This window comes from Carica papaya, chromosome 3, assembly GCF_054855325.1.
Source record: "Carica papaya isolate Zhongbai chromosome 3, ASM5485532v1, whole genome shotgun sequence".
Lineage (NCBI taxonomy): Eukaryota > Viridiplantae > Streptophyta > Magnoliopsida > Brassicales > Caricaceae > Carica > Carica papaya.
The window spans coordinates 32,902,644-33,160,282 of record NC_142311.1 but is presented as its reverse complement, the minus strand read 5'-3'; the positions used below and the strand labels follow the sequence as shown (position 1 = coordinate 33,160,282).

The 257,639-nt window shown below is 35.3% G+C and overlaps 21 protein-coding genes across 34 annotated transcripts; 11 read left to right on the top strand and 10 right to left on the bottom strand.

The window, feature by feature from the left end:
* Positions 1 to 7,178: 7,178 nt before the first annotated feature.
* On the bottom strand, positions 7,179 to 9,724 carry LOC110815131 (alpha/beta-Hydrolases superfamily protein). Its single transcript, XM_022042787.2, has 2 exons — positions 9,378 to 9,724; positions 7,179 to 8,454 (listed from the first exon to the last, which is right to left on the bottom strand). Exons 1-2 carry the CDS (start codon positions 9,512 to 9,514, stop codon positions 7,422 to 7,424), a joined length of 1,170 nt encoding a protein of 389 aa, XP_021898479.1. The 5' UTR covers positions 9,515 to 9,724; the 3' UTR covers positions 7,179 to 7,421.
* A 300-nt stretch (positions 9,725 to 10,024) lies between these two features.
* LOC110815134 (myosin-G heavy chain-like protein) lies at positions 10,025 to 14,323 on the top strand. Of its 2 annotated transcripts, none has more exons than XM_088216624.1 (4): positions 10,025 to 10,346; positions 12,699 to 12,770; positions 13,487 to 13,705; positions 13,985 to 14,323. In XM_088216624.1, exons 1-4 carry the CDS (start codon positions 10,133 to 10,135, stop codon positions 14,035 to 14,037), a joined length of 558 nt encoding a protein of 185 aa, XP_088072750.1. In that variant the 5' UTR covers positions 10,025 to 10,132; the 3' UTR covers positions 14,038 to 14,323. The 2 variants fall into 2 exon arrangements, with proteins under 2 accessions (XP_088072750.1, XP_021898483.1); XM_022042791.2 differs by having other exon boundaries at positions 13,487 to 13,759.
* An 857-nt stretch (positions 14,324 to 15,180) lies between these two features.
* Positions 15,181 to 19,191, bottom strand: LOC110815132 (Cytochrome b561/ferric reductase transmembrane protein family). 3 transcript variants are annotated; one of them, XM_088216622.1, is made up of 5 exons: positions 19,057 to 19,191; positions 16,777 to 16,843; positions 16,505 to 16,669; positions 15,605 to 15,753; positions 15,181 to 15,522 (listed from the first exon to the last, which is right to left on the bottom strand). In XM_088216622.1, exons 1-5 carry the CDS (start codon positions 19,089 to 19,091, stop codon positions 15,240 to 15,242), a joined length of 699 nt encoding a protein of 232 aa, XP_088072748.1. In that variant the 5' UTR covers positions 19,092 to 19,191; the 3' UTR covers positions 15,181 to 15,239. The 3 variants fall into 3 exon arrangements, with proteins under 3 accessions (XP_088072748.1, XP_021898480.1, XP_088072749.1); XM_022042788.2 differs by lacking the exon at positions 19,057 to 19,191 and having other exon boundaries at positions 16,777 to 17,063; XM_088216623.1 differs by lacking the exon at positions 19,057 to 19,191 and having other exon boundaries at positions 16,505 to 16,680; positions 16,777 to 16,911.
* LOC110815133 (Chlorophyll A-B binding family protein) lies at positions 18,890 to 28,375 on the bottom strand. The gene is made up of 6 exons (XM_088216621.1): positions 28,196 to 28,375; positions 27,913 to 28,079; positions 26,889 to 27,035; positions 21,079 to 21,211; positions 20,693 to 20,785; positions 18,890 to 19,276 (listed from the first exon to the last, which is right to left on the bottom strand). The coding sequence occupies exons 1-6, from the start codon at positions 28,328 to 28,330 to the stop codon at positions 18,974 to 18,976; spliced, it is 978 nt and encodes a 325-aa protein (XP_088072747.1). The 5' UTR covers positions 28,331 to 28,375; the 3' UTR covers positions 18,890 to 18,973.
* A 1,251-nt stretch (positions 28,376 to 29,626) lies between these two features.
* On the top strand, positions 29,627 to 56,068 carry LOC110815057 (NOL1/NOP2/sun family protein). Of its 4 annotated transcripts, none has more exons than XM_022042709.2 (13): positions 29,627 to 29,750; positions 29,873 to 29,997; positions 30,488 to 30,791; positions 32,733 to 32,880; positions 34,037 to 34,174; positions 36,212 to 36,274; positions 40,276 to 40,397; positions 41,325 to 41,553; positions 42,920 to 43,131; positions 45,291 to 45,391; positions 45,969 to 46,050; positions 52,764 to 52,825; positions 54,049 to 54,447. In XM_022042709.2, the coding sequence occupies exons 1-13, from the start codon at positions 29,685 to 29,687 to the stop codon at positions 54,158 to 54,160; spliced, it is 1,764 nt and encodes a 587-aa protein (XP_021898401.1). In that variant the 5' UTR covers positions 29,627 to 29,684; the 3' UTR covers positions 54,161 to 54,447. The 4 variants fall into 4 exon arrangements, with proteins under 4 accessions (XP_021898401.1, XP_021898402.1, XP_021898400.1 ...); XM_022042710.2 differs by lacking the exon at positions 54,049 to 54,447 and adding an exon at positions 55,928 to 56,068 and having other exon boundaries at positions 29,643 to 29,750; positions 29,870 to 29,997; XM_022042708.2 differs by having other exon boundaries at positions 29,643 to 29,750; positions 29,870 to 29,997.
* LOC110815059 (GDSL esterase/lipase At2g42990) lies at positions 55,981 to 58,921 on the top strand. Its single transcript, XM_022042713.2, has 4 exons — positions 55,981 to 56,121; positions 57,468 to 57,792; positions 57,862 to 58,351; positions 58,511 to 58,921. Exons 1-4 carry the CDS (start codon positions 56,018 to 56,020, stop codon positions 58,702 to 58,704), a joined length of 1,113 nt encoding a protein of 370 aa, XP_021898405.1. The 5' UTR covers positions 55,981 to 56,017; the 3' UTR covers positions 58,705 to 58,921.
* Positions 58,922 to 60,091: 1,170 nt separating this feature from the next.
* PDS1 (4-hydroxyphenylpyruvate dioxygenase) lies at positions 60,092 to 62,365 on the bottom strand. The gene is made up of 2 exons (XM_022042712.2): positions 61,161 to 62,365; positions 60,092 to 60,499 (listed from the first exon to the last, which is right to left on the bottom strand). The coding sequence occupies exons 1-2, from the start codon at positions 62,294 to 62,296 to the stop codon at positions 60,313 to 60,315; spliced, it is 1,323 nt and encodes a 440-aa protein (XP_021898404.1). The 5' UTR covers positions 62,297 to 62,365; the 3' UTR covers positions 60,092 to 60,312.
* Positions 62,366 to 71,063: 8,698 nt separating this feature from the next.
* On the top strand, positions 71,064 to 80,469 carry SWAP70 (Pleckstrin homology (PH) domain-containing protein). Of its 2 annotated transcripts, XM_022042760.2 has the most exons (11): positions 71,064 to 71,191; positions 71,403 to 71,606; positions 71,714 to 71,827; positions 72,142 to 72,203; positions 72,303 to 72,386; positions 72,488 to 72,519; positions 72,643 to 72,724; positions 76,371 to 76,599; positions 77,033 to 77,260; positions 78,866 to 79,158; positions 79,749 to 80,469. In XM_022042760.2, the coding sequence occupies exons 2-11, from the start codon at positions 71,583 to 71,585 to the stop codon at positions 80,104 to 80,106; spliced, it is 1,506 nt and encodes a 501-aa protein (XP_021898452.1). In that variant the 5' UTR covers positions 71,064 to 71,191; positions 71,403 to 71,582; the 3' UTR covers positions 80,107 to 80,469. The 2 variants fall into 2 exon arrangements, with proteins under 2 accessions (XP_021898452.1, XP_021898451.1); XM_022042759.2 differs by having other exon boundaries at positions 71,403 to 71,827.
* Positions 80,470 to 81,690: 1,221 nt separating this feature from the next.
* Positions 81,691 to 82,784, bottom strand: LOC110815107 (glutathione S-transferase F9-like). Its single transcript, XM_022042761.2, has 3 exons — positions 82,569 to 82,784; positions 82,431 to 82,479; positions 81,691 to 82,310 (listed from the first exon to the last, which is right to left on the bottom strand). The coding sequence occupies exons 1-3, from the start codon at positions 82,710 to 82,712 to the stop codon at positions 81,856 to 81,858; spliced, it is 648 nt and encodes a 215-aa protein (XP_021898453.1). The 5' UTR covers positions 82,713 to 82,784; the 3' UTR covers positions 81,691 to 81,855.
* Positions 82,785 to 85,049: 2,265 nt separating this feature from the next.
* Positions 85,050 to 90,360, bottom strand: JASON (aspartyl/glutamyl-tRNA(Asn/Gln) amidotransferase subunit). Its single transcript, XM_022042607.2, has 7 exons — positions 90,003 to 90,360; positions 89,560 to 89,608; positions 89,309 to 89,388; positions 88,572 to 88,774; positions 87,246 to 88,011; positions 87,084 to 87,166; positions 85,050 to 85,434 (listed from the first exon to the last, which is right to left on the bottom strand). Exons 1-7 carry the CDS (start codon positions 90,174 to 90,176, stop codon positions 85,329 to 85,331), a joined length of 1,461 nt encoding a protein of 486 aa, XP_021898299.2. The 5' UTR covers positions 90,177 to 90,360; the 3' UTR covers positions 85,050 to 85,328.
* A 1,401-nt stretch (positions 90,361 to 91,761) lies between these two features.
* LOC110826102 (DExH-box ATP-dependent RNA helicase DExH6-like) lies at positions 91,762 to 129,152 on the bottom strand. Its single transcript, XM_088216102.1, has 19 exons — positions 128,877 to 129,152; positions 124,470 to 124,560; positions 123,988 to 124,300; positions 123,295 to 123,369; positions 123,086 to 123,130; positions 112,314 to 112,404; positions 112,151 to 112,209; positions 110,535 to 110,696; positions 107,658 to 107,710; positions 105,866 to 105,899; positions 101,622 to 101,711; positions 100,527 to 101,531; positions 99,227 to 100,324; positions 98,594 to 99,069; positions 98,386 to 98,461; positions 96,575 to 97,111; positions 95,100 to 95,850; positions 93,457 to 93,660; positions 91,762 to 92,362 (listed from the first exon to the last, which is right to left on the bottom strand). Exons 1-19 carry the CDS (start codon positions 128,986 to 128,988, stop codon positions 92,088 to 92,090), a joined length of 5,547 nt encoding a protein of 1,848 aa, XP_088072228.1. The 5' UTR covers positions 128,989 to 129,152; the 3' UTR covers positions 91,762 to 92,087.
* Positions 129,153 to 136,295: 7,143 nt separating this feature from the next.
* LOC110815077 (Reticulon family protein) lies at positions 136,296 to 145,179 on the top strand. Its single transcript, XM_088216618.1, has 6 exons — positions 136,296 to 136,616; positions 138,778 to 138,957; positions 139,263 to 139,443; positions 139,628 to 139,769; positions 141,026 to 141,095; positions 144,785 to 145,179. Exons 2-6 carry the CDS (start codon positions 138,783 to 138,785, stop codon positions 144,952 to 144,954), a joined length of 738 nt encoding a protein of 245 aa, XP_088072744.1. The 5' UTR covers positions 136,296 to 136,616; positions 138,778 to 138,782; the 3' UTR covers positions 144,955 to 145,179.
* A 917-nt stretch (positions 145,180 to 146,096) lies between these two features.
* Positions 146,097 to 147,831, top strand: LOC110815075 (chitinase-like protein 1). The gene is made up of 3 exons (XM_022042731.2): positions 146,097 to 146,714; positions 146,820 to 146,979; positions 147,059 to 147,831. Exons 1-3 carry the CDS (start codon positions 146,330 to 146,332, stop codon positions 147,474 to 147,476), a joined length of 963 nt encoding a protein of 320 aa, XP_021898423.1. The 5' UTR covers positions 146,097 to 146,329; the 3' UTR covers positions 147,477 to 147,831.
* Positions 147,832 to 149,462: 1,631 nt separating this feature from the next.
* On the top strand, positions 149,463 to 152,069 carry TT12 (MATE efflux family protein). Its single transcript, XM_088216616.1, has 8 exons — positions 149,463 to 150,000; positions 150,095 to 150,639; positions 150,713 to 150,799; positions 150,882 to 150,938; positions 151,052 to 151,290; positions 151,415 to 151,533; positions 151,608 to 151,694; positions 151,778 to 152,069. Exons 1-8 carry the CDS (start codon positions 149,689 to 149,691, stop codon positions 151,847 to 151,849), a joined length of 1,518 nt encoding a protein of 505 aa, XP_088072742.1. The 5' UTR covers positions 149,463 to 149,688; the 3' UTR covers positions 151,850 to 152,069.
* A 274-nt stretch (positions 152,070 to 152,343) lies between these two features.
* LOC110815046 (Tetratricopeptide repeat (TPR)-like superfamily protein) lies at positions 152,344 to 159,002 on the bottom strand. Of its 2 annotated transcripts, none has more exons than XM_022042686.2 (7): positions 158,697 to 159,002; positions 158,001 to 158,292; positions 156,856 to 157,146; positions 155,988 to 156,236; positions 155,073 to 155,197; positions 153,954 to 154,052; positions 152,344 to 153,059 (listed from the first exon to the last, which is right to left on the bottom strand). In XM_022042686.2, the coding sequence occupies exons 1-7, from the start codon at positions 158,756 to 158,758 to the stop codon at positions 152,450 to 152,452; spliced, it is 1,728 nt and encodes a 575-aa protein (XP_021898378.1). In that variant the 5' UTR covers positions 158,759 to 159,002; the 3' UTR covers positions 152,344 to 152,449. The 2 variants fall into 2 exon arrangements, with proteins under 2 accessions (XP_021898378.1, XP_088072741.1); XM_088216615.1 differs by having other exon boundaries at positions 158,001 to 158,189.
* A 140-nt stretch (positions 159,003 to 159,142) lies between these two features.
* NPG1 (tetratricopeptide repeat (TPR)-containing protein) lies at positions 159,143 to 165,549 on the top strand. Of its 3 annotated transcripts, XM_088216614.1 has the most exons (8): positions 159,144 to 159,525; positions 159,932 to 160,041; positions 160,243 to 160,497; positions 161,350 to 161,599; positions 161,707 to 162,917; positions 163,590 to 163,737; positions 163,985 to 164,325; positions 165,054 to 165,549. In XM_088216614.1, exons 3-7 carry the CDS (start codon positions 160,324 to 160,326, stop codon positions 164,302 to 164,304), a joined length of 2,103 nt encoding a protein of 700 aa, XP_088072740.1. In that variant the 5' UTR covers positions 159,144 to 159,525; positions 159,932 to 160,041; positions 160,243 to 160,323; the 3' UTR covers positions 164,305 to 164,325; positions 165,054 to 165,549. The 3 variants fall into 3 exon arrangements, with proteins under 3 accessions (XP_021898418.2, XP_088072740.1, XP_021898417.2); XM_022042726.2 differs by lacking the exon at positions 165,054 to 165,549 and having other exon boundaries at positions 159,143 to 159,525; positions 164,076 to 164,216; XM_022042725.2 differs by lacking the exon at positions 165,054 to 165,549 and having other exon boundaries at positions 163,985 to 164,384.
* Positions 165,550 to 166,492: 943 nt separating this feature from the next.
* LOC110815049 (polyamine oxidase 2-like) lies at positions 166,493 to 171,332 on the top strand. 3 transcript variants are annotated; one of them, XM_022042691.2, is made up of 10 exons: positions 166,493 to 166,919; positions 167,542 to 167,654; positions 168,139 to 168,227; positions 168,357 to 168,470; positions 168,821 to 168,908; positions 169,075 to 169,160; positions 169,236 to 169,338; positions 170,103 to 170,200; positions 170,301 to 170,730; positions 170,813 to 171,332. In XM_022042691.2, the coding sequence occupies exons 1-10, from the start codon at positions 166,880 to 166,882 to the stop codon at positions 171,119 to 171,121; spliced, it is 1,470 nt and encodes a 489-aa protein (XP_021898383.1). In that variant the 5' UTR covers positions 166,493 to 166,879; the 3' UTR covers positions 171,122 to 171,332. The 3 variants fall into 3 exon arrangements, with proteins under 3 accessions (XP_021898383.1, XP_088072737.1, XP_021898384.1); XM_088216611.1 differs by having other exon boundaries at positions 169,236 to 169,342; positions 170,107 to 170,200; XM_022042692.2 differs by lacking the exon at positions 166,493 to 166,919 and adding an exon at positions 167,312 to 167,467.
* Positions 171,333 to 171,939: 607 nt separating this feature from the next.
* LOC110815019 (polyamine oxidase 2-like) lies at positions 171,940 to 173,689 on the bottom strand. The gene is made up of 3 exons (XM_088216613.1): positions 173,067 to 173,689; positions 172,537 to 172,966; positions 171,940 to 172,454 (listed from the first exon to the last, which is right to left on the bottom strand). Exons 1-3 carry the CDS (start codon positions 173,132 to 173,134, stop codon positions 172,146 to 172,148), a joined length of 807 nt encoding a protein of 268 aa, XP_088072739.1. The 5' UTR covers positions 173,135 to 173,689; the 3' UTR covers positions 171,940 to 172,145.
* A 105-nt stretch (positions 173,690 to 173,794) lies between these two features.
* Positions 173,795 to 205,178, bottom strand: LOC110815021 (histone H3-lysine(4) N-trimethyltransferase ATX1-like). 2 transcript variants are annotated; one of them, XR_015818040.1, is made up of 28 exons: positions 204,331 to 205,178; positions 203,974 to 204,025; positions 203,825 to 203,899; positions 203,459 to 203,678; positions 201,827 to 201,950; positions 201,627 to 201,731; positions 201,258 to 201,463; positions 201,038 to 201,130; positions 200,795 to 200,892; positions 200,346 to 200,501; positions 199,998 to 200,141; positions 192,555 to 192,602; positions 192,287 to 192,404; positions 192,142 to 192,207; positions 191,999 to 192,060; positions 191,747 to 191,803; positions 190,748 to 190,816; positions 190,403 to 190,601; positions 187,217 to 187,501; positions 185,289 to 185,350; positions 185,131 to 185,208; positions 182,576 to 182,671; positions 182,087 to 182,190; positions 181,857 to 182,001; positions 181,175 to 181,376; positions 174,296 to 174,372; positions 173,967 to 174,047; positions 173,795 to 173,884 (listed from the first exon to the last, which is right to left on the bottom strand). XR_015818040.1 is itself a non-coding variant. In XM_088216609.1 (25 exons), the coding sequence occupies exons 1-24, from the start codon at positions 204,966 to 204,968 to the stop codon at positions 181,860 to 181,862; spliced, it is 3,297 nt and encodes a 1,098-aa protein (XP_088072735.1). In that variant the 5' UTR covers positions 204,969 to 205,178; the 3' UTR covers positions 180,882 to 181,376; positions 181,857 to 181,859. The 2 variants fall into 2 exon arrangements, 1 of the variants encoding a protein (XP_088072735.1); XM_088216609.1 differs by lacking the exons at positions 173,795 to 173,884; positions 173,967 to 174,047; positions 174,296 to 174,372 and having other exon boundaries at positions 180,882 to 181,376.
* Positions 174,687 to 180,871, top strand: LOC110815020 (common plant regulatory factor 1-like). The gene is made up of 12 exons (XM_088216612.1): positions 174,687 to 174,947; positions 176,763 to 176,945; positions 177,240 to 177,284; positions 177,419 to 177,511; positions 177,601 to 177,684; positions 178,213 to 178,373; positions 178,476 to 178,524; positions 178,624 to 178,672; positions 179,456 to 179,694; positions 179,894 to 179,971; positions 180,046 to 180,171; positions 180,320 to 180,871. The coding sequence occupies exons 2-12, from the start codon at positions 176,883 to 176,885 to the stop codon at positions 180,506 to 180,508; spliced, it is 1,176 nt and encodes a 391-aa protein (XP_088072738.1). The 5' UTR covers positions 174,687 to 174,947; positions 176,763 to 176,882; the 3' UTR covers positions 180,509 to 180,871.
* Positions 205,179 to 220,867: 15,689 nt separating the features above from the next.
* LOC110815022 (ARM repeat superfamily protein) lies at positions 220,868 to 257,337 on the top strand. The gene is made up of 22 exons (XM_088216608.1): positions 220,868 to 221,151; positions 221,493 to 221,628; positions 221,726 to 221,813; positions 223,774 to 223,923; positions 225,020 to 225,182; positions 225,791 to 225,975; positions 226,064 to 226,237; positions 228,806 to 228,951; positions 229,035 to 229,158; positions 229,262 to 229,442; positions 229,708 to 229,867; positions 230,797 to 230,838; positions 231,077 to 231,195; positions 231,287 to 231,485; positions 235,055 to 235,186; positions 236,077 to 236,180; positions 236,689 to 236,868; positions 237,882 to 238,021; positions 249,116 to 249,255; positions 249,378 to 249,535; positions 255,931 to 256,057; positions 256,428 to 257,337. Exons 1-22 carry the CDS (start codon positions 221,062 to 221,064, stop codon positions 256,586 to 256,588), a joined length of 3,099 nt encoding a protein of 1,032 aa, XP_088072734.1. The 5' UTR covers positions 220,868 to 221,061; the 3' UTR covers positions 256,589 to 257,337.
* The last annotated feature ends 302 nt before the right edge of the window (positions 257,338 to 257,639 follow it).

Genomic DNA, 257,639 nt, shown 5'->3' with positions numbered 1-257,639 from the left:
AGCACAGAAGTAAAAGTTGATATAAAATCAAAATAATTAATGCATCACGAAATTTAGCAGATTCGTTTATCAATCATAAAATTATTTACCGTTTACTTACCACAGTGAAATTTATGAAAACAATCTATAGAAACAATAATATCATACAGATCATAACTTCATGAACAATCAGCAACATAGAATATATCATAAATTCATATCCATTAATAATAAACCAAATCTTAACCGTTTCTCATTTCACCAACCTACTAGTATCCATTGGGGTTCATAGGGGTGTCCTCGCTACACGTGAACCCTTTCTTTTAACATTCTCAATTACAGCGTCGTCCCCATACCCCGTCCGGTATGAGTGTCAATTTATCAAACCTCAATACCCCGTTCGGTATGAGGGTGAAGTGGGTTGTCCCCATACCCCGTTCGGTATGGGCACCAAATTATTAGGTCTCCATACCCCGTCTGGTATGAGACAACGTCCACGGTAGGATTTCCTATGTACCCAGTCCGTCCACCATCTCTCAGGATATCCAGTAAAGCTGTCGTCTCATCTATTCATTTAAATCACACAATTTTCTTATCGTTTAATATTTTCCTTTTTTCGATTCAGTAGTAAACACATCAATTAAACATATATGTGTAACGGTTCCGGAAATTAAAAGAGAAATGTATATATAAAAATATTCTGAGTGCGGAAGCGTAATAAAAATTTTGATTAACATCCCTTACACAATAACTAAAACGTACTCAACATATAAAAAAATAAGCTAATTAAAAGAGATACTCGAAATAAAAACTATAAATAGAACTATAAAGTCTTTTGGCATCTAACTCGCCGTCTTCCTGCGGAACGGGCTCGGGAACTACGTCTTCCCGATCTGAAATGGTTAAGTAAGGAATGAGCTACACTAGCCCAGTAAAAACATCATACTATCTCACCGCCACAGAAGTAAAAGTTGGTAGAAAATAAAAACGACCAATTGAGCATAATTTATAACAAACTCATTTATTAATAATAAAAACTTTTACTGTCCACTTACCTCGGTGAGATCCATGAAAATAATATATGAAAACAATAGCATTACAATCATCATAAAATCATATAGACTTTATAACATAACACGTATCATGCCTTTGCATTTCAATCATTAGACAACATATTTTCCTCTTTTATCAGTCTACTAATATCCATGGGGATCCATAGGGAGTCCCCGCTACACGTGAACCATTAACATTAATAATCTGATTCTAGGGCCGTCCCCATACCCCGTCCGGTATGGGCGCCAAAACTATGAACCTCAATACTCCGTCCGGTATGGGTGCCAAAACACATAAGGTCTCCATACCTCGTCCGATATGAGAGACCACGTTCCCAGTAGGGTTCCCTACGAACCCGGTTCGTCCACCATTTTCCAGGATATCTAGTTAGGCTGTCAACATTGCCCATTTATCAATTCACATACATTTTTTCATTTTTCTTGGTCTCAATTATCCAATCAAACATAGACATGTAAACTAGTAATGAACACCAAATAACACAACATCGACGGGTTCACAATCATTTAATCCATAATCAATGAAACAGTGATTCATGCATACAAAACTATAAAATAAGAACACCAGATACCATACTGCATTTAAAACTGTAAAATAGACCAAACAACAACTGACCAACAATGTATCAGTTTCGGGCTCCATTGGCAACCTCAATCAATTATACATATATAATAAGTCATAAAATACCGTTTAATTATTTATTAAGCTTTAATGCTGTGATATGAGATAGGGTGAAAGATCCTTACTTATTTCGGGGTCTGAAATCAGGTCTACAGTGTGCTTACGAGCTGTCCCTAAATTTTCTAAATTTTTTTCAAGAAACTGAAACGCACTACCGGCACCTGCACGTATTCCAAAAAAATCCCAAATTAGGCCTAGGACCCCTTTCAGCCAATATCAAAAATCCAGCACAGCGGCGGCGATCCGCCTCGGGTTGGCCATTTTCGGCCGAATTCGGCCAAACTTGCATTGGTTCATGCGATAAAACAACCCTAGGGCCCTCGATGGGCCAAAAAATCAAGAAAAACTGAGACTTACCGGCGACGGTGCTCTCGGGTGCGGCGGCTTCTCCGATGCGAGTCGCATTTTAATGTTTTACTCCGGTTAACATGTAGAGAAAAGGACGGTGATCACAGTAGTATAAAAATTACATCGAACGGAGGCCGGGAAGGGCCTCATCGGAGGCAAAAATTGAGGGAAGCCGCGGCGGCGCTGCTGGACTTCGGCGGTGTTTTTCGGCTGATTGGCCGGTGGTTTAGCTTCGATTTGGCCATAGGTGGATTCAGCATCGAAAAACGAGCCAATGGGAGAATATTTACCTCGTTTGGCGGTCGAAAAATTCTCCAGTGTGGCGGCGGGTGGCGATGGCCAGCTCCTCTGGCGTCTGGTTCTTCTTCTCCAGCGAGGCATTGGCGGCTAGGGTTTGTGGTTGGGTGTGGGTGAGGTTATTTATACCATTCCCCTTTTAATCTCAACCGTCTATCAAGATTTAATAAGGACCGTCCGATCGCGATTTATTTGTGATTAAATCTGGACCGTCCATCGCGATGCGATCTGGGCTGTCCATGCGCGCCGGAACGGATCTGGACCGTCCGATCACGCGCACGTGGATCACCCACGTGGCCCCGTCCCGCGTCAGCGTTCCTTGCCATGCAACGTGTCCTGGTTGGCCGGGGCTGCTGACGTGGTAAAACTTTTTTAAATTGCGTTTTGACCCCCAGTTTCTGATTTTCTTTTCAAAAACACCCCCAGAATCCAAATTTTCACCATTTTTTTCCAAAATCAATTTCAATTAAATCTAAAAAATAATTTTACCCTATTTTATCATTATTATTATTTTTACTTTTACTAAATTAAATTAAATTAAATTAAATTAAATACATAAAGAATTAAAATAAAATTCTATAATAAAAATAAAAATAATAAATTGGGCGTTACAATATGCGTTCAAGGCCATAAAATAAATCAGATACCATCATGCATATAAATTGTAAAATCAATCAACAAACAGTAGTAGATAATTTTCAGTTCCGGCTCTATTAGCAACCTGTAATTAATTATGCATGTTTACTAAAATTGTACAAAATACCACATTATTATTTATTTAAACTTCAATTTTATGATAGAAAATAGAGTGAAGGATCTTTACTCGATTTGGCGCCGAAAAGATAAACGGTTTACTGCGCCTACGAGCGGTCCCTGGGTTCCCTAATTTTTTTTTTTTGGAATTGAAATGCGCTTATAGTACCTACAAATATTCCAAATAAACCAAAAATCAGTTCCAAAGCCCACTTGACCAATTTCAAAAATTCGACACGGCGGCAATCTGCCTTGGGTCGGCCATTTTTGGCCAAATTCGGCCGATTTTACATCGATTCCTGTGAGCACACACGCTAAAGGGCCTCGGTTGGCCGAAAAAATATGAAAAATTGAAACTCATTGGCGGCGGGGCTCTCCGGTGCGGCGGCTCCTCTAGCTCACGTTGCGGTTGGGTGTTTCACTTCGGTCAACCTACAGAGAAGAAAACGGTGATCACAATGGTGGAAAAAATATGCGAAACAGAAATCAATAAGGGCCTCATCGGAGGCGATTTGTGAAATTCCTCGTGGCGGCGGCGCCAGACTTTGTCGGTATTTTTCGGTCAATTGGTCGGTCCTTTCACTCAGTTTGGCCATGGGTGAGCTTAAAATTGAATTTTGTGCAAAAAAAAAAAATTTTTACCTTTTTTGGCGGTCGAAAAGTGTTCTAGTGCGGCGGCGGATGACGGCGGTCAGCTCCCCAGTGGCTGGGTCGTCTTCTCCGGCGAGGGATTCTGGCGGCTAGGGTTAGGGTTTGGTGCGGATGGGGGTTATTTATATCGATTCGTTTTTTATCTGGTCGTCCATCGCGTTTGATCTGGATCGTCCAATCGCGATTAAATAGGGAGTGAATCTGGACCGTTCATCGGGATCTAATCTGGGCGTCCATCGCAATTCACTCCGGGCCATCCGATCGCTTTTGAATCTGGCCCTCCGATTTCGTTCAGGAGAGAGTTCATCCGAGCCGTCCATGCGCGCGGAAACGAAGCTCAGTCGTTCGATCGCGCGTACACGGATCGCCCACATGGCCCCTCCTTGCCCCCGCGTCAGCACCTCTACCACTTGGCGCGTCTTGGTTGGTCAAGGCTGCTAACTCAGCGTCTGACGTGATAAAACTTTCTAAAATTACGTTTTGACTCCTGTTTTCTGATTTTTCTTTCAAAAATACCATCAAAACTTAAATTTTCACACAATTTTCTCAAACTTATTTTTAATTAAATCCTCATTATATTTTATTCTATTTTTTACTCTAAATTAAATAAAACAAAATAGAATAGTACAAAATAAAAATAAAAATAAAAATTCATATTTATTAATTTTTAATTCTAAAAAAAAATTGTATATGTTACAACTTAGATCTTCGTCATTTATGTTTTGGATAATGTCAAATCAAATACTTCTAAATGAGGCATTAACGTTGACAGATTTTCATTCTTCCATCCATTCATCTTCTTTTGATATAAACGAAAAAGTAAAAAAAAAAAAAACATAAAAAATTAAAAGAATTAAAAAAACTAATTATTAATAAGATATGATAAAGTGAATTTGAAAAATGGAAAGAGCAAAATCAACAAAAATGAGGGAAATGTGTTCTAATTTTAGTTCTTAGAATTTAAATTCCAAATGTGAAACACATTCTAATTTTGAGTTAATTTCAAAGTCAAATCCAAAAACCCATTAATCAAACCCAAAGCTCAAAGTGCATTTAATTATAATTAATCTAAAACATTAAACACTTAATAGATACAATCTAAAATATCCAATATTTATTTAATTACTTAAAATTAAAAAATAAAACACTCAATTGAACAAAATTTAAAAGTGTATTTCTTTATTTTAGACAAATTAAATTTAAAACGAGATTAAAAATAATATAAATACGAGCAATTTATCTATTTTTATTGAGTTTTATCAACTTTTAATCACATACTAAATTGTTATAACTAAATTCATCTCTTAAGTACTATATAAACTGCATCTAGATACACATTTTTCGTAAAATATCTACGTAATTTTTTCTAATTGAAAGTTATATATCAAGATAAATGAGTCATATAATAGTTATTTTTAGATGTCCAAATAGTGAAATAATACCTAATATTGTTTAGTTACCAATTACCATATATTATATGAGATAATTACTAATAATAATTACTTACTATGAATCATATTAATTAATGCCTAGTGTTATCAAATTATTAGCCGTGATAGTATTTGATTATCATGTACTTTATAATATAGTATTTAATACTATTCAATTAGTAGATATCATATAAGATATATTTAATTATTAAATATTAATACTATTTTAACATCTTAATTTTATAATATCTTACAAAGTAATATTTAATACTAATTTATTCAAATACTATTTACCAATTTATAATTAAAATTTGGTGAATTTAATTATATACAATCTAAAACATCAAACATTTATTTAATTACTTAAAATTAAAAAATAAAACACTCAATTGAATAAAATTTAAAACTACGTTTGTTAAATAAATTTTTTTTGGGTCAATTTGAATTTAAAATGAGATTAAAAATAATAAAAACATAAAAATTATAAATGAAAACATATTTTAAAAAAATTAATAGATAAATAAATCTAAATTAAATGAGAATTAAGTAATATAGCCGTTAAGTGATTTGGACAAAGAGTATCGAAGACGTAACGGTCAAAAAGTCAAAAAGTCAAAAAGTCGTTCCTTACCGTTTGATGGCAATTGGAGTCCACCCATCGAACCGTCATCAAGTGTTTGTCCTCAACTTTGCTCAACGGAACTCCCGTTCCTAATTAATTAATTATCTTAATTTTTTTAATAACAACTGTAATTAAATTTAATTATAAATTATGTTAATATAAATTTATATTATTTTTCAATTTATTTTAAATATAATCTTAATTAAAAATTTAATGATGGATTTTTTAAAGTAAATTTGCAGTGGCTAAATAATGAGGTGTGAAAAGTTAATTTAATCACATTTTTAATTCATTAATTTTCTTAAACTAATGATGATTAGAAGAAGAATAATTAAAGAAATCTGGTTTCTAAAAAAATAATAATAAAAAAATTAAAGTCACAGGCCGGTGTGTTTTGTGCCAGCAACGTCCAATCTTTTTTGTTTTGGAGAAATCGAAGTGCATTGTATTCCGCTCTCGCTGTATATATATATATATATATATCAACAACCAGAATATCAATCTGTGCATTGTTGAAGCTCAGCACACATCTATTGTGTGTGTGTGTATATATATATAGAGAGAGAGAGAGATGGGAGAGAAGCGGTGGTGGTTGAGGAAGGTAGGGATGAGGCCATGGAAGATTCGTGGTTTGAAACGGAAGGGATTGGATTTTCAGATGAAGCTGGTAGACAATGTGATCTTCAGAGTACTGTACGTCGTTGAAGCCATCGTTCTTGTCTCAACTCTCTGCTTCTTCTTCCTTTGCTGTGGCTGCCACTTTTGATCTTTTCTTGTTCTCAAATTCTTACTTCTTGCTCTGATTCCTCTATTCTTTTTTCTCTGTTAACTTTCTAGGCTCTGTTAGGAACAAATGAAAATTTTCTCTGTAATTTACTTCGAAATTCATTTTTTCAGTTTAATCAACCGAATAAAATTCTACTTAAATCCATGGAAATTGTCTTGATTGTGTATACATATACGTATATGTATATATACACATATATATAACTTAGAAGATGTTGTAATCCTGAGTTCGTGATTATTTTTAAGTATATATGTGTGTATATATACATATATATATATATAACTTAGAAGATGTTGTATTACTGAGCTCGTGATTATTTTTGAATTTAATGAATAAGATTAGCAGAGGCCTTTTTCAGTTTCATTCCAAATGCAATTAGGATCAGATGATCTTGCCATTCCTAAAACCCGATGAGCTTATGGATTTGACAAACTAAGAAGCAAGGATAAATTATGAGACAAAGTAATAATAATTAAAGAATATATATATGTTTATATATATATATATATAAACTTCAATCATTAAAGCCATTGAATGTGTGAGGGCAACATTGACTGTGTATGAGAAGTTACCATTATCCATCATTAAAGCCATTGTATGATCCACATAGTTTCTTTTTTATATGAACATTTGCTGATTCACATTTGAAATCAAACAACTGAGAAAGCCTATCAATGGATACAGAATGCAGATTACCAAAAACCAGAAAGAAAAGACAGAAGGAATAAGAGACTAGTAGTAAATTGTTCAGGAAGCAAACAAAACTAGATCTCTGTCCATCTCTCTCATTCCCTCCTCTTCTCTACTGTGATTTTCCTTGATTTTGCTGCTGAGCTGGTGGGCTATACAAGGATTTCAGCTGCCTGCTAATCAGCTTACTATCATGCAGAGCCAGTTGAAGTTCTGAATTATCAGACCACCATTGCTCTAATCCATGAGCCTCCAGAAACTTCTGTTTCCCCTTTGACATCACAAACAGCTTCGCTGCAGCTTGCCGATTTGAATCACTTATGTTCTCTTTGTTGTCATCTTTCTCATTCTGTCTTCCATCAAGCTCAGAGTAATAACAACAGATGTAGTCACTGTTATTCACATATAGATGAGGAACCCACTTTCTCAAGGCTACAGAAGTTTTATCTCCATAGAAATTAGGGACCCAATTCCTGAATCCTACACTAGTCTTCTCTCCCACATCATTGGCATCGATATTTGCTTGACCTTCACTACTCGATGGAAGCATCGATTTAAATCTTTTCCAAACAAACCCGGCTTTTTCTCCGATATTTCTTAAGCTCATAGCCAGAGAAATAGATGGTGGGTTAAATAAATGAGCATCCACATATATCCCATCTTTAGCCAATGCTTTACCCACCTGGAGTGCAAATCCAGCACCCAACGAATGACCTGCTATACATACATTACTGCTTCCATGTCTTTCAGCAACTGATCTCAGTGCCTCTAATGCCACCTTAAATCTCACAGAACCCCTCAGGCTTTCCCAAGCAAGAAACCGCAGGTCATCTTCAATGTCCCTTCTGATTGTTGGGCCTTTCAGTACTGTTCCTCGAAGTGCTAGAACAGCCTTTGGTGCTCCACTGGGTCTAATGAGTACTAAATCAGCCAATGCAGCCGCTCTGTCCCATTCAAGAACTGCTCCAAATATGGATCCATCTCTTTCGTCGATAAGAGTTTGAGCTACCCTGTACTTGAAAGGTATCCACCATTTTGGAGCTAGAGCTGTTTCATCTGTTCTGTTTTCCTGTCTATCAAGCTCAAGCAAATAAACTGACTGAATGAAGCAGGCTATTACAGTTCTCTTGTAGTTTGCGTCCTTCCTACATATATATACATATAATAATCCGTGAAAATGGAGATTTATACTATTAAATTCTACCAAAGAACCCTACTTAAAACACAACAGATCCCACCCAAACAGTGTTTTATCAATGAAGCTTATAACTGACAGACATGGGGAAGAATGATTATGCATCTGGAGAAACACTTGTTTATTTTTGCAAAGAGATTGTATACAAACAGCAGAAACTTTTAATCAATAAATGAACCATGAGTCAAAGATATTTGGACCTCGACAATTTTCCTATTTGGAATCAAGAAATCAATCAAAATCTTTTTATTGATTTCTTGGCCCACATTTGGAAAGTTCTGCCAATTCAATTATTAGGGAAAATTTCAAAAATCCTGTAGTTATGACCCTAATTTCAGGAAAGTGCAAGTTCTGAAGACTTGATTCAGATCATAAGTTCAGGATAAGAGAAAGTTGCCCAAAATAGACAAGGTCGAATCTAGAATGTAGGAACTGAAAATTCCCTAATTTGATACAAAGATTAACACCTGATTTCTGTAATGGGTCTAGCAAAATTTCATATGACAAAGTATGACCCATCTCGTCTTCAACTACAGAAAGTCAAGTGGGATTTAGAAGATCCCCAGAAAGAGTTCATGAACCCTAATTCACTCATTTTTCAAAAATGTTTCTTCTGGGCATTCTTTTTCTGAATCTCTTGAATCTGCCTTTTCACCTAAAGGAGTTTAACCAGTGAAATTCAATAGCTAAACTTATTTCAAGAATCAAAAGAAACAGAAAAGTAAGAGTGGGAAGAGAAAAAAAACCATTGATTTGAAATAAAAACCAAATGGGTAGAAGCAAGCTAATTGAGTTGAAGTTGCCCTAACAAAATTCAAGAACCAATTGAGACCAGAACAGGAAGAAGAAAAAAAAATAAAAATGAGCACAGACCAACTTGAGTTGATAAGATCTCTCCAATTAGGAGAAGCGACATTTCGAGGTCCAGAAATGTGAAATGCATAGGGATGAGCTTCCTCTTTCACAACTTCTTCCTGCTCCTCCTCTCCCTCCGATCTGCTCGTCGCCATGGAAACTGAAAACACTACCTTCCTTCTCCCCTCTTCTTAATTTGTATTTCTGGGTTGAAACGGAGAGAAATGCAGAGGAACCTCTGTAGAAAGGTTTTTGCTTGGCTTGACTGTAGGGTTTTTGGTAGTGTGGAAAGTAGTACAGGAATCTGATACCAAGTTCCTGTTGAGATGGGACGCCAACTTGAAACGCCTGAATTTGTAAAACCCCAACGGTCATATTTCTTCATGTTGTATGTTTTGATGAAATTACCTTATTGACCTTCTGGTTTCAATGATTTGGATATCCCAGAATATTTATTAAAAAAAAAAAAAGAACTTTAATCATTCAAAAATAAAAATTGCTTTTTTAGCACTATCAAATGTGATTGGCGATGGTTATATTATATAGATTGATTCTTTTAGCTTCAGTGGGTGTGGCTGCAGAGAATTAGAGCAGCTTATTCATGGCCTCAAGAAATATGTGGAGGAGAGAACAGATATATATATATATATATACACACATATATACACAGACACATATATTCCCCAAAAAACATTTGTCCTCAAGTTGGACTGATTGGTGAAATTAATAACTGAACCCACACCCCAGAAAATGCAAGGTTTCGGAAACTCGTAATGGCGTTGAATTTCAGTGTAGCGTTTTTTCACCCAAAACATTCTTCTTTTTCTTCTTTTTCTTCTTCCTCTTCTACTCTGTTTTTTATTCCCAAATTTAAAGCACTCTGCCCTCCGTCATACTGTACATCTCCTTCTAGAACATTTGCTCAATCTGAGAAGAAGGAAGGGGGAGTTACGGAGGAGGACCCTCCTGATTCTTTGACGGCCGCCGGTATGTTTACACTTTTAATTTCTATTGTGTGTTTTTATATGAGTAGTTTTTGTTTTTGCATCTTCCCCAGTCCAAGCACACATTACCAGAAAGAAGCTAGTTCATTCGTTGTTTGTAGACATGCTAGACATTTGGCAGTTGAATATGTTTGAATCTGATCACGCTAGGAAACTAGGAGGATATGGATACCTATGCTTAGACTAGTTTTGATCTGCTAGACTATAATACAAATACCAAACAGGCAAAGTGTTTAACAAAATTTATTTACTTCCTTCTTTTATTTAATGGTGCACGACATCTTACATTGATATTTCAGGTTGTGAAGTTCCAAGAAGGAACAGCTTTCTGTTTTCATTTTAAATATTATGTATGTTTCTTAATGAAAGCGTGTGGACAATGTACAGATAAGTTGGAAAAATGACACCTAAAGTTGGATAGCAAAAACTAAGAACCACCTGTTCAATCGGCGAAGGTAGGAGAAGGGAAAATTTGGGGTGGGAAATGCTAATTTTAAATTGCTAGGAGAATATTGCTTGGAGACAAAGTTCAGGACTTTGCGGGTGAAGGAGTGGTCAGAAACATAAGCTTCTTTCATAGACTTGCTTCTCATCACAGGATATGCATTTTTGTAGAGAGGCTGGAAGCAGGGCAGGAGCTTTTAATATTGGCAATGGCTTGAAGGAAGCTGCGAAGGATTGGTTTGCTGGCATATATATGAGGTATTTGCTTCTATTAACCTGGGGGACAAGAAGTGGATTGAGAAACTGTTTTCAGAAGAAGAGATCCTTGCTGCCTTGATGAGCTTTAAGAGTGATGAAGCCCTTTACCTAATGGCTATTCTACAGCTTCTCTGCAGAGTTATTGAGAACTAGTAAAACATGATGTTCTTCTTCTGTTGGAGTCCTTTGGGAAGGGGACTTTTATTAATAGTTTGAAGTTAAATTTCTTTACCCTGATTTGGAGACTTCTGATGCCACCAATAATAATGATTTTTGTTGTATAAGCATTGTTGGATGCATTTACAAACTTATTACTATAGTTTTGTTAGGCAGGCTCAACTTGTTTATTCTTCCTTTAAACAGTCAGTGTTGCTAAAAGATTGAAGGCCATCCAACATCGGTTTTGATGGGTTGACTCAGATGATCAAAGAGACTCCCTTTGGTGGCTTGGGATGTAGTTAAACATCCTCATAAAATGGATGGACTTGGTATCAAGTCTTTGGTGAGTTTTAACATTTGAAAATTTATGACTGAACAGGACTGCTTGTGGCGGCAGGGAATTAGGTCAAAGTATAGGCTGGAGAAAAGGGGTTGAAAGACTAAAAGTCTAAGGGTTCATATGGCACTAGTCTTTGGAGGTGGATTGGTAAGACTGGAAGGATTTTAGGTTTATATATAGTTCAAGCTCAGCAGTGGATGAGAATTCGGTTTTGGATGATACTGGAATCTGAGGTTTACATTTAGTTGAAGATTTATATTTATTTCTCTTATTCATCATGCTACTCTGTCGGTTATAACCTTTGAGAATATTTCTTATTCTTTTGATAGAGTGCGAAATGTTCAGTTTTGGACCCTTTGTTTTCTGTTTAGAGGCAATCTGCTTCATTAGCAGAAGATTGAGGTACATCATAGATATCTTGATTGACTTGTAAACTCTGTCTTTGTATCCGTACTGTGCCACCTTGGTATTTATAATAAATCCTTCTTTTTCTCTCAAATAATAATAATAAAAATAAACACAAGATTGACTTCTTTGTTAGTTTTAAGTTAACAAAAGAAAGATAGCCCCAAGCTTTGATATAAAGAGAACAGTCAAGTAAAGCAAGGAGTTTAGCAATTGATAAAGCCTGCTACTTATTTCACATTTCGCATATAGACTTTTCAAAAGGTGGTAACATCTTTTTTTGATAGAAAAAGAAGTATTACTGAGAAAGGTGACACAAAATGAATATTAGTGCAGATAAGTTATCCAGCTGGGAAACGAAATACAATGAAACACAAAACACGGAAAACAAAACATTAGTTATAGAAACAGATAACTTGTCACAAGATCAAGGCACCCCAACTCGTATGTAGAATAGAAAAAGAGATCCCCAAGTACTTCCCATAAGCTTTAGCCCAAAGAGAGGCCAGGAAGGTCATCTTAAATAGGTGATATAACACCAATTAGTTCTCCAACTTCTATGTCACTATTTTTGCTGCTTGTTTCGAGATCCTCTCGTTAAGTTCATTACTACTACTTACTGATGCATAATAATTCATGTGATTTTTGGAATATGGTTGTTGATTGAAAAGGCAAGCTCTGACTATTGATTGATGAGGCACTTCTGATACTCTGTTTTTTTCCTTCAAGGTTCTTTGTCTTCTGCACGCACTCAGCTGGATCTCTTGGAGCAACTCACTTCCACTACCTCTGTGATTGATGGTAAGTAGTCTTATTTTTATTATTATTATTATTATTATTTTTATTTTGGAGATTGATTGTAAGTAAGCTATCACTTTCTTTACAGAATCGATGGTAAGTAATCTTCATTCTCACCTGAATGTTGTAGTGGATAGGACTTAGAGATATGAATTTATCTAGCATATCAGTACTTAAAAACTTGTGTATTTGAATTTTTTAATATCTTTATTGTTATCTTATTACACGTACGGCACATATATTCCTATGTAAACTTTCGAATGAAAAGAGGAAACTCCCCTTCTCTGAATCTGTTCATTAGTACCGTTTCTCAATCATATCCTCTTGGCCAATAATGGAAAAATAAAGGAAAGTGGTTAATATTATACTTTCTCGAATGAGATGATAGAATGTCTTAGTTTTCCTGGGGAAATCAGACAAAGGATTTGCTTGGAACAAACAAAAAAATTTTGTAAAGTTCATTTGTAAACCTGTACTTGGTTTAACTAGAAATTTGTGAAAATCGTCCTTAAAATGATAGAAACTAATTTGAATCATTAATTTTTACTATCTTCTAAAAGATTTGCATTTCACTTACGATTAAACTAAGAACAAATTGATATATGAATTCCATAAAATATCTGAGGTCATTCCGGACATAGACTAAAAGAGCGAAACACTATTGTGCATACCAGCCATGTTGCCGCATATTCATTCAAATTAAAATACTGGATGAACAGGTTATGAGAGCGATGGCAGCTCTCAGAGACTGACAATCCGTCAGCAGCTGGCACAGTTGGTCGGGGAGAGAGATGATGATTTCAGCATTCCATTGGGCAAAAACCTAAAGAAAGTGAGTGCCAAGTTCTTAACTGTTTCTCAGAAGAGAAACATCAGAAGACAATCATACATGGATGAAGTCTCTCAGAGGAATGACTCAGTTTTCTTTGCTACAATTGGTGCATTCGTAATCCTTCCACCTTTTGTAATATTAGGCATTGCCATACTAACAGGTTATGTGCAACTGTTTCCATGATATTCATATGCATATACATATACTTTTTATGAAATATACATACATAACAAAAAGAGAGTGTATATTCTGCTCAGTGTTGTCTACCATAGGTTGATAAAGCTGACAAGACATCCTTGAGGATTTTCCCTGCAGGAAGACATCACATTATATACATAACATGTAACACTCTCTCATATCTTTTTTCTTTTCCTTTGCCCTTCAGTTTTCACCTGCCTGAAAACAGAGTTCCAGTTTTCAACCGTACGAGGTGTATGATTTTTCTCCATGGACATTGAAATTTGCAAGAGGGTATTTGACTTAAGGTAAGGAGTGCCACTTTATCAAAGAAGGAATCAATTGTGGAATATATTCAATTATTTTTAATTCAATTTGAAGTAAATTAGGTTTTCAAAAAGATAATAGGAGCCATTTTGTGTTATTACTATGTCAAGCTTGTTTTACCCTTTTTCTCTCATTAATTTTTATGTCTAGGTCAGACCATACTGTTATTTCATGTTTAAAAAAAAAAGAAAAAAAAAGAACATTGTCCTGTGTTGCTAAATTATGGTGTGAATTGTTTGAAAAACTAGAGAAATTCTCAAGGTTTCTACGTGGAATAAACGGATGTTTATCTCGACTGTATTTAAACTCGATTAGGAAGTTAATTTCATAATTTGTATAATCTCATATCACAGTTAAAATAATGTAATTTTTTTTAATAATTAAATTCAAATTTTTGTTACTAGAGACAGCCTTTAACCCTATCTTGTTTCGAGAATTCTAGGTTTGACATTTTTGCATTCTCATGTCTATGAACTTCTAAGTGGGGTCATGAGTTGTTAGTCAAGACCATCATATGATTTTGTTCAATTATGTTAATTAGTTAACCATAATCTTTTTGTAACCACTACAAATCTTATTATTACTATTATTATATATATGTATGGATATAAAGAACTAGTCTTTAATCTTATCATTACAAAGCCATTTAGGATATGACTTAATCCTCATATTTCATCATATATATTTTAACCATGGATTTTCATTTAGCTTAATTGTTGAAATTATTAGATTATGATGTACAGCAAATAAAAACGTTATAGACGAAGCAAATTAATGCCCTTCCATATAATTTGCCTTACAAAGTATATTGAAAAAAAGAGTGAAATAACTTTTTTTTAAGAGAAAAAAGCATCACCGACGTTTCATGAATGAAGAGTATTCATACACGATGAAGTCTACTCGTTCTGGGTTTTTCGACGAGGAAGATTCTGAGGATGAGGACTATGTTGTGGAGGAGACATATGCCGAAACTTACATTATCTTATTACATAGAAATATTGGGAATTCCCGATTTCAGTCCGTAAAATTTTGTGGTAATCCTTGCAACTTAAAGAAGAAAATACAAGGGGAAGAAGATAGCGATTAAAGAATTCCATGTTAAGTATATATATGTTAAATTAAAAGTTAATAGAGATTTAACAAGGGTCGGTGCCAGATTCTTTGTGGTTGTGATTAGGTTGGAGATTGCCTGAAATCACTCCCTGAATTTGTATGTAGGGCCACTTGTCTTGAAAGAGGTAAAGAAAAGCAATAAAGGAAATTTGACAAGTGAAAAGTATACTCCAAAGCTTTATACTTGTTGATGTTTTTTCATGGTATGCTTCCAAACCAGTGTATGTATTGATTATTCCCAGCACTGTCATTGCACTTCCCATCAACCAGTGTGCCAAAAACCACCCACTTCTCCCTTTGCATCCCCTGTATATATATACACCAAAATCTTCTCAGATTAATTTTGATTCATTCACTCATCCATATATATATTAGTCTGGACTGTTACCTGCTTGGCCTTACAAAACCTAGTAGGACTTGCAACCATATGATGCCATAAAGGGCTACTCCTATTCTCTGGTGATGATTGTTGAAAGAGTTGTTGAAGTTTTTTATGGACATTACTGCTCCTGCTGTTACAAGAAGTGCAGCAACTATCTGTTCTCACAAAATTACAACTTTTCTTTTCAATATAATAACTTTTTACCCATGTAATACGACAGGAAAATATATATAGATATGGGTTCACTTGGATATATAGAATAACCTGTATATATCTTTAGTCTGGTTGAACTTTGATTGGACTAATCAAGACATGATGCATTAATTATGTTCATACATTCCCTTTTTAAAATGTGGACTAGCATTTGTAGTTAATTCTCTTTAGGCGTGATCATAAGCTTCTTCCGTGCTGCTCGAATATTCAGTTTGCGCGATATTTACTGTTCTTGGTTCAAGCCTATTACCAGTCATATTGAGATATAAGCAAGAATAGTTCCTTTTTGCAGGAATTTGTGTTGAAATGTTTTTTATACTTATTTAATCACAATATATAAGACTAAAAACTTGCACAATATTGACAAAGCCAATAGAGATGTGTATATACTCATTTTCTTTACTTGTGCCTCAAGTATTCATGATAGTCTTGTTAGATCAACTTGAAAGCACATAAATAAAAGTTTAGTTGATGTTAACTACTCCCAAAAGTCATGTATAAACAAACTGTAATTTACTTTTAACATCTTTTTTCACCATTGTTAAAGCCTCAGGTGTTTGGATGCTTCTTTCTGATTAAACAAATTAAAAATCATATAAACAGCATATATGTAGTTAAATGTTTTCTCTAGAAAAAAGGAAACCCAAAAAGAAAAAGAAACAGCTTGATGATAGGCAGAGAGGATGAACTTACCTGTGAAATGGTATGAACATAGAAAAGGATTTTTAGCCTTCTTCCTCCACATTCTCTGTTTGACATTCTGATTGCCAGGATTCCTACTGGCGTCAGGAAACCCATTGAAGCCCAGAGGAGGAATCCATGGAGTGTGACTTCAGATTGCAGTTTAGGACTCATTGTCTACAAATAATCTCAATAAAACAACAGTATATGACATAACTAAGAGTAAATAACAATGTTTATATACATATTATATATACATATATATAAGACAAAAATGGAATTACCCTGTCAACAACATCCTTGCTTCCGCTTGCATGTGTGGCCAAAGTTTTGGGTTCTTCTTGAGAGGAGCTAACAAATGGTATGACAAGAACAATTACAACAGTAATTATACATGTGAGGATAGAAACCAGTTTTGGTACAACTCCCATTCTTGCAGCCACCAGAGAGAAAAAATAGAAGAAGATTTGCTGCGGCTTGCTGGGGTTTAATTTTGAGATTTAGACCATCACATGCACATAATGGAATGTTGCCTCATAAATTTGTGACTCTCAGGATTACCAAAGAAACCCAATGTTTCAGAATTGTCTGGTTTTGATGAGGAAAGAACGAGTTTAACCCTTTGATGACAACCTTTTTAGTTTAAGATAAAGCTAATATATATATATATATGTATGTATGTAAATAAGTTGAGGATTGCATGGAGGGTAATGATGGCTTATGAAACTGGAGTATGAAAAGGAGTAATGGGGAATGGGAATAGATTGCAATTTCAACCTTGTGGGCTTGGCTTTTTTCCTTTTCTAATTTCCTTTTGTGTGGTGGGGTATGGTGGAATTTCAATGGAGGATTCAGAAAACTTTGAAAGAGCAAAGTGGGTTTTTGCCAGGTTTACTCTGCAAAACATTATCTCTTGCTACCCACTATGTCTGTTACTACACTTGAATATAACTGTTGCACCAACCACATCATATCATCTCCCATAAACATCTCAAAATTCCAAATCGTCAAAACACCAAAACCCTCCATTTTCACTTACTATATCTCTACATATGGAATATCTTAATCATTAATTTCACATTAACCCCATATGTATTTTGAGTACTTGTAAATAATATGGGTTACTTTCTGAGATATGAATGTGGTAGAACTAGTCTTTGAACATAAGATAGACATATTGTAGTGTCATTTAGATTCTCTTATAGTATATCTAAAGGAAATAAGTCACTTTGATTAAATCACATAAACTTTTGTTTTTTGTTTTTGTCTTGTTGAACTTTCTGGGTTACTTAATTTTGATTTGCATGCAAAATGGTATTTGTTGCCACCATAAAATTCCCAAAAACAAAAAGAAAAGAAAACATAACTACCCATTTTAAATTTGTGATGAATAATACTTCATTAAGTTTTTTTTTTTTTTTTTTTTCTTTTGTTTCCCTTCCAACCAAGAACTAGCATTAGGATCCATTTTGCAGTGAATCAGAAGTGCAGCCATTATTAAATAAGAGTGCTGGAAACTTCTCTTAATATATTACCTTTCTTTAATATATTGTGCTTCAAATACTAATACTCATGACATGTAGAGACTAAACCAATCAAAAATATTTTGGTGTTCATGTATGCACAAACACTACATCAGAGAGGGAGTGAAATTATAGAATGTATCTATATATGTGTATATAACGATACAAATCACAAATGTATCTACTTCCACCAGTGAGAAAGCTGCACGTGGTCCTTTAAATTCAAAAGAACAAATAGGGAAAAAAATCAGGGTGCTCATGATGAAAATTTGGAGTTTATAATTGTTGTCACCTCCTTGGAGGGTACTGATCATCAGTAGACTACAACATATTATACACCCACAAACTATATCCTCCAGCACTATAAATCTGTGGAGTATAAATTCTCAGTGCATGCACTAATTAAAGATCATGAGACGACTTATAATTAAGTTTGTTATTTATTTTTGTTCTTCATAAGAGATGTAATTTTCTCTTCTTTTTACATATACAGTTAATATCATAATATACCAGTGAATAATACTGAAATACTATTTATGTGGGAAGGAGAATTTTTAATTTTTAATAAGTGTATATTGTTTTTTGAAGATTATTTGTTCTATATAAGTAATTATATTTGCTCATTAAGTGCTGAGCCTTGTCAATCTCAGAACTTTAAGTATTATCAATTTTAGAACAGTCAACGTACCAAGCATGATTTAACCAGCTAACCAAGAAACAATTTTAACTCTAATTCTGGCTTTCTTGTGTTCCCACTGGTTTTGAAAATTTAGTATGAAATCAAGTACCATGTTTTTTCTAGCTATGAACCATCTCGTATATCAAAACTGTTAATGCAACATTACTTCTAATAATAACACCAGCACAAGATAAATTGACTCGAAAAGAAAAACAAACTGATAACTTGGATGTTGACTATAGATGTTGAGCAGTATATATACATTTTAAAAAGAATGCTTTACACAAGTTTGAATATTGCTAACAGATTATTGTGAAATGGGTCTGAGATATGATCAAGAAGGTTTTGTATTGGACCTTTACCTGTCAAAGCTGCTTGGACGTAGAAGCCTAGCCATGCAACCATAGCTAAACGCCCATTTTTTATCTCTTTTACTTTCAATTCCTCAAAAGCTGCTGGGTCTTTCGAGAGGTTCAAGGGATCAAAAAGAACTCCTCCAGGATAATTTATGTCACCTGGCAAATAAATTCCCAGAGGCTCCAAAGCCTCAATGCCACAGTATCTAGCGTACTCGGGTCCAACCTATTAAAAAAATCACCAAGAAGATTGTGAGCATGCTCAACTTAAAGATGCTCAAGTTAATTTATGTCAAATAATCTACAATTTTTTTCTCTGATATTCCTTTTAAAATTTTTCCATTAATAAGAGGTGTAACTTGCACGTAGATCACATGAATCTTTTTTTTTTTTTTTGAATAACACAAGAATCTTTTGCTTTTATTACTCTCACAATCTGGATGAAAGCACATTTCCATTTCAAGCTGGATTTGAATCCTTTCTAGCCATGTATTTAACTGAAAAATGCTAATCTAGCTAGGTCCATATTTATCTTTTTCATAATTCTCATAAATGGTAGTTATATTCTCATCTAAGCAAATAATTCTTATAGAAAAATATATTTGTAAAGTTGTTAATTATAAAGTTGCCATTTTTTACAGTGAAAGTAATTAGTATTAGTAGGAACCAAGCAGATGCAACCTATATGCAATTTACTTACAAGGCTATCAAAATATCAGTAAGACCTCCAATATCCTCACATACATAAGGAGGATGACCTTTAACCAAAAAGCCTAAGGTCTAAAATCATGTATCTTTAAATTCGTCGAAAACAGACTCTATGCCTTCAAATGATCTCATGTTTCTTTCCTTACAAATTATCCAAACGGCAATCAAAGGGATAAGGCTTAAGGTCCTATTGTAGCGTATATCCTCATGGATACCTCTCCAAGACCAAAGTTCCTCTTTCACGGCCCTGACTATCACCAAATTCACACCAAGTAGCCCACAAGCCATAGACCACAGCCAATAAGAGAAAGGACACCAAAAAGTACATGGTTGCAAGACTTTGCAACTTTATTACATAAATGTCAACCCATTTATCAAAATTTTTCTTCTTTTGATCAGGTTGTCTATTGTTAAAATGCATTTCATTTCCATTTTCCATGCAAAAAAAAAAGTCTTTCTATTACCAGGAATCTCCTGGTAGGAAGAACCAACATGGAGAAACAACTGTTTTAACCAACAGCTGCTGACCTATAACCAAAATTCTGATTGCAGAAAGCTTGTTAAAGAAATTGAATAGCATAGTAAAAGAAAAATATCATAGAATAACTAGTCAGAGAAATTGACAGTTATATGTATTATAGCTTTTTCAAGAACTATATTTATGGCTATTGCAATCAGAGACAATTAACACATAAACAAGCTGGTAAATATTTGTTTGACATTTTAAGGACTATGCTTATGGCTCTCACAATAAAGAATAAATAAATAACACATACAAGCTATTGATAAGTTGATATGGATAATTTTACTGAGTAAAGTCTCTTATACAGATAACAACAAATTCAATAGTTCAAAACAAATTATTTAAGCATGAAGCTAAATATGGAAAAGGGGAAGATACTAATAGTTATCAAAGGACAGAAAGATCTATTACCATTAAGAGAGCTTGGCAAATAGCAATGACAATCACTCCTTGGCTTCCAGCTAAGTGGAAACCAGGGATACCAAGGTAGTCCAGTGTTTCTCCCTGGTGAAAATTAGAGAGCAGGACAAAGAGAAGTCATTAACATTTATTTCGACACATAATTCTTGAATAATCAGGTAGTTAGACCTATCAGACATGTCGTAATCCTTTGTAAACCTAAGCACATGAATACAGAAAACAGAGACCTTCTCCATAACAATGATGACAAGCTAGTGATCAACTAGGCAAACCAAACTTCACTAAGAGGATCAATTAACTGTTAAAATAATTAAAAATATACAAGAAAACATACCACCTCTGATGGGCAGTTGGTGCATCGACAGAAAGATACAAACCTTAAGCTTTGAATAGCCAACACGCCACCAAACAGGTTCAGCAAAGTGAAAGGTTCCTAAGAGATCTAGTACTTCTGGAACTAGGGCACCAAGTGATGCAAGCATTGCCCAACGAGCATGTAATATTTCGAAGCTGGAAATAATAGAAGCAATCATTCAACTACAAGAACAAAGAATGAATTCGAAGATCATTTATTGCTAATCAAGTCAATATGGTCTCTGATTTACAAGGTTTCGAAATTAGAATATATTCAGAGGATTTATACATATGACTCCAGTTAAACATGACACACAAGAAACATATCCAACAAGCATCCACACATTGTGGATAATGACTAATTTATTTAAGTAGATGACTAATAATATAAGAATAAATTTGTCATTAATATAACCAGGGTCAGCAGTGCCATATATTAAAAGTTGAGAAATGTAATTTATATCACAACCAAATTATCAGAATTAATTCAGATAAATAGATGAATAATCATGAAGAAAATCAGGGAGAGAAAAATAGTGTGACAAGGAAAAATCCTCCAATTTTCTTCCCAAATTTCATGGGTACAAATGTGCCAAATATATAAGCTTTTGGCCAAAACAAAAACGGTTAAAAGATACTAACTAAAAAATTAGTGGAGAGAGCACTAAGCTGTCCTAACAATACCAACTGTCCTAACCACTTGAGAAAAGACTAAGCTGTCCCTAATATAAGTATATATATATATACATTCCTACATATGAACATTCTACACTCTCCCTCAATTTAGGTTACATAAATGTTAAACAACCTTAAATTGGATACAAAATTATTGAACTCCCTTTTTGGCAGTGCCTTGGTGAGTATGTTAGCTGTTTGTTGACTAGTTTGGATGTATAGGAGTGACACATCCGGACTTTCAATTTTTTATCTGATGAAGTGACAATCAATCTCAATATATTTAGTTCTGTTATGGTGCACAGAGTTCTTGACCATACTAATAGTTGATTGATTGTCACACCAAATTCTCAATGCAATAGGAACAGAAAATTTTAGTTCTAATAGAATCTTTTTAAGCCATACTCTCTCACATATTTCATGTGCAAGTGATCGTAATTAAGCTTCAGCGCTACTTTCTGATACAACAAATTAATTCTTACTACGCCAAGTGACTAAATTACCCCAAACATAAGAGCAGTAACCGGATGTGGATCTTCTATCTAGCACAAATCCAATCCAATCAGCATCAATATAGATCTCAATATCTCTAACCATATTCTTCTGAAAGAATAATCTTTATCCAGATGTCATCTTTAGATACCTCAAAATACGATAAACAGCACACATGTGTTCTTCAGTAGGTTGAGACATGAACTGAATCACAATACTAACAACATAGCAGATGTCAGGTCTTGTATGAGTCAAGTAGATAAGTTTGCCTACAAATCTTTGATACTTTTCTCTATCAACAGGTTTACTGTCATTTTTAGAACCAAATTTAGTGTTTGTTTCCATAGGAGTCTCAGCAGGTGTACAATCAAGCATACCTGTTTCATTAAGGAGATCTAAGATGTACTTTTGTTGAAATATAGAAATTCCTTTCTGGAATTTGGCAATTTCTATTCCAAGGAAATACTTAAGTAACTCAAGGTCTTTGATTTCAAATTCTCTACCTAGAAAGTCTTTTAGTTTCTGAATTTCTTCACTGTGATCACCTATAAGGATAATATCATCCACATAAACAATTAGTATAGCTCTTCTCCCTGTGATACAATGCTTGACAAACAGGGTATGATCGGATTGACATTGCTGATATCCCATATGTTTTACTACCCTGATGAATCTGTCAAATTAAGCCCTTGGAGGCTATTTGAGGCCATACAGTGCCTTCTTTAATTTGCATATCTTTTAACGATTTATTTTGAGTCCAGGTGAGACTTTCATGTATACTTCTTCCTCTAGGTCACCATTAAGGAAAATATTTTTCACATCAAGTTGATAAAAAGACCAATCAAGATTAGATGTTAAAGAGAATAATACTCGAATTGTGTTGATAGTTGATGTCATATGATTGGGTAAACCCTTTAGTAACAAGTCGAGCTTTGTAGCGGCTTACACTACCATCAAAATTGTACTTGGTGCTGAAGATCCACTTGCATCTAACAGGAGTCTTCCCTGAAAGTAGATTAGATAATTCTAATGTCCCATTTTTCTCAAGAGCTGAAATTTATTCTTGGATAGCAGCATTCCATTAAGGAATCTTGAGAGATTCATGAACTGTTCTTGGTTCAGGAGGGATGCTATCAAACTTGTTCACAAGTGCATGATACTTCGAAGACAGCTTGCCATAAGAGACATAATTCTGTATTGGATGCATAGTACAATAACGAACACCCTTTCATAATGCAATAGGTACACCAATATCATTAGTAGAGTCAGAAATCTTATTCCCTGTGTTATTCTGGGAGCTTGGTATAGGAGTTGAGTCATGACAAAGTATAGATGGTTCAGGTACTTTATCTTTACCTTGAGTTTTGTTATTCCTTATATAGACACGTAACTCACTAACTGCAGGTAATGTGTTATCAATCTCTGTGATGGTTCAGGTTCTTTGGTGGTTCAGGAACATGATCTTTTTCTAAAGTTGTCAATGGAGTCTGTAGAGTAGGGATATTCACATCCCCCAATTGATATTCTTGAGTTGCACATGTCTCCCTCTGAATATTTAGAGTGGGATAAAAGGGTTGATTCTTAAAAAATGTAACATTTATAGTGTTATAGAACCGACAGGTTACTGGACAAAAACATTTGTAACCTTTTTGAGAATTGGAATACTCGACAAAAACACATTTGAGGGCTCTAAAATCAAGTTTCCCTCTAAGGTGACTGGGAATGTGAATATAGGCAGAACAACCAAAAACTTTAAACAGAATTATGTGAAGGATGTGCGATGTTGGGAAGGCTTGAAGTAGTGAATCATAAGGTGTTTTAAACTTAAGGATACGGGAGGACATTCTGTTGATCAGATATGTGGTTATGAGAACAGCCTCTCCCCAAAGGTATTTAGGGACATTTGTGGTAAACATGAATGAGCAGGATACTTCAAAAATGTGCCTATTTTTCTTTCGACCACACCATTTTGTTGAGGGGTGTAGGGACAAAAACTTTGATGGACACTATCTTAGCAAGAAAAGAATTTGCCTAGGTTGAATGAAAATTATTCACATACATTATCTGTTTTCAATACTTGTATTTTTGTTTGAAATTGGGTTTGAATTATAGTGTTGAATTTTTGAAAGATTTCATCAATCTCAGATTTGTCTTTTATCATATAAACCCAGGTTATTCTAGTGTGATCATCAATAAAAGAGACAAACCATTTTGTACCAGTAATATTTTTTACCCGTACCAGTCCCCCAGATATCACTATAAATCAATGCAAAGGGTTTTAAGGGTTTATAAGCAATACTGGGATATGAATTGCGAGTATATTTAGAGAATTGACATATTTCACATTGAAATGAACTTGGATTTTTATTTTTGAATAAAGCAGAAAATAGTTATTTTAAGTACATACAGTTTGTATGACCTAATCTATAATATCATAACAAAATAGATTCTTCAATATTCGAACATCCTATAGATACTGAATTAACACATAATGCACTTAAAGTTTGTCTATTAGGAGGTGAGATTTTGACTGGTTGAAGATAAAGTTCTGAGTCCTTCTTAGCACTGTCAATTATCATCCCCGTGGCCAAATCCTGAAAAACACAAGAATCACTATCAAATTTAACAACACAGTTCAAGTCGTTACATGATTTGTTTACATATAGAAAATTGTAGTATAGATTAGAAACATAAAGAATGGACTACAATATCAAATTTAGTGATATAATGATTGAGTCAACTCCTGCAACTCTAGAACTTGTTCCATCAGCAATTCTGATGGATGAGATTTCCTTACGTTTACTGTACCGATGAAGGAGCGTACTGTCTTCGGTCATATAATCAGATGCTCCTGAATCAATAATCCACATTTGCTTTTTCATAAAGTAAGCAGATAAACTGAGTAAGCAATTACCTCTCTGAGCAACGGAAGCATTACCGAGAATACCCTTCTGAGAAAACATTTGCATGAGGGCCTCTAATTGGGTTGGACTGAAGGGAGAGCTTGTAGTACTGGCTGCATGGGATAATTCTTCTAAAATTACCATGTTGCCCTGAGTGTCATTTTTGTAATTTTTCTTATCTACTGGCTTGCCATGTAATTTCTAGCATTTATCCCTAATATGACCCGGCTTTTTGCAATAATCACACCAGGGTTTCCCTTTCTTTCCTCCAGTTTCAGAAGTACGCCCGACAAAAGCAAAAGCGTGCATCGTGATTTAGGGCACCATGCTAAGGTTCACTGAGCAGCGGTTTCCTCTGAGCAGCAAGGGCAAAAGTTACGTCCATCGGGTTCACACTAGAGTAAAAATCACCCAGTATGATCTTCTTTTTACTCTCTTCTCGACAAAATTCAGAGAAATCTTCTCTAAGATTCGGCAGCGGCTTTGTACTCAGAACGCGACCACGAACCTCGTCTCCCATCAAAAATTTGAAGACCCTTTTGCGTTCAGTGTGAGTTTTAAAAAGTTTCGAGTCTTTAGGACAATTCCACGGGTGTTCCTCGAAAACATCGAGTTGCTGCCAGTGTCGAGAGAGTGCATTGTAGTACTGTGTTATAATGAGCTCCCCCTGTCGCAGGTCGTGCAGCTGAGTCTCGATTTTGAATGTGGCAGAGGTATTGTTTCGGCTGGAGTAAAACTCGCGTGTGGCCACCCAGATGTCATGCGCAGTTTCATACAGTAAAAAATTTTCTCCAATCTCTGTCACCATTAAGTTGATTAATCAAGACATTACCAGATTGTTTTCGGCATTCCATGAACGAGCACTTGGATCATTTGCTGGGGGTTAAACAGCTTCTCCCGTAAGGTATTCATCCCTGCTCTTCCCTCGGATGAACATGAGAACGGATGAAGACCATTGGAGATAATTACTCCCATTCAGTCTGTGTCCAATGACAAATGAAGGTGTCTAATCAATGTGAGAATGGTTGATAGGTATTGGATTGAAGGAACCCGAGACATGATCAATGTGAGAGGAGTTTTGCTCATCCATGGCCATTTCGGCTTGAGTTGGATGATGAAAGATTTTGGATCAGAGTTGCCGCTTTGATACCATGAAGAAATCAAGGAGAGAGTTTGTGTGACAAGAAAAAATTCTCTAATTTTCTTTCCAAATTTCATGAGTACAAATGTGCCAAATATATAGGCCTTTGGTCAAGACAAAAACTATTAAAAGATGCTAACTAAAAAATTAGTGGATAGAACACCCAGCTGTCCTAACAATACCAACTCTCCTAACTACTTGAGAAAAGACTAAGTTGTCCCTAATGTAAATATACATATATTTATATATGTATATATATATATATATATATATATACATTTCTACATACGAACATTCTACAAATCACATAAGATTAAAACACTTGATGAGATAACCACAAGCAGCAGCTCCATACAGAAAAAGTTGATAAATTCCAATTTGCATCACATCAACACCATTAGATGACAAGATGATTCTGAACAGAATTTACATCACACCAAATTATCAGAATTAATTCAGATGAATAGATGAATAACCACATAAGATTACAAAGACTTGTTGAGATAACCACGAGAAGAAGCTCCATGTAGAAAAAGTTGAGAAATTTGAATTTGAATAACTTCAAAATTATTAGATGAGAAGATGATTCTGAACAGGTATAACTCTTTAGAAATGGACATACTTAAAATATTTCTGGAAAGCCACAGGATCCTTGCTCAGACCTGCAATATCAAAGCCGTAATCTCCTGGGAATTCGCCTGCAAGATATGCGGGATAGTCATATGGGATTGGCCCAAGCCAGCGGGGACGCTCTTCTCCATACCATAGGCTGAAATATCGGAGAAATTATCTTAAAATGAATAGACTTGTTAAAGGTTATAAGAAACAATAGAAATAGACATTTGGATCTCATGTGTTTAATCAACCTAAATTGGAACTAATACTCATATTTACCTTAAGTTGCAGCTCGGTTCCATCATAAGAGTCATAGCAGGTAGCTACCCTGAAAGAGTAGACTATTCCTAGAAACCATAAACTTTAATAGCCAAGATTTGTTTCAAAATGAATGCCTTCACCTATACAACGCCATTAGCTTCATCTTTCGTTCTAATTTTTCTAACACTCATAACACTCTAATTCTTCCTTTACACTCAACTTGCCATGTTTTGATTTCCTTTCAAGCACTCACTTGGTCGTCTCACGTTAGTACTTTCTTCAGAACTTAAATGAAGTACAAAACCAAAAATATCAACCTCCAAAGCAGCTCCCTAATTTTCTTTTGTGAAATTTATTTCTTTCCTGCAGATTGGGATGATATGATCATTCATTTGCATAAACCATGAAGTAAAAACTTTGTTAGGTCTCATACTGCGTGCTATATAACATTTTGAGTCCTAACCAGAGTTTAGATTTGCTTAAAGAAACAAAAAGCAGTTTCCACTGTTTAGAATTTGATTACCTCCGCCAAAGTCCTTAATTGCAAATTATAAAACGTAACATAAACACGGATTTATGTAAATATAACTCGTTGTTTCAATGTAATTGAAATCACAGTTTCTAATGAAGTATGATACAGAACACTGGCGCTCAATTACTTGACCAACGAGGTTCACAATTTCTGAAAAGTTAAGGTAAGCAATAATGAAAAAGCAGAGCAGAAAATTTTTCAAAACTAGCGAGGTTCAATTGTTTACAAGGATAATTACCTCTCGCTTCGAGCCTTCTCAGCTAAGGCCCTGAACTTGGAAGAATTTTCAACCGCCTCCGTTTTCTTCTCTTCCATTCTCCTCTGAAGCAACTCTCCAAGCTGGCTGTTAGCAATGGCCTTGACTGCCGTGAAAGGAATCGCCGAGAACACCAACACTCCTGCGAGCTTTAACCACGAGCAAAAACAGATGAACCAATTAAACAAGTGTTACAGAGAGTAAATGACACTTCAATACAAGCATAAACCACCAGAGTTTAGGAAAATTTGCAGAGACTAGTAACCTCTTGCCACGAAGCTTTGCAGATTGAACAAGACTTGGTGTTGCTGATGGAGATTCTACTAACAGGCTTCGCCTCCAATTTACTTGAGGAAGAGAAGAATGATGAGGAAATCGAAGAAAGCTGGATCAGAGCCATTACTCTCTCTCTGCAAGTTTGCGTGGATTTGAGTCGACCAGGAGAATAAAATGAGGAAGATTCACTAATCACCTTTTGATTAGATTGCATCCACGTGTACAATGTGGGGCCAGTCGATGGTCACGTTAATAATATTAAAATATAAAGGCTAGATTGATGAGTTAATATTATTAAACATATTTTTATATAATTATCAATAAATATTTAAAAGCTTGTAAATATTTCCTCTTTTTTTAATAATTTAATTATATTATTATATTAATTTTTATTAAATAAAAAATAATTTATTTATCAATTAAATAACAATAAATTATAATATAATAAAAATAATATTTAAATAAAGACAAATATCAAAATCTTCTATTATATTAATATTAATTCTTATTCATGAATAAAAGTTCTTGAGTTTTATATTTAGTTATAATAAAAACTATAACTCTTAATTAAGAAAACGATACACATAAAATATAATACAAATTATAATATAATATAAATAACAGATGATAAAATATAAATTATAATATAATATAAATAATTTTAAATAAATAAATACATACATAGGAGACCAAGAGTTTTTGACTCTATTGATATTAATACTTATTTACTAGTAAAAAATCTTGAGTTTTATATTTATTTATAAGATATATGGTAACATTTAATAAAAAAATACATATGATAAACAACTCGATTTGAATATACAATTTTTTTTTAAAAAAAAATAAATATATCAAATAATAATACAATTAAAATAAAATTTGAAATAAGACGCACACAAAAAATTAAAAACCTTTAACTTTATTAGTACTTGTGCCCATTTATGGACAAAAAGAATTGGATTACATATCTCGTTTTGATAAAATTTGTATATCTTAATAAAAAAATATATAAACAAAAAATAATTTAACTCGAATTCACAATTTTTTGTAAAAAAATATACTAAATAATAACATTAAATTTTGCAACGGTTGATATATTATTTATGTTATGTTTATTTATTTATATTTTGATAGTTTTTTATTCGTTATAATTATTTTATTTTTAAATAGCAACACGAAACGTGATAACTGTATTTAATTAATATAAAACATAATATTTTTTAAAAAATTTCACTTATCCGACCCACTTATGTTATTCATATCGATGTAAAATAATACAATACAATTAATATAAAATATAACAAATAATATTAAGATTGGACATCCGATAAAATTATAACGACTCGGTCCATAATTCGGACTAGGATTCCAAATAACAATATTTTAGTTTTAGTACCAAAAGTGTTCATGTAGCATTTGGTATCAAACGAAGGCCCAAATAATGTTAGGCTTAAAAGAAACCATTTCATGAGCTCCGTATGAAGAAAGCCAGGGCATTCCTCAAAACCCTCTTCAACCTCCGCAACACTACTTCTACTCCCTCGGTACTTCCTCCCTCCATAATCCCGCAAATGTCTTCTGTTACATAAATTTGATATTTGCCTGCGTACATGTATATATATATATAGCATTGATAGGATATTTTTGTCTGGAAATGCATTAGCAGGCGAAGATGGATTCGTCAGAGCGTTACTGCTACAACCCGGTGTTGCATTGGAATCCTCAGGTTGAAGACTACTTTGTCAAGGCATACGGCGCGGAGCATTTTACTCGCATCTCCAAGGCTCTTACGTGAGATCACGTCTCTGTCTCCTTCTCTACTTTGCGATCCATTTTTGAGTTCATCAATTTGAATTTGACTCTAATGAAGTTTGTGAGTCAGAGGTATCATGGACTTCTGCTTAAGTAGGAGCGGACTAATACCACTGTTTTGCTTAGTTAACTGGAATAGTTTCAAGGTCTAAGATTAAAAATACAGAGGAAAAGTGTTGAGCCTTCGACAATGTTAGAATGGATATACGAGTACTTGCCTTTCGACAATGTTTTGAATGGTTAGCTCGTTAAGTTTTGTGGTAGGATGGATATATATATATATATATATATATATATATATTAGAATGTATTCTTTCGAGGGGTATTGTAGGATGTTCTAGTATTCATATCGTTTCATCTGTCAACTGAATTCTCACCAAACTCTTTCTTGGTTTCTGAGAGCTACTTTAATTTATTTGCTGTTCTTGTTACTGATTACTCAGTCTCCTATATTTTGTGTTTAAATTAGGCGTCCATCATGCTACTCTTGCATACGCGTGAATACACTCAAAACAACAAGTGATGCTGTTAGTGAGAAGTTAGAGAAAATCTTACAAAACTCAGGGCCTGAAAATGCTGCAGATGGAACTAATTTAACCAAAATGGATACAGATGGTCTTATCTCTAAGTCTCAGATTCCAGGTTTAGACTATGTTCTATTTGTTAAGGGTTCAGGGCCGCATGTCATTAACCATGGTTGTGCGCCTGACAAGCCTCCGAAAGAGATTATTGTTAGCAGGAAATGTGCTGAAGCAGTTCTTAGAGGTGCTCAGGTAAGAAAATTTTACATCGGCGTTGCAATATGAATAAGAGATCACCTGTTAGATCACTTTTGAAGGTTTAGTACTTTCGAGTCTCTTAACAATGTGCTTTATTTTTTTAAAGAAAGTCTATTAATAATGTATTACATAAATAATGGTAGTTGCTCTTTTACATATGTGTATTTGCTGTTTGAAAAATTTGTGGCTTTTTTCTATAATTATATTCCCCAGTCCCCTACTATTTTTTTCTTTTCTTTTTTTTTTCAAGAAAAAAGTCGTATTCTAAGCTTTTCTTTTTATTATATATATAAAGAAGAACTTTATTGAAGAGAAAGAAAAGTTATGAAAGAGGGAGAGGATAAGATATTCCTTCACCCTAAAACAAAGAAACAAGAAATACAAAAATTAATATAAAAAGCCTCAAGGCAGTTACGAGTCTAATCCCTATGCAAAGCAGATGAAGGCATCCACTTCAAAAACACAGACAATAATCCTGTGTCAGACCGTGTTATGCGTTTGAAGATGATCCTTGAAAATTCTAGCATTCTGTTTTCAACTAGATGATCCACGAACTATCCAAAATAGCCCCGGTCAATAGCAGCTTATGCTTCTTGGTCCTTCCTAATATCCAATAAGGTAGAAGAGATGAAATATCTAGAGTAGGAGGACACGCCGACTCTACTCAAACAAAGAAAACAATCTAATCCACAAAATCCAAGCCTTCAAATGGTGGAGAGAAAGATGACAGTTACTCTCTTAACCTTGGTCAAACATAAAACAAATTTAAGGAGAAAGAAGTCTATTTGGTTCATCTAATAATTACTATTGTTTGAGCAACTAATAAAGGTTTTAATTTTACATTTTGATTTGATCCAATCATTTGTAGATCACTGAAATTAGGAGAGAAAAGTTTTAAACAATGAGAATTTTTCATGTCTGGCACTTTATAATAATCAGTACAGACATCTTCTCTGTAAAAGAAGTGAGTACTGTCTCCGTTTCATATGGATGTGCTTTATAGTCATTATGTAATCTGTCTATTGGTTGAGAGCCCGACCGAGGGGTGGGGGGAGTTGTGTTGTTCCCATGTTTATTGTGACTTTGAATGGTGGAGAGACAGATGACAGTTACTCTCTTAACCTTGGTCAAACATAAAACAAATTTCAGGAGAAAGAAGTCTATTTGGTTCATCTAATAATTACTATTGTTTGAGCAACTAATAAAGGTTTTAATTTTACATTTTGATTTGATCCAATCATTTGTAGATCACTGGAATTAGGAGAGAAGAGTTTTAAGCAATGAGAATTTTTCATGTCTGGCACTTTATAATAATCAGTACAGACATCTTCTCTGTAAAAGAAGTGAGTGCTCTCTCCGTTTCATGTAGATGTGCTTTATAGTCATTATGTAATCTGTCTATTGGTTGAGGGCCCAACCGGGGGGTGGGGGGAGTTGTGTTGTTCCCATGTTTATTGTGACTTTGAATGGTGGAGAGAAAGATGACAGTTACTCTCTTAACCTTGGTCAAACATAAAACAAATTTCAGGAGAAAGAAGTCTATTTGGTTCATCTAATAATTACTATTGTTTGAGCAACTAATAAAGGTTTTAATTTTACATTTTGATTTGATCCAATCATTTGTAGATCACTGGAATTAGGAGAGAAGAGTTTTAAGCAATGAGAATTTTTCATGTCTGGCACTTTATAATAATCAGTACAAACATCTTCTCTGTAAAAGAAGTGAGTGCTCTCTCCGTTTCATATGGATGTGCTTTATAGTCATTATGTAATCTGTCTATTGGTTGAGGGCCCAACCGGGGGGTGGGGGGAGTTGTGTTGTTCCCATGTTTATTGTGACTTTGAATGCTAATAATATGTGATTCTTGCATATTGACAAGGAATTTAGTTGTGACTTAGAGCACTTTCTTGTGCTTCATATTGGTCTGACTGTAGGTGTATGTCCCTGGTGTGATGGCCTGTAGTGCGCATGTTGAGAAAGGAGATGTAGTTGCAGTTTCTGTTGCTGTTGAACAAGCTGGTCTTAATGGTGGATGGAGTATTGGCATGACACGTGGAACTGTTCTACAAGGATCACCTACAGGCAAGAAGCACATTCCAATATCTATTCTAAGGATGGATTATGATTAAATTAATGGGCTTCATTTTCTTTTAGTGATGGAAAATTAATTACGTGGATTTTGATCTTAAAAATATTAGTGGATAATATGTGAAACATGTGAGTCCTAGTCGAACTTGCGATATGCCAGTCAAGGCACTCTTTTATTTGCTGGGACTAGTAATGTGGATTAGCAAACATCATGTGCAGGTTGTCATAGCCGGAAGGATGAAAGGTTTTGAATGCTGTTTCTGACTTTAGGATTGACCTTGATTATTTATAGTTATGAAAGATGTCTTTCCTTTGTAACATTACCTTCAAATATAAGTATCATATGCCAAACGTGTTAACCTCTTAATTGTTTTTTGTTGTTTTTGTCACTTAGTGGTTTATTGGGATTTGGGAAGTAAGCATCTTTTAGATGATTTTTTTTTTTAAAAATACAACAAATTAATGACATTTTTTGCTTTATAAACATATAAATTGTAGTTTTATTTCTCTTGAAGCCTGTCTAAATTTAGATATTATTTTCTGCAACTCGACATCTAAGTTATAAGGGATCAAATCTCAGTTAAGCACTCTTCACCACCACCTGTTTTTCCAATTGTTGTCTTTATTCTATCTCTGTGTGCATGTAAATTGGCACAGTTAATTGCAGTACAACATGTGTTTTTGAAATATACAGTATGAGAATTGTTATTTGTTTATTTATTTTTGAAGTAATACAGTACAACAATTATAACATTGACTTTCTAATTGTGTTATTCTTCTCTAATTCTTCAGTTCTCTTTAGTCAATTTAATAGCTATAGATGAGCCATATACTCTACTATCTTAGAGCATAACCTTGATTTTATGGATGATTTTGGCAATATTATAGATATATTAATTGATTTGTAAATAATTTTGTACATGGGCAGTGCCCCCTTGGTACCTCATTAATATACTTTCTCACACTTTTATTTTTTTAAAAAAGTTATAGATTAGTCATATGATAAATTTAGTAAAAGATATCATCATATCCTTACGTGAATTAACATTTCCTATGCTATTGTTGGGTTTGCTAGTGAACTCCTTCATTATCATAAGCTTAAAATTTATTGAAAAGTAAGGAATTCCTGTGTGTTTTGTTATTTTTGTAGATCCTTACTATGTTGAACGAGATGGACTTTATATTGGGGAAGGGAAAACGATGATGTCAAGGGCTGGGATCTTCCGTGTCTCAGAAGGACTGGCTGTGGATATGAATAATCGAGTATTCAAATTGCCTTCTTTTCATGGTATATTAATTTTCTAATGATATCTTTTTGCAAGTGCTGCAGTCGGAATTATTATTTATTGCAATGGTTTGCTGTCATCTTTTAGTATTTTTTATTAGTTATGCTTGCTATGTTAAGCTATTATATGACAGGATTTCCTTGAGTAAAGTGCTTGGCTGGTAACATTTGATCTGTAACTCTGTTTTGTAATTACTGATTATGCACTAATATTATTAACGGATTCTGACACTTGTTCATCTCCAATTTCCGTTTTTCTATCTAGAAAAGTTGTTTCTTGCCCCTTGATTGTGCTGATGGTAACTTTTAATTGCATGAGTAAAATTGGCCTTAGGGTTTATAGACAAGATGCATTGATTGTGAGATCAAATCATAAATGTAATTTGGTATATTTCTGATTAGTTATGCTTGCCATGTTAAGCTATTGTATGACAGGATTTCATTAAGTAAAGTGCTTGGCTGGTAACATTTGATTTGTAATTCTCTTTTGTAATTACTGATTATGCATTAATATTACTAACGGATTCTGACACTTACTAATCTCTAACCTCTCTTTCTCTATCTAGAAAAGTTGTTTCTTACCCCTTGGTTGTACTGATGATAACTTTTAATTGCACGAGGAAAATTGGCCTTAGGGTTTATAAACAAGATGCATTAATTGTGAGATCAGAAGCATAAATGTAATTTGGTGTATTTCTTATTAGTTATGCTTGCCATGTTAAGCTATTGTATGACAGGATTTCCTCGAGTAAAGTGCTTGCCTGGTAACATTTGATCTGTAACTCTATTTTGTAATTACTGATTATGCATTAATATTATTAACGGATTCTGACACTTACTTATCTCCAACCTCCCTTTTTCTATCTAAAAAAGTTGTTTCTTGCCTCTTGGTTGTACTGATGGTAACTTTTAGTTGCATGAGAAAAATTGGCCTTAGGGTTTATAAACAAGATGCATTGATTGTGAGATCAGAAGTATAAATATAATTTGGTGTATTTCTTATTAGTTATGCTTGCCATGTTAAGCTATTGTATGACAGAATTTTCTAGAGTAAAGTGTTTGACTGGTAACGTTTGATATGTAACTCTGTTTTGTAATTACTGATTATGAACTAATATTATTAACGGATTCTGACACTTACTTATCTCCAACCTCCCTTTTTCTATTTAGAAAAGTTGTTTCTTGCCTCTTGGTTGTACTGATGGTAACTTTTAGTTGCATGAGAAAAATTGGCCTTAGGGTTTATAAACAAGATGCATTGATTGTGAGATCAGAATCATAAATTGTTAAGCTATTGTATGACAGGATTTCCTTGAGTAAAGTGCTTGGCTGGAAACATTTGATCTGTAACTTTATTTTTTAATTACTGATTATACACTAATCTTATTAACGGATTCTGACATTTGCTCATCTCCAACCTCTCTTTTTCTATCTAGAAAAGTTGTTTCTTGCCCTTTGGTTATGCTGATGGTAACTTTTAATTGCACAAGAAAAATTGGCCTTACGGTTTATAGACAAGATGCATTGATTGTGAGATCATAATCATAAATATAATTTGGTTTATAGTTTTCATTGACTGAAATCGAGTAATATATATATTTTTAGATATACAGTCAAAATACCGAACTGAGAATTAAAAAACTGAACTGAAATTGCATCCTATGAATGACTCAATACTTTCTGCCCCTTCATGAGAATGACTGAGGTTGGCTTCTGGATTAATCCCAGCTTTTCCAAAGTGGCTTGACAACTCAACAAAAGAAAAAGAAACTTGGTTTATAGTTCTCAACAAACTGTTGTTCTTCTCTATGCAATAGGACTTGCCATCTTATAGCACTTGTCTCCTGTAATGGGGAGTAGTGCAGTAGAGTAAGGTTCATTTGTTCATCAATATTTCCACCATGTAGATACTCATTTTCAGCATTTTCACATTTTTTATGGCCTATCTGTTGTTTATTTAGTATTTTATGCAGCTTAGTTTCCATTGTTTGGTTTGAAAAATTAGTTTTCTCTTATTATCTTTTGTATTTTATTTCTCAGATGTGCTTGAGGGGGAAATTTTTCTTCAGAACCTGCCAAGCATTGTTACTGCTCATGCACTGGGTAAACATTGTTGTTTTCTTAAGTTCTTAATGTCTATTAACACCTATTTGTTTTGCCTATGGTGAAATTGGTTTAAGTAATTTTTTCTCTTTTGCATTTTGTTCCTATTAAAAGGTGTGAATTTCAGGTATCTATATTGTCAATTTTGGGTGTCAAAATTGTGAGCATCAGCTTTGATTGCAACACTAATTCTAATTATGACTTCAATCTTCCTGTTTGATGTATCTTTTTTCTTTAAGTTATCTTTAATCTAGTGTTATTTTTGGTTTATGATTTTGGTATTAGGCTGTCTTTTTTGACTTTTTAGCCAAAAGTAAGAGAGAAGGTGTGAGATTTGTAGCTTTGCAGATATGGAAAGTGAAGGCGCCACCAAATTGCTTTTTTTACCTGGGAAATGAGTTGGGAATGTATCATCACCACCGACAAGTTGATGAGAAGGGGGCGCATTGTGGTTAATGGTTGATATTTATGTAAGGAGGAGGCTGAATCATAGAGCCATCTATTGCTTTGGTGTTCGGTGACTTATAGTATATGGAATATGGTTTATAGTTTGTTGGTTATCAATTGGATGATTGGGGGTACGGTGAAAAACAAACTTTGGGCATGGGATGTGATTGGGAAGAACTCGAAAATTACAAAACTCATTCTTTTAGCTATTTTATGGGTGGTGGGAATAGAGATGAATAATAGAACATTTGATGAGTGTGTGAGGGATTTGGACAGAATTAGAAATAGTTGGTTACATGTTTTTGGAGCTCTAATTTTGGGCATGATGTATATAGGTGAGATGATTTTGGAAAAGTTTTTGATATTTTAACAGATCTATGAATTTTCTGTAGAGGGGCGGCACCTCTTTGGTGCCTTATGCTTAATATACTTATTTTGTATCTCAAAAAAAAGGTATTAGACTATTTTTTGGATTTGAACAAGAAATTAATTTTGGATCCTACGATGTGAAGCAGTAGCTCTCTATAAAAATTAAATGAATTAATGAATAAAATTATTCGACAATTCAATGTAAAGTTTCATGTTCTTTGAAGAACATAGGTTTTTGGTGTTAGTAATGGGACCATAACTTATTTGGACTTCATAGAAAACCAACTTCTCGTAAAAGTTCAATTCTTATACAGGTTGGTATCTTTAGGAAAATCTTCCTTTTAAGCAGAATCATAGTTGACTTCCATAATTACAAGTTCTTTTTCTTTTATGAGATTGATTTATTTTTAGTTTCATACTAAAACTCTTCCAAATCTTCTCTTATATATATTTTACTGTTGTAAATTAAGTATCATGAGTAAAAAATTCAATAAATAAATAAATTTTTTACAAATTTTCATTAGTAGAAATCATGAGAGATTTTTAAAATTAAGGTAGTAGTATGAGGTGTTCCTTAAAAGTTGGAGGAATAGAAGAATGAGCTCATAGTGCAAATTGATTTTCTTCATCAAGAGCTTTCTCAGACTAGGTTTGATGAGTTGTTGTAGCAAAAGTCAGTAGCACAAGCTATTGTGATAAGCAATTACTTGGCTCTGGCAAAAACTTAGAACATGGAGAACAATTACTCTTATCAATTAGTTGGCTTCCGACTTCAGTCGTGACACAATTCCTTAGCTTGGTCAAACTTCTATAAGCACTTCTTTTCGAGATCAACATATGATAGATGAGGTTAAAGTTGAGCATGCTTCTTTTTGTGTAGAAGGATACTCAAATGTGATTTCTTAAATTGGAGAGCTATATACTTTTTTTTAAAGATAAAAAGTATATATAATCACAGGCATGAAGAGGTGCAACTCATGTACAATATTTATCAAGTTAATCAAAATATCTATAAGGTTTCCATAATCCTCGATAGAATACAACATATGACCCCTTAACAAAAAATTTAGAGTATGGAATCAATTATCCTTGAATTTGTCAAAGTTGGATTCAATGCCCTCGAACACCTTTATGTTCCTCTCTTTTCAGATCACCCAAAAACATGGTAACTCGAAGATCTACCTTGCAATGTGGGCACCTTACGGTTTCCTTCCTCTGTGAAATCTCCTTCCCCTCTTCCTTCATATCTCCTCACCCAACCACCAACTCTGACGAGGGAGGGTATGCGGAGGATTGTTTTGATTCCTGAAACCTCAACCAATGCATGTAATCAAAAGACTTAACCACCTAAATCCCTCTTCTTAATTGAATCCACAACCACCTATATGGCATGTAAAAATAAGATAATAAGAAAAATAAAAGAAGGAAAGACATCATGACTTACTCGATAAGTCGATTCCAACTGCTCGGCTCAACAAAATTTAGGAAAACTCTCCAACTTTGAAGAACTTGAAGAACACTTAACAAGCTAATTTTGAGAAAGTAAAAATTTTAACTTTTACTAATAAATTGAATTGTGATTACAATCTATGCATTAAGGTCTTTATATAGGCTCTTATTACTAATCCTAATTGGAATAGGATTTTAATTTACTGTCTAAACTTTTATACTTAAATTTAATTAAAATACTTATATTTAAAATATTAAAATAATTAAACTTTATCTCATAAGATAATTCAAACCACTAAATCAATTAAAATAGTAGAACACCTCCTTGTAGTTGAATATGGACTTTTTCTTGACCTGGATTCCTACTTGCGCTCCAATTCATCCTTCTTCTCTCTTTCTTAATTCTTGACGGATCTTGAATAGAAGTCTTGTTAGAAATTTCCTAGATTTGGATTAGGAGTCTTCAAGATGACTTTGGCATGGATACTTTCTCCTAGGCCGATTTCATGGTGCTCCCATTTTCTTTTTCAAGTTGAATTCTTTTCTCATCTTCTTGGTTGATAGTTCTTGAATTGAATTATTCTTTTTTCAGCTTGTATTCTTCCATGGATATGTGGAATTCTTCTTGCTTTTGGACTTGTAGTGAATGTGGGAGACTGGTCTCCTCATGTGCATGGAATTCCTCTTTTTTCTTTCCTCCATCTCCATGGTGGTTGAGTTCGGCAAGGCAAGGAGCTCCTTGGCCGATGGCTTCCCCAAGGAATCTTCTTGTTCCTTCTCCTTTTTGGGCTCGGATTGCTTTCTCCTCCTCCCCATTCGAATCAAGGAGGATGAGCCTCCTCTTGCGGTTGACCCGTTTCTTTCTTGGGCTTTTTCGGACTTGGGCAGTTGAAGGCAAGGCCGGACTTGGCCGGGTCTTGGCCTTCGTCTTGGGCGGCGGCCAAGCCGCTTCTTGGCCCTTCAAGATGGACCTCGGGATTAAGGCCCTTAGCTCTTTGCGGTTTGGGCATCCCAAACCACTTTTGGATCGACCCTTGGAAGAGGGACCCGTGGGCCTCTGGGTTTTGGCTCTTGGCCGCTTGGGTCGGGTACCTTGGTTCTCATGGGTCTTACCTTGGGCCGTGTATGCAGGTTGGCTTCAAGAAGGCCCAACTTATCCGGATTTGAGCCCATAAGCTCATGGCCATGGGCATGTGTGGCGTGTGTCCCACGTGCGTGCTTTCTTGTGGCCTGGTACAACGCCCTCTGCGCTACTTTTTACGACCAATATGGTGAAGTAACATATGCTCTGCCTATTAGGTACGTATGTGCTTTTCTGACCCCTGTCAAACCGTATGCCGTACCCCTGACTTAGATTCTAGACCACGCGACAACTCAAGATTGTGAAACACATGCTTATAACTTACCTTCACATGTAAGTAACCTATGCTCTGCCTATTAGGTATGTATGTGCCTTTGCAACCCCTGTCAAACCATATGCCATGCCCCTTAGATGCTAAACCACATGACAACTCAAGATTGTGAAACACTTGCTTATAACTTGCCTTCACATGTAAGTAACCTGAGTTACCATATTTATACTTTTTGCTTAAGATTTTTGCTTGAGGTATACTTTTTGCTTAAGGTTTATGATCTCCTATTGTGCAAATTTGGTTAAACTGCTGTTTATTTTTTTTTTCCTTCTAAAATTTTGGTGTGGAATTGTAATTATTTTCACTTCTCTTTTTTGGCTGTAGATCCTCAAAAGGGTGAAAGAGTATTAGATATGTGTGCAGCCCCTGGAGGGAAAACAACTGCCATTGCTATCCTTATGAAGGATGAAGGAGAGGTTATTGCAGTTGACAGATCTCATAACAAGGTACAACTTTCGACCTAGAAATATTACTAAGTTTGACAAACTTTATATAATATGGATCCTGCATCATATGTTATCCTAACTTATTGGATTACCTTTTCATGTGTGTAATAGGTAATTGGGAATTGGGATGTTCCCTTGTGAAGTGTTTAGTTGCGTTTGATTCCATTTTTAGTTTAGTTGTAGAGTCGAATATTTTTCTTGTTGCCCGATATTTTTGCATGTTGATGGTAGTGAACATTTCGATTTTGAATAAAGAGATGAACGGAAAAAATTTTCTGGATGCATCCCCCTGGGCTTTTCAGACACTATCGACCACAGTATCTAATGCTCTGCGTTCCAAACTATCTGAAACAGACAGTCTTTATTGTGACATTCTGTATTAGTAGGGAAATGGCAAGGTTGTAGACTTATAAACCCCTAATACTGATGTATGTAAATTGTTAGTAGGGAAATGGCAAGGTTGTAGACTTATAAACCCCTAATACTGATGTATGTAAATTGTTGTATCATCCTGGTTCATCGCTAAAGTGTTATGAACCATGGTGATAGAAATATATATGTGTTTGCGTGCGTATATACGTATTTTTGGGGATGAACCATGATGATACAAACTGTATAATTTCAAAATTAAGCCCAAAGTTTGATTGATGTTATCTATTCCACTTTGTTTTTATTGTATTGACAATCCTTAACCTGTTTCATGGAGAGTTTGTCAAAAGCTTGCATCTTTCTCATCAGTAATGTAATGAAGGGTTAATGGTTATTTAAGTAGGTCCAAGAGATTGAAGAGTCAAATTTAGATAACACAAGGAATTAGTAATTTTATGTAATTTGTTTCATTGAAAGGGGAGTTCTTAACATTCTAAATGGTTTTTGCTCTTCTCAAAATACAGTGTTCTGAGAGCTTGGGTTTTTGTTTCCTAATAGGTGCTAGACATTCAGAAATTGGCTACTGAGATGGGGTTGAATTGTATAACTACATACAAACTTGATGCTCTAAAAGCTGTTTGTCGAAGAAATGAAAATAATATTTCTCTTGGCAATAGTAATGGTGTTGTAACTATTCAAGGTTCTGAATCATTGAGGTTCAATGATGAGAATATATCATCTGGTGATGCTGAAAGATTAAAAGCTGATGCAACTTGCACAGAAAAAGGTAGGCAAGTACTGCTAATTTGATGCACTATCTTCCTGAATATGATGAAAAGCATGTTCTTGTTATGGAAAGTCTTCTCACTTGCTACAAACTATTATATTCTTGATTTTTCACAAGTAGATAACTTAGCATTTTCCTCCATTCCTGTCTCTGCTCTTCTTCTGGTTGTACTTACTACGGCATTTGCAATTTTTTTTTGTAATCTTTAATACAGTATACTATTTGGGTTATAAATAATGATTTATGCAGTGTCTGCTGATGTGGTGTCCACTGGCATACAATTTATGGACAATGATTTATGGATTATTGGGGGGTCAAATAGGTTATAGCTGGATCTGTGAAAGATGAATTGTGGGCATGGGTTGGGTTGTGTTAAAAGAACAAAAACTTAATGCTTATTCCAATCTCAATAATGTGGGTAGTGTGGAAAGAAAGAAAGTTTAGAGCTTTTGATGGGATTGAGAAAGATTTCAACTACATTAAGAATAGATGGATTCATACTTCTGGTTTTTTATTTTTGGGCATGATATTAGGGACATAGAGGATTTTGGAATAGTATTAGATCAATTGATAGAGCTGTAAATGATGTGTAAATGGGAGGTACCCCCTTGGTACCGATGATATAATACTATACTTTTATTTCAAAAACAAAATACAGTATACTACTTGAACTGCAGTCTACAGATCCAAACCATGTACTGCTTAATACAGTATAACATTTTTTTTGAAATAAACCTTTGAATTATAACTAAAAGGTGGCTGAACAATGATCAGGATATCTGTTAATTGAATAGTCTGTTATTGGTATTTTGGGACTTCTATCTTTAATCTCATGTTATCCTGGTCTTTGTTTTGATGTTTTATATCAAATCTGACTTGTTAGAAAATTATGGTTCTTTTGCTTGAGATTCAACTTCATCATTCTAAAATTTGGCACCAATACCAAAAAAATGGTTGGAGTGGTGTAAATATGGTGAATCTATACATTTAATTTTTCCTAGGAAAGGCATATTATTAAATAAAGGTAGCTAATAAAATTGTTTATCATGTGAGATTTTACACTTGAATGAAATGGGGAATAAGGTATGCTTACCCTGTTTTATCTTTGTGGACTTCTGCGGTTACTTCAATATGAGGGAAAACTGTGCCTGTATATGATTGCTTTGAGTTTTAGAATTTCTTTCAGAGAAAATTTGGTTTAAACCTTGTATCAAATGTTCAAGTGAGTCTCATGAAATCTAGATTTGTAGTGCACCTCCTCATTTTGTTTATAATTTTTATATGATTCTTATTCTTTTGTTTTGTTCTGCACTTAAAAAAAAGATCTAAAATTCATATATTCATCCAAAATTCTCAATTATTTTAGTCCGCAATGAAAAAGCAAATGAGAGAACTTACGTTAGCAAAGCTGACATCAGGAAGTATATGCGAAGAATGAAGAATGGACCAGGTCGAAATCAGTGTTTGGGTGGGAGGGTTGATAATTCTAAAGGTTTTGATCCTAATAGTTTTGATCGCGTCCTGCTTGATGCTCCCTGTTCCGCTCTTGGTCTGAGACCTCGTCTTTTTGCTGGGGAGGTATGAGAATTTTTTCAACATTTCTCTTGAGGGGTTTTCTTTTGTTCCTTGTTTTGGTCATCTTCTTTTATACAAATTAACAGAAAAATGGTAGATAAATTTGGTGCTACATGTGCATGTGGATTTTTAATATAACATATATTCATTGTACATATATGTGGAATGCTTCACTTTTTCTTTAGCTCTGCAGATGCAGGACCACTTAGGAATTCATTTTCTATCTTTTAGTAATATTTTTATGATAATTTTTTCCTTTTATTAGAATTCTTATTTTTAGTTTTTTTATGAGTAAATATTCTAGACATAATGGGAAGTTTATGAAGAAAATTATTATTTTCTAATGCAAAAGAAATATATTAGACAGAGAGGAGGATAAAACTAAAAATATGATTCCCAAAATTGCAATAGAGATTTAAGTCAATTAGCTTTCTTATAAATATATCTATTATCACTAATAAAATCATCAAGCAATTAATCCGAAGAGTTTCTCTCTTTAAAAGATGGGAAGTTCTTTTAAATGAGCCTCACTGTTCGCTTAGAAGAGGGGTAGTGCAAGCTTGCCGCTTAGGTTGAAAGGTTATCTCATGAATTGTTGACTACAAGGAGGGAGACTGCCGACATCACTAGATTAACAAAAAGAAAAGACAAGAAACTAGTTCACTCCAACAATAATACAGAGAGGCAGAAGATTTTGGCTGCATTTATTTGGGTCACTTTTACTTGGTCATGACTTATGTAGGGTGGAAGATTTTGGATATGTGATTGATTGTCTTACTGAACTGTAAATACTTTTTGTACACAGTGGCACCTCCTTGGTGCTTTGCTAATATATTTATCCTTGTTATTTCAAAAAAAAAAAAAATACAGAGAGGTGGAAGTACGGTGAGGTGATTAGCGAGCTTAGGCTTTCCTAGATACAATGGCTCAAAGGATCCATTGAGGTGGATTAACAGGTACGGGCACTTCTTCCAGCATCAAAGGACAGCCAAGGAGGACAAGGCGGGTTAGCTTCTTTCCACCTTGAAGATGATGCCCAACTATGGTTCCTAAAATTTAGAGAGACTGATCGGAGCTCTCTTGGAAAGAATTTAAATCCCCCTATAACCTTAGATTCGGTCCCCCAATACACAGAAACGAATTGAGAGAACTGATTAAATTGAAGCAGGAAGGAATTGTTGCTAAGTACCAGCAACATTTCGAGCAGCTTTTAGCACGTGCATCCGCCCTCATCCCTGAGCAAGAAGTTGAGATCTTCACCAGTGGTCTCCAAGTGTATATCATTGCTAGCGTCAAGCTACAACAACAACGTAATGTCACTACTCATATGAGTTTGGCAAGGCTCTATTAAAGAAAGGATGATCAAACAAAATCAGAGGACAACAGCAAGATAGGAGCATCCAACCTGCCGTTTATTAAGAAAATGAGTAAGAAACCAGATTAAAAAGAGGACGAAGAAGGGCCTTTGCTTCAACTGTGATGGATCATTTGTTCCAGGGCATGTGTATAAAAAGCTATTTTGGTTGGAATTTGAGAATGATGAGGCAAGAGATGAATGAGATAAGTGAGGGACGACAAGATATTCCACTTTGGCGCCTGTGGACAAGCTTCAATTTGAGGAGGGGAGAAATGTTATAATAAATTTGTGGAAGCAACAGAATGGAGGAGTAGTCTGAGTCTAGTAGGAAATTGGTTTTTAAGGAACTAAGAATAGTCATAATTTAGAGTTATTTAAAAAATTATATTATTTAGGGTTAGATTTAGATTTAGATTAAAAAATTAGAATAAAACTAAGATTAGGATTCCTAAAAACTATAATTAGATTTAGATTAGAACTTGAAATAAAACTATGAAGAAAAGGACAGAGGTGCTGCTTTACATTGGGTTTATCCTGCTTTATTTTTCTCTCCTGTTCTTCTTGGAGCCTTTTGAGGTTTTGGTGCTCCACTTGTACTTTATATTTTTCCTCTCTCTATTATTATTACTTTTTTTTCATATTAAAGAAAAACATATTTAGGGGCTGATTTGGATAATTTCAGAAAGCACGGGAACAGATTTATCTGTCTTCTTTAAAGCTCTTCTCTTATATTTCCTTCTCAATCCATTTGGTTATTTCTTTTATAACAATTGATAATTGATTCAACTTATTCTTTTTGTCCCAGGAGACGATTGAATCTTTGAGAAACCATGGCAAGTATCAAAGGAGAATGTTTGACCAGGCTGTTCAATTGGTTCGCCCTGGTGGAGTTATTGTATACTCAACGTGAGAATAAACATACTGTTCTAAGTATTGTTTTATTATGTGCCATGAGTTCATGGTTTTCTATTGCATGTAGTATGCATCTATTGTACTATTTCTGGATGGACTATTTATAAAATGTAAAAGAGCAATAGATACTTTGAGTAAATGTTCATATTTGTTAGCTTTGCCAACGCTCTTCCCATAGATCTGGGATCTATTGGTGATCCAGTAACTCAAGTTATTTTAAGATTTTGACAGTTTATTTGTTATCAAGGAAAATCTGTAATTTTTTGATAATTTTATTTTATTTCGTACATAGTTTTCTACTACGGTAGGAGTTTTAGGTTTTATTGGAGAGCAAGGGGAATTAGGAATTAGAAATTTCAGTTTGATTATTTCATTATTTGGTCTATTGGATGGCTATATGGGAGTAACTTTATCAGGATTTTGAAATGGTGTTCTCTGATTGCTGATGATAACTGAGATTTGAGTTACTTGTCCTTTTTCTTTCATTCCTTTTTCTCTATACTATTTTTTTACTTAACTGATTCACAAAATTGAGCTGGATGTGTTGACACTGTTGTTTTCATTGTGCCAGATGTACAATTAACCCTGGGGAGAATGAAGCCTTGGTTCGCTATGCTTTGGATACATATAAATTCCTTTCTCTAGCATCACAGGTTGGATTCTGCAATTGGACTTTGATCCTTCAATTTTCCAGTTAATAAGTGCAGAAATATTAGGAAAAAATCTAGAGGAAGAGATATGCAGAAATATTAGGAGGAAATCTAGGAAGAAAAGAGGATCTAGATTTGATACTAAAATCCTAAATAAAGAAAAGTTTCCTAAACATTTTAGAAGTATATGTTCTGTCCTATTTTTGGAGGATACTGATTTGGTATCCAACCCTATGAATAATATGATAATATAAAAGAAAACCATGGAATAAAATTTTCAGCTATCTTCTGTACGAAATCTATAATTGATCCAATATCAAGAATAGAAATCTTAAGTTGATCTCTAAAGTTTGGATTTTGGTCATAGACTTTACATTAATGATGTGCTTCGTTTAATTTTACTAAGTTCAATGACCATGATATGATCACTGTATTTGCTTCTCTCATGCATCAGCTCTTGGATCTCCTTCCCTTAGTTTCATACCTAGCAGATGATTGATTTTCTTTTTCCCTTCAAGTAGGTTTGGACAAATTAGGATTTCCAAAAAGAAAGAGGCTTGGGTAAGGGAAATGAGGTTACAAACTGTATTCATTTTTCTTTAATGGAAATTGTTGACATGAATATTTTGTTGTCAAGTAATTGTGATATTTTTCCTATATAATTCTTATCATTAATTTCTTATAATTATTTACAATCTCTATTATAAGGAAAATTTTCTTATTTGTATTTAAGAATTATTGTATATATACGTGTCATTTGAAACACCGAAAATATAGTAGAAATAAATTAAATAGTTTTTCTTAAATTTCTACATGATATTAGAGCACAATAAGAATATTTTAGGGTTTTACTTTAGAGTTTTTTCCAAACTCTAGAATCTTCTTACCACCCAACGGAGTCTTCACCTCACCGAAGGCCGACCACCCTATTCCAGTGACCTGCTCCACCCTACTTGATCCCTTTGCTCCAGTCCCATCTGCTGTTTGCATTTGCTTCATCACGCACAGCCTCAGTTCGCGATGTTTCTCTTTATGGCCGCAGCCGACCCACTCTTCTTAGTTTTGTTCGCACACGGCTGATTTGCGTTGCTCCTTCGCGCACGACCGTCTAGTTCGCGACGTCTTCTGTTCTGCCGGCTGATGCTACAAATCCCGACGTTTCTTCTACTTGATTTCACGCACTAGAAGCTCAACACGGCCATCTGATTTTGTACACTGTATTTTGTGCATGGGACAGACCACTCAACTTCAGCCGCACAATCCCTCGCACCGGCAAATCCTCTTCATTCAGCCATGTGTGATCCTTGTTTTTTCCAGCCGTGCGACCGCATTTGGCCGAGCACAAGCGGGTCTACTAGCTTTTTTGGCTGGAATCCGGTCGCGATTTGGTCTCCTACGGTGTGCGCCTGCCTCTATCTTCGGCTCTAGACTAGTCTCTCTTAGATCCCGCTCTGGTTCTCCTGTCTCGCCGGACAGACTTGTCTCCGATGATCTCCTCCGGTCTCGCAGCAGTTTTTGGTCTCCATTGGTGTTGGAGCATTTTTTGGCACCATTCAGATTGTTCTTTCTCTATTGATACGTCAAAAAATGGTAAACTCATATACTGTTTCTCTCCCTATTATTTACAATTCTGATACTTAATTATAGACACTGGAGTTAACAGACACATGACTGACTCTTCTAAAAATTTTCTGACCTATTTTCCGTGTCGTAGATGGATCTTACACTCTTGTATTTGTAACATGTTCTATTATTGTATTCCGACCATTCCACTGTCGTCAGTCCTTCATGTGCCTGTTTTCTTACAATCTCTTAGTCATTACTGCCCTTACTAGAGATGTTAACTGTAAAATTGAATTTTTTCATAACCATTGTGTACTTCAGGATTTTCAAATAAGAAAGGCGATTGACACTGGTAAATTGCAGAATGACTTATATGTTTTGAATAAAAGTCGAAATATGATTGAGAATCAAGCTGCTTTCGGAAATACGGATGTCAATAGGAAAATCCTACGGTTGTATCGACAGTTAGAACATCCTTCTTTCTTTACTTTAGAAAAATTATATACCACTTTGTTTAAAAGAACTTTTATAGATTCCTTATTTTGTAATGTATGTGAGTTATCTAAGTATAAAAGAAGTTCATATCATGTGAGTAACCATAGAAGTACTATCCCTTTTATGACCATTCATTCTGATGTTTGGAGACCTACTCAGAATATGTCTTTATCTAGTCATCAATGGTTTATTATTTTCATTGACTACTGTACTTGATTAACATTGATTTATCTGTTGAAAACCAAAAGTGATGTGTTTTTATGTTTTCAATCATTTCATAAAATGGTATGTATACAGTTTTATGCTCAAATTAAAATTTTAAGAACAGACAACGGTACAAAATATATGGATGGTGGATCCCGTGCCTAATTGGAGTCTAATGCGATAATTCACCAAACAAGTTGTGCCTACACCAGTGGACAAAATAGGATTGCTAAAAAAAAAACACATATTGAAAATAGTTCGATCACTAATGTTCACTATAAATCTATCTAAAAGTTATTAGAGAGATACAGTTCTCTCAACTGCTTACTTTATTAATAAAATGTTTTTGTGGGTTCTTGATTTTAGAAATCTTCTAGAGACTTTGTAAGGTACAAATTCCTATACTGTTTCCTCCAAAGTGTTTAAATGTGTTTGCTTTGTCCATGTTAGAAATGTGAGTAAGTTGGAATTTAGAGCTCTCAAATGTATATTTGTTGAATATTTTCTTACTCAAAAGGGCTGCAAGTGTTTTCATTCAACATTTAAAAAATATTTTGTGATTACAGATGTTACGTTTAGAGAATCTGAACCATACTTTAGTTCCACTCCGGCACCTCTTCAGGAGGAGAGTGAAATGGAAGAAGTGATGCTCAGTTTTGTCATTCTTGACAGTCATATTTAGGGGAAGAAATTCATGTCAGAAGATCTTATTCAAGAAGAAAATGTTGGACGACTGGATAAATTGGACTTGAAGATGTATTCAATGAGATCTATAAGATAGAAAAAATCATCATGCAATCTATCTCAGGTCAAGAATCTTCTTCAATTCTTGAAAATACTGGTGTATCATTTTCGACTTGTGAATTATCTGATAAACTCATTGCTCTTAGAAAAGAAATTAGAAGTTGTACTAAACATCTTATGTTTAAATTTGTCTCCTATGACTCTCTATCTCCCTCTTATAGAGGTTTTGTCATGTCTGTTTCTCTGTGTATATTCCACAGTATTGTAAAGAAACACTTGGAGATCCCAAATGGAAGGAAGGGATGGTTGAAGAAATAAAAGTATTGGCAAAAAATGAAAGATAGAAGATTGTTTTCACCCCACAAGAAAAGAAGATGGCTGATTGTAAGTGGGTGTTCACTGTAAAACACAAAATAGATGGGTCGATTGAAAGATACAAAATTAGATTAGTTGTTAAAGGGTATACTCAAACCTATGGAGTTGACTATCAAGAAACTTTTGCACCTGTGCAAAAATGAACACAATCAGAATATTACTATCCTGTGCTGCCAATTTTGATTGGAACTTATACTAGTTTGATGTAAAAAATACTTTCCTCCATGGGGATTTAGAAGAAGAGATATACATGAAAATTTCATTTGGATTTGAAGGTGAAGAACACAAGGGAAGATGTACAAATTAAAGAAGGTCTTGTATGGATTAAAGTAGTCTTCAAGAGGATGGTTTGAAAGGTTCAGAAGAGTTACGATCTCTTTTGGATATCAGAAAAGTAATGTTAATCATACCCTGTTCATCAAATATTGTGAGAGTAGGATCACTATTCTCATTATTTATGTAGATAATATTGTAATAAGTAGAGATGATACAAAGGAGATGACTCGATTAAAGAAACTTATTGTTTAAGAATTTGAAAATAAGGATTTAGAAAAATTGCATTATTTCTTGGTAATTGAGGTTGTCAAATTTAATAAAAAAAATTCCATTTCTAAAAAACAGTATATCTTACACTTGTTAGAAGAGATTTGAATGATGGGTTGTAAGTTAGCAGAATCCCCTATTGAAAGTAATCATAAAGTATAAGCTAACAATGGTGCATTAGTTGAGGTGAAAAGATATTAGATATTAGTTGGAAGACTCATTTATTTCTCACATATCAGACCAAATATAACTTATGCAGTTAGTTTGGTGAGTCAGTACATGCATGATTCTCGCCAAACTCATTTATATGCCGTCTTTCGAATATTACAATATTTGAAATCTGCACTAGGAAAATGTTTACACTTCTCCAGAAATGACCACCGTAAGATAGAAATATTTACAGATGTCGATTGGGCTGGATCTCTAAATAATAAAAAATCAACTACTGGTTACTGCACACTCATTGGTGGTAACTTGTTTATATGGAAAAGTAAGAAATAGAGTGTAGTTGCTCGTTCTAGTGCTAAAGCAAAATATAGATCAATGACTCAAGGGGTATGTGAATTATTATGATTGGAAAAGTTAATGAATGAATTAAAACTGTTTAAAGAAGAAAGCTTATCATTGTTTTGTGACAATAAAGCAGTCATTAATATTGTTCAAAATCCAGTTCAACATGATCAGACGAAACACATTAAGATTGATCGTTACTTTATAAAAGAAAAAGTGGTTGATGACTATTCTTATGCTTATATCATGTATTTTCTAACAATCAGGTAATAGATATCTTCATTAAAAAACTTTGCAACAAAACTCTTCAGAACTTGATATGCAAATTGAGCATGTGTGATATTTTCACACCAACTTGAGGGAGAGTGTTGACATGAATATTTTGTTGTCTAAATAATTGTGATAATTTTTCTATATAACTCTTATCATTAATTTCTTGTAATTATTTAAAATTTTTATTGTAAGAAAAATTTTCTTATTTGTATTTAGGAATTCTTTTATATATATGTGTGTTATTTATAATATCAAAATTATAGTGGAAATAAAGTAAATATTTTTTTCTAAATTTCTACAGAAACATAAAAAGATAAATGACAATAGAGGTGAAAGAGCATAGAGCTTTTATATTACGTGGAATTTAGAGAGGAACTGAAACTTTTGTATATTGAAAGGGAGTATATACACAAGTATATGTACCTGTTACAAAAAGAAGAGAAAAAAAATTATGACAAATGAAATGTGAAATTTCCAAATATTACTGGGATCCCCTAACTGGTATCTTATATTTTTAAGATTAATTTTGTAATATTGACCCAGAAGATTGATGGATTTTTCAACAGCTTAGCTAGCCATATCACCAATTTAAATGCCAAGCTGATACCATGGCTACAACTACGGCACATTCACAAGGAAAACCAGAAAAGTAAAATAGGTGGAGAGCCGAAACAGGAATATATGCGTAGGAATGAAAACTAGTCCTTGGCTATTTTGTCTTATTTCAATAAATTATTACATCATTCTCTTTCATATAAAGGGATTTACATAACAAGAGAAATTTAAAAGTTTCACTTAAAGTTCAAAACTGATATCCTTGAACTCCTATTTTATTTACTGCATACCCCTCAAAACTCTGTTGCTGTGTGTGCCTGAAGACCTTCTTGTTGTTTCTTTCTTCAGTTCCATCATGAAACTCTTCCCTAATTTCGTAGAGAAATCATGAAACTGTTCCCTCCAGCTCTCTTTCTTTCTCTGCTTCACTCTTTACTCCCCTCTCTTGATCTTCCCAAAAGATTTGCCGCAAAAGCTGATTCTAGTTCTTATTTGTCTAGAACTGAAATCCACCCCCTGCTTTCTCCATTTCTTTTGCTCTAAGCTTCTCTTACTTTACCCTAAACAGAACCAAGGTGATCCCACTAATTCCCAGCAGTTGTCTGCCACTCTTGCATCATTTTTGCACCAATAAAGCTTCACTCAACTTTACTTTCCCTCTATCACCAGCGTTGAAACCTAGGTGCCATAAGGCTTCACTTAGCTTCACTTAGCTTCACTCAATTTTTGCTTGAGTCAAGTGTAACCAAAGAATAGTGGAGAGATATTCCCAAAAAAATCTGGCTAGGGGAGAGAAAAAGAATGTTGAAGATGGTTAGTAATTGATGGAACACAGCCAGAAATTGGGAAGTGATGCTGGTTGGAGACTACCGGAGATTACAGCCAAGAAAGAGAGGAGAGGAAAGAAATGCATGAGGAATGACTGGCTGGTTGCAGTAAGAAAACTACAACATATTCAATTCTTCAAGGCTATTTGGATAATATAAGTCCAAGAAATCTATTCTTATTTGCTTGTGGGTTTTATGTCCAAAATCATCAAGATCATGAATGACAGAATGTATTTTCATATGTCAAATTTAAAAATATATAGGGTTAACTGCTTCAATTAAGAAGTCAATCAATTTGATAGAAATGATTACCCAAAGTCGTTTGTCATGGCCAAGAAATAGGCCAACGAGTTTGTAGTTTGCAGGTGTAAGAGTGTATTAATAGTTTTAAAATAGAGCAATGGAAATTGGTCTCTGGGCTGTTTCAACAGTAGAAAATATCGTAAATCAGTGTGCATGCGTGCATTCACTTGTTTGTTACAATTAGTATTCAGTGATGGAAAGTTCTCATGAAAGTAAGATATGCAAAGGTGAAAGAGACTGTTGTATATCATATCTTCAATTTGCTTACTTTTACCGACACATTTCTTCCCACTTTTCAATTACTTTGATCTTTTCATGTGTCAGAACCCAAGAATTGGAGGACCTGGGCTGGTGGGTCGTTGTGAATTTCCTGATGGATATATCGAGTAAGTACTTATTCTGCAATTTACATGCCCCTTTTATCTCATTTCTCCGTCAGGAAAGAATGTTGAATCCACTAAAATTGAGTTTTTTCTTCTTGCATGTTGTTTCAAGTGTCTTTCCGATCTCGGTTTTCAAAAGTAATTACAATCTTGATTATGTGATTGGATCTAGAAAAATATAGGGTGAAACTGTCAAAAGATCAACAGAAAAGTGAAATATAAGAAATGTTTTTGTTATCTTCCTATTAGTTTAAGTTTTTAGGATAATACATTATTTTACTATCATTAGTATCAGAGTTAGATTTATATAGTTCAAATATTTTAGTGTTGCAAATTTTGTTCATTAATTTTAACATAATGCAAAGAGAATCTACAATGTACAGAGAATATATACCTACACTTCTCGCCTAGGAGGCTTGTGCTTGATGGGCCATTTGAATCTATAAATAAAATAAGTCATTCTTATCAGCTTGAGTTTTTATAATAATAAATTACAAAAATGAGTCGTTTGTTCCTTATTTCTCCAGGATTCGTATATTATATATAGAAGATTTGAGTGATACTGTTGCTAAATTGGGATTGAAAAATTCCCTTAAAAATGATACAGAAACACTTTGGTCTTTCTTTTTAATTAAAGCAAATGAGAATATTCCTTTTCAATATTCTCTAACATGAATAAACAATTCCTCGGCAAAAAGAAAAGAAACATGAATAAACAAAAAACACTGGCCTATGATGATATACATATGGATAAAAACAATTAAGGTAGCGTAATTCTTCTTCTGACTGTTAATTTATTTAACTTTTTTCCTTCTTGCATAAAATTTATCATTATTTCTTTTATATATATCATAATGTTTAATACTTTGTTTAAATTTTAGCCAGTCAGGAAAAACTTCTTCCTGCTTAAACACATATTTACGGTTCATTTAGTTTTAACTCTTTTTTTCCCCTTAAAAATTTTAGAGGTATGCATGAAAATAAGAGATTAATTAATTATGAGGGTTGAAGTAGTTGAGGTTGTTATTTCAAAAAGAAAAGTTGTTGAGGATGTTGAGTGCCATATTGAACAAGAACAAAGTTGTACATTACCATAATATTTAGCATCAAACAGTTGAGTGAAGGCGACAAATAATTTATCCAATTTATTTGTAATTTTAAAGTAAGAAACTTGTTTTTCTTTTTACTGGTTACGAAATCCATAAGAAGTTGCAATGATTATTCAGGGAATGGTTAAGACCTGGAGAGGAAGAACTTGTGCAGAGATTTGATCCGTCAGCTCCACTAGACACAATTGGATTTTTCATTGCTAAGTTTACTGTCGGCTCCAAAGATTAGGGTGCTCACGTACATCATCTTGTCCACTCAATCTGTTCATTTTTAAATCCGAATTATTTCTCGAGTAGATTTTACCATACTTTATTCATAGTATAAATTTATTCTTGTGTTGATCTAGTAACAGTAAATTTCACTTATTCTAGATGCTCTTTCTTTGAACCAGAGATTCAATTGATTATCTAGAGCTTTGACAGGTTTAGGTATTATTTTGGTATCAACAACTATGAATGTATCAGAGAGAAATTTGGAAAAAAGAGGAACTTAGTGTAAGTGTTATTTTGATCTCATTTCACTAGGAAGGCAAGTGAAACAATATGCAATTTTTTTTAGTAATTGATGGTGTTCCGCAAACTTGCATGTTACCTATTTTAGTTTCTATAAATAGAGTCAGTCTCTTCAAGATATGGGAGGTGAATTTTAGGGAGAATGTAAGTACAAACTCTATTGAAATATATAAATAGGATCTTTGGATTCTTTATTACCGTTTAGAAGCTAGGGAAGAGTTAAATATATTTCCGCGATTTCAAACTCGGAAAGGTCTTCTAGAACTTTAAAAAGCAAACTAAATGACTTAGGACCATACTGTTAATTTGAGTTACAAAGCTTTTTTCTTGCACTTATTTTTCATCTTCCTTTGTCTTTCTGATGTTTTAGTCATCTGGTCCACTATTTCGAGCCAATAAAGTAGAATGTCACATGCAACAATTTCTAGGTTGCCTTTGGTGGTTGTGTGTATTTACCCGTTTCCTCAATAAAAATTATTATCTTTAGCTTGGCACCAATAACTAATCAGTAAGTTTGCTTCTTAATGTTATCTTTAGCTTTTGATTTCGTGTTGCTATTTCATGCCTTATTTCACGTATGTGTCCTTGCTGTCGTTCTCGTTCGGTATACAATTGGGATCTGTATGTACTTAATTATGTATTTGTCTTGCATGGAAATTGCATGCTTTCTGACATCATATATACAGATGAAAAGCTAGATGCATCAATTTGCATCGTCCAGAAAGTCAAGCTTTACTAGAGAACATGAAGATTAAAAAACTATTACTCTTAGAAGACAGTAATCTTTTTCTTGTTTCTCTTAAGGAGTTCTTTGTTGTTTCCATTTGTTCCTGTGCATACACTTCATCAGGGTGTATAAGCAGTTGATATTGCTGAATAAAATATTTTCTTACGTTTGAAAAATTAAAAGACACAACTAGTCCTACCATGTGATGGCTGGTATTAGTATGTGCTTATATATATATATATATAGACGTAGAGAAATTAAGTTATGTCCATATAGTTGTCATATAGAGGATGGACATGGTATTGGTATTTTCAATATATATATATATATATTGAGATAAAGCATTTTCTATATATATATAGGACCTAGAAATGATCAGAGTTTGTGGTTGGATATGAAGTGGAGCTTGGTTTGAAGGGAATGAGCATCCAATGGGATCTTGAGCAAACCCTGTTGGTGTGTGTGTGTATCTTTATATATATACACAGTTGATATTGCTAAATAAAATATTTCATTACGTTTAAAAGATTAAAAGACTTAACATAGTCCTACCATGTGATGACTGGTATTATTATGTATGTGTGTGTGTGTGTGTATATATATATAAAAACTTAGAGGAACTGAGTTTGTTCATAAAGTTGTCATATAGAGGATGGACATGGTATTGTGCATTTGTATTATATATATATATATATATATAGGACCTAGAAATGATCAGATTTTGTGGTTGGATATGAATTGGAGCATGGTTTTAAGGGAATGAGCATCAAATCGGATCTTAAGCAATCCCTGTTGGTGATAGCCGTATTCCTCAGCTGACAGCTGGAGAAGAGTTACAATAAATGGATGATGAATGAGCTTCGCAGGCACCATAATTCTCTCCATGTCTCCTTCGCCTCTCTCTGCTTTTCCTACAAGGACCGGCACAAATCCCTTCTGCACCAAACAAGGTTCCTTCTTACTTTTCATATATGTACATACATGTATATCCTCGTTCCATATGCTATACATATAGAAATAACACATACCATCAACTCTATATATATCTGCTTAAAGATGGGGTGAAGCTATGTAGTGTGTGGAAAGTCAAATTCATACCATTTCTTACATGAGTATTATTACGTTTGATATATATTTTATATATGTATTTGCTCTAGGAGTATTACGTGATTAATACATAACACTATCTCGAAAAATATATGTGTATATTAAAGTCTTTAAACTGTATCCGATTCTACACACTAACTTGTAAAAATATAATTAATCTTTAGTCAAAATAGCGTGTGTTATTGGGGAAATAAGTAGTGTGTAGGTAATGACGTATTATACGTATATATTTATATATATGCCTGTTAAACAAATATATACACATCCCAAATTTTTAAGGCACGATCAATGCCATCAATATTATTGTGATGTTTAAGAGTAAAATTTATTAATAAATTCACGCATCAATTCACAGAATAAGACATGACTAATGCTGCATTAAGTGTAGTTGACCACAGCCATATTTAATCTCTGTTTTTATTTTTTATTTTTTAATAGAAATTTTTCTTAATAGGGCGATAGTAAATACACCACCCACCAAGTGTATCTAATTAAGCTAACCGAAAATCAGTACCTACAATTCTGGAACAGATGTATACATACATAACAAATTAAATATATATAGCTGTACCTGTATGCCTAAATGACAGACCCGGAGGCAAGAAATTAGGTGACTAGACATACCGGCTCCCTCCTCAATATTTAATTCAAATTCAATATAGAATTCACTTTATGTTGTCTCAATACTATTCATAGAATTTGAATGATGGCTGCATTAAATTAATTGTATATTTAAATAATTAAAATTTAAAGAAGATAATTGGGTTAAAATTCAAAAAAATAAAAATAAAAACATTAGATGATGAGAATTAAAACTAAAAGTTGATATTTATAAGGTTTTGCGAGATTTTTGTAATCCACTTTGTGTGAAGTTTTTCAAGTTTTTTTTTTTCTCAAAATGAATGAATTGAAGTAGATCGCTGTAAACAATAAATGCACATTAAATGGGAAGGTCACAGACGTAAATGGAAGATGCTACAACAGGTATCCAACTTTTCGGAGCTCCCAATTAACTCGTGTCTGTATATATGCATTAAGGAGTGTATACATAGTATCTTTGTATAGATATATTTATATATGTAAGAAGAGTAGGGAAGTTGAAAAAGAGAGTGTGCATGGGAGGGGTGTGGTTTGTGTGTGTATATAATTTGATGCGGCTGGTTTTGACATTATTATTATTATTATTAAGCTTGCAGGTGGGTTGGAAATGTGAAGCAGCAGTTCCGGCCATCATAGTATTTGGAGACTCGTCGGTAGATTCAGGCAACAACAACTTCATACCAACAATTGCCAAGTGTAATTTCAAGCCATACGGACGTGACTTCCCCGGCGGATTCCCCACCGGTCGCTTCTCTAATGGCCGTCTTTCTCCAGACTTCATCTCCCAGGGTTTTGGCCTCAACCCCATTGTCCCTGCCTATTTGGATCCTTCGTATAACATCTCTCACTTTGCTTCTGGTGTTTGCTTTGCCTCTGCTGCCACTGGTTTCGACAACGTTACCTCTGATGTCCTCGTAAGTTTTCCCATTTTGTTATAAGTAATGGGTATAAATATATAGATAATAATGTTTGTATGATTGCAGGGAGTTATTCCTATGTGGAAGCAAGTGGAGTACTACAAAGAATACCAGAGCAAGTTAAGAGCTTATGCGGGCGACATAAAAGGAAACCAGATAGTAAGTGAAGGTTTGTATATAGTGAGTGTGGGAACAAATGATTTCCTAGAAAACTACTTCGCCATGTCCAACAGACGTTCTCAGTTCACCACTGAAGCCTACCAGGACTTTCTCATTCTACTTGCCAGAAACTTCCTTAACCAACTCTATCTGCTTGGAGCTCGAAAGATCTCCCTCACCGGTCTCCCTCCCATGGGGTGTCTGCCAATGGAGAGGGCTACAAACTTCAACAATCCTTTTCACTGTGTCCAAGAATACAATCTTGTTGCTTTGGAGTTTAATGCCAAGTTGAGTGGTATGGTTTATAGGATGAACAAGGAGCTTCCTGGAATCACCATACACTTTTCAAATCCATATGACATTCTTTTGCAGCTTATAATCAAGCCCTCTTTCTATGGTGGGTAACTCATGATTAACTTTCTTCTTCAACATTTCATTTATTATTCTAGTCCCAGTCACCTAATTCCAATTCTTCAACACCTATCAATATTAATACCAATATTCATTTATCTACCTACTTACTACATGCATATATTGATTATATAAATGGCCGCAGGGTTTCAAGTGGCAGAGGTGGGTTGCTGTGGGTCAGGAACATTTGAGATGGGTTTTCTATGCAATCCCCGCCACCCGTTTACCTGCACAGATGCAAATAAGTATGTCTTCTGGGATGCCATCCATCCAACCGAGAAGACTAACAAAATCATCTCAGACTCTTTACTTCAACAGCTAAAGCCACTATTTGGTTGATCTAATCCATGTTTGTGATCTAGCGGTACGTAGTAATTAAAATCAAATTTGCTAAACCGACAGACTTTAGTCTAATAGTTGTCTTTACTCTCTTTTGTAGTAGAGAATCACTTTCAAACAAGTTCTCTGCATATTACACTGTATTAAAAAAAAATTCAATTGATCTGCAAAATATCTACCAACCATCATTAATAATAGTCAAGCTCTGTTTTATTAATCATCTTAAATACAAATATAATTTGTTGCCTACGTATTTTCTATTTTCTATCGTACAAAATATAGCATATAGATATCTTGGTTATTTTCTTAGACAACTTTAAACAGATTAAGACGAGCTTATTCAGTAACAATCAAGTTTCCTATTAATTTAACAACCAAAAGCTCCAAAACAAAATTAAGGATAAAACAAAAGCTTATTTGGTTGACACCAGAATTCTTAACCCTTCAATAGAATCTTCAAAATTAAATTCTCTTGGTAAACCTTATATTGATAACTACAACTAAGACCTATCAATTTCATATCAATGGACTCAACAGGAACTAGTTTCTTTTGGCATCGGAGACCTTAGAGGTAAAGTAAAAGAAGAGAAGGAGATCGCAAGTAAATTAAGTTTTAGAAGGTAGACATTTACAGATACATATCCATGCATGGAATTGTGGGGTGCCTGACTCTTTTTTCTTGGGCAACCTTTCCCTAGCCCGTATTCCAAGCAAGCTTTCCTTCAATACACGGGAAAATTTTCACCCTATAGGAGGAGGAGGTAATACCCAGATTTTCTATGAATCTAAGTTATCTAACTGAAGTAAGTAGACAACAAAGTGACAATTTTATATGTGATTTTACGTTATATACCACATGACAATAAAAGAAAAATAGAGTTAAAAGCCAAGTATTTAATTAGAATATATATAAATTGAATCCTTAATAATGCATTGGAAAACTACCTTCAGCTAAAAATGTAAACTATCTTTCTTAGTTATAGTACAAGTCGACAATAACATTTTGGCATCTTAAAGAAAAAAATATCTTTTATTAGTGGTTGCTAATTCCTCTGGTATTTACTATTTCTTTGATGAGAAGACAAGGAACATCACTTTCAGAACTCTTTCAAATTCCTCACAAATGCAAGTCTCTAATTCCTTGCTTCTGACTTCATTCATTTGGGTCTCTTGTTGACACTGAACTTCCCTATTTTCTCAAAAAGAACAAGTTTCTCAAACTAGAGGATTGATTAAGTACAAGATTTGCTAGGTACTTAACTTGGTAATTTCGCTTTCTTGTGTTCTCAGTCTAGCAGACATGTGCGGTTGAGCTGTTTGTTTCTGGATTTTAAGATCATCATAATGATCCTTGTATATATTCCCATAGAATGAGGTTGCACAGACATGAAACATAAAATACTGTAGCAGAGTTTATTTATCTTTAAGTTGGTTATATTACAACAAGCTCAACAGAGTTACAAGTATATATTTATCTTCATTGCTCTGAAATGAGTTCCATGAACTCTAAGTTCTTCTCGGCGTCATTGATAGTGATCTTAGCATAATATATATAGAGTTTATACGTTATTCAATTTAAGGGAGAAGAAAACACCGAACCGGGTTTTCTCATGCTGCGGCGGGTTCTGAAACCCTTTTTGCTCCAAGTGTCTTCTCATATTCCTCAATGGACTTGAAGAGCTCGGAAAAGTTGCCTTTCCCAAATCCTCCACATCCACCCTTCTGGTATAATTTCCCTTCCTCATCTTTCAGCATGCACCCAATTCTCTGTATTATCTCTATAAATATGGTTGGCCTGCAAAACATATGTGCATCAGAACCTACAAGTAATCAACATGGGAATACAAACAATTCTATATTTCAAAACAAGAAACTCAAATTTTCTGTGCGGATGTAATACACAGAAGAACGCAATTATTTACCAGCACCAGCATTAAATGGTCCCATCTCGACACAAAAGCTTGAAGGACAATTTAAAGAACATAATTAAGAGAAAAATGAAGACAACCAAATGGTGGAGTTAAACTAGTAATGTATATATATATATATAAGGGGTAAGGAATGTTTGGAGAAGAACTGTACTGTTTGCACAGCAAGAAACTTGGGGTAAATGAAGTATCATAAGCTTTCATCCTGGTGGAGTTAAAATAGTAATATTTATATATATATATATATATATATAGGAGAACTGTACTGTTTGCACAGTGAGAAACTTGAGGTAAATGAAATATCGTGAGCTTTCATCCTGTCAAATTTTCCTCAAAAAGAAATCGGTAGTTGGGCACTGAAACATCAAAGAGCTCTCAAAATAAATGACATAGTAAAGCTACCCATGTCAATTCAAGCACAATACGCAGACACAGCAAACAATTAAAGCATGGATCAACAGAAGAGAAATTCATTCCATAGACAAAAGGAGTAAAAACCAAGAAGAATGGTTCATGCTGCGTGTATACCTGTCCCCCACAGGCTTGGTGAAGATCTGTAGCAATGTCCCCTGGTCATCCCGATCAACCAATATTCCCAACTCCTCACACTCCTTGATCTGCTCGTCGCTCAAGACATCACCAACTCTCTTCTTGAGGTTTTTGTAATAGGTGGGCGGCGGCGATGGCATGAACTCAAATCCACCCACCGCACTCCTCTTCCTCATCTCCCTCAAAGTCCTGAATATATCCTCGCTCACCAGCGCCAAGTGCTGCAGCCCTGGTCCCTCGTTGTGCTCCAGATAAGTTTGGATCTGACTTTTCCTCTTGGTCCCGTAAACTGGCTCGTTCATCGGCAGCAGCACCATTTCATCATTGTTAGCCAGGACGATGGAGTTCAGCCCGCTCTCGCTCGTTCCCACATCCTCCGCCGTGAACTCAGCGAACTCATGGAATCCCGTGAATCCTTTAACATACGACACCGCCGGACCCAGTTCCGCCACGTTTCCCACCGCGTGATCAAGCCTCCGGATCCCGTAATCCACTGGATAAGACGATGCTTCATCCATAGGTTCGAAACCGGGCAAGAAAACCCCAGAAGAAAGATGGTCTCCACATTTGTAGCTAACGTAGCGCAAAACGACGTCGCCGTAGAGCTGAACCTCGGATAGAATGACGCGGCCGTCAAGCTCAATCGGAGAGGATGAAGGCCTGGCTCCGTTGGCCACACTGGTCTCGAATGCAACTCGTGCGTCTTCCACCTCTATCGCAACAGCCCTAACAGCGAGGCCGTGAGTATTGGAGAAAGCACGGCAAGCATCATGATCAAAGGTGGGGATAGAGGCAGTAGCAGTGTGGGATACGTTCTGCGACGCGGCGATTGTGGGGGAATAAGGAGCGGTGAAGAGGAATCGAAGATCGCCCGATCGCAATAAGTATGAGGCGTGAGTGAGATTTCCGGTGGAGAGATCGGATTTGGCGATGATAGGCATGCCAAGCCCCCATGAGAATCGGCGAGCGGAGTTAGTAGCGTCGCCGCACCAGAACTCGATATGGTCGAAGCGCTTGACCTTGAACTTATCGGATTTAGGGTTTGTCCGGACGAAGTTAGCGAATCCAACAAGCTTGAATTCGGATGAAACAGCGTCGTTTTGCTCGTCGCCCATGGTTTTGTCGTTCGGAAAAAGTGGAACTGAAACCAGAGGTCTGCTTTCTTCTTGAAGACGAGGTTGAGAATAAATGTATATATAATTTATTTATTTAATTTTTTAATTAACGTAAAGTTAACGTAAGTTGACTTCTAGTCAATTTTCACCACGTGGCATGACATTATTGGCGGAGATAACAATGGCTTTATTCCCGGAGTGGTTGTCTGACGTGATAAGGATGACGAATGGACGCTGATTCACGGGAGTTTCGTTTGCGTCTTCCTTCTCGCAAACTTCGTCAAGTCAACGTTAACGCCGGACTTGTCCGTATTAAAGATAAAAAAATATAATAATAAATCATAAAAATTATATACATACATATATATATATATATAAACCAGCTCCCTCACTTCTACCAAAACCAGCCCATTCCCTAACCCAAAAGAAAACCCATCTTAGTCCGGCCCGTTTTTTTAAGGCCCGATTCAAATTTGTTATTGTTGTAAATCAACCCCTAATATCCTGTTTGTATAAATTTTAGTAATGGATAATTAATGTATAACAGTGACAGTAATTAAATGATAATGGCACGTGATGAGAATGACAAAAAAATTTTATATTTGGATGATTGTATATTAATGTATGTTAATAACAACTGTTTTGTTAGGACGATAGGATAATATAATTGAATTTTCAGTCAAATTACTAATTTATCCCTACCTTATTATATGTAATAGTAAATAGTATATAAAAATTATGTAATGAATAAAAAATTATATAAGAATGTAATTAAATTTGTATTTAAATAAATAATTATTACACATAATCAAATTAAATTTTTATATTTAATTAAATAAATAATTATTATTTATATTATTACATTAATTTAATTTTAATAAAAATAAAATTATTTATATATTAAAAATAAAATTATTTATATATTAAAAATAAATTGTTCTAATTATATATTATTATATTAAATATAAAATTATTTCAAAAAATAAGAATTTAAAATGTATTTAAAATGATCATTTATTTAGGAGGCTATAACGAGAATTAAAAATATTTTATGAAGTTATAACGGAAAATATAATTATTTGCTCGTCACATACCACCGATTCGGTGATTTTTAAAATTCATTCAAAATGTGTCAGTCGGATAATTTTTGCTACCATATCATCAGTTTAGACGTTGAAACAAACATGATTGTATCATGTCTGTAGAGTACCATACATTAATTGACTACCATTTACTACTATCCAAACAGAGAGTAAATCATGCACAATCACAAACAAAATAAAAAGTATAAAAGAGAACAACACAAGATTTTACGTGGTTCGATAGTATGTTTATATCCACGGACAAAACTAACAAAAAAATATTCTAATATGATCAAAAGAAAGTAAATCACTTATAGGTTAACAAACCTATATACACGGAGGCTATTAGAGTTTTTTTTTTTCTATACAAGGGAGAAAAGAACCAACAGATACAACTAAATAGCGCGCATTATAGGCCAGGAAACCCCAGTAAAATCCTCTTAAAGAATACTCAGAAGCTCAGTGGGCGGCTGCTACAGATAGTAGGATCCAATAGGAGAAGAAAAAGCCAGGTTAGCCAGGAAGTCCGCACAATAATTTCCCTCGCGATAAACATGCTGTATCTTAACGTTCTAATCTCTCATCAATCAAGACTGAATAGCCAACACCAGGTGAGAATTAACGTTGGTGGCGACATGCTCCTTATTGAGGGGACAATTCAGTACCTGAATAGGTAGGGCATTATCCATTTCCAAGATCACATGATGCGACCCAAAGTTCCAAGCCAACTTAAGGCCATCGAGAGCACCCCAGAGTTCAACCTAGAGGACGGTGCAGGTGCCAATATTCTTGATGTGGCCCCCCAGCCACTGACCGTTACTGTCCCGGCCAATGACGCCCGCACAAACCATCTCGGTGCTACCCCGGATAGCGCCATCAGTGTTGACCTTGATCCAATGTTCAGGAGGCGGGGTTCAGTTGATAAGTTTTTCCGACCTACCCGAGCAATGGCCAGATATGGTCGTCCTAATGGCGAAGGCCTGAAATGTGTACTTAGTCATCCTGAAGATCTCGTGTCTTAGTTCCTCCAAACTGGATGAACTATCCTCACACATGAGCACATTTTTTTGTTTCCAAAGGAGCCAACAGGTAATGCCAAACACAATCTTCCAATCCCTGAAGGACGAGCACTAGCTGAACTTATTCTGTAGGTTGGCGGCAACCCAGGCATCAAAAGGAACATTAAGGAAGGTGGGAGCTGCCATATGAGGAATGATCTTGCTTCACATAATATACACTTGAAGACAACCCCTCAGGACGTGGTTGAGGTCCTTAATACCAGTACCACAAACCAAACAGCTAGGATCATCAGCCATGTGCCAGCAAACTTGCTCCTCAAGACCAACTAAAGATTGACGAATGCGCTGAGCTCCCAGCCACTTCGACGCTAAGTCCCACCTGTTTATCTACAAAAAGATAAGAGATGTCAGTAAGCATATGATAAGCAAATTTAATAGAAAAATTACCGTCAGGCGAAAGGCTCTAATAAGGGCCATCGGCACCCTTATCCTCCCGACGGGGACTAACAGTAGCCAATTGAAGAAGAACGTTGCGAGGGAATAAGTTTTGCAGAAGGTCATAGCCCCACTGGCTGGTTGGGGTCACCAGATCCTTAATGCGTATGGAAACCTGAGTATCCGTCAAAGGTTAAAAAACGAAGTGCTTGAGGGGGCCACAATTCATTAACTAGTTATTATCCCAAAACCTCATAGTATTCCCATCACCAACGTGTCAAGCCAGTCCATGGGTAAACGCGTCCCAAAGACCGCTTAGTTTTCTCCAGAGGTGGGAGCACATATTCGACTTGAATGGGGATATGTAGGAACAGTCCCACTTGTATTTGTGGCGCAGAATTTGAACCCAAAGAAGGTGCAGCTTGGTCAGGACAGAGAAGCTCATTTTCATAAAGAAGGCCTTATTAAGTGCTCTGAGGCTTGGGAGGCCACCCTTACCATGAGAGATTGAGTGACACATCTCTTACCAACTAACTAAGCTGAGCCTCTTCCCCTCTCTAGAAGAGATCCAAATAAAATCCCACACCAGGCGATCGATCTAATCACAAAGTGAGGTGGGAATGGCAGTGGTCTGCATAGCATATGTAGGAATAGGCATGAGTACAAACTTGGCCAGAGTGAGGCGACCGACCATAGAAAGGCAGATGACAGTCCATCAGAGAGTTTCACCCGCACCTTCTCAAGGATATACTTATAAGTGTCCTTCGTGATTATGTCATAGAGAAGGGGGACCCCAAGATACATACCCAGATCCGCTGAGACCAGAAAACCAAACTCCTTCATAATCCTAGTAGCTTCGTTAGCTGTAACATTAAGAGAGAAACAGATACGAGTCTTAGGAGCGCTGATCTTATGCTTGGAGCTCTCGAAGAACTCAGCCAGCACAGTCTTAATAAGCTGAACATGCCTAGTCGAGGTGTGGCTAAAGAGAATCAAATCATCAGGAAAAAAAAGATGAAAAAGTTTAGGACCCGTCTTGCTCAGAGAAATCAGAAGCCATGCCTCACAATGAACCAACTGATCAATGTAATGTGAGAGGTGCTCCATGCACAACACAAAAATATAGGGAGACAGGGGGTCACCCTAACGAATGCCATGTGAGGGAACAAATTCATCAGTAACCTCCTCATTCCACAACAACTGCATGGAGCTCGAGCTAACACATTCCATAATAACTCTAATGAAGGGTTGTGGGAAGCCAACGTTACTAAGGGTATCCTCAATAAAATCCCAACGGAGTCTATCATAGGCCTTCTCGAGGTCTACTTTGATCGCCATCCAATTGACTTTACTATTTTTGCACCTCATGGAGTGAATGACCTCCTAGGCCACAATAATATTGTCTGAGATACTCCAGTCCTCCACAAAACTAGCATGTGTGTCACTGGTGAGACTAGGCATGATGTTCTTGAGCCTGTTGGCAATTAGTTTTGTAATAATCTTATAGGAGACATTGAGGAGACTAATAGGACGAAAGTCCTTGATCGAAGTGGGCCTGACCACATTGGGAATCAATGTAATTAAGGTCCTATTAATCCCCTTCTCCAGATCAACCCCCTAGAAAACTTTCGACACCATTTCATAAATGGAGTCCTCCACAACCTCCCAGTGGTGTTGGAAGAAGGCCACATGGAGGTCATCCAGACCAAGGGTCTTGAGCAGTTTCATGGTAAATAGGGCAAGACGAACCTCGTCTTTCGTAATAGGGGCACTAAGCATATTAAGTGTGGTCGTTATAAGGAGCAAAAATGTACCCCTTATCTGATAGGTCGAAGCCTCCATCGTGTATATGGAATAAAGTTATTTGAAGAAACTCATAGCCATGAGTCTGAGGTGGCCGTCATCAGAGACCAAGTTCCCCTAAGTGTCCTGAAGCATGACAATTTTATTACACCGACGGCGAGCCATAGTACAAGCGTGGAAATACTTCGTTTTCTTATCACCCAAAGAAATAAACTCACACCGCAATTTTTGTTGCCAAAATAATTCTTCCTGTAGCAACACATCCTTAAGCTCTTTGCGCAGATTCATTTCCAAGTTGATGAGGTACTTAGAATGGGCTTGTTCCAACTTCTTCTTGATGTTAGCAATACGGGCAACAACCGATTCTTCTTTCTAAAAATATGACCAAAGACGATGGTGCTCCTGTAACAACCTCGGAAATCCAAAAGAAAATAGATAATAACTTAAGTGCGGAAGCGAAATAAAAAGTTAAAGTTTACATTCCTTTATAATAACTTAAAAGTACTAAACAACATTACAGAATTCATTCTTTGAAAGAAACACGAGAATTAAGGAAACAGACAGAAAATAGAAAATATCTAGCATCTACTCGCAATCTTCTTGTGGATCGGGCTCTGTAACCTGATCCTCTTGATCTAAAATGGTTAAATAAATGATGAGGTACATTAGTCCAGTAAGGATATCACACTATATCATCGACATAGAAGTAAAAGTTGGTATAAAACAAAAACAACTAATGTAGCACTAAATTTAGTAAATTCATTTATCCATCATGAAATCGTTTACCGTTCATTTACCATAGTGAGATTTATAGAAAACAACCTATATAAAACAATAGCATAACACATATCATAGTTTCATATGCAATCAGTTGGAACAACAACATAGTATATATCATAAATCTATACACATCATTAAATAACCAAACAATAACTGTCACTTTTTCACCAATCTACTAGTATCCATGGGGGTTCATAGGGATGTCATCGCTACACGTGAACCATTTTCTTTAACAATATTAAATTACGGGTCGTCTTTATACTACGTCCAGTATGAGCGCCAATTTATCAAACTTCAATACTCCGTCCGGTATGAAGGTGAAGTAGGCCGTCCTTATACCCCGTCTGGTATGAATGCCAAATTATCAAGTCTCCATACCTTATTTGGTATGAGACAACGTTCACAGTAGGGTTCCTTATGTACCCGGTCCGTCCACCATCTCTCAAGATATCCAGCAAGGCTGCCATTCTATCTGTTCATTTAATCACACAACTTTTCCATTTTCCTTGAGTCTCCATTTTTTAAATCAACCATGATAATATAAACAAACAAACATGCATAAGAGAATGCAATCATATCTCAATTTTCCAATCAAACAATAATTACGTAAGGCAGCAATTCATGCATTCAAATCATAAAAGTGATAAACCAGATACCATCATGCTTTTAGATTGTAAAATAAATTAACAAAAATCAACAAAGAATAATTTTTGGTTCGGGTTCCATTAGCAATCCATAATTAATTATGCACATTTATTTAATTTACACAAATATCATATTATTATTAATTTAGACTTTAATTCTATGATGGGAAATAGGGTGAAGGATCTTTATTCGATTTGACGGCCGAAAAGCTAAACTATTTACTCCGTCTATGGACAGTCCCTAGGTTCCTTAAATTTTTCTCCGGGAACTGAAACGCGCTAATAGTACTTACAAATATTCCAAATCAGTCCAAAATTAATCCCAGGGTCCACTCGGCCAATTTTGAAATTTTTGCATGGCGGCTCCACCGTGCTCCAGTGATGGCACTGCTGGGTGCGGCGGCGGTCCGTCTCAGCTCGGCTGATTTTGCATCAATCCCTGCGAGAAAATATATTAAATGGCCTCAGTTGCCCGAAAAAATACGAAAAATTGAAACTCACCGGCGGCGAGACTCTCCGGCGCGGCGGCTCCTCTAGCTCATGTTGCGGTTGGGTGTTTTGCTTCGTCAACCTGTAGAGAAGAAAACGATAATCACAACGGTGAAAAAATTACGTGAAACGAGAATTGAGAAGGGCCTCATCGGAAGTGTTTGTTGAAATTTCCTACGGCGGCGCTGCCGGGCTTCGCCAGTATTTTTCGGCCAATTGATCGGTCTTTTTGCTCCCATTTGGCCATGGGTGAGTTTAAAATTGAATTTCGTGCAAAAAAAAGTTTTTACCTTTTTAGGCAGTCGAAAAAGGTTCCGGTGTGGCGGCGGGTGGCGGCAATCAGCTCCCCGGTGGCTGGGTCGTCTTATACGGCAAGGGGTTCTGGCAGTTAGGGTTAGGGTTTAGTACGGATGGGGGTTATTTATATCTATCCGCTTTTGATCTGGGTCATCCATTACGTTTGATCTAGACCATTTGATCATGATTAAATAAGGAGTGAATCTAGACCATTCATCACAATCCAATCTATGTCATCCATCGCGATTCACTCTGGACCGTCAATCGAGTTTGAATCTGGCCATTCGATCACGTTTGGGAGGGAGCGCATCCAGATTGTCCGTATGCGCGGGAACAGACCTCAACCGTTCGATCGCGGACACGCGGATCACCCACGTAGCCTCCCGCGTCAGCGTCTCTGCTACTTGGCACGTCCTGGTTGGTCAGGGCTGCTGATCAGGCGTCTTATGTGGTGAAACTTCTCTAAATTCTATTTTGACCCTTGTTTTTCTATTTTTCTTTCAAAAATACCATCAAAACTTAAAATTTCACCCCTTTTTTTCAAAATTATTTTCATTAATTCTCTATCAATTTTATTTCATTTTTATTCCAAATAAAATAAAATAAAATTAAAAATTAAAAAATTATTTTATTACATTTAGAATAAAATCCTAAATTACAAAAGAAAATTTTCGGGTGTTATAGTTCTAGTCCTTGACCTACTTGGAGAAGCGTTCGATGTTGGCCTGGAAAAAGCTATCTTTTTGCTAGTTATTATGGACAAGCATAAGGAAGTTGGGATGCGTAAGCCATGCTGCAAGAAACCGGAAAGGTTGGGGTTTTCGGCTATGCATATGACTCACCCTCGTAATAATCAGAAGAGGTCGATGGTCCGACTGAAGCTTAGGCAGGTGTCGTACAAAAGTCTGTTAAAAGGTACTCAGCCAAGCCATATTGGCAAAAGCCCTGTCAAGATATTGAAAGATAGTGCCTCTATGCCAGAAGAAAGCAGGTCCTACATAGTTAACTTGGGAGAGGATTTTGTGGCTAAAAAACTGTGAAAAATACAGACACCCTTCGCAACTCTTCCTAGCCCTACCCTTCATGTCCAAGCTATCTAAAATTGCATTGCAGTCACCGACGAGTAACCAATGACCATCAATAGTAGTACTAATTTGGTTGAGAAAGCCCCATAAATGGCAACATCTCTGACCTTAAGGGCTCCCGCAGACTACCGTGAATAAAATCTTGCGGTTAACATCATTCTAGAGAACTTCAACGTAAATGATAAGGGTCATTCTAGAGTAGTCAAATACCACCAAAGAACTCTAGAGCTTCCACCCGGTGAGAGGAACCAAAGCCCAAGCTACAAATAATCTTGTCAGCTTTTATCCCCGGCAATACGCGGCTCCATAAGGGTTGCAATTCCAGGCTGATAATGATGGAAACAAGTTTGAAAAATCTAGTTGAAATCGGGCCTCGCTGTATTCTAACAATTCCATGTGAGGATTTTATGTTCCATGGACAAGAAAAGAAGAAGAAACAGGCAGCCGAGAAAAAGCACCAAGGGGATCGGGAAGGAGGCATAATATGGCTTAGCCATATCAAATCGCGAAGCTTATAGGTTTGCCGAGCAGACCGATGCCCGCCTCCGTCTCTAAATCCTCCTGTGCCCCGCCCAGAAGAGACGCGGTAGTGAGCTTCGACGCCTTCGTAATATCCTCACGGCGTTTCCTCAGTTTCAAGTCGCGATGGGAAGCTTTGCTAACCCTGATGCCCAACAAACACTTGTCTGGTGGCTGAGAGGCTTTTTGGAAGGTGTTGCTCAAGAGGTTAGCGCTGGAGCTAGAAGTGGCAGCCAGTGCGACACTGCTGCCTTGCCCAACCCGATTCTCTTCGATTCGGATTGTAGAGTGTTTCTGCTTGTCAAAAATGGAGTTGATGTGTTGGATCGTCACGTGCGAGCTAGGGCTAAAAGGCAAGCCCATATTAATCTCATTAATCCGACTTGCCCCAGTTAAGAAGCCCAGGGCCCACTTGTTGAGGGAAATTTTGAGTCAAGCCCAGGATAGCCACTGGCCCGCTAGTTTGGACCAGATTAGCAGTTAAGGGAGTACGTTTTATTGGGTTTAGAAGTACTTGGCCCATCACCGAGGGGCCCATCTCCTCTTATCTCCTGCCTGTATTTAATGCGCTTCTCCTTTTCTCCTTATATCCCACCAGTTTCCAATTCCTAAAATCTTGTCCCCGCAAAATCCACCTGAATACTGTTGGATTCAAGATTCGCATCGCCCATTTCGGCAATCAGATCAAATCTCGATCCATAGCTGTTTCTTTCTCGAGTCACGGGAATCTCCTTATTCCCAAGTAAGTTTCCTTTTCTAGTATCTTTTCCAATTCGGCTATTAGAGTTTTTTTAAATCCCCATAATATACATAAATTAATTCATAGCATAATTACAGAAATATCTCATGTATTATTTGTTTTTATTTTATCTAATTTTTTTTATCTTCTGATTTTGTGTTAATTTAAAATTATTTTTAAATATATGTATTAATTTTCATTATTTAACCATAAGGACGTTTCGAAAAAAAGAAACGTATTCCTTCGTCATCATCAACTGAAGTCTATGGAGCAAACCTAACAGTCTTTTCAACCAAAAACCAGATCGTCAAATCCCCTGAGAAAACCCTACAATACCATCAAAATCGTAAACTCCTGTTACTTTCGGAGATTCGCAACCTCCCTGATTTACTATATGGCTTCAAACGGTGCTTCTTCGGTCAGTCATTCGCTCTCTCTTCCTCAATACTCACACGCACGCATGAGTTGTAATCACACATATCCATGATCAATGCATATTTTGATTCATTTTGGGTGATCATGAAGGAACGGGGAGTACTGGACACTACGGAGAACAGCTTGGAGAAGATCAAACGGCAGTTAGCTTCCGGCTCTGGCCGGAACTTGTTGCAGGGTCCACTTCTCAAGCGATCAGAAACTGTATGATGCTATATCTTTAATTCCTTTTCTTCTTCCTCGATTTAAACCTTCTGTATTGCTATCTTTGGCCAAATCTTGAATTACTGTTAGGTTTTCTCTGTAAAATGGCTATTCGTCCCAAGCTTGGACTGTTTAGTTGAAATTCTAATTAAATTCTTATAATTTTAATTCATTAACTCCATTCCCCGGTTGGCCTTCTTAAAGACCAGCTTTTGCTTAAGCTTTCATGTAGTACTTTTGCTTGTTTAGGTTTTTAGCTTTTTCTTGAAATTTGGATTTCCCACTGTATTTCAATTATTTTTCTGTTTTAATAGCTGAGGAAATGGAATGAGCGGTGGGTGATATTGGATCCAACGACGGGGAAAATGGAATACAAGTGAGTATACGAAATAAATGCTAGCTTCTTTCTGTCGTAACCTCATTCTGGTAGTGGTTGTGTTTGAATGTTCAATTAACTATTTTAGACATCCTTCAGGACTAGGCGAAATGATCCAGCCATCAAGGGTACAATTATATTTGATGCTAATAGCACGATTACAATATCTCCAGTGAACTTTCAGTAAGACAGATTCTTCCTGGTTAACCTTACATTTTCAGCTATGTATTTGTTTGAGGAATTGATTTGAATGATCAGTAAGGTCTATATTTTATCTAATGCAGTGGACTTCCTAAATATGATGGCTGCTGTTTCTGTATCCTCATTCTTCTAGAATATAGAAAGATGTCAAATTGATCTCTTTTGACTCGGTTGATGATATCATTGCCAGTTTTTTGGATTTAAGTGGCACCCAACATTTGTCCTTAACTATGTTTAGATATTGGGACTCCACAGAAAACGGATTATTTTCTATGTGCAGAGACTCCTGGTGCTGCTAGAGCTTGGGTATCTACGTTACAGTAAGCTACTGGATCTTCCTCCTTGTAATGATGCATGATTTTGGATCTTTATTTTCTCCCCAGTCTTCTGACATATTATCTACATTAGTGGTTTGAGTGGCTTATTTATGCGGTGCAAGGTGTTTAGATTCATTCTGGTTAAAGAGTAAGTCCTAAGATGTCTAGATCATCCTTTGAAGTGCGAAACTTACAGAGAGTTTTTGCTCCAAACATAAAGAATTCCAAAACCAGCTTACTTCTGAAAGAGCTTTGAGTAAAAAACTAGAAAAACTTATTTTCCCATTTCTTTAACCAAATTATAATTATGAAAACAAAATACTATATATAAGTAATTTTTAACTTAAAGCTCTAATTTACTAGATACTCAACAATTTATTAGAGTCTAAAAGCTATAAAAAGAGTCAAGTATTTAAAAACTTTTCTTGCTTGAAGTACTACGAATTAAAAGCTCATTGGAGCTGAAAGTCCTATGCACGTAAAGCATCAAATATAATAAAGCTAATTCAAATAGCCTCATGCTCTTGGGTATCCTTAATTTTTGCATTATTTGGGTAGGATGACATTTAAGAATGTGGTAGAGCATTTATTTGGTTCAAGTTGGAGAACGAGTAAAGTGCAAGTACTCTGGAGGTCAAATAATGTTGAATTTTTTTTAAATATTATCTTTTTCCATTGAACTCGGAAAATGTTAACTATAAAATTCAAAATGCTGTGAATTGTTATTTATGACTCTCTCGTGCTATGCTTGACAATTCATTTTGTATTTCATGAATTTTTGAAGATTAACCTATGGCGAAACTTCTTAGATACAACAAGTTCTGCTTTTGTCTTTTGCTCTCAGAGCATTGTAGTAAATATGCACCATATTGGTCCATACAGGTCGATACACATTGTACTGTCGTAAAAATAATACGATATAGATAGAAATGTTTTGTTGTTGGTTTCCAATCCAACCTAAAGTTTAGAGGTCCAATAACCAACCCAAAGTAAGCTATTTTAGTCGTTTGGTTTTGCTTTTTAGTTTGCACCAAATAACTTAAACCCCTACTTGACAAGCAAAGATTTACTCATCTCGATTAAGGACTTGATGGCGAGCCCACTAGATTCCATGACACCAGATGGTAGCATTAGTTATTATTTGAGTCATCCTCAAAAAAAAAAAAATTGCAAGATTTAGTTATTATAGAAGTTTTAATAATAAGGTACCAACAGAGTGCCATCCAAATACAAAAGAAGCTTCCCAAGTTTAGACTAGAAACCAAAGTATCAATGAGGTTCCTCAGATCCTCCTCTTAGCTATGAGGTTGATCATTAAACAAAAAATTCATGGTCTGAAACCAGTTTTCTGATGCTAAGAAAAGTAGACTAAATTTTAGGAGAAATTTGCACACCTGAGTGTTGTCCTAATGCTGTAATTCATTCTCAAACCGAGTCACTAACTGCCTAGGACAGGTTCAGTGAGGACAAAATAAATCCTGTGACTATAGGTGGGAGGCTATAGTCACGTGATTTTTTCTCTATTTGGTGCCTTCTTTGTGTTTTTCTTTTTGTTTTGATTTCCTTTTATTCTAGCTGGATATTTTTATCCATGGTTCTTTTTGTAATGCTTTCTTCCTTATCTTAATGAGTTTTTTTTTTCTGTCCAAAAAAGAAGGGAAAAAAAGAATCTGTAGCCTTATAGTCTCAACACAACAAGGAAGGAGATGATTAGAGAATTCACTTACCTGCAAAAGTATATTACACCCATTGATGATGAACCTTCCTGACTTCCTCAAGTTGTTTAGTGTAAAAGTTTTCTCCCACATGACCTCCAAAGCAAAGAAAGGCACACGGGAGCAGTTTTTTTTCTTTCAAATCTGCTTCCTAGGGAATCTTTAGACATTAGCACTTTAAGAAAGCAGGTTGAGGTTGTAAATCTCTATGCTTACGGGTTGATACCCTCTTTTTTGGTACCTTATTAATATACACGTTACTTTTTATTTTTTTAAAAAAAGAAAGAAGGTTGAGGTAAAAGGATCTAGAAGAGAACAATCTATCTTTCGAGTGAGGCCACATACGAACAGCAAGGTTAGATTAACAAGAGTCCAGGAAAGTCAGGAGGGAAATCATATAATTAATCTCTCAATCATTAAGATTTTGCAGCAGAGATCCCATAGTAGAGGAGAGTCGCCATTGTTGACCAAAATATCCCTAATCAAAGCTCCTTATCGACAGCAATAGCAAAAATGTTGAGGAATCTAGTTTTGAGGGACTATTGCTGCACATTGGTCTGTCTGAAAACTTCATGTCTGACCATTACCAAGCCTAAACAACTGTAAAATCAAAGGACTTGCTTTCCTTGCTAATCCAATTCCAGAGGCTAGTATCAGAACTGTGACTAATTTAGCTGTCTTACAATCTCTTCTTTGCAGCTCATACTTGGCAACGGTTACCTCTCGCCATTAGCCTTTGCGACGGACATGAAATTCCACAACCACTTTGCCTGAAGGGCCTTGTTCATGGCTGTCAAAAATCTAGTTCCAAGACCTCCTAGAGCAAGAGGTCTTTTCAAGTCATCAACGGCCACAAGGTGGTAATGCCTTATCTGTTCAACTTCCCCCGTAGGAACTGGAACCCCATGGATTCCTGACCTCTTGGTAACTTTAATAGGGATAGGAATAACACTGAGCAAATTGGTGAGGGTACTTTTTATTGGCGTCAGTCTACTGCCTTTAGAATGATAAAGCGTTTTCTGGCCAGGTCGTGCTAATAGCAAGTTTCCTAATGAGCAGTATCCTTAAACTTAGCACCCAAAGGCAAACCAAAGTATTTAAGAAGGATAGAAGGAAACCAACATTCCAAATGATGCAAGGGTCTCCACTCTAACACCTGCAGACGTTGCAGGATGATTAAACACTATCCTAAACAATAAGACTAAAACCATGTAACTTTTGTAAATCTATAGGGTTGTACTTAAGTGACCAAAATAACTCAACACACTAACTAACATTTTACTTTCTTGTTTTTCCTTTTTGGCTCTTTACTCTTTCATTAGACGTTCTTATGTACTCTAGAATGCAATGTACTTATGTGTGCTATCAGATCATCGTTTATCATTGATTGCTGATAACCAACCATTAAGAACATCACCAAATATCAGTTGTTTGTAAGACCACCTATAATTGGGATGAACTTAGATATTGAGGAAGCCCATAGTATGGCATATTGAGATTTTTGTCCACCTTCAACATACTGACATACTTCACCCATTGTTCATAACTTGGAAAAAGATAAGGTTTAAATCAAATATTTTACATCATCTGTCTTTTTCTTGATCCTCAAGATACTGGGATTGCTAAGTTAATCAGCATCATTTAGGTTGAAAGATCTTTTTATGGTGCACATATGATATGATACAATATGCATTCTTAACTCAGGTATTATGGAAGTGTAGAGAGGAATTTAATACTATATACTAATTACTTAATGCTCATTCTTTCCTTCATCCTTTCCTTGTCTGGGAGGGTATTTCGTTTTTGCTAGCTTTTGCATGAATGTGCTTCCCCTTTGTCAGCCATGTAAATTGCAGATGTTTATTACTAAGGTCTTGATTTTAGTTTTGAACTTAATCCTTGACATCCCTTTTATTTTGCCTTAAAACCACCAGCGCATCACAGTTGGTTCTGAAGGCTCATAAAGAGGCTGTGAATTCGTTGAGTGGCAACGGTTCAGCAAAATTAGGAACAGTGGCAACAGTTGTTGCTGCTGCCAATTCAACAGCCTTGGAATGTTCTAAAGAAATTGAAGCAGCTATGCAAATTTCACTCAGAAATGCACTAGGAATGGTTAAGAATAGGTCAGTTGATGGTCCAATGGACGATTTGGCAATCATGAAGGTAAGTTACTAGTTGCTTTCTTGAGAGTTTTAATTAATTATTGAATGTCTACTTGATCTTTGGTTGAATTTTGTAATAAATATCAAATATGTTTGAATATTAAAAAGTGAAGTGAAACCACGAACTTGAAATTATTGCAAGAAAAGGCTCACATGATGAGATAAATTTATTTATAAGAATAAACTAGGATGGGATTTACTTGCATCCTCAGAAACATAGATTCATGATTGAGCATACCCAGATATTGAACCATATAGGATTACTGGGTCAACTAAATATAATAGACTAGGCCTAGCTACATCGCCACTCTACAGAATACTTTCTTGTTTCTCTATTTCCTTTTCTGATTAAAAATAGGCATTTATTCACCAAATATCTTTGTTTAACTTATTTTATATTTCATATTTGGTCTTTTATCTTCTCATATTTGTAGGAGACCTTACGTGTTAAGGATGAAGAACTACAGAATCTTGCTCGAGACCTTCGTGCACGTGATTCGACAATAAGAAACATAGCAGATAAGCTATCTGAGACGGCTGAAGCTGCTGAAGCTGCAGCAGCTGCAGCTCATACAATGGATGAACAAAGGAGAATAGCATGTGCAGAATTTGAGCGTTTAACAAAAGACTTAGAGAAGCAGCTGGATGCAACCAAGTTGAAGGTAGTAAGAGTTCTTGTTTCTCTAATTATCCATGAACAGAAAAATGCTATTTGAAAGAAATTTTGGATAAATGAGCTCCTTATTCATTAAAAAGGGTGTTTAGGATTGTTGAAAGAAATGTCTTTTAGGTCACTTAAAGCATTTGGCATTTTAAGTTGCCTATAACAATTTGGTGCTAATTTAAAAAATAAGCAATTTTGTGTAAGAGGGTCAAAAATTGTTTGATGACAGAAACACTCCTACGAAGTGTTAGAAACATTCCACTTCTTTTTGGATAAAAAAAGAAGATTTGTTAAGATAAGTGGAGAAAAATGCAATGGAAGCATGCTCTGCTTATTTTTATCCTAATAAAGTCACTCTTAATTACCTAATAAGAGGATGTTTGGTTTGTTTGAGTCAAACCAGGTTATAAACTTGTTTAGAGAAAACAAAACTACATATGTGTTTGTTTTGTGTTTTTTGGCTTATAAGCCAATAGCTTAGAAATCAAAGGACAAAAAAAGGCTAGAAAACCTTTTTTTTTTTTCTCTGATTTATAAGGTATGTAACAAAGTTTATGTGGTCTTTTATTTTTTCCCAAAATGTCCTTATTAGAAATAAAAAAATTCTTGCTGATGAGTTCTTATAAACCTTTCAACTTTTAAGTATTCTTATAAAACATTCATTCATTAAAAATACACTACTGAAATAAAAAACAATTAAATTCCTCTTTCTCCTTTTCTAGTGAGAGAAATTCCTGTCTACCTTTTCTCTCTTTTTTTTCCCTACTGGCTGTTCCTTTCATCCATGTCTTTCCTATCACCAAGGAAGTTTTTAGTGATAGAAACGAAAAATGTTGGTTTCTGTCTTATAGGGTGGGGTGTTAGGACATTCTCATGATTGCTTAGAATAGGATTAGGGCCAATTCTCTTTCTTTTTCTTTCGCCTAGAGATTCATGTGGTTGTTCAAAGCTCAGTGTCAGTTTTTCTTGGTGTGTGGTCACAACTCTTGAAATCGGGTTTGGAATTAGGGAAATCTTCTGTAACCTTGACATCGTGTGCCATATTTCTTGGTCATTCTTGCTATACTTGCATAGAAGGATGAGCTTTGGCGAGAGATGATGTTGGTAGGTCAAGAGGTGTATCTCTTCTTCTTTTGCTTTGTTCTTGCCTTTTTGTTTTTTTTTTGCTTTTATGATCAATGGTGGCCTTCTGATTTCTTTTCTACTTCAAGATGTTTGGGACAAGGGGATTCTTCATCTACATTTCTCTTCGTTCTGGTCATGAAGGCCCTTCATCGGGTGATCAAGATGGCCAGAATTGGTAACTTGCTCCAGGGCTTGCAGATGGGCAGTGGTCAATCAATAAAAGAAATCTGGTTGTGAATGATACTCTTCTCTTTTACAAATCTAAGAGGGAATACTTGGTGAATATTAAATATACTCTTATGTGTTTTTAGGTTGTGCTCAGTCCAAGGTAATCTTGAAAAGTTTGAAATGGTCTCTCAAGGAAGATATTCTTGGTCATGATCATGGGATAGCCCTTCTGATATTCTAGGATTCTTATAATGATTCTTACTACTTACAAACTAATTTAATGTTGCTGATCTGGATTTGGTATCTGTAGTTGAAAGAGTCTGAAGAAAAGGTTATGGCACTTTATAAAGAAAGAGATCAACTGATTAAGCAGAGAGACTCTGGTTTTCATGAGGCACATTTATGGCGTTCTGAGCTTGCAAAAGCTAGAGAGCATGTAGTCATATTAGAAGGAGCCGTTGTGAGAGCAGAAGAGAAGGTCAGGGTTGCAGAGGCCGATGCTGAAGCTAGAATCAAGGAAGCAGTACAGAAGGAATCAAATGCTTTGAAGGATAAGGAAGAGCTGGTAGCATGTGTTAGTATATTGCAGGCACAGCTTGAAAGGTTTGACATCTAATTGCCTTAATCAAGACATACTTTTAATCACTTTTTACTTCTAGGAACTGCTGCTTATATCTTTAACTTCGAGGAGATCTCTCTTTCCATCCTCTTATTAATTCTGAGGTCTTGTGAGAAATAGTGATATCAAAAGAGATTGTGATAATTATCTTAAATAATTTGTTTCAAAAAAGAAGTTAATGGAGTATTGCCAAATTACGAGCAAGAATTTTGGGGAGACCCGAGTAGGCTTTGATAAGACCGATTCTCTTCTAAAGATTTTCTTTGGTGTTCCACCCATCCTCATCTATATATTCTGAGGTTGAGAAACAAGTTGAGGTTGAGGGGCTAAGCTGACAGGACACTTAAAAGTTACTCTAGCAGTTTGGTCATTTCTTCTTTCTTGAAGGTTTTTCTGTTTTTGGGGAAATGTTCTTTCTTAACGCTAAATTTGACAATATGTTTTGTAGTTTTACTGCCTGTACATGAACCTTTCTACATCTCTCTTTACATCACTTCTTTATTAGCAGTTTTGAGGCTTTGAAGACCAGACATTTGTTTTAAGGGAAATTATGCTTAATGGTGTTTGTTAACAGGCAGCAGATTGACACGAAGCAAGTTTTTGAGGAGAAGATGGAGGCTTCTAACAGTAGCACTTCTCTTCCCATTACGAAGGATGTAGATTTATCTGAGGAGAACGTGGATAAAGCTTGTCTTAGTGTTTCTAGGGTGGTTCCGTTGCCCGGGGAGAATGTTGTTCACATGGCAGTGAATCAAGTAAATGTCCCTCCAATTGGCGAGGGTGAGTGGAGTGATATTCAGGCAACAGACTCAAGGGTAGAATATGTAAGAGAAATACCCCCTGCAATGGGAGGCAGCTTGGATATTCCTGTTGTTAACTCAGCAGCTAATACGCACCCCGATCAAGGAGAGAACTCTTTTAATCAGCCTTGATTTTGTATTTCGTTTACAGATCTACACAAGAACATTTAGAATCACAATTGGAGGTTGATTGTGTATGAATTTTCCCCTGTTCTATCCTCTTATAATTGCTGGATTGCAAGACTGCATTGTGTCAATTATGATATGCGATGGAGGATATCCCTGACTTGTTTCAAGTGTAAGGGCATAACCACCGAGGTTCTACTCAAATTGTGTGTATACAGAGCTTCATTATTTGAGTTGTTCTTGAATTCATTGTAATTTCTGACAGTTGTTGTTGGACGTAAACACACACTTGTTCTACATATTAGACATATGTACAATGAATTATAATTTCTGATGATTCTTGTTGAAGGTGAAAACTTAGTTGTCCTACATATTAAGCATTAATATATACAATGAATTTGAGAAAATAGAAGTTATTTTTTTGCAAGTGTAGCCTTAGCTTATGGTTAAAGGTAGTAGCATCCTCGGTTTATGTTTGATATGATGGGTAGCACCTGGTGGGTAAAACCGAAAAGGTTTAAGTTCGGCCTAATCCCTCTGACTTCAACTAACTGATGAGCTTTCTAGATGTTTTGGGTGAATTGAATTATGACGCGGCGAGTGGAAGGCGAAGACCGGGCTGGAGACGATAACTAGACACTATAAACCAAGCCGAAGACTATTAAGAATGAACGAGAGATGATGGAAAACTTGGCTTTGCAACGAAAAAGGTAAACACCGGAGGAGAGCAAAAAGGTTGGATGAGGTGAAAGAAGGAAAAAAAATAATGGGTGAAGAGTCGGTAATAAATCACAGACTCTAAAGTTATGAGAAGTACTCTTACAGATAGAATGTGAAATTTTAGTCGGTTCTTACATGATATCCCATTTCCACTTGTGATATCGGTATGGTACATAAAAATTATAGCCTAGAATACATAAATTTATAGCTGGTAATTATCCATCATTTATATATATATATATATATACATATGTATAGCCTATTTAATTATTGAATGGTTTCACTTAAATCTATGCTTACTATGAACTTTGCATATGCCTCTCACTCACTTGACCCATGTTGACAATTTCTGCCAACATGAGTTTTCACCCATCACTCCATTTAATATACATATACACACACACACACACACACACACATAAATGGGTTCCTTCTTGGCTTCCCTTCTCAAGGTTTCCCAATGTCCTTCTGCATTTTCCCTATTGGTTTCACAACCTTTATTTAATAGAATAATATTTTAATATTTCGAGTGTATTGATTGATGTAAGATTAGCTTGGACAATCTAATAAAAATAGAGACTCTACCAGGAGGAGGTATAAAATGGTGGGAATCTAAAAATAATTTTTCATTCCAACAGCTAAAAAGAATTCTCTTTTTCTTTACTATAATCATGAAAGCTCCTCATCCACACCTTTAATCTCTACTTTTTTATTATTTGTTTTTAATTAAATTTGCCCAATTCATTCCGAGTCCTAATGGACTACCAAAGGAAGAAGAGAATCAATCCGGCTGACAAAAACACCTGGAGGCATTGATTTTGCTGAGTGTAATTTAATTAAGCAGACTGCAACTCAATCAGAGGAAGAAACTACCCTCAGAATCTTAATTTATTTATACATATCACAGACACAGAAAACCGCAATCCAAGACTTCCAGAAAGAAAATGAAAAGGGTCATTAAACATAGTTGACTCTCAAATTGTTGCGACCAAAAAAAAGGAAAAGAGCATTTATTGGGAGGATTAACGCAATTGATCAAAGGGGTGGTTTATAGAGGTCCATCACCTTCTTCCAAGATGGTCTACTGCTAATATCATCCCACCAAGCACTCACATGCTTCCTCTCACGTATCATATACTCCTTCCCCATTGGGCCAACCAGGTACTGTGTGAAGGGCAGATGGCTGAGATCCGCCAGACTGACGAAGTCTCCACCTAGGTATTTGCTCTTTGACAGCCTCTCCTCGTAAATATCCAACACCTTTCCCAGCTTCTCTTCACTCTCCTTTATCAGTTTTTCATCAGCAGGGAAACCAAGAACTGGAGCAAACATTATGTGAAGTGTCATGTTGAAAATTGGCGGGTTGAACCAGCTTGCCTCCACGTCCAGCCAGTTCTCCACCACTGCTCTTTCCTCTACGCTCTGCCCGAGCAGATCAGGTCCCTGCGACTTGTATTTCTCCGCGTAGTACCTCATGATCGCTCTTGATTCTGCACAAATATTTAACAATCACTTCAGGATTTCACTTCTCTATCAATCAAACAACTGAAGAAAATCCCTAAATGCGTTGATCAAAACTTGATCCCTAAAAAACAGAGGGAAAAACTTACCAAATAAGACAAGATCTCCATCTTGGACAAGCGGAACCGTTCCAAAAGGCTGAATCAGATCAGAAACCACCACGTTAGACTTGATGTTAAATAAAGCGAACAAGAAAAGGGAAAATATATAAGAGTAAGGAGGTAAACCTGTAGTTTGAGAAAGTCAGGATGCTTATGCTCTCCTTTGACGAGATCAACAGGAACAGTTTCGAATTCAATCCCCTTCTCGACGAGGACGACGAGAACACGCTTTGGAGAAGCATAGGCAGGACCGTACACCTTAACCACCATGTTTGAATTGAATGCGAGGACGAAGGTCTGAGAAAATGAAGTGAAGTGAAGTGAAGGGAAGTATAAGCAGCGGACGGGGTTTTATAGAATGGGGCTGGTAGGTGATGAGTGCGTTTATTTTACACGTGAGTTTTGCAGTGACAAAAATCTGAAGCACGTGCCATTTTTCCAATCTAGGTAGGTGGAATGCCTTTTTTTAAATATTATTTTAATAATAATGAATTATTATTTACCTCCTTCCCTTTTATTATTGGAGTTAATTTAATTTAAAAAATAATTTTTGAAATTTATTTTATTATTTTTAAAAATATAATTACATCCAAAATTTTTATAAAAAAAAATTGTAAAATATATAATTACTAAATTTAGTTCCTAACAATTTGAATAAGACAAGTGGGTGATTTCATATTATAAGATAAATCAAATTATATATTTTATTAATGAGATTTTTTGTAATAATAACAACACTATATCTCTCTTCTATATAGTTTATTTTTTTTAATTAAAAATTTTGATTGTGTATAGTATTAAATATAATGGTTTTTAATATTAAAAACTATATTAATTAATTTAAAGTGATTTTTTAAATTGTTAGTAATTTAAATTTATTAGAGGTAATTCCATGTGAGCAAATATGGAATATATGCACAATATTTTTCTAAAGTACAAAGATTAAAAAATTATAAAAATAAAGATAAATAAAATTAAATAATAATTAGAGATGTGTGGCTGTCGCATAAAGTATATAAAGTAATTTTAAAAAATTAAAAAAAAAAATTGGGTGTCTATTTATTTTTTAAAAAATATTGGGTCCGCCAAAATAAATTAAATAATTTATAATTAAAATTTAAATTATGATTTTTTATATTGCGATTTAAAAAATTATCATCTTCTTGGTCAATGTAGAGAGAGAATTTCTGACATTTGACTGCGCATCTGTCCGAATCTCAATACCCTAATCTCTCACGGGATGTAATTTTCTCAGGTTTTCGTGCCTTTCGAATCTGCCACTTTTGGATTTAATCGAAGAAAAAGAATTTCAATTCGGGGAGTTTTCGTGAATGCTTTTCACACGAAATCTGAAATTCGTCCCCGAGACGGAATCGTCTGTTTCTGAAAGTAAATCCAAAAGTCGGAAGAATTTAGAGAGAAAACCAGAAAGAAGATAAGGTTGGGTTGATGAAAGAGAGAGAGAGAGAACCTTCAGAGCTGTAAATCGCATCATCACAAGGCCGGAAGAGGGAAGAAGAATTGAGGGAGACGATGGGAGGAGAGAAGACGAGCAGCAATTTTTTTGAATTCAGATTGAAAACTATTTGATGTTAAAAACAGATGTCTTCATGATCCCCATCAGGTTTTCTTATCCACATATTTCTCTTGCCGCTTCAGAAGTCTTCTTCCAAACTCTCATCGCTTCGCCGCCTATTGCTTCTTAAAACCCTAGACATTCACAGTCTTAACCCACGCTCTATATATAAACTGCTATCTAGGGTTTTTCTCGAGCCAACTCTTTATCTCTCTAGTCATTGAATTGACCCTTTTGTCCTTTGCTAATATTTCACAATTAGTATAAAACTATAACCAACACAACTTATAAATTAATTAATCTCAAGTCTGAGTTCTCTTTTTGAAATTGGTATTCCATCTTTGCCCTGTCTATACCCCAATTGTATTTCTTTGTTTCCGCTCAACTTGGTAGTTATAAGAACATAACTCGAAGTGCAATTTTGGAATTGGCATTCCATCTTACACTGTTTATATCCAATTGTATTTCTAATGTTTGAACTCAACTTAGTTATAAGAACATATAACTCAAAGTGAACCAATCACAAGTTTTGAGTCTTTCAACTCAATTCTCAGGTTCTTTATTGAGATTGATCTTCCATCTTACCCTGTTTATACCCAATTCTATTTCTCTGTTTGGACTCAAACTTAGTTATAACAACATAACTCTGAAGTGAACCAATCGCAAGTTTTGAGTCTTTCAACTCAAGTCTCAGTTCTCTTTTGAAATTGGTCTTCCATCTTACCCTGTTCATAACCAATCGAACTGAACTTAGTTATAAAAATATAACTGAAAGTAAACCAATCACAATTTTTTTGAGTCTGGCAACTCATCTATATCCTTAAGAACTTATAATTTTTCAAGGAATATAATAATCAATCAACCTGTAACACTAATTTTTCCAAAATAATTTTATTGATTTATTTGCAAAGAAAAATGAAGCAATATGTCATGGGTTGAAATCAAAGAGAAATCTGTGATATGAATTCATCTTTGGTTCTTCCATGTAACATTTATCATGATTCCATAAATGCAAAACTGAAATCAGCAAATAAAAACCCAAACCTGTAGAAATATATGTGCATCAATTACAAGTAGCTTCTTCCTCACCTGATTTTACTGACTGACATAACAATGTCTTCCGCGTACAGCACAAAGAACTCAACAGTACCGCTCAAGGCAAACCGACTATCATACTCTCATGATGTCAACTTAAAATGTGAGTTCTAACTCAATTACATTGACACATCAAATACCCAGAAAGGCTTGGTACGATAGACATATTTGTGAATACCTGCACCTGAACAAAAAGGGAACTCACCAGCATGCCATCAGAATGAAACTACAGACTTAGAGTTCGTTGAAGGTCGCAGTTGTGATGAAGCAGTGTCACATTCTTCAGCATCAAAAGCAACTGGAGTATGGCTGATGTGCTTCCTGGAAATAAAACTAAATCTTTAGTCTATGCAACAGCAAGCAATTTTCGGCAATAGAAACATTAGCCCCCTGATTGTGGTGCTAGACACTTCCAAACATTCATTTCTTTATTCTCAAACAAGTGTGTTCCTGTAAGTTTGAAACCGACTTGTTGGGTACCCCTATTCTAATATCAGTAATATTGTGAAGTTTGTAAGGCTTATAAATAACGAGAATTCCATAAAAAAAAAACAATAAATTAAAATTCTGATAAAACTATTAAAGGGATACATGTAGAAGAACTTTTCTAATTTTTAAAGGCCACACTAGCTCGACTTATTCTTTCTCAAACCAGATTATAAGCTATTTTAATTTACAAAATTAGTCAAATTAAATATAGTCCCGGCCATTTCCACCCTCTTCCCTTGCTTACATTTACACTTTTGTGCTAAAATATTAAAATTAATTCTCATATTATTTTAAAATACTTAAATTGATTGATGTATTATTTTTTATAATTTTAACACCTATATTCTAAAAAAGTTTTGATTTACTCTCTAATTATTAATGTACTAATCCCGAAATTTCTCAAGAATTCAGTTTAGATGATATGGCACGGATATGGCAAAGCCCAACCTCCATTCTGAACCGGCGCTGATGATGAAGTAGCCGGAACGCCCTAGTCCCCACCGTCGTGGCTCCAAGACAAGTGTTTATGCTTGGCTCCTATCTCCTGCGATAACTGCTTGGCTACGATAACTACAGCCTCCACCTTGAGATCCTACGGAAATTGCCTCAACTGGCTGTTTGAAAAAGCTCTACTAATCATGGATGACCTCGAAATGAAAGCAGACACAGTTGCAGAAGCAATTGCGAGATTGTCGACTCCGACGATATTGATGACGGTTCCCAGCTCAACCGCAGCGGAGAATGATACTGTCATCATCTTTGAGATCAAGGGTGCCTTCGACGAACTTGTCAGCGGAGTTAGATTCATCACCGCGGGGGGGGGGGGTCCCAGAGCTCAAGGCAGATGCTCCCCCGTAACCAATGGCTATGGAGGCAACATGGTTTCTTACTGCTACTATAGCTATTGTTGGTCGGTGAAGTGATGGAGAGAAAGCTCTTGCAAGATTGCAGTGAATTGTATTTTTTTTTCTTAATGGTTTTATTTTTATTTTTTTATTTATCAAATATCATATCATAAGACACCTACCATTTAATGTTAATATTAATTTAACTATAATATTAACATGTATTCAATCCTAGTCCATAATATTTTTACTAATCATACTAACAAACATTAATAGTCAACGACTAAATTAAAAATTTTTGAAAATATATAAATTATTGTTAAAAAAAATATTACATTCACTAGTCTAAATATTTTAAAATAATATGGGACCAATTTAGTATTTTAATTGTTTTTCGCAGAGGAATTTTAAAGAAAATTGGACGGGCACAAGGAACGCTGATCCAGGAGCCTAAGAATCCTCTAAAATAGACACTAGCAAGTTTGCAACTTGGTTCTTCTACCACTATTATTTGGCTCCTTGGTTGTTTAAGAAGTGTCTAGCGGGTCTAAGCCTTTTACTACTCTTGATACCAGCATCATAAAGTAAATTCTGTAATGGGAATATTGAATGCAACAGATGAAGAAGCAAACATACCTTTGAGTGATTAAACTCTCATCAGAGAGTGCCTTCTCTAACCTCTCCTCAAACGGTGTTGCATGCCAACTCACTTTCTGATCCTGCAAAAGAAGCAGCATAGATGTTCCATACCTCTGCTACGAAAGCTATAAGAAAAAACAAGGCGAAAACAAAATATACCTCTTTGTATTTATTGGTTGAGTTTGGGATTCCATTCCCATCCCACCACTTATGTGCGACGTGAGAAGATTCATCATCTTTCCAGTGTGCAGCGACCATTCCAATAATTGGCCTGTCACCGGGAGTTCTGCCAAAAGGAGGAACCCTGCTGGATATAGCCCCTATATTTTGATTCTGATCATCACAAGCAGAAGGCTGTGGCTTCAGCCACGATGACAAGCTAGCTTCCACCTTCAATTCGTTCGTAGCTGTAATTTCTTTTACCACTACTTCTGACCCTGGAGTTTTACCTTCTGTTTTCTCAGTAGGATGTTGAAGGTCACCTACTATCTGGATGGAATGAGAATCTTCTTCCTTCAGTACTTTCAACTGAGACATATTTTCAATTGGGTTCATCACTGAATACACATACTGGGACCTGATTCGAGTCTTCCCATTCCCTAATGCTTCCAAGCTAGTGGGGAAAATAGTTCCAGGTGTCTGCATCTCATCAGATAGCTTTAACGGAGTTAAATTGGGTGACTTTGATATACCAGGTGATTCAGTTTTCTTTGTACTTTGCTTAACATATTCAGATGAATCTTTAAAAAAAGAAACATCAGAATCACATTCAAACCGGACAGATCGATTCTTGCCCTGAACATTTGCAGCTGGAGGTGTGAAGTCAACATTTTTATTAGTTTGATCCCTCAACTTTGCATCAACACTTCCTTTCTCACTTCCTTCCCCAGAGCTGATTCCTGAGTTCTGGACACTGGATATACAACTGTGATAAAAAAAAATAATTAAAAAAAAAAGAAATTGTATCAAGCACCTGTCAAAGCCAAATACTTTCGCAGAAAGGACGTCTGGACATGCAAGATGCACCAGACAAAACCAACTATATACAAATATAGGACCTTAACCAGTATATAAATGAAAACGAATGCTGAAAACGTAAGAGAATTAATTCTACTATAATATTTTAAAAAATTGGAGAAACACCTAGAAATTCTTTAGAAAATTCTAGAAGATATAGATAAATGTAAAATCATTTAGAGAGTTGTGTAAAGATCAAGAAAAAAGAAAGATTTATATATTCTTCCTAAGACATCTATCAGCTTGAAGAAAGGAAAAGAACTATCATTATCCACAATCTCTCAATCTCAAACCTATACCACCCATAAACAAAAATTACAACCACAGAATCATCATATAGCACTCACACTTCACAAAATATTGGTTAACCTAGTGCGTTTCTCTGCTCAAAGTAAAGCAAATTCTAGATATATCAGTAAACAAGACGTGTATCAACCAGCTTGTAAATTTGAAGTCTAGAAGTTTAACCTGTGAGGAGAATGCTCAGAAGAAAGTGATTCCCTTCCCTGTTCTTCACCAAATTTTTTTGTGGATCGATTGTGAATATTTGAATGGGATACTGAAATTTCTGAGTCTGTGTCACAAGTAGGGGAAATTTTTAACTTGTCAAATGCTTTCCGAATTTCAATAGGAGTCTCTGGTATTGTGCCACAAGCTTTAAGAAATTTGGCCTGCAGACGAAATTTACAAAATAAAATTGAAGAAAAAAAAAAAAAATGAATGAGTTGCAGAAGTCATGGTGGTGGTATCCACAAACATTTGGGATGTTGTAGCCTGTAGGCTTCTGATTCCTACAAGAATTGAGATATTTTAAACACTAAAGCAGAGTGCACCAGCCTATATATATACATAGCACACTACCAATAATAAAATCTTTTAAGTGAGCTTATTTATAAACCACATTCCACATACATAATACAAACGCCAGAGGAATCTTCTAAAATAACATAATAAATGATAGAGAACTTTTCCCAATTAGTTTTGCTCTTTGTATCAAACTCTTGTTGCAGAAACAGGACATCACTAGCTTAAGAATATCCCAGTCATGAAAATGAAGAACTGAAAGTACCACAGGTCCACAAGTATCCGTTTGTTTATTCTCGAGATATCAATGATAGTTCAGGCAGTATTCAAAAGTTAATATAAATAGAGGATATTATTTCTCCAAATTGAAGAAGAAAATGGAAGCTTAATTATAAACAAACCTCATCCTTAAGGCCCTTGTCAATCTGTACAGAATCCAAACAAATAGTACCCTTATCGGTGCTTAAAGATTCTTCGTTCTCTGGAATTACAATTGAGGGGAGAAAAAAGGCCATTGGAAAGGGAAAAAAAAACAGCAAAAGAAAGAGTGAAACCTTTGTAAGTACATTTCCTACAAACAGGAGATCTTACACCAAACTAATATACTGGAAAACCAATATGACAGCGTATCCACCAAAAAGGCCCTGATTACCTTCGGATAAAAACAAAGAGGATAAACGATTTCTGGATACCACAACTTCCTGATACAGATAAAAAGGAATTAGTAATAAGCATGAGAAGTTCACTGACCGTCCATCTGGTATCGAAGAAAATGTAGAACAACCGAGCTAAAATTTCTTAATCTAAATTCTAACACAAATACAAACCAAACACCACAAATAAAAAATATCTCCATTTCCTCTATCTCAAAAACGATCGAAAGTTTTCAGTCTACCGTACATATCTATGAAAGTGCAATTAAAAATCAATGTATACTGGCGATAAAGTTAAGAGAAGTATCTATCTATGAGTTAATTCATGCGCGGTCCTATTAGGAGAAAGACGGATGGAAGAAAAGAAAGAAAACGCATCTTTTTCAAAAAATTTCTCGGCAACCAAACGGAGATAAAAAGGAAAAGGAAAAGGAAAAATTACTGTGGACTTGTTCGAGCGAGTAGAGCGAGAAACGAGGTGAGTTCGAGAGCGATCGTCTCTGACACGAAAGCAACCAACGAAACAGCCCATGGCTCTGCACACCGATCTGTCAAGAAATCTAAGCACCGATCTACAGAGTAGCGCAATTTCATGACCTAGCAATCTGCATATCATATCATCAACGTCTCGATTCGCTTCTCTATGGCGGTGTGTATGATTAATTATTGGCGATTAACGAGGGGAAAACCCTGGATTGTTTCTGAAGCTGTAATAATCTGATTTAACACGGAAAGAGAAAGATAGATGGGGAGAGTTGTTGGGTCGCTTTTGAAAATTTGAACTGAAGAAACGAGGGAACGCTCCGCCTCGCTATTTGCTTAAATATAGCCCCGAGAGTATGGTAAAAAAGTAAACTCGCCATCTACGTCCGACACGTGGAAGTGTCTTTTTATTGTAGCTTCAAACTTTTACCGCTGACCTCTTGGAAACCGCTAATTAATTAAAAGGCGAATTTTCGAACTAATAACGCTTCTTTGGCAATTTAATATAATTTCTATATGTAAATATATATATATATATATGTGTTGTGGAGGATTTATGGCATCAATATATAAGAAAATATAATAATTTATATATTTTTATTGGTTAATTTCTTTTTATTAGTCAAGACAAATATTGAAATGGAGTTTTAAATTGGGTATAATTATTCAAAATAAAATAATTACTTTATCTTGACTTTTTTAAGTTTTTTTTTTTAAATTAATTTTTAATTAACTTAGTTATTAACTGACTCCATGGATAAGAATATGTTATTAATATAACAAATTAAAATTTTAAGTAGGTAATGATAAAATTATAATTTTGTTATTAATATATGTTAAAATATGTTAAAATTACAATTTCAAGGTATTGTATTGTTTATAATATGTGGGTTTAATATAGATTTTGATTTGCATATCATACCATCAATTTAATGAATTTGTTTAAAAGTTATAAAATATAGTTAAACAATATTAGGTCTTAATATATCATTAGGTTTAAATATGAGTTTGTAACGTACAAATATCATTTTCATAATACTCTCATTTTATGATAGACAAATGAAAGTTGTAAAAATTTATTAATAAAAAAAATAGTTATGATTCTCGAATTACAAAGTTATCATGTTTATTTTTTTAAAATTTCGTCACTAAGATAAAAAAATGTGTTTCAAAACACCGTGTTAATTCAGAAGATTTTACCGTCAGATGCGAACAAATTTTTTGCGATGGTTTCAGATACGTTTTCGTTTATATTTCTCATTAATTCAATACAATAATGTATGCTTAAATTTTACAGATTTACGAATTTAAAAAGAATTTTTATTCTAACACATCAATCTCTCGAACTCAAATTACGAATGTTTAAAAATTTATATTAGAGGTTATCAATAATACATCACTTGAGTACTTATATAAAATTCAACAATTATACGCAATAATACAGGATTGAGGTAATCTTTGACCTTCATTTCTTGAGTGCTCTTGTGATACTTGTGGAATTGTAATTATGTGCATTGATATAGAGGGTTCAAAAACTATATCTATATAAAAGTGGTCAATACCAGCCATACAATGTATTTTGAATATTTCTTGATTTATGCATACATAATATGTATGCAATAACTATTGAAAGAATTTGAAGTTTTGATATCTATATTTATATAACTTTTATCTCTCACCTCATCTTACTAGTGAAGAAATCAACAAGAACAACAACAACAAGAAATGCTACTACAAATCTTATAAATTAGAAAAGAAGAACAACAAAACTCAGTAGTATAAAAGTTTATTATTTCCAACTTTTTTGTACAGAGATTTATTTTTCTCTCTTTCTTTTAACTTAATTGGTTCTGATTTTTCTGTTACTTGTAGTTGGTAAAGATAAGTTAAGGGCCTTACCTGGGATAAAGTACATCGTTAGTATACATTCTATATATATATATATATATATATATATATAAAGCCTTGAACTATGGTAGTAGAGCAGAGGCCACTGATTAGCTAGGCCGAACTATGGCGAGAAATTAATGTAAAGAGAGCGAACTTACTTTCTCCTGGCCTTGGAATATGCACCGCGATCCTTGGGAGTTAAGGATGATGAAGAGGATGATACTCTTGCTAAACCTGATCGTTTATTCTCCATGTCCTTGTTAAATGCCTTCTGCACATCCTCTTTAAGTTCCATGAAGCGCCTTTTTTTCAATTTTTGTTCTTCTGGAGTTCCCTTCTCCAGGAACAAAGAATCAGGCATCTCCGCATCTTCTAGAAAGTTATCAAGCACGTCCGAGCAATGCGGGAAATAGCGTCTACCCGTCTCCACTGCCAAAATATAAAACTTGACAAATCATTATTATGAAGAGCGATATTTAAATCCAGAGCTAGCAAGTCATGTAATTTCAAGCTGCAAGTCCAGTTGTTTCAGTAACAATTAAGTTGTCATAGGAAACAAAATGCATGAATTAGACATGTCTAACTATAATAATTAGGATTTTTCATTCGTTAGAAAACGAGCAATATCCCTGAGTTAAAAAGTTCATATTCATTCCTTCCTTTTGCCTTTATCAAAGAGGGGATAGGAGGGTGTGAGGGTGTAATGGTGATGGGTCTCAATTTCTGGTTTCGTGACCATTCTTAAGACATCAAGGCATCAGAACGGTGGAAAATATCACTCAGTAGATGTTATTTGAAAACAGTAGCTCTAAAAAAATACTGAAATAACGTATCAATGAAACCTTCTCAGTAACATAATACTATGCACTGTTTCTTATAAAAGGAGGGACATGAAAAACAGAGAGGGAGAAAACTTTCATTTCCTCAAGTCCAAACACTATTAGTCCAAGAACTTTTCGGGATGGTCCTTAACAGCTCAAGCTTATATGACATCAACAGTTATACATCTTAATTCCTAACGGAGATTAACAAGTACGTCTCAGTGATATATTATCACAAATATAACAATCACAAAGTTCAAGATTATACAACCAGTACCCAAAAGTCACCGAGCTTACATATGCTTGGCTATCATTTGTGACCCATCGATACTAAACACTAATAGCTCAACAACTATATTCAAATCATCAGCATTTTTCTTAATAGTACATCATATGATTTCTTAAATAGAGCTCAACAATAATATGTTTCTCTAAGGTAAGATTGGAGCATCACAAAATTTTGTGATGATTGCAGAGGATTTGTTTCCACAATTTCACTCCAAAGAGTTCATGAGCAATCTCATTATATTCTCACCCTACATTGAGTAGATATATGATTCGTATTTCCTAAGGGTTTAAGTCACTAAATCCAACTGACAACTGATAGTGGTTTGATCTGCAAAAGCTACGTAAGTACTGGACCCAAGCATACATTTCTACTAGTTTTAATTAAGCACCAATAACTTTTAAAATAGATAATACCTGTTTTATGAAGTTTCTGCAGTTGCAATTGTAACCTTTTGGTCCATACAGTGTGAGTTTCATTTAGATCAACGTCTCTTAGATTACCACTTGAGCCCATTGATTTTGAAGCTGACAGGCCAGCATTAGCTGAGCTCAAACTTGCATCAGCAATCTCCATAGCTAGTTTGGCTTCAGCAGGGAAAAACAACCGTGCAAATGCCACTGCCACATACAAGAAAACTGTTAGCATTCATTCCCGATAAGGATGAATTAAACATTTGAAATAGATTATCTCAAACAAAATTATGGGTGAAAAAATCTTGGAAATGATAATGACCTCAAATTTTTATCTTATGATTAGATGTGACTAAGATCTTGATCAGAAATAGAGCCAAGATGTCCATCACATTGATTTACACTTGCACTATGTCTGTTTTTAGTTTTTTCTATTTTATATATGTTTATTCTTTACTGGATTTTGTGGTTAGACATAGGTATTATTTCACACAAAACTAGCAATGAGATATTTTTCCAATAGATAGAGAGAAGATAGAAATGAGTCACTGCTCGGTACATAAAAATATTTTGTAGTTTTCATTTCCTAAATTTGAGTTTGTATATGTATTTATTGATAAAACATATAAAATAAATTGTGTTTGCAGACAAATCAAGTATAAAAAAGAAAGAGTCTTCTAGAAAATACTAAAAACAAATATCATGTAACATTCCATTTAAGCACTAAGACTAGAAAATGATTCTACTATCTGCCACTAATGAAGTAAATGCCCAGCTCAGTTTGTAATCTCTCTCTCCAGAATCTCCATGCATGAAGGTTTGTTCCTCCCACTCTCCCTTCTCTTTCAGACAAAAATATGCCCAATACACAAAACCGCAGATGTATCCCTGAACATCAATACACCAAAGTGCACATAAAGGATCTCCTATATATACACTAAAATATATCAAATCCCTATGACATAAAGGAACTAAAATACCATTCAAGAATGCAAATAAAATGTGAAAGAAGTGTTAAAATTATTAAGATAGGTTTAACTGAAAATACTGTAAAATTAAATATTTTGAAGATATGAAGGATTAATTTGATAGAAAAAGATGGCAATTCACTTTCTCTCTCACTTTTTGTTGTTTTTTCTTTTTCTGGTGTAGATAGAGACTCAAACCCACAATAATTTTGAGGGAACCTTCAACTAATATAGTGAGAACTTCTATAGCTTCTTAATTTCGGTTTCATAAAAGGATAGTCCACTTCACTTGGGGGCATTCTCCTCTCCGGCTTTTCCAGTATAAGCCAGTACTTCAAGACACCATCCTCAAATGACAAAATAGCACTTCAACCATTAAGGAGACCCTTAATCTCAACAACACATGATTTCCTCTGCCATATGCTAAATAAATAAACAGCTACTGAACATAACCATAATGATCATGATAAAAAATTAACGTCAGAACACATGAAAAACATAATATATTCAATGAAAATTGATAAAGAAAAATAGATATGCATCTCCAAAGTACTGAAACTTTTAAATAGTCTCAAGAGTAACTACTGAACATCTGCAATCAGAACAAAATATCTCAAATACAGTAAGTGAAAAATATGGATATTAAAAGAACAATAACAATATTAATAAATTAAGTACCTCTATCCTCCAGATAATCCAGTGTCCTTTGCAAATCATCAGTATTCATAGGTGATGAAATTGGGACATTCCCGGAGACTGAATTTCCCATCTCTCTCTCCAGGATGCCAATGCATATCCGATCTTTATGGGATACTTGCCCCTGCTCTATGTTCTTGTTATAGTCTTTCAGCCTTGTGAGTCTTCTACAGATTGCAACAGCAGTTTGTCCATCCAACGTAGTTCCCGATACAGAGGCTCCTTCAGTCAGTAGTGCCATCAGCAGTGATGGCTCCTTGCGTCTTGCAGCCACATGAAGCACAGTAAGGCCTCGAGGGTTCCTAAGACTAAGATCAGCTAAGCCAAGACGTAGTAGCTCCTTAACAACCTTAGGGTCACAGTAGGCTGCAGCATAGTGGAGAGCGTAGGCCTTGTCTAAAGTTATATTGGATTCACTGAGTAATCGATTCACCAGTTCAACGTCATCAGAGTCCAGTGCCATGTGAATTTTCTTAATGCTCTTTTCATCCACAGCGTCCACTTCCAAATCACTTGATTCATGGTCTTGCTGAATTTCGAGGCGTACTGATTTAAGTTTACTAAATACTTCAGAAGGGAGTTCTTTGCTGAGACACGCACAATCAATATCTGACCTCGCAACTCTCTGAATGCAGTTAGAGAGAAGCTGGTTAAGTTGGCAGTGAAAGGCCGCTACAAGAATTGGGATTACATCTTCTACAAAAGCCTTCTCGACAAAATCTAGCAGACGACGCTGCATGCAGATGTTGAGTCAGAATGATAATTCAAACTAAAATATCTGGAAGGTCAACTACCATTGACAAATACAGCATGTTCTCTCTGCAAGACTGTCTCTTTCTCAAAGCTAAAGAAACTCACAGACGCTAATCTTGAGGAGACAAAGAAACACTTCTACCATTTGAATTCAAAAAGTTGAGATCAAGAGCTTTACAGACTATCAGATTTAACATCACTAGGAAACAGAGAATCTATTTGATTGGGAATATGTCAATCTAAGCCTGGGATAACATTTAAACATTAACACTTTAAAGACAAAATGTAAATGCAGACAAATATTGGGAGAGAAATAACACCATAAGTTGAAAATCTCCTGGAAATCATCTTGCCCTGTTAGTTTCCGATCAAACATGCACATAAGCACAACTATGAGACAAGCAAATGGTATTGTATGTGGTAACAGGATCAAAATCCATTGCCTAGAACTTTGATTTCAAAATGGAAGAGTTTCTACTTTTGGCTCTCCGAAAAACTAGTTAGAATATAGTGCATTATATATCCATATGGGGCTGGTTATTGGACTCTCCAGATCAATATAAAGCACATGGAAGTTGAATGAAAACAGGAACTTGTAGTAACATCCAATATTTATATTTGAATTGAGGTATATAGAATAGCTAATTATGAATTCCACAGCATCAGTAATATCAATAGGCACAAAAGCTCAAAGCACAGATTACCTGAAGAAGCAGAACAAGTTCTTTCACCTGGAAAGTGGCAGAAGCATACATCAATTCCAAAGCATAAGTAATAGCAGGACCACACGCATCATGATTACAGGTAAGATCAACACAGGTTGAAACTTCCGGCGGAGATGGCCTGAGCTTCCCGGTATACAAATAATTCAAGAACACGCTGAATGCTTCATATCCAACCACACCAAAAGGCACCAACTCAGACATAAGATATCTTGGTTTACCTTCCTTAACTACTCCCTTGCTAAAAAGCTGATGAAAAAACTGGCTGCGTGCAGCCAATATACAACGGTGGACGGCCACGGGTTTGTCTTCAACAACAATCTCGGCATCACTGTAGTCATATTCAGAGTGAAACAGTAGGTTTTCAAGGTTGCAGCTGAGCTTGTTTAGGCTCAAATTTTCAAGACTTGTACAAGGATCGTGGCTAAGGCTACTGGAACTACTTGATAGATTAGAGGAGGCGAAGCTCAAAGAGGATGACATTTCACTACCGTTTTCCATAATTTCTCTGCTATATGACTATTTCTATGCTCCCTCCATCGTAACCTGCAGAGGAATATGAAGCTAGCCCCATCAAATTGTGATTTACATTTATATAACACGAAATTAAAACCAGCGTTATCTCACAAAAGAATGGTGAAAGCAGAAGCAGGAGATGAATCCAACAAAAGAAACTATAACTGACCTTGCTGTTGAATCGGGGATTCTCTGACTCTCCTCGAATCCAATGAAACATGGGAAAGGAAAAAAAGGAAAACAGAGAGATTTGGTCAAAAAATTTTGAATTAAACTGTGAATGTTGCGAGCATGGAGCAAGAAAGGAAACGTTGACTGATGACTCAGGTCTGAAAATAGAGAGTGAAAGAGAAGATATAAAAGAAATAAAATGAATGAAAATATTTGCGGCCTTATTAATTTAACAAATGCGTTACATTAATTATTACTCATTTAATTGAATAGACAAAAATTTATATACGTCATATTTATTTATTTTTTTTAAAAAGTAATTTGCAGAATTTATTAAATTAACCTTTTAAATTTAAAAAATTATATATATATATATGCTTAAAGTGATTCTTTTTGCAGTAATAAAAAATACTTTTTGTTATTAATTTTAACAGATTTTATTATTTTTTTAATTAAATTGTCAAAGAGTTTAATTTTAATATTTAATATTTTAATTATTTAAAAATATTTTTAATTATTTTAATATAATTCTTTACAAAAAAAAAGGTGGTATTATTTTTTTAAGATGCTATTTTTTTTTTTGTTTAAAGTATACTTCTCTTTACTTACAATTTAATTTGGTTATTTTTTTCAATAAGATTTTAGAATTTTCTTTTTTACCAAATATAATTTATTTTGCTACAGGCAATAATAGAATTTAAATTATAAAAATTTATTTTATTTTTTGTAATATTGTAATTTTTCGAATTATTTTTTTAAAATTAAAAAAAAAATCGGATTAATGACTAACGGCTGACAATATATTTATGAATCTTAGAAAAGTAACAATAGTTTTTCAATGTTGATCTCCCCTGTATCGCTAGCTCGGCAACTATTTGATGCCGAGGATATTTGAACTTCTTTAATTATGTGCCATCGGAAATTGGCTACTTCCTTAAACATCATATGGTGCAACTTAGCGCGAAAAAAGAAAAATATAACAAGATTAGCATCGAGATTAAGCTTTGTGTTTATAACATACAACCAACGCTAGAAATAACCCTTCGCTATCGAACCTGTACCCTCGTACTAAAATCATGACGACATTCTTCCCATACTCAATAAACATCTTCCCCTCTGTCTGCCTTCTTAACAGAATACCTTCGTTTTTCCATTATGTGGATTGCCTCAACAGACTCCAAGCTGGGGCATAGAAATTGGCTCCTCCTGAACCCAGATTCTTCAATCTCAGACTAAGTCAAATCTCACTGCTTTGCCATTCTAGCACGAGGAAGAACAAACATGAAATCCAATCTCTAATCTGTAACCCTTTGCTATCTACATTTATTCCTGCGCTGCCGCTTCAAAGGCTCTACCCTTGGACCAAATGATCTGTGCTTCCCAGAGTCAGATTGTGCAGAATGTGCTGAAGGCTTCTGAGATTGCCTGACTGCTGGTGTAGCATTCTGCCTGCCTGGCTCATTCTGAGATTGCCTGACTGCTGGTGTAGCATTCTGCCTGCCTGGCTCATTCACATGTCTTGGTGCTACAGTTTGATCATAACAGGAAGAAGAGTTCTTGAAAGCATTACGGTCCATAAGAGACTTAAGAAAGCCATTTGGATTCTGAGCTGTACCTCTCCTGCCAGATGCGGGCTTTCCAATCTCAGTTGCATTCACCATTGAAGTTAGTGATTCCACAGAATCTGGGGGAAATGTGATCCCCGATAAGCCATCAAATGATAAAATGCAGGCTACTGCATATATCGCATCCCCAAGAACAGGAGGAAGATCCTGTCGTGGATTTGTCACCTAAAAACATAAATAAAAAAATCAGATAAAGAGGACAATTAGAGACTTCAAAATATCCACTTGCCTGACAAATACAGTGATTAAAGAAAAAAGCGTGATTACTTCGGAAAGGATATAGGTTATGCAAATACAGTGATTAAGGAAGCAACATAATTACTTTGAAAAGAAGAGAGGCAGATAACCGTTCTCTCAAGCAGTAAATTTGAGCAACATCAAGAGCAGTTGATCTAAATGAGAGCCATCGATCCACCACCACCATGACAGAATTATCAGGTGACGACATGAATTTCTCCCCTTCTTGTCCGCCTGACCTACCAACCACCTCCATTTCTTCATCACTGTCATCTTCATCACCATCATCATCAGTCCCATCATCATCATCATCATCATCATCATCACTGTCCTTTGAAGGAGCCACAGCAATCTCTGATGCAAATAATAATAATGGGAGTGGCCCAACAACCGTACAATTCCTTATACTCATGCCCCCATCCCCGCGTGTCACTTCATCATACAAAATTAAAGGACAGTCATTAGTTTGCTTAAAGGACAGTTTAAAATTGATGGAATGGGAATGCAACCGCACCCTAGCACCACTAGCAGTCTCTACAGAAAACCGCCTGCCATTTTTAGGAGGTTGACACAACCTTCCCACCATAGGATATAAACCAGCCACAAGGACAGCATGGAGTATACCAGGGTCACGAGAATTGAGACTATAACTTGAGACATCACCGATAATAAACCCATGCCTGATCAGCTCTGACTGGAGCTCCTTGCGCATGCCATGCAACATATTCATGGTGCTTGATGATACAAAATATTGTGAACAAAACCGAGCCTCTTGACCTCTTCGTTTCGCATTCTGCCAGCACTCATAAGCTGCTATGACTGCTAGGTGATCACTTTGAGCACCGTACAATGAAGCAAGCTCATATTTAGCAGCAGCAGCTCTCTTCTTTTCATTTGGCAACATGGGAAGTGTAAAGGGCTCCCTATAGTCAGAGGCACATGCCATCGTCAAAGCAGGATCAAGGCAGTTCATCAATATGGCAAAGAAAAGCATCTTGCATGTCAATGGATGAACAGGAAGACAACCTAGCTTCTCCCCAAGTTCGGTCAGTTCTTCACCATTTGACAAAGCCCCAATATCTTGAAGGACAGCAATTGCATTATGTATGGTTTCAGAAATTGGAGGGTCCATCGTTTTCTGTAGGAACTCTTCTATTTTGCAATTTGGATCAAGTAACTTCACCTATACATGTAAAAACAAATTAAACAACAAAATATGCATTACAAGTTCTGCAATGCAGATATGCAACAACTAATTTCAAGAGCCAGAGTTCTAACAGAAGCAGGGAAGAAAATAGCTTTCCATCAGACTACTATTCGTCCAGCTTCTGTCGGAATAAATGCAAGAAACTTAATACTGAAAAAAAAAAAAGCATAAAGAGTACCTGTAGACAAAGTTCTTCAATTGGCATTCTCTTAATTTCAGGAACTTGGAAATCTGGCAAAGAAGCTGCTCGAAGTTTTGAATACAGATGATAACAAATTCCAGGCTGACAGCGGCCAGCACGACCCTCTCGTTGCTTGGCATTTGCTTTTGAGACCCAGGAAGACTGAAGGGTTGATACATTATTATAAGGATCATAGCTTTTCTCTTTCATCCGACCACTGTCTATAACATACACAACATCATCAATGGTAATTGCACTTTCAGCAATATTAGTTGAAAGTACAATTTTACGGCAGCCAGGAAGTGGAGATTTGAAGACTTTCTTCTGTTCCACAGATGGAACCATTGAATGAAGAGATATTATAACAAATTTGGAACTATCTCTGAAAAATGGGTTAGCAAGTAATCTTTCTCGTGTTTTATTTATATCCTCCCACCCCGGTAGAAAAACAAGGATAGCTCCCACTTTTGAATCAATGCAAATCTTTTTCAATAACTGCTCTATGAGGATAGCATCAACAAATTCAGGGTTGATTGTTGCTAGATATTTATCAAGTAGCATTTGTTGTTCCAAGGAATCAGGAGGAGCATTTTCCATTTGTTTTTTTATTATTTCAGCAGCCTCTTGCTGACCTTCTCCTTCAGCCAATCTCAATGCTGTTGTGCCATCTTTGGCCTGCAGATGGCAATCTGCCCCAAAAGAGAGTAGCATGCAGACATCAAGCACTCTACCCTTTCCAGCCAATACCATTAACGGTGTTAATCCATTCAAAGAATGCTGGTAATTGTAAATCTTTGGAGTTCCTTCGGAAGATACCAAATCTAGGAGAGAATCAAACTCATTACTTGACCAAGCCAAATGAATAGCTTCATCTAAAGCAATTCTATCTTCCTCTGTCAAATCAGTGTCTTCATTTGTGGCACTTACACAAGCAGAATCAAGATGGTTATTTTCTGAAGATTTCAGGATAGAAAGTACATCTTCCAAAAAAAATGTTTTAACCTGGATCAAAGCAGCAAGAAGATTATCATACAGCCCAACCTACTTAAAATGAATAATAGATAACTCATAAGTCTTCAGAAGGAGCCTTACAGGATATGTGAATCCAGGGACACAAATGACCGGGCAGCCACCAAAATATCGTGAAAATCGATCCGCATCAAGAGTAGCACTCATTAATATCTGTTGTTGATTCATAATAACATGAAATGTTAATTTTCTGGAATCATTCTGAACCTGGGAATAGCAACAAATTTCCAACTACTAATTTCTTTCCTACATCCTTTCAGTATATTTTCAAAACCATCTATCTAATTTATTGTGTTATGTGCATGAGATAGTGGATGCCTGTGTGACAATACTTATCCAAAATTTGAGAGATCGATGTAGGCTAAAAGGACCAGCAAACCTCTAGACACAGGGTGACGACAATTTTCATTGACTCTGCCAACTTTGATTACCAGTAAAAAAACGTACTTCACTTGGTAAGGAGCTCAGCTTGTAATACTTTAAGGTCAAACACCAGCGAATAAGTTTCAAATTTAAACTACTAGTTATCAAAAACAAGCTCAAAACATTAATAACTTGTGACTTTAACTGCTATATAGAGCTCAAAAATTACATACATTTCGAACATAATATTAGAATATCACAATCTCCAATACTTAAATTCCTAAAACAGTCATCAAAGTTACACTGGTAATCACAAATCATATGTCAAAGCTAGAGATCTAAGATTGCATATAGACCTGTACACTGGCCCTGTGGCCAACCCAAGCTTGCTAGTTCAACTTGTAAGTTTAAGGCCTTGGACATGTACTTCGAGCCCATGAGTAATGCTTGAACAAAAAAAATAAGTCCCGAAAAATAAAAGGTCAAACTTGAGTTTGACTAATTTTAGTCCAATTGATGCAGAGTAGAAAGCTCCTAAAGTGGAATAATAGAAAATATGAGGCAAAATCAATAAAGGAATATAAACGTTTTGGGAAATTAATCAAAAAGAAGAGAAAAATTAAAATTTCCTTTTCGAAATTTTGAAAAGTATTATAATAAAGGAAAATAGGAAGATATATTTTTCTATTTCCTAGATTTGTCATTACCTTAGTATTAAAGAAATGGTAAATTAGATTAAAAAGTATAAGGGTAAACTAAATGTATCCTACATAATCAATTGTAATTAATTGTCTATCTCCTTTTCCATTTGAGAAAACATATATAAGGTTAAATATTCAATAGAATGCATACCAAATCATTCTTAACATGGTACCAAAGTCCTTGGTAGAAAAACACTAGACTTTTTTACAAATCTTATTCGGTATTTATTGTCGAAACAAGAAAAACCTAAAAAAGATGGTCAAGTCTTCATAGCTGGCTATGATAGTCCAGCCGCCAGCCACCACAAATCAGCTATCTCCACCACAAGACCGACCACCTCCACCAAGACCGACCTTCATAGCTGGATCCAGCTCCTAAACCCAGCAAACCCAACCTAATGATATAAGATCAAGCTCGGCTTGTAATAAGACTATACTTTTTTTTTGTAATAACAAGTATAAAGGTATCATTAAGTCTAGGCATTAACTAAATGTTTTGTAAATGGATGGCACCCACTTTTGGTGCTTATAGCAATTTTATATACTTTTATTTCAAAAACAATTAAGTGTAGGCATCAACGGAGTACAAACCAATGTACACAATTATTTACAAACAATAAGAATATCAACAAGTTCTTCCATGTAATACAACAGTTAACCCAAAACCAAAAAAACCAAGGATTTGAAACTCTCTCTCTCGGATTCTGTCAATACCCTCTTCTACCCCTTCAAAAACTCTTCTACTTCTTCCTTTCCACAAAACCCAAAATATTGCTAGTGGAATAAGCGCCAAAGTGTTTTTCCTCTTAACTAATCCCTTCCAAGCCCATAGTTCATCCTTCACCGTATCAGCCATAACACAATTAACGCCTAGCAAACCATATATCATTGAGCACAAACTGTGTGCAATAGGACACCAAAAGAGTGGTTGCAAGTCTCCTCTGCCCTCTTACACAAACAGCACTGATTCACCATAATCCTTCCCTCCTTTTTACTTTTTAATAGCCAAAATCCAATCCATGCCTGCTTCCCATGCAAAGAAAGCTACCGTTCGGGGGGCCCTTCATCTGTCTATAAGGGAAAGATACCTATAGAAAGACTTAACAGTGAATTGTCCCAATTTACTTAGAGTCCAAATCGGTTGATCATAATCCTCATTCAATGAAAGTGACTCCAGCATACTCAACAACACTTCATATCATTAATTTCCAATCGTTGAGATTCCGCAAGACTTCAACGTGCCACTCCCTGCTGCCTTCACCCTCACCAAAAACCTCTTTGACAGATGTGTTTATATCGAGCAATAGCATAAATCTGCAGAAACCTAACTCGCAATGCTCACGCACTTTTGAAACATGTCATTTGCCATATACAATTTTTTCCACATCCCTCTTCCATGCGGTCTCACCACCACTCAGGAATACTATCCTCTATCCATCATATCATACTTAGCCCCTGTGGCCCTCCTCTAAAGAGCATCTCTCTCCTTCATGAAACACCACACCCACTTCCCTTGAGGCACCTTGTTCATCTCCAACATAGATCTCAAACCCCAACCCCCCACATTTATTGGTCTCTTTATCACATTCCATGCCACCAAGTGGTATCACCTATTCTCTCCCGAGTCACCCCAAAGAAACCAGCATTGAATGACTTCTAATTTCTTAGCAACACTTGCTGGCTTGTAATAAGGCTACACAATTCTGACTCAACTATTGAACCCAAACTATTAGCCCTCAAAAACTCAAGCTCAACAAGTTAGAACAATGTGATTTAAACTATTATATAGAGCTCAATAATTATATACATGTAGAATGTGGGATTACAATATCACAATTTTCACCATTCAAATTCTTAACACTCTCATCAAGCTATACTTTACAATCACAAATCATATGCCAAGGCTTAGAAATATAAGGTAGTGTCTAGACCTGTCCACTGGCCTTGTGGCCCCCCAAGCTCGCCAACTCAACTTGTAAATTTAAGGGCTTGAACATATGCCATGAGCCCATGGGTAAGGCTTCAACTAAAAAATTAGGTCCCGGGAAATAAAAGGTCAAGCTTGAGCTTGACTACTTCAAATCCAACCTAGCCCAATTTGACCTAGTAATAAAAAATCAAGCTCAGCTTGTAAAATTCTAAGGGCAAACATCAGTCACTCAATAACTTTGCAATCTAAATTATTAGCCATCAAAAACTCAAGCTCACAATGTTAATACTGTGTGACTTGAACTACTATATAGACTTACAACAATTACATATCTTCAAATGTGTTACTAGAATATTATAGTATCCATCAATCAAATTCTTGATCCCCTCATTAAAGTAATACTTCACTATCATAAATCATATACCAAGGCTCAGAGATCTAAGATTGCATAGACCTGTTCACTGGCCCTGGATGCCCAAGGTCACTAGGTCAACCCGTAAATCTATGAGAGACAAACAAAATTAGGGGCCAAAAACTAAAATGTGAGATTGAGTTTGACTAATCCTAGTCCAACCCAGCCAAACACAACCCAATAATAAATATAATATGAAATATATATTATTTATATATCTACTAACTACATATAATGTATACCAACTTTATCGTATTCTTATGTATGCTTACTATTTACATATACATTTAGCAATTAAGTTCAAATGGATGTTTGAAAAACAAAAAAGAACATTTTATATACATGTATTTTTAGATACATTAAATTACAATTTTTATGAAAAAGAATAAGTTGGATTGAAATTGTTAGATTGTGTATTTTTTTAGTTTAAATATGTAATATATTTTTTAAAAAAACATACTTTTATTTTGAGAAGAAAAACAACATGAGCCAGGCTGGGCAGAACTAGGCTGAATCACCAACTCAACCTATCACTTAAGGAAACTGGCCCAGCCCCAACCCAGCCTGACCCATGAACAGCATTTGCACCCACAGAGCAATCACCGGACTAGAGCATGTTGCGATATCATTTGTTGCTCCGAAACCAAGCATCACTTCTCCAACAATTTTTGAACCCAAACAACTGGCTCAAAAGTTCGAGACTAAATTGTTGATTGCATTTGATGCGAGCCTTTGTGTTAAGCTCAACAATCACATACATCTTCATGTGGGATTCAAACATCACACAACTTGTGTCTAAAATAGGGAGAGCTCATAATGATGGGTACAATGTGAGATCTCATGCTCAGAAAGTACAAAAACAAAATAGAGAATATAAGATTTAATAAAAGACTGAACTAACCAGCCGTAGATTAGGATACAACGGAAGCATATCCCTGCAAGTTTACAAGACAAAAGAAATAAATTATCAAGGGAAAAAAACACAATAAAATTATATGCAGACAGTGAAATGAAGTTGGCTGACCAATTTCTGCAAGGATTAAGTCAATATAAAAGGCGAATGTATCATTTCTACAATATTTTATCGAGTCCCTCGACATGTACACAGAAGTTTTAGTGTAGTAAGTATACTCAGACCTAATGACAATACCAAGTTTACAAGACAAAAGCAAGTCATGAGCTGATTGAAGGCCTGAAAGTGGGGGCAAGACTTCCATAACTTGAAAGTCAAATAGTGGGGAAGGAAAATATGAGGAATAATACAAGGGGACTGACTAGATGATTGAAATCAAGATTTTTTCACTATAATATCATGTGAAAAATTTATTGGGTGATCAATTAGAAAAGCTTAAATTGATGCAAAATGGCCTGATGCATTATATTTGCTTATATCCTTAACATGTCCCCTTGATATGCAAGACACCTAACTTAAAAGCATAGACCAAGTACAAGCCCCCATACTTACTGCTGGAACTCAATTTTGAAGATCAATGGAGTGAGAACCAAATTGAAACTACGGATATCTTTGATCTGAACATAGTTTGAAACAGTATGCTACTTGGATAATTCTTCAAAGAGAATTGAATTGATAGAAAATGGTTAAATCTATTTTTATATCATATACTCTAAATATGCTAACTTAGGATGTCAACTCAACAAATGCAAAGAATATCAATTGATGTGAAATGGCGTGATGCATCATTTTTTACTATAATATCATATCAAACAATTTATTGGCTGCTCAAATAGCATAAAAGCTAAAGTTGATGCAAGATGGCCTGATGAATCATTTTGTTTTATATTCTTAACATGTCTCCTTGATATGCAGGATTCCCTGACCTGAAAGCATAGACCAAGTATAGCCCCCATACTTACTACTGGACTTCAATTTTGAAGATAAATGGAGTGAGAACCAAATTCAAACTTAGACCTCTTTGGCATGAGTATAGATTGAAATAATAGAGTACATGAGTAATTCTTCAAAAAAAATTAAGTTGATATAAAATGGTTGAATCTATTACTTACATCACATATTCTATACGCTAGCTTAGGACATGAAACTCAATAGATCCAAAGAATATGAATCAGCTCTCTCCTCCTCACAACTAATACAGAGGCCCAACGGTGGGTATAGAAGGGGCATGTATATAATAAACAAAACTGGATGAGGTTTCGGACAAACTGATTATGGAAGAGTAGGCCTCTCCCTCTTCTTCCTGGTGTTTTATCTTTTACTCTCATGTTGGTTCTCAAAAGAATATGGATTATGGACTGCTTTTCAGAGGAACACTTTTAACTGGGTTGCAGTGTTGTAGTTGGTGATAAATCCAAGGCTCTTTAAAGACTTTTCCCGTCTGATTTTTTGGAATAGGATGAACTTTTTAGTGTATCTCTACGCTAGAGGACAAGAGCACCAACATTTTTGCAAAGAGATTGAGCAAGGATACCATATTGATGTTTGTCTTTGTTTTTGGAAGATTTCTTATCCAACTGAAGTAGTTCTCTCCTTTCTCTAATAATTCTTCATTTTAGTAACAAATTAATATAACAAATTTATTATGCACTACTGTAGAAAATGATAACAATCTTCGATGTCACTTTAACACCATGTTGCTTCAATCATGGAGTTCCAATTTTACACTTAAGTTAATGCCATGAGTAATCTTATGTCAATCAAAGCTAATAAACCATACCTGATAATTGCTAACATGAAATCAGAGTAACGATCCCTTTCATGAATTTCATCCTACAAAGTGAGAACTGATTGTCAACAACCATACAAAAACAATCAAAACTAAGACAAATAGTTACCAAAATCCTACCAAATTATGGACAATAAAGAAGGCAATTAAGTCAAAAGAATGAAATAAATGGCAAAAAAGACAAATAAAGGTTCTCAAGTCATATAGCATAGCAAAATAGAGTTTAGAATAATATAAACCATAAGATAATTCAATCCACAATCATAGGTATTAGCAATAATCACAATCACAGGATTATTAGTCACTTAATAATTCAATGAGAGAGAACCAACAGGATTATTATCCATAACCACTGTAAAAAATATCAAATCACCCATGTTCTATTTGGTGTCTATGCAACTAATATGACTACAACTTTTTTTTTGCGATATGACTAGAATAATAAAAAAAATAACAAAATAAAAGTTCTAACTAAATAAAAAATTGTTAGAAAACGTTAGGGAATCCCACTGATATAGGGATTTTTTTAATCTGCTGTAATTAATACCTATTTTTTCACTTCGTAAGAGCTATATGTACCTATGTATATGTTCATTCTCAATAGGCACAAAACATTTTTATCTTCAAATTCCCCATAATATCATAACATTAGTATCTCTTTTGGATTTGTTGCCTTCATTGCCATTTATGCTCGTCTTTTCTCAAATGTGTATAGAATCCCGTTCTCCTAAAGTTGCTGCAGCCTGCATCCGTCCTAGTACGCCTACTCTCTCTTGTTTTCTCTCTCAAATGTCAAATGTTTGTGTATATCTTTCATCTCTATTTTTTTTTTTTTGAGATAAAAAACAAGTATATTATTTATAAGGCATCAAGAGGGTGTCGCCTCTGTATAAAGAATTTACATATCTAATAGAACATCAAAAACTTTTCCAAAATCATTCTGTCTATAAATATCACGTCATAGGATTAGAGACCCAAAAGTATGTGTCCACCTATCTCTAATTCGACTCAAATCCCCCACACACCTCTCAAACGCTCTATTTTTCCTCTTTTTCCACACCATCCAGAAGATAGTTAAGGGAATGAATTTTACAATTTTTTATTTCTTGCATATCCCATCCAAAGCCCAAAGTTTGTTTTTCACTGTATCCCCAATAACCCAATTGATACTCAATAAACTATTCACCATGTTTCATATACTATATGTCACAGGAAACTGTAGAAGATGATGATTGCATGATTCAGCCGCTTCCTTACACAAGTAACAACCATTAACCATAATGTGACCCCTTCTCATCAACTTGTCAATGGTGAGAATGCATTCCCGGCCTGCTTCCCATGCAAAAAAGTGATTCTCGGTGGCGCTTTCACTTTCCATAACTGCAAAGCTGGAAATCTCACTATCACCCTCATCCTTGGCCAAATAGTGATAAAAGGAATTGACCGTAAAAATACCATCTTTCTTTAGTTTCCACACAACCTTATCCTTGTAGTCATAAAGGTGAACATCGACAAGTAACTTTTATCTCTATTTTCTTAGAAAAGGTGAATTACCCATAAATTCCCATCTCAATTAGTCCATAACAAAATGTGCCCAAAACCTAATGTGGGGGAAAAAAGAAAGTGCACTAAGAGACTCGTTTCTCTTCGACGGCTTCTGGCTGGCCAATGGGGCCGTCCACGTTGAGTGGGAACTCGAACCAGAGTGGACGAAGACTTCTGGTTATTGACAACAAATCTTTTGATTTGATATGCGAAGGTAGGAGGTCGGATGGACTGAGAATAAGCGAGAATGGGAGAGGATTCTGGACTTTGATTTCCTAAAACAAGGCAAAAGTAGGATGGTTTTTGAATGCCCTTGAGGATTTATACTGGAGGAAAGGGGTGTTCCGTGGGCTGAGCACTTTGTTGGCCGGAATCATGAATTGTGGATCTCTTTTGGCAGTAACAGGAGAGGGTTGTATCTGGTATTATTAGTGGTGTGGGGTAAGAATGCAAAGAGAATCTTCATTCCAGAAGGAGCACAGGGGAGTGGCTGGTGGAGGTTCATGAACTCAGCTTTCAAGCTTGCAGAAAGAGCAGATTAACCCTGATGCAGAAAGAACTGGCGGAGAATCTTTTCTACATACAAGTCATATCTCAGAAGCATCTAGTTTTAACTTTTTATTTTACCTTCATCAAAAGCCAAAAATAGATTATATCTTTTACTACGAAACACTTCCCTTTTTTCTTTTTTCTTTTTTTTGCGTTCAGATCAGGTTTCCACATTCTAATAATTAGAAGAAACATAGGAATCTAGGTAAATAAGCCCTAAAAGAAAAAACTAAACTAGGAAACTATCTGTAGATGAAAATACTACATAGGAAACACCCAAAAAAAACCAATTATTCTTTTATTGAACTATACGATATCTGTATCTCTTTCTCTAACATTATCAATAAAAGAATTCAAGATATGCAATAGAATTGTGGAAACTTACACTGCGTGAAACAAATAAATTCAAAAACAAAGGAATTATTCCAAACTATGGAGTTCATTCGGATTGAAATCCATTAAGGAATTAAGCAAATGCATTTTGAATTCTGAAACTTTTATGAAATTTAATGATGAACTTGAGAGATTCAAGGGAAAAATAAATGCTCAAAAATGTAACTTACACTCTCCTTGTTCCCCCCAAATATAGTAATTCAATTGGCTTCCAAAATCCCACAATTTATTTGAACATAAAAAAATTATCTGTAAATAAATCCACTCATTTAATTTACAAATTAAATTTAATTGTATCACTTATTTGTTCCAAGCATGACCTTGCCAAAAAGAAAGGAAAAGTATAAATAATCAGAAATCTACCGAGAAAAGGTTAAATACCACAATAATGTGAGTTATGTCAGAAATATCTTGCTTTGCAGGGTTCTTAGAAGCTTCCTTCATCAACTTTCTAGTGCCTCCCGAAATCAGAACCCTCAATAGGACCCCGTTTGTGCAGAACACAACTGAAGTATGTCTCCCACCTTTACTCTCCAATCGAATCTAGGGGTGTGCCAGAAATATAATAAATCAATAGCAGCAAATTATGCTACTACTACAGAACATAATATACAAGCAAATAAATAAGTATCTGACATAATTGATTCCAAAATTGAAAATATTTGTCATAAGACGTGATATTCCAGATTCTTATGCAACAGAAGAGAAAAACTAATAATTCAAAGATGTTTGTATATTATGCTAGAAGTTATTGTCCAGATGAAAGATCATCAACTAAAAAGCTTAACAAGTAGGGATTTCCAATGGGGAAGACCCAAAGGAGGGGCACATTAGGAATTTAAAACTAAAAGGCATGAGAAATTGCACTTCAATAAGATTGAGTTGAACTGTGACCAATCATCTTGAGGGAGCACCAGAAATGCTTAAGTACAGAATTCTTCCAATTAGACTGATCTAATCTCCCCTAATATAGGATTCCTCACAAGTAAAAGAGCCTATCATGTCGACTACCTTCCCTACATTTTCTTTGGAGATGTACATACCCACATTAAACATTGAAAAAAGCGATCAAGCATCTCCAAGAAAATGTATAGCAAAAGAAATTCAAAATCTTTTTCCAACCAATTTTATCATATATGCTTCCCAAAGAGCAGTATCTTGAGCGAACCTTTGAGTTCTTTGAGCTACCATATGTCCTAAACCTATCAACTACACAACTTGTGCAGTATAAAAGTCATAATAAAATCACCCAAAGCTGTGTTAAGTTTCCTGTTAACAGTTAGGGTTTATCAACAAGTTCAGGAAAACGACAGACCTGCTTTTTCTATGCAGATTAGTTCCATTCCCACAAGTTGGAACTGAAAAGGGGAAAGGATATGCTAACTGAAGAAAAAAGTAGTATTAAAGAGAGAAAAGAGAAAAGTATACCTGTAAAGGACAAGAAATCCTCCTAAACAAAGGGAATAAAAAAGGGAAAAATAATGGCTTGTTTGGCTCACCAATTAAATGCTATAATGGAATAGCTATTTAGTAGGAACAGATTAAAATTCTAATGGAATTGCGTCTTATGCAGATCAACTTAACTTTTTTAAGTTCTGCTCCTACAATTCAGAATTGAATCTGGACAAGGATATGCCGACTGAAGGAAAAAGCATTATTAGAGAGAGCCAAGAGAAAAGTACATCAGTGGAGGATAAGATATTCTCCCAAACAAAGGGAAGAAATAATAATAATAACTAATGGCTCATTTAGTTCATCAGTGAAACAATGTTTTATGTCATAACAATTACACTGCTAATTTGTAAGTCAAGCAGGTCAACCCACTGTTGATTAGTTTTCATAAAGGACTGTAAAAACTAATCCAAGGAAAAGAGAATCCAGCAATCATATACTTGAACCACCAGAATTTGCTGACTAGTTAAGTAAATTGTTTGAAGAATATGTTATCCATGTTATTGCAGATTAAACTAGTAGAAAGGACAAACTATTAAAATTACCTTGTAACCAATGTTATTTCCAATATCTTCCCCTCTTTCACATGAAATTCTCTCAGAAACTATTAACACAAGAATAACGTGTTAGAGTCTCTAAACTCCTTAAGGCAAGATCAAGGAAAAATAAATGTCATAACAAAGGTAGAATACAGAATAAGTTGTGCACCTGATGTTGCTGAGATACGTCGAGGTTGAGTGCAAATAATTTTACATGCTTCACCCTTACCCCACATATAGTCCAATAGAAATTGTGGAACCTGGAATATGTAATGATCAGTCAAAGAATCAACAATAGCAGGTTACATGATCAATCTTTCACCAAAATAACAATCAATCCATTTGCATCAGAAAATCCACATTACAAAGCATCTAAGTTCTTGAAAATGCATCAAGAATATGATAGCAGGCACTCAGGACATGTTCTCAGTTTAACTTTTCAATAACAAGCTAACAGCTCCCTTTTCTACTGAGAATATGGAAACCTCAGATTTGCTATATACAAAAAATACACATTAAGACTGAAAATGTGTTTTGTTGGGTAGCCCAGGCTGTCAAAAATCCCAGTATGATTTCAATTTGCTACCAAGACAGTAAGCCATTTGAAAAAATCAGACGCATAAAATAGACTCAGAAGGCCAAACAAAATTTGAAAACAGAAACAGGAAACCTTAAACCAATTACCTAATGTCACTACCCCTCATCAAGACCATAGATTACATCAAGATTGATGAATAAGTAATTAAAATTGGGTCAGGATTAAACAGGAACTAATAGAAAACTCTCTTTTTTCTTCACACATCTTAGTTTATATGTTCTTTACTAAGTCAATTTTATTTTAAAATAAAAATTATAGTATGATTCATTAATTTACAAGCAGCTTTTTTTGTACGAGAGGCGAGCAGGGAGTGCATACTGATTGCTGACAAGCTAAAAAGGAGGGAAAAGATTCTGGTGAATTGGTGTTGCATGTGTAAGAAGGCGGAGGAGACCTATAATCATTTACTTCCTTGGTGTCCTATAGCGCACAGCTTGTGGTCATTGGCTTATGGTTTGTTAGGCATTACGTGGATCGCGACTGGTACAGTTAAGAATGAATTATGGGCTTCGATGGATTTAACTAATTAGAAAAGTGTTTGGGACTTATTCCAATGGCAATCTTTTGGGTTTTGTGGAAGGAAGGAACAAGAGGGTTTCCAAACAGGTTGAAGAGGGTATTGACAAAATCCGAGAGAGAGAGGGTTCCAGATCCTTACTTTTTTGTTATTGGGTCAACCATCGTATTACATGTAAGGTTTACGAGAAATAGTTGATATCCTTATAAGACTATAAATAATTTTGTACATGAGTTTGCATCCCATTGGTGCTTATACTTAATAAATACTTATCTTTATTGTTATTCAAAAAAGAATTAATTCACAAACACCAAGAGGTGCCGTGCCACCCATGTACAAAAATATTTACAAGTCAGTTAATATGTTAATAAAGTCCTCAAAATACTCTATAGAAATAATAGGATGCCCCAGAACCATCTATCTCTAATATTAACAAAATCTTCCTCCACCCCCTCAAAAACTCTCTTATTTCTCTTTTTCCACACCACCCATAAAATAGTAAAAGGAATGACACCCAGATATTTTTTCTCATTATTAAAGCTCTTCCAGACCCAGATCTCATCCCTTACCAAGCCAGATATTTGTACAACTAATACCCAGTTACCCATAAACCATAGTCCATAACTTATACATGAACAAGCACTAGAGCAGAATGTAATTACAAGATTATGCCGCCATCTTGCACAAAAAACAGTCATTCACTATAATTTTTTCCGTTTTCATCAATTTGTCAATAATCAAGATACATCCTCGCCCAGCATCCCACGAAAAAAAAAAAAAAAAAAAAAAAAGTAACTCTAGGAGGGGCATCCACCTTCCATATTTCCTGAAACGCTTAACCAAGTAATTATAATATTTGACTGTAAATGACCCATTATCTTTGAGGTTCCATAATAGTTGATCATTGCTCCCCTCTAAAGAGATAAGGGAAAGTATCTTTAAGAGAGATGCATATTCTTCAACTTTCCAATCATTAAAATTCTTCACCACATTCACAATTCATTCCCTATTCCCTCCAATATCTCCACATGACTCACATATAGTGATGTCTTTATGTCGTGCTATAACATAAGTCTGAAGGAATTTGTCTTTGAGTGCTCCTGAGCTCATTTGCCTGAGTAACGCTCCCCCGAACGTTCACTGCGATGGAGCACCATTTTAAAGTCACCACTCATTACCCACAGCCCATCCCAACTTTCTATGCACTTCTCCAGATCATCCCACAACAAATGTCGGTCTTCCCTTTCACCCCTGTTGTAAACACCCGTGAAGCACCACCTAATACAACTTCTTACATCCTTAAAAAAGCACGAAACCGTGCATCTCCCAATAATGCAGCTATCACAACTCATCTGGTTTCCTCTCCCCAGAACTATAATACCCCCAACAATTCCCACCACTGGAAGAAACTTCCACTCCACGTCCCTCGCTCTCCACAAACCCCTAACAACCTCCACTTCCATTGATTCCATTTTCGTTTCCTACAAACAGACTGTATCCAGTCTCCATCTCCCCAAAGCCCCTTTGATTATCTTTCTTTTATTCTGGTCATTAATGCCCCTCACATTCCATGAAATGAGTCTCCCCACCATTAATTCTTAATCTCAGGAATACCCCAATTCCCCTTCCTCTCCCCCTTTTTTATCCCATCATAATTGACTGAAGTAATCAAGCCCCTCAACTCCCTCAACCCCGACCCTATCCTTCACTTTTTTCTTCAGTCTCGCCTCTCTCTCCTTTTCCAATCTATTTCCCACTATCTCCCGAAACAACTCCAATGCTTTATCCTCAAACCCCTTGAACTCTACCCCCACCATCCCATTTCACCTTCTCACATTATCCATCACCCAAGCTTAATCCTCATCTTTTGACACTTCCCCCCCTCTCTTAGACCCCTCATTTACATTTAACTCTTCCCGGACCTAGTCGACCAAAAGAAAACAGTTATCAACCCCTTCATCATCTTCCCTAACCGTTTCCAGTTCTTTCATTTCTTCTAACACAGTCTGAGCTAACTAAAACTCTCCCCCCTCAAGCAATTTCGAACGGCACCATCACGTCTCTACTCTCCCCCCATCCATCACCATCACATTCAAAATATTCTTCTATCTTCCATTGCTCTTCTTCCACCATTCCACCAACACTCTCCTCCACTCCGAACAACTCAATCACCATGAAAGAAATGGATAGAGAAAAAGAATTGTACTTGTTTGCATTTAGATTTGCAAAGCAGTATACAGTCTCTAGAAAGGCCCCTTCTTCCTGAAAGACAACCTCCTTCTCATAATCGTAGGATCTCGACTGCATTTTTCCTTATTTCATCCCACGATTTCGAGTTAGGGTGTTCGACCAACTCCTTCCCTAGGATGCTCCTTCTGTGTGACCTTCTCTTCTGCCTTTTAAATTCTGAATTTTGCCTCGGGCTCTCCATGCCGGGCTTAACACTACCCGTTTACCAAAAATAGCCATTGTGCCATAATAGGTTTGGGCCTTGAAGATGGACCAGCTTGCTCCCCACAACCTTCCACTTTTCTTTCTCCGTTGAAGTTAACTTCCGGACATTTTGAGATCGGGCCATCTGTGGGCTTCTCACTATCATCTTAGATCACGTTGGCCCATATCTACTTAACTTACTTAACAACATGCTTGAATTAGATGTTTGGCCCATTACTTTAGGCCTGCCCTTTTTTGAATCGGTTTGGGCCTGCTTCCCTTGTGGATCAAGAAGATCGGGTATTGGGCCCACATCTTATCTGCCCTACCTATTCCTTCGCCTGGTCAGACTGTTTGAGCACTCCTAGCAATGACAAGCTCCATTTCCTCTCCACCCTAACCTTTAGCTCTTCGCCACAAGAAGGACAATGTACCACTACCACCATGGTAGGCTGGCTGCAAGTTACCGTAGTATTAGCCTCCTCCATCTTTTTCTTCCCTTTCAGTAACTCTGGTTCCACCAATTCAACTCCTTGGACTTCATATACAGCTTCCATAAACTACCACCACTACCCCGCCTTTTCCCCTTTCGGCAAAAAACTCGCGTGGTCCTCCCTCCTTCTCTAACAATTCTTACATATAACACCAAAACATTCTTCCCCTGAATCGAGCTCAACACCATCCAAAAGATGCAATGAGAGTTCCACATACTTCTTCCCCAACATTCCTCTCCCCTTTCCCATCTGAATTCCCAAAGACGTCCCCTATGCCATTTTGCTTCAACCTTCAGATAGAAAATTGATTTTTGAAAACCCCTTTCATTTTCGTATAACCTTACTTCGTCTCTTTCCCCAACCACATCAAAAGTTCTCTCATCTATGACCAAAAAATTCCTCAGCCCACTTTCATGACAATCCAAGCCAAGGCACCATCGATGACAGCGCTGACTACGTTTGAGCCAACACTCTCTCTCTAGACTCTCTCACACACTCTCTAGACTCTCACAAATACACTCGTGACAAGTAGAGGACCCAAGGACTTTCTTGTTATAATGATAACATACTTGTCATAGGAAATTATGAGAAAAAGAAGGAAACATTGAGAAAATACTTATTAGAGAATTTGAAATAAAGGAATTTGGAAAATGAAAAGTACTTTCTACAAATTGAATAAGTTTTTTCAGGGGAAGATATCTTTGTTTCACAGTTGAAGTATGTGACCAATATCTTAAGGATATAGGAAAATTAGTATATAACCATGTCTCCACACGAATTGCACAGAATCACAAACTGGAAAAGGCAAAATGAAGATCCAACTACAAACTAAGAGATGTGCAACAGGCTGATAGAAAAACTTATGTATCTTGCTCATACAATGTCAAATGTTGCATATTCTCTTGAGCCTCTAGAAAGGGTTGGGATGAAGAAAGAAGCCAAGAATATTTTGAATAGGTGTTCATTTCGCTAGTATGAATTTTGTCGCTCAAGCATAAAAGTCTTCAAGGATCTACCTGCCACCTCTAATCCTTTGGGATAGATTGACCTTCTTGGCTTCTTTACAAGCCAACGCACACGAATGCTTTAGAGATATCTCCTTGTCCTTGTTATAAAGCAACTGGGGGACTATTTTGTATTAATTTTTTCTTGGGTTTTCCTCTTATTCTTTTTAGAGGTTTTTTGAAGGAATCTTATCCTCTATACTCATGTATTTTTTCTCTCTTCTCTCTTTTCCACAAGTACTTTTTCCTATTAAAACAAAATTAATCCAAAGGTCTAAAGCCTAATATCAAGAGGCTTCACTAGCTAAGTACTTAGAGTCCTAATGGTCAAGCTTTTGGCTTATAATATTTAAGTGAAAAGAAGTTTAATCAAATACCTAAAATATGAGTTTTCTTGATGAAAAACAAGAGCTCAATTTGGCTGATAAGGTAACATCAATAGCGAAAAATAGATATTTTATATTTCAATTTTGCCTAAATAGGTAACAATATCTCCGATTAATATTTTAATAATTTTCCCTTAACATACATATAACTTCAAAAAAAAGTAGTAATTTATTATTGATCATAAATCAAATAAAAATGAATTAACAATACTTTTATATTTAATAAAATATATGTAAAAATACAACTAATTGGAATGTAAAAAATAACTAAGAAGAGGAGAAAACTTTCAAGAAAAATTTATGGTAACATTTATATGTTTGCAATAGTCATTTTTATTAGTTTATGTAGAAAATATAGAAAAATAAATTAGTTTCTTTTCTGTTTTGCCTAGTGGAGAGAATCTTAGAATAGTTATAACCATTTTTTGCAATTCTTTCTTCCCATAAATTTGTTAGGAAGTTGTTATTTTTATTGCTTTATTTTTTATAAATTGTAGCACCACCAAGAATGAAAAAATAAAGACAAGTAGAAGAGAATTTTTCATTCTTCAAATCTTCATGGCATCAGAACGACTCTGATCTAGAAGAATCATCCCGACTGAGCCGCAGTCAAGAATGGCCTCGGGTGAACTACTGTCTTCTCCACCCGAAATTTCATCAGGCTCTTACCATCCTTCTCCTACCAGTCGTGGCTTGGTTGAACCATCTTCATCACTCCTCACTGGGCAAAAGCTGAATGATAGCAATTACCTTCAGTGATCATCATCAATATTACTCTTCATCCGAGGCAAAGTTCGCGAAGAGTATCTCACCGATGAACTCTTACCTCCACCGGCGAATGACCCGAATGCTCAAATATAGAAGATTGACAACAGTATGGTGATGTCGTGACTCATAAGCTCGATGATGCCCGACATTGCAAAAAATTTCCTTCTCTACAAGACTGCACAGGAAATTTGGGAGATAGCTCGGGAACTCTACTTCAGTAAGAAAAATACATCAGCTATCTTCGAAATCAAGTCCACCCTTCACGAATTGAGACAAAATGAGCTAAATGTAACTCAATATTATAATCTTCTATTTGGCAGCTGGCAGCAACTGGACGCCTTCGAAGAAAGGAGATGAAACTGTCCTGATGACGTCAAAAATTTCCGATCATTTGAGGAGGAGAAACGTATTTTCAAATTTCTGCTAGGTTTAAACAGCAACTTTGATGTTGTCCGAGGGCGGGTGCTTAGCATCAAACCATTACCTAGCATCCACGAAGTCTTCTCCGAGATTCGACGAGAAGAAAGCCGAAGAAGAGTGATGATGGGTGATGCGCAACTCACTCAATCTGTCGAAAACGCTTCCGCACTCTCGACAAGAACTCAGGACCTGAGGGGGAAGAAAGGTCGCCCTTGGTGCGAACACTGCCAAAAGCCTGGCCATGTCTGCGACAAATGCTGGAAACTCTATGGAAAACCAGCCAACCGAAAGTCGCCCAAACCAGAAACCGACCACCATGGCAGTCACGCGTCCGCTGGAGAAGCCTCTCTGAGTTCTGTGGAAGGTAGCCTCTTTAGCCCCGAGCAGCTAAAAGCACTTCAGAAAATTTTGACCCAAAAAAATTATCAGCCTCCCATCAACGCATCAGTGGCACACAAAGGTAAAATTCATAGTTTATCTGTGTGTTCAGCAAAGCAGGTTTAGGTGGTTGATTCTGAAGAGTCAGATCATATGACTGGAGAATGTCACTGCTCTAAAATTACAGCAAATCTGAAAAAAATATTTTGATTAAAATTGTTGATGGGCCGGTCTCCAAAGTGGCTGGATGTGGCTCCGTAATTTTATCTCCAAATTTGGCACTTCATTCAATCTTTTATATGCCAAAATTAGACTGTAATTTGTTATCAGTGAACAAAATTTGTAGAGAGCAGAAATGTGTTACTAAATTTGTCTCTAATTTGTGTGAATTTCAGAACTTGGACTCAGGGAGGATGATTGGTAATGCTAGGATGATTTCAGGACTATACCTTCTTCAAATAGACACTTCTAGGGAACAAACTCAAAATACAGTATGTGCAAATTCTGTTTCTATAAGTCATTCAGATAATGACCAAAATATCATGTTATGGCATTATTGATTAAGGCACCCAAATTTCATTTATCTAAAAAAGTTGTTTCCTTCACTGTTTAAGAAAAAAGATCTTATTTCATTTCAATGTGAAGTGTGCCAATTTTAAAAACACATTCGCAATTCTTTTCCTAATTTATCATATAAATCTTCTAAACCATTCTCATTAATTCATAACGATGTACGGGGACCTTCCCGAGTCACTGACATTACTGGAACTAGATGGTTTATATCCTTTATTGATGATCATACAAGAATTACCTGAATGCTCCTTATGAGAGAAAAATATGAGATTTGACCTATTTTCAAAAAATTCAATATCATGATTCAAACACAATTTCATACCAATATTCAAGTTTTAAAATCCGATAATGCATATGAATATTTCGAAACCTCTCTTGGAAAATATTTCACTGATCATGGCATTATTCACCAAAGCTCATGTGTCCATACTCCACAACAAAATAGTACAGCTGAAAGGAAAATCGACACATCCTGGAGGTTGCCCGCTCAATCATGTTTACCACTCACGTCCCAAAATTTCTTTGGAGAGAGACTATGCTCACTGCCACTTACTTGATAAATCCGATGCCTTCCCGTATTCTCAATTTCCAGTCACCATATAAATTACTCTCACAAACCTTTCCTAAATCCCATATCCTAAATAGCCTACCACTCAAAGTTTTTGGGTGTTCTGCATATGTTCATATTCACCCACATCTTTGAGGGAAACTTGATCCACAGGCTGTAAAATGCATCTTTGTTGGTTACTCTGCCCACCAGAAAGGATATGAGTGTCTAGTTCCAGGTACACGTCGATTTTATAACACCATGGATGTTACATTTTTTGAAAATCAATCTTTTTGTCCCACAACTGATATTCAGGGGAAGAACTTTACCCAGGAATATAATTGTGGGATGTTAGCATACCTCCTCTCTATTCACCTCCTCTCTATTCATCCCTCTTGGAACCTGAACTATCACCAATACTTCACCAAAAACCACACAAAGAACCTGAGTCAATGTCAGGAACAGAAAACACATTTTCTACAAATAATGAGTTACGTGTCTACACTAAAAGGAACAAAAACCAAGGAGGGAAGGCACCTGAATCAGACAAGTCTTGCCATGAATCTATTCCGGCTCCAGATACTCAGAAATTTACAGGTAATGAGACATCTATCCCTGCTACTGATATTGACAATGAATTGCCTATAGCTTTGAGAAAAAGGACTCGAACATGCACCAAACATCCGATACAGGACTATATCTCATTTGGTAAGTTGTCTTCAGAACATCATGCCTTTGTGTGCAAGCTAAACAGTAATTCACCAAAGCCAAAGTCTATTCATGAAGATCTGGAAATACCGGAATGGAAAGTTGCCGTCCAAGAAGATATTAGAACACTTGAGGAAAATTGGACATGGGAGTTAACTAATTTGCCCACAGGAAAACGTCAGGTTGGATGCAAATGGGTCTTTATAACAAAATACAATCTTGATGGGAGCATAAATCACTACAAGGCTCGCCTAGTAACAAAAGTCTTTACTCAGTCTTATGGGATAGACGATTAAGAAACATTTGCTCCAGTAGCCAAGCATAATACAATCAGGGTATTACTGTCACTTGCTTTTAACCTTGATTGGTCACTTTATCAGCTAGATATAAAGAATGCGTTTCTGAATGGTGACCTAGAATAAGAAGTATACATGGATATCCTATCAGGATTTGAACTAACTGATGATCTTCAAAAAGTGTACAGTCTCAAAAAATCACTATATGGTCTGAAGCAATCTCCAAGAGATTGGTTTGATAGGTTCACAAAAACAGTAAAACAAGAATGGTATGGGCAATGTCAATCAGATCATACACTTTTTGTTAAACACTGCATCTCAGATAAAAAAGCTATCTTGAATGTCTATGTAGATGACGTTATTTTGACAGGAGATCACATTGAGAAAATTCAGATACTTAAAGAATTTCTAACTAAAGAGTTTGAAATTAAAGATCTTGAAATAATGAAATACTTTCTTGGTATGGAAATAACCCGGTTAAAAAGGGAAATTTCAGTATCACAACGAAAATATGTTCTTGATCTCCTGAAAGAGGTCAGAATGCTCGAAAGTAAACCTGCTGACGCACCTATAGATCCGACCGTAAAGAAAGATTGATAAAGAAAGGTACCAAAGACTGGTGGACAAACTCATCTATTTAACACACACCAGACCTGACATTAGTTTTGTAGTTAGTATAGTGAGTCAATTTATAAATCAACCAACTGAGAAGCACATGACGGCTGTATATCGAATTCTGAGGTATTTAAAGATGACTCCAGGTCAAGAATTGTTCTTTTAGAAAACAGAAAAAAAGGATATTGAAATCTTCACTGATGCTAATTGGGCAGGATCAGTAACTGACAGAAGATTTACATCAGGATACTATACCTATGTCTGGGGCAATTTAGTAACTTGGCAGCAGTAAAAGCAGTCTGTTGTAACTGGTAGCAGTGCAGAATCTGAATTCCGGGCACTTACTCATGGAATATGTGAAGGAGTGTGGTTGAAAAGAATACTTGTAGAACTGAAAGTTTATGATGGTACCTCTATGAAAGTTTGGTGTGATAACTAATCAACCGTTAGCATGACCAAGACTCCAGTTCATCGTGACCAAACCAAGTAAGTAAAAATCGATCGACACTTTATCAAGAAAAAATTGGAAGATGGAACTATAACCCTTATGCATATCTCAATAAGTCAACAGGTTGCGGACATTCTAACAAAAACTCTAATAAGAGGAACATTTGATAACATTGTATCCAATCTAGATTTACTTAACATCTATGTAAACTAGATTGAGGGGGAGTGTAGAAAATATAGGAAAATAAATTAGTTTCTTTTCTGTTTTGCCTAGTGGAGAGAATCTCATAATGGTTATTACCATTTCTGCAATTCCTTCTCCCCATGAATTTGTTAGGAACATTTGTTAGGAAGTTATTATTTTTGTTGCTTTATTTTCAATAAATTGTAGCACCACCAAGAATGAAAAAATAAAGGCAAGTAGAAGAGGATTTTCTATTCTTCAAACCTTCAGTTTATTTGTCAATATTGAACAAAGACTTGAATTTTACATTATAAACACTTTCTACAGAAATGTTTACTAAAAACTGAGCAGCTTTCACTTCAAAAGCACTTGTACTAAAATTATTCTCAAAAGCACCAACTTGCCAAATGGGTATCCAAGCAAGAAGAATCAAGAATGACAAATGGGTATCCAAGCAAGAAGAATCAAGAATGATATAAAAAGCTTTTGAAATTATGAATCATAGATATCCCATAAGTACAAACACGCTAAAAATATGATACGCCATTCATTTAAGGCAAAGCATTTTCTTACTTGTGTAGTCTTTCCACAGCCAGTTTCACCAGAAATAAGAACAACCTGCATTGAACTGGAACAAGAATAAGTACTTGAAGGCACATTAGAGATACAAACACCCAAAGCATAATTCTTAAAGTTGGCGGTATTAGCTTCTTGAAAGAAAAAGCCATCTCAACCATATTCATATAAAAGCACACTAGTAATCTACAAAAGGATGAAATAACCTGGTTAGACTCTATCGTGGATGTAATGGTGTCCTTGAAGGATGCAATTGGAAGCTTTAACCTCTCTTCATTTATCTGTTAGGACAATATCACAGGAAACTTCGGTTAGACTAACTCACACTGTCGATAAGACATTTCCTACATATGAAAAATGATCAAATGTTGTTACAGATCATAGTCAGGCTGAAACCTACAGAAAATTGACCTAATCTGATCTGTTTCTCTTTTATTTCAAATTAAATATCAGTTTTTCAGTTGTATATTTAGATATATTCACATTCCCAGCTGTTGTCAGTTGCCGCTATTTTATAGAGAGTTCCTAGTCTAACGTGGGCTGTTAACTCTGTCCTACTGTTCTGTAATTTATATGGTTTGCACAAGAGGAATATATATCATGGAAAGAAAAATCCAAAATGTCCCTGAGCTCTTGTTACTCTTGGAGATATGTGGGTTATAGCCAACAAGCACAAGCTTTTTTCAGTAAATATAGGGCAGAATAGGAAGAATAAGCTAGAAACATATGAATGTTCCCCAATCTGATATTATTCTTTAAGGTCCTACAACCAGATCTAGGGGACAAGAAAATAGCGGATTTCTGCCTACTAAAATAATAGGGAAAACACAATAATAAAGATAAAGCACCAAACAAATGAAAGTTATGAATTTCTAATCAGTCAGGTTCACAAATGATACCTGTCGTAGGTTTGCAGCCTTCTCAATTCTGGAAGCAAGTGATTCCACCTTTTTGGCAATTTCTTCCTCGTTCATCAAAGGTTTTCGAAAGATATCATCTCTCCTTCTTCGAATTTTATCTGTCTTTTCACCATGTCTTCCAACTTGTTTCTCACCAAGCTCACCATCTTCAGGTGGGTAACGTGTAAAAAAGTCCTGCAAAACATTTTCTGATTCCTCTGAAAATGTGAAACGTGTGAGATTTTCCTTCCCCTTTAGGGTTTCAACATTCCTTCTAGTCTTGTAGACAGAAACACACCGCTGATTCCCATGCCTATAAAAAGTCCAAGCAATTTGATACTGTATAAGAAAGTGAAATTAATAAAACCAAAATGAAGAAGAGAAATCTGCAAACCTCTCAGGTTGAAGATTATAGTAACAATCAAGGATTCATGAATTTAAAGTTAGAGACTGAGAGAATAGATATCACTATCAGAACTCACCCAGAACTTTTGGATTTCATGCCCATTTTCCGGCATACTTCATGAACCACAGCACGTTCACGATTTGACAAGTTGGCTTCAAATTTGTACACTGTATGTAACATCATATACTTATAAAAATGAACTTAACATATTTATTTTAAAGAATATACAAAATCAACCAACAATATTTTATTTAGATAATCAGATGAAATAGGATAAAGCCAAGAAACCTTAAATTCCCACTAGCTAGGGCTGTAAATGAGTCTGGCACGTGTATACATATTGCACAAGGAGATTGCAAGTGTGAGTAATACTAGAACTCATTGTTTGGACACTATGGTTGCTATTAAAGAGGATGTCATTAAAGAATCCTTCTCATTTTTTCAATGGAAAAGGATCCTTTTCACTAATAGTTTTGCTAAACATGAAACGGATTCTAGCAGATAACTTGCGCATATGAGTCTGTGGCCCCTAGATCTAGACCCCTCTTTTTGGAGGAACAATATGTCCTCTCTAGGATGTGTAATCCATATTGGTGTATAAGAGGAGATTTTAACACTTGTAGATTTCCCCATGAGAAGTTAGGAGGTGGTGGAGAAACAATGAAAATGCGAGGATTCAATAATTCTAATGAGGACTGTGAGTTACCCAATCACCCTCTAACTAACGCCTAGTTCACTTGGTCAATAGAAGGGAGAGGATGGCGCTCATCGCGAATGAACCGCTCCCTAGTTTAATCATGTTGGGAGGACATATTCAATGTTTGGTACATGACACTCTGGTACAACCTGTATCAGATTATTTTCCTATCATCCTTGACTTGTAACGTGTGTAATGGAGGTCTTACCCCATTCAGGTTTGAGAAGATATATGGACACAACATCCTAATTTTAATGATAGAATGAAGGATTAGCGGTACAAAGGTCCAACAAGAAGCTTTATTTCAAAAAAGAAAAAGGTCCAGTAAGGGAATGGGAGGGTTATACATTTACACAAATATTTTATTCCTAAACATAAGTTGAGAAAATTGAAAAAACAAGTTGTCGGTGATATAAGGAAGAAGAAGGCAGATATTCTAATGGAGATGAAGGGATAAGATAAACTGGCTTTGCAAAATAATATATTAAACCAAATGAGTTGCACATCCAAACTCATAACTAAGCCTAAGGAGGTTCTACTCAAAATGGAGCAAATTGGAGCAAAAAGCTAAGTTAAAGTGGATAAAGGAAATCGATGCTAGTACTAGGTTATACCGCAGGGGAGATTAAGGAACTAGATCTAGAGGGGTGTGTAGAATGGGATACAGACTTAAGTGGGTGAAAAATCACTTGATTTTACCGCAAGAGTACACCAAGCAAGAAGTATCTAGGTCTTTCATAGGACTTGATTGATAGCTCATTAGTATTGCCAAACCAAACCAAAGAGAGACAATTTGATGAGGAGGTAAAGAAATCTAATTTAGGCAATGTGTACGGAGATAGACTTTGGCCCAAATGGATCTAATGGAGCTTGCTTCCAATCTTATTGGGACATTATGAAGGACAACATGATGAAGGAATTTTAAGAGTTCTATTTGAATGGGAATATATGTCAAAAGTATGAACTATACACTAAAAAGACAAATCAAAAAGGACATAAGACAACCGTCCTATCAGTTTGGTGACTGGTGTTTGCAAAATAATAACAAACAAGTGATCACTACGTCTAACTGATGTTTTGGATGACACTATCTCACCAAATCAAAGTCTCTTTATGGGAGAAAAACAAAACTTGAGTACATTCTTGTAGCAAATGGATCAACAGAATATATGCAAAGAGTGAAAAAAGAAGGATCAGTCCTAAAATTAGATTTTTGAAATGGTTTGAGACAGGTAAATTGGAGATTCCTAGACTTAATGATAGATTGCAAAGGTTTTGGATCTAGATGGAGAAGTTGGACAAAACGTTGCTTCTCCTCTGTCTCTTTTACAATGATAGTGAATGTCAAGGCCCAAGAGTGGTTTCAAAGTACTCGAGGTATAAGATCCTTCATTCTTTTATGAAATAAAAGTGAAATATTATTATGCACAAAAATACTAAGGGAGTACCACCCATATACAAAACAGTTGTATATATCAAGTGGTCAATGACTAACCCAACATCATCCCAATCTTTAATGTCATGACCTAAAAAGATAGAACTAGAAGTGTGAATCCATTTATTCCTAATGTTTACAACTCAATACCCTCAAAAGCTCTCGTATTTTTTTTCTTCTACACAACCTAAAAAATAGTAAGTAGAATAAGGAATAAATGTTTTCATCTCTCCATTTTTCTTTACCTTTAGTGGATGGTTGGAGTAGAATGCTGACAAGGGAACCGAAAAAAGAGGCAATTGAAGGTTTTGTGGTTGGTAATGATAGAGTTGAGGTATCTCTTTTTTTGGAATAAAAAGTATAGTATAATTCATTAACTCACAAGCACCAAGGAGGTTCACCAATGTAGAAAAATAAGTACAAAGCAGTTAATATGTTAATAAAATCCGAAAATTCCTCAAAAGAATGAAAATGATGCCCCATAGTCAAAAAAACCCAAGATCTAGAGTTATTTGTCTCTAACTCTAACAAAATCCTCTTCCACCCTTCAAAATCTATCTTATTCCTATCTCACACCATCCGTAAAATAGTAAGAGAAATAAGTCACATGTTTCCTCACATTCACAATATTGTTCTATCACATCACAATAGAATAATTGCTAAAGCACTCATGTCGGTACGTGTTTTTGAGTATATCATAGGGATCCACATTAACATGGCCAAATGTGGTTTGATAGGAACAAATGTGACAGATAGTACAGTTAACATGCTAGTTGAGGCAATAAGATACACGAATTTATCATGGCCCATTACATATTCAGACATTTATTAGGCGGTAACCCTAGATGTAAAACATTATGCAACTAGGTGGTAATTGAAGTGCCTAAGCAATTAGAAAAGTCAAACTTGGGGTCTTTTCCCAATGGGGATAGAGTAACATTCATTCCTTCATGCATGCTTGTCTACTATCTCCGTTTACTACATGTCTTTGTTTAAGGTTCCAACAGGAGTAATTGAGCATTTAGATGGAGTGATGAGGAATTTTTTATGGCAGGAAATGGAGAGGCAAAGAGAGATCGTTTAGTCAAATCAGAGGTGTTTTCTAGGTCTAGAACTTTCGGAGGGTTAGGCATTAGGAACCTAAAACCAAGAAACTTGTTAGCATTAATTAAGTGGTTATGGCAATTCTCACCGAAACCAAACTCCTTGTGACATGCAGTGACCAAAAGCGTACATGTGACTCTAAAGAATGATTGGGATTCAATGGCCAAGAGATCCATCCAACACAAAAAGGTCCATGGAAGGTCATTTCCAGTTTGCTAAACCTCTATAAGACTCTCATCATATATAACATTGGGATGGATCCAATATCCTATTTGGACGGATCATTGGAGGGGCAATCTCCCCTTAGGTACTCAATCTCCACAGTTATTTCACATCTCCTTAGATCACAAAGCCCCAACAAACTAGTTCTTCTGCCTTACCAACGGTATTATAGATCCAAATTTCCACTTCTTCTGCAATTTCAATGTAGAAAACCAAAGTACTCCTTACTATGTTAAGCATGAGCTTGAAGAAATGAACTATTTTTAAAATTATTTTAGAAATTTATACTTGTTCAAACATGAAGACATGAAAATTAGATTGCAAATAAATTCTAAATGAAATTGATACAATACATTTCAAATTCCATCACCATTGATGAAATTTAGAAATGAATTATGATAGTTTAAAAACTTTTGTTAATTTATTTAGTTCCTTTGGTGGCAAATATTCGGGATATGCTAAATAAAAATGAGTTTAAAAAGCTTAATTTCCAAAAGATGAGTTTCATAAACATACTTAATTTTCTCCACACCTTAAAGTAAACAATTTTCTTCAAATTATGGAAACACGGATAACTATAATTTCTCCAACAGTAAATCCATGGACTCGGTACAATTCCCAGTGACTTTCCTCCGCCATCCAATTTTCAAAAACGAATTCAAAGAAGTAAAACCTTTTGAAGCTTTAGTCACATAGAAATGGGAACCAGTGCATCAAAAATCAAGAAACCAGCATTGACAATTTCATTTCAACTAACAAATTCTTTAGAAGCAAACTAATAATTTCAAAAGAAAAACAAGGTCGAATAAAATAATAAAATATCGAAAGAAAGGCGAAATAAAAAAAAAAACAAAGAATAGCGTATAAGAGCAAAAAGGCAATGAAGTCAAACGAAACAAAAACAAAAGTCAGATAAATGGCATTCTCTTCTTCCAATCGGTAATCGACCAAAATGCAAAAACTGTGATTCAATAATCCAATATAGACTAGGTAGTTTTTATTAGCTTTAAAATTCCAAAGATCACCTTCATCCTTGGATGCACGGAATTCCTCCAGTATCTGCGTTATTCGAATCCTCGCTGCCTCTGCAACATTAGGGTTTTCCTGTTCTCCTTTCTTCTGTCTCTTCTTCCCCATTTATGATTTTTCTCTTCTTTTCCAGTGAATCTCTCTCTCCCTGTTATTATTTGTAAGAAGGCGGCATAGACTCAGAGAGCTTCCTCAGCGATAGAACATTCTCGCCATTCTCACACTTCCCTCTTATAACACCGGCCAGGTAGTTCCTCTGGTGAAGAAATCTTTATATTATTTGAAAATATTTAAATAACACTTTTATAAATGAGTCCTATAAATTTTAAAAATAATTTAAATAAATAATTTTATATTTAAAAATTATTAATAAACGTGAACGGATATTAAAATATTTTACACATGGATGTAACTTGTCATATAATATATTATAATTTAATAAATAATAATATTAATTTATTAAAAATAAAAATCAATTATTATCTGCGATAATCTTCGTCTTGAATCATTCATATAAACAAAAAAAGAATACGAGTGAAACATGAAAAAATTAATAAAAGAAAATTTTGTTAATAAAAAATTAAAAAATTTTACGAGTGATCAAATTTGATATAGTAATGCCAAATATTCAAACTTTTAAATTCTTAAGAAGATAAATTTAATCTAAATTTATAATTAAAATATTAATTTATAAATAATACGTATTTTTAAATAATTTACATAATTAATATATAATTTTAAAGATATTAAGCAATTAAAAAATCTAATAAAATTTATAATAATTTTTAAATATTATAAACACTATAATAAGCTAAAAATTATTCACATACAATGTTAGATCTAATTTTTTGTAATAAAATATTAAAATTTTTTAAAATTTTATTATTTCAAATTATCAAAAAAATTTCAATAATGAATACGCATACGGTGGTGAGAAACCTAATGCATGACTTTTATGTCATAAGAGTTATTTACGTAAACCGACTTTTATCTCCTAATAGGTATTTACGTAGAATGTTTATCAAGTTTTAATTTAAAATTTAATAAATTTTTTATGACTTAATAAAAATTTATTACTTCAAAAAGTTATAACTATTTTTATACAATCTAATAAACTATAATATGTAATATATAAAAAAATAATATATATATACAAATTTTTCAACTCTAATACTATTAATTCACAAAAATTACAGTTGTACGGTGTATTATCGCATAGCTTTATGTTATTCCGCAATCTTAAATTTACAAAAAAATTTAATTTTTTATATAAATTATGTGATCTTTGTGTTTATAAAATATTTATAAAGTTTAGATTATAATAAAATAATGTGGAGGCTAAAAGGTTTTTAGAAAAACAAAATAAGATGATTAAAAAGTTATTATAAATTATTCGTATTTTGTTATAATAATGAATATTCAAAGTTATTTATTTTCTTCAATTATAATATAAATTATATAAATTTTATATTTATGAAAAATTTATGAGGTGTAGATTATAAATAAAATATATTTGCGGTAGAATGTTGAGAAAAAAAATTTAAAAAGTGATCATAATGCTACTATCACAATAATTATTTCGTCATTTACACATATATATAAATAACTTTTTTAGCTTATCTATCTAACCATATGTTTAAATCATAGTAAATGGTAGAATTTTAATGTATGTTATTTTAAGGGTGTGAAAAAACTGTGTTTGTTTCAACTTCTAATGGTAACAAATGATATTTGACTGACAAATTTTGGGATAAATTTTTAAATCACCAAATTAGTAGTATTTGGTGGGCATTCTATTTGTTTCTCATTATATCTCCATCTAATTTAATTAATTTTATATATGTTATAACAATTAAAAACTCATTAAATTAATGTGATAATATAAATAATTATTAATTATTTTATTAAATATAAAATTTTAATTTAATTATGTATAATAATTATTTATTTAAATATAAATTAATTATATTGATAAATAATTTTTTTTTCTTACATATTTATTTTATATTATTTACTATTACGTATAATATGTAAGGATAAATTAGTAATTTAGCTAAAAATACAACCATACCATTATATCATCCAAATAAAAATATGTCATTAACGTACATTAATATATCATCATCCCAATGTAAAAAAATTTTGTCATTAAAATCCTATGTTATTGTCATTCAATTACTGTCATTACTATACATTAATTAACTATCACTGAAATTTATCCAAACAAAGCCTAAATGTCATACAATCGGGTTTTAATTTAGAGTTTATGAAATTTACATTTTTATTGTAAATATCATCTTCTTATTCCCCTATTTCTCTTATGTTCCTAAGGTTTTTATATTATTATCACTAGATGTTAAACATTAACTTACATATATAGTTACTATATTATAAAATTATCAAATAGTTTATATTAAATTATATAATAGCTCCGTATATTTTATGAAATAATAATGTAATTTTTCTTTAGCTGGTAATTAAACAATATATTTTTTTATTTTTCTTGGCTATATATTATGCTCCTTCCCCTTACGCCTTTTTGTCTTCGCTTCTCAAATCTCTACCACATCATTAAAATTATTTTTTATTTTAATATCTTTGTTCTCTCTTTCTAGCATTTATCCGCAACTCTTCCTTCACCTATTTGGTTTGCAATTGTAGCCTCCTTGCCTCGTGATCGAGTGACATGTTTTCTAATTGCAATCTTGCATAGTTGCATTCACTATTTACTCACACTATTTTTTGTTTATTATCTACTATTATGCATCACTCTCTACTCACATGTCTTTTACTTCTCATATATTTGTAAGTTTTGTCGTCTTTTATTTTTTATTATATTTTTTAATTAAAATATATATATTCAATAGTTCAATTGAGATTGAACTAGACTAATATTGATAAATTTGATAGTTGTTATGATAATTGTAGACCATTGCACATTCTTAATAACCTCTACAAGATTTGTTTATGCAAGTGGGTGACCAATCAATTAGATTTAGGGGACATTCTAATTGTGAGATTACTTTGTCAATTACATGGTGATAAGCCCATTCAACATGGAAAATATGGAAAATGTGATAAGAAAATTTGATGAGATCAAATAGTTGCTAAGCCCTTTTTATTTGCTAATTTTCAGTGTAGTTACTAAATTATAAGAAGCATTATTATCATTTCATATATATATTATACACAATCAATAAAAAAGGTAATCAACTTTCATCAACAAAAATACAAAGGTTCCTTCTGACCCTAAAACATAAAACTTTAAATTAAAAATTTTAATTGTTCTGATTGAGACTTATTAATTGGTACTATAGCAGGTTTACCATAACATCTAACAAAGAGATAATGATTTAAAATTTGGAGATTAGTATCGGTAGACTACATATGTAATTGCCCCAGAAATTTAAAAAGAAATACATATAATAATTTGAGTGCGGGAGCGAAATGAAATATTAAGATTAACATCTCTTGCACAATAACTTAAAACTACTAAACAATATCACGGAATAAGTTATCTAAAAGAAATACGAGAAATGAAAAAAATAAAGGAAACTATAAAGCATCTAGCATCTACTCACCGTCTTCTTGTGGATCAGACTCAGGAACAAGGTCCTCTTGATATGAAATGATTAAATAAGGAATGAGCTACACTAGCCCAGTAAGGACATCACACTATATCACCGTCACATAAGCAAATGTTGGTAGAAAACCAACAAAAACAACAAATAGAGCACAAATTTTAAAGCAATACATTTATTTAAAATAAAACCATTTACTATTTTTCTTATCATTAGAGAACCTGTGAAAACAACCTATAAAGACAATAGCATCATACATATCACAATTTCATGCATAATCAGTAACATAAAATATATCATAAATTTGTATTTATTAACAATAGCTGATTATTACCGTTTCTCATTTTCACCAGCCTATTAATATCCATAAAGATCCATAGGGGTGTCCCTGCTATACGCGAACCATTATCCTTAACAGTCTTAATTCCAAGGCCGTCCTCATACCCCGTCCGGTATGAGCGCCAAGACATTAAACCTCAATACTCCGTCCGGTATGAGGGTGAAACGGGTCATCCCCATACCCCGTCCGGTATGAGGGTGAAACGGGTCATCCCCATACCCCGTCCGGTATGAGACGACGTTCACAGTAGGGTTCCCTATGAACCCAGTCCGTCCACCATCTCCCAGAATATCTAGTGAAGCTGTCACCTTATCTGTTTTCTCTTAATCTCCGTTACCAAGTTGAATATAATCACATAAATAATAAACATGCACCCGGTAATACAATCATATCGAAAATTCTAAAATCACACAATGGTCAAGTAAGATAGTAATACAGACATTTAAAACCACAGAATAGATAGATCAGATACCATAATGCATTTAAACTGTAAAATAAATCAAGCAGGAATCGACAGAGAATAATGTTCGGTTCGGGCTCCATTAGCAACCTTAATTAATTATGCATATATATTACTTTGCACCAAAATACAATATTACCATTTATTCGAACTTTAATTTCATGATAGGAAATAGGGTGAGGGGTCCTTACTTGATTCAACACCGAAAACTAGATTATTACTGCGCTTACAGGCGGTCCTTGAGTTCCCTGAATTTTTTCATCGGGAACTGAAATGCGCTTACAATACCTACACATGTCCCAAATAATCCAAAAATAAGACCCAGTGCCTACTCGACCAATTTCGAAATTCCGGCACGGTAGCTCTGCAGTGCTTCGGTGACAGTGCCGCCGCCCGCGGCGACGATCCGCCTCGAGTTGGCTGTTTTTGGCCGAATTAAGCTAAATTTGCATCGATTCCTGTGAGAAAACACATTTAGGGCGCTCGGTGGGCCGAAAAAACGTAGAAAATCGAAACTCACCAGCAGTAGGGCTCTCCGGTGCGACGGCTCCTTCGGCTCACGTTGCAGTTGGGTGTTTTGCTCCGGCCAACCTGTAGAGGAGGAAACAGTGATCACAACGGAGGAAAAATCACATCGAACGGGAATCGGGAAGGACCTCATCGAAGGCGAAAACTGAAGCACCCCACGGCGGCGCCACTGAGATACGACAATGTTTCTCGACCAATTGACCAGTTCTTTCACTCTGATTTTGCCATGGGTGGGTTTGGAATCAAATTCTGAGCAAATGGTAGAATTTTTACCTCGTTTGGCGGCCGAAAATTGCTTCGGTGCGGCGGCGGTCGGCTTCCCGGTGGCTGGGCTGTTTTCTCCGGCGAGGGGCTTTGGCAGCTAGGGTTTGGGTTTGGGTGCGGATGAGGTTATTTATACCCATCCGCTTTTGATCTGGGTCGTCCATCGCTTTTAATCTGTATCGTCCGATCACGATTAAATAGGGAGTGAATCTGTACTATTCATCGCGATTCAATCTGGGTCGTCCGTGCACGATGCAATCTAGGCCGTCCGTGCACGTTTTTTATCTAGGCCGTCCGTGGGTACGGGAACGGATCTCAGTCGTTCGATTGCGCGCACGCGGATCACCCACGTGGCCTCCCGCGTCAGCGTCTCTACCACCTGGCGCGTCCTAGTTAGTCGGGGCTGCAGACCGGACAGCTGACGTGGCGTAACTTTTTTAAATTATGTTTTAACCCCCGGTTTTCGAACCATTAGAATCCAAATTTTAACCAATTTTTCCCAAAATTATCTTCAATTAAATCCCTAACCAATTTTTTTACCTATTATTATTATTATTTTCATTAAAATAAATTAAATTCAATTAATACATATTTATATTTATATAAAATTAATAAAAATAAAATAAAATAAAAATAATAAAAATAATTGGGTGTTACAACAGAATAGTATGTCCATAATGGAGGTCGGCATGACAGACAAATTTTGTCAGATTAAGGAGACGCAGAAGCAACTGACATAAAATTTGGTGATGAGTCGAAAAGATTCTAGCAGCAACTAGACCCCTCGCCCCAGCCAGCAGTGACTGAATCACGAGGATGGCACCGAACGCATAAATGAAGGTAACTAGCCCTTATACTCCAAACTCACCAAACTCAATTTTCTCTCATACAATGGCGATGACCCGATCGAGTGGTTTAATCGTGTTGAGCAGTTCTTTGAGCATCAAAGCACCGCTGCAGATCAAAAAGTAGTGTTTGCATCGTACCACGTGTAAGGCAAAGCCAACTAATGGTGGCAATTACTTTGTCAGATATGCGAAGAAGAAAAGAAAAAAGATTACTTGGGACATGTTTGAGGAAGAGCTTTAGGCTCAGTTTGAGGCTATTGAGAGTGAAGACTTTGATGAAGTATTGTCTAGAGTAAAACAGATCGGTCCATTACGTGAATACCATAAAGAGTTTGAGTGACTGAGTTACTAAGTTCAGGGCTAAACCTATAAGGCTTTGGTGGGTACTTTTATCAGTGGGTTTAAGCCTGAAATAACAGACGAAATCAGAATGTTCCAACCCAAATCCTTGAAGGAACTAATTAGTTTGGCCCGCATAAAAGAAGATCATCTAAACTAGTAACACCGGCTTAACCAGTTCATATGAGTCACGACTACCCAATTATACCGAATACTAGCAGCTCTATCGTCACAAATTGCAACTTCTCCACCCACTGCCACCAGGTGAATCTTGCGGGATGAATTGCAGAGGCAACAAATATAAGGGTTACGCTTCAACTACAATAAGCGATTCAACCCTGGTCATCGGTGTCGCAAACCCCAATTGCTACTATTGAAAGGCGACGAAGAGAAAGTTACGTGGGAAAACATCAATGATTTACATAAATGATTTCATAACATAAACCTTGAAGACAACGTTTCACAGAAAGGGAAACGCAACGATTAGTCCAGTAAACATGGAAAATATGGAAAACGTGAAAATAAAATCAAATGAGATCAAATAGTCATTAACAGATACTTGGTCTCCATTTTTATTTGCTAATTGTCATCGTAGTTGCTAAATTGTAAGAAATATTATTATCCTTTCACGTGTGTATATATATACATATATATATATTATGCACAATCAATGAAGAAGACAACCGACTTTCACGAGTAAAAATATAGAAATTCCTTATGCACGCCAAAATAGAAAACTTTAACTAAAATTTTCAATTATTAGAACCCATCACATAGTCTATATAATGGATAAAGAATATAAATATATTTAAAAATATACATTCATCAAAGTACGTAGTTATAACATTTAAGTTTTGTTAAATAGACAACTGCAAGTTAGTCAAAGGAATTTTATTGTACCTGGACTCATCGTAATCGACGTAATACTTTTATATGATGTAATTATTTAGGCATAACACACCACAGCCTTGTTACCAATCATGTAAATTAATAATAATAATAATAATAATAAGTAATAAATTATTCTGCCAATGTAAGAAAAAAAAATAATAATAAAAAAGAGGAAGGAGGGTTCAGTTGGAAAGTGAGTAGGGCAAGAACTGAGGAGGCGGCGCCGCGTCCACTGCTGCGACCTCCGTGAGTCACCAAAGAGCTTCTACGCCGATCATCTTTTCTGGCGAGGTTAGGGAGCAACTGCAGGCTAGAGCAAAGCTTCCGACGCTCCCTGCGTGGCTGTTTTCTCTTCGCGATTCCGGCGGATTCAAGCAACTATATCGGTGTAGCAGGAGCTTCCGGCGGATCCTTCTCCTCGTAACAAGTGACTTTTTATAGTCTAAGACAAAGCCGATTGTGCTGGAAATCATCGACTGTAACAGGTAAGAGTCTCGGCTTCCTTACTCTTCGATCCGGTGAAAACGAGGGACGTGGCGACGCGTGGAAGCCGGGAATGGATTCCTCCCGTCGCCACAGACCTTCTGTCACCATGCATGTACTTTCTCGTGACCGGCGGTCTGCGGAAGAATACGGCCGCTCGGGTAACACCGTTGAGTCTAGCTAGTTGTTATCTGGCTTTAAAAAGTTCTGATACTCTTAGCCGACTCCATTTGCCACATGGAAACCCAAGTTACCGCTAGTGCCTTAGAAGTATGATGTTTCGGGTGTTCCGGAGTAGATTTTGACATGAGAACCATTCTGGACATCCTAGTACGATCTTTATTGGGTTAAGATAGGTTGCCTGATTGTAACGAACCCTATCAACTAACAAATGCGAGAATGTTTACATCATCATCCAAATGTGTTACTGAAGATGAACTTGGACATATAACAACTGAACAAAGGGAGAGTTTGAATCAAGCTACGGAAATTTGGAAATGTAGGAATATACTGGCATGAACATGTTATGAGTAACGTATGTAGGAACTTCTGTGAATTTATCTCGAGTAAACATATTAAATTTGTGAACACTTGCTACTTAACTATTATGAAAATGCAGTGCATGTGTATGGAAGTGTGTTTACTAGAAATGAAACTATATATACATATATATGCATATATGTTTATATACATTTATTGGACCTATGAGAAGCAGCAAAAATGACTAAAATGCACAAACAAGATCGTGAATAGGCATATCGATGCTGAAACAAACCCATACATGTAAATTGAGTATGTGAGACATGAAATTCTAATTAACAAGTAGGTGTATGTATTGTTCTATGGGTGCCTGAACTGAAAATCGTTGTAAAAAAGGGTTTATATATTAATTCAATTGTATGGTAGAAGGACAATTACTACATGGGGATTTTTGATAATGTGTGGGCATTGGCGCACCCTAATAATCTGGTGGAAGGGAGGATGAATTCTGCACTTCATGGTAAATGACTGTGGAGGTTTATGAGCGAGGGTGGAAGGCTGTGGAAGTGGATTGTGGAGGCTCGGTGGGGTAAGGGTGAGTTTGATGGGGACACTTGTGAGGTGACTAGGTCGCATGACTGGAGTTGATGGAAAAAGATCAGTATGGGGAGACAGAAATTTCAAGAATACATCAAATGAAAGTTGGGGAAAGGTGATAATTCATTTTTGGAAAGATGAGCAGGCTGGAAGGGGTAAGCTTGGGGATCTATTTCTCAGTATTTATGCAATTGCTTCTTCGAAAAGTATGAGGAGGGTTATGGAGGCCTTCTCTGAGAGGAATTGGAGTAGGGCTGGTTCATGAATGTAACCAGAAATCTCAATAACTGGGAAATCGATGAGTATGAGCCTTACTTTCTCATGCTATCTCAGATTCAGTTAAATAGTTTCAGCGATTAATTGGTATGGAATGTGGGAAAAAAAGGGGAATTCACTTCAAATTTTATTACAAGTTTCTGACTAGGAGGAGCGGGTGGGGATTGATAATTTTCTCGCAAATTAGATCTGGAAGGCAAAAGCTCCATTGAGAATTGCTTTTTCTCGCTTGGGAAGTGGGCAGAGAATTCATATTGACCATTGACAAACTAATGTGAAGGGGGGAAATTCTAGTGAACCAATGTTTCTTATGTAAGATGGAAGCAAAACTTGCAACCATATTATTCTTTGGTGCCCATTTGTGTATAACTTATGATGTATGGACATTTAGGGATTAATTGGGTGATGGCAGGGTTGGTAAAGAATGAGCTTTGGGTGTGGGCGGGAATTTGTAATAAGAAAAGTTTTCTTAAGCTTGTTCCTTTATCTATTTTTTAGGTTATATGGAAGGAGAGGAATTCTTTTGCATTTGATGAGATTGAGGGGGAGATTGTTAAGATTAGAGATGGATGGTTAAACATTTTTGGTTCTTTTGTTTTTAGTCATGACACATATAGGATGGAAAATTTTGGGAATGTCGTTGATCTCCTAATTGAATTTTAAATTCTTCTGTGCACTGGTGGTACCTCCTTTGTTAATATATATACTTTACACTTTTTATTAAAAAAAAATCTTTTTCTTTCAACAATTGATCGCTCTTTCTAAATGCTAATAAGTTTGTATTGACTTTTGTTTATTTTTGAATCATAGGAGGAATGTCTGAAAAAATAGCAGCTGAGAGTTTTCTGAACAACCTTGTGGAAACTCTTGCTGACAGTGTTGCAAAGCAGAAATCTGTCTCCTTTTTCGAGGAAGAGGGAGTTTCTTCTCGTTTCAATCGGCTGTTTGGTCGCCAGAAGCCTGTCCACCATATTTTGGGCGGTGGAAAATGTAGGTTATTATTTTTCTGAAATATGAAAATATAGGTTATTATTATTATTTAATTCCATGTAGTTACTCATTCTTTTTATTTTCCCTGGATAAAAGAAGAAATATTATTAGGGATAAAAGAAGGGAAAGAAAAAAAGAAGAGAATTAGACATCCTGAAAGAACTCCAAGGAGAGGAGAAGGAGAAACTAAAACAAACATGAAAATGAATGCAAAATAGCATCCCACTCCTTTATAGAAGGGATAAAGCAATGTTTTCCAGTCACTCATTCTTGCTTTTAATATCGTCTCTTACTAATTTGTGCAGCTGCTGATGTCTTGTTATGGAGGAACAAGAAGATTTCAGCTGGTGTTTTGACTGGTGCAACAGCTATTTGGGTGCTTTTTGAATGGCTTAATTACCATTTTCTGACTCTTCTCTTCTTTGCTCTGGTTCTTGGTATGCTTTTGCAGTTTGTTTGGTCAAATGCGTCGGGCTTACTTAACCGGTATATTAAGATGGATTCTTCTGCACCATTGTTTTTGCTTCGTTTCATAATTTTGAAGTTTGAATTGTAAATATCATGTATGTGAATGGTACCCCCCCCCCGGTACCATTGTTAATATTAATACAACACTATTCTTTTATTTCAAAAAAAATAGTTTGAACTGAAATTTCTTCATGGCGAGCAGGTCACCATCTAAAGTACCCCGTCTTGTTGTGCCGGCTGAAGTATTTGTCAACATCGGTGTTGCAATTGGTGGTGAAGTTAATCGTGCTTTGGGTTTCCTGCAAGATGTTGCATGTGGGGGAAACTTGAAACAGTTCTTGGTGGTATGAACTGTACTTTTTTCCTGGGACTATTATTATACATTCACATTCTTATTAACTGAGTGCTTCTTGATTCCATATTTTTTCAGAAATATATTTGCCTTCATAAGAAACATATGGTAACTAATCGAGCAAAATAAAAATTAGGTGATCAATTATCTTAAGAGTTTAAGTTTAAAGAAAATGACTCAAATTATCATTTATGTTGTACTCTAGTGTTCTCCTTTATATGCAAGTGGAATTTTCCTCTTAGCACATCTACTCAATATATAGGAAAGCATGAAGGTCTGATAAGGGACCCTAAAGAAGCCATAAAAGCTTGATAGAGAACTCTAAAGAAGAAACAAAGGGTAGATAGTGAGCAATAGGAAGTGCAACATGACTAAGGATCGACAAGTGTTGTACTGTTTGAAGGTCCATTGATGGGTGAAGGAATGGTGAGCATCGATAAAAGAGGAGAATAAGGCTTCCATGGTTTGATTTGATCCAAGATCTTTGACTAAGAAATTGTCAAACAATTAGGTTGAGTGATCAACAGTCCCAAAAAATTGACATTCATCAACTAATGAAACTTCAGAAAGGAAAATAAAGAATTTTTCTAAAAGGTAGCATTTTTTTCTCCTATTATTGGTTTACAAGTCAGCTTTGTGCTAAAATTTGGTGGTAGTATTCCCTTTGTCGAACATTTGGCTGATTTCTTTTCTGGTGTGAGGAGATAATCTAGGTACTGACATGAAGATAATATACCTTGTGCCTTTTATATGTAAAGTTATTATTCCATAACCTGCTTGTTCTATCTAAGGGTCCATTGGTTAACTCCACAAGAAATTTTTATTTTGTGCTTTATTTTCGCTTCTCAGTCACATGCCTCATTGTCTAACTGAGCTTCTTTTATATCTTGATATTCCATTTCGGTTTCCTCTTCCTTTTTGTGTCTTTACAAATCTTATTGAAGATGTTATATGGTCCCTACAGTCAGGCCTTTCATAAATGAATTATTACTTTCCCGCTAAAAGTTCTGCCCTGAAAAGCTGGTTCGGCTGCAGACTGCACTTATTCGGAGTTGCTAAAAAGTTTATATTTAGGTCCAAGCTAGTTTTTTGTCAAGTTACTAAAGAATTTACAGAATTTGTATCATTATGAGAAATACCTTTTCTTTTCAATAACGATTCCATGTTTCCTGAGTGAGATACTTCGTATGATCTACAAACAAGTTTCGTTCTTCAAAATGGGCAGTTAACCCTATATAATCCCTCCAGGTTGTTGTAAGCTTGTGGGCTGCTGCTGTGATAGGGAGTTGGTGCAATTTTCTGACAGTTGTATATATTGGTAAGGAGCATACTTCCATGTTGTCTCTGTTGTTTGTTACTTATAATGTTTAACCTTCAATAGATAATTGAATTTAATATAATCATATAGACTACTTGGGAACTTCCATGAATGTTTTCTTTTTCTATGGTAGGTTTGGGGACGAATCAACAAATTTTTGTAGAATTCATCTGAAAATTTACATTTAATTCAATTAAGGAGGATGAAAATTCTATTAGAGGATAGTAAAAATTAATTTCTTAGGAGTTTCCAAATGGAACTAGAAGAAGGAAATATACAGTTCCATTCTTTGTTATTTGACTCTATTACATTTCAGGTACTAAAGTATTTTTTTGATAATTCAGCACTTGTTGTTTTTTGTCAATTTATATAAAATTGGTATTTTTTTTTTCTTTTTGAGATATCTGCACGTGTTTGAATTGATAAATATGAACACGTGGAGGTTGACAACTGAACAAATGAAAATTAAGGAAAAACAACCAAAATATTAGGGGCTAAATCATAAAAAATCCCTGTAGTTTTTAATTTGTCTCAAATTGGATCCTGCATTATCACCAAATTACAAGTTAGATGCTCCATTACAAATTATAGTCAATATTAACAGTTACTCTGACAAGACATTTTTTAACCATTTTTTTTTAAATAAAAAGTGTAAATATGGTATATAAACATAGTACCAAAGAGGGTACCACCATTGTACAATAAATTTACGTTCTAGTTAGGGTAACAATTCTAAAATCTTCACCACTAATCATGTCACGCCCCAATAACCTATTCCCAAAAAAATGTAACCATCTATCTCTCAATCTATACATTAAATTCTCCTTGCCCTCAAAAACTCTAAGGTTTCTTTCTTTCCAGATAATCCACATCATCTTCAGAGGAATCAATTTGTTGCAATCATTTTCAAGCTTGAGACCACTTCATTCCCAAATTTCTTCTTTGACAGTACCAGCTACCATCCAGTTTAGCCCAATAAGCCCATACACCATGCTTCATGGTTCATAAGCCACAGGACACCATAATAAAAGATGATTACAGGTCTCCTCAGCTGTCAAACACAGGTAGCACCTGTTGAATAAAATGACCCTTCAAAATTAACTTATCTTGGGTCAAAATACATCCCCTGGCCGCCTCCCATGCAAAGAAAGCAATCCTAGACGTAACTCTAGAATTCCAGATCTGTTTTGTTGGAAAGGTACAGATTCTGTCATCCCCTTACTGCTGATGTAGTAGTAATAAGACTTAACAGAAGACAACCCATTCTAATTCAGCCTCAATTTTAAACAATCAGCAGAATTGTTCAGTTTCTGCGCTTCTAGAATACTTAGTAAATTCTGGTAATCCTGGATTTTCCAATCATTCAAATTCCTACAAACATTCACTTCTCAAAACCTGCTGCCATTGTGCTCCCTATATGCCTCCTTAACAACCATGTTTCTAAATTGGGCTAGCTCAAATATTTTGGGAAACGGCTCATGAGAGAACCCCCTTCAATCCAAACATCCTTCCAGAATCTAATTTTATCACCACTACCAATGCTCCATTCAATGCAGTTCTGAAACTGGTGCCAATCCATCAGAATTTTCCTCCATATACCAAGACTGTGCTTCCTCCTAATTTTGCCAGACCCCTCTCTGTCTGGAGTATCCCCCCATTTGGCCATAATAACCTTTTCAGTCTATCTTCTTCCTTGAGGAATCTCCATAACCATTTTGCCCTAAGAGCTGTGTTTAGTTCAGTAAGTGATTTTATTCCAAGGGCCCCTTGCTTAATTGGTTTCTTGATGTCACCCCATAAAAAGCGGTATTGAATAGTCTCCAATTGATGAACAATTTTAACAGGGATCGTGGTGGAAGACAGGAAATATATTGGAGGGTTAGTAAGGGTGCTTCTAATCAATGTATATCTGCCTCCCTTCAATAAATTTTTTTTTTCCATCCCACTAGTCTTCTATCAAACAATTCTACCACCGGTTCCCAAGATTTCAGATCTTTATATTTGGCCTCAAGTGGAACTCCCAAATATTTGATGGGAAGTCTGACCGATTTACAATCCAACAAACTGGCCAGCCTAGCCTCATCACTTCTGTCCCCCAATTTGACCATCTCAGATTTGCTTAAAGTTATGCTCAGACCTGAGACAGTCGGGAAAAATACCAAAACACAGCTTAAATGCCTTAAGATACCTACATCCGGTTGACAAAAAATCAAAATATCGTCGGCAAAAAACAGATGTGTAACCTCCAAAGTATTATCACCCCTGCCAACCCTTATTCCCCTAATTAACTGTAACTCCAACGCTCTTGTCAGTAGGCCATTTTTTAACCAATAAGATGTCAATATTTATCCAGAGATAGTTTATTACAAAAAAAAAAAAAAAAGAGAACCCTAAGTTGCCCATGCTCTGTCTCTTTCTCCTCTTTCTTCTTATTCCCAAAACCCTCAAACCATGCAGCATTCGTCATCATCCTTGGTTGTGTGCCTATGCCTCAACGAACTGCAAAACAGTTGTTCCTTCTAAAAGGCCTGGATTGTTGGTTTTGGAATTGAACCAACGGATCCAGGTTTATTGGCTGCAGTGACAAACTGCCAAGACAATTTGGAATGTGCCAAGTGGATTGGTTACATCCATAAGCGTCACTATAGCTGATTAAGGAGTTCTTTGAAGAACAGAGAACTCTCTTGCATATTCAGGTCACGGAATCCCAGCAGATGGCGGGATTCACAGAGGATGGTGTTGAAGTGAGAGAGAAGTTTTCAGGAGATTTTTGTCGGCTAATTGATTTGAATTCCCTTGGGTTAGAGATGGTAGGTTGCTTGCTGGGACAAACGTTCAATGTCTCAAAGGTTGAAAAAAGGTAAGCAGGAGGTTGAATTTCACTGCTAGTTGGTGACTTCCTGTGGCATGACAGAGGGACAACTGGTCTTGCTAGAGGGTTGGATGCAAGTGTGGCAGGCAGCCGCAGGATGAACAACATTCAAACGTGGGGTTGTTACCTTTTTGAGCTGACAATAGAAGTTGTAGTATGTAGGTTGCCTATAGGAAATGCTTTGTGAGTTTTTCAGGATTCTGGAAGAAGCAAGAGGAGAATAAGATAAGGAGTACTGACAACTTAGGATTTTTATTAATTTAATTTTTAACAAAATTATCTCTGGACACGTGTCACATCCTATTAGTTAAAAATGCCACGTCAGAGTTACTATCAATCTTGATAGAAATTTTAAATTAATGGTCCGGTTTGTAATTTGATAATAATGTAAGATCCAGATTGTTACAATCAGAGACGCAGGATTCAAATCTGATACAAATTAGACTACTATGTGGATGTTTCTGATAAAACTCCAAAAGATTATAAAGATAATAGTTAAATAAAACTAATAGTTCTATGTAAAATTAGATTCAATTTGTAGGAGGAAAGCTTTTGGACACATTTTTCTATGTTTAACGACTCTTTGGATTATTATTTTTGATGTTTTGCCTTATGATAAGGAGTGTCTAATCTAGTTCCCGAACCTACACCTTTATAAGTAGCATTATTTACACCTTAGCCAGTAATGAAGGGGGGAATACATTTTTTTATGTACTAAACGAATTATGAAGACTTAGAGTTTATATTCTTTCTTGAAAAAAAGCTTCATCTTTGTGTATATATACAAATATTCCAAACTGTACTGTTCTTTCTGAAGGTTTTGTTGCTGCACATACATTGCCGGTCCTGTACGAGAGGTACGAAGATCAGGTTGACAATCTAGTATACAAAATACTGGATCAGCTTCAAAATCATTACCGTAAGTTGGATTCCAGCGTTCTCAGCAAGATTCCGAAGGGGAAGCTCGAGCAAAAGAAGCACGAGTAGCTGCTTACCTGCGTGACATTGGATGTAAATGATTCATAACCCACCTCATCTTAAATTAATCTGGGACCATAAAAACTTCCCTGGGCTATCTTGAATTATCAGAACAGTTGTTGTGGTCTTCCTCCAGCCTCCAATCTGTTTGTACTTGTATGCTTTTTCGATGTAAGTGTGCAGTATTAGGGTGAAATAACATACATACAAATAAAGATTACTGCATGTTTATTACTCATTCTGTACAGCATTCACATTATGATCACACACTTGATACTGCACGTACTCACGTCGATCAAAACAATAAATAATATTAAATGAGTTTATCTTGAACTAATAACTTAAATAAGACACGTGAAATAATACAATTTAGCATATTCATATCTATTAAATCTATCGAAATGTTAACCTAATTAGTATAAGCGATAGAAGATCGTTTATTTACTAAATCTGTCGAAATTTTATTTACTTTATGACGACTAACTTGAAAATTTATCTTCTCTTGAATGGTATTTGTACCAGTTTGTTCTAAATTTATGTATCGTACTCAATTTGATAAAATTGTTTTATTTGAAGGAGAATTGTTTATAATAATTTTGCACGTGACGGATTATTTTTTTGATTTCATTTAATTATTAATAACTTAATTAATTTTAAATAACAATAAATAAAAAGAATACTTATAAAAGATTCTATTAAATAGTTTTTTGAAATTATATCACAAATTTAGGTTTGAAAATGATAATTATCTCTTGCTCAAAATTTGATTAGACTATAACTTAATTAATTAATTTTTTAAATATGTTTAAAAATTTTTGTAAATAAAAAAATTTGAAATTAGATCACACATATATATTTTAAAAAATTATGAAATAATCTTAAAATACATTTAAAATTTATTTTGACAATTACCCAAAGTGTGTTTTTTTAGAAAAGATTTTGGTAAATTCTAAAATACTTTTACCATATTAAATATGTTTTTAAATATTAAAATAGTTCTTACTTTCGAAGTTGAGACTTGGAATTAGAGTTACAGCCGGGTGTGATTGTCGGTGGAAGGGTGGAGTGGGGTCAGAGAGGTCCAGCCTGTTCTTGCTTAACTCTCGAACAGCTATTTTCCAAAGAATTCCATCTTCACCGTTGATCTTAGTAGAACTTGTTCGGAGTTTAATCACCTATAACCACCACTGGTTTACAGTAGGCCGAAAAAGACAGTCGATCTAACACCCTCTCTCCTCTTCACTATCTCTCTCTTTGATTCCTCTTCATTCCTCTCTTTTCTACCAAGTAAATTGCAAACCAGCGCTTCGATCTGGCAGCATCGATTTCAAGGTAAGTGGAAATCTTCATTGCTGCTTCCTCTCAGAATTTCATTATCTCTGTAATGGAGATGAGGAAGGGGGTTCTCGCAATTTTAGCGCTCGTACTGCTCTGCAATTTGGCGGTGATTGCAAATGGAGATGATCAAAAGACCGTGGTGAAGATTGTGAAGGGAAAGAAAGTTTGTACAAAAGGATGGGAGTGTAAGGACTGGTCAATCTATTGTTGTAACCTGACCGTAACAGATTATTTCCAGACATACCAATTCGAGAATCTCTTCTCGAAGAGAAATTCGCCGGTGGCTCACGCTGTGGGCTTTTGGGACTACCAATCGTTCATTACTGCCGCCGCCATGTTCGAGCCCCAAGGCTTCGGCACCACCGGCGGCAAGCACATGCAGATGAAGGAAATAGCTGCTTTTCTCGGTCATGTCGGTTGCAAAACCTCTTGTGAGTAGTGGATTTCATTTTGTGTGTCTTGCCATTGATGGAGTTGTTGGGATCTGATGGTATTATTTCCTTTTGTTTTTTGGTGGTGCTGATAATTTTTGACAGGTGGTTATGGAGTGGCAACAGGAGGACCCTTGGCTTGGGGCCTTTGCTACAATAGAGAAATGAGCCCTAGCCAGTCTTATTGTGATGAGTCCTACAAATACACCTATCCCTGCAGCCCTGGAGCTGACTACTATGGCAGGGGTGCCTTGCCAATCTACTGGTAAAAAGCTTTAAACTCAACCACTTGGATTGATTATTGGGTCAGATGATAGAAATTATAATGTATTTTTCCATGACAGGAACTATAATTATGGTGCTGCTGGGGAAGCTCTGAAAGCGGATCTGTTGAATCATCCTGAATATATTGAGCAAAATGCTACACTTGCTTTCCAGGCTGCAATTTGGAGATGGATGACACCCATAAAAAAGTCACAGCCTTCAGCCCATGATATCTTCGTTGGCAATTGGAAGCCCACCAAGAATGACACCTTGGCCAAACGGGGTCCTAACTTTGGCACCACCATTAACGTTCTCTACGGGGATCAGATTTGCGGCCAAGGTGATATTGATCCCATGAATAACATCATTTCCCACTACCTGTATTACCTTGACCTGATGGGTGTCGGCCGAGAGGAAGCTGGGCCTCATGAAATGCTCTCATGTGCGGAACAGCAAGCATTCAATCCTACAACTCCTGCCTCTACTTCATCTTCCTGAGTTTCATGTGGTATTCACCCAGATCATATTGTTTCGTGGTGGAAACTTCCAAGATTGTTTTGTTCATGGTTCTACAACCAGGACAAGTATAAGTAAGGATTTCTAGGCCTTTCGAGTGACGTTTATGTTGAGAAGATGTTTTGTTCATGGTGATGAAGATGTCGTGTTGTTATTCTATTATTCTCTTATTATTATACATGTAAAGTGGATTGCACAGGAGATCTGTTATTTGCTTTCATTCTGTGTGTGTGGGCATTGCCTATTATTATCATTTCTACATTCTTGTGTTCTTGTTAATGTGCATTAGAGTAGAGACAATATAAAGATCTTTATATATGGTTTTATTATACTCAAATTGCGTCCATTTCATCCAGGCATGGAATTGTAGCTACTTCGTATTGTGTCTACTCATTGTTTCTATCATTTTTCATTTAGTAATCTCTCACATTTGCTTAGTCCAGTTCATCCAAGATATTTGAAAAATTTGAAAGAGCCTGTGGTTTTGGTTGGAAAATAACTTGGTTACAGAATTAAACAGTTTTTAGTTTTAATGAGAGAGAAAGAAATTCTCTTTCAATTGACTCTTCTTAGAGTACCTCAATTAGATAGAGTGTCAGAGAGGGGGGGAAAGAAACCTCATTCATCATTATAGACTTGGGGGTATGCAACCAATACAGTCAAATGGATATGTGTTGAACATAGTCTGAACCAAGATGGTTTTGTAAAATTTCATATAGATTGCAAATAGGTAAAAGACCAAGTCTTTTATGAACTTTTAGATCAGTAGATTACCTGGTTAAGTAGTAAAATACTTGGAAATTAACAATTTTGGAGCAAGTCTTACATATTAGAAAAGAGCCATGGAGTAAAAACTTTGGAATGCCTGAATGGATACCCTTTCACAAGACACTAAATTATTTACTCTTCCTGGGGATCATGGGTTCACGGTACACTAGTACTCATCTGTAATGAGAACTAACTACATGATCAACTGAGATGATAAATGATATCAACACAGTGAAGTAGCATATGACATTTAACTCCAAACTATGAACCTTAATAGATGCACTAAAAGTGGTATTCATTGGGCTTAAATGGCTTCCAAAGAGGAAACTTGAGGAAAACAAAGGCAAAGACACTAGCTCTGAGAATAACTTTTTGGATCATAGTTGAGCTCAAATCTCTTTGTTCATGGGTGGTATGCTAACATTTTTTGGGAACGTCATAGATACGCTAATTCTTCCGTAAAGTATTTGTTCATGGGCGGTATCCTTCGTTTTGGTATCATGTTAATATATATTTCACTCGTTTATTTTCTTTTTTAAAAATGAAAAGCTCGAGTCTCTTTGGATTTTACTTATAGAGAGGTTCATTAGTGGATTAAAACAAGTTTATGGCAGTTGGGTTATCTATTTTTTTTTATGAAAGATCAAATAATTTATACAAATTAGTAATAATATTGGTTAGTATATTCATTTAGTTATATATATTTACACTATTCTAACAGTAAGCTGTTGTGCAAATATACCTTTTTAACTCATTCATTGTATTCTGAAGCTTTGATAAAATTTGGGTCTTCAAAAGGTTAATATGAGCAAAATGATATTCCCCTAAAAATCTCAGAACGCCCTATCTTCTCTCTTAAAAATCTCGAAGTATCTTCTTTCTATGTCGTCTGTACGAACCGAAGATTTTTTTTACACGAAACGACGTCATTCGATTATTAGGATTAAGACTTTAAAATGACATTATTTTCAATTTGTGAAAAATTTCAAAAAATATGAAATGACGTTGTATAAATTAAATTATAAAATGATATCGTTTCATAATGATAATAATATAATAATAATAATAATAATAAGAAAAAATTAAGTTTTTTTCACTTGAATTTTTCGTTTATTTTTTTAATATCTTATTATTATTATTGTCGTAAGTATTATTACCATATATCATAATTTTGCACGTATTATGACAAATATTATACGTCATAATTTTGCATGGGTGGACTCTAGGGCAAATCGGAGTAGTAGATTCATCTACCTTTCAAAATACCAAGTTTGGTCACCGAAGGAACTGATGAAGGGCAGCTAACCTCATGTTTATGTATGGTATGTATAAATATTCATATAGATACATGTAGTAAATTATCAAGCATAAGAAGTAGCCAGGAGGGCGAGTTTGGAGGCAGGAAGAGGCGGAGGTGACCGGTGCAATGGGGTCGGCAAACGAGTATCAACCGCTGCTGCTGGGACTGGACTCGCACTCTAGGATCCCTGATTTGTCGTCTGATGAAATCGAGGAGTTCTTGGAGCATAAGCCGGTAGCATTAAGGTGGTGGCCAAGGCTGGTAGCGTGGGAGTCGAGGCTTCTCTGGCTGCTATCAGGAGCCTCCATTGTTGTTTCAATTTTCAATTACATGCTCACTTTTGTCACTCTCATGTTCACCGGCCACTTGGGTGCACTAGAGCTTGCTGGTGCTTCTATTGCTAGCGTGGGAATTCAAGGTCTCGCTTATGGAATTATGGTAGGCCTAATAGTACTAGACCCAGTTAATGATTAGAGAAAAAAAGAATAGTTATTTATATATATATATATATATATGTTGAATGGTGTTGCAGTTGGGTATGGCGAGTGCAGTTCAGACAGTATGTGGACAGGCATATGGGGCCAAGAGGTACGCAGCAATGGGAATAATCTGCCAAAGGGCCATAGTCTTGCACCTGGGTGCAGCCATTATCTTGACCTTTCTGTACTGGTACTCGGGATCCGTGCTTGCGGCGATGGGACAGTCGTCAAGCATAGCAGAGAAAGGCCAAGTTTTTGCTCGCGGGATGATCCCTCAGATATATGCCTTCGCCATCAGCTGCCCCATGCAGAGGTTTCTTCAAGCCCAGAACATTGTTAACCCATTGGCTTTCATGTCTATTGGGGTCTTCCTTTTGCACGTCCTCCTCACTTGGCTTGCTGTTTATGTTCTTCATTTTGGCTTGCTCGGGGCTGCTCTAACTCTTAGTTTGTCTTGGTGGATTCTTGTCCTTGTCAATGCCCTCTATATTTTTCTCAGCCCTTCTTGTGCCCGCACTTGGACCGGCTTCTCTTCCTCTGCTTTTACAGGAATCTGGCCTTACTTCAAGCTTACTCTGGCTTCTGCTGTTATGCTTTGGTAACCTAAATAAGTACATATTTTATAACTAGCCCCCAGTTCACTATCTTCTAACTGATTTTATTTAATGTAGCTTGGAGATATGGTACAATCAAGGATTGGTGCTCATATCAGGCCTTCTATCTAATCCTACTATATCTTTGGACTCCATTTCCATATGGTATTTGTCAAGTACAAATGTTACTTGAGAGTAAAATTAATAAGTGGGTTTAAGGTTTAAACACCAATTTATGTGATTTCAGCATGAATTACTTGAACTGGGACATGCAATTTATGTTGGGTCTAGCAGCAGCAGCCAGGTAAGAATACCCAAACAAGTTCAAATGTTTTATAATTTCCCCTCCACTGAGAAACCAAACAAGTAACATGACTTGTGAGGAAGAAATAAAGTAAACGAATAATGAATACGCAGCATTCGAGTAAGCAACGAGCTCGGAGCAGCTCATCCAAAGGTGGCGAAATTCTCAGTGTTGGTAGTAAACGGAAGCAGCATCTTGATTAGCATTATCTTCAGCGCCATTGTTTTGATATTCCGTGTGGGATTGAGCAAAGCCTTCACCACCGATTCGCTGGTTATAAAAGCTGTTTCCAATTTGACTCCATTGCTTGCCATCTCTGTTTTCCTCAACGGCATTCAGCCAATTCTCTCAGGTTTGAATGCTTTGTCTTTCTTGTCTTTCTTATTTAAAGCCTATGATGTAATAAAACTATAACTAAGAGACGTTAACAGAATCTGTATTGTATTATATTGAATCCCGGAGCTTATCTTTCTCAGGCGTAGCCATTGGTAGTGGATGGCAAGCGGTGGTAGCATATGTCAACATAGCTAGTTACTATATCATTGGACTCCCTATTGGCTGCCTTCTTGGCTTCAAAACCAGTTTGGGAGTTGCAGTAAGTTGAACCTCTGTTTTCAGTTTCCATTTTTTCTGCTATGGAATTGCATGTTTGAAATTAATTTTGTTCAGGGTATTTGGTGGGGGATGATTATCGGAGTCCTGCTGCAAACGGCAACGCTTATTATACTAACTGCCAGGACAAATTGGAATGAAGAGGTAAATCCGTTACTACACTCTATTCCTTGATTCTCTTCTTATCATCAACATCACATATATATGAACTTCATTCTCCACCCTAGGTTCAAAAAGCCGCCAAGCGATTGAAAAGTTCTGCAAACCAGGAGAACCTGGATCCAGTGACCGGCATATAAAGCCTAGAACTGACAGTTCAAAGATTCTGCATAACAAGTAGTCACTATTTCACGTTGATCATTCATTTTCTTTTCTCTCTAGTCGAAGAGGTAGTCCTGTCTTGGCTTAGCCTCCTAGGTTTCTCTGTATACGAGTCAACTGGGATATTAAGAATCAAAGAGAACAATTGTATAACCTTTATTTCATCAATGAAATATTTTTGAAGATTGAGCCTCTAAATAGTCTTATCCACCTGATTCTTTTTCTGCGAAGTGATGTAAAAACATCAGGCACAGGTAGTCACACTAACTTACCAAGCCATGAATCCATAAAGCAACACCCTCTGGGGTCCATCGCCATTCAGCCATCAAGACAAATCAAGATATTCAAAGTTAACCAAGCAAAACTCCTGCTCATCAGATAATCATGCACATCCATAATCAGGAAGCACACATTTCTAGATAGACAAGATAGTTTCATTTCTATTTTTTTTTTTTTAGATAAAAGTGTGATATGTAATGATAAAAGGACAGTTTCATTTCTATTAAATGACTTTATGAAATAAATTTCTAATGCTGAGCATAAATACAAGTAAGATCAGAAACCAAAATTTTTTTCCCTCACAAGTTACCACATTTTTCTGCATGAAAAATTTCCTGGTTCTGTTCAATATTGCCAACAAAAACAGCTGAGTCTTCTTGTTTTGCATGGTTATAAGTGTCATCTTCTGTATCATCCACAGCATTGTCCTCATCCTCAAAATATTCCTCATCAAAAAACCCAGAACTTCCATTTATTTTGGCCTGACTTCTATGATGATCCAAATGTGCCACAAGTTGGTTAGCTTCCTCTTGCTCATCTGCAGTTTTTGCTAAAGATAAAAGAACATTCTTTGCCTTCTTGTCAGGTGGAATCCCAGAAGATTCCATTTCCTTATACCAAACAACAGCACTAGCAAAATCCCTATTTTTCCCAAATGCATCCATGATAGTAGTGAAGACTGTTTGATTTACCTTCAAACCACTAACCCGAATTTGATCATATATTTCCATCATCTTCTGAAGATTATTTAATTTGGCATAACCTTTTATCAATGTCCCGTAAGTGACAATGTTCGGTTTAAATCCATCTTGTTTCATTCTCTTTAAGAACTTTTCCGCACCTTCCATGTCAGATGCATTCACATAAGCTGATAACATGGTTGTATATGAACAGAGATCTGGAGTGCATCTGGAGAAAAAAAAAGACAGTCCTGAGGGCAGTACACTTTCTGTTAACAGGTCATCTGTCTCAGACAAAATATATGCAACGTGGATACAGCCATTTAGATTTTATTATCCTCCTAAAGGAAGCATACACTTGTGACATTATTATCCTCCTAAAGAAAGAGAACACATCCAAGCATTTTTCTTCAGTACTAAGGAAACATCATCCTCGGCTAATAAAACCCCCCTAGAATGTTAACTTGAACTAATAATCTTTGAATCAGTATGGCAAATGAGAAGAAGACCACATCATGGAACAATTTGGCCCAACAAATAAAGGAAAAGGCCCATTAAAAAAATATATCAAATAAAATAAACTTCAGTAACACCAATAACCCGATTATATCTCTTGGCAACAAAACTTAAAAGAGGAAAAACTTTAGAAAGCAAGCACATTAATCAGATCATGGAAACTAATTCAAAAAAATATATTGTGGTTGCCTGTGATTGTGGAGACAACAATATTTAGATGTTAAGACAAAGGTCTAGATGAAATGACAACAGTCTAAGCGTGCATTATATCAGATAAATAGTGTTTGTTCACATTTAGACAACCCCATTCGATACTTGTCAAAAGTCCTTTAGAAAAAGGTTGTAATTTTGTGCAGTTTTGTGGAGAATGTGGAGCATCCTTGTTGTTTTGGCGTGCTCTTTCATGCATACAAGTATGAAATATAGGTGAGGCACAAATGTTATGAAGTGTAAAGTAATACTAACTTTTCAACAAAAGCATTCTACAAAGCACAAGCTAAAGCTGTGTCCTATAAGAAGGTAATAGAAAGGGCTTCAACAGAAAACAGGTATGGTAAGTTCTTAAGAATATTCAAGCAATTCTTGCTCTAGATAGGAAAAACTTTACCTGTCCCTTTTCATGCTCCTGAACACAGTCCTAGCCTGTTCAATCATCCCCGAGATTGCAAATGCATCGAGCAAAATATTATAAGCCTTAAGTGTTGGCCTGGAGAGGAGAGAATTAATAAGTACTGTAACGTCCACAAGAGATGGTTACTATTTCGGTTCAATTGGTAACCTCAATTTGACATTGATATACAAAAATTTTGGACCAGAACTGTGAAATGGCATCTCAAAGTTCATTTTAACACAGCAGACGCTCCCCCAACCATTATAGTTAAATCTCCATTAGCCTCCACCTTACCAGCATAGTAAGGCTCACACCGAATGAGCCTATTCACAAACAATTTGGATGTAACACAGTTCGGTTAAAGCTTGGATCAAGCTCAGTTTGACCAGGTTTTGCACCATATCCAAGCTTGTTTATAAGTTTATTTATCTTAACAAACCAAATATGGATCAATTTGGAGTTGCAATAACATGTTAAGTTATATTTAATATACATCGGCGTTATTCTTAAATTTATAAATATCAAAGTGTTTATTCTAATAATACTATGTTTGGAGATTAATAGTCTTACATAACTACCTATATATGTATATAATATACACCTTATGGTTATTTTTACTAAAAAATAAAACTTCAGATGAAAACTCACGTTAAGGAATTCAAGCATTGAAGCTGAAATGTGACTCGAGAGAGCCTTACCGAACTTTAAGTCAATCTGAATTCAATTTTTGTAGTTCTTTATAAACCAAGGTTGAGCTCAAAAGATAACTTTAACCAAGCTTTGGGTCAAATATTTAGGATGGCTCAAGTATTTGAGTATTTAGGGTTAGCTCATACTGGCTAGTCTCCACCCTAATCATGGTTTGTTATACCAAAGGTCACTATAAAATAATAAGTAGATGTTTAGCTGCGCTCACTACCATCAGTCTCAATTTATCAATGACTCGTTTCACAAGCCTAAAACTCTTGTATCCCTTGACATAAATTGGAAAACATACTAGCATCAGCATGGAAGATCTTCAGTCATGCGGACTACTGATAAACTAAAAAGTCAGTTCAGGAGCTTCCTTATGTAGCAAAAAATAATAGAAGAAAAATAGAACAAGTACCAACACACCTAACATCAGCATCCAGCATCTCTTCAAAAACAGCTAAAGCTTCTTCTTCTCTCCTAGCTTTCCCATATGCATTGATAAGCAACGCATAGCTCACAACATCAGGTTGAAGACCAGCTCTTTGCATCTTACATTAGGCATTATTTCAATATCCAAAATGTAAGTATGAAAACTGAAGAAAGCATGCTCACAAGCAAAGCAGATATCCATAATGCGACAAAAAAGAAGAATAGAGATAATTATCTCTCCTAGTTTTAGGGCAGTTTCCCACGTAACATAAAGTCAGTCTGCACTCAAAATAAATAAATAAATAACATTACTCACCCCTTCTGGTGAGACCATAATCTTGTTTAGCCACTTAAGCAAACATGCCAAAGTTTTATTCCTAAATAATTGAACGTTCCTATCTTGCTTTCTTTCTAAATAAGTCTTAAATAGAAACTTAAGCCAAAACCACAAGGATTTTAATGCTAACAGACTTTCCTACTTCAATGTTATTTACGATAACATGAACCTTAAAACCGAAATTCCTTATTTGTTTGAACTAAGAGGGTTTGAAGAAACAACATCCTTCTTTCTCTTCCCATGCATCCGGCATACATATCTCAGACCAATAAAAAGGTCTATGCTTCTTCTAACATCAAGCATAAGATCATTTCATCTCAACATTAATTTGCATAAAGTTAGCACTTTGCTTGCACATGCTACTTTGACTAATATTTTAGAAAGCATGAGAATATCAGGAGAGCATCAGAAAAATATATTTCCTCTAAAGCTTGTCAAGTCTTTCTGAAATTTACTGAGGAAACAAGCTGAACAGTCGTAGGCATAATTGAACCCAAAATACTACTACCCACCTCTAGGAAGTTAACCGAATAATAGGAAATCTAGATCAAACATTTCTACAAAAATTGTACCTGGTCATAGATCTTTGAAACCTCCTTGTAATTGGTCTCAAATGACATAAGGCTGTTGTAAGTGACTGTAGACTGTTGAACCCCTTTTTCTGCCATTAGTGCAAATACTTTACGAGCCTTGTCATAATTCCCAGCCTTTTTATACATATAGATCATCATGTGGAACATTTTCTGGTCTGGCTTCAATTGCAATTTCCCACCATTCAGAAGGGTCTCGAAAATTTCTTCAGCATCCTTGAACTTGTTTGCCTGAAGTAACAGCAATTACACAATAAAATAAAAAATACAGCTCTAAAAGTCAAGGTTACAAAGATTAGGCAAACTTCTCCCGTTTCAAAAAGGATTTGATATTGTTCTGTTGATACTCATTAGCTAAAAATTTCTGTGGTTCTTCAAATGTTAAAATGCAATCTTGGATGAGTTCAATCAAGATGCCTTAAATATGCAATTGGTTGTTCACAGTCACCATAAAAGGAATTCAAAGTAATTTCTTAGTGAGAAAGATGGACTAAATGAGTTGCTACTTTTCCCAGTGAAATGAATTATCATCTTGTTATTGATGTATATTAAACTTCGGGTAAGCTCGAGAAGGAAAAGAAACAGGAGAAGAATATACTAAGAGAGCTGATATGGAAATGCATCAATAAGGAATTACAAAATAAAATACGAAATAAAAGGAAAATAGAATAAAAACTAATGAAAGAAGTACAAGAATTGAAATAAACTCAGACTGCTGGCCTTTGTGTAATTTTGGGTTCACATTCCTTATATCTGTTCCGATAGCTCATATGATGCTTAACTACGTACTTTACAGGCAAAGACATTGTAGTGCCATAACTTACATTTTAATGAGAAAGAAGCACTTTACCTCTACAGATATTTTAAGCATAATTTGATACGTTAAAGTTGATGGTTCAGGACCTACAGACTGCATTCTGTGAAATATTGCTGCAGCATTGTTATATCTGCCTCCTTTTCCATATGCTTCCATAAGAGCAGTACAAGATACAACACTCGGTTCATAGCCCTTCCTATTCATAATGCTAAATACCCTCTCAGCCTTGTTGAAATCCCCTTGCTTACCATATGCTGTAATAAGCATCAGGAAATCCATTTCATTGAAGTCCCACCAGTTCTGAGTTCGAAGCCACTCAAGAATCTAGAAGACAAAGGAGATTATCATATTATGCGTGGGTGTGTAGGCCGAAGAGAACTCAACATGTAACAAGTAGCCAAATCTAAACTGATACCAAATGCCAAAAGTAAAGAGCATGGTAAGAACAAAAAATCTTATTTCATACCACGAAAAATTTAAATCACCAGCATACCTCTGAAAGAGTCATGATCCCATTGTTTCAATTGTAAAGAATTTGAACCCTGGCCATTGGTTAAGGTGGTCATATACTGCCCACTTAAACAGTTGGTGAGTTTGATAGTGCAGGTTCTAGTCCCGCGGATTACAAATAATGTTATATTAAACAATCTGAATTTTTTCAGGTGATGAGGACTGCCTACACAGCATTTACGTTTGTTCTTTTAGATTTTAGCTTTAATTGAAGAACTAAGATGACTAGCATAAAAAATTTTTAGCCATTCCCAGTACGATTATAGAACCCTTAGTAGTTGAATTTTATGTGAAAGTAGATATCGCAAGACTGGCGTGTAGCTTGGCTACTCTCTCATATACAATTATTGAGAAATGACTCCCAGAACATGAAATTCAATTGGAGAATATCTTATCAAAGATACACAAGGGCTGGGTTTCCATAGAAAAATTTTGATTTCTTTTCCTTAAAGCTCAAGCAATGGACATAATTTCAAATCTTCACTCTCTTGAACTCAAAAATTGTATGTATACTAGTTCTTTTAAAAAGTAAATATAAAAAAAAAGGTCTTCTAAAAAAGAAAATTTGTATGAACTAAGAGTATTTGTGAGTTCATCTGAAAAAAGACAACGGTTGCTTCATTGATATGAAAGAGTGGAGAAAGGAGGATTGCAGGTCTTTTGAATACCTCACTAACATATTTCCATTTCTTTAGCTGCTTGAATCGAACTAAGGTGCCTAGAACAAGGTCCCTAGGAAGATCCTCGTCATTGATCCTTTTATTTGTAAGCACTGAAACTGCAGAACCTGCCTCCTCAATTTCTTTCATGAGTCCCCTCCACTTTTTCTGGTCTGCATCAAGGGGTGCTTTTCTCTTCTGCAAGAACTTTCTCGGTGTCAGCATACCCATAGAAATAACGCCAAATTTCCTTGAAACTCCAACATTTGCATCAAGAAGAGCGACATGTAGTTTCGGTCGGCTGATGACAAACAGAAAATCCATGTCTTACAATCTCAAAACCATCATAAATAACCAAAAAAAAAAAAATTGAAGAAACAACAACTTCAAAATTTAACACGGCGCAAACTATCGATTGATTCCTAATACGAGCAGCAAGAACTAGAATGAAAACCACAAGGAAGAGTCGGAAATAAGAGAAGAAACCTCCAATTAAACAGATATCAAACCATAACTATCGCTACATTTTCTTGATGACCTAACAGAAACCAAAATCAATTACTCAAATTCGAACTTGCCAATTTGTAGCAAGCAGGTAAGTTTAGCAACCAAACCTCAAAAAAAATGGATACGTTATACTCACTGAAACAAAGGAAAAAAAAAAAAAGAGAAAAGACGGTGATTGAAGAGTTTAAGAGAAGAAACCTCCAAATCCAATGACTCGACGGAGCTGAAATGACTGGCTTTAGAAACAGAGTCTGTGGCATGGAGAAGAGCTTCTCAGTTTCAACTATTAAAACAGGTTTAACTCAGTAAAAACGATAAACTTCAAACAAGAAAATGACGATATCTATCAGCAATTCCTTAAAGCTGCTCATTAATGGCGAGCTCTCGTCTTCGTTCAGTTTTTGCAGAGTAGAAAATGAGAAAAGGCTCTACCAGAACTCTGATACCATTACGTACTCCTTATCTTCTACTGAAGAAGATATTTGCCCCTTCGCCACAGTTTAAAGTCTGATTAATTTTTATGTCTTTAAATTAAAGTTAATATTTTTGCCATTTACTAATAAATCGGTTTTATTTATTTTAATTATTAATAAAATAATTTATATATATATATATTTTAATATAAAAGAAATTAATTTATTACGCAGACTCCTAACACGATGCGCAGCGCACCTCCATTTCACGGGACATTGCGCCTTGATGATTACAGATTACAAATAAAGATCCGAATTTGCCGTAAAACTCAAATTAGTGTTTATTGGACGTAATTAATTTTTTACAGAATAAGGAGGAGGAGGAGGAGGAGGAGGAGCCGAAGATTGAGGTCAAGTTTCCCCTCTGTGAAATCGATTGAATGCTTTAACCGACAAGAAAATCAGAAATTCGATCTGAAATTTTTTTGAATTTGAGAAACCGTATTGTCATTTTCTCAAATCTTTGGTTCGCACCGGGGATTCGATCGGTTTGGCGCTCAGATTCGGAGCACATATTCTGGTTTCACCAGCGTCATTTGGTTGGTTTTTCAGAGGTGAGGTTGACTTACTTTTTCCTTCGCCTTTGATTGTTTGCTGGCTAAATTTCGTTGAGAACAGAAGAAATTGATGTCAAATTATGAAATCCCGTGCTTCTATTTTTAGAACTTCGTCTAAACTTCCGTGGTAAAGAAAATGAGTAGGTGCATATAATGGATTATGGGCTAACAAATCACGAAACGTATCTAGATTTCCGATTTTGAATCGCATGTTGTCGGCAGCGAAAATTTTGGTTACAATTCGATCCCTCCTGTGACGCGTAGAGGATAATGATTTAAAGCCTTTTTCTCGTGTTTCATTGTTTCATCTTTTTGGGCCATTATAATTGATTTGAGCATGAACTTGGTCGCTAAAGATGTTAGGGAAAGAAAGTTATATATAACTACTCCATTTCTTCACCAGGTGGACCTGATAGCATAAAGTCACATTCAACTCAGAGTTGCTGCCTAAATCTTGAGTGACCGTTGAAGTCGATTTTCCATCTTTGGAAAACAGAGAAGACGACTCTCCAGGTTTTTTCAGTTCTTCTTTGTTAATGATATAATTGTACCGTATTTATCTTTTTCTATAGATAATACAATGACCCGTGATGTTGAAAACCGGATGCTTTGAGATTTTTTTTTTCCTGGATCTACTAGGTTAATAGTTAGTATTTTCAATTTGTTTTGTGTCCTGGGTGTAAATTCATGTATCCCTTATTGGAAGAACTGCAGTTGTAAATCTGCTCGGTGTTTGAAGCACTTGGAAGATTAAAGGAGGAAAGTGAAGTATATGAAGGAAGGTATAGGTTACAGATGTTGGGGAGCCAGTCCACTGATTCCACTGACAATGTGGAAGACAAGGAGGTCCGACAAGTGTGTGCAAATGGAATTTGCATGAAAACTACAGATGTTGAAGCAAAACTAGATGAGGGAAATATTCAAGAGGCAGAATCTTCATTAAGAGAGGGCTTGTCGCTCAATTTTGAGGTTGGTTCTTGTTAAACATCTCTGCTGCAACTTTTTATTAACTACTACATGCATTGGTTGGAAAATTTGATTACATAATATGGGAACAAAGGAGAATGGAACTTCATTTCCGTTTATTCAAGCCCCACAAGATGCCATTTTGATGCATTGTGTACATGATCATTGGCAAAACCCTAGAACCCAACGTTTTATTGGTGCATTAGGACGCATGTAGCCACGGTTTGAGTTCTCAAGTTTAACCTCAATTGAAACCTGAGCACTTTTGAAGTGATGTTAGCAGGAAGGCTAGAAAAGCACTTACGTAGAACCTAACCTTTGCAATAGCTTCAAGGAGGATTTTTGTTAGAGAATTATTGAAGTTCCCAGTACTTGTGTTTTTATAAGTAAGCTTTGTACTTTGATGGAGTACATGTTGGTTTTATCAAAGAAACAAACCCCTCTCTTTGGCTTCCTAGTTGCTTCCCAAAATAAGTTTATTCTTTTTTTTTAAAAAAAAATAGAATTCTTGCAGGATTTTTGTTTTTAATGCGTATTCTACCTGAATCTATAAAATTAGCTAGATTTACAAACATATTTATAAGCACGCAGACTTGTGTGTAAATATTTGCATTCTCTCCTTCGTTGATAATTCAGACTGATTCAGCATACTAGAAGCTCAAAGTTTCACTTATCCATGAATGATCATGGCCGTAATATAAAGGCTTTGTTGCCATGTATTATAATAATCTCTGGTGAGACTCTTCTTGTGTTTTTCTCCTTATACCATTTGAGATGTTTTCTACTGGCATAAATATGAAACACATTTGTAATGCATAAAGAAGCTGGAGGCCTTATTATTTATGAACTTTGCAGGAAGCAAGAGCTCTTCTTGGAAGGTTGGAGTACCAAAGAGGCAATATAGAAGGTGCCCTTCGTGTCTTTGATGGCATTGATCTTCAAGCTGCCATACAGCGATTCCAACCTCCTCCTCCTGAAAAGTCTACGAGAAAAGGTCGCACCCGGGGTGATTCACAGCATGCCATCTCACAACATGCTGCTAGCCTAGTGCTGGAGGCCATATACCTAAAAGCTAAGTCTCTCCAAAAGCTTGGAAGATTAACTGGTATGGTTCCTTTTCCAGCAGTAGATCTCATGCCTCTTTGGAAGGAATAATTTCTTATCAAAAGCTTGCTCTTCTCATTTTGAATATTGCTTTGTGGAGTTTTGCAGAAGCTGCTCATGAATGTTCAAGCGTACTTGATGCTGTTGAGAGAATATTCCAACAGGGCATACCGGATGTGCAAGTGGATGCCAGATTACAAGATACAGTTAGCCAAGCAGTAGAACTCCTTCCAGAGCTCTTGAAGCAGGCTGGTAAGTGTCATGAGGCAATGTCTGCTTACAGACGTGCCCTCCTCAGCCAATGGAACCTTGACAATGATTGCTGTGCAAGGATTCAGAAGGCTTTTGCAGTATTTCTGTTACACTGTGGAGTGGAAGCTGGGCCACCCAGTTTAGCTGCCCAAATTGACGGTTCTTACATTCCAAGAAATAATCTGGAAGAGGCAATTCTGCTTTTAATGATTCTTATGAAGAAATTTCACATTGGAAAGGCCAAATGGGATCCATCAGTCATTGAGCACCTAAAATTTGCACTCTCTCTTTGCGGCCAAACTTCTGTTTTAGCGAAACAACTTGAAGAGATCATGCCAGGAGTATTCAATCGCGTTGAGCGTTGGAATACGTTAGCTCTTTGCTATAGTGGAGCAGGGCAAAGTGATGCTGCCTTGAACCTATTGAGGAAGTCTCTCCATAAACATGAGCAGCCTGATGACCTCATGGCTCTATTGCTAGCTGCCAAGATCTGCAGTGAAGACTCTCTTCTTGCTGCTGAGGGAGTGGGTTATGCTCAGAGGGCCATTGGCAATTCTCAGCAGATGAATGAGCATTTGACTGGTGTGGGGCTTCGAATGTTGGGAATTTGTTTGGGAAAGCAAGCAAAAGTTTCATCCTCTGACTTCGAGAGATCTCGACTTCAGTCTGAAGCACTGAAGTCATTAGATGGAGCTATTGCTTTTGAGCACAATAATCCAGATCTGATTTTTGAGTTGGGGGTTCAATATGCCGAGCAACGGAATCTAAATGTCGCTTTGCGTTATGCAAAGCAATTTATTGATGCAACAGGAGGCTCAATATTGAAAGGTTGGAGATTGCTAGCTCTAATTTTGTCAGCCCAACAACGATTCTCTGAAGCAGAGGTCGTAACTGATGCTGCCTTAGATGAGACTGCAAAGTGGGAGCAAGGGCCATTGCTTAGGCTGAAAGCCAAGCTGAAAATCTCCCAGTCAAGACCCATGGATGCCATTGAAACATATCGTTATCTCCTTGCATTGGTCCAAGCTCAAAGAAAATCATTTGGTCCTCTTAGAAGTATTTCCCAGGTTAGACTTGGATCTTCTTTCTCTGCTTCTCTTGTCTTGAAATGGAATTGTTTATGTATCTTTTATTATTATAACCTGTCCAATTGATCAGAACTAGAGCTAAGAGCGTCTAATATTATTACCTTGCCAGAAATGCATTTGTTCATATGTAATCGATGCCAATTTTTTATTATTTACGATGACCTGTGATTGTAGCATGTAAAAGATTTCCAGGTATAATTCAAGATGGAAAGTAATACTTGAATATTTTTTGATAAATTTTTGCATATTCTTGCATTTTTGGTAATTGAGCCTCCAGGTGAATGTTGGATCTGGCTGGTTCATGTGGAAATTCTCACTTGGCTGCAATAGAAAGAAATCAAGTCAAAGTTAATTGTCTTATTTTCTATTGTTCTTTTTGGTTTGTTTTGTAAAATTAATACTCACTTTGGAGGCGACTTCACTTTACATATGCATAAGCAATAACTTTGAATGGACTGCAGATTTCGTGATGTAGATATTCCCTATTGAGAATTCAAGAAATGGGCAATAATATTCTAGTCCTTTACAGTATTTCCATGTTGCTTTTGTACTGATTTGTGCTTTCAATATTTACTTTCATTTGGAAATATACATCTTGAACACATTTCTGTCTTGATTGCTGCTAATTGGACGTTTTGTCTTTTGCTACAGGTTGAAGATGACAAATTCAACGAGTTTGAAGTTTGGCAAGGTCTTGCAAATTTATACTCTAGCCTTGCACATTGGAAGGATGTGGAGGTATGTTTGGGGAAAGCCAGGGAACTGAAACAGTTCTCTGCAGAAATCCTGCACACAGAAGGTAAGAACACTTTATTTACTTTGAAAGCAGCTTTTAGTGCTTTAGTTTCTTTTTTTTTTTTTTTGGTGAGAGATTCCAACTTCAATGGGTTGGTTTATGTACTTGTGGGGACTTTTGATTAGCTGCTTCTAAAACCTTGCATTTCTGCTCGTGTAGAATTTGAGATGTAGAAGGCAATAAAAATGTTGCATGGGTACCAAATAATAGCTTTTGTGACAGTTCTCTTTTCTTGTTTTAACTCTTCTAGGTCTTATGTGTGAAGGACGTGGACAGTTCCGGGAAGCGCTTGCTGCTTATATCAATGCTCTCTTACTTGAACCGTCCTATGTCCATTGCAGAATATTGATTGGCGCTTTGATGTTCAGGAGAGGCTCAATGGCATTGCCTGTGGCGAGAAGCTTACTTTCAGATGCATTGAGGATAGAACCTACCAACCGAATGGCTTGGTATTACTTGGGCTTGGTTCACAGGGATGATGGTCGAATAGCTGATGCCACAGACTGCTTCCAGGCAGCCTCCATGCTTGAAGAGTCTGATCCTATTGAAACCTTTAGCTCTATTCTTTGACTAACTCCCATCAGATTAAAGGTTATAAATATTTATAGTTCTCTGTTTTCTAATATCTATTAGATTTCTTTGTTTGTTCATATCTCCATCTCTCTTGCTTGCCTTCTAAGCATATCCCTATCAGCACTGCTCTGCAGGTCTTTGTTAGACCAGGTGCTCCATGGTTTAAGATGTGTTCAAATGAATTGTCTTTTCGCGGCCTATTATAGTTAGTTGTTTTATTTCCTCGTGATAATATTGGAAAGGATAAAGATAAAAAATGAAGAGATTTAAACCACCGGATTCGATAAAAACGATACAACAAAGTTATTCAGATTGTTTGCAGGATGGATTGCAGTAAATAGCAAGAGAGTGTTTTTTTTTTTTTTTTTCCTTCTCTTTTACTGTAGTTCTTGGTACACCTAATGTAGATTTCTTGTCTTTATCTAAGCAATGCTTTTGGATGATTGTAAATCTCTATAGGCTAGGATAATGGCCAGACTTTATTAGATTTCATTTTTTCTTACTATGTGGATTCTCTTTATATATATATATGCTTAACAAGAGGTACTTGCAGTTAAATGTTAGGGAAATGTTTTGGTGGTTATGGTTACTATATTTTGCTATAATTTGCTATTGTTTTTATATTAGATTATTAAATTTATTTCCATTTTGTTTAGTATAAATTTACAGTGATAATATTTGACATTCTGTTCTGTGCATAGTTAAATATAGTATTGAATTTGAATAAGAAAAAAAATGATATCTAGTGGAGGGTGCCGCGGCCTGGAGTTTTGGAAGTGCAATGTTGATGGAACAGTTTCCTGCTCCGATGGGGGAAGGGCGGTTGCGGTGCGGCTGCATGGGATTTTTTTTGGTAAAGAGTGTTTGTTGCATTTTTAGGGAAACTACGAGGATGTCGGTCTGTTTACCTCGCGGAACTACTGGGCTGTTGGGAATCCTTGAAATATATCGTTCTTCATCTTTCAGGTCCGGGTATTGTAGTGGTTAATGCGCTGCAGGTATAGAAAGTTCTGTCGACCAAAGATGATGACGACTCTAAATTTGAGCCTATTCTCGAGAATTATAAGACACTATTAATTCTTTGATCTGATGTTTTGTCGAGTTGAGTTGGGAGAAATTGTGATGAAAGGGTCCATTATATTGCGAGATTTTTCAGAGTTTTATATTTGGGAGAAATTTTTTTATAATTTTTGTATTATTTATTTAACGTGAACGATTGAATTATTATTTTTTTAAAATATATATATATGTATTAAATAGTAACAAAAGTAGCTACGAATAATTAATGAAGTAAATATCTGTCTTGAATTTTTAAATATATCCCATAATTAAATTTTACTAGGTCGAAATATAGTCTTAATTATCTTATTTTTATTTTTATTATATATTTTTTATTAAAAAATGTAGGACTATGCTGAGGAGAAAAAAAAAATAGATAAATCTGTTAATTAATAATTATTTCTTTTTATTTAAAATACTATACTAACATCTATATTTTAAAATTATACTCTTCTTCCTTCTTATTTTGTTAATAATATCTACCGCTAAACTTTAATGGAGAAAATTATAATATCATCCCTATATTTAATTATAAAAAACCAACAATATATATGATAACATATATTAAGATTCGTTGAATCTCTATTTATTATATTTTGTAATAATAAAATATACCACGTGTTATAATTTTATAAATATAATATTAATATATATTTAGAATAATCATTCGCATCAATATAATATATGATATTTTCATATACTAATATAATATATAGTTTTTATATTTATTTGAAAATAAAGTAATTTGATAATTTTCAAATAACGCATTGAAGGAAAATAATTGGTAAAAAAGAATTTACCCGCTCGAACTGTTAGTTTTAAATTATGACAGCCGCGTGATATTAACAAAAAAGAAATATTAATTAAAAAAAAAAAAACCATGTACACACTTTACCACTCCGCAACGATACGCAAAAGTAAAACTTGTTTGTGCATGTACTTGCAGGTAGCAGCCGAAACATATAAGAAATTCCCAATATATCCTCCCAGTATGACACGTGGTAGATCAAGGGAGCGAGTAGTGGTTTTGATTACACGAGGCGAGTGGCAGCACATCACATGGTTGGCTCGGAAACGTCTATAAAATCCAACCAACCCCTGATCGAGGGATCCAAGAAACCCTCCAGAGAGAAAGAAATCACCAAACTCTCTTGAAAATTCTTCTTCTGATTAGATCTCCAATTCTCCCTCTCCAAACCGATCTCGAATCTTCGCTTTCCTTCTCGCCAATTCCCTCGGAGAGCAAAATCTCCGCGTGCCGCCGGTTTTCAGCCGCCCGATTCGGCAGACACCACAGGAGACGAGGATTGGAAAAAAGGATTTCGCATGAGCTGGTTGGGAAACCTGGATTTTCCGTCTTCGAATTCCAACCATTTCATAACCTGTTTATTGATCTTCATTCTCCATTATTCCCCTCAATTGCCTCTTTCTCTGTTTAAATTTGAGCAAAAACCAATATTCCCGTCAATTTCATTTTTAGATCCTAATCGTAATCTTCGGTTATCTTTTAAACATGGAATCTGGAGACAGGAGTAATCGCCAACTGCGTTCAGGTTGTTTTAATGTTTCACTTTCTTGATTTTTTATTTTATTCTGTGTTAGTCGTGCCGATCAATACTCCTTATGTCGGTGGCGCGTTTTTACTGTCTACTACGGTCAGAGTAGTATTTATTATGTTTTAAAAGAAAGATAAGGTAGAAAAGATAGAAGTCTGATTCCTTTCACTGACAGAACATGTTTGTCCGTTCCTTGGAGGGTTTGTCGTCTTTTTTGACTAATTATTGTGGACAACCTGCATGTTTTTTTTTTACTCAAAAGTAGTGGTAACGGAAGCGCCTCTCGCTCGTAGTTGTCTGCTTGGGATTGTAAATCTACTTTCCAGATTAGATGATAATTCCTCTTGTTTCTTTTTCCCGGAAAAATGAAATGAAAAAGACGATCTAAACCAAACATACCTCTGGTAGGTGTTAGTGTTTATGTGGCCTCCTCTATTGGGTGGGGTTGGCACTTGGCCGGTGGAGCGTTTTGTCCTATAGTATGATTAAGATGTTTAGGTGTCAAAAGTAAAAGCCATAACATTAGAGGAAAATGAATAAAGAAGGTATTGTAATATTTAGGTCGACTAAGGTTAGGTGACGTAAGTAAACTGAATTGAATATTGTTTCTTGCGTGCAGCTGTCTGCTATTCAAATGTTGAGGCGCAAGCAAGGTCGCCATCCGTCATCGTCATAGGGGCTGGTATGGCTGGACTCGCAGCCGCTCGCACTCTTCGCGATGCGTCATTTCAGGTTTGCAGCGACAGCTTCGGATCTTTTTAAACTATTCATTCTGCAAAATCTTTTTGTTAAAGACTCTGTTTGGTTGAGGCTCTGGTTAATTAATGCGTTAGAGACGGACCCACAACCTGTTTCGGAAAAAACTTTTATCGAGTATTCTAACCGCTGTTTTTTCTCAGCTCTTTGGTTAAGTGCTAAAGGCCTGCATAACCATGTAATAAGTAAGCTCATTTTATACTTGATGATGTGCCCATAGTAACTTAAAGTTATACCTTTTTTGGCTAGACTTATCTCTTCGTAGCTTCCATGCCCAAACCAGTCAAGCTGACGCCACTTATGTCCTTTTCTTGATTTTTTACTACGTCGACTGCACAAAAACAAGCTTTTATTGTTATTTTCCGGGACCGAAACTTGTTTTCGTATACGTTCATTGCTATTCTTTTGATACGATGTGCGCTTACCATATTCTTTAATGTAACCTTTGTTTGCTCGTCAGGTACTTCTGCTGGAATCTCGGGATAGAATTGGCGGTCGGGTTTGTACTGATTACTCATTTGGTTTTCCAGTTGACCTGGGGGCGTCATGGTTAACTCTCTATCTTTATCCTCTCATTTTTCCCGAGAAAAGTGAAAGCTTTTTAGCCTTTTGCTTTTTTTTTTTGTTTTTTTTTTCTTAAAGAGTATTGTAAGTAAAAGCACAATGTCGATATATCAGGTTGCATGGCGTCAGCAAAGAGAATCCTTTGGCACCGTTGATTGGAAGACTAGGACTGCCCCTGTATCGTACTAGCGGTGATAACTCCGTGTTGTATGACCATGATTTGGAAAGGCAAGCAAATCATTTCCTTCTTGCTCTTAACTGTCTAGATATGTGTTGGCGATAAACATCCGTCTTGAAATAGGGTCTTAAGCAATGTCAAAGTGAAATTTGCTCTTTACATCAGAACTTGGTGCTACGTACCCCATTTCATATATATGCCACTGTTACATAGTAAATGATCTTGCTTCTCGGACATAAGTTTGCCCGAAATGAGTTGACTGATTGAGTTCAAGGCATTAAACTAATCTTTCTTACATTTATTTCCTTTTTTCTTAATTCAATTTTTTCTCCGCATTGAGTTTATAATCATCTCTACACCAGGCCATGAATTGCTTGTTTTTGTATTTTCATTTTTGCAGCTATGCGCTTTTTGATATGGATGGGAACCAAGTTCCTCAAGAGTTGGTTAAGAAAGTTGGCGAAGCATTTGAGAATATCTTGAAAGAGGCATGTCTTCCTATTTAAAATTTTCTCTCTTTATACATAGAACAATTAATTCCGAACTCCGCTTTTAACACCCCCTTCCCCCAATTTAAGTCTCAAGAAGAAGAAGATGGTATTTGGTTTTACTTATGTGTACGACTGAGTTGATTTCTTTTTTAAATGGTTGCAGACGGATAAGGTCAGACAGGAGCAGAATGAAGACATGTCCATACTTCGTGCTTTCTCCATTGTTTTAGAAAGGAGACCAGAATTAAGGTTTTATTTGCATAGAAAGTGTGTTTATTGTATGTCATAGCAGTTGGAAACAAATTAATTGATTTTTTCTGGCAGGTTGGAGGGGCTTGCTCACAAAGTGTTGCAATGGTATTTATGTAGAATGGAAGGCTGGTTTGCTGCAGATGCTGATACCATCTCACTTAAATCCTGGGATCAGGCAAGTTTTCGTGCATCATTTAATTGATTTCTATGGTTTATTTAAGTTAGTAAAGCATGTTTTTATAAAAATAATCAGATATGTGCAAAATCTCATCTTAAGCTGACAAAAGAATCTGGAAAGTGGTCCGCATGAAACTGACCCAAGCAAACTTGTTAGTAACCTTGGGTTTGCTTGCATTTTTGCACTGTCAAGTTTGTTTAGTAAAAAGCCAAAAAGTACTTTGCTCTGTAGTTCACTGCACAGCTCCATTGCATTGGATTGTCAAATTTCATTTGCAGAAGATCAGTCAATTTAAATGTGGTATGGGCTTAGGGTTTCTATCTGCCAAGCAGCCCAAACCATATGACCTATTACAGAAGTAGTGTGTAAGACATTACAATTTAATGCATCAGCAGAACAGCGCATGCACAAATAAAATCCTATGTTGATATATTTTATATTATGGAGAATTAAAGATTTTAATGGTGGAAAGTTGGAGTAGTTAAGAAATGAGCATGTGCCTATGTCAGACAAGGTTTAGTACCCATGCATGTGGAATGTTGTTGAACCTGTTTGGAGAAATTGTCTGACTTTCTAAATAGGTGGTATATGTCTATCTTTGAGATTACATTGTCATGTGTTGAACTTGATCTTCAACTATTAGTTGTTCTCCTGTATCCCCTATTATACTCCGTGTCTATTATACTTCTGGTGGTTTCATTCCATCTTAGTCTTTGGTTTTATAATTTTAATAGTCTGCTTATTTTCCTTTTTCTTTGTAGGAAGTTTTGCTCCCTGGTGGTCATGGGCTTATGGTCAGGGGCTATCTTCCCGTGATAAACACCCTTGCCAAAGGTCTAGACATCCGCTTGGCCCACAGGTAATCTCTACTTTTATCTAAACAATTTAGGTTATATATCTAGAAAAATTATATAGTTGCTTTGTAAGCTAAACTTGTATGGTTTGAAAATGATCCTTAGGGTTACAAGAGTAGCAAGGCGTTATAACGGGGTGAAGGTGACAGTAGAAGATGGTAGCACATTCGTGGCGGATGCTGCTATCATTGCTGTTCCTCTTGGTGTGCTCAAGTCAGGAAGCATCGAGTTTGAACCAAAGCTTCCAGAGTGGAAAAGAGCTGCCATTGATGACCTTGGGGTGGGAATTGAGAATAAAATAGTATTGCATTTTGACAAGGTGTTCTGGCCAAATGTCGAATTTCTGGGTGTGGTTGCAGATACATCTTATGGGTGCAGTTACTTTCTAAACCTACACAAAGCCACAGGTCATTCTGTTCTTGTTTACATGCCTGCTGGGCAGCTTGCTAAAGACATTGAGAAAATGTCTGATGAGGCAGCGGCTAATTTTGCGTTTGTTGAACTCAAGAGAATCCTTCCCGAGGCTACCACACCGGTAATGTATCTGTTTGTGCAGGTCTAAAAAGTTTGTTATCAGAGGTTTGCTTTCTAACTAAAATTTTTGTTGGATTGATCAGATTCAGTATCTTGTGTCTCGATGGGGTTCAGATGTTAACTCACTTGGTTCCTATAGCTATGATACAGTAGGAAAACCCCATGATCTGTATGAGAGGCTACGGGTACCGGTAGATAACCTATTCTTTGCAGGGGAAGCTACGAGTGTGGACTACCCTGGGTCGGTACACGGTGCATTCTCAACTGGCCTGATGGCTGGTGAAGACTGCAGGATGCGTGTGTTGGCACATTATGGCGAACTGGACTTGTTCCAGCCGGTAATGGGTGAAGAATCCCCAGTGTCTGTCCCACTCTTGATATCCCGTATGTAGATGCATTTACAGGGGATCAGCTATACATTGTCGCCAACTTAATTATTAGCCTGTTGGGAGTGTGTTAATCTGAAGCAACCATTTTTACCCAACACTCCATTCAGTCAGTGTGTAGTAGTCTCCTCTGTATGGCATGGCATACCTACAAGTATTTACTGATGTTTGGACAAACATAAAATAAATATGAATGAAGACCCTATTTTGTGTGGAATACCTATAAATTACTCATCCTTAGATTTGATTACTGGACAAGCATAAATATTATGTAGATGAACCGAGTATACTGGATTGGATTAGTGTTGTGTAATTTTAAGAACACATTCGGTTTGCTCTCTCATGTAAACAAATTCTAAATTGAATACGAAAGTTTTAGTGATGATATTTTTACAATATTTAAATTATATTTGTATTTCTTATTAATAATTTTTTATTTAATTTCAGTATGTAATGGGGTAGTCAACAATAAGTACTTTGGTCAAAAACAGTCATGTATTTTATGAGCTCACACCATCCTATACTTTCCACTAAAATATCCTTAATGCAATAATCTATATGTTCAATAATTAATACTTACAAGTAAGATATAAGTCACTAAATTAGTTTGTATGTCGATTTAACAATTTTGTTGACGAAATTTAGCAATCACAAGTTCATGAACAACAAACCCAATTTATAAAGAGATGATCAAAATCACAAAATCAGAATCCGGACAAAAATGAACAATTTCATTTTGAAATAATTTATAATTTATACATCATTTGTTTTTTTGTTTGTAGGAACTTGAATTTTGGGGAGTAAGTGAATACTTCTCTCTTAAATAAAATTAAAATTGATGCTTTTGTTATTTCAATTCAAGTTAAATATATATATATATATATACTTTTGTTATTTAAAATTTTGTAATTTTGTGATTTTGTGATCAAATTTTCTGTTTTTGTCCAAACATCAGTAAAATGCTTGAGACTACCACACATTGACTGAATAGAGTTGGCAACAATGTATAGCTGATCCCCTGTAAATGCATCTACATACGGGATATCAAGAGTGGGACAGACACTGGGGATTCTTCACCCATTACCGGCTGGAACAAGTCCAGTTCGCCATAATGTGCCAACACACGCATCCTGCAGTCTTCACCAGCCATCAGGCCAGTTGAGAATGCACCGTGTACCGACCCAGGGTAGTCCACACTCGTAGCTTCCCCTGCAAAGAATAGGTTATCTACCGGTACCCGTAGCCTCTCATACAGATCATGGGGTTTTCCTACTGTATCATAGCTATAGGAACCAAGTGAGTTAACATCTGAACCCCATCGAGACACAAGATACTGAATCTGATCAATCCAACAAAAATTTTAGTTAGAAAGCAAACCTCTGATAACAAACTTTTTAGACCTGCACAAACAGATACATTACCGGTGTGGTAGCCTCGGGAAGGATTCTCTTGAGTTCAACAAACGCAAAATTAGCCGCTGCCTCATCAGACATTTTCTCAATGTCTTTAGCAAGCTGCCCAGCAGGCATGTAAACAAGAACAGAATGACCTGTGGCTTTGTGTAGGTTTAGAAAGTAACTGCACCCATAAGATGTATCTGCAACCACACCCAGAAATTCGACATTTGGCCAGAACACCTTGTCAAAATGCAATACTATTTTATTCTCAATTCCCACCCCAAGGTCATCAATGGCAGCTCTTTTCCACTCTGGAAGCTTTGGTTCAAACTCGATGCTTCCTGACTTGAGCACACCAAGAGGAACAGCAATGATAGCAGCATCCGCCACGAATGTGCTACCATCTTCTACTGTCACCTTCACCCCGTTATAACGCCTTGCTACTCTTGTAACCCTAAGGATCATTTTCAAACCATACAAGTTTAGCTTACAAAGCAACTATATAATTTTTCTAGATATATAACCTAAATTGTTTAGATAAAAGTAGAGATTACCTGTGGGCCAAGCGGATGTCTAGACCTTTGGCAAGGGTGTTTATCACGGGAAGATAGCCCCTGACCATAAGCCCATGACCACCAGGGAGCAAAACTTCCTACAAAGAAAAAGGAAAATAAGCAGACTATTAAAATTATAAAACCAAAGACTAAGATGGAATGAAACCACCAGAAGTATAATAGACACGGAGTATAATAGGGGATACAGGAGAACAACTAATAGTTGAAGATCAAGTTCAACACATGACAATGTAATCTCAAAGATAGACATATACCACCTATTTAGAAAGTCAGACAATTTCTCCAAACAGGTTCAACAACATTCCACATGCATGGGTACTAAACCTTGTCTGACATAGGCACATGCTCATTTCTTAACTACTCCAACTTTCCACCATTAAAATCTTTAATTCTCCATAATATAAAATATATCAACATAGGATTTTATTTGTGCATGCGCTGTTCTGCTGGTACATAAGTTGTAATGTCTTACACACTACTTCTATAGTAGGTCATATGGGTGGGCTGCTCAGCGGATGGAAACTTGACAATCCAAAAATGCAAGCAAACCCAAGGTTACCCAGATCGCTTGGGTCAGTTTCATGCGGACCACTTTTTCCAGTTTCTTTTGTCAGCTTAAGATAAAATAGCGCGCACATCTGATTATTTTTACAAAAACACGCTTTACTAATTTAAATAAACTATAGAAATAAATTAAAATGATGCACGAAAACTTGCCTAATCCCAGGATTTAAGTGAGATGGTATCAGCATCTGCAGCAAACCAGCCTTCCATTCTGCATAAATATCACTGCAACACTGCCAGCAAAAATCAATTAATTTATTTCCAACTGCTATGATATACAACAAACATACAATTTCTATGCAAATAAAACCTTACTTCTGGTCTCCCCTCTACAACAATGGAGAAAGCACAGAGTAAGGACATGTCTTCCTTGTGCTCCTGTCTGACCTTATCCGTCTGCAATCATTCAGAAAAGCAATCATCTCAGTCGTACATGCAAGCAAAACCAAATACGATCAACTTCTTTTTGAGACTTGAATTGGGGGAAGGGGGTACAACTTTTAGTTACTCATTACATGGTTATGCAGGCTTTTAGCACTTAACCAAAGAGCTGAGAGAAAACAGCGATTAGAATAATCAACAAAAGTTTTTCCCCGGATTAACAAAAAGATTTTGCAGAATGAATAGTTTAAAAGATCCCAAACCTGAAATGACGCATCGCGAAGATGACTACGACGGATGGCGACCTTGTTTGCCTCCCAACATTTTGAATAGCAGACAGCTGCACGCGAGAAACAATATTTAAAAATCAAACAACAAAACAGACCACGTAAGCCACACGATGAGTGGCATAGGTTTGGACCCTAACCAGGACACGTGGATCGATTCTGAGACAACCACGTGTACGGTCGAGATGACGTTGGAATAAAAATATTGGCAGCGAGCCAATGATAATGAGCCAGCTCAGCAGCTACCACAGCCTCCGTATATACGTTGGCACGTACATCTCTTCTGTATAACGACACGTGTTAAATGACGTGGATGTTGCCTTCGCGCCTCCCCCTTTCTCCCTTCTTCTCTCCCTTTCTCTCTCTGCGGAAAACCGAATCTTTTCACTCTACTTTTGGTAGTTTGTTTGTTTAAGAGAGAGAGAGAGAGAGAGTGGAGAGAGATAGAAAGAAAGAAAGAAAGAAAGGAAGAAAATGCATGGAACCGGAACTTCTTCCCTTCTTAATGTACTTCTTTCTTTTTAAGTTCTCTTTTTTTTTTAAGCATCGAATCCTGCGACGGATTTTGTTGTTATTGGTTTTGGCTTTGGAGGCGACAAGAAGGGGATTTGAGATTCTTGAGTTCAAGGTGTGTTAAATTTGAATGAGAAAATTTCATCTACTTTGGGTTTGTTTCACACTGTTGATTTAGTTGATTTTGTTTTTCAAGTCTCTAATGTACAAGGTCTTGTTTGGTTGCTTGGAAAATAGTGGTAAGTACAGGAGGTAACGAAGATGTTCTAGTAGTGGCCAGAAGAAGATGTCTGGTCATCGAATTTCGACCGTTAGGTGTTGTCTGGTTGGTGAGAAATCTGGGAAACTGAAAGAAATTGAATGTTGTAAGGATTAAGATTTTTTATTATTTTTAACCTAATAGCTCCGTAACTCAACTCAACGTGGTTTTGGTTGTAGTGAGACTTACAATTCCGAATTACAGTTCTTTCCTCTTTTGTTCGTCTACAATTGATTTCCTATATTTCTTGGCATCCAAAAAGAGTTTCGAGACGATACTTCGCTAGATGTCGCAAATATTTCTTTATTGGTTGATTTTCTTGTCATTGAGTTTCAAAAATATTTCTTAAAATCTGTAGCTGTGTCTCCTTGAGAGAGGGAAAGTAAAATTAGATGAAGAAATTGGAGGATGAAAATTGAGACTGTAGCAACTAATCTACAGGCTTAGTTTGTGCATTTGTTGTTGTCTATTATTTGAACGTTTCTGCGGAACTTACAACTATCATCATGTTCAAGAGGCTTGCAGGTGTCCTAATTCTAGTTTTGAGGGTATTTTCGTCCTTTTCCTCCCAGATTATGCTTGTGGTACTGACTTGGAAATCGTCCTTGACTTGTATGCAATCCCTTTGTTGTTATCGGTGATGGTGAAGATCAGACATTTTCATCCTCATCCACTCTTAAAATTTTCGACTTCAGGTCCCTGGATCTCTAGTTTCCCTCCCCTGGTTCTTCTGGTGTACTCTCTTTTTAACCGAGGACAGGCACCGCGGTGGTGTATGAATTGATACACTATCATATGCTAGTTTCCATAGTCTTACACCCCCATTTTCCCGTCGGATATACATTATGTTGTGGGTTAATTTTTGTCTAATAATGTTACAAATTGTCTGTTCAGTAACCTGTTTATTTTGATCACGGGAAGGAATTTTCTTGTGTGACTTCTATTTTTTGTTTTGTTTGAATTGTAAAAAGAAAAGAAATATGGCCTCTAATCCTTCCCTGTTTCTGGTGTAAAATTGATACGTATAAACCTCTCCAAGCAGTGATTGTATTTCTGTTATTTAATTATTTCAAAAAAAGAAAGTATTTCTGTTATTTAAAAGAGGGAACAGAATTGAAACTTGCTTATGCTTCATGTTTTAGATGCTAAACCGATGATTAAAGAAAATCCGATATTCTTAGTAATTCAATCTATCGAAAACTGCGAAATTGTAATGGTAATTACTGGAACATTATTATTAGTTGCAAATTCTGCCAGTTAATGAGTTACAGATTTTCTTTTCAATTTGTAGGGAAAGAACTATTTGTATATTGATTCAATGGTGTTTTTAAGCATTTTTTTGGCTGCCAATAGCAGTCTTGTTTAACTCTCAATATCCGAATTCAAGGTATTGTTCTGGTGGTTTTTTCATTGTATATTTTTTTGCCATTTGGTCAGACAAAATTTTGATAAGTATGGTAACCAATTACTATTTTTCTATTATTGTAGGATTTGGCAATTCTAACTTTTTGACCCATCTTTTCCCCTTTTTTGTGCTCGGAGTTCTAACATTTTGGTCTGTGAGGAAACTAAATCTCTCTCAGGCATATCATGCAAAAATCTAATTTTACTTCTAATTTTGGTTTTTCAGCTGTTTTTTAGCTGCTTCTCACATTTTATCGCCACTTGCAGGTTTACAACTCCGTCATTTGTTCCATTGATTTTTTTATTTTATTTCTTAAATCAACAAGAACGTGAAGCATCATTCATATTCTCTAAGTCAGCTGACAGCTTTTGCTTTGGTGCTTGACCATGGGGAACAAAGAAGAAGGAAAATCCTCAAAGACCGATAAATTGTCATCACCCACACTCCCGGTAAGCAAGAAACTATTAATGCTCACCTGTCAGAAATAGAATTAGAAGGTCTTGTCTTTTTGTGATTGGAAAGAAAAATGCTTTTCCTTCATTTCCATTTGTTTGACAATTCAAGCTAGTACTTTTGGCATTTGTTCTTTTTGTGATTGGAAAGAAAAATGCTTTTCCTTCATTACCATTTGTTTGACAATTCAAGCTAATACTTTTGGCATTTGTTTATGTTTTTGCTTTTAGTTTTGAAAATTGAACTTGTTTTTTTGAGCTGAGCATTCATCAATCCTTTTGTACTGACAGGATCAGACCAATATCCATATGTATCCTGATTGGGCAGCCATGCAGGTTATCTACTTCGTGCTTGTGTTCAGACCAATAAACTTTATTAAAACATATTTCTTTTGTTTGATAGTTAAATCCATATTCTTTCTTTAAGAAACCGGTGATAGTGATTTAAGCTTGTATTGTTTCATCTCCAGGCGTATTACAGCCCTACAGTCCCACTTCCACCATATTACTTTTCAGCTATGCCATCTGGTCATCCTCCACATCCCTATATGTGGGGCCCACGGGTATTTCTCAAAGCTTTTATTGTGTGTATAGACTTGGATACATTTGGTATATTTTTTCATGTTCTATGTTAACTAATGAATTCTTACAGCCTATGATGCCACCTTATGGGTCGCCTTATGCAGCTTTGAGAAATACCCATGAAGGAGTTTATGCACGTCCTGCAGCTTCTCTGGTGAGCAGATATTCATACTATTTCATAGTTATGATCTATTCTTATGGGAATAACTCTCGGAATTCCACTTTGGTCCGCACCTCTACGATAATTAGTTGTTTTCTAGTGTCCAAATTTGAAGTTCAGTTGAATGTTGTAACCCTACCAGCCTCCTCAAAATATGAGTGGATGATACCAGGCATTTTTTGGAATACTGACTGAAACATACTTGTTGGATATCCATCCCAAGCTTGTTTTTGTATGTGAAGATACTACCTCCATTTACTTGTGAATGTTAATTCCAATAAATTGTTGAGAGCTGAGGTTTTAACTATAAAAACACACAAATTTCTGATGTATTTATCAAAACTTTCCTTTTCGGGGATCACACTGGCAAGGCCATGGGGTGCCATTATCACCTGACGTAAGTAAAACTTCTGAACTTTAAAAGAACATGACCAAGGAATTTGAAAAGACAAGAAGGTAACTCTTTTTAATAGACAAGGCATATAAATTGATTTTGGACATGATGCTATTGCAATAATGCAGAATGCAGTTCCGCTGAGAATAGAGACACCAACAAAATCATCGGGAATTATGGATTGCAGTCTAATGAAGAAGTTGAAAGGATTTGATGGATTAGCAATGTCAATAGGTAATGGCAATGCTAACGGTCCTGAAGGTGCATGTGAACATGGGTTGTCCAAGAGGTTTGTTGCATTTGCCATTGCATTTTCTTGGTCATATATCAACCAAGATGGTTTACAAGTTGGGTCTTTTTTAATTTGCAAATCTTTTTGCTTTCTGAGCAGCGTTGATACTGAAGGCTTCAGTGATGGAATTGATGGGAGTACATTAGGGGTAAGGGCTTATCTCTTCCCCCAGCATTTGTTTCCAAAAGTTTTTTTTATTTAAAATACTATGCTCCATCTATTTATGAATCCTACTTATCTTTTGCAGGTGGATCAAACCAAAAGGAAAAGAAGCCAGGAGGAAACACCAACTGCTGGTATGGCTCTGTTTTTCACCAAGCTTAATGGTCTTAACGAATGGAAGTATTACTGGGATTGAACTCTCTATGGCATAAGTCACTTCACCTTATTTTTTATGCATATCATATAACCATTGTGCCTGTGAATAGAAAATCGCTTGGTCTATCATTTTGAATTCATGTTGACGCCATATTCCACACGCAAATTGACATGGACAGTTGTCTGGGATGTTTAATGACTCATCAGTTCCTGTAATTGGACAATGGATTGACTAATATGCTTTTTTTTTTCTCAACTTAAAACGGATAGTTGTTGGCATGCAGGTAGATAACTTCCGCTTGACATCAAATTATACTGCAGAAACCAGCTTGTTACATTTTTAAGCAGCTCACAGTTTGTTACCTTTGGGGACGAAAGAGGAACAAGAATTTGTCCCTATCAATTAGGATTTTGATGATGAAATGGTTGTTACGTTATTGTATGTTTAAAAATCAAGCCTTTTTGTCTGATTATTTTTGGACCACGCTAATCTATTTAAATTCTTACTTCTTTGCATTCATACTGCTTATTGATTGTCTTCTAGGCCCTGAGTTCTTTTCGAAATGTAATAGAGATGGATCACGTTGGATGTCAGATGGATGAATCCTCTTACCTTGTTAATGTGATTGTAACAACTTACTGCCAATGGTTTAGTAATAATTGGATGAAAAACAATGAAAAGTAATAGTTGGGCTGTACTATGCAAGATTCTGCAGTTCTTTTGGCTCATATTTTGCTAAATTTTATTTCGACTGGTGAAGAGGGGGAAAATCAGGCACAGACAGGCTCGATTACTGCTGGGGAAACGACGTCAGCCTCAAACAAAGTATTGGGCACAGCTGGTGGTCCTGCTAACATTATAGGAAATGCTGCTGGAACTGTACTGTCTCCTGGAATGAGCACAGTGTTGACACTCCGGAACTCATCAAACATGAATGTAAGCCCTACTCCTAATGTTTCACAGCCTGGATCCGTGGTGCCTCCTGAAGCCCGGTTACAGGTAATCATGTGCTTATATCCTTTAATGTCTCTGAAATCCATTTTCTTTTCATTTTCCCTTTGAAGATTCTTCAATTTGTCAAAGGTTTGATGATATAGTTTTCTTCTTGACAAATTAATGCTTGAATCAGATAGCCAATGTGATCTTTTCTATCATGTACTTAAAATATATCTTGGGTAAATTGCAATGTTTTGCTCAGGATAAACGAGAGCTGAAATGTGAGAGGAAGAAGCAATCTAATCGAGAATCTGCTAGGAGGTCAAGGCTGAGGAAGCAGGTGAAAACATTGTAGAAAGTGTAGTATGTGGAAGGCTAGCATATGACGTTGATACTTAGTTTTCTCCCATGCAGGCTGAGACCGAAGAACTCGCACATAGAGTTGAATGTCTGACAGCTGAGAATGTAGGACTAAAATCCAAAATAGGTCAGTTAACAGACAAGTCAGATAAACTAAGGCGAGAAAATGCAGCCCTGATGGTACGTACATGATCACCTTGAATTTGTTTTATTTTTTTAGGAGGCATTAATTTCTTCTTTTATCCTTGTCCTTGAGTAAACGAGTTTGTTGATGAACTGTTCAATTCAATAAATTTTTCCGCGACTTATGACGTGGGTTGACATGCAGGAGAAACTGAAAATTGCACAACTAGTGCGGACAGTGGAGATGGGTCTGAATAACATGGATGATAAGCGTGCTCCGCCTGTTAGCACTGAGCAAGAGAGCGAGGTGTATGAGAAAAAATCAAACTCTGGTGCTAAGTTACATCAACTCTTGAGCGATATTCCCAGGGCTGATGCTGTTTCTGCTGGCTGACCAAGAACCTAGTTTTACCATGATGAGTGGGATGTTAATTTTTCAGGTGAAACTTTAGTAACACAGGTTAGGAAATTTACTGCTAACAATTAGCCAGAAGGGTGGTAAGAGCAGAATGGAGTTTGTTATCCATCTCTCTTATTTTACTAGTAGTTTAGTTCCCTGATGGCAGAACTGATGTATTTTTACTAAAATCAGAGTGCTAGGGTGCCCCCTTGAGAAATATTGTACATGGAAGAGAAATAGAGAGCCAGTTTAGGAACTTATTGGAACATGTATTTTGTTGTTAAATTTTATTTGTAATGTGATCTGGATTTTGTATGATTTACCAATGAGAAATATAGTGACTTGAATCTTGTATAATTTGTGAGTATAGGGGAAAAAATTGAGGATTGCCATTAAAATTTACAAGGTACAACCAATATCCCCTTCCATAGGTAATACTGGAATCTTTTTACAAAGATTCATGTATTTGTAAATATTTGTATAGCCCACTGCCGTCTTAAAAATTGATGTAAAAAACCTATAGATAGAAGCTAAATTGTCCTAATTTTGGACAAGAAACTCCATAGGAGTCAAGAATTTCTAGGACATTATGTTTAAGACCAAAAGTAAGAACCAAGTTGATATTATCACAAGTACCCCTCCAGAAATTAGAGAACATACAAAAGTCAAAGGTGCGATGAGAAAACTTGCACAATAATCAGCCGATGGTTAGCATGAAACTTCTCTCTTCAAAAGAATCTCGGACGGGAATTGATACCGCGAGGTCTTGCCATAAAAGTCACCAGACTCACCACCCAGTTGGGTGGTAAGGTTCAGATCTTGGTTCTACCCCAGAGCTTATCTTGCTAGATGTCGAGGGACACTGGTAAAAAAAAAAAAAAAAAGGATAATACAGTGATTTATAGAATTGCATCTTGATGTTTCTAGCAAGTAAATGCATCCAAATGAAATACTGCAATAATATTTCCCCACAAATGCAACTTTGCAACACATGTACAGGATATTTACCTTTTTGCATTGCTCCACAACAAATTGATTAACTTCTATAACTTTTTAGTTTTCTCCTTCCATTACTTACTATATTATTAAATATTCCTTAACATATAACGACCTTCAGTACAAAGACACACACAAACACACATAAATATTATACAATTGATAACCAGCTAAAAGAAGAAATGGTACTAACATTTGATTAAATTATTGCAGAACAATTCCCCCTTTGGAATAATTCTGTTTCCCCTTTTATTGAGCTTTTCCAAATCAAGCATTCACGAGACAAATTGACAAAAACAACGAAGAAAGACATGTGTAAAAGAATATAAACTGCAAAGTTTCTTACCTCTTACTCCCCCTTCCAGTCTATTAACTCACTGCGAGGAGCATGTAGCTTTGCCAATTGTTCCTCTGCTTCAACATCATTAACAACACCCCGGCATCTTGGAAAGCCACAGTAGCATGCAAGTTGTTCATCAATTGAAAAGAACCTGGAAGACACAAGAAAAAAGATAGCGCCTAAAAGAAACAAGAGAACCATAAAAAATTGTAAACCAATATGGCCTCAAGACGAACCTATAATCATATGTCAGCTCTTCCCATCTTTCAATATCCCTCTTTGCAAATATAATGATATGCTCATCACCGTTAATGCTAATTACTCTCGAATAGCAGTTTGGCTGCAGAAGACAAAAAAGTAGAATAAGCACTTTCAGTTTCTCTTTTATCTTTTCAAGTCTAAAATAATATTAGAACAGCTTCTGCAGGATTCTGCAGGATAACGACTGCAGATCTAGAATCATGTTCCATTTAACATGATTAAGACTATAACGTCCCCATGAATATTATATCACTGAGGTTCAAGAATTAGATACATAATAAGAAAGGATAATCTTTTACAAGTTTGTTAAATGGCTAGGCGAACCATAAGGAGGTTAAATTGTCCCCCACTCTATAAGAATATATTGTAACTTGAGCAACAACAACAATAGTGGTTCCCCAACTCTGAGAATAAATTGTAACTTGAGAAATAAACAATTAAAAGTGGGTAGAAAAGGTTCGTACTTCACACGAGTGATTTATCAAATGAGCAATACTCCCTGCCCTTGTGGCATCAATTACTCGTTCATCATCAATCCGGAACATGTAAGTACCAGCACCCTGCAGGATAAAAGTACGCAAATTTCCTCAAACTCTTCCTATTTCATACTCCATCCATAAACAAAAAGGACACTGATATAAAAGAGCCGACAGAAGTATTAGAAAATCGAGAAAGACAATGCATAATGTTCTTTCAGACATGACATGTTATATTGGGTTTCATTCGAGTTTTTTTATGTCTGCAGTAAGTAAAAAGATTTTTGCTTTGTTTTACACCAGTTTCTTTGTAATTGTCCAATAAATGGCATTCTGTTTCTCGTCATTTTTCAATGAAGTTAGCCAACTATCTCCTCTCTCTCCCAGTCCAAAGCGGCTTCTTGCTTTTTCTTTTTTATCTAAATCATCAATATCGCTGGATAATTCTTTCCTCACTGCTGCACAGTCACCAAATAAGTCAGAAATGCCGAGGCTTTAGTACTAGACTTGACATATGAGTTTTCTAGCTACTGAACAAATTTTCCAAATTCTCGTCCTCTCCCAACCCCTAATCATCTTCCCAAATGCTTGCAATCTTAACAATTTAGTTCCCAATCTAAACTGAATGAGACCCCATCTATGGCCCTTTAAGTAAAGGCCTCAAATGGTGATTGATCTAATCCAACCCTAGCTAACAATTTGAGTCATAATAGGCATCCCCTCATCAAGTCCTGAAGACATCAAAACTAATCAATTTGGGAGAAGCAGGCATCTTCTCTCATATCTGACCACTGGCGACCACTGAGAGGTACATCAGTTAGCTTCAACCTATCCAATACCTCCCTAAACTCTTCCCATCCAGCACTTAAGAAACCCATACCAGCCCTTTTATGTGATATAAAACCATGTTTGATTCCCCTCTCACATTCCACGGCAAGTTATCCACTGTATTCTAACTGTGTAAAGATCATCTCACATGATAGACGTCCTGCTACGATCTCCCTTACCATAAACCGTGCTAATTGAGAAGATCATCTCACATCGAGAACCATGCACCAACTCTAATCTCCTGCCAACCCAAACGAGAAGAGGCTCCCCAAAGCCTCTTTAATAGGCAAACAATGCCCCCACATCAAGACAACTTAAAAAATGCTCCTAACCCGACCTTCGCACAAGAATTCCAACTTAGACTCATGCAATCATAGATGAGACTCATCCAATAATTTAGGCACCCTTTCACTTTTGTACCATAGGATATCCCGTCAAATTCTTTATGGAACCCTTTTTGCCATTCATCCCTCACATTCATTAAAGAATCCTATCAAGGAAACTGCTAGAATTAAAGCTTTCTCCTCTCCGTTTTCCCCAAACTCCCTTGACCTAGTCATTCACAGTCCACTCTAGCCTCTTCAATTCCTTACCCTTTCTTCTCCGTCTAGCCTCTTTTACCCTGCAGACAGTTCTCTATTACCTTCTTGCTCAATAGAAATCATGCAATTGTTATTCCCACTCTTACTTCTCTCTGGCATCTTTTGACAATCGGCCTCTCCAAAGATGGTTCTCTAACCTTCTTTCAAATCCATTCAAACTACAAACATTTCACAGAATCATGAGATTGCTCTTTGCCCAAGCGCACATCTCTCTTTTAGTCATCTCACCCTTCCCCAACTCCACTCCCTTCAGACACTGATTCAGTTCTATCACCAACTCTCAACAGTCCCTCTGCCTCCTTTCATAACCCATTTGACCTGGAAAGGAGAAGGCCAAAGAATGGAGCTGGGTACATACATTAGCAGATTGCAAAAGCTGAATCAATCTAATCCAGCATATGCATCCATCACTAGCAAGTTGATGGTCAACTTACCTAGGTTGATGCATTGAGGAGGCCATTTAATGAAAAAGACACCTGTTGCCTCAGATGCACGGACATTTTCTCAAAAAGAAATGCATTATAGTCTCTTGGATATGGGAAACACCTAATCTAATTTTTGGGGCTCTGGAAAACTGCAGGGCTGTCTGCAACCCATTTTTCTTTCTTGTGGGCTGTAATTTAGGTCCGGGTGGAGTGTGTCGTTCCCTCTAAGTCAGCTCCCTCACCAGAATAGTTCTTTCCAGACTGATTCTTAAATTTCTCCTTGGGATTGAACAGAAGACCCAGAAGTGTTTTGCATTTAGGTGATTTTTAAAGACTTCTGAACATGCGTAGAACCTGCTTGGTACCTTTTTATGAAATTTCCTTGATTCTCTTAAGAAAGTAAACAGATTGTTTGTTTATAGGGTGAATCAGTTCTATAGGTCATTTCCATGGAAGCTCCGAAGAGACTCGTCAAAACTGAATCAGGAACTAACTTCTATAATTACAGGTACTTTATTACAAATTTGAAGGGTAAACCAAACTTTTTGTGGTAAAGATGCAAGACACATTTCTTGATTGTGATGCTCAAGAGCGCTACTTTGAAAGAACAAATATGAGTGTTAAAAATTCATGAAAAATAACGCACATGTGCATTCACAATTGAATTAGATAATTCAATAGTACATACCACCAAAGAATTGTAGATGAGACGTTCTCTCCTATCAGCTATAGGAGGTCTAACAAGTTCCCCCGTATATTCAATTACCTGCAGATACGAGCCACAATAAACTAAATCATTTGTGAACTTCGAGAAGAACTAAGTGATGGAAACCCAAGTTTGTTTACCATGTCTCCTGCTCTGTGTGGATGCTTTGCAAAGATCCCAAACCCATGTATTCCCGATTTCCCTAGAGCCAAAGTGTGTGCAAATGATACAAGGAAGAAAGTCAGATGACATAAAGAATAACAACAATGTACCTTACAAGAAAACAATTAGAGTTTAAACAGAGAGAAAATAAAACCCTCCTGCAATGGAAGATACATTGAACAACAGAAAAAAAGTTATATTGCAAAAAATATTATGAATATAATTCTAAAGGCCAAAAATATAGACCAGCAAATCCTAAATCTGTCTAATGCATGCAAAAAAAATATACTTTTTTAAATAAAAAAATATGTATGTATTCATTCACACGCATCAAGCGGGAACAAACAAAGTCACAAAGAGTATTTACATACAATCAGAGTGTCAATAAGGTATCCAAAATCCTCAAAAGAATGAAGAGACTGACTGTTAGTCAAAAACCTAGGCCTGGAACTAAAATTCAAGATATAACGAGAATTTAAGCTAATAGGAAATTGTTTTAACATTTTGGAAGGTCGCGTAATTTAGTAACTCGTCTATGGAAGCAAAATTCAGGATGTAGTAAGAATTTAAGCAAATAAGAACTAGTTTTATACTTTGGACAGTCACATAACTTAGCAACTCATTCGTTGATATAAAAAGACCAACACAAACATGAAACAATTTAATGAGAAATTCCAATGGAACAAAACTGCTAGAAAACAAACGTAGAAGTTTCACTTGAAAAAACTTCCATCAAACTAAGCTCCACTATGGTCAATCTTTGATCGTGTGCACACAGCTTGATTACTTTACAAATTTCTGTTGACATATCTAGATCTAGATAGTTAGAATTTACGAGGAAAACAAAAGGAGCTTCATCACTCCACAAACAACAAAAATTATGCTACTCGGATGTAAAGTAGAAGCAAAATTCAGAACAGAACATTGAATAAATTTCAGAAGTTATTCCACATATTGACATTCTAGACTACATGCAAATATTTTTGTATGTTATCGGCACCTCTTGGTGCTTATAAATGAATCATATCAAATTTTTTATTTCAAAAAAGAAAAAGTTGACATTCTCTACTACCTTCAGAGCCACCTTCTTTTAATAAGAAAAAAAGATTTATTACAAAGACAGAAGTACAAAAAGGTAAGGCTAAGACATCCTCCTCAAACAAAACATAATATGATGAAGAAAAGGAGAAGAAAGACAAAAATATTGCAATAAATGTTACTCAATAATCCTACATTTCTGCATTATGATATTTGACTTTTGATGAGAACTCTAAATTTCAAAATTCCTGTCAATTGGTAGATAAAACTAAGCTGTCCCTACATCTTCATATATAATTCCAGATCCATCTTAAAGTAAAAGATTTTAACATGCAAAAAAGATCACATAATGATGCAAATAAAAAACAATCTTAACACATTTCTTTTAAATGTAAAGAGAGAAAAAAGCCAAAAATGAGGAACACTCTATTAACATGAAATCTACAGAGGAAAAGAGGTGAAAAGAAACTTTTTTTTTTTAAATAGTATAAAGAATGACATTCACAAGGTACCAAAGGGGTACCACCCATTTACAAAAAAATTTATGACTCTCCCAAAACTCTCCATCCAATAAATGTCATGCTCTAAAATCAAGGATCCAAAATAATGAAACCATCTATCCCTAATCTTAAACATCTCACCCTCATTACCCTCAAAGCCCTACTATTTTTTTTTTCCATAAAATCCAAAAGATAGTAAGTGGAATAAGATTTACAAATTGTCTTTTTTTTGGATAAACCTTCCCAAGCCCATAGTTCATCCCTCACTGACCCCCTTGAACAAATAATTGCATAATCTTATCAAGGAAAATGCAGAAGGAGTTGCAAAGACACTGAGCTGAATGTAAATTGACCAAATAATTGCTTACCGAATGCTAATCTTTTTCGAAAAGTTTCCCTCATGTACTTGTACTTCTCAGCCATAGAAAGAAAGTTGTCTGGAGCACCAAGCCAAGAGGCTTTTAGCCCGAGAAGATCAAAAGAAATTTTGGAGCCCTTCACTCTATTACTAGGTTGTGTATTGCCCAAGTATTCATGTTGACAGTATCCACCAGCCACATATGGCTGATTCTCAACAAACAAACGCTTCAAGGATGCAGCTGCAAGGGCTTCAGGTTCCTTCCTTCCTCTTCTTCCAAAATAATTATAAGGTTCTATCAAGGACAAGAATAAGTATTACATAATGAAACAACTTTCATTCTTAACAGTAAACTAAAATTGTTAAAATCATAATAAGAAAATATGCAGTATATGAGGATTTTGCATTGGGTTATTTTTGTAATAAAATGTGTTTAACACACATATCGGTTAGAAAAAAAGCCCAAAAGTGTCTTGATCACCCTCAAAAATGCTTAGAGCTACAGGGCATTTAACCCAAAATTTCTTTTTTGAAATAAGCATTTAACAAATATAAAACTCCCAAGGCCATTGTTTCCTGAATAGTACAACGTAATATGTGCTTCGAAGACCAACTATTTCTTAAGAGCTTTAACTGGTGAAATAAAAACTCCTTTGACCAGTTTTTTTTTACTAAATACACCGATCAAAACAAAAAATTATAATCCTCCTTGTATAAGGTACCACCCCCCACCCCCGTCTTTTTGCTTAATAAACCCCTTACCATAGCAACTTCTTAATTAATAGCTGTACAAAAATTAATAAACCATGAAAATAGTAAAGATAATAATGAAAATAAATACTGGTATTGAAGATGATTTTTAGATATATTTACAAAAGCATGAAAAAAAATGTATTAACATGGCACAATTTGTATTAATAGGGCACCAAAGAGGTGCCATCCAATGCAAATTACAAGCTTCTCAAAAATATCAACAATGCCTACAAGATCCTTCAAAAGAAGAGGGAGTCCTTTAATGAAGAAACCAAGGATAAGGAGGCAGTGGTCTCTAATCCTGCCAAAGGGAAACAAGTCTCAAAAAAATTTGTTCAGAGGCCTAAAAGTAGGTGTGGGGAATCATGTCGAGGAGGTAACCCATTTATTCTTTACTGATGACGCTATGTTCTTTTTTGTGAGCCGGATAAGGGAGTCATACTAAATCTCATATGTTTCCTGTTGGGTTTTCAAGCAATCTCAGTACTCGGTATCAACCTTACTAAATCAGAGATGGTGAATTTGGGAAGGGAAAGAGATTCGGAGCAACTGGCCAGGGCTTTGGGTAGCAAAACAGCCAGTTTGCCTATACGATATTTGGATTGACCTCTGTGCACAAATTATAAGGATGCAAAGACGTGGGACCTGATGGTGGATAGGTTTGAACATAAACTTGCAGGGTGGAAGCAAGAACTCCTTTCTAAAGGGGGAAGGCTCACTCTACTTAAGAGTATACTGGGTGATTTACCTATTTATTATCTATCTCTTTTGACTATTCTGGTGAGCGTGGCTAGGAAACTAGAAGCTATATAAAGCAGGTTCCTGGGGGTGATACGGAAGGTAGAAAAAGATACCATCTGGCAGCATAGAATTAGCTCAAGAAACCACTACCCCTTGGTGGTCTAGGTTTACAATTTTTGGTGGAAAGAACAAGGTGCGGTAGGGTAAGTGGCTGTGGAGATTTATGAATGAGGAAGAAGCATATTGGAGAAGGATCATTGCAGCTAACTTTGGTATCGAAGAGAGAGGATGGTTCATCAAAATAGGGTCAATATCTCATGGCAAGAGTGTGTGGATAAAGATAAAGGCAGGTCGAGAAAAGTTCCAGGCGTGCATTAGGTGGAAGGTTGGTATGGAGGATAGATTTAGAGTTTGGGAGAATCACTGGCTGGAAGGAAGTATTCTCAGAGAAGCATCAAGAATCTGTCTACTCCAACTTTTTTTTTTTTTTTTTGGAAATAAAAAGTGTAAAATATTTTTCTAAAAATAAAAAAGTGTAAAATGTATTACTATAAGCACCAAAAAAGGGTGCAACCACATTACAAAAGATTTACAATGCAGTCTTCATGAGACAAACAAAGCAAAAAAAGTCTTCATGACTGCTGTTGGGTGACCCAGCAACAAAAACTCTAGGGTCCTCACCCATCTCACTATGTTCTTCTAAGAAAAAACTTGATATGTTTATATTAAATGTTACTCGAATAAATTCTTTTAAATACTTCAATGTTATATTTCATTTGTTATCTACAAGGCTATGTTTGGAACAAATCTAAAAAATTTGTGAAATTCATTGTAAATTCACACTTAATTCATCAAGAATTTAGTGAAAATCTATTTTAAATGAAAAATGAAAATGACCTCATATGGAATTCCATGTAAAATTGGAACAATGTCTTCCAAATTCCACTAAAATTAATGGAATTTAAAATACATTCTTTCAATTATATATTAACTACCAATTCTTTTGTTATCTCGAGATAATGTACATCATCTCCTAATTGATCTAAGCATAGATTTGCAAAGGAATTCCACAAAATCTTCATCTTTCTTGTAAACATAGTGTGAATCTACTTTTATGTTTTTTTATACATTTGGTCCAACTAGTTTAGGCTCTTGGCTATTCATTAAGTTATGAAATATTCCATTTCTCTTCTCTTATTAATTCTACAGATTACTAAAATGGAGGATTTGGGACATACAATTGACTGAATTTTTGGGTCAAAGATTTAGATCTAGAAGTTCTTAACTTAATTTTGGTTTTAGGTAAGGATATTAGTTTTTATTTAAGGAGCTTTATTTTTTTATTTTCAAGATAAAGAACCAACTTGTATACTTTATTAGTTTTTAATGTTTCAAGTAATTGTTATTGTCTTTGCTTGAGGATTGTTTAAAGTCTTGCATATTTATGTATTTTCTCATAAATGTGCACTTTGACGTGCCTAATGTTGGTCCTCAAGCATCAAAATAAGATTAAGGAAGCAACATAACAAAAAAAATGTGGTATTTAAAAAAAACAAAAGAAAAATGTGGGACGGTGGTATGCAGGAGTTATATAACTTCTACAAAGAGACACAGAAAATCATAGAATAAGTCATTCCAGTGTTATAGTAGCCAAAATACAATAAATATAACTGTAGAAAGTACTTTATGTTTAACAACATACCAGTACGGGCACAGCCAGAAGGATTAGATGGTGGGACATAATCAGAACATGGACGAGCAATCTGCCCAATCCGTTCATCAGATGCTGAACGATCATTAGACGGTTGCCTATGCTTCTTGCAAAAGGAAAGAAAGCGAATGCACTGATCTTCTTCATCATCATCTACAGAAAGGAGATGGAGCCTATCCTCATCCTCAAGCTATGCAACCAAAAAGAGAATAAATATACAAGGAGTTTATGAGCCATATTATCTATCAGCAACACTAAGGAAAACATCCTGTATAACACCAAGCCAATAAAAGTATACAATAAAATCCCCAGAATCACCTGAGGATAACAAAATACCTCAACACAAAGACCAGCAGCACGCGCACACAGTGGATGATATGCCACCCGACAAGAATTGTTTGAACACTGTAAACAATGAGTATAATCACTTTATTATTGCTCAGAGATGGTCTTGGAATGTAACATCTTCACAGCCGGAAGTTCCAACTTCCGGTAGTGATGTTAAATTCCGCAGGAAAAACTGGAAGTAGAGAACATAATAGTTACAACCAAGCACACAACTGGGCTCAGAATGGGTGGAGCACAAGGACATAATCACAGGCTTCACACATTTATAGCTTCCTTCTCAGAAAAAAAAAAAAAAGAAAAAAAAAAGTTATACTCACCTCTTCATGAAGACACTAGTTATAAAATCAAAATAATATAACTAGTGTCTTCATTGGTCTTCCTCTGTAACTTGATGTAGAAGTGTATTATAACCCTATATTATTTTGATTTTTTTTTAAATGAAATCTTCAAACTCAAATTTCTACACCAAGTTTTAATATATTTTTACACCAAGTCACAAAGGAAGACAAATTTCCCAAGTATTCGAATGGAAGAGAAAACATATGAGATGAAAGGGGACAAATAAAACCATTTGGTACATCATATATAAGCTAAATAACTATTGTCTTCAGTTGAACCATGTTCTATATAACTAGAAGTTGAATTACTCTCAAAAATAAACCAATTAGCCTTTTGTTTCTTTCTTAATCATCCTGATTTTCCTTCTTCTTCCAATAATTTTGTATGATATAATTAAACGAAAGATACTTCAGATCTACAGCCATAAAAAATGATCATTGTTCCCTTCAGAGCATAGCATAGTTCTCCCAAATTTGGAAAAACTTCTGATATCACATTGACAACGAAAAATACCATCCTGATTTTAGGGATGACTTCTATTATTTTGACTCAATATTAGAAATCAAAACAATGAATGGATTCCGAAAAGGAAAGAAACCATAATGGTAAATCCATCATGGTTGATTAATAACCAATTTATGATCTTACTTGGATACAAGCTCCATATGCTACACCACAGATGCTACATAACAGCTTCCAACGGTCCTGTTCAAAAGAGGATTAGCATTAGATAAACACATGATATTCCTTTATCTGATTCTCTATTCTCAAGTATTAATGGCAATGCTACACTGGATAATCCTCACCAAGAAAAAGCTATGGCCAGGGGGAAATTATTAAAACCAAACAACTGTCTCAGCAATAGCAGGAGTATCTTCAACAGCATAAAAGGAAGAGTACCTTACTAATTCTATTTAGTCCATCAATTGGCTCCATCCTCTTGATATCAGATAAGCATGTTTCTGAAAAAGAATAACACAAGTCAACCTCTATTCATTGAAAAAAATAACTAAAACCAATGAGTAAGCCATACTGTAACACACCAGGTATCCATATGGCACAAGCCAAATGAGCCCAACGTCCATCAGTCGTCGGCTTCATAGCACCTCCTAAAGAAAGTTCAACCACTTACTGGAAATGCATAATTCAAGGCCTTGCACAAAAATAAAATAGCATGCATCAACGTACCTATCACGGGACAAAGACAGCATGGTGGAGGAGTATCAGGGGCCCCTGGGCGACATAAGTTACATAACCACAGCACACCATCAACAGGTTCCAATTCCCCATAGCATCTAGCATGGACCTGTTTTACACAGAATGAAATGTTTTAACTGACTAGAGAAGTAAATTCTTAAAACTTTATACAACAGGTAGTGCGCAATCCATATGGCATCAAGTATGGGCAAAGAATTAGATAATAAAGATTGAACAAAAGAACCAAATAAGCCCTTACCATCATTCTGCATTTATCACATTGCAAGAAGAGATTGTTCTCATATTCCTACAGAAAAGAAAACTCCGATTAGCAGAACCAAAATAACACAACATCAATTATTTCTTTCTTTTTTTGAAATAAAACATATTTACAGAATATTTACGAATCTGTTAGTATATCTAATACATTCCAAAAATCCTCCAACAATAATCATTTCTCGTTCCAAATAAAAAAACAAAACATGTGAAGACCAGAGAGAATTGTCTCCCTTTCTCTTTGTTCTTCAGTTTTTATTTTTTTTCCCTTTTTGGCTACCAGAGAAGAGATGAACATTGTCGACACAGCAAGACAAGTCAAAATTTTTTAAAATATGAACAGAAAAGTGTGACAAATCAACACAAAGTTTGGTTTTGCTTACTATAGGTGTTTCTAAGTGGTATGAAGTGTATATAAGTTAAAATGTGTGTTAACTAGGGTAAATGACATATTAGTAATACCTCTTCATTTGTAATTAATTGTATTTTGTTGTATTGTCCTATTAACTTGTATATAAACTTAGTATTCAATGAAACACACGCATTCATTCTTCCATATTGTATTAGAGCTCGAGGACAAAAATCCTAAGTCTCCTTCACTAACTCTAATCGGCCTTCATTACCGAAATAAAACACAGAACCCTAAGGAACCGGCCTTCATTGCTGACCACCAATGCTAAGAACCCGCCTTCATCCCTATCTCCACGCGCCTCCAGTTGCGCACAGCTCTGTTCAACTACATATTCAGCCTCTATCTGCAGGCAGCCCAGCGTGTCTGCCACTGCTCCCTGCAGCTACACCGCCCAGTTGAGCACCTGCCTATCAGCCATAGATCTTCTCCCCCGCGTGCAGCCACCAACTATTCAGCTTCCAGTCGCTGATCTTGTCCAGCCAGTAATCTCCTTCCTATGAATTCCTTATTCGAATTTAGTTGCCCTCAAAACCTTACAGAAATAACGTCCCAAATCACTATACAAATCCCAACATAGGAAATTCAGCATAAAACAATGGCACTGGACACCTTTTTGGCACCGGATCAAAATCATGAGACCCAAATTTTGGTGCTTGGGATAAAGAGAACTCAATAACAATAGCTTGACTGAAATTTTACTTCATCAGAGATAAACAACACAATTATGTTCTTCTACAGCAAAAGAGGTTTGAATGCAGTTAAAGAAACCTATTTTAGAGATAAATATATTACTCAGATATAAGACCTAATGGTCAAGACATGGTTCAAAAAATAGAAAAAAAGTCACTCACTGAGTACTCTTAACTTGTTGAAAAATTGGCTGCAGAAATTGAACCAGGATCACTGCCTTATTATGAACTGTAGCAAGGATGCAACTCGCTTAAAGCAGTTTATAGAAAAAGACCGTGCCTACCAATTCATGGCCGGTCTCAATCTGAAGTTTGATCAAGTCAGGATCCAAATCTTGGAAAAAGAAGAATTATGATCACTGAATGAGGTAATCTCTATTGTTACTGCAAAAAAAAAGCAGAAGAGTGGTTATGCTAGAACTTTGCTCCAGTTACAACTTGTTCCTAATCTCTAAAAGTCCCAAACCATGCCAGCAGACAAAAGAGTTGAATCTCACTGAAATCCTAGCCTTCAGTAGAGAAAACAGGGACAATCTTTAGTGTATCTTCTGCAAAAAAACCTCAACATACCAAAGAAAAGTTTCAAAAGCTGAATGAAAAGCCTAATGCCTCTAATAGAGATGAGGATACAATAACAATTTCCAAAAATCTCAAGGACAGACATATAGCCCACCCATAGTGAGAGTAAAAACTCTAGACCTCAGCGATTTTAATATAGAAATTGAATGTTTGATGATACGACTTGAATGCTTGGAAAAACCTAAACGTACAGGTCTTTTGACACATTCAGGTATAGCTTTCTATTTCTCATGGTTTAAATGCCTTAAAGAGACCTCTTTTACTGTCATGGATTGTGAACTTAGGAGCTAGGGACCATATGACAAAGACTTCTAAATTTTTTAATACCTATGCTCCATTTCCGTCAACAAAAAATCGTCACTGCTAATAGTTCACTGACTAGTAGCAGGAGTTGAAAACATAAAATTCAACTCTCACTTTACTATGTACTCCATGTGTCGTACATTATTATTTTTTAAAAAAATAAAAAGTGTAATAAGTATATTAACAAGGTATCAAACAAGGATACCACTCATGTACAAAAGATTTACAAATGTGTTAGAGTGTCAATGACAATCCCAAAATCTACATCACTCTCAAAATCCATGTGTCTACATTATGCCTAAATCTTACATCAATAACTAAATTATCTAAAAACCTTAATTATAAAGTGATTTTTTCTCCCATTCTCATTGTGAATTTCAAGACCAAACATCAAGTAGAATTATTGGGCATGATGAGGCTCGAGACGAGCTAAACTTCTAGGATATGCCTCAGATACCACGTATCTTCCTCTCTATCAATACACCAAATAAATTACGGTTATATCATAGAAGACTATGATACTCTTCTTTCTCTACCCTTAAGGTTATGTTTCCCTCTTTATTTTTCGATTCTAATAATAGTAAAATTACATTGCAATGAATGTGAACTAGCAAAACACTGACTTTTAGTTTTTCTTCCTAGGAAGAAAAGAAAAAAGTTTCCTTTCGCCTTGATTCATATTGATATTTAGGTCCCTCAAACATTCCTAATACTTTTAGAGCTTGATAGCTTGTCTCTTATTAATAATTGTACTCGATAACTTAGTGTTTTTGTTGAAATCTAGAGATGAAGTTACTCATACCCTTCTCTAACTCTGTACTATGATCAAATACAGTTTCGAGGTAAAAATTAAATACTTCTGAATCAGTAATGCCAAAGACCACTCTAACCAAACTCCGTCATCCTTCTTTCAAAAAGAATGAATTGTTAATGAATCTTCTTGTGTCTACACTCCACAACGAAATGGAATAGCTGAACAAACAAACAGCCACGTGCATTTTTGTGTCAAAACCATGTACCTAAACATTATAGGGACGAAGTTGTGTTAACTACCACCTACTTTATAAACCAGTCACTATCTCAGGTACTAGAATTTTGCAATCATATGGAAGTTCTTGCTACTTTTTTTCCCTAAAGTACAAGTCTCCAATAAAATTATCCCTTAGGTCTTCAGGCATGTTGCCTATGTTCACGTACATCAGTCACAAAGAGGAAAACTTGACCTTAAAGCCATTAGGTTTTAGTAAGCCTTATCTTTTGAGGAAGACTAGTACACTCAATGATGAGGAGGATCAATCTTTTTTTATCTTCTCTACCTTGCAAAACTATACCTTTTAAAATAACACAGAAAACCAATGCCCACAACGTGAATTTGACCCCATAACTCCAGAAAATAAGCTTGAACCTCAAACCAGACCAGACCCACAATTTCCCAGGTGTACTAAAAAACAAAGAACTTGGACTAAAATCCAAAACAAGTTCAAGTGTCTGAGTCAAGTGCTTGAAATGAGTAAGCTCTAAGAACTCTCCTTTTTCCTATATTAACATAAATATTACATTCAGAATGAGGACAAGCAAATGCACTAAGCATTCACTCCATCCAATCTCAAACTCTGTATCTCTTGAAAAATGCTCCCAAGCTCACAAGATTTTTCATGATGAATAGAGTATCTATTCCCACCACACTATCTAAGGCTTTAACCAGAGGAATGGAAGAATGATATAAATATTAAATTGGAAGCATAAAAAAAGAATCAAATGTGGAAGTAGTGTAATTACCTAAGGGGAAGACACCGTTAGATTACAAGTAGATACTCACTATCAAATACAAACTTGATGGAACTACTGAAAGATATAACACAAGACTGGTGGCCAAAAGGTTATACCCCTACGAGATTGACTACCAAGAGACATTTGTACGTGTTGCAAAAATGAATACGATACATGTCATATTGTATTTTGCTGCTAATTTCACTTAGCAACTGCAACAATTTCATGTAAAGAACGTTTTCCTGCATGGGAAATTAAAAGAAGAAATTTACATGAAAATTCCTCCCAGTTTTCCAAGAAAGTAGAAACAAACAATGAATAAACTAAAAGATAGTGTACAAGTTTAAGCAATCCCCCAGAGCATGGTTTGAAAGACTTGCAAAAGTAATGTTATCTATAAGATACAGGCAGAGTCAAACACTGTGTTCATTAAATGCTCAGAGCCAAAGGGAGTCACAGCCTCCTGGTACAAGTATATAATATAATTGTTACATGAAATAACAAAGAAGAAAATGTGGTCTGCAAGCAATGTTTGGCTAGAGTTGAAGAAAAAAAAAATTGGAGAAGTTAAAATGTTTTCCCAAAATAGAGGTGGCCTACTCGAACTTAGAAATATTCATCCTACACGAAAAATATGTCACACGCCTTTTGAAAGAAACAAGCTAGCATGCAAACCTACTAGCACACCAATTGATCCAAATCATAAACTGGGAATAGTAAAAGAAGACATAAACGTGGGCAAGGAAATGTACCAGAAACTTGTGTGAAATTGGCATACTTATTACATACCAAGTTAGATATTACAAATGTACTAAGTGTAGTAAGCCCGTTTATGCACAAGCCAAAAGAAGTCCACCTGCAAACTGTCTACAAGATACTCCACTACTTGAACGGTACACCAAGGAAGGAAATTATGTTTAAGGAAACAACGTGCTACTTCTTGAGACATACACTGATGCAGATTATGCAAGACCACTAGTTCACAAAAGATCGACTTCTAGATATTGTACATTTCTTAGAGGGAATCTAATGATTTAGAGAAGTAAAAAGTAGAATGTGGTAACCCAATCTAATACAGAATTAGTGTTGAGAGCAATGGCTTGAGGAGTTTATGAGCTTTTTATGGTTGAATTTGATTTTTTAAAAGACCTAAAGATTGAATGGGATAGACCTATAAGTTAGCAATTAATGCCGCTAACAATCCAGTAAAACAGAACAGAACGAACGACATTGAAGTAGACAAACAAAGACACTTCACCAAAAAAATGTTGGATAGTGGGCTAATATAAACTCCATACATGTCCACCACTTTGCAACTTGTTGATATGTTGACTAAAAGATTGAGTAATCTCTGATTTTAGATAATTATTGCAAAACTGGGAATTGATAATATTTATTCACCAGCTTAAGAGTGTTGAGAAACATTTATTAAGTTAAACCGTGTTTAGGTAGAGTAAATGGCATATTAGTAATATACTTGTTTCCTTGTTATTAATTGCATTTCCTTGCATTGCTCCTATTAACTCGTACATATAGAACTATAATATTCAATAAAATACATATTCATTTTTCTATGCTAATCATCATTTTTAAGCAATTTATTCAAATCTATATGTTTAATAATGTGTAATACTACAATGTCAATTATTTTTTATTTAGAAACATAATATCAAACATTAAAAGACCAAAGAGATGAATATTGTTCACATGCTCAAGAGACTAGTCAAAGAGTTTTAAAATATGAGCAAAACATGAGAAAAATGCGACCAAAGCATTCGGCTTTGGTTATTAGGCGCTTAGCACCACTGTTAAGCACTGAGTTCGAATATATATGATCAGTAATGTAATAATTCAACATCAATCATTTTCATGTCCAAATAAAAAATCATAACATGAAAAGACCGAAGAAAATGAACTCTCTTCCTCCTCTTTCTTTTTCATTTTTTGCAACTAAAGAAGATATAGAAACTCTACGAGATGAATATTGCCCACACGGCCAAACCATTAGTCAAAGGGCTTTTTTTCTTGAAATATGAGCAAAAACGAACAAACTCAACCAAAGCATTTATGATGTAAGATAAAAAGAACTTAAGCACAATGTTTAGAGAAAATGTATTCAAGAAGCAAGAATCGGAGATTTGAGTTCTCATAATCAAATCACTAGCTCAAATATTTGTATTATAACAAGCATATGAATACCCAACCATATAACAGCACTAGGGTAATCTATTTATAAGCACCACATTACAATCAAAATAGGAATCTTAAATTTATCTAGGAATTCTAATAAGTTGGAAGATAAAATAATTAATTAGAGTAGCCTAAAATGGAGATAATTAGATAAAGATCCTAACTAAATAGCAAATAGCAAACGTGTACATTAAGAAACCTACAGATACTAGTTTCTAAATAAGCTAAACAAGTACCTCAATAACACATAAGTAACATAATTATATAAATATATCTTAGTATCAAAACATATCCACTTTAGGATCTTCTTAAATCTGTAACCTTCTATCTCACTTGATAAAAACACAACCTCGAGTTCTAAAACACAGAAATAGAAAAAATATCAACATTAGAACTTGCTTTCCTAGTAATTAAAACTTGCGAAACTTGAGATGGGTCACGAGAGAATAAGAATTCTTGCAAAATCAAGATTTCCAAAGACATGGAAACTCTCAAAGGAGATGAACATTTCCTGTACACAGAAGATATTAATCAAAGGGTTTCAGCCAAACTATTAGGTGCTTTTAAGCTTAAGCACTTCTTAAAATTTCTATGCTTAGTTCCTATTTAGATACTTTGTGTTGTATTCTTAATATCATATTTATTACCTTTACATTTCACTAATTTATTAATTTACTATTTTAAAATAAAAACATAATAATTTTTTTTGAAATAATAAGATAAAAATATAATAATAATTCATTATAAATTATTCTATAGCTACTAGAAATTATTCAAATAAATTCTGTTTAAATATTAATGACTAATGGTTTTAAATTAATAATTTTACTGAATAAAATCGATATAACAATTAAATTAAAATAAATATTTCTAAAATATTTTAAATTGTTCAAAGATTCTTAAGAAAAAGACTAATATTACTTAAAGATTGTAATAATTAATTTTTTACATTATTTTTTATCATTTCAACACTTATTACTCATTTCATAACATAATTAATCAAAAATTATATTATATTTTATATTAACATCACTTTTTACAACAAATTTCACCTAATATTATATTGCTTTCACAGTAAAGCTACTTTTACCTAGAGTAATTTTTATGTCGATCTTAAAACTCACGCTATGAGCATAGGCTAAACCAACCCTTACTAATTTAATAAATAGGGTGCTTAGCAAGTAGCAATAAACAACTTAAAATAGGAAAAGAAGTAAGCACTTCCCACTTAACTTTCTCCGTACTAGAAAATGCTTATTTCTTTGACATGTTTAGTTATCTAGTTACCCTAATATATTTATTTTTAAAAAGTACCATAAGACTTACCTTTTTACGGTATACATCTTTATCAATTTATGTAATTGGTTATTTTTAAATCAACATCTAAATGTTTTACGTAAAGTGGTGGTTTAAGCATGATTTTTTCAACAAACCAAAACACCTTTTTAGTGTTAAAGATGCAAGATAGAAAAAGTGGAATTACCTCATCCATGTGACAAACATTGCACTTATCAAGGTCCCTCCAGTTGACACGAACTGGTCTATAACCAACATGCAGATCTTCATACCTTCCAGGACGATATTTGGACACTGAAAATTTTGAATGAAATCTTGATTTTGATAGCCCCTGTCAGTTCAGTAGAACTCATCATAGGCTGACAACCACAATTCAAATGGAAAGCAAAAATTTGCATTATTATGTATCAACACATGTGCTTGGAAGGTGTTAACATTTTTCAAGATAGAGAAGAAATTGGTGGGACCTGTGCAAGTAAAATAAAGATTACTGCTTAAGGCAGGCAAAAAAAAATATTAAATTTGTTATATTTACCTCTATTAATTTGACAACTTCAGGATTGGAGAAACCAAACATGTCCAAACCAGATATATAGATCCTTTCTCCAGAACCAGAACCATCAATATTTTTCATTTTCCTTAACTTTCTATATACTTTATTCCAGCATGCAGATGGCGATGATCCTTTGAACTGTGAGAAATATGCCACTAGGAAATTAGCAGTCGATCCATCTCTTGATAACAAGATGTCCCACAAATGCATAGGTTATGGGAGTGTATTACTAGAAACACTATACATGCACACAAGCATAGAGAAAGAGGACAATTTTTTTAGTTAGTCGTTAAAGGACTTTGTAGTGCTTGAACGTGAGCCATACAAGAACCCAGAAAAGGTATCCTGCCACTAGAGCGAAGCTCTTCGGGTACAGAGAGAAAGAACAATTAGGTCATAAAAGCACAGACATCATCAGATACATGACTAACCTGTTCTCCATTATCTGCTGTCACTTTAAAAAGAGGTCGAATCTTTAAATCAGCATCCCTTAATACTTCCATCTTATATAAGGCACAATCATTTGGATCTGCAACCTCCAAAAATTGGAACCAATAATTATTCATGTCTCTGAATGCAAATAATATCATGAAAATCAAGGAAAGCAGAAAATGAAATTATGACAAGGGTGAAAATAGGTGGAGAAAAAAGAAGATGGATCCATGAATTTGGACCTTTTAGTGAAGTAAACTTCCTCATGGCTGTATATCCTTCAGGCCAGATAAACTTATCATTCTGGAAAAACTCTGAATCCTTAACAACCTTCCCTGCAAAAGAGAGTAAATTCCTATAAATAATCATTACTGCTTTTAAGTCCCAGTTAAAATAGGAAAACACATTTAAAATACCATAAATCATGAGGTAGAAGCAATTTAACACTCCTCAGAAACTTACCAAGGTTTAATATTCGTAAATCCCCCATTACATATGGAGAGGTCCCAAGACCTCCAGCTGTCCTCTGAAAAGCTCCATCTACTATGCAGTCTTCACCTGAATCTGAACTTGCTTCATCCTCACTACTTGTACTTGCACAATTATCAGCAGTATTGCCATTCCGCAGGCGAAGCATTCTAGCTGGAAGCTTCTGTTCACTAAGATACCTGCTTAAAACCAAATAATCAAGTTATGCCACAAATAAATAGGAGCATCTCAAATGGCTGGTTCCTTCAGTTATGTTCATGATACATTTAAGTAAACAAATCTCTGCATAAAAGTTAAATTAAGGAAAGTATCAATGGGGCAGAAAAAAACTACTGAGTTTACATTTTTGCTTCCTCCAAGCTTCGAGCGAAACGAGGTTGCTTGCACTTCAGGTGGTAGGAAGAAAGAAGTCCTTTGAGAAATGAGATAACTTGTTTCACTTTTATTCTAAACAGTCACAAAATAGTAATGTCAAGATAGAATTTACTGATTCCTGATAGTTGTTAATGAATAGGAGACATCAATCTTCAGATCTTGCAAACCTGGCAAAATCATGGGTGCCAAAAAATTGCACAGGAATTGATTTCCCTCCTGGTACTTTGTGTAAACCTTTACGGTCACCAACAAGAGATTCATCAACTATAATCGCAGGCCACATAGCATGACCTGCACTAGAACAACAGAAAGAATAAGTTGTACTATCGGAAGAAATCTTTTCAAGGAGATATAACAATAATATCAGCTCTTCAAGCCTTCACACTGTCAAAAAACATGTTTCTACTAGAAGACAAGCAGCAATAAGTAAAATTACTGGCATAACAAGGTGAAACGTTGGCAATAAGAAGACACCATTCTTTTTGTGCACCATTTGTTCATCACAAACATTATGCATTCATACGCTATGCGAACCATTTCCATTTTTTCTGAACTCAAAATTAGTGTTCCATAATGTAGCATAATCACTAACCACTTCAGCATAAAACAAATCTTTTGCAATTGGACAGGTATATGCTTTTGCAACAAAAAAGAAAAAACCTACCATACGCAAATGCAACTAACAATTCAAGAACAAGGGTCAGCAAAAGACAATAAGACCTATCCCAGCTTGCCAAGACATGTCAAAGCTTGCAATATACAAGTGACATAAAAGTCAGATGCACTTCAAGATCAATCATATGAGTCTAAGAATTTCCTTTCAACTATAGAAAATGAATAGTTGGTGCAATAAAGAGTAGGGAAGAGGCAAGCTTCCAATGTAAATTTGATCTTGAGAAGGCCTATTACCATGTTGCCTAGAATGTCTTTGTCTATTTCTTCAAAAGTGTGGGCTATGGTGAAGTTAGTGCAAATGGATTGAATGGTGTACTCCACAACTTCTCGTCTTGTCTAATTAATGGAGGTGCTTCAAGCTTTTAAAAGCAAGAAACAACCTTGTTTAAGGAGACACTCTCTGCCCTTTCTGGTTTATTCTTGTTATAGAAGTTTTAATAGGATGATTATAGGAGCTCGAAGGACAATTTTTTTAGGGTCTTTCTAGGGGAGAGAAATAATGAGCAAAATTTTCCCATCTCTCCTATCTTTTAAGTCAAGCAAGTCTTCTTTCCATATCAAGTCCCTCTTATTGTGTTTCTACGCAGTTTAGGGTGGCCAAATCTAAATTGATTCCCAGCAGTGGAGGGATACAAGTGGAGAACCTTGCCCAAATTTTGGGTTGACAGATGTTTTCTTATCCCATCTATTATCCTTCCCTTGACTAAACTTTTTCATGCCTTATATAGTTCGTTTAAAGGTCATTCAATCCTTAAAAAGAGAAGATCTTGGGGATACAATTGATATTTTATCCAATTTTATTGTATAATATTTGTTTTCTCTTTTCATGTACGTGGCAGCCCTCCCTTGCCGCCTCCATTTTTCCCTCCAATAAAAAGAGAGAATTTTTTGCTTACATATGACCACAGACAATGATTCTCATCAACCATGAGAGAATACTTTAACCAGAATGATCATGAAACAAGCCTGCTAACAGAACTCCTAACTGACATGGCAGTTTTTTATTACATTGAAGCAGAACTACATGTTTGACTAACCAAATGAAGTGCCAGGCAAGCCATGTGAATGGACATAAGAAAAAATAATAGACATAAGAATACATGTGCCCAGTGGATGTTGCATACCAGTTAGTTTTGCCCATATAATGTCTCCAGCTTCAAATTCTTGGCAGTCATCTAAACTAGCAGCCAAGACAACCATTTCGTTATAATCATTGCCATCAGTGTCTGCACTGTTAACACTAAATTTCAGGTTCAACCGCTCCATTTCTGCCCGAGAAAGGTGAAATTTAACTTTTTCATTTGGAATAATCAAATCTTCTTTATCTCCATCCACATATTCAATCTGCATTTGTGTCACTCATGTAAGCAAAAGGCTGTAGAAATGCAAGGTTCAAACAATTTTTTCCTACAGAATCTTTAAACTATCCAAATCATGAGGTTAGGAGAAGATAACAAAAAAATGAAATGAGAAAGATGGGAGATCCACACATGATGTCGATTGGTCTCTGAATTGTACCCAAGAACACGTCCAGCATACCAATCAGCATCCAACGGCCAAAAAACCTGTACTAAATTATGTTTAGTTTCACGAAATAAATATGCAAGCAAAGAACGCTTCTGATCAAGTGAATGCTTGCCTTGCATTGTAGGCCAATGAACGTTGCTGGATCAACACCATCAAAACTCAACCTGCTCAGGCACACATTTTGCAAATTGAGCCACAGACTGTCGACTACAAATTTGGTGATGAAAACACCAAAAAAAAAAAAAAAACTACTATACTGCAGTCTGCACATTAAAGTAAGGCGATAATAGCTAATTGTTTTTTTGTTTCCTAGCCAAAAAAAAAAAAAACACACTTTAAGAATTGCATTTGGTGAATCAAACGTTATGCAAGGAAGAACCAAAGCTCTAGGTTTGGGTTCACCCACATTATATCATAATTAGAAGTGAATTTTAGAAACTAAAAGAGCGGAGAAAGATACTCCACTCACCGGACCCACTTCCTAGAATCAGAAGAAGCCGAAAGACACTTATCGCCGGTCAGCAATGAATGGCCACTATTTCTCTCCGGCGTCAAAACATTCCTATGATTATTTCGATAATCCCTCAATCGCGGCCCATCCAGACCACGCAAAGCGCTGGAATCAACTCCCAATTTCACCAACTCACTGCTCCCAACTCTTTGCCTCTTCCCCTTCTTCCTCTTCAAATCACTGTTCGCTCCTTCCTCCGCCTCCGCAGTCTCATTACAGTCTTCCAGTTCAAGAATTTCGGTCTCGACATCCACCTCCTCCACGGTGGAGGACGAACAGCGCGCAAGCGCCGCATCGAAGAATGACAACCGCGGTCGTTTCTTCCGTCGATAGTAAACGCGTACGATTTCCGGTTTGTTGTCTGGAGTCGTGTGCGGTGGCTTAGGATCATCAGAGGCGTCCAGGTGACTGTCGATGAGCTTGCGGGCTTTGACTTTCTTCGACATGACGCTAGAGGATCCAGTGGCACCGCCACAGAGAGAAGCAGATGAGTAGACGCGGTCCAGAGACACGTACCGTATCGGAGTATCTGCGTGATTATCGACGTCGACGTCTTCTTCTGGCGGTTCGTGGTGTTGCTTTCTCAGAAACGCCATTGGATTGATTCTAAATTACCCTGGTCTGTGTACGAATGAGAGATTTCAAGGAGAATCCGTAAAATAGAACTTTTAGGGTTTATAATTCCAAATGGGAGAAAACTGGATCCTTTGGAGGGAGGTTCCCCCAAAATCATCAGTTTCCCGCCGTTCAAGAGGAAAAATAGTACAAGAGCTGAAGTAGGTTTTATTCCCTTGAGGTTTTGAATTGACACTTTCTTGAAAAAAAATATATATATACATATATATTTATAATAAAAATAAATCATAAACTAAACTCAAGTTCTTCTCCCACTGGTAATTAAAGTCGTCAAAAATATGCTAAAATTCCTTCAATTTTCAGAATATCAATGGTAATACATTGTTAATTACGAGTGAAACTTACTTCGCACCATTCATAATCTCGTTGATTTTAACCGTAGTTTAGCGCGATAGTTATTCATAATCTCGTTGATCCTAACCGTTTAAGTGTCAGACTTTTATTCGCGCAATATTAATATCTATTTTATTATATTTAAATTTTAATTTAATTTAATTTTAAATAAATTAAAAATAAAAATATAATTTACACTCATTTACTATTAATTACAATTAAGTGATTATACTTCTCTCATATATATAAATCTAATTATATTATTTTAAAATTTCACTAATATTCTCTCTATTTTAACAATGATCCTGTGGCTTTGCATTTTAGTGCAATAGCATTAGTATTGTATTAATCTCTAATAGCAATATGATTAAATTTGAATTATTTGTATAGATTAAATTAATTAAAATTGACCTACCGACTAATATAAAAGATATGACAACCATCACTATAAATTTGGTTTAAATTATAAAATTAAAATTATAACGAGTATGTTATTAAAAAATTATAACTAAATAATATAATTATAAGATTTCTATTACAATGTAAGAAAATGTATAAGCTATTAATAACAATAAATAAAATATTTTCTTAATTTAATGAGTTAAAGGAAAAATGTATAATATAATATTTTAGTGCACTTACAATAATAAAATGGTTCGGGTTATTAGTTAAAAGAAGATTATATATGTTGTACTAGTAAATGACTAAATACTAAATTGATTCATATATTATTTTTAAATATTTGAATAATTATTTTATTTTTTATTTCTTTTCAAAAAATATATATATTATTTATATTCATTCAATTTTATTAATATTTAGTTGATTTGTCATATAACATGTTATATATGACATATAAAATAATATTTTATTTTTATTACTTTAACATATTAAAAATAATAAGAAATAATTAGTTCGTTGATACTTACCTTCCGCGCTCACGTCTCCAGTCTTATTTTTTCCAACCAACATGTAACTGTAATTTAAGTATTTGAACTGATCGTTCTATTTTTTTTACTATTTTAATCTATCTACTTTTAAAAAAATGTGTGTTATTCATACCCATTAAATATTAGTAGTATAGTTACTAGATTTGTCATGTAATAATAGGTCGGAAAAGTAAATATTATTAATTATATAATTTTTTACATTAAATATTATGTGATATATGATATATAAAGTGATATTTTATTTTTATTACTTTAATATATCAAAAAATTAAAATAATAAAAAATAACTAGTCTGTTGACACTTACCTTTCGCGCTCACATGTTCTGTCTTATTTTCTCTAACCAACACGTAACTGTAATTTAAATATTTGAATTGATCGTTCTATTTTTCTTTTTTACTATTTTAGTCTATCTACTTTTTAAAAAATTGTGTGTTGTTCATATCTGTTAAATGTTAATAGCATAGTTATTAGATTTGTCATATAATAGTAGGTCGGAAACATAAATATTATTAACTATATATTTTTTTACATTAAATACCATGTGATATATGACCGTAAAATAATATTTTATTTTTATTACTTTAATATATCAACAAATTAAAATAATAAAAAATAACTAGTCCATTGACACTTACCTTTCGCGCTCTAATCTCCTGTCTTATTTTTTTCAACCAACACATAACTGTAATTTAAATATTTAAATTGATCGTTCTATTTTTCTTTTTTACTATTTTAGTCTATCTACTTTTAAAAAAAATGTGTGTTATTCATATCCGTTAAATGTTAGTAGCATAGTTACTAGATTTGTCATATAATAATAGGTCGGAAACATAAATATTATTAACTATATAATTTTTTACATTAAATATCATGTGATATATGACATATAAAATAATATTTTACTTTTATTACTTTAATATATCAAAATTTTAAAAAATAAAATAATACAAAATAACTTGTCCGTTGATAATTACCTTCCGCGCTCACATCTCCTATCTTATTTTCCCCAACCAATATGTAACTGTAATTTAAATATTTTAATTGATCATCCTATTTTTCTTTTTTAATATTTTAATATGTCTATTTTAAAAAAATTGTATATTGTTCATATCCATTAAATGTTACTAGCATAGTGTAGCGCCCGGACCGAGGAAAAAAAAAAGCCACGTCGGCAGCAACGTCAGCAGGCCCGGTCAGCAGTCCTGGCCAACCGGGGCCTGCCACGTGGCAAGACCACGTCGCTCCTGAATGGGCCACGTTGTCGATCCGCGTGGGCGCGATCGGGCGGCCCAGATCAATCGCGTGATCGGACGGCCCAGATTTAATCGCACGGACGGCCCACATTTAATCAAAAACGGACGGCCCAGATTAAAACAAAATGGACGGCTGAGATCAAAGGGCAAGGGGTTATAAATAGAACCCCCACATCAGACCACAAACCCTAGCCGCCTGCCGCTCGCCGGAGAAGACGAACCAGAGGCCGACCGCCGCCACCCGCCGCCGCACCGGGGAAATTTTCGACCGCCGATCGAGGTAAATTTCATACCCCCGACTCGTTTTTCCACGCTGATTCCTCCTATGGCCAAATCGAAGCCAAAATCCCGGCCAAACGGCCGAAATACGCGGCCGAAGACCAGAGGCGCCGTCGCGCCCCCTCTCGGTTTTTGCCTCCGACGAGGCCCTTCCCGGCCTCCATTTGATGCAATTTTTATATCACCGTGATCACCATTCTTTTCTCTACAGGTTGACCGGAGCCGAATCACCAAAACACGAACCTCGCCGGAGAGCCGCCGCACCCGAGAGCGCCGCCGCCGGTAAGCTCCGTTTTTCCATGATTTTTTGGCCCCCCGAGGGCCCTAGGGCTGTTTTCTCACAGGGGCCGATGCGAGTATGGCCGAATTCGGCCGAAAACAGCCAACCTGAGGCGACTCGCCGCCGCCAGCGGCGGCGCTGTCGCCGGAGCACGGCGGAGCCGCCGTGCCGGAGTTGCGATTTGGGCCGAAAGAGGCCCTGGGCCTAATTTGGGTTTTTTTTGGAACACGTGCAGGTACCGTTAGTGTGTTTCAGTTTCCCCAGGAAAAATTTAGGGAAAATTAGGGACGGTCTGTAGGCGCACTGTGAATCGTATTTGGATCCTGAAAACAAGTAAGGACCCCTCACCCTATTTCCTATCACGGTATTAAAGTTCAAAATGATAAAACGGTATTTCTTGAATTAACGCATGTGTGAAATTGCTTAAGGTTGCTAATGGAGCCCGAGTCTAGTGTGATTGATGATTTACTGTTATTTGGCCTGTTTTACAGCTTTAAATGCATTATGAGGTTTGATGTGTTCATTTTATAGTTTCGAGTGCATATATTACTGTTTTATTAATTATGGGTTGAATGACTGAAGAACTGATACTGTATGTTGTCTGTTTGGCATGAATTACGATTTGCTTGTTTAAATGTGAATTGATGATGCTTATTGAGGAAAAGGAAAATGAAAGATTGTGTAGATTGATAATTGTATGATGGGGTCAGCCTGACTAGATATCCTAGGAGATGGTGGACGGACCGGGTCCGTAGGGAACCCTACTGGGATTGTGGTCTCACATGCCGGACGGGGTATGGAGATCTTATGGTTTTGGCGCCCATACCGGACGGGGTATGGGGACGGCCCGTTTCACCCTCATACTGGACGGGGTATTGAGGTTTATGGTTTTGGCGCCCATACCGGACGGGGTATGGGGACGGCCCTGGAAACCGATTATGAATGTTAAAGGTTAACGGGTAGCGGGACCCCTATGGACCCCCATGGATACTAGTAGGCTGGTAAATGAGAAAAGAATATGTTGTATAATGATTGAATTACAAAATGCGTGATAAGTGCTATGTTTCACAGCTTATATTATTCCATGATTGTGATGATGTTATTGTTTTCTTATATTGTTTCATGAATTTCACCGAGGTAAGTGGATGGTAAAGGTTTTATCATAAATAAAAAGGATTTGTTGTAAATCATGCTCCATTGGTCTTTTGTGTTTTTCTACCCACCTTTACCTCCGTGACGGTGAGATATCGTGATGATCTTACTGGGCTAGTGTAGCTCACTCCTTATTTAACCATTTCAAATCAGGAAGACATGGTTCCCGAGCCCGTTCCGCAGGAGGAGGACGAAGGGGATGCCTAGAGACTCTGTAGTCATACTCATAGTTTTATTTTCGAGTTTCTCTCTTAGTTAGTTTAATCTTTTATATTTTAAGTACGTTTTTTGTTTTCGTGTAAGGGATGTTAACCGAAATTTTGATCTCGCTTCCGCATTAAATATTTATAATATAATTTCCATTTTGAATTACCGGGGCTGCTACACATAGTTATTAGATTTGTCATGTAATAAGAAGTCAAAAATATAAATATTATTAACTAGATAATTTTTTACATTAAATATTATGTGACATATGATATATAAAATAATATTTTAAATTTTATTATTTTAATAAATCAAAAAAGTAAAAACATAAAATAATAAAAAATAACTAATCCATCGATACTTACCTTATGTGTTCACATCTCATGTTTTATTTTCCCTCAACCACCACATAACTGTAATTTAAATATTTGAATTAACCGTTATATTTTCTTGTTTTACTATTTTAGTCTATCTACTTTAAAAAAATGTGTGTTGTACATATCCGTTAAATGTTACTAGCATAATTGAAGAGACCCCAAAAATATCAAAGGAAATAAGTTATAAATTAAGTGCAGAAGCGTAATAAGAGTTTAATATTTACATTCATTACATAATAACTTAAAGTACCAAACAATGTTATAAAATTCACTCTTTTGAAATAAATAAGAAAATAAACAGAAAATAAAGAAAACTAGCATATACTCGCAATTCTCTTGTGGATCGGGCTCTGGAATTTGGTCTTCTTTATCTGAAATGGTTAAATAATGAATGAACTATATTAATCCAGTAAATATATCACATTATATCACCGACACAAAAGTAAAAGTTGATATAAAATAAAAAAACTCTAATGGAGCACTAAATTTGGCAAATTCATTTATTGATCATAAAAATTATTTACCGTTCACTTACTGTAGTGAGATTCATAAAAACAATACATACAGATAATAATATTATACAAATCATGATTCTATATATAATCAGCAACCATAACACACATTATAAATCTATGTTTATCATCAATAAATCCACAATAACTATAACTATTTTTACCAGACTGCTGGTATTTATAGAGGGTTCATAAGGATGTCCCCACTACACGTGAACTCTTTAATTTAACATTATCAATTACAGGTCGTCCTTATATCTTGTCCGGTATGAGCGTTAATTTACCAAACCTCAATACTTCGTATGGTATGATAGTGAAGTGGGTTGTCCACATATCTCGTCCAGTATGAACACCAAATTATCAAGTCTCTATACCCTATCCGTTATGAGACAACGTTCACGATAGGATTTTCTATTTACCCGGTCCGTCCACCATCTCTCAGGATATCTAGTAAGGCTGTCGTTTAATCTATTTATTTCATCTCACAATTTTTACCGTTTAACCTTCATTTGTTTCGATTCAGCAGTGAACACATAGAATAAACTATACATACATTCAAAGCCATAAAATCAATTAATAAAGTATTATCATGCATTTAAACTGTAAAATAATTAATAAAATAATAATAGAGAATTTCCGATTTTGGCTCAATTAGCAATCCGTAATTAATTATGTATATTTTTTAAATTCACACAAAATATAGTATTATTATTTATTTAAACTTCAGTTCTATGATAGGGAAGAGGGTGAGGGATCCTTACTCAATTCGATATTTGAAAAGTTACACCGTTCGACTGCGCCTACGGACACTTCTCGAATTTTTTGAATTTTTCTTCAAAAATTAAAATGCGCTAATAGTACCTATAAATGTCCCAAACAAGCCCAAAATCAATCTTAGGGCCCACTTGGCCGATTTTGAGTCGGCTGCTTTCAGCCGTTTTCGGCTGACTTTGCATCAATCCCTGCGAGAAAATACGTTAAAGGGCCTCGATTGACCGAAAAAATCCAAAAAATCGAAACTTACCGGCGGGGGGCCGCTCCGGTGCGACTACTCATCTGGCTCACGTTGCGGTTGGATGTTTTGCTTCGGTCAACCTATAGAAAAGGACACGATGATTACAATGGTGGAAAAAATATACATAATGGGAATCGGAAAGGGCCTTATCAGATGCGTTTTGTGAAATTCTTTGCGGCGGCGCTGCCGGACTTTGTATGCATTTTTCAGCCAATTGGCCGATATTTTTACTCCAATTTGGGAATGGGTGTGTTTAGAAATGAATTATGAGCAAATTGAGAAATTTTTACATTTTTTGGCGGTCAGAAAGGGTTCCGGCGCAGCGGCGGTCTCCTTCCCAGCGGCCGGGTCTTCTTCTCCGACGAGGGAGTCTAGCGGCTAGGGTTAGGGTTTGATGTAGATGAGAATTATTTGTATTCATCCGCTTTTGATCTAAGCCGTCTACCATTTTTTATCTAAACCATCTGATCACGATTAAACAGGGAGTGAATTTAGGCTGTTCACTGCGATCCAATCTGGGCCATCCATTGCGATCAAATCTGTGCAGTTCGATCACATTCAAATCTGACCATCCGATCGGGTTTGGGAGAAAACGCATATGGGTCGTCCGTGCGCACGAGAACGGATCTGGACCGTTCGATCGTGGGGACGTGGATTGCCCACTTGGCCTCCCGTGTGGCACCACATCAATGTCCGCTTCCACGCAGCGCATCTTGATTCATCGGGCCTGCTGACCGGGCATCTGACATTGCCAAACTTTCTTAAATTACAATTTGATCATCGATTTCTGATTTTTTTCAAAAATACCCCCAAAATCTAAATTTTCAACCATTTTCTCCAAAATTATTTTCAATTTTATCCTCTTTCAATTTTTACTTTATTTTTACTCTAAATTAAATTAGAAAAATTAAAAAAATTATATTTATTGATTTTAAATTACATTAAAATATTATTTTATGGTGTTACAATAATTACTAGATTTGGCATGCAATAGTAGGTCAAAAACATACCTATTCTTGATTAAATAATTTTTTACATTAAATATCATGTGATATATGATATGCAAAATAATATTTTATTTTATTTTATTTTAATAAATCAAAAAATTAAAACTTAAAAATATAAATGATAAAAAATAACTACCTCGTTGACACTTACCTTCTTCGCTCATGTCTTCTTTGTCATCTTCCCCATCCAACATGGCACGTCCCTTGGCATTGCCGCTTTGAGCGATGGAGTAAGTACTCACAAGAGCTAGTACTGATAAGAATTACTGATGAAGCGATAGATTACAAAGAAAAAAGAAAAGATTAAGAAATCATAAAGAGAAATAGAGAGAAAATATAAGGTAGTGTTTAAATAATTAAGCATTACAAAACTCAGCAATGGAAGAGACTGGCATTTGATTTTGTTTTCATCCCTTTTCAAGTTTCATTTTCAATATACAAAAGGGTCTTGGAGGTGCGTAACTATCCATCTCATCTTCAATGGTGATATTCATAATGTAATACCCAATTAATTTTTAATGTATTTAAAATTAATTTATAAATATAATTTTTTTTATATTTTTAAATTTTAAATTAATGTAAAAATGAAGAAAAATAGGTGAATGATGAAATTAAAAATAATTTTGGGAAAAAGAGGTGAAATTTTAGATTATGGGAGTATTTTTGAAAGAAAAATCAGAAACTGATGGTCAAAACGTAATTTAAGAAAGTTGTGACACGTAGTATGCCCAGTCAGCAGCCCTAACGAAACAGAATGTGTCGCGTGGTAACGAACGGTAACGCAGTGCCACACAAGAGGTCATGCAGGTGATCCGCGTACCAACAATCGGACGACCCAGATTCATTCTCGCACGCACGGACGACCCGGATGCGTTCCCTCCTCAAATGCGATTGGACGATCAGATTTTAACGCCATCAACGGTTCAGATCCACTTCCTATTTAAACGCGATCGGACAGCCAATATCAGATCGCAATGAATGGCTCAAATTCACTCCCTATTTAATCGTGATCGGACGGTACAAATCAAACGCGATAGACGATCCAGATTAAATGGGGACAAATATAAATAATTTTTTTCATATCAAACTCTAACTCTAGCGTCAGATACCCTCACTAGAGAAGAAGACCTAGTCGCTGGAAAGGAGAGCCGCCGCCACTTGATGCCGCGCTGGAGCCACTTCTGACTGCCAAAAGAGGTAAAAAAATTGTCATTTGCTCGAAATTCAATTTTAAACACCCCCATGACTAAATTGAAGTAAAAATACTAGCGGATTGACCGAAAACTACGGGTAAAGTTTGGAGGCACCGCTGTGGGAAAATTTTAAAAAAGCCTCTGATGAGGCCCTTTCTGATTCTCGTTCTCTGTAATTCTTTCACTATTTTAACCACTGTTTCCTTCTCTACAGGTTGACTGAAGCAAAATACTCAATCGTAAAGGTGAGCCGGTGGAGCCGCCGTACCGAAGAACCCCGCCATCAGTGGGTTTCGATTTTTTTTTAGGTCAATCATGCCTCTTAACGTATTTTCATTCACAGATATTGATGCAAAATCAGCCGAAAATAGCCAAAAATAGCCAACTCGAGGAAAATCGCTATCACTTGAGCACCGTGGAGCCGCCTTCGCCGGAATTCTTAAATTGGCCAAAAAGAGATCCTGACGCCGATTTTGGATTTTTTGGATATTTGTAGATACTTGTACCACGTTTTAATCCCTAAAGAAAAATTCAAAAAACGTAGGAATCGCCATTAGGTGCAGTTATCAAGTTTAGTTTATCGGACATCAATTTGAGTAAGAATCTCTCACAATATTTTCTGTTATAGAATTGAAGTTAAATTAACAATAATATGGTGTTTTGTACAATTTAGAAAATGCCCATAATTAATCACGGGTTACTAATGGAGTCATAACCGAAAATTATTCACTGTTAATTTCGTTGATTGAGTTTACAGTTTAAATGCATGATAATATCTAATAGATCAATTTTGTAGTTTTGAATGCATGTATTATTTATTTTATGTAATTACGGTTGAATTGAAAAACTGAATATTAAGGGTAAATAGGGAACTGTGTGATTAAATTAATGGATAACACGGCAGCCTTACTGGATATTTTGAGAGATGGTGGACGGACTAGGTACACAGGAAACTCTATTGTAAACACTGACTCATACTGGATGAGATATCGAAACTTAGTAATTTGGCGCTCATACCGAATGGTGTATGGTGACGACCCATTAATTAAAAATGTTAAAGGAAATAGTTCACACGTTGTGGGAATATTCATATGAACCCTCATGGATACTATTGGGCTGATAAAAGATAAAATTTGTTGTTCCAACCAACTGCATATGAAATTATGATATGTGTTATATTATTGTCTTTATAAGTTATTTTATAAATCTTTCTACGGTGAGTAGGCGGTAAATAATTTTGTTTATGATAAATGAATTTGTTTAATTAAAAGCTTCATTAGTTGTTTTAATTTTTTTACCAATCTTTATTTCTGTGTCGGTGAGTAACGTGATATTCTTACTGGTCTAATGTAACTCATTCATTTATTAGCAATTTCATATCAAGAGAAACAGGATCCAAAGTTCGATTCACAAGAAGGTTTCGAGTAGGATGCTAGTTTTATTTATTTTCCGTTTATTTCCTTAATTTTTTTGTATTTCATTCAAATTATAATTTTCGTAACACTATTTGGTACTTTAAATTATTGTGTAATGAATGTAAACCATAACTAATTATTTTGCTTCTGTACTTAATTTATGATTTATTTTTTTCAGAATTTTCAGGGTTGTTGCACATAAATAAACTCGAGCATATAACATATATTCACTATTTAGATATCCTAAATGCAAACTTCTTTAAATAAAAAAATAATAAGACATTATAAAGCATCAAATCATGTTGATTTGTTATATTTCTCTTTTTTTATTCCCAAATTTGTCTATTTTTCCAAGTTATATCATTCCACCAATAACTATAGTCAACACTTACTTCATCACCTAAGGCAATGGTGGGAAAAGAAGGAGGCATGTTGGTTGTGGAATAAGATAACTTACTATTTTTTTTTAAATTATCTTTAATTTTTGAATTTTTGTAGTTTTTGTTATATTAGGAAGTAATTAAAATTACAATATTTATGTACACATAATATATTATATTTTATATAACGTGAAAATTTACTCGAGCATAAACACTTCAGTATTTAATTCGCTACTGTGCTACAAATTCACTAACAATTTTTAGTAATATATAATGGACAGTAACTAATATTCGTGTGATAGCTCAAAAATACCTCCGAGTTAATTTATGGTATTTAAAATATTCAATATAATCTTTATATGTATTTAGAAATATATAATAAGGTTATAGCATAATTTAAAGTCAAACAAAAAAATGATGGATAAGAATGAATGAACTATAATAAACATAAAGAGACATAAAAAATATGGGAACTTTTTAGATGAAGTAGTATAATAAAAAGTGACATAACAAAAAATAACAACTTTTAAATGAAGTGACATAACAAAAGGTAAAAACTTTTAGATAAAGTGGCATGTAAAAAATGGTAATCTTTTAGATAAAGTGACATATGAAAGGTGATAATCTTTTAGATAAAGCAGCATGTGAAAAGTAATAACATTTTAGATGAAATGATATGACGAAAAATAATAACTTTTATATGAAGTAGCATGACGAAATAGTGACAACCTTTATATTGTGGCTCCCCATTCCTATAAATAGGGGATGATAGAATGGAGAAAAAGACATTTCGGATGAGAGAAAATAGTGAGAAACATAGAGGTGAGGGAATAAGAAGGAGTACGAAATGTTTGACTTTTTAGCATATTTGGAGGTTTTAAATAAAAATATTTAAAAAATCTATTAAATTTGTGATAGTAAATGAATAGGAATAGAAGAGGAAAAAGGCTGACGATCAAAAGAATGTTATAAACAATTAGAAAAGTAAACATTTTCTTAAGTTTTAAAGTTCAGTTTCTCTTTAATTTTATATATTAGTTTTTTAGTATTGTGTTATATATTTTTGACTTAAGAAAGTGACAAAAAATCATCATGAAACTCTATCAGGATTTTTGTAGAAAAATGTCATAAATAAAACCGAAACTTTGTCAAAATCAATATTACAACTGTTAAAGACCTAAAATAAGTGGATATTATAAATTAATAACCTACGTAGTTTTGAAGTATTTTACGTATTTTTAGTATAAAAATATGAAAATGTTTAATTTATCTTTTGTATTTGTTAAGTAAGTATTTGTTAAAGTTTTATTTTGATATAATTGTTATTTCACATTTTATTTTCAAAATGTGTTTTTGATATGTGTGCATCACTCATTACATAAATGAGTTGTTCCGAAAGCACCTGTATTATGCTAGACTTTAAGTGGTCATACATAACAATTCCGTGTTCGAAAGAATTGTAGAAATGATAAGTGTGTATTCATATATAACCATTTTGTATTCGGGTGTATGGATAAACTGTCTTATCTGCATGCCCTAACTCTTCCATATTCAAGAGTAGCAGTGTTTCAAGGTACTTATGTATATTGTTCTATGTTCGGGTACATGAAAAACTAGTGATAAGTACGCGTGCTTATGCATAATATATAATAACTTATTGATCCTCCATAATCGTGATGAAATATACAACGAAGCAATTTTAAATTTGTTTTATAATTTGTGCATTCGTTTTATGATTCATATATTTATTTTCTGAAAGATTATCTTATATATATTTTGTTTTATGTAAATAAACTATATATTATATGTACCATGCGGTAATTTTATAACATCGTTTATTATAATATTTTATCTCACTCCCCATCACCCTCCATATACCGAAGATATCGTTATATAGTAAGAGATAATACGGATAAAAATTTTAAAACTAGACTCTGATATTAAGATTAATATTTTATACTTTTATTTAGTAATGTAAGTAAAAAAATTTAGAGTATCGTACATATGTTTATGTTTTGCATTTAAGGGTTGTAACACTTATACGACTCTGTTATGATTAATAAAGTTATAATATTTTACTTAACTCGAGTCTATATAATTTAAGTAAGTATGCTTCAGTCATTACCCCATAAGATGATATATGATCCATGACAACACATTTTTTGAAAATAGTTTTATCCAATAAGTAAAGGTTTAGCACAAATACCATCTTGAATATTTAAAAATAGTAAATAAAATCGATTTGAATATTTAAATTTGGTAAAACTCACTATAAACTTGTTCCGTTGCCATATATAGTTATAGTAAACTATTGTATCAAAGTATATACGTATCTAAATTATAAATATATACTTAATTTAGTTATTATTTAATTGTGATTGATTGTTTAAAAAATTTCACTATGCATAAAGAGAAAATAAACAAAAGTTTGTTTACATTTCTTTTCCTTGTAGATCATCAAATTGCTGTATTATTAAACCTCATCAATAATACAAAATATTGTATAAGATTCAAATATTTTCATAAATAGATAGGAATAAAAGCATCACAATTTAAAACGATCTATACGAATATGTTTCGAGTACTATTCATGCACTTATATTCATTATTTTAAATAATTATATTTATTTTTTTATTAAATAATTGATATAACGTTTTATGTTAGATTAATTATATTCATAATTTGCGGTTGATGTTTAAGATAAGAAGTGTGTATATTTTTTTAGAAGTTTTGTACGTATATTAGTTACAAGATTTATAAACAAAAACTATAACGTAATATAATTTGATCCCCAAATGAGAACACACAGTAACATAACTCAACTTAAACACAAATTTTTTTAAAAAAAATTATATGATTGATTGTAAGATACAATGATGCTAATTACTATAATAGTAGATATGACTTTTATTTAAAAATACAACACTTACACAAACGAGATAAAATTTTGAAAACAAAAACTCTATTAAAGTTCCCAATTTATTTTCATTTCAATTATACGACTTATTCAATCATTACAAGATTTAACCTCCCCATTATTGAAGACTTCTGCATTATTTAAATTTTTGTCTGTCATTGTACATTTAAACAAGTATCAAGCAAGCATCACATTTTAAAGTCATTTGGTTTGTATTTTAATTTTTTTATTACTTTATGCTCGTTTCCTTTATTTATATTTATTATATACGGTTTGTTGCTATAAATAGACAACAAATATTATTTGTAATCTTCCTTTCAAAATTTCAATTTATTGGATAGAATATTGTGATGAATACGAGTTATCATGATATCTCCAATTGGAAGAAAACGTTTTATACCATAACATGAACAACATTGACGAAAATAAAATAACTACTTTTTTAATAGTGGAGATATGGTGGATATCTCGTCAAGTTTGGACATCATTGGCACAACCATGGAGTTTCAAAATATATGTTGTAAGAATTATTACCATACTGACAAGGCTGATCATTTTAGATTTTATAGATGTGTTGACAAATTTATATAGTAAGTTGCTTAAATACAAAATAAATGATTATACTCACATAATTTTTTGTATAAGTATTACTAATATACTTTATTAAAAATCATCACAAGACTTGGGTTAGATATTCATAAGTAATTTGGATGTCAATAAATAAATAATAACTTAGTTTTTACCATTATAGAGGATTTTAAGGTTGGGTTACGCAAATATATAAAAACTCGATGTAGATGTCTCTTATTTTTATGTTAGATAACTTCTTATTTAGTAAGGTACAAGTTGTCTTCCACTTTTATATTTGGAAAGTCAAACTTAAGAAATTATTTAATATTGACGAAGACATCCAAATATTGTATACTCATAGAGAAGACGATATTTGTACTCATATATCAACTTACTATAATTACAAAATTTATATTAGTTTTATAAAGTTGACTCATATTTTAGAGTGTCTTTATATTTATCTATATATGGATCTATATAGTATTATTTAGATTTGTCTTGTTCTATTCATTATTTATTTTTTTTAAAAATGAAGTTTCACTTATTTTTTTTATTTGTAAAAAAAAATTAAATAGAAAAAGATTTAGTATTCTAATGATAATACAATATAAAAGGCAACAAAACTCGAATAAAAATAGTATTCTAATTATATGTTGATTACGTATTCAATTTAAATTGTTTAGTTTTCTTATTTATCAATTAACAAATATATTACATAGAATTACTTATTTTGAAATTATAAATATAAACAAAAGTTGTTCAATTATAAGTGTGTAAGTTCATCGAAATTTGCATATTAAATGATTAGAATATAAATATGTAAAAATAAAAATAATAAATAATATTTAAAGAAATTGCAATATTGAAGTTTTATGCTTAAAAAATAACTAGTAATAATGATTGAAAAGAATGTAAAAATATGTAGACATATATATATATATATTGAAAACAAATAGAATTTAATGTTTAAAAATTATGAGATTGAAATATATGTATAATTGGAAACAAAAAGATTTCAATATTTTAAACAAAGAAGATAAAAGTATTTATTATCTCACAGAAAAAAAAAGGATAGAAATTCGTGCAAATAGAGAATAAAAATTTTATTACTTGTTAAAAATCGTATATAGAATGGAAATAATTACTCCAATTTAAAAATTAAAAAATTATTATTCTATATAAATTATAGTGAGAATTAGGAATAATAAATAAATTTATAACTCGTGATAATCAAACTGCCATACACATTATTTTCAAAATTTAACGAAAACCAATTCGACATATATATTAATATGACAATTTTAAATTTGTGTAAAACAAAAGTAAAACAGGTTCGAGTTTGAAGACAAAAAGTTGTATGAACTCGATTTAAATTTTTATATACAATAAAAATATTGTATACTCAAACATCACAAATATATACATTGTGTAATATATATAAAACATGTTGTTTAAGGTTTCATTTTAAGTTATTTTGTGCATTTGACTGAAAGAAAAAAGATAAAACGCGGAACGTACCAGATAAAAGGAGGCAAACTTTGTTTAATTTAAAATTTAGACAGTGTAAATAAAATGTATTTTTTATAAAATTACTTTGGATTTAACATGAATTAAATTTTAATTATTTGCGATCGAATTATGTTTAAATTTCGTGAAAACTATTTCGAACATAATCTCTCGTGATGATTAGGGAGAGTGAAAGTCATTGTTCTAGTGGGAGAATATAGATTGCTATTCTAAATGTGTTATTCTAAACGAGGTGGACAATCATGCGTATCCAAACATGGTTAGAAAAATCCATCAGAAAAACAAAAGAAAAACATGGTTAGAACAAAATTGGTAATAAAGTGCCTCCAAACGATGCCGTTTTATGGTGAATCAGTTGGTCGGGGGCAAGAAAGGCAGTGCGGGCACTATTTTACGGTTCTCGAACCGCGCGTGAGGAAACAGTCCCGGGACCTGATTACCTAAGTCCATGAAAGTATACGGTTAAAACAACTGTAACCCTAGTACTTTAAATACCCTCTGAATTCTAGCTGCATTTCTCCGCAACCTTCACTCCTCTCTCTCGCTGTCATTCTCTCTCTAAACCCTAGGAAGACGCACCGCTTAGCTCAATTGAGCTCTAACTAGGGTTTAGGTAGACTCTGATCGTCTCCAGTTATCCGTTTCTTAAGTCTTAATCGTGTTTTTGGATCCTTGATCCGGATATGGATCTACCTAGCCTCGCTGTCATCCTCCGGGCAGCTCTAAGCCCCAATCCAGATGAACGCAAAGCCGCCGAGCAAAGTCTCAATCAGGTTAATCTTATTTTCTTTGTTGACTTCTTAGTTTTTGTCCTAAGTTGCTTGATTTCGTATTAGTTTTTTTTTTTTTTAATCTTGTTGATAGATCAGTTGATTGTTAAGTTTGCTCGAAACTCTGTTGCTAGCTTTCCTGAGGGTCTCAATGGTTATTCGTCATCAGAATTCTGTTACTTTATCGCTTATAATTGGCTGATCATTTAGAATCGATACTTAGGCGGACAAATAGTTAAATAAAAAAAGGAACTTGCTTGGTATTTCTGGATTGGTTTTGTGTATTTATCGAACTAATCCACTCTATCGATTATTTTGTTTCGTTTTGCTTGTACGTTGTGCAGTTTCAGTATGCTCCACAGCATCTGGTTAGGCTATTGCAGATCATCGTAGATAATAATTGTGATATGGAAGTGCGACAAGTTGCTAGTATCCATTTCAAAAACTTTATTGCCAAGAACTGGTCACCGCATGATCCTGGTAAGTATTACTGATCATCAGAATTCATATACGGAAAAGCTTCTTTTGCTATTGTTCTTATCTAACGCTAATGATTTATTGCTATTTGATGACGCAGGTGAGCAGCAGAAGATCTCACAGAGTGATAAAGACATGGTGAGGGATCACATTCTTGTATTTGTTGCCCAAGTTCCCCCCTTGTTGAGGTACAGTTTTTTTATGTACTTCCAAACGCAACGCTTAATTGCTTTTCTGCTGTGATATTGTATTGTTGGTTATGGTTGAAGAGAAACTGATATTTGCTGTAATTGGTAGCCAAATAATGAGTCAGTGCTTCAGAGTTTATAATTATACATGTTTTGTTCATTTACCTATGCACGTGTAGTAGGGAGGATCTAAACATTTTCTACTATACAAGCAAATTTATTGAGGGAAATTTTTAAAAGGCAGTAATAGTAGTTTCTCTAAAAATAATATATTGGTTAATAAATTTTATTATCAGTGGTAAATTCAACCAATAAAATCTTAGAAAAAGCCATTAGTTTTTAATCTTTTTTTTTAAAATAAAAGAGAAAAGATATTATTTACAAAGATACCAATAGGGTATCACCCAAGTACATAAACTAGTTACAAGTCAATTAAATGGTTCATGACCATCCCCAGATCCTCTCCATCATTAATGTCATGACCAAGTAAAATAGATCCAAAAGTATGTATCCATTTATCTCTAACATATGTAAAATTAGTCTCATTGTTCTCAAACGCTCTCGCGTTCCCTTCCTTCCGCACAACCCAAAAAATAGTAAATGAAATTAGAAATAAATGCCAATTTTTTTTATACAAACCCGTCCAAGCCCACAATTCATTACTCACATTCTCAGCCATAACCCAATTCAACCCCAACAGCCCAAACACAGAAGTCCATAAATTGTAGGTCTTCAGACACCGCAACAGTAAGTGATTGCAGCTTTCCTTAGCCGATTTGCAAAGGAAGCATCTGTTGACCAACGTGATTCCTTTTCTTTTAAGTATATCAATCGTTAAAATGCATTCCTTTGTAGCTTCCCATGTAAAAAAAGCCACTCTAGGCGGAGCTTTACTCTTCCATATCTGTTTGAAGGGAGCACTATCGCTATGTCTGCAATTATCCCATTTACACAAAACCATGTACATAGACCTCACAGAGAAACCTTTCCCCACATCAGGTTTCCACACTCTCTTATCTCTAAAATCATCTAATTTTATGCTGTCCAAGCATTGTAACAGCTAGCTTTTAATCCTTTATAACCTCCTATCTGATATATATTGCAATATGCATGCATGTCTAACATTTTCTTTCTATATAGTGAAAAATTAGTAAACTAATTGAAAAAATAAGTACTTATACATTACAGTTTATATTTAAATTTAAATTTCACTGAGGGCAGTTATTCCACTCCACCCTTGTGTGTACCTCTTCATATGTTTGAACATTGTAAGGGAAGTTGGTTTGGAGCGAGTCAGTCAGTTAAGTTTACATAGAAAATCCAGATAGTGTGAATCGAGGTTGAATTATGTTGATCCGTGCTGTATATGCTGGCATGCACCACAGTGGATGTTTATGGATGGGTATGTGTTGCGATTTGAAAATAGATATACCTCCTTAGGACTCTGTTTAGTAATGCTTTGAGGAAAAAAATTATTTCTAAAGGAGTTTCTTTTAGTTTTCTGATTGAGGACTTCTTATTGAAAGCAAATATACTTTGGTGAATTATCTTCCACAGGATATTGTTGATGATGTTGTATATCACAAATATTTGTTAACAGCACCTTTGAGGATATACAAGAATATAATCAATATGATTCTATTATATTCCAGGAAATTTGTTAGTGTAATATTTTCGTAAGTTATGTGTATAAGGTTAGCAATTAAAATTCATTAGCTGTTTTTTTTTGGCTTGCCTTGGAAGCAAGTGTTGTTGTCTTTTCCAATTGAAAGTTTTGGAAAAAGGAAATAAAGATCGTGTTTGAGAAAAAAAAGCAACTCAAAAAGCAAAATTATGGAGCTTACATTTGTATTTTGTTTTCAGATCTGGAGAACATTTTTGGGTGTGTGAAGATTTACTGTATTTGTTAACTGCCTCTTCTTATCTCAACTTTGGTCATATCAAATTATCGCATGTGCAGGGTGCAGCTGGGTGAGTGCCTCAAGACAGTTATTCATTCTGATTATCCTGAGCAGTGGCCCCATCTTCTAGATTGGGTGAAGAGCAACTTACAAGATCAGCAAGTTTATGGAGCTTTGTTTGTATTGCGAATTCTTTCCAGAAAATATGAGTAAGTGAACTGCTGAGTCTTTGTTGTATCTTTGTTTTCACCTACATATAAGTACTTAAGAATTCATTATGGTAGTTAGTTCCTAATAACATTTATGGTTGATGCTGACAATGGTTTTGAAACCAAAAAGTTCTTGAATTTGTTATCATTTTATCAACACACAGCTTGTTAGCATCGTCCATATATATATGTCAATATATTTTTCTTATGAGAAAAGCAAAAATACGTGTTGGCAATAAGATCTAGTCTTTTGGAATTGATTGCTGCAGGTTCTTGGCACAGCACATGTTTTTGTTCTGTCTTTAATTGTATATGCAGGAGCATGTTTCCTTGGACATGTTCCATTGCCATTGTTAGTTGTCCCAAAGTTTATTTCTTCAAACTGTCTATACGATGAATATGTTATGGTTTTTTATGCTTTTTTTATGATGATTTATGCTCATGCAAATTCTTAACATGAAGAAAACTAATTTTTTCATAGAATAAGAACTTTTTTAAGACCCTTATGAAGGCTGGAAAGGTGGAGCTTCCTTCCATTAGTGTAATTATGAATGGGATATTGTTGTTTGTCCCACTTCAAAACTTGTTTCAATTTGAAGCCTAAGGGACTGCTGCCTCGGACACATCCAAACTGGAGCATGTCAAATTGGATTAAAAATATTTTTAATTTTCCCTAGTTTGATGTATTCTTTCTCTCCTTTTCGTCTTATTTAGAGAAGATTCCAAATGATGATATTTTCTTTTAAAATCTTTTTGTTCTTTAATTTTTCATTAATTTTATGTGTTATATGCGTGCATGCATTCTCTCCAGTCATCGAGGAAGGAATGCGTTAGTATACTTGTGAGCTTGTGCTTGCTTTGGGCAGCATTCTAGGAAAGTGGACTCAGTATTTCAGAGGAAGTACTGTGGTAGCTTTTCTGGGTGCAGTTATCTCATTTTTGATTTGGGCATTCAGAAGAAGCTATCTTGTCTGATACTCCATGGACATTCTGGTTTTCAATGAACTCTATTTAGATTTTAATTTTTTCTTTTGTAAAATTCTGTTACAGAAATTCGTTTCTTATATACTGAATAAACTCTTTAACTGTTTTATAGGTTTAAATCAGATGACGAAAGGACTCCAGTTTATCGAATTGTTGAGGAGACATTTCCTCACCTTTTAAATATATTTAGCAGGCTTGTCCAAATAGTGGACCCTTCCTTGGATATAGCAGATTTGATCAAGCTTATTTGTAAAATATTCTGGTCTTCCATTTATGTAAGTCACAGAGGTTAACGGGTAGACTTTTGCTAATTCCAACAATCTTTTGTTATCCTTTTCTTCGGGTTCTCTATAGTCTTGGATTTGTTTAGAGAACCTGATATTGCCCATGCTATGGTCTATTCTCATTCATTTATCTCAAAAAAATGTTTATTCTCATTCAGTCTTGAAGGCAATTTCCTATTTCATTTTTTTTTGGTTGCATTTCTGCAAAAAGTAAATGTTGATTAAAGAAATATGACCATTGAAATTCTTTTTTTTTGTTTTATTTATTTATTTTGAAACTCAATTATCTGTAACACTTGTTGAAAGATGTCAATAGTGAAGATATGAAAGCTTAATATTTTGCCCCATCTGAGCAATAGTGCGAACACTAGTTCATGCATCAGTCTGTAGTTTGATTCATTTTAGTTTGATATATATATACTTTTTGAGATAAAGGTATTTTAGTTTGATATATTATTCTCCATGAATGCAAAAATTTTACTTTGAAGTTTGGAACATTCTGATACAGTAATTTACACATCTTAGCTTTTGACATTTTATCAGTTTTGAAGTAATTTGATTCATTTTATTTTGGTTGGGTTCTTGTTTGTGCTTTTCAGTTGGAGCTTCCAAAGCAGTTATTTGATCAAAATGTGTTCAATGCTTGGATGATTCTTTTCTTAAATGTTTTAGAGAGGCCTGTTCCCTTAGAAGGCCAACCTGCAGACCCTGAGCTAAGGAAATCATGGGGTTGGTGGAAGGTCAAGAAATGGACTGTTCACATTCTAAATAGGCTATATACTAGGTAAGTCTCGTAAAATGGAATAATTTTGACTATTACAGGCTTTGGCTCATGGGCTTAAATGTTTTTTTATTTCTCATTTACATGATAGGTTTGGAGATTTGAAACTTCAAAATCCAGAGAATAGAGCTTTTGCCCAAATGTTTCAGAAGAATTATGCTGGGAAGATTTTAGAGTGCCACTTAAATTTGTTGAATATCATTCGTGTTGGAGGCTATTTACCCGATAGAGTTACCAACCTTATCCTTCAATATCTAAGTAACAGGTGTGCAATGTAGTCACTCATAATATATCCTTTTCTATCTTTTTTTTTCAGCTGCATAGTTTTCTTTGTAGTATAATTGGGTTGTTTGTTGGGAAGATATTTGATTTTGTTAAGAAAAAAAGAGATAATTTCACAAGAAACTAAGGGGGTCTCACTTGTGTATGAAGATGGAGGTTTAGATTGCAAATGTATTTACTCTTTTAAGGGAGACTATAAAATTTAGTTTTTTTTCTCCCGAAAATATAGAATGAAAATGACAATAAAGAGCAAAGGTTTAACTCATATGCAAAAATAAAAATGTGATATTTATAAGAGGCCTTGATGACAAAATTAAGTCCCTAAATCTTTTTTCAGATGAACAGGTGACCCTTGGACAACAATAGGGTACTGAACTAAATATCATATCCTAAACGAAAGAGATTGCTCCTCTGTTTCTATCGTTCCAAATGATCTATAAAGTAGCTAAAAAGATGGGAGAAATAACTTTCTTTTTCCTTTTCTATCTCGTGATGCCATGCAAGCCCATAATTCATAGACAACAGAACCAACTATCGCCAATTGCATATTGAGGAAGTTGAACAACATAGACCATATTGAGGAAGTTGTACTCATTTTTTTTTAAAGAATAGAAGAAAAGGAAACCATAAAAAATTTGAAAGTACCAAAATTTTCGTGTACTATAAATGAAGAAGAAAATAACTTAAATTTTATGATTCTCAATTTTATTGGTTAAAACTCATGTTTTCATTACTCTATTAGAAAAGTTATTTGATTTAAAATTATGGTACTCCTAATTATCTGTGGTGCATGACCTTTTGGTTTAATGTTTAGTTGGTGACAATAGGAAGAGTGGCAATAGCTTTGTACTTGGGAAGATATTTGGGTTACAAGAGGAAAAGACTTATTTCTTGTTTTCCTTTAACTACTTCATGGTTTATTTGTAAATGTATCTATGGTGTATGGCTATTTTCCTTTTTGGATTTAACTTATAGTGGATAACAATAGGATCACTAGCGGGTGTATTTGGGAGATAGGAGGACAAAAAAGTATTTGTTTTATCCCTAGTTATTTTGTAGTTATTTGGAAGTAAAGCAACAAAGGGGTTTTGAGGGTATTGTTTTTCCTCAAGGGAGTTGGGTATTAAGAACTGTAGATAAAAAAATTCATCTTTATTGGCTAGAAGACTTTGGTGCTTCTCACATGAGCTAATCTCTTTGTAGCACATAGTGGTCAATAGGATTTATAGGGGTCGTAGAGATGGATTAAATATTTTAGGAAGAGGATCCATTTCTCACAGGAGACCGTAGAAAGCCATCTCCCACGCACATCCATTATTTGTTCCATTTACCCACCTAAAACGAAGAGATGGTTGTAAAGTGCTGTTTTGGGGGGATATATGGATTGGGGATCAACCTTTGGCTAGCTAGTTCCCACGACTGTACAACCTATCATCTATACAAAAAGCTCCTGTCTTAGGTTTTACATTCAACATAAAGGGAGGGGGAGCTTGGAGCTTCATTTTCGTCTTAACTTATCTGATAGGAAGACTCATGACATGCTCAACCTCCTAAGCCTATTAGAGCAGATTCTCCTAAATGCTAAGCTAGATACGAGAACTTTGTCACTGGGACCTATGGGCCAATACATTTGTTGCTAAGAAAACTTTTGGAAGATTTAGGTTCCCTCATAGGTAAGGGTGTTTTGGTTGGACAATCATTTATCGAAGGCTCAACACTAATAAGATGCTTCAAGTCCGGGCCTAACAAAGCCTGGTAGCCATTTTGATTTAATATTAGGGGCTTCTATGGTTGAAAGCTTTATGAGATTGTGTTTTTGTGGAGAAAGTGTTAGGAAGGTGGTGAACACTTTTGTTTGGGGCTTTTTTTAGTGGCTTGTGATGTATGACTTGAGAGGAATCGCAAGATTTTTCAAGACCATTAGTTGTTGTTTCATGAGCTGTAGGAAAAGGTAACGTTTTTTGCGACCTTGTCGGCCAAAGCTCATTTAAAGTATCGTTATTTAGCAATTTCCGAGCCTCATTTGAATTGGGAAGTGATCATTTTGTTGCCATTGGCAGTTTTTACTGTTTTGTCTTTTATGCATTTGATCTATCCTATTCCAAATAATATTTCTCTTTCTATAAACAAAAGTATTATTTTTTGAGCTGGTGGAGTTAGAGATTTAAAGTTCCAGATCTTTTAGTTTTTATTTGTCAGTCATCCTCTTTCTTCTGCTGAGAACTTAGTGGAGTTATGACATTGTGATTGTGTTGTAAAATTCCTATCTTGTAAATGGTGGCATTCCGTTGGTGCCTTGTTATTAGATACTTTAAGAACACGTCCATTTGTTGCTTTTGTTTTTTTCAATAGAAAGTAATTGCGCTTATATTATGAATATGATGGATAGATTTTAAGAAAGAATGCTACTTAGAAGAAAATTTATCATTGTAAGAAAATAGTCCTCTTTCTTACTGTAATGGGAATCGTTCTTACATTTGTGCTCTAATATGCATATACTTATCTGACTTCTGAGGAGAAAATTTATCCCCTAATTATTATTTTTGTGCAGTATCTCAAAGAATAGCATGTATAATTTGCTGCAACCTCGACTGGATGTTCTTCTCTTTGAGATAGTTTTTCCTCTAATGTGCTTTAATGATAACGATCAAAAGCTTTGGGATGAAGATCCACATGAGTATGTAAGGAAGGGTTACGGTAGGTTTTCTAGATGCTTCTTGATTGCTTCAAGGATCTTCGATGTGCCAGCATGATTTATGCATATGATTTCCATGTTGCAGATATAATTGAAGATTTATACAGTCCAAGAACTGCTTCCATGGACTTTGTTAGTGAGCTTGTTCGGAAACGTGGAAAAGAAAATCTTCCAAAGTTTATTCACTTCATTGTGGAGATTTTTAAGAGGTATACTAACCACCAAGGTCTATAGGAAGTAGCATTTACGAGTTTTGGGATGTAATGGTGGTTCTATTTGTTTGCCATTCTCATATTTATTTTTTTGTTTTAGGTATGATGAAGCTCCTGTGGAATATAAGCCTTATCGTCAAAAGGATGGTGCATTGCTTGCTATTGGAGCTCTTTGTGATAAACTGAAACAAACTGATCCTTACAAGGCTGAATTGGAGCGTATGTTAGTGCAACATGTTTTCCCTGAGTTCAACAGTCCGGTTGGTCATCTTAGGGCCAAGGTTGTGACTAATACATATGCATGCTTGTTTTAAATTTTATGGCCTTTCTTCCCATATGGTCTTGTGGATTCTTTAACTGCCCTGTTACTTAATCCTTGTTGGAACTTATGTTTAGTTATTTGATGTTGGAATTTGAATGCTTCCAGAGTTACAAATGGACATGTTAGGAAATCTTTGATTTTTTATAATATTTCTACTAGAATATTAAGAGCCCTTGGATCTTGTTTTGGTGTACTTACAAAAATCTTCTTGTGGTGCACATCAGGCTGCATGGGTGGCAGGGCAATATGCCCACATCAATTTCTCAGACCAGAACAATTTCCGTAAAGCTCTGCATAGTGTTGTTTCTGGTTTGCGTGATCCAGAACTTCCTGTTCGTGTGGATTCAGTTTTCGCATTGCGTTCATTTGTTGAGGCATGTAGAGGTATGTGCATGACTTAATAAATTATGCTTTAATAATTTATATTAAACTAATATCAGATTTGAATGGAAAATAAAGCAAATGCATACGTAAGTGGAATAAGCAGGGTTCTTAGTAGCTATGATGAGTCCATTTTTTTATTGGGTTGACTGAATTCCATAGACTGGTTATATTAGAGGATATTTTGGATTAGTATTCATTACTAAGGGGTCATGAATGATGCCCGACTTATAATTCCTGTATTCGTATTGGATCATTTCAACCCTAACCTTTTATAAAAGAAAAAAAACAAAGATATCCTTGTAATTTAAACAATTTAGAGAACCACCAACATAAAAACCAACATCAACTTACAAGTTATCTAGAATCAAGTATTAGTTCTTTTGATTTTGAAATTACACCATAGAACTTCTATAAATTATTAAATTAGCTTTTTAAAATGTTGAGTATGCTGCTGAAATGTTAGTGTTCAAATAAAGAATCTGTTTGATGAGACATTTAATTACAAGATTGATATTGAATTTAAAATCTTAAATTACATAATTAAACTTTAATAACATTATTGAAAGTTATTCACAATGTCATTTATTAGAAAAATGGAATTTATTAATTTGACATGTAATATTGGAAAAGTTTTATTAGTATCTAGATGCATTATTAGTTGTAGTGATAGGGCTATTACAATTATTTTCAACTTATTACAGTTTTATTTAGCATCTCATTCTAGTGAACCAAACATAAAAATGATGATGTAATAAATTATTCCTAATTGTGAACCAAATACCATAATCTAATTGCAGTTCCATTACAATGTTATCTCATTGCTGTCACATAGCTTTTTCTTCCAGTCCTAATGTCATTATTTAAATCTAAGGCACTGTAGATCTAGATACATGTGCTTTGACTAAGAGTGAACTCTGTTCAACGTGCAGATTTGAATGAGATCCGGCCAATTCTTCCTCAATTACTTGATGGTAAATGGGTCTAAAAAGTTCTTTATGTGTTATCTAAAATGCTTCTTATGCTATACTTTATACTTGTGTGGAGGAGGTTATTGGAATTTGGTCTATCTGTTTGTTTGTGGATCCACTTTATTATTCTCACTATGGTTTGTTTTTTTTCTTATCTTGTTTCATGAATTGTGAAGAATTATTAAACCTTCATTTTTAGATAATCTTTTACTTAGTAAGTTAATATTGTTGTTTTCCGCAGAGTTTTTTAAACTTATGAATGAAGTTGAGAATGAGGATCTCGTATTCACACTAGAAACTATTGTAGACAAGTTTGGAGAGGAGATGGCACCTTATGCTTTGGGACTCTGTCAGAATCTGGTAAAATTTTTTTTCTCATATTCCTCGTATGTTTCTGTTTTGGAGTTTGACCATACCTTCTTGAAGCTTTCACTATCTTCTTCATCTTCAGGCAGCTGCATTTTGGAGGTGTATGAACACGGCCGAGGCTGATGAGGAAGCTGATGATCCTGGTGCTTTGGCTGCAGTTGGTTGTTTGCGTGCTATAAGTACAATTCTTGAATCAGTTAGTAGGCTCCCTCATCTTTTTGTGCAAATAGAACCAACCTTGCTTCCGATAATGCGCAAGATGTTGACAACTGATGGCCAAGGTATGCATGGTCTTCTTTTTATTCTTAAAAAAAATATTGACAATTGATGGCCAAGGTATGCATTATGCTTTACGGGCATTGTTTGTTACTACTAAGACGCATTTTAGTTTTGCATTTTGGGGTTGCTTTTTTCCGATACCATACCATACTTTTGGCAAACTTGTACTTGGAGATACATTCACAATTCTTTTAAATAAAAAATTTCAATTTTAATAGCATATTTGGTTTATTGAGGAAAACAACGAAGTAACAAATTTGCTTTTTTGGGAAGCAAGGAAGACAACTAATAATTTTTTAGTTTCCAAATGCACCCATAATCTTTTGAAAAAAAGGATTGCATGTGATATATAAAATATTTCATAACTTTCTTAATCTATCTTACCCAAAAACCCAAAATTTCTCTTCTTCCTACTGTAAGTTTTTGTTGTTGAGTTATTACGTTTTCTTCAAAAGATTTGAAGGGCTCTTGATAATGTTGAGGAATCTTATGAACTCAAATCAGTCGCCAAAGAACTCTAAGGCCTAAGCTTATATTTATTTTTATCTTTTGTGAATAGTTAATAAAATAGGTTATGTACTGGTAATTTTTTGTTTATTTCTTTTGCACGAGAAATATTATTTTCCATAGTAATATGGTCTTCCTCAGAGTGATTGGGATACAAAATATGGGGCAAACATGATTCACTGAGGCATTAGGAAATCAATCTCTCAGGTATATTATTCTTTTGCCCTTTGCTTCGATAAGTCTTATGCCGTACCCCATGAATAATCATATCATGTCATGGAACATGAGAGGCATCATGATTCCAGTTATGTTATAGGGGCACTGAGTAAGTGGGAAGGACATGTACTTTGCCTTTAGGCGAACTAAAGTGGGGTTGATGTTGATTTCTTATGAAGTGTGTTTGGAATGTGAAAGCGATAAGGTGGTTTCATTTGTTTGACTTTCCAAGAAGAGATGCAATAGTTAATAATTTGGTCATTCGAAAGGTATCACATTTTAATTCACGTAGTATGAAAGGGGAGGTTTCAGTTTCTTATGAACTCATGATGGTTCTTTGCTGAGGAGTATGGTCACAATGAGCTTAACGTTCATGATATTTCATTGGAAGATGGTTTTTTGAGCATGGCCTGACTCTAGTGGCAAACGGACTTTTTTTTTGGCATTTCCCCTTGTCTGTTGAGGACATGTGGCTGCATGTTGATGGTTTGGTGGACTTATTGTCTACTTTTTGTGAATACTAGAGAGCAATTGGTCATGCTGATTCAAGTTTCTCATGGGCTTATGCATATCAAGAGGGAGGTGAACGAATGGAGCTAGGAGGTTTTTGGAATGTTGTTGTTTGGAGGAATAAATTGATTGTTTTGAATGATAATCCTGATAACAACCTTCTGATTGAGGAGAAAGAAAGCTGATATCAAGCAAAAATGGAACCTTTCCAAATTATTGTTGTTAGGGGAGAACTTTTTGGAGGAAGTGGTCTGGATTATGCGGATGAAGAAAAGGGGTAAAAATTTCCACTGGTTGACTTCCCAACCCTTAGAAAAATTTCATTCTTAAGCTGGTGGCAGGTGAAAGAAAGTGTGTAGCTGAGGCAAACTGCCAGAGAGTTGGATGGTTGGATTCTAGCACTGAAACTTGGAGACCTTGATTGGATGGGTTAAAGTATTTATGCTTGGAAATTGTCTATAGTGGATGCTTTAGAGCTTTTCTATATTGAGGAGGAACTTCATTACGGTTTGAACCCTTGTGATTTGCCAAAGCCCTAGTATTTGTTATGGAAATTTTTTAATACATATATTTTCTACTATTAAATACAGGATTCTGAATCATCTAATGTCTTTGCTCATTCTGCTCCAGTTCTAGGTAGTTTGTGCTCTTCCTTCTTGGTGCTTATCCTTCAGATGGAAGGGGCTTTATGCCTCAAGGAGCTTAGGCCAGTTAGTTTGCTGTTGAGTATTTACAAACTTATTGCCAAGGTCATTAAATTGTCTTAGGTTTTCACTCATTCTGTTGAGTTTCTGAGCAGCACGCACAACAAATATATAGATTGAATCATCTAAGGTCTTTGTTCATTCTGCTTCAATTCTAGGTAGTATGTTCTCTTCTTGGTGCTTATTCTTCAGGTGGAAAGGGCTTTATGCCTCAAGGAGCTTAAGCCATTTAGTTTGCTGTTGACTATTTACAAACTTATTGCCTAGGTCATTAAATTGTCTTAGGATTTCACTCATTCTGTTGAGTTTCTGAGCAGCATGGACAACAAATACATAGAAAGGATCTTGTCTGCTTTCCCCTTTCAGCCTTCTAGGTCACCTGAAAGGAGAGATGCAATAGAGCCCTTGAAGATCCATGCTCCCCTTTTTATTTCTGTTTATGGGCATTGGCCTAGTGCCCCTTTTATTTTGTACAAGGGTCACGCTAAATTGTGGGCTTGATTTTGTTGATCTGTTTGTTCTCCTCTTTGATAGAGGTGTGGTAGTGACTCCTTTGTGCCCTATAAATGTTATACTGATCATTAAGGGGATAGAAATCCATTTTTTCCATTTTTTGGACTGTAAAAGCATCATTTTCTAATAATCAAACAATGATTTGAGATACTAACCACTTCCCCTTAAAAGCAATTATATTATATATAATCCCACAATTATCCTAGCAAACACTAAAACTGGCTGCAACATTTCATAAGATTTCGTAGATCGGTTATAAATACTAGTATCTGACAGTAGTTTGTGTTAACTACAGCAAGTGAAGGCATACTTTTTGCATCAAAATGTTTTTGTCTTGGTGCAGCCAGAGTCCTGTTTGTAATATATTTTTTTGGTCTTGTTTAGTGTAACTTGAACAATTTACATAGATCTACTTGATTCATGCCTTGTATTTTTTAGTTTGTTCTAACTTCACCCTTTCTTAAACTGTATTGAGCGATAGTGAAAACTTCACTCTCTCTCTGTGCAAGTTGACCGTTCATTCTTTGAGCAAAATATTAAATCTTCCTTTTCATTCTTTAAAGTGCACATCAGTATGCTTTTCAAGGGAATGCTCCATGGTAAATGTTATTCCATCTCTTCTTCCCTAGAAGTTTCCCGATGATTTATTGAGCAGTATGTTTATAGGAGCCAGTATGCTTGTCAAAACTCTAATAGATTTTTAATTATTTTTACTTAAAGTATCGTCAAATGTATTTGACAATATATATATATATATATATATATGGCATTTCTGATGTGGAATTTACAAGATCCACTTGAATTTACATTGAGGAGTTACTATAAATGTTGATATCTGTGAATTAACTTTCCATTTTTTTTGGAGAAAAAATTGCCATTAATAATGTATAAAATACAATCCTGGCAAATTGGCGTGTGAATGGATGATTTTAGTTTTGTTTGAAACACCTAAAAATGTTACTGGCAACTCATCCACAGGACAACTCCCAATTAAGAATCTGTGGGAGTCAGCTGAAGAACTCTTATCAAAGTGGAAATTTGGGAGGGGGATGTATGAGTCCTAATAGTACTTCATAGTTGAGATTCTGATTCTATAATAAAAATCTAATTTAATTTTGCAGAGGTGTTTGAAGAAGTTTTGGAGATCGTGTCATATATGACTTTTTTCTCGCCAACAATAACTTTGGATATGTGGACTCTCTGGCCGCTAATGATGGAAGCATTAGTAGATTGGGCCATCGACTTCTTTCCAAGTATGATTTGGTTTGTTGCTGCAAAATGTCTGCTTTTATAGTTGTTTCACATTTCATAGGATATACCAGATTATCCAAGGGATTTGTTGCTTGACTAGATACTGGTGTTTTCATTATTTAAATTGTTATTTGAGCTTTGGTGCTTCCATAGATAATGTTGGTAGGTGTATTTATAACACTATAAAAGGATGATGATGTGGGGGAATAATGATGCTTCTGACTACTTTGGCCATCTGGCTAACAATCTGATTGCTTTTATCTGCATTATGAAGGAGCAAATGCTTTTAATGGTTTCTTGGTTTCTATTCTTGTTCTATTTGCACCTATGCAGTTAGTTATCAGGAGTTTCATAGAATCTCTATCTATCTCTAAAGAGTTGAATCTTTTTTTCCTGAAAAGAACCGATAAGGTGCATATTGTTCCACAACTTGTTTCCCACGCAGGACAGGTTGTAATCATTGAAAATTATTTTATATAACAGGTATACACTGAGGTAACTGCACATTTTATTAATAGTTTTAGAAAATCTCAACTAGGGTTGTAATTGAAATGTGATATTAGATCAGTGTGTATCTGTTGTATAAAATAAATTTTCCCTTGATTTTGACAATCTATTGAAGTCTATTATTTTTTTAAAAAATCTGTTAAAGTCTATTAAATTGGTTTGATATATGCAAGACATAATGGTGTAGCCACTAAGGAAATGAGAAGCGGGTTTGCTATATGTACATTAGTGAAACTACTTTTTTTTTTTTCCACAAAAGATGACTGTTCAACAACTATAACCTGTGCGATGAAGCAGATGAATTTGTTTTCTTCATGCTATATGTTTCAACATACTTCTTGTCTTTAATTTATTTTCATAGTAACTATTTGCTGTAAAAATCCAGATATTTTGGTTCCTCTGGACAACTATATATCAAGGGGTACTGCACATTTTCTTACATGCAAGGAACCGGACTACCAGCAGGGTCTTTGGAGCGTGATTTCATCTGTAAGATACTCTTGGAAGAGTTATGATAAAGTTGCTAATGAGTTCTAACTTTAATGAAGATTAAAAAAGTTGTGTAGGATAAGATTAGGAAAACCTTCAAGTTTATATTGAGAAGAGTCTTACTTCCATTTTGATTTTATTATTTCAATTATCTCCATACGAAATGAAGAAAAAATTATGAGTACATTATGTGTTGTCTAACTTGAGTACGATATTAGTCTTTTCTTTTTTCCATTTTTTTGCTTTAGGTTCTATGTGCCTTTCTTTCTGTTGATTTGGAGTATTCCTCCAGCCAAGACTCAATCCATTGTCCTTGTTGTATCTGGTGTCATTCTTTTCTTTGTATTTCTCAATGATGAAAGTGTAGAGTAGGAAAAAGTTGGAGAAGGTGCATTGCCAACATAAAATGCAAGGATTTTTTGCATGGTTACTTTTGTTCCTTTTTACAATTCCTTCAATCTTTATTTTTGATATCCTTTCCTATTCATTGTTTTTCCATGCTATGCAGCTCATGACTGACAAAAATGTGGAGGATAATGATATTGAACCAGCTCCAAAGCTAATCGAAGTAGTTTTTCAGAATTGTAAAGGACAGGTGGATCACTGGGTAGAACCATATCTCACAATTACGGTTGACCGGTTACGCCGTACTGAAAAATCCTACTTAAAATGCCTTCTTATGCAAGTGGTAAGAACTCTGGAGGAGAGAATATATTTTTGAAGCAAACATAGTATTCTTTGTTGTTTGTTGGTTATAAGCATTATTGAGGTCTTTGCATGTCTGAAAAGGAGACAGACTGTCAAACAGACTCTGTAATGTGCTTCTTAAGTTAGCTCTCTCTTCCAATCTTTATTTCTGGTCAGTTGGTAAATATAAGATAGCAAAGTGTATTTGTGTCATAAAAATGAGCATTTACTAAACTGCACTTTATTCTAACTTATTTGTTCCAAATATAGCTTTAGTTAATAACAATATATATATATTTTGAGATAAAATCAAGTATATGGATATATATGGATATAAAAAATTAAGTTTGTTTAAGATATAAACAGTTAAGACGATATTATCTATTTTAGTTTATTTCTGGAAATTGGAAACTATTCTTTAAAGAAAAGAAACAGAAATGATTTCAGAAAAGTAGAACACTTATCAGACTAAATTTAGCCCAAGTTGTTCCTGGGCCTACTTCTGTCCTCCCATGGATGTTCATCTTGGAAGGATCAATGCACGCTATACGAATAGTCTTAATTGCTAAATGTCCTAATTTTTCATAGAAACATAATTGTTAATATATTTAACCAGCAGATCAAGTTGTGGAGACTTTATATGTTAGTTGGGTATGTTTCTTTGTTTTAATTTGCATGCTTGGTTGTCCAAAATTTTCTCGGCCGGGATCTCTTTTGTTACATAACAAAAGACATTTAGTAAAACATGGGCGAAAAAATGGGTAGGTTTTGCTTGTTGTTTGGACTGATATGAGATACCAATGGTTCCGGATGTCATTCACTTTCTGAGATACTTTATTCATTTCAAACACTGTTATTATGTACAATTGTGAGTGAAGAGGCCCTAGATATATATAGCTTCACTAGCATAGTCTTTTTATCTTCAAATTTTCTATTTGGAAAGTTAATTCTTTTTGGTGACACATTGATCAAGCTGAAATATTCTTTGCTTAAAAGAAACTTTTTTCTTTGCAGATTGCGGATGCTTTTTATTATAACGCAGCTTTGACACTCAACATATTGCAAAGGCTAGGTGTTGCCGTAGAAATCTTTAATCTTTGGTTCCAGATGTTACAACAAAAGAAAAAGAGCGGTGTACATGCCAATTTCAAAAGGTAATCATCATATGCTTTCTTATACCCTTATTCTTTTTCTCCTTTTTTCCTCTGAATGTCAATGAAAACTTATTTCGAATGTGGAAGTTGGAGAGGAACTGAATTTCTTATATATTGAGAAGGAGCATACTGATTTTCTTAATACATAGGCAAGTAATTATATCAAATCCAATCTGCATATAATTGGGATATTCTAATCTATATACTATAGAGGATTAGATTCCTAATATTAAGACAAAAGATTCAGAAATCTTCAAACACTCATCAAGCTGGTGAATATGCATATTTATCCCCAGGTTGGAGATAGTCTTTGAAAAGTCGTATTATTGAGTTCTTCGTTGGCATATTTGACAAGTCGGTTATTAGTTGAGACATATGGAGTATAAATCAATTCACTTTCCAACTTTTCCTTTATGAAGTGTCTGTCTACTTCCGTATGCTTCATATTGTCATATTGCAAAGGTTGTGAGCATTTTATTTACTGACTTGTCATAAAATAATTCATATGACCTTTTCATTTAATTCTTAATCTTCTAAATTATTTTGAGCTATAACATTTCACATACTTGCTATGCCGTTGCCGTGGATACCGACTCTAAACTTTGTCTAGCAAACATATCCTACTTTTTACTCCTTTGTCTCACAAGGTTGCTATCAAGGAAGATACAATGATTCTTTTGAATAAATTTCCTTACTTAGGTTTGCCTCTGGGTAATGTAATATCTTATGGTAGATTGCATAAAGTAGTAGATTCCGTAAAGGTGAACTTGTCGCGAGCTATTATGATGGGTAACATGCTTATGACATATGTAATGTCCAGCCATTTGTAAGTTTTCCTATCATAGATGCTAAATCTTGTTATCTGTAGCTAGGTCTTCATTTATTCTTCGTCCTTGTGGTTTTGCTCAATTGGTGTGGAGATATGTTTGCATGCTAATTTTTCTGTTTGTCTTAGTAGATCAAGTCACATACTTTTGCTATGAAATAAAGATGCCCTCCTCCGTATGAGCTAATCCAATTTCTAGAAAGTACTTTAAGTCTCTCAAGTACTTTTATCTTGGATTCTTTGACTAGGCATCTTCTAAGTGCTTCATTCTCTTTTTCATTGTTTTTGGTCACAATTATGTAACACATATACTCGGAGAATCGTGATTCCCTCCGACTCCAAGTACTTTGTACGGAACATATGATTTACTTGATTTAGTCTAATACCCTATGGCAAACTTTGGCATATCTTGGAAACAAATCCAGTTTAGACTATACTTTTCTCCCTCGCAATCCCTTGGTGGTTGGTTTAGACCATACATACGCCATGGAGGTGATTTCTCCTGGATTTACATCAATTAGAATGTACCTTCCATACCCACTTCTGACCACTTTCCAATTATGCTCTCCTTGGATGGGGTCAAATGGGGCCGTATCCCCTTCCGCGTTGACAACAAATAGCTTTGCCTTGACAGTTTCAAGGCCTTAGTTTTTGACATCTTGAACAACACATGTTATTGGTACCATCAGTTTCAGAATTGCTCACAAGCTCAAAAGGCTCAAGTTGGAAATAAAAAATTGGGCTAAAATGATAGGCAAAAGAGAAGAGGAGTGCATTAATGATATTCTCACTGAAATTGATGTCCTAGACATAAAAGAAGAGGGTTGTTCACTTTCGATCACGAATAAAGAAAGGAAGAACTCTTTGAAATCTAATTTGGCTCACAGACTTCATATGGAAGCCATCTCTTGGAAACAAAAATTTGGAGAGAAGTGGCTTAAGGACGGTGATACAAATTCAAAATACTTTCATACGTTGGCAAAGCATAGAAGAAGAGTTAACTACGTCGAAGAGCTCATCATGGATAATAATAGTATCAAAGGCAATGAGACCTTGAGGGATGGGGCAAAAACTCACTTTCAGAAATTGTATTATGAAGACTTTAAATATTGGCCTACGTTGGGCAATCTTTCTTTCAACAGTCTTAACGAGAGAGAAAGAGATCAACTTGAAGTGAAGTTCACCAAGGAGGAAATTTGGGGTTGTGATGTGAGCAAGGAAAGGGAAAATGATTTCTTTTTAAAGGGAGAATCAGCCAAGGAGTGAATTTCCTTCTTAAATTGCGTAGGAAATCAAGAGAAAGAAGAAAACGAATCACATACCTTAATGGGAGATTGAATCTCATGGGTTTTGGGAGATTATAGAAGCAATTAATCATTTTCCAAATTGATCATAATCTTTCTTAATTCTTTCTTCAATCATCTCCATAATTAATTAATATTTTCTCTAATTGTAAAGGAGATCATATCTATCATATTTTATAAAACAATTATTTTAATTGCTGTAAGTTTCCTATTTTATTTTATATTTATTTTCGTATGTAATTTTGCTTTTAATTTGAGAGATTATTTTTCTTTATTATTCATATGACTTACACTATAAATAGGTTATTAATTTTTATTTGTAATAAGAAAAAAATTGAGATCAATAAAATTAAGTTTTTAACTTTAATTAGCCATTGACTAAGTTGCTCCTTAAAGAGGTGTTTTCAACCTTCTTATCGAGTATAAAATTGATATCTACTTGTGGTGTTTTCATCAATATTTTCCTTGAATTAAGTTGAACTTATCAAAGTTTACCTTGTGGTGTTCTAATTAATTCAATTATTCCTACTATCTTGGTTTGCACTCCTTTGTTGAGTTCGGGTCAAGTACGGAAGGTTTACTTAGAGATAAGTTTTTGTATGCTAATGTTACGTGTGGAGTTTTGGATTGTGTGTTTTGTTCTTGGGTTTCGCATCATTATATGCGGGGTTTTTGATCATATTAGTTGATCTTGGATTCTGCATCAAACTGTCTCAAGGATTGCGATGGGATAAAGCCCTAGGACTCGACGAGTTTAACACCAAATTCCTCCAAACTTTCTGGGATGTCATCAAAGGTAATATAAGTGATTTCTTCAACAACTTCCGTAATTACTGCCCCTTTGTTAGATCCCTCAATTCTACGTTTCTTATTATGATCCCAAAAAGAGCCCAACCAAAGAACATTAATGATTTTCGATCTATTACTCTTATTGTGTGCATATACAAATTGCTCTTCAAGGTTTTGACTAAAAGATTGTTCAAGACACTTACCACATCATTGGGGATTGTCAATATGCATTTGTGTTTGGGAGACAAATTGCAGATGTCATTCTGATTGCTAATGAAATAGTGGATGATGTCATTAGACACAATAAGAAAGGTATTCTATGCAAGTTTGACATGGAAAAAGGCCTTTGATCATGTTAACTGGGACTTTTTAGACTACATGCTCTTGAGACTTGGTTTTGGTACAAAATGGAGAAGCTGGATAAGAATCTGTGTCACCTCCTCTAGCTTTGCTAGAGTTCTAATATGTAATGTCAAGCAGTTCCCCTTTCTCGGCCGGAGAAGTGCATTGTTGGAACTGGGTTGGAACGCCAAGTGGCTCTAGATTCGGGGGTTCCTGCTATAGTCGAACACGAGGGGAAGATCGTTTCTACGGATACTGACAAAATCATCTTATCGGGCAATGGGGATATTCTAAACATTCCATTAGTTATGTATCAACGTTCCAACAAAAATACTTGTATGCATCAACCCCCCCAAGTTCGGGGGGGTAAATGCATTAAAAAAGGACAAATTTTAGCGGACGGTGCTGCTACAGTTGGTGGCGAACTCGCTTTGGGGAAAAACATATTAGTAGCTTATATGCTATGGGAAGGTTACAATTTGGAAGATGCGGTACTCAATAATTGTCAATGGCGGGCCTTCTTCAGTTTTCAAAGCCTCAAAAGTGCTGAGGCAAGCCCTTCTATTTATTTTCGTGATGCAGGCCCTAAATCAACTCATAGAGTGAGCTAAAATTTTGAATCTGATTAGGGAGATCACTGTGGGTAACAGAGAAAAAAAAAAGTATCACACCTGTTTTTCGCAGATGACACGCTTATCTTCTGTAAACTAGACACAAGATCTCTCATCGTCTTGAAATGCATCTTGCTGTGTTTTCAAGCTGTTTCCGGTCTGAATATTAATCTGCACAAATCTGAGTTGGTGGAACTGAGTAACTGCACCCTGAGTGAAAATCTCAGTTTGGTCTTGGATTGCAAACAGGCTTAACTGCCCATCACTTACCTTGGGGTTCCATTGGGCACCAAGCATAATGACAGCAGGTGCTGGGAACCGGTGGTTGATATGTTCAACAACAAATTATCTATTTGGAAGAAAAAATTTCTTTCCAAAGGAGGAAGACTGACCGTGATCAAAAGCACCCTCTTTAACCTTCCTATTTACCGCTTATCAGTGCTCAACATTCCCTCAAAAGTGGCTAAAAAATTGGAGATGGTTCAATGTAATTTTTTGTGGGGTGACAGTGATAACTGCAAGAAATATCACCTAGTAAACTGGTTGGAAGTTAAAAAACCTTTGAGGGATGGTGGTTTGGGTCTGAGGTCACTGATAAAGTTAAATGAAGCTCTACTTGGGAAATGGATTTGGAGATTCTGGAACAAAAATGATAGCCTCTGGAAGATGGTCATTGATTGCAAATGGTTTAACGGTAACCCCTATGATTTTTCGTGTATTAAAAGCTGCAATTATAGCTTAAGTCTTTGGAAGAACATCATGAACCTCAACTCTGATATTTTTCAGTGTTCTATGTGGAATATTGGTAACGGACACAATGTTCCCCTCATGTTAACTTGATGAAAAGATGTCATGCTACTGTCAACATCTACTTCTGGAATGCTTTACCTCTTACAAACTATGGACCATGATCCTCGAGCTCTTGGGAATTTCTCGGGTGATGGCTGACACGGTCAATATTGAACTTCTAGCATGGGTGGGACTTGGCAACAACAACAAATCAATTAAACTCATCCCCCTTCCAATTTTTTGGGTCATTTGGAAAGAAAGAAACGATTGGGCTTTTGATGGGTTGGAACTAGATTTTAATACCATCAAGAATAATTGGTTTCACTATTTTGGCTCAACTGTTTTAGGGTATAATCTTGATAGTTTTGACAGTTTAGGTATCATTATAGATATGCTTATTGATATGTAAATTCTGTATGTAATCGGTGCTTCCTTAGCACCTCACATCAATACAACTTTATACTTTTATTTAAAAAAATGTCATGAAGGTGATTGCTTTGACATATCATAAGTTTATACATTATACCTGCTCAGGGAAACATTTGACTTGTATTTCATCATAAACATCCACTTGCAATCCTCGTGCTTATTATAAGGTGGTAGGTTAATAATTTCCATGTTTGGTTCTTATCTAATGCTTGCATCTCCTTTCATTACATCTTTTCACGTCTTGTTTGGTAATGCCTTGGAGAAAATATAGAATTTTAATGATGTTTTTACTTACTGGAAAAGCTTCAATTTTATGAAGGCAATGTTAGGATCATGATCATATGATAGTTGAGGTCTGTAGGGATGGTCAATGGGGCGGGTTACCCACTAACTTGTTCCTACCCACTCCACTGGGGGTGAATAAACAGGTAAACAATGAGTGTGGGGTGGGTACAGATAAAAGAAAAGTACATGTAGCGGGTATGGATGATGCATTTATTCCCCCGTACCCGCCTGAACCTGCTCATAAATTCTAAAATTATTCTAATATATTTTATTAACTCAAGAGACTGATGGAATTTGATTAAATATTGATGAGCAACATATTATTTAAATATTAATTTACATATTTTTTCCTAAATTTTGATTTGAATGTTTTTAGATTTTATGACATGATCAATTTTTATATATTCTTTTAAGTAAAAAAATGTTGTTAAATGGGTGGGTTTGACTGGATGGGGGTGCTGGGGTGGGTAAATAGTGGGTACTGGATTCGGTAGCGGATGTAAGAAGTTGCTTGCGGGTGAGGATAGGTAATTAAATTTAAACCTGCTTCAGTATAGGGGAGGGTAGAATAGAATTTTCTTTTTCATGGGGGTAGTTGTAGGGGCTGAATGCCTGTATTATACCTACCTTGTGACCATCACTAGTTGCTCAAGATCCTGGGTCTCTGTCTTGAATATATTTACATAAATTTCTTTGAATGTGAACTTCATTGTTCTTTGTCATGGGTGTGGTCTAAGGGAGTGAGGGTGTTGACACAGATTGAGGAGATTTGGCAGGTGGTATGGATTTGATTCGTACTGAGACTGTGTTGGTGAAGTCAAGTAAAAATAAGTCTTATCCTTATCTTAAATAGATGACATGGTCTCTCTCTGAAGATAGGTAGATTCATATATGGTTTTTTCTTACTAAAAGTAAAATCAATGGAGGCAAAAGTTTTCTAGTAGGTGGATGGTAATCCTTGTGCAATTTTTGGGTTGGTGAATAACCAAAGAATATACACTTGTATACCAAGAGGGTGCAACTTGTATACAAAAGTATTTACAGTTTTAACAAAATGTTTATAAAGTCTCCAAGAATCCACTAGAATAAAGAAGATGACCCCTAACAAAAAGCTTATGGTTTGGGATCAAACATCTTTAGATCTATCAAAATTAGAGTATGCCCTCAAAAACTCTTCTATTTCTCTCTCTTCTGACCCCTTTTGATGGATCGCGTTATGGGCGAGTAACTACAGAATCAATAGGTATAATTGCATAGAGAGAACCCTATGATCTCTAGAGTAAAAACATATTCTTCATTAACATCAATTTCATATCATGTTGTCTTCATCCAGAGCACAGGTTATGTACAAGAGAGGAAGCAATAATTCTATAATTAGAATTTCATGATTGCCTAAACTGCCATTGTCTCATAACAGACTTATTTCTTACCCTAATACACACTTGACACTTCATTTTTATTTTTATTCCTTCTTTATTAAACCTGCGTGTAAGGAACCATTTTGTTCCTAACATCACTTTCTCCCTTGAATAGGTGCTTGTCCTCAAGCGCTAAGTTAGGATAGTGTAGTTTCATGTGATTGGCAAGCTCCCAAGAAGCATCTACAGGAGAAAGACCCTCCCAATGAATGAAAACCTCATGCTGTCCGTTATGAATCTTTGGAAGCCAAAGGTGAATGATGAGGAACTCCTTGATGAATGATAGGGAGAGTGGATGACACACCGTACTGTCAATGGAAAGCCTTGAGAGAAGAAAAATTGAAAGCTGGATGCAACTTGGTGGTTGATTGTAAATCCTACTTGTAAGCTACATCACCAATCCCTTGTGATATCTTGAAAGGCTCATAAAATAAGGGAGACAGCTTCTATACCCTCTTATTACCAAGTGAAATCTATCTATAAGGCTGAAGCTTCAAAATAACCAAGCCGCCTACTTGAAAGATCACTACTGATGGCTACTGCATAGATTTGTTTCATCCATCATTGAGTCTGCAGCCATTGAGAGTGTAGAATGTGTAATACCTTGTCATGGTCATTAACTCACAATCAACAGCTTCCAACTTGGAAGGGAGTGACCTTTAAAGAAGAATGATACTCTGTATATAAGCATACTGTGTTGGATGATCCCCCGTGAAACAACAGAGGCACATTTCTACTATCTTATTAACAGCCTTGATTTGACCATTTGATTGAGGATGATAGGCTGAACTGATTTTTATTCTGCGGGTAAAGAACAATTTTGTTCTTAACATTCTCCTTCCAAATAATCCAAAAAGTAGCCAGAGGATAAGGCTTAAAGTATAGTTATTACTTTTGATGCTTTTCTGGTTAGCTCCCAATTTAAACCCAATAGGCCATATGCTGGAGACCATCACCAGTACGCAAAAGAACACCAAAAAAGAATATGATTTGCAAGATTCTAGTTCACTATTCACCAATACTTTTTTCCTCTTTACTAGCTTATCCACTGTTAAGATGTGCTCCCTCATCGCTTCCCAAGTAAAAAAAAAAAAACCACCCTGGGCTTTGCCTTTACTTTCCAGACCATCATTGACAAAAGTTTCTCACACATCCCCTCTCCCCTGGCCAAGTGCAAGTAACAACACTTGACAGTGGATATTCCCCTTGAGTTAAGCCACCAAACTAGTTCATCCTTGGACTCAACGGAAATCACCACTTGTGAAATATCTTTGAACAACATCATAAAGTCATATATGTGTCATTTAAGTTCCTGGTCAGCTGAATTGCCGAAGCTCCATTTCCAGGGGAACTTGAGAACAAATCTTTGATTGTGGCATTTTGTTATGGGTGAATTTAGTGGAATTTTATTACGAGAAAGGGGGATTTTCAAGTCATACCTTGCACAGACAACTCTCCACCACAGACTATGCTGCTTATATATGAATCTCCACAATCACTTCCCTTGGAGGGCTTATTGAATAACTAGATATCTCTAACCCGACCCACCTATTTGAAATGGTATTTTCACCGCATATAGAGCCACAAGGTTATGGAATGTGGAGGATGGGGGTGATGAGATAGATAAAAGGAAATTTCATTTTGTAAGATGAGAGGAGGTAAAAAACCCTATGGAATGTGGAGGATTGGGGTTGAGATCTATTGTTCAAATGAATAACGCCTTGTTAGTAAAATGGTTATGGAGAAATTGTAGGGAAGGTGACAGATTATGGTGGGGGCTAGATGGGGTGCAAGGGGTGGGAGAGATGAGTGGAGTGTGGATGGGAGAGCCCATGACTGTAGTTTATGGAAGAATATATTAAAGGGTAGGAAAGCCTTTGTGGAATGTACTAGATGGTGTGTTGAAAATGGTTTAAAGATAAGGTTTTGGGATGATACTTGGGTTGGAAATGCTAGACTTAAAGACAGATTTCCAAGAATTTTCGAGATTGCTCAGAACAGAAATATGACGGTAAGGGAGGCATATGTGGAAAATGGAGACCATAGCTAGTGGGATGTGCAGGTGAAGAGAAATTTGAATGATTGGGAGATTGATGATTTTCAGCAACTATATCTGGTATTATCTGAATTAAAAGTGGGTGGCCGGGATGATTATAAACAGTGGACGTTGGAGAAATATGAGATTTTTTCTGTGAAATCCCTATATTGTAACCTTTGAGGTGGAAAGGTGAAAGCTGAATCTGTGTTTCCATTTAAGCAAGTATGGAGACTAAAGCACCTCCAAGATTGACTTTTTTTATGGGAAGTGTGCAGAGGAAGTGTTTTAACTATAGATGTGCTCATGAGGAAGGGGAGATGAATGGTGAATAGATGTTATATGTGCAAATGTTATGCTGAACCTTGTAACCATATATTATTGTGGTGTTCGCCAGATCTATGAATTTCTATTTATGGAATGTTGGGAATCAAATGGGTTATAGTGGGGTCGGTTAAGGATGAATTGTGGGCTTGGGGTAGATTGTGTGATAAGAAAAAATATTTAATGCTGATTCCATTATCTCTAACGTGAGTTGTGTGGAAAGAGAGAAATTCAAGAGCTTTTGAGGGAATAGAAAATAATTTTAAAAACATCAAGGATAGATGGTTTCATCTTTTTGATTCTTTATTCTTGGAACATAATATTCAGGATCTTGAAAATTTGAGGATGGTTTTAAATCATTTGATTGAGCTGTAACTGTTGTATATTGGGCAGTACCTCCTTGGTACCTTTGGAATGATATCTCTTTTTATTTCAAAAAAAAAAAAAGAGTCACAAGGTTATATTCTTCTTCTCCTTGTAGCCACCCCATAGAAATCTACCCCATATAGCCTCTAGCTTCTTTCTCACTCTAGCCACAAGGTTATATTCCCATAAAGTAAATTGGAATATTAGCCTGGGAAGTTATCCATTTTGGAGATGTTATGTCTTTATTTCCAAGAATCTGGACCCTGACTTGATCAATTTACTGTTGGGACCTGCAAAAAAATCATAAAGTTGTTCTTTTTCAAGAGAATTCTTCAACATTATAGCATCTTTTGCGTGCTTAATTGCAGCACTCCAATAATGGTCACATTCTTGGCATATACGCTGTATTTGCATTATGGGTTACTGTTTAACTGCCTTGTTTCATTGTTCTGTCACATGCTCTACAAAAGGTTTTTATAGTCGGCAATAATGTTTAAGGATGAAATCATTTTGGTTGTTTCTAATATCTTGTCTAGAATGGTGTGTAGAATCTCCTGTAAGGATCCACAGCAAAGACATAAGACGAGGATTCTGGTGATTAAAGTTGTGGATAGAAAGCTCAAGTCTAGTGAGGGAGCATGCGATGCAGTTTGGCAGCTGTTACCAGTGATAAATCCACAATGAACTCTGTTTTTTTTTTCTTAACAGAAATGTATGGGCATAAGTTGGCAATGAAGGCCAATGAAAATCTAGGACAGAGCCTAGGGCCATGTGGAATTTTTTGGACAGCAACCGATTTTTTTGTATGTTGAGAAGGAGCATATACATGGGTAGGTCTATGGGTAGAATAGTAGTTATTTTTTGAGGTAGTTACAAAGAGAAAAAATAGGAAACTGATTACATCAAATCAAATTAATTTGCTAATACTGAGACAGAAGACAGTGATTTTCCCACAGGAAGCACATGTGAAGAAGAGTTATTTCATTTTTTTCCTAGGGATGTCTAGTTGTTGGCATTTATTATTTGCAATTTACCAGTGTGGAACCAACAATAGGAAGAAATGTGATCATCTACACTTATTCCTTAGGAATCTGTCCGAGACAGATGAAATGGTATAACTCCCTTTGGTCTAGAAATTTTGGCTATTTTTGTTAAACTTTTTGGTCAGGATGTCATTGATTTTGGCTAGGAAATTATCAGCTTAGATCCTAGAAACTTGAAGCAAATGTTGTAGCATCCTATACACGTACTCCAAGGAGGTGAATAAATCTGCTAAATTTCACAAATTAGAGTATTTCTCTAGAGATTGAGGGTTTTCTTCATCGTTGATGCGAAACAAAAGGGTACTTTTTACTGAACCCTAAAATATTATCATCATAGGTTGATAAAGACTGGAAGTCTGACAGGCCAGCGTCCCACTTTGTGCAAGATTTCATATGTTTTTAATGTATTTTTTGCTAGATTTCATGGTTGTCCGACCATGGTGACATCTCAACCTGGAGACCATGACAGATCTTTATCTTTTAGCTTGTTGCTGTTTGTGGTCCATTTAATAGAATTGATAATTCTGATACAGGGAACATGATAAGAAGGTTTGCTGTTTGGGATTAACTTCAGTAATTGGTCTCCCTGCTGATCAGTTACCAGGGGAAGCTTTGGAGCGTGTTTTCAAGGCCACTCTTGATCTCTTAGTTGCATACAAAGAGCAAGTTGCAGGTGTGCCTCTGTCCCTCCTTGTTCTCTCTTCCAGTGTCTTCTGTAGTATCAAAAATTTCCCTAAAAAGAACTATAATTCTTTTCACGAGTGTTAAATTACTTTCAACATTGTGTGGTACAAGCTGCCAAAGAGGAAGAGGCCGAAGAAGATGATGATATGGATGGCTTTCAAACTGATGATGAAGATGATGATGGTGATGGGTCTGACAAGGAAATGGGAGTTGACACTGAGGATGGGGATGAAGCTGATAGCATAAGACTTCAGAAGTTGGCCGCACAGGTTTGTACATTGTGATTTTATTTGTGTGAAAATGTTCAACTCTTCATTTTCAAGTGAATTTTGATTAGAAATTGAGTTTGGCCTTATTATAGATATAGCATTTAACATATTTCCCAATCATATGCATCTTATTTTACATCATAAGGTTCATCACTAGTTCATTGTAAAAAAAAGATTAATCCTTTGAAAATGGAAAGCTTTAACCTAAATTAAAAATGATAAAAGGATCCTAAAGTAGGATAGCTTTATTGTAACTCCTCAAAGAATAGCTTTAGTATGAAAAAATTTGCATAATATTTTTGATATTTAGTATCTTCAATTTACTCGGCTTATTTAAGTTGATTTTAAGGAATTAGAAATTCTTTATTTCCTCTCGAACTCTAAATTTCATCCTTTTTTTTTCTCTATTTTTTGTTTTTCCCTCTATTTTCTTCTAATTTCTGGGTATCAGTTCTTATTTCTAGACCATCCCTGACAATGTTTCAAACTCTACTTCTTGTACATCCGTTGGTATAAGATCGTAGCTTCTATCATTGCATTCCTTACTAAATGTCCTACTTCCAAAAGGAACGTGAAGAAAAGATTGCTCTAGAGCTAAGTGCCATACACTTCCAGAACTACAAAGAGATATCCTGCTCTGGAAGAAAAACTAGTGGCATTGAACAGTCTCATCTGTCCAATGTTTACATCATCCTGGTGGTTGTGCCTAGAAGTCATCTCACCCATCTGAACCCCAAAGTTCCAGTTTCTCGCACCACCTTGAAAACAGTCACATCATAGCATCCCTTGTGTTGCTCTGCCACATCTCCACTTTTGCAGTCATGTCAACAACATTCAGTGACTGATCTTGAACCATATTCATTAAAGTAAACCTAATCAGAAGCTTGACACTCATGGCTGATCAGAGACCAGTATGTTATGTTGGACTCGTGTATGACCTGCGATTGGTATTTCTGTCAAACTACTCTTTTTGATGTTTCATGTAGATTTGACCAAACTTCTTCAGGCCCATCTGAAGCAGTTTCAACTTATCCGATTGGTTCCTATTGGTTTTTGGTTATATGTGGCAACATAAACAACATTTTCTACACTTCCACCTGATCAAGTTTGCATTTGGTGTTAACAAGTTGATGAAATTATTTTGGCTAAAAATTCTCTAACAAGGTGTTGTATCTATATGATAATATACCTGCTGTGTATTTATTTTGTAGATAAAAAATGAAATTAGAATAGAAGGTATTAAGGATGCCCATCCAATTACAAGAGATTTACAAAAGATCAGAGATTTAAATGCACTAGGTTCCCCAAACCACAACATTATAAACAAAATGTTAATGATGTTGGACAAATATGGTTAATTTGTCTGATTAGGGATTTGGGGGTGAAAACCCTAGACATCACATATAGGACTTTTTAAACATTACATCTAAGAAGTCTTAAGCATCATATGACTAGAAAAACGAGAAACTCTCAAATGTTATTGAATAAATGAATGCTATCCTCTCAAGAGATTACAATCATATTCATAGAGTGCTAAGTATGTTTTTCCTAATTTAGATTAGGAAATACCAAAAATTTAATCAGGAATTTTACTTCTAACAAAAGAAGAATATTCATGCTAAAAAAATTGAGAATACTAATTTTAATACAAAATAGGAAATATTAAAATAAATAGGAAATTTAGATACTAATTGGGCATGACTTATATACGGTGGATGATTTTTGATATATAATAGATTGCCTAACAAATATGTAATACTTTTGTAAATGGGTTGCACTTCTGTGGTACTTTGTTAATATGTTCATACATTTTATTTTTTAAAAAAGAAAATCTAGATTTTCAAAGGAATAAAATTCTAAAATTATTAAAACTATAATAATAGAGTCATAAATAATATAATAGTCTTAACATTAGAATTTTAACTTCTAATCTATCTAGGTATAACCCATTTTGCGTCACTCTCCCCTGGTTGGAGAAAAGTTGTCCCCGAGTTTTGGTGTAGCAAACAATATAAAATCTTGATACTGGGCACGAGTGTTAGATGACGGCAATCTGGAAGTCTTCTCTGACCTCTTGTAAAGAAAACAAGCATTCACCAGAATCTTGTCCTGTCTCCTTGGCTTGTCAATTGTCAAAATGGACTTCCCACTAACCTCTTTTGCAAAAGATGATAAATGGGGAGGAACTCTTACCTTCCAAATTTGTCTAATTGGAATCTAACACCATTTCCTTCATGCTTGAACAATTGGCTATAGAAGCACTTGATCGCAAAAGACCTATTCTTAGTAAGGCACTGCTGAGGGTTATCATTGCTACCGTCCAGAGTCCCAAGGGAAAGAATGCTTAACAAATATTTTCCTTTTTCGCCCTATCCACTTCCACAAAAGATTCACAGATTTCTCCATCTTCTATTGGGCTATAGCGAAAATTTGAGGATGCTGGTTCCTAAGGGTATCACCATTCATGCACTAACCCTCCTAAAGTCTGATTCTATCCCTCTTACCAACCTTCCATCTGATGCACGCCTGGAGCTTATCTCAGTTTGCACTGGTCTTTTTCCACATGCTTTTCCCTTAAGGTCTCGATACCAAGTTTGGCTGCAATTATCCTTCTCCAAAGCGTTCCTTCCTCTTTCGTAAACTTCCACAACCTTGCAAAGTCTCGTTCATTTCCACCAAGGACCGCAAGCTCAAACCATTGGGATAGTGACTTCTTGAGCTCATTCCATTCTACCAAATGATATCTTCTTCTGCCCTTCGCGTCACCACAAAGGAACATACTTTTAGTAGCTTCCAACTTATTGGCCACACTGGGATGGTCAAAAGGACATGCAGTAGATCAGTAAGTTACCCAATTTGTTTTTTAGTAAATGTAAGCCTCTCCCCTTTAGAAAGGAGGGATCTCTTCCACCCTGCTAGTCTCTGTTTAAACCTATTCATCACCTGATCCCATGGCTTCACTTCCCTAAAATTAGCACCCAGAGGTAAACCTAAATACTTGATTGGTAAAATTAGCACCTGATCCCATGGATTACCCTGCCTTAACTCTTTAGGAAGATGATGGGCTAGAATGATGATGGGCCTCCGTTAACAATAACAGTAGAAGACGCTGTAGTGGTATTTAGCCCAACGCTGTCATTTCTTTCCAAAACCCATCGTCATAAGCATATAGTCCATGAAACTCCAACTCATGATCGTAAGCCTCTTTTATATCAAGCTAAGCACCAGTTCTCTCCTCTAGTTCATCGACCACTTCATTAGCAATCGAGGCAGCATAAAAAATTTGCCTTCCTCCCACAAAAACTTGCTGACAGTCTCCAGTCTTGTTGTCCATGACATCAGCTTACAAATAGACCCAGCTAAGCTTATGTGGTTAAAGTCTATAATGTTGTGTGCCCCTCTGATCCTGGCAATAAGCTCTAAGAAGGATGAATTGAGAGATTTTATGAAGGACCTTGTTTCATGCAACTCCTGAGGAGATCTATGATATTCTTCTTCAGTATGTACCAAAACTCCTGGAGGAAACCTATATTAAAATCATTTGGACCCGGTACCTTGTCTCTTTTAACGTCTTGAGACTTTCTAAGGATCTCTTCTTCTAAAAAAACACTCATCTACTTGCGCCCACTGGATTCATCCGGAGCCCTGAAACTGATGCTGTCCAGTTTTGATCTCCAATCAAACTCTTCCTTGTAAAGCCTGCAAAAATTGTGATAAAAATTAAAAGAAAATAGAGAATATAAAATATCCTCTTTAAAAATAATGATAATAAATTAGAGATATTATCAAATATTAACTAGTTATAATTAATCAATTTAATTTAACATTTTGGATCAGTATTAAACACTAAAGTTAAAATAATTTTTTAATAGGAGTGGATTCTGTCCTCTCCATCGATGCCTGGTACTGACTTGGATGCCCACTTCTAAACGAAAATTAAAATCATCATAATTTGAAATAAAAATTTAATAAATTAATATTAATTATTGAAATTAGATAATTGGAAATTTAAAAAAGGCTGCTGACATGGGAAGAATAACAAATGGATTATTAATGGGTGAGTGTTGGCTTGAATAACAAATGGATTACAGCTGTAGGTTCCGGAATATTCTCAAGAAGTGTTGGCTTGATTTTTGGAATTACAAGGAAGTAACTATAGATTGGTCATGTACTGCAAGAGATGTAAAACTTCATTTGAATATCATAACTGTGGTGATATTCATTTTTATGGATATGTGATAGGATCATAAGATCCCAACGGCAACCCAAAAAAGGAATCCCAGAAACAGTCAACACTCCAGGATCAACCCCCACGATTGCCGCTCTACTTCTGCACTCCCAACCTCCACGATCTCTGACCAACTTTTGTACTATTCTATTTCCTCCATTATCTTTAGTTGCTTAAAAGTAGGAGTTTGCGATTGTATTTTTATGTATTTAAACCATTCCCAAGCAGTAAGGAAGGCAGACAATTATTGAATCTAAAATCTTGTGGTTTATTCTCACTCGAAAAGAATTTCTTTATTAATTTACTTTGGCTTCTGAATGGGACCTATCAATTGGTATCAGAGCCATGTCTAATAAGGAGAGGATTGAACAACTCGAAGCAAGCGTGGGGGGGTTGCAAGATAGCTTCAGCAGAATGGAGCTATGAGTCGCGGATAAGTTGCACCAGATGGAGAACACCCTCAAACGAATAACGGAGACCCTGTTAATCAACCGTGAGGGCTCCAGCTGCAGCACCCCAAACTGAAATGGAGGAGCACGACCAAGCTGCGACAAAGGAGCTGAGTGAAGTGACGATGGCCGACAACCATTCTTCTCCAAACTCACCAAGCTAGAATTTCCCATCTTCTCCAGAGATGATCCGACCGAGTGGCTCAACCGTGTCGCGCAATTCTTTGAGTATCAAGGGATTCCCGAAGAGTAGAAAGTCCAACTAGCTTCTTTCCACCTGGAGGGCGAAGCCAACTAGTGGTGGCAATGGTTTCATCGGACTTATCAAGAAGAAAGAAGAATGGTGACATGGACCGGATTTGTAGAACTTTGGGTCCACTTTGGGCCATCAGAGGCGGAAGACTTTGATGAGACATTGTCTAAAATTAAACAGGTCGGCCCATTGAGAGAGTACCATAAGGAGTTTGAACGGCTTGGCAACCGGGTCCACGGGTGGACCCAAAAGGCTTTAATTGGCACCTTCATGGGCGGACTTCAGCCCGAGATAGCAGAAGGGATAAGGATGTTCAAGCTCAGGACCTTGAAGGATGCAATAAGTTTGGCCCGCATGCGCGAGGAACAGTTGGGTCGTCAAGGTAGGCTCGATTGGGGCGGGCGGAATCAAACCGACCCACGATTGCGCTCACTATCCGACTAGACTCTGCGAGCTCTAGCAGAAACAGTCGCAGCTCCCAAGCGGTTATCTTGGGAAGAGGCACAGCGTCGGCGAGCACAAGGTCTGTGCTTCCACTGCGACGAAAAGTTTACCTTCGGCCACAGATGCTGCCGATCCCAACTATTACTTCTAGAAGGCAACGAGAAGGAAGAGAATGATGATCTTGCGAAACCTGGCTGAACGGAGAGACTAAAGGTACCTGAACCTTGAGGACAAGGTTCTAAAAAGGGGGAGGCAATGATAGGATCATAAGATCCCAACAGCAACCCAAAAAAGGAATCCCCAGAATACAGTCAACACTCCATGATCAACCCCCACGATTTCCGCTCAACTTCTGCACTCTCAACCTCCACAATCTCTGGCCAACTTCTGCACTATTTTATTTCCTCTGTTATCTTTAGTTGCTTAAAAGTAGGAGTTTGTGGTTGTATTTTTATTTATTTAAACCATTCCCAAGCAGCAAGGAAGGCAGACAATTATTAAATCTAAAATCTTGTGGTTTATTCTCACCCAAAGAGAATTTCTTTATTAATTTACTTTCGCTTCTGACTAGGATCTATCAATATGAGCTGGACGACTTGAAATGGCAAACACCAGTTGTAGCATTAATTCTACATGAAAGTATTTTCATAGGGTGTGGTTAATGCTTTTAATTTTAGAATCTACCTGAATCTACAGCTGTGTCAACTGTGCTGCGAGGAATAAGCTAGGGACACAAATTTATTTGTGCTCTTTACTAATGCTTATTTTTATTCCTTGTTGGTGATGGATGCAAATTATCTTGTGTGTTGGATTCCATCATCGTGCTAATGTGTACTGGTGCATGAGAGGCCAAAATTTTAGAAACCAATTAAAAGGAGTGATTAGTAAATGTCAATCAATCAGGACTTATATGATTTGGTCTCCAGGCTCTTGAATTATCATCTAATAGAAATGTAGTACCTGAATGCACTATTTTGCTTTTTATCAAGTAGTTACCTGATTTTACTGACATTTGTTATAGGCAAAGGCTTTCCATGCAGATGATGATGAAGACGATGACTCAGATGACGATTACAGTGATGATGAAGAGTTGCAGTCACCTATTGACGAGGTGGATCCTTTCATTTTCTTTGTGGAGACAATTAGAGGTATATGGAATGTGTTCCTTTTTATCTTTCAGGAGTCAATTTCATTTGATAACCTAATTTAAGGTTGGTTAACCTAATATGTTTGGTTCAATTACCATTTCTACTGTATTCCTGCGTCAAGGAATCCAAAACTTTAACTGGTTTAAATGTGAGTATGATTTATAAAGCATTTGATCCAGATGAATATTCATTGTGTTAATTATCATATAATGAATGCTTTTATAAAGATCACTATATGGTTCTGTACTTCCCAACAAAGTTCCAATCTTCATTCTTTATGAAATCAACACTCAAATATTTTGGTAATTCAAGGTCTCTGACACACTTCCCTTTTCTGTTTTGTGTTTTTTTTCCCTATGATTGAGAAAAGCAATGCAAGTGTCAGATGCTCTGCGGTTTCAGAACCTAACTCAGACACTAGACTTCCATTACCAGGCTCTTGCAAATGGTGTCGCGCAGCATGCAGAGCAGAGAAGAATAGACATTGAGAAAGAAAAACTGGAGAAGTCATCAGCTGCTACTGCTTCATGACTTCAGTTTTGAGAACCATGTGGCTCGAGATTTTGGCTTGCACCCAGTTCTTTGCTGTTCAATTTAGTATTGGTTTTAAAAAAACCAGGAGTCAGTTGCATTTCCAGTAAAGCATTTGGTTGCTTCTATATTGTGATGGTCAATGAGCCTGAAGGCTTTTCTCGTAAGAGCTGAGTGCTTGAGCTTTCTGGATTTCCCAGTTGCTAAATAAGCAGAATGTGGGATTAGAGAGCGATGGAGCTGCAGCCGTGGTGTGGGTCGCAGTTAGGGTTATTCATCTTTGGTGAGTAGGCTATCGTAGAGGAAAAGATGCCTGTCTCTACCAATATTTATTTTTGTTTTTTTCCTTATCTGCTTCAGTCTGAATCTTCTGTTTAGTCTAAATATTTCCTTTGGATTGGAAATTCAATTTCCCATGATGGGTTATATATATTGATCAAGGAACGGTTGGGTATATTTCATGGCTGTGAGAGGAGGGAGGGTTTGGTGCATATATTTTGTAAGAATGTCTGGTAGTCTTCTCTGAACAAGTATTTTAGTTGAGTGGTGGATGGCTGTAATTTTTGGTAAAGGGTAGGTCTCATTTTTTTTGCCCTCTTATTTTTTGAGTATAGTTGCGAATGTCTTGGAGCATTGGCCTTGGAGTTTTGGGTTCAATATGAGGTTTCTTTAAGGTAGCTTGCTGCCGGTTGTATAACAGTTACATCAATTCTTTATACGATGCGGATTGGGAAATCTGGTGTTTCTAAGATTGGTTTGTCGCCTGAATCTCTTTCATCATGTTTCTTTCTTGTTTCAATACAAAAAATCATGTTTCATTTTTTTTTTTTGTATGGTTGTAGCTTCTCTGTCTGTCATGCAGGAATTCATCCTTTCTCTTGCCCGGATCGTCCTCAACAACATTATTTGGAAAGAAATGAAAAGGTACAGTAAGGAATTTCAAATATGAAATATAACTGAAAGCAATCCAAACTCGATTTGGGTAATATGTTACACAAGGCATTTATTGCTAAAGCAATTGTATTTGATAGTAGGTATCTTATTCCTTTCC

Excerpts from the sequence above, each read along its gene's own strand:
- LOC110815131 (XM_022042787.2), bottom strand. The coding sequence starts at position 9,514 with ATGGCGACGAGCAGATCGGAGGGAGAGGAGGAGCAGGAAGAAGTTGTG. Across the intron at positions 8,455-9,377 it reads GATCTTATCAACTCAAGTTG|GAAGGACGCAAACTACAAGA; the intron begins GTCTGTGCTCAT and ends ATATATATGTAG.
- LOC110815134 (XM_022042791.2), top strand. The coding sequence starts at position 10,133 with ATGGCGTTGAATTTCAGTGTAGCGTTTTTTCACCCAAAACATTCTTCT. Across the intron at positions 10,347-12,698 it reads TGATTCTTTGACGGCCGCCG|GTTCTTTGTCTTCTGCACGC; the intron begins GTATGTTTACAC and ends TTTTCCTTCAAG. Across the intron at positions 12,771-13,486 it reads CACTACCTCTGTGATTGATG|GTTATGAGAGCGATGGCAGC; the intron begins GTAAGTAGTCTT and ends CTGGATGAACAG.
- LOC110815132 (XM_022042788.2), bottom strand. The coding sequence starts at position 16,923 with ATGGGAGTTGTACCAAAACTGGTTTCTATCCTCACATGTATAATTACT. Across the intron at positions 16,670-16,776 it reads GCAAGGATGTTGTTGACAGG|ACAATGAGTCCTAAACTGCA; the intron begins GTAATTCCATTT and ends GATTATTTGTAG. Across the intron at positions 15,754-16,504 it reads ATGTTCATACCATTTCACAG|ATAGTTGCTGCACTTCTTGT; the intron begins GTAAGTTCATCC and ends TTGTGAGAACAG.
- LOC110815133 (XM_088216621.1), bottom strand. The coding sequence starts at position 28,330 with ATGGCTCTGATCCAGCTTTCTTCGATTTCCTCATCATTCTTCTCTTCC. Across the intron at positions 20,786-21,078 it reads TTGGCTATTCAAAGCTTAAG|GGAGAAACACTGGACTACCT; the intron begins GTTTGTATCTTT and ends AATTTTCACCAG. Across the intron at positions 19,277-20,692 it reads TTTGCCAAGCTCTCTTAATG|GTTGGACCCGAGTACGCTAG; the intron begins GTAATAGATCTT and ends TTTTTTTAATAG.
- LOC110815057 (XM_022042708.2), top strand. The coding sequence starts at position 29,685 with ATGAAGAAAGCCAGGGCATTCCTCAAAACCCTCTTCAACCTCCGCAAC. Across the intron at positions 32,881-34,036 it reads TCTACAAGGATCACCTACAG|ATCCTTACTATGTTGAACGA; the intron begins GCAAGAAGCACA and ends TTATTTTTGTAG. Across the intron at positions 46,051-52,763 it reads TCCTTTCTCTAGCATCACAG|AACCCAAGAATTGGAGGACC; the intron begins GTTGGATTCTGC and ends TTCATGTGTCAG.
- LOC110815059 (XM_022042713.2), top strand. The coding sequence starts at position 56,018 with ATGATGAATGAGCTTCGCAGGCACCATAATTCTCTCCATGTCTCCTTC. Across the intron at positions 56,122-57,467 it reads TCCCTTCTGCACCAAACAAG|CTTGCAGGTGGGTTGGAAAT; the intron begins GTTCCTTCTTAC and ends ATTATTATTAAG. Across the intron at positions 57,793-57,861 it reads ACGTTACCTCTGATGTCCTC|GGAGTTATTCCTATGTGGAA; the intron begins GTAAGTTTTCCC and ends GTATGATTGCAG.
- PDS1 (XM_022042712.2), bottom strand. The coding sequence starts at position 62,296 with ATGGGCGACGAGCAAAACGACGCTGTTTCATCCGAATTCAAGCTTGTT. Across the intron at positions 60,500-61,160 it reads ACCAAGCCTGTGGGGGACAG|GCCAACCATATTTATAGAGA; the intron begins GTATACACGCAG and ends TATGTTTTGCAG.
- SWAP70 (XM_022042759.2), top strand. The coding sequence starts at position 71,672 with ATGATCAATGCATATTTTGATTCATTTTGGGTGATCATGAAGGAACGG. Across the intron at positions 77,261-78,865 it reads TGGATGCAACCAAGTTGAAG|TTGAAAGAGTCTGAAGAAAA; the intron begins GTAGTAAGAGTT and ends TGGTATCTGTAG. Across the intron at positions 79,159-79,748 it reads TTGCAGGCACAGCTTGAAAG|GCAGCAGATTGACACGAAGC; the intron begins GTTTGACATCTA and ends GTTTGTTAACAG.
- LOC110815107 (XM_022042761.2), bottom strand. The coding sequence starts at position 82,712 with ATGGTGGTTAAGGTGTACGGTCCTGCCTATGCTTCTCCAAAGCGTGTT. Across the intron at positions 82,480-82,568 it reads CTGACTTTCTCAAACTACAG|CCTTTTGGAACGGTTCCGCT; the intron begins GTTTACCTCCTT and ends GATCTGATTCAG. Across the intron at positions 82,311-82,430 it reads TGGAGATCTTGTCTTATTTG|AATCAAGAGCGATCATGAGG; the intron begins GTAAGTTTTTCC and ends ATATTTGTGCAG.
- JASON (XM_022042607.2), bottom strand. The coding sequence starts at position 90,176 with ATGATATGCAGATTGCTAGGTCATGAAATTGCGCTACTCTGTAGATCG. Across the intron at positions 89,609-90,002 it reads CTCGCTCGAACAAGTCCACA|GAAGTTGTGGTATCCAGAAA; the intron begins GTAATTTTTCCT and ends TATCTGTATCAG. Across the intron at positions 85,435-87,083 it reads GAGAGTTTAATCACTCAAAG|GAAGCACATCAGCCATACTC; the intron begins GTATGTTTGCTT and ends TTTTATTTCCAG.
- LOC110826102 (XM_088216102.1), bottom strand. The coding sequence starts at position 128,988 with ATGGGGAAGAAGAGACAGAAGAAAGGAGAACAGGAAAACCCTAATGTT. Across the intron at positions 99,070-99,226 it reads CTGCCTCTCTTCTTTTCAAA|GTGACAAATCCACGACAGGA; the intron begins GTAATTATGTTG and ends TTATGTTTTTAG. Across the intron at positions 97,112-98,385 it reads AGGCAGACAGAGGGGAAGAT|TCATATAGCAGAGAAATTAT; the intron begins GTTTATTGAGTA and ends GCATAGAAATAG.
- LOC110815077 (XM_088216618.1), top strand. The coding sequence starts at position 138,783 with ATGTCTGAAAAAATAGCAGCTGAGAGTTTTCTGAACAACCTTGTGGAA. Across the intron at positions 139,444-139,627 it reads GCGTCGGGCTTACTTAACCG|GTCACCATCTAAAGTACCCC; the intron begins GTATATTAAGAT and ends CATGGCGAGCAG. Across the intron at positions 141,096-144,784 it reads TCTGACAGTTGTATATATTG|GTTTTGTTGCTGCACATACA; the intron begins GTAAGGAGCATA and ends TTCTTTCTGAAG.
- LOC110815075 (XM_022042731.2), top strand. The coding sequence starts at position 146,330 with ATGGAGATGAGGAAGGGGGTTCTCGCAATTTTAGCGCTCGTACTGCTC. Across the intron at positions 146,715-146,819 it reads TGTCGGTTGCAAAACCTCTT|GTGGTTATGGAGTGGCAACA; the intron begins GTGAGTAGTGGA and ends AATTTTTGACAG. Across the intron at positions 146,980-147,058 it reads GGTGCCTTGCCAATCTACTG|GAACTATAATTATGGTGCTG; the intron begins GTAAAAAGCTTT and ends TTTCCATGACAG.
- TT12 (XM_088216616.1), top strand. The coding sequence starts at position 149,689 with ATGGGGTCGGCAAACGAGTATCAACCGCTGCTGCTGGGACTGGACTCG. Across the intron at positions 150,800-150,881 it reads TTGGACTCCATTTCCATATG|CATGAATTACTTGAACTGGG; the intron begins GTATTTGTCAAG and ends ATGTGATTTCAG. Across the intron at positions 151,534-151,607 it reads AAACCAGTTTGGGAGTTGCA|GGTATTTGGTGGGGGATGAT; the intron begins GTAAGTTGAACC and ends AATTTTGTTCAG.
- LOC110815046 (XM_022042686.2), bottom strand. The coding sequence starts at position 158,758 with ATGCCACAGACTCTGTTTCTAAAGCCAGTCATTTCAGCTCCGTCGAGT. Across the intron at positions 158,293-158,696 it reads TCGAGTCATTGGATTTGGAG|CCGACCGAAACTACATGTCG; the intron begins GTTTCTTCTCTT and ends GTTTGTCATCAG. Across the intron at positions 157,147-158,000 it reads AATGGAAATATGTTAGTGAG|ATTCTTGAGTGGCTTCGAAC; the intron begins GTATTCAAAAGA and ends TTTGTCTTCTAG.
- NPG1 (XM_088216614.1), top strand. The coding sequence starts at position 160,324 with ATGTTGGGGAGCCAGTCCACTGATTCCACTGACAATGTGGAAGACAAG. Across the intron at positions 160,498-161,349 it reads GCTTGTCGCTCAATTTTGAG|GAAGCAAGAGCTCTTCTTGG; the intron begins GTTGGTTCTTGT and ends TGAACTTTGCAG. Across the intron at positions 162,918-163,589 it reads CTCTTAGAAGTATTTCCCAG|GTTGAAGATGACAAATTCAA; the intron begins GTTAGACTTGGA and ends CTTTTGCTACAG.
- LOC110815049 (XM_022042691.2), top strand. The coding sequence starts at position 166,880 with ATGGAATCTGGAGACAGGAGTAATCGCCAACTGCGTTCAG. Across the intron at positions 168,471-168,820 it reads TATGACCATGATTTGGAAAG|CTATGCGCTTTTTGATATGG; the intron begins GCAAGCAAATCA and ends TCATTTTTGCAG. Across the intron at positions 170,731-170,812 it reads TTCCCGAGGCTACCACACCG|ATTCAGTATCTTGTGTCTCG; the intron begins GTAATGTATCTG and ends TGGATTGATCAG.
- LOC110815019 (XM_088216613.1), bottom strand. The coding sequence starts at position 173,134 with ATGGTCAGGGGCTATCTTCCCGTGATAAACACCCTTGCCAAAGGTCTA. Across the intron at positions 172,967-173,066 it reads GACATCCGCTTGGCCCACAG|GGTTACAAGAGTAGCAAGGC; the intron begins GTAATCTCTACT and ends AATGATCCTTAG. Across the intron at positions 172,455-172,536 it reads TTCCCGAGGCTACCACACCG|ATTCAGTATCTTGTGTCTCG; the intron begins GTAATGTATCTG and ends TGGATTGATCAG.
- LOC110815020 (XM_088216612.1), top strand. The coding sequence starts at position 176,883 with ATGGGGAACAAAGAAGAAGGAAAATCCTCAAAGACCGATAAATTGTCA. Across the intron at positions 176,946-177,239 it reads TGTCATCACCCACACTCCCG|GATCAGACCAATATCCATAT; the intron begins GTAAGCAAGAAA and ends TTGTACTGACAG. Across the intron at positions 177,685-178,212 it reads CACGTCCTGCAGCTTCTCTG|AATGCAGTTCCGCTGAGAAT; the intron begins GTGAGCAGATAT and ends GCAATAATGCAG.
- LOC110815021 (XM_088216609.1), bottom strand. The coding sequence starts at position 204,968 with ATGGCGTTTCTGAGAAAGCAACACCACGAACCGCCAGAAGAAGACGTC. Across the intron at positions 201,464-201,626 it reads AGCTTGGAGGAAGCAAAAAT|GTATCTTAGTGAACAGAAGC; the intron begins GTAAACTCAGTA and ends GGTTTTAAGCAG. Across the intron at positions 187,502-190,402 it reads TTCTGGCTGTGCCCGTACTG|AACCTTATAATTATTTTGGA; the intron begins GTATGTTGTTAA and ends TGTCCTTGATAG.
- LOC110815022 (XM_088216608.1), top strand. The coding sequence starts at position 221,062 with ATGGATCTACCTAGCCTCGCTGTCATCCTCCGGGCAGCTCTAAGCCCC. Across the intron at positions 228,952-229,034 it reads GTATGTAAGGAAGGGTTACG|ATATAATTGAAGATTTATAC; the intron begins GTAGGTTTTCTA and ends TCCATGTTGCAG. Across the intron at positions 236,181-236,688 it reads TTTGGAGCGTGATTTCATCT|CTCATGACTGACAAAAATGT; the intron begins GTAAGATACTCT and ends CATGCTATGCAG.